At 44.4% G+C, this 261,583-nt stretch overlaps 8 protein-coding genes across 12 annotated transcripts; 2 read left to right on the forward strand and 6 right to left on the reverse strand.

Moving 5' to 3' along the window:
• The first annotated feature begins 1,484 nt into the window (after nucleotides 1-1,484).
• LOC138634670 (elongation factor 1-alpha 1-like) lies at nucleotides 1,485-6,013 on the forward strand. Its single transcript, XM_069721731.1, has 7 exons — nucleotides 1,485-1,635; nucleotides 2,477-2,656; nucleotides 2,785-3,081; nucleotides 4,079-4,229; nucleotides 4,546-4,802; nucleotides 4,886-5,120; nucleotides 5,295-6,013. The coding sequence occupies exons 1-7, from the start codon at nucleotides 1,492-1,494 to the stop codon at nucleotides 5,417-5,419; spliced, it is 1,389 nt and encodes a 462-aa protein (XP_069577832.1). The 5' UTR covers nucleotides 1,485-1,491; the 3' UTR covers nucleotides 5,420-6,013.
• A 3,583-nt stretch (nucleotides 6,014-9,596) lies between these two features.
• On the reverse strand, nucleotides 9,597-117,428 carry kcnq5b (potassium voltage-gated channel, KQT-like subfamily, member 5b). 2 transcript variants are annotated; one of them, XM_069721720.1, is made up of 15 exons: nucleotides 116,621-117,428; nucleotides 39,728-39,818; nucleotides 35,301-35,427; nucleotides 30,521-30,696; nucleotides 28,446-28,571; nucleotides 26,768-26,878; nucleotides 25,819-25,914; nucleotides 24,632-24,726; nucleotides 22,423-22,449; nucleotides 20,347-20,403; nucleotides 18,509-18,732; nucleotides 15,985-16,093; nucleotides 13,903-14,034; nucleotides 12,046-12,172; nucleotides 9,597-10,965 (listed from the first exon to the last, which is right to left on the reverse strand). In XM_069721720.1, exons 1-15 carry the CDS (start codon nucleotides 116,959-116,961, stop codon nucleotides 9,676-9,678), a joined length of 3,129 nt encoding a protein of 1,042 aa, XP_069577821.1. In that variant the 5' UTR covers nucleotides 116,962-117,428; the 3' UTR covers nucleotides 9,597-9,675. The 2 variants fall into 2 exon arrangements, with proteins under 2 accessions (XP_069577821.1, XP_069577822.1); XM_069721721.1 differs by lacking the exon at nucleotides 20,347-20,403.
• A 7,720-nt stretch (nucleotides 117,429-125,148) lies between these two features.
• On the reverse strand, nucleotides 125,149-195,748 carry LOC138634665 (regulating synaptic membrane exocytosis protein 1-like). Its single transcript, XM_069721719.1, is given in 32 exon segments — nucleotides 125,149-125,557; nucleotides 125,643-125,782; nucleotides 126,058-126,159; nucleotides 127,085-127,197; nucleotides 127,605-127,749; nucleotides 130,492-130,572; nucleotides 130,891-131,108; nucleotides 135,399-135,559; nucleotides 135,790-135,893; nucleotides 137,144-137,250; nucleotides 138,447-138,512; nucleotides 140,553-140,642; nucleotides 145,906-145,968; nucleotides 146,365-146,481; nucleotides 147,597-147,750; nucleotides 149,638-149,694; nucleotides 150,047-150,200; nucleotides 151,672-151,843; nucleotides 151,923-152,053; nucleotides 152,134-152,249; nucleotides 153,129-153,175; nucleotides 153,626-153,749; nucleotides 154,541-154,640; nucleotides 154,743-154,853; nucleotides 154,981-155,021; nucleotides 161,867-162,186; nucleotides 162,188-162,766; nucleotides 163,275-163,558; nucleotides 172,389-172,409; nucleotides 172,897-172,908; nucleotides 176,953-177,166; nucleotides 195,029-195,748. Coding segments are annotated over 32 exon segments (4,530 nt in total). The 5' UTR covers nucleotides 195,196-195,748; the 3' UTR covers nucleotides 125,149-125,338.
• A 3,926-nt stretch (nucleotides 195,749-199,674) lies between these two features.
• LOC138634671 (keratin, type I cytoskeletal 13-like) lies at nucleotides 199,675-204,444 on the reverse strand. The gene is made up of 8 exons (XM_069721732.1): nucleotides 203,977-204,444; nucleotides 203,198-203,280; nucleotides 202,743-202,899; nucleotides 202,086-202,250; nucleotides 201,864-201,989; nucleotides 200,823-201,043; nucleotides 200,443-200,498; nucleotides 199,675-200,352 (listed from the first exon to the last, which is right to left on the reverse strand). Exons 1-8 carry the CDS (start codon nucleotides 204,361-204,363, stop codon nucleotides 200,249-200,251), a joined length of 1,299 nt encoding a protein of 432 aa, XP_069577833.1. The 5' UTR covers nucleotides 204,364-204,444; the 3' UTR covers nucleotides 199,675-200,248.
• Nucleotides 204,445-211,524: 7,080 nt separating this feature from the next.
• Nucleotides 211,525-231,632, forward strand: krt222 (keratin 222). The gene is made up of 11 exons (XM_069721702.1): nucleotides 211,525-211,707; nucleotides 213,486-213,659; nucleotides 213,862-214,065; nucleotides 217,030-217,112; nucleotides 218,112-218,265; nucleotides 220,236-220,505; nucleotides 224,558-224,683; nucleotides 225,152-225,372; nucleotides 227,461-227,681; nucleotides 227,787-227,889; nucleotides 230,017-231,632. The coding sequence occupies exons 1-11, from the start codon at nucleotides 211,702-211,704 to the stop codon at nucleotides 230,228-230,230; spliced, it is 1,776 nt and encodes a 591-aa protein (XP_069577803.1). The 5' UTR covers nucleotides 211,525-211,701; the 3' UTR covers nucleotides 230,231-231,632.
• Nucleotides 231,633-231,685: 53 nt separating this feature from the next.
• On the reverse strand, nucleotides 231,686-243,252 carry LOC138634649 (tensin-4-like). 2 transcript variants are annotated; one of them, XM_069721701.1, is made up of 12 exons: nucleotides 243,083-243,252; nucleotides 241,424-241,663; nucleotides 239,174-239,501; nucleotides 238,506-238,927; nucleotides 237,864-237,998; nucleotides 236,143-236,235; nucleotides 235,800-235,877; nucleotides 235,641-235,703; nucleotides 233,461-233,632; nucleotides 233,301-233,369; nucleotides 232,916-232,945; nucleotides 231,686-232,781 (listed from the first exon to the last, which is right to left on the reverse strand). In XM_069721701.1, the coding sequence occupies exons 2-12, from the start codon at nucleotides 241,644-241,646 to the stop codon at nucleotides 232,649-232,651; spliced, it is 1,746 nt and encodes a 581-aa protein (XP_069577802.1). In that variant the 5' UTR covers nucleotides 241,647-241,663; nucleotides 243,083-243,252; the 3' UTR covers nucleotides 231,686-232,648. The 2 variants fall into 2 exon arrangements, with proteins under 2 accessions (XP_069577802.1, XP_069577801.1); XM_069721700.1 differs by lacking the exon at nucleotides 243,083-243,252 and having other exon boundaries at nucleotides 241,424-242,209.
• A 1,058-nt stretch (nucleotides 243,253-244,310) lies between these two features.
• On the reverse strand, nucleotides 244,311-246,929 carry ccr7 (chemokine (C-C motif) receptor 7). Its single transcript, XM_069721705.1, has 2 exons — nucleotides 246,815-246,929; nucleotides 244,311-245,742 (listed from the first exon to the last, which is right to left on the reverse strand). The coding sequence occupies exons 1-2, from the start codon at nucleotides 246,828-246,830 to the stop codon at nucleotides 244,664-244,666; spliced, it is 1,095 nt and encodes a 364-aa protein (XP_069577806.1). The 5' UTR covers nucleotides 246,831-246,929; the 3' UTR covers nucleotides 244,311-244,663.
• A 2,955-nt stretch (nucleotides 246,930-249,884) lies between these two features.
• LOC138634669 (SWI/SNF-related matrix-associated actin-dependent regulator of chromatin subfamily E member 1-like) lies at nucleotides 249,885-256,838 on the reverse strand. Of its 3 annotated transcripts, none has more exons than XM_069721728.1 (11): nucleotides 256,690-256,838; nucleotides 255,860-255,936; nucleotides 255,553-255,596; nucleotides 255,202-255,306; nucleotides 254,315-254,395; nucleotides 253,846-253,977; nucleotides 253,419-253,590; nucleotides 251,383-251,555; nucleotides 251,150-251,251; nucleotides 250,420-250,681; nucleotides 249,885-250,339 (listed from the first exon to the last, which is right to left on the reverse strand). In XM_069721728.1, exons 2-11 carry the CDS (start codon nucleotides 255,864-255,866, stop codon nucleotides 250,134-250,136), a joined length of 1,284 nt encoding a protein of 427 aa, XP_069577829.1. In that variant the 5' UTR covers nucleotides 255,867-255,936; nucleotides 256,690-256,838; the 3' UTR covers nucleotides 249,885-250,133. The 3 variants fall into 3 exon arrangements, with proteins under 3 accessions (XP_069577829.1, XP_069577831.1, XP_069577830.1); XM_069721730.1 differs by lacking the exon at nucleotides 256,690-256,838 and adding an exon at nucleotides 256,567-256,666; XM_069721729.1 differs by lacking the exon at nucleotides 256,690-256,838 and adding an exon at nucleotides 256,186-256,488.
• Nucleotides 256,839-261,583: the final 4,745 nt, after the last annotated feature.

Consider the following 261,583-nt stretch of genomic DNA (forward strand, 5'->3'; position numbering starts at 1 on the left):
TAGCATGTCGTCCAAAATATGAAAAAAAAGTCATACTATAGCATGTCGTCCAAATTATGAATAAAAAGTGGGGTAAACGTGTTCCTCTTTAAGAGTTTGATAACCGATAGTTGGATGGACGTGTGGCTTTGATGTCATTGTAATTGCAAAAAAAAAACAACAACAAAAAAAAAGTGCAGAGGAGGGTGTTTAGAGGGCTGCTAGGCCTGTATGGCGCAGTTTTCAGCGTTGAAGTACCCCCCCCCCCCTCTGTCGCTCATCCTCGGTGGAATAAACAGAGACGCGTGACGGGGGCTGGATGCTGAGACATGCGGGCATTTCTAAACAAAACGCTCGTCAGCTCTGCAGCGTTTCTGTTCGTTGCACATTAAAACGTCCTCCACTGCAGGGTACATTATTTTTTTAATTTTTTTTTTATCTTCATAAAGTCGAGTTAAAACGTTTTATTATTATTATTATTTTTTTTTTTTTTTTAATATCTTCATCAACATCTTCAACAAGAAGTGGATAGAAATTGCTGCGGTTTAATGAAACAAAAAACAACAACAAAAAAAAAAGTAATAAAAAAAATGACGCAGTTCGAGGAAACTTCACTCGACGGTGACGACACAAGACACGCGTGCGCATGCGCGCGGTGGCGGTGACGCGTCAGTTCGGTGGCCGCGAGCCGTAGCCGTTAGCTAATTAGCGGGTTATCGCCCACAAAACAAGCGCAAATTCGCGTTATCTGTCGCTAATAACGGTAAGATATTACTGTGTTCACTTCAGGATGACACGTTAAAAATATTTATTTCTAATTAAAACGTCAATGAAGTTCTTTAACGGCACCAGAAGGAGTCATTAAATGATGCGCCAAATTGGGTTAGCCTCACGATAAAAAAAATTTTTTTTTAAAAAGACCCGCCATTAGATTATTTATTTATTTATTATTTATTATTTATTACCACTAACTTTAATTTTCTGTACTTTTAATAGAAATGTGCTTAATTAACGTGGATAGCCTGTTCGGGGTTTTGTTTGCCGAGCTTTGGAGCAAAAAAAACGGTGCAAATAAAGCTTAATTATCTGAAAAATAAAGTGTAAATTAAGTCTAAATTAGAAATATTAAAAATGTAGAAACAACACAGAGAAGTAAACTAGTTTTTTTTTTTTTTTTTTAGTAATAGTGTCTACAGTTAGAAACTGCAGCCCGGGAATAAATATTGTATTTTAGTATTTAGGCGTTTTCTATCTTCACAGAGATTAATATATTTACACTTTATATACTTTTATTTCTTCATGAGAACTGTTTTATCCACCGGTCGAGTTGTGATCGAGTAGCTTCTGATAAACAAATAACCTCCTGCACCGTTATGAGGTCACGAAAACACACGTCTCTGCAGGTTGTCGGTTCCCTCCCGGGTCTTTTATTTATTTATTTATTTGTTTATTTATTTATGTTTATGCTGCTGATCCTCCTCGTGTGTTTTAAATCCTCCAGGGCGAGTCGCAATGGGGAAGGAGAAGTTCCACATAAACATTGTGGTGATAGGACATGTCGACTCCGGCAAGTCCACCACCACCGGCCACCTCATCTACAAGTGTGGGGGCATCGACAAAAGGACAATCGAGAAGTTCGAGAAGGAAGCCGCGGAGGTGTGACTCGTATTTCTCTCACTTTCATTTAAAATGGGATGTTTTTAAAAAAAAGATTTTCTGCTGTCTGACTTGCTTCTAGTACTTCTAGTTTTAATCCTGGTTTTTGTTTTTTTTCAGCACACACAAAAATATCAAAGATCGGGACGCATTTATGTATTTATAACGAGTAATCATCCAAAAAAATGATGTGAAGGAAAAGTAATTAATTACTTAAAAACGTCAACATCCAAAATGATTGCACTGATACTCACCTATTTGTTTCTATACAACGCAGAATAAGTCCTTCCTATGACTTTGAGCTGAATGTACTGAGATTTATGACTCACTTTACTTCATTATAACTCACCTCTGGCAAAATCCATCACAGTACAATAACTGTTGACTGTGTTTCTTGGTTTGTTTGTATATAATATATATAGATATATAATGTACTGTATATACTGTGCATTTTATATAATATATATAGATATTTACTGCTATATATATATATATATTGCTTTCCTATTATATCTATAGATATATTCTATTATTTTATTCTATTATTTCTATTATTATCTTATTGCTTCTGTATGCTGCTCTATTATTTTATTCTAAATTTCTATTATTATCCCCTTGCTTCTGGGATTAATAAAGTAAGTAAATACCTACCTACCTACCTACCATTATTTTAGCCTCCATTAACTTCCATCCGTCAGAGGGGATTCGGGAGGATTACTCTGGAAGAAAAATATTACACACGGCAGTCATTTCACTGTCAGAGATATAAACATCGAAAGAAAAAGTTCATTTAGTTTTTTGTTTTTCTCTCCCCCCTCCCCCTCCCCCGAACGTCCCTTAGATGGGAAAGGGTTCCTTCAAATACGCCTGGGTTCTGGACAAGCTGAAGGCCGAGCGGGAACGCGGCATCACCATCGATATCTCTCTTTGGAAGTTCGAGACCAGCAGGTACTACGTCACCATCATCGACGCTCCGGGACACAGGGACTTCATCAAGAACATGATCACCGGGACGTCTCAGGTGGAGTCAGACGAGAGTGGAAAACGATTGGGGAGTGGAAACGATTGGGGACAGCGAGAGAAGAGTGCCTTTTATTATTTTATTTTTTTCATACTTCTCTCTCTCTCTCTCTCCCGACTCACCTTCAGGCCGACTGTGCCGTGCTGATCGTGGCCGCGGGCGTGGGCGAGTTCGAGGCGGGCATCTCGAAGAACGGGCAGACTCGCGAACACGCCCTCCTCGCCTACACCCTGGGAGTGAAGCAGCTGATCGTGGGCGTCAACAAGATGGATTCCACCGAGCCCAACTACAGCCACAAGCGCTACGAGGAGATCGTGAAGGAAGTCAGCACTTACATCAAGAAGATCGGCTACAACCCCGACACTGTGGCCTTCGTGCCCATTTCTGGCTGGAACGGAGACAACATGCTGGAGCCCAGCCCCAATGTGCGTCTGCCGTGAGACCCAGAGTCCGGTGAATTTGTACAGATTTGCCTTGTGTGCAGTAGCGATGGGCATTTTCAAGCAGAAGTGCTACTCGAAAGTCGCTCGGAAATATTCGATTCCACCGCGTCCATTATTTATGTTTTGAACGAGTTCCACTCAGAACTTTCTTCGTCGTCTGTGTATGTTTCCCCGTGTTCGCACTGGGACATCTTAACACAGCTTAACCTGAAAGCAGCTCGTTCTTCTTCTCCCGGTGTTATTTAACGGCAGCTTTTATGCGCATTACCGCCACCTTCTGACGGGAGTAACGCAATACAACCAGGCGCCGGTGAAAACAGGAGAAATAAGGAAGAACGATAGTCACATATACTAATTGATTTTGCAGATTGTAACGACATATACAAGATATTGGAAAATTCGTGCCCCATCCCTAGTTTGTAGCATATTTCTATTTTAGTTGCCAACTATCAAAATGTGTTCTTTTTTTTAAATCACATTATTTTACGTTTCCCAAGTTCACGCAAAAAGTGGTTTTATTCCAGTTCTGCTCATCACCAACTCGTAATTATTTCAGCAAAGATGCCTCTTTTTTTTTTGCCTTTTTTTTTTTTGCCTGCTAACAAACGTAAACATTCCTGGAAAATTTTAATTTCAAGAGCTTTGGCTACGAAACGATGACAGAGCAGATGACATAAAAAGGTAATTCTAAAGTTTATTCTGATTTAATTAAATTCTAAAGTTTAGCCGGTTTTTCGGTTCATTACAGGTGATGGAAATTTACATTTTAGTCAGTGAAGTTCAGGGTAAAGTCAGGGAATTGGACATTTGACTTTAAGCGGGAACCCGTTAGAGAGAGTGTCACACATCTGCGATAACACCAGGATTTTATAATAGGGTACTGTCCGTTAACCTTAAATGTGCACATGTATCACCTTAAATGCATCCATGTGTCCCTTTTGCTGCAGAAATAGCAGTTTAAGCTTCTCTCACTCCACAGATGTCCTGGTTCAAGGGCTGGAAGATCACCCGTAAAGACGGTAACGCCTCGGGCACGACGCTGCTGGAGGCTCTGGATGCCATCCAGTCTCCCTCGCGCCCCACCGACAAGCCCCTCCGCCTGCCTCTACAGGACGTGTACAAGATCGGAGGTGAGGGCGGTGGGGGTGGTGGTGGTGAAGGTGGCTGTAAGGATGATGGTCGTGTGATTCAAAGCTGTCAGAGCCGACCTGTGAATTGCACCCGCCCCAGTTGTCACGCTCTGCTCGAGTGTTGGTGGCACCGGATTCTGGGATGAAAGTATTTTTGGAACGAGTTCGCCTTGTGACAAAAAAAGCAGAACCGAATGAGGCCCGGAAAAGAATTCCCGTTGGTTCATTCTGTCCTAAATGCTCCTGCAAGTTTCCTTGTAATTCGTGAATCCCGCTTTCACTCCGTTGTAATGTCCCCAACCTTCCGCCCTTCCAGGCATCGGCACCGTTCCCGTGGGCCGAGTCGAGACGGGAATCCTGAAACCCGGCATGGTGGTGACCTTTGCCCCCGTCAACGTGACCACCGAGGTCAAATCTGTGGAGATGCACCACGAGGCCCTGAACGAGGCGCTGCCCGGCGACAACGTGGGCTTCAATGTCAAGAACGTGTCGGTCAAGGACATCCGCCGCGGCAACGTGGCGGGAGACAGCCGGAACGACCCGCCGCAGGAGGCGGCCAGCTTCACCTCTCAGGTCGGCTCACGGCCGTCTAAAGCTCTGAAACACACGACGGGGGTTTAGCTGGAGGTGCACTGACCTGTCTCTGCCGCCCGCAGGTGATCATCCTGAACCACCCCGGTCAGATCAGCTGCGGCTACGCTCCCGTGCTGGACTGCCACACCGCGCACATCGCGTGCAAGTTCGCGGAGCTCAAAGAGAAGATCGACCGTCGCTCCGGTAAGAAGCTGGAGGACAACCCCAAGTCCCTGAAGTCCGGAGACGCCGCCATCGTGGACATGATCCCCGGCAAGCCCATGTGCGTGGAGAGCTTCTCCGAGTACCCGCCGCTCGGTAAGTCTTTCCGGTCGTCGCACCTGCAACTTCCGTTTGCGGGATCGAACCGAACCGAACCTCCGAAGTTAGTCGAACTTGTTTGTTGTTGGACCGACGCTGTGAACTTGTGAGAAAAAAACCAAAAACCTTCTTTTCCCGTGACACCCCCCTCCCCCCCTCCCTCCCCCGCAGGGCGCTTCGCCGTGCGCGACATGCGTCAGACGGTGGCGGTGGGAGTGATCAAAGCCGTGGAGAAGAAAGCGCCCACCAGCGGTAAGGTCACCAAGTCCGCGCAGAAGGCGCAGAAGGTCAAATGAACGTTGTGCTGGGCTGCTGCCCCGAACGCTCACCGTGGCCGAAGACACACGAGCACCCCGCCCCTCCTGCACACCATAGTCAGCGTCTGGTCTATTATCACAATGCATCGCAAAAGCAGACGAAGGAAAAAAAAAAACTTAACCGCGCGCCGGTAGCGACTTCCCGCGCTAAACGCGCCGTTCTCCGTAGGTTTTTATCGCGACCCGGTTCGTAGCGGAACGACAAATTTGCATTCCAGTTCCCGTTGTAGTCCGACTTTAAAACCGTCTCGATCTAGCCGAACCAAACAAAACGTTAGTAATAAGGTAGAGATGTTCGCCCGCGAGGTTTTCTGTCCGTGTTCGCGCTTTAAAAGAGACGTACGCTAACCGGCCCGGAGGTACACCGGCCGCTCGCATGTTCGCCGTTCGCACCTTCAGAGAGCTTCAGAAAACGTTGTCCGATGACCTGAAGTCTTCACGCCTGGCACTTTGCTTAAGCTCCCTTTTTTGCAGTAGCTCCGACAAATGTTAAGTTACTGTTCAAGTTCCTGCACCTTAATCGATGTTATTTGTGAGCATTCGTTCATTCAGAGTAAAGATGTTTAAACTGTACGTCGTCGTTCCTGGTGTCATTGAATCCCAAACCACAAAGCTCTCCGTAGAATGTCCTTTATTGATGAATGAGGATAAAAGTTCACTTTGCATTTTCATTACATTACAGGCTTCATAAATCTAAACCGAGATTATTACTAGTGTGTAAATATGTGCACATAATTTAAATAAATTAAAAGAAACAAGACAAGAATGTTAACATGTCAAAGGCCCGTTTTTATGCCCAGTAGCAAAAATGATCTCCAAATTAAAAACAAAAACAACAACTGTAAAATGCCTCAAGTCTGAACATATAGACAGTGCAACCGTTTTCTGTTTGGAGGAACCTAATAAGACGTTTCAGGAAACTGAACAGACACGGAGATGAATGTGTACCACAAAAACAAGGCACCTGTAAACTCTACGTACTGCACATTTTGGAGACTCCATGTCAGAGCGCGGGTCTTTTTCTTTTTCTTGTTTTTTTTTTTTTCTTTGATGCAAACAGGTTGAACCATAAATAGTAATTTAATGTTAGCATTCATTCTCAGTTATAGGTTGTTTTTTTTGGGGGGGGGGATATGGCAGCCTCTTCATGCAAAATATACTCGGAAGGAAAGTGAGATCTCTTGAAAGCAAACCGACCCGAGGCCTCGGAACACGTTCTGGTCGTATTCACAAAGTTAAGACCGGATCCTTCCGACTTGTCAGGAGCGGCGAGGAGGGCTTTTTAAGCGGTTTCAGAATCTCTCCAGGGGAGGAGAAAATTGCGGAAGTACGACGAGGCAAGAGAAAGTATTCTGAAATGAAACTCCGCCGATGACATCGTGCCGGGATGACGTCCGCGTTTCGGTCTCATTCGAGACGCTCGCGCCTCCCGAGGCTCAACGCGGCAACGGAAGAAATGGGACTCGAGTCCTCGCGTCGGGGACGCAGATATTTGTATTCCCACCGGATGTCGCTGTCCGCTCTCTGCCCTTCATCACTAAGAGGGAATTTTTTTTTTTTTTTTGGGGGGGGGGTGTGTCAAAAAAAGGATACCAAAGTTCCTCACAAAGATTGGGGTTTCTGTCCTTTTCCTCGCTCAGAGTCGCTCTGAGAAGTTTCATAAATCAAGATTTCAACAGGCTGATATCGGAGCTCTGTGAGAGGATTCTCAGAATCTTTGTGAATACGACCGGTGCTCTTTAATCTGGGTTCTGCAGAATCGATCGAGGTACTGCTATTATTCACCACCGAGGCTCAATGGGTAGGATCGACCTGCATCTCCGTAGTGTTGTAATCATGCAGAACCGCCGAGACCTCACCTGACGCACCCGATTCTGTACCATGCAACAGGAAGAGGAAGTTAGCCGTCTCGGTGTCACCGCTCAGCAGTTTAAGCAAACAGATGTCCTGTTCGTACTGACAAAGCGATACATTCTGCAGCAAGTCCACTTCAAGGAAGCAAAAGTAATCCCACTTGACAAAAGAAAAGAAAAAACAAAACATTGACTATGATTTTAAATAAGATCTTTAAATCTTCCTTTTCGTGTAAAAACAGGGCGGCAAAAAACAAAACAAAAACAAAAACAGGCCAAATGCGATACAAAGTTCGACCTTGGAAACATTTCTCTCAGTGTGTCTGTTTTCTGAACCAAAACAAAGTGCGTTGTTAGGTCACAGCTCCTCATGACAAAATATCAAACAGTTCTTTTAACCAAGAAAATGACATTCAAGATGTGTTTTCAATCCGTTGGCTGTCATCTGATCAGCTGGAAAACCAGTCGACCGCTGCATAATGTGATCTGAGAAGAAGAAGAAGAAGCAGAAGCAGAAGAAGAAGAAGAAGAAGAAGAAGAAGAAGAAGAAGCAGCTGCTCCGTGTTCCTTTCCTCCGGACGAGGGGAGTCCTGCGGCGCACATACGTGTGCTTTCGCAACACGGGTCTGCTGCACCGTCAGCGATAACGAGATGCAACCGTGATCGATGAATTGAAATCGGATGAGCGTTAAATCCACATGAATACGTATGTTTTCTTGTCGGGGTTTCCCTGCTGTACTCCTCAGTAAAGTATGAGGGGGGGGGGGGGGGGGGGGTGAAAAGGTTCGGACGCCCTTCCTGTTGCACGCGAACCGCACCGAGCCGGACGAAGCGATAACCTTCACAAGTATTCCGAGTTACGTCTCTCGGATCAACACGTCAGCGTGACCGCTGGTACGTGAAACCTTTGCGGTTTCAACCGCGGACCTGAATCTGGAGCGTTCCTGAGCCCGGGCAGTAATTTCCACGGCAGAAATATGGCTGTTTTGAAACGCGTCGGAAAAGTCTACGGCGACGAAGCGACGAGTGACGTTCGCCTTTCGAGAGGGGGCGGAGCTTCACCGTCCGAGACCGAAGAAGAAGGCGCGTCAGGTTCAGGAGACGCCGGGTGGGGTTATTCTTCGACGTCGTGTCACCGTGAATTCGTTCCCCAGAGTCGGACCGTCGACACCCGAGTTCTACTGGGACCTTCGAATGCTCACGAACCAGCGGTCACAGCAGGCGATTAACCTCCGTGTACGTTCGCTGTGCTGCGTTCAACAGTTCCTCGCTCAACCTTTTTGATCAGAGCGATGTACATGTAGCTCAAAATTACACGCCCACATTGAGTGTTTCAGAAATGATTGTGTTTGACGCTGTCGGGAGTACGATATGCAAATCTGTTAGCAGACTTCTCAAACTTGCTTTCGAGTCATTTCTGTTATCGTGACGAGTAAAAATGCAACGCGGACTTTTTTTTTTTTTTTTTCCCAACTTATCTGCACTTAAACCGCATGAAGACATACTTGTAACGGAGCATGAACAGAATTGACCCGGTATTCACTGAGACATGTTTCAGGAGTCTGCTAAATGATTTCCTTACATTTTAAAAATGGATGCCTGAGAATGTAGAAAAAAAAAAAAAAAAAAAATTATAAAATTGTATTGCCTGCGAGTTACAACAGGTCCTTCCAAAAAAATGGTACTTGCGGGCAACTCATTGGTTTCATTCATTATTTTTTTTTTTGGGGGGGGGGGTGTGTGTAATAATATCAAATAATTGAAAGAAAAAAAACATCTGTTTAAAAAAAAAAAAAAAAAACGGACAGCATGCTATGGAAATGGAGAATGGCCACGTTTGGCGGCGGTGAGGTAACATTCATGTCAATGTGGAAGCCTGTCATGTGATGGGAGAGGCAGCAAACACACGTCGGGCACGTCTTAAGTGCTCAGCTCCGTGTTTACTACTCAAAATAATTCTAGCGGGTGAGAGCGGTGTCCATCGGGTGAGTTGTTACCAACCTCCGTACCTGCGACCGAAAACATGCAGTTCATGCCGTGTGCCGAGGTCACGTATCAACCAGCCGTCGTTCGGGACCGAGTTTCTGATTTCACCAGCGAAGGTTTTTCTTCTTCTTTTTTTTTTTTTTTTTTTTTGGCCGTCTGCGCGTCTCATCTTCTATCTGTCAATCGTACGTTCAAACGAAGAGGAACTCATGCAACGGTACGCCGTATGTGATCAGCCTGTATGAAAATACTGTGGATTCTTATCAAATGGAAAAACATGAAAATAAAAGGAAAGAGGACCCCGTGTTATATCCCCGCCCTCCCTCCGAAAAACAAAAAGGATAAAAACCATCTCTGTGAGGTGAGGTCCGCGTGCCTTCCCGACACGCGGGCGGCCTATTTTAGCCGTACGTGCGGCGTGTTCAGCAATTCAGTGCTGCCGGTCGGGGGGGGGGACGCGTGGCCGCCGGCCAGGCTGCGGTTCGAGCCCCGGGATCCGGCCCCGGCTCTGGCCCCTGTCCTCAGGAGCTCCGAGGAGTACGTGTGGGCCTCGGCGGTCCCCTGTGACAGGAAGTCAAACCCTTGCGCCTCCATGTCCCTGTCACTGATAAAGAGGTCCTCCTCACCCCATCCGCCTCCGCCTCGCCTGCCTGCACCGCCGCCTCCTCCTCCTCCTCCTGCTCTTCCACCTCCTCCGGAGTCTTTGCTACAGCTGTGGAAGCCGACGGGGGAGTCGCTGCTCGTACTCGGGCTTGGAGATGACAGGCTGTGGTGGGCGTCGTGGACGGTCCCCGGGGCTACCTGCATCAGGTCCTGCACCGACATGGACTTGCCCAGTCCTCGGTCCAACTGGACGGGCCCCGAGCAGCAGCCCGGGGCCGGCGGCACCAGGGGCTCCAGCTCCAGGCTCATGTGTCTCCTCCAGGAACCTTCCTCCTTCGCGTTAATCCTGCCTTTGCCGTTGGTGCCGTCCCGCAGCTGCTGCCCCAATCCGCCCAGCCCCAACGCGAGGCCCAGGTCCTGCCCGACACTGCTGTCCTCCGTCTGCGTCCCGAGTCCTCCGCAAAAGTCCTCCATGTCGGGGGATGCCTCTAGGGAGGTCGCTTGCACCACGCCGCCCGAGCCGCGGCCGGGAGGCGGCGGCGGCGGGAGCCTCGCCAGCAGGGGAAACCCCCCGTCTCCTGCTCCTCTGCCCCCGCAACTGCTGATGCTGTTCGGGGTGAGGATGGGCGGAGAGCTCCCCGCGGCCTCGTCGGTGCCACTCTCGGGCGTGGTGGCCTGAGCCCGGGTGTGATGGTGGTGGTGGTGGTGGTGGTGGTGGCGATGAGGCAGCGGCGACGGGCTGAAAGAGGAGGACGCGAGGCCCGAGGGAGGCGTGGAGGAGGAGGCGTTGAGATTGAGGTTGAGCTCGTTGGGGGCCGCCAGGATGAGATGGAGCCCTCCCTGGGAGAGGTGCGAGTTGGTGGAGGAGCGCGTGATGAAGCCGCCGGGGGGGGCCGCTCCGCCGCTGCTGACCTGGGTGGAGCAGGACAGGTCCTTGCTGAAGACGGAGGAGTGGTAGTCGGAGGTCTGCTCCAGCTCGAACAGCGGCAGAGAGGAGAGCGTGAGCGCCGAAGACGAGCCTTTACGTAGAACCTGGCGGTAAATGTCGAGCAGGGAGTCCAGCTTCGACTCGATCGACTGGACCTGCGAGGGACGAGACGGAGGACGAGAGGGAGGCGTGAAGTCACAGAAACTCTCAGCTACATCCCAATCTGACGGTGCAGTAGCTGAGTTTTGATTTCAGCCTTTCACACTTGAATCTTTGGGGCCTCAGCCTGGGTGTTTTCTACCATTCTACCAGACGGGGGCGCCAAAGATATATATATATATATATAAAAAAATAATCTTTACAATTATCACTTTTAACAAGTAAAGTTAACTAACAGGGTTGTGACCAAAATAAAAGGGATGGTCCTTCGCTTACACTTTAAAACAGTACTATATAGTTTGCTTAATATACGTTTTTTTTTTTTTTGGTGAACTGTGTCTGATGGACGTAACCAAGCGGCAACCGACAGTGTCATCATCCGTAAACTGCTCTTCGTCGCCGTCTTGCCGGTTTGAAGCCAGAAGTTGCCGTATTTGGACGAGCTGGGGAAGAGCGAGCTGTGGACCGCACTCGACTTGACTCTCTGAGTATGATTGGAAACTCGATGACAACACGCCCCGCCCACCTATAGCGGAAACCCGGCTGCACCACAGTCTTGTCAATCAAATGGACACGCACCCCCCCCCCCCAAAAAAAAAAAAATGTACGCCAAATATCGAATTCATAATCTGATTTTTTTTTTTTCAGATGGACCGCCAGAAAACTACTAAGGAGTGACTTTAGTGAATGACACCAAATTGAGTTGTAATGTAAAAAAAAAGAAAATGTATTGACTTTCTGGAGCCAACCTCTAGTGGCACTCGGTGGTATTGCAGTTTTCGGCCTAATTCTAGTCCACTTTTATATACAGTCTATGGGAGTAACAAGTGTCGTCTAAAATCATAATTTCTGATGGTATTGTTATGTCACAAGATTTTAAAGTCAATAATAAAAGTTAACAAAGCATTTTTGCTACATTCTGTTGACCTGTACAATAGTGATCTGGCTCAGTTTATCTCCGCTGTGACGATCGGCAGTAGGAACGGGTCCGTCTCTGTTTATGGAGAGACGGTGCAGACGGGCTTCCTGATTGGCTCAGTGCAACATTTCAGAATAAAAGCCTAAAGACCACAGACCTGCCGCTCCACCTTGCAGACGCGACCCAGCATGCTCATGTCCTCCAATATATCTCCATCAGACAGCAGCTTCTCTCGGATCTTCTTATCCAGAGGGATCTGACCTTTCCCCAGGATTTGGTCCACCCTGGAGCACACACACACACACACACACACACACACACACACACACACACACACACACACACACACACACACACACACACACACACACACACACACACACACACACACAGAAAAAAAACCACAATAAGATATGAATGACAGGAAGATAAAGAGCGGCAAAGTAGAAATCCAGGAGGGCAGCTCAGAAAAGGAAAGAAGGATGTAACAGAATAAGAGTTTCTTTTTAAATACGACAAATTCAGACACACGAGAGGTTCGAGTTCCTCGCTGGATTTAACAAATACTTTGTGCTGAATTGAAAAACTTGACCAACCACCGAAGGATATTTAAATCCTCATTCAAGCAGTTCACAACAAGACGTTGGCTTCTCAGACTTTGAGTAAAGTTTTCATTTTGGTTTACAGCCCAACATTCACATTCAGTTTCTTTTATCTCTTTACAGCAGAATCTGGTTAATAACATCAGTTTGGTTTTAATTCAGCAGTCGTGCAGTTTTAAAGCCACAAAACAAAACGGGGAACTTCGGGAAAATATTTCTAACTGTTCGGTGTCGCGGTTTCATTTTTACAGTCACAGCATCACTGCTCTCACTGCTCCGTTATCGTGACGTGACCTGCGTGCTGATCATCACCATGACAACGGAGCAAACTCCACCTCTTGATGAAGACCGCGAGAGGTGGATGAAAGCAGCTGCGGGAAAAAAAAAAAGGCCGAGTAAGTGGAGTTAATTGATCAAAAATGTCAGTTCCTCCACCGTGTTTCCGAGTCGGATCAGCACCACCCGGAGAAGGCGCAGCGTGAACTGCGTTTTCATCCACCGCCAGCAGGGGGCAGCGTTACAACAGCAGCGTCAGGTGAGACTCTCAGCTGAGCTTCGTGGATTGCTTGGTTTGTGTGTGTTTTAAGTGTTGGCGTTCACGTTGGCATCAGGTTGGACGCTCGCGTGAGGATCGGTCACGTAAACTCAGAGGCCCAAAACCAAAGTGAAAAAACTGTCGAGAGTTCAGTTAGCGTGAGAAACCAGCTCATCGTGCCTCTCCAGCTCTGTCAACTTTAAAAGACGCCAGCTTGAGCTTCATCTCACGGTGAGATGGAGGTCCGGAAAAACGATTGGCAGGACTAAATAAAACTTGTTTTATTCTTCATGATTTCTGAAGGACTATTAAAAAAAAAAAAAACAAGCATGATCAGCACCGCCTCACGTCATTAATACCATCCGTGGATGAAAATAAATCGCTTCAGTAACCCATAGGAGAATCCCCGGGGGTGCAGCCGAAGACCATCACTGAAGAACTGGTTTATCTTTCTGCCTGCAGCTTGTTGTGAACTAAAACACAAATAATTTCATTGACCTTCCTGACAAGACTTGTGTGCATCAAGATGGCCTTTTAAAATGTGAGCGAGTAGCTACGCAGCTCGAGTGAGATGAAGTCTACTCGTCAGCCAATCATCACACTTCCTAACACGCGTTCTCCTTTACTCTGAAGTAAAATCAAAAGTAATGCCGGATTACACAAAATATTTGACGTATGGTTGTCCCGCTGCCAGAAAATATTGCAAATAAATAATAAAAAACAGGCTCAAACATAAATTGGAAAGTTTAATTTAAATGAACAAATGAATCATTTTTATCTATCGGAGAGAAAAAAAACTACTACGGAGTATTAGGACCACGTTTTGACAACAAAGTGGAAATGATGGGGGATAAAAAAGGTCAAACGTCGTTCCTACCTCGTCTGCAGACTCTTGATGCGGCACAGCATGTCCAAGTGGCCGGCGGAGTACTGTTCGATCACGTCCTTCACATCATACGGACGCAGCGTCTCCTTGAACTTCTTCTTGGCCACATGGAACTTCATTATCCTGCACGAAACGAGCAGAGTGGTTCACAAGAGGCGCCACAAGGGGGCGCTCCGGTGCAGGCGGCACAGGCGGCACGCAGCGACTCCAGGGCAGACTAATCAAAACAAATCAGAGCTTACTTTGGCATTTTTCCAGCTTCTGAAGGTGGTTTAAATGTGTCACGTGCACGCCTACAACCTGTTTGTTCACACCAAACAGTCAGGACACCTGAACCTGAACTTCCCCCAGACCGTATGCAAACATCCGCATGATCCTGCGGCTGCTTATTTCGGCTGTCTGCATGGAAAACGAGCGAGTGAGAAACAGCAGCTCTCTTGAGTTTCTGCACCTGCGGCGCCTCAAGGCTAAATTCATAAAAATGTGGCTGAAAGTGAGGAGAGGAAGGAGCCGGCAAGGACACGGCGATAAAACTGGATGTGAAAGAGAGGCTACTGTAGCAGAGCGTCGAAGAGCCCCCCCGTGAGAAGGTTCACGTCTGGGTTTAAGTGCATTTAACTGACGTCACTTCTGTGCTTTAATCGAGTACTTTCAAGGAGGTATTCTGCGGTAGATTCTGAAATTAGTATTTTTAAGGCCTGAGCCCAGGACAGTACAGAAGCCCTGATGTGTTTCAAGGAATTATTCTTCTTCCAAGTGAATTCAAATTTTTCAAGACTTAAAGGTGCTCGAAAATGTACGTATATATACACATATTAGAAAGGTGGAAAATGTACATATTATAAAGGTGTCTGGCGTCGGTGTAGCAAAATGTCTCGCTGGCGCCCCTTAAACTGCAGCCCTCGCGGCGATTTTTCAACTACACTTACACTTTGGTGGACAAGTAGATCTACTAAAAAAGCCTCTTGGCACCATTAACTAAACTCAACAGGAAGTCGGCCATTTTAAATTTAATGTTCATTTCCTCGTGTCTGCAAAATGGCTCGGTAGCGCCCCCTAAACTGCAGCCGCCGTGACTACTTTTACCTCCATGTACCACATTTGGTAGTCATGTGTCACAACTAGATCTACAAAAAAGTGTCTTGGCATCGTGACTTAAACTCAACAGGAAGTCGGCCATTTTGACTTTAATGTCCTTTTTTTTTTAGCGATTTCTTCATGTCATACTTTGACAAGCTCTTCCTCCAGAATTTATCTGACCGACTTGTAATTCGGTCGGTCTGATCTTAAGACCTTTTAGATGAAAACGTATTAAAAGATTTAGTTTCTGTTGAACGGTGTGTCCGTGCCGTGGCGGCTATTTTGCATGTTTTGCCATAAAATTATAAATTGTTGTAACTTTGACCAACATTATCCCATATTCCTCAAACTTTATATGTTTGATAAATGTCCCGGCCTGACAACATCTACGTGCCAAAATGCAGCCATACTCATAGCGCCTCCTACTGGCAACAGGAAATGACATGTTTAATGATTTCATGTGCTTTTGCTGGCCACATAGTGGACACAAGGAGTGATAGAAAAAGTGCAAAGCATCTGTCCACCTTTCTTAAAAAAAATTTCTTGGTTTATCTTTTCTAAAATACAATTTTAACAGCTGAACCTTTTAATTTTCATTGAAACATATTTAAGACTTTCTTCCTGCTTGGTTCAACACACTAATACAGAAGTTATAACTGGAGCTGACAGGTTGTCTCTCTTCTCATGGCCACGAAAACAGTGTGTCCTTGGGACATGATCCCCTTACACAGCTCTGCAGTATTAATGCTCCCACCAACCATATTTCCTGTCTCTCAACTATCCACCCAAACACATGAACCGAAGATGATCTAAAAGTAAAATAAAAAAACAACAAAAAACCCTCGAAATCTTCCGGTCACTTTAATCCCTCTGAGCACGTACAATCAGCAGAGCTGCCGAAACAGCAGGGGGGCTGCAATCAGGGTTTGTTCGCATGTAACCCCGGCAGTGTGAGAGTCCAGTGTTAAGTGGGATAGAAAGAGGAAGTCTCACCTGACGGCTCGGATGACGCACTTGACTGAGGGCAGCAAGTCCTCCACCGAGATCTCGCAGTGACAGCCCTTCTCATCGAAAGTGTCGTCCGCTGCCATGTTAGCGTCTGCTGCTCAGGAGAGAGGAGGCGGAGAGGGGAAGGCGGGGGGCATTAATCTGATTTCTGTTCAGCGATCTCTGTGTCATTTCACAGAAAGGAAACAACAGACCCGTAAGCTGCATTTGGGTTAACGGAGGTGACGTCCTTGATTGTTCAGACTATCTCGTCAAGACTTTCGAGGAATTCTTCTACGGTTTTCACACGTTTGGCTGATAAAAGCGATCAACAGTGTCACAGTGACCTTTGACCCCTAAATCTAATCAGTCCACCCTTGAGCCCAAGTAAACGTTTCAAAGATATTCCTTCACGGTGCTCCTGAGATATCGTGTTCGCCATAGACTGGATGTAAAAGTGAACGCATGTCTGAAAAATGAGGCCAATGTGCCTCGAGCTGCAGTACCAGCGATGGCCACTAGAGGTCGGCTCCAAAAAGGCTCCGACTCCATAGACTCCCATTCAACTGTTGTCATGAAATACAAAGTCAGACATTTTTTTCCACAAGTCATTATGGTGACATTTGCTAAAGTCACTCGTCCTTATTAGTTTTCCGGTGGTCCATCTGAAAATAATTTGATCATTAATTAGATATTAGGACTCTAATTAGGCGTGTCTGTTTGATTGACATGCCTGTGGTGCGGTCAGGTTTCTGCTATCGGTGGGCGGGACGTAGCATCATCGGATTCACCGCTCGCTCCTCCCCAGTTTGTCCAAATATGTTCATTCTGACTCCAAAATAACAAGATGGCTGATAGTTATTTGTGGGTTTAACACTACCTTTTTTTTTATATTACATATATCAGTTTGGTCCACTGTTAATATACGATATTATCAGTGCATCTTTAAGAAACCTCAAGAAAGGCATTCAAAGCAGAAATTTAGGATTACCAAAACAAAACAATGATCTCTAAAAAGCTACGATTCACTGGGGAGGTGCAGTGTTGGGTGATAATTATCACTACATGCCACCTCTTTACAAATAAGTATAGGATCCCATGTTAAACGATAACAATTCATATTTTAAGAAGCCTGAATAATCCTAAAGCAGAAACGCATCTGTATTACCTGGGTTATTCTCAGTAAAGTTTCATTTACTCTTTAAAAGTCTTCACTGTGGTGGACTCTGGGAAATAAACTGAGCTGAGAGTGAAAGACTGATTTGATTAAGAGAAAAACAGCGGTGAGGAACAGGCGTCTGGTGCGCCGGCAGATTTACGGCCGAAGGTGCCGCTCGGTGACACCGCAGCTCTGTTTATGGGCCTCCTGAGTTACGACGCCCAGAGGTACAGTGCAAGTACAGGAGTCGGACTGCAGCTCTCTGTTCTGTTCAACCAAACATTGTAAATGACCTCCGGGTGAGCGTCTGGCATGAAGGAGGAGTGGGTGCGCTTGTCTGCGAGTCGAAAAACAGGGCTGATTAATGATTCGCTCCATTAAAATGTTTCCACTGAAATAACTTATTGTTTTAACTTCTAATGGAGCCGTAATGAAAGGGAAGTGTTTCCTATCCCCGAACACGTCAGTGACAGTGAGCGATCGCACACGAGCGCGGCTAACCGAGACAACTGGTTTTTTTTTTTGTGGTTTTTTTTTTGGTGAGTTCGGCCGCAGCCAGCTGGACGGCTTCGACACCCGGTATGGCTGCTGGAGCTCCCCCCCGCCGTCTATCGATCAATCAGTCCACCCACACAAAAAAAAACCAACTGGCCGTTACCGGGGAGGACCTGCCAGGCCGGCACCGGAGGCAAAAAAGGAAGGGAGCGCAGCAGCCATTAGCATTTCTCCAATCGGCTTCCTAACTTAGTAACCAAACCCAGTTCTGGTGGGTTGGATACTCGGGCCAGTACGACCCACATTTTGGGGGACAAACCCTTTGCCTTCTCGTTGATAATTCGACGAGAAGATGGACAGCTTTAAAGTTGTGATTTTTACACGTAATTTTTTGTACAAGTCCAACCCGCCGTGACGTCACAAATCGGTCGTTTTTGGCCGTCGCCATCTTGTTTTTTTTTTTTTTTTTTTGGGGAGCAGGAAATGACCATATTTGGATGAGCTGGGGAGGAGCGAGGGGAGGATCTGACTGAGAACCAGAAGACACTATGCCCCGCCCACCTGCAGCAGAAACCTGACTGAACCCACGGCGTGTCAATCAAAACAGACACGCCCCCAAACACAGCTCCGTTTGAGGCCAAATATCGAATCCATATCTAATCTAATCAATATCTTCATTTAGTTTATGCGACTATCGTCTTCCTTTATTTCTTCTGTTTGTACCAGCGCCGTGTTGTAATTACATCGCTCCCGTCAGACGATGGCAGTCGTGCAATACCGATATCTGATTAATAATCCATTACTTCGAAGCGATTTTTGAGGGTCGTATTTTTTGCTTGAAACGGCCATCACTGGGACGCAGACTGACGCACTCACCATCAGTGGTGGAGCGGGACTGGCTCTTGAGTCGCAGCGACGGTCTGAAGCGCGTGCGGTCGTTGAAGCTCCAGCTCTTCTGGACCTTGGCCGGACTGGTGCCCTCCGTGCCGGCCTCCGCCACCGGGGAGCGCCGGTCGTTCACCGAAGACGTCTGCCGGTTCTTGATGCTCTGACCTCGGGGGCTCGCCATCCTCACCCGCTCCTTGAAGCTCAGCTTCTGGCTGAAATCGGGACGAAGGGCAGCACAGAGGGAGCGAGGAGAAGAGGAAGAGAGCGATGGTTTGAAATGACAAGACAGGTAAAGGCACGTTAAAGTTTCAATGCAAATCATCCCGAGACTTTTGGCAACATGTCGTTCCTTCACACGATCGTATCATAGGGCAGCCATCATTCAGATCTCCAGTATGAGGGAGAAGGGCTGCAGGGCCAGATGGAGAAAGACCAACATGCATTGCAGCAGGTGCTTTAAGCAAAATGCAAGCTCTGGTCAGGGATGATGCTGCAGCTGCATGAAGATGCTTGTTGTTTGTGCCTAGAAGTGTGAACAGTGTGTTGGTCTATGCGACCAATTAGGTAGCATGTTGTCACACCGTTATATTAAAGGGTTATATAGTATGTTGAATTTTAAAGGTGCCATGTTTTACACTTTATCTGACTTTATTCACGTACAAAAATATTTTTTGTTGTTTTGGCTACCAATAATCATCTCTATACAGTTTTACTAACTCTACTAACAAAAGGCTGAAAAAAAAAAAAAAAAAAGGAAAGGAAATCTGAATTTTGACAACATGGGACCTTTAAAGCTACGGGACGTATTACACGTAATGCTAATAAAAGTGAGTTTATAAAATATCATAAATGGAAATTACCTGTGAAATGTGAAAAAAAAAAAAAAAAGAACAGTGAGGTGTAGGGAAAGTAAAATGGCTGATTCTGACAACATGCAGAGGCAGTGCACAAAGCGTCAGGCATGGCTCATTACAAAGTGGGACTGCGTGTTTGGCTTCTTGAAAAGGACAAACGCTCGTATCTATCGTTCTCCTACTGTCAGCAAATCTCATGAAAAGACCAAGAATGTGTTCGTCCATCTCCTACGACACCTAACCTGTGTTAAGACTGATGTTTTTTTTTTTAAAACAGGTCATCATTAAAGACAGCTGAAGGTTTTAACCAACAAAAGAGCAGCAAATGTCTTTCAGCTGCGGATTAATGCACATTTGGTGCACTCGTGAGTATTTATAGCAGCAGGATGATGTAAGCGGGACTGACTTAAATCTACTATAACGTTTGCGTTCGTGGTAATGAAGGAATGTGTATACACAGAAAACACAGCTAGATGTTATTGTTGTTGTTTTTTTTTAATGGGATTTGTTGACAATAAGAAACAAAAATAGTCATCCTGAGAGTTTAGAATGTGTACGTGGGATAAGGGGAGTGAAGCTGTTTGTATAAGTTCAGATGCGACAAGAGGCGGCGAGTGAAGAAAAAAAAAAAAAAAAAAAAAAGATGATGCTGCTGCTGCACCAGGCAGGAGAGTTTTCTGTCCGGAAAAAAAGGAAAATAAAAAAATAGAAAAGCTGACATTTGTTAATTATTTCACGGGATCTGCCGCTGAGAATAAAAACCTGGCGCGTACTGTAATGATCCGACAGTTAAAGACAAAAAAACAAAAATCACAACAGGCAGAAGTAGCGCATTGCTCAGGCAAATATCAAACAAAGGCAGAGAGGGTATTACGACGAACGTCTCCCTGCAGGATTTGCTGGCTCTGGCCTCCTACAGATACCCATGCACCAAGAATTAGTCAGCATTCCCAAAGAAAAACTGCTGTGTACCTATGTTTCCGAGTGGTACACCTCCTCAGTAGCTTCTGTTTACTACTATGAATCTTACTAAAAAAAAAAACCAAGAGGAGATAGACACACGGTGATGTGTTACATGATGCAGAAACACAGGAGAGAAAAATGTTTTTTTGTTGTTGTTGTTTTGTTTGCTGTTGTTTGGTTTTAACCTTTTAGCCCTTCGTGCTACCGGTCCTCGGTCGTGTAACTGCGATAGCCCTCCGCCGCGCTGCGTGTTTGGAGCCGGTGAAGTATGAAGTAGTACAGCAGAGTTACAGTCCGCGTTTACGGTTTGTCGACCGCTGACATTTAGAAGCGGCAAAGGAGGCAATCGAGCTCGGTGGAGCAAATTGAGCATCCACGGCGGGGTTTGACAAAGGCTGCAATTTGGTGACTCACGCACTTCATGTCGATATCCCTCATTCAACTATGCGGATTCGGACGGGCCGCGGCAACAAGTGTCTGATTCACCGCTGTGGGTTCCGCTCGGGCTATTAGGATGCAGATCTTTTTTTTGTGTGTCTGAGCTGGGGTTTTTTTTTATCGCCGCCTCACACGCGGTATCGGTGATGTACTACTTTGCAAATCCGGCTAATAAATACAGTAAAGCAGCTCCAGCGGCTTTTAATCCCTCCTCCAGCTCTGCAGAGCCTCCCTCGTTCTTAGAGATGCAATGGATTGTGTGCCGACCGCTCCCAGAGGCTTCACTCTGCCTATTTCTTTTCACTGTGTGGTGGATATAGTTCATATCTTCCACCGGCCTCCGGGGCAGGAAGGGGGCGGGGGCGGGGGCGGGGGCGGGGGAGGGGGAGGGGGACGACTGTTCGAATGCCTGCAGGTTGCCGCGGTTGGTACGCGGACAAACATACACTCAAGTGTTTCATAACTGCAAACGCAACATATTACATCACACAGCCCCCGCTGTCCGGCACGCCGTCCTCCCCAAAGTGCAGTCGCTAAAAGACCAGCAGCAGGAGCACCGAGTTCATTAAGATATTTAGGAACATGGACACAGACTCGCACAAAATAACATCTCTAATGAGAGCGTAAAAGACGCCCGAGGCAACTTTAAGAAACGTGCGCGCGTGTGTGTGTTATTTTAGTGCCTCAGCAAGTGTATGTTGTTGTTGTTGTTGTTGTTGTTTTTTTAACTTTTTGGAGAGAAGAAGCGATGAAGGGGAGTTTGTGTAAAAATGGCCCTGTAGCTGCTCTCGTTAGGGCCAACGTAAAGCGCCTCTGCGACGGGGCGGTTCACGGAGGAACGGGGCAGTAACAGTCCACACAAGATGGTCGTCCATCGTTCGAAATGTTATGATCCTGCTGCAGAACGTGGTTATATAACTGGAGATGATACGGTGCCACCTTTAAGCCTTGCCGTCAATCCCCCCCCCCGTGGTCATGCCTGGTATTGCAACTAAAATGGGCTTCACGGCAGTACCAGGAGTGACCACTGGAAAAACAATTTTTTTTTTTTTTTTTGGCAGAGGGGCGGCGCAGGATTAGCACTATTAACTATTAACTATTAACGAGCAAGTGACTGCGATGTTACTCATCGGTTTGTGAAATGACGTTCTGAAGCCTCGAGTTCGGAATTTTGGCCGTCGGCCATCGAGCTTTTTTTGGAGCCAGAAGTGACGATATTTGGACGAGCTGGGGAGGAGGGAGGGGCGGATCTGACTTGATCTGACACTACGCCCCGCCCCTCTATAACAGAAAATGCACCACAAGAGTTGATGATGGAATTGTTTTCAAATATACTGCTAAAAAAAAACTAATAAGAAGGAGTGACTTTAGCGAATGACTTCATAATGACACAAAAAAAATAGACTTAGTTTTTCATGAGAGAAATTGAATGGGAGTCTATGAAACGAGAAGCCTTTTGAAGCCAACCCCTAGCGGCCATCGGTGGTATTACGCTTTTTGGCACTTCTGCATTGCCATTGTCATTTTTCAGATCCTGAAAATCCGTCCACTTTTATATACAGTCTATGTTTGATACCCAGATAATCCTGCTTTAAAGGGTTAAAATACAACGCAACTCAATTAGTGTTGAGTGAAACAGACACAAACCTTGTGGTCGACTCTCCCTGCTCCTTCCTGTAGTTGACGGACAAGAAAAAGAAAAAGCACATATATGAGAAAACATCTTTTTGTAACATTTAAGTATTAACACAGTGCTTAGGAAATACGTTGGGTGCTTTTGCATGTTTTAGCCCATTTATTAAAAGTCTCATAGACCTTGCATTATAGCTAACCATTTGCGTGTGTTAGAAGTTAGAATTTATATTTCCCATTGACTTCCATTTATTTCCATTTTACATCAATCGATACCTAAAAGGATCATTCCTGTTTGATTTTAAACTGCTGTATTTCCCATTAATGTGTTTATTGTGTCTCGGTGTTTCATGCTAACTTGGCACTCTCCACATCTGCTGTAAAGATTCAGGGAAACCAGCACGCGAGAATAAACGTGTCAGCTGACCTAATGTGGGGCGATCGGGTCATCCGGCTGTCGCTAATGCAATTAGCAAAATGCCCGTTACAGGCGGTTAATTTCGGTGTTTACTTTCAATCAGACTGAAAACTAATCATCAGGTACAAATCCAGGAAAGCTGCAGGGAGCATGTGCGTTTTGTGCAACTCTGTATTGCCCTGACTTTCTACAATGGAAGTGGAGAGTGCAACGTTAGCGTGACCCATCGAGACACAATAGACACATTCATTGGAAACACACCAGGCTAAAATAAAGGGGAATTATCCTTTAACTCAGTGGCAATGGAAGATTGACAAAAATGAAAGCAGATTTGACGTTGACAGTGACTGACTTCATGATTTAGGCAAGTTTGGAGAGCCCGCATTACAAAAGTCATAATGTAGATCAATTCATGGAAGTCGATGGGAGAAAATTCTTTTTAAAAACTGGTGGGAAAAAAAAAATACATGATTTATAGTTCAGGAGCTAAAAAAGTGCAAAAACACAACCCTGTTTTTATACATCAGCACGATAGAAAGATTTCTGCATTAAGAGCTTTGCCAGCAGCTGTTTTCTTTTACAAGTGCAGAGGATTCGAGGGTAGCAACACATCGATCAATAACATGCCTCTCTGGAGAAACCTTAACGTAACGCAGGCCGACTAAACGCATGCAGGTCCATGCAGACTGCGGAGGCAAACTAAAGAAGCGAGAGAAAGAGGAGCTGTGGACTTAAATCACTTTAAGCGGTGTGTGTTTTTGCACATTATAAGGTAATCGTGACTGTAATTGTACATTAGATGCATTGCAGATGTTCGTCCCAATATTTCCAGGCTCCACAGATGAGTCAGCGTGATATGTGCGGACGAGCGGGGCGGTAAACAAGAAATGCCGCATATCCGTCCTCAGAGGTGATTTGATGCGTTGAACGGGTGACCCGAAATCTTCGATCTGAACGACATCTATCCAGTTAAATGTTGGCATTAAACCGGTACACTTATGTGCAGAACCTGATTCTCTGTGCTTTTTTTTGTTGTTGTTGTAAATACCGTTATGTCCAATATGATCATAACCGTGATATGATATTCACATCCATGAAAACACACTCTACCAAATGTAACGCATTCAAACTGACTGCTAAACTGTGCTTTTACTGCTTTTATGACATTGTTTGGATAGGAAACCTGTCTATAATGATCCACGCTGTGTTTTTCGATGGCAAAAAAAGCCCAGAATCCATAACAGACTGAAATATATTCACCCACTTGTACCTCGAAGTCACTCAGAGTTCAGTGGCTGCCGGTTTTAAGAAGACTGCAAATTCACAAAAGCTTGATCGGCTCATTGCGGCCACAATTGCAATCATAAATAGATACGCCACGTTAGCTGGTGAAAGTCCTCGGCCCATCGAGCGTTCAAAACTGACTTTAGTCAAACAGAGAGAGCCTGACTCAGTGCGAACACTGCGGAGGGATAAAGCCTTCATTTAGAGAAGAGCGGGGGGTCGCTTAGAAATGAAAGAGTCAGCTTTTTCTTATTTCAAATTAACGGAGCCTGGAAATTATCAGTCCTTTTAGCTCCCTGTGAAGCATTTTCTCATAACATAATTAAAAAAAAAAAAAAAAAAAATCAATAAAATGAAGAGAACAAAGCTGATACATAAAACAATCGGACAGCAGGAAGAGGGAATCATTTGTAAAGAGAAGATATACAATAAATTCAAATGCACATAATTAAAGGGTAGGAAAAGATGACAAGAGTGGCACAGACACCAAATACAGACACCAGCTGCCATAGTTGTACCTACTTTGTAGGGCTGCAGGTATGCAACGCCTTCAAGTGAGGCTTCCAGGTAGCAATGGAAACCGAGTTCTCATCAGCCGCATAACTACGCCAAACACACTGCATGCAGAATACACAAAACCAGGGGGAAGAAAAAAAAAATACAGAGAGGAGACCCACCCAATCCCCCGAAAATAATAAATAAAAAAATTTAAAAAAAAAAAAGATTAACATTGAAAGAAAAAAAAAAAAAAGTAAAGAAAACAACAAAAACAAGGCCAAAGAAGGAGTCGGGAGGAAGAGGAGGAGGAGAGTAGAAGAGAAAACAAAATAAAAGAGTTGATTAGTGAAAACAAAGAAAAACACAGGTGTCATCAGCTACAGTCTGTGGCTGGGCGGAGGTCAGGCATGGATACATGCCTGTGAGAAGGCAGGAGGCTCTCATAGTGCCGCCACGTGGCGTTCAGGTAGGGCCTGGCGCTGTCGGTGGAGTGATAACGCCACGCGGCCTGGTACAACATGGGGACGCACAGGATGAAGAGGAGGAAGAGGAGGGGGAGGAGGGGGAAGCCAAAGTGGAGACAAATGTGGGAGGAAAGTAAGCGAGGAAGGAAAAAAAAAAAAAAAAGGAAGCGTTTGGAGAAATATATGAACGTGAGGTCAGCAGCACTGAGAGTCAGGGTGAAACAAAAAGGGGTGTGAATGTCAGGCAGCAGACAGGACGGGGGGGGGGGGGTGTCAAGAATGGGTCTGCCAAAACTGGTGTTTCAGCACCGGATAAAAAAAACCAAAAAAACTCCCAGATATGAAAGAGCTCGCTGCAAAGTGAAGATGGTGGGGAGGGAGGTTTTTTTTTTTTTTTGGGTGGGTGGGAGGGGGGAGGGGCACAGAGTGAAGCTACATGCTATCTGCTTTTTTAATCGAGTAGTTTTGAGGGCGTCGGAGAGAGTCCACGGAGGAAAAAAAGGGAAACTGGAGAACGATAAAATCATCTTAATCACATTTTTGTACGATGCGGATATCCATATTCAGTTTACTCAGTCGCTGTGTGGTGGATTGTGTGTTTTTTTTGTGTGTTTTTTTAAATAGCAGCAGAAATTGTGTGTGTGTGTGTGTGTGTGTGTGTGTGTGTGTGTGTGTGTGTGTGTGTGTGTGTGTGTGTGTGTGTGTGTGTGTGTGTGTGTGGGAGAGAAACTGGGAGTTCGCTTTTACCTGGATGAGGTAGGCGGCCGGGTTTCTCCTTTTCTCAAAGTGCTTCTGTCTGTGCTGCTCCTGGACCTTCAGGGCAAAGCCTGAGCCCAGAATACCCTGAAATGATATCAACAGGAATAAATACTGAGCCTATTTGTCCATCTAAGTAAGGCAAGTTTATTTGTAGAGCACATTTCAACAACAAGGCAATTCAACGTGCTTCACGTAAAACCATTAAACCATTCTTTCTTTTTTTAGGTGGAATTTATTGATTGAATTACCGTCACTCCACTTATTTGAACATAACATAATACATACATAGACAACATAAGTTGGCCTGTGAAGTTTTCTTGTGCTTTAGACATATTTCAACAAATTTCATTTGTGTACTTGTGGCTTAACAAACACAGTGGAATTGCATTTTGCTGATTTTATGAATAATTGTAATGCTGCATTGTTTATATTTTTGTTTACAGGAGTCTCCGTCTCTGCCTTTAACTGGTGCAGAGATGTGTATCATATAATGATGGTGGATTTATGAGGCATACGAGGATATCAAAAAACAAAAAATAATAATAATGATTTATCAATCAATAGTAATTTTTGCTATTGATCCCCAAGATGTTTTTTTTTTGTGTAGGCCTATATATTGAACAGAACATTTTACAGTGAGCATGTATTTCGTTAATCCCCCGGAGTGGACGTAGTGTTTCTAAATTACCGTCGACGGCACTCTGTGAACCACGTTGTCCTTTTCTGCTCTCATGCAAAAGCAAAAAAAAAAAAATAAAACCTGCTGCATAAAGTCACTTAAAGGTCAAAATTAGAATAAGAATCCTACGAGGTCAGTTAAATCACTGAAACGTTCATAACTAAAATCTGAATTAGAAGAACAATATATTAATCTGACCGTGATCAAAACTAGATGTACAAAAAAATAAATAAATAAATAAATAAATAAATAACTTACCGCAGGCAAGGCGAAGAAGGAGATACCCAGGAGGGCGAATCCGGCGGAGAGCATCCGTCCCGTCCACGTCTTTGGTGTCTTGTCTCCGTAGCCGATAGTTGTCAGGGTGATCTGTGGACACAAAGGACTTCTTATCGCATCCTGAATGACGCTCGTATTGAAGCGGTTTATACTTCCACACACTCCCAGCCTTGTGATGTACGAGTTCAAAAACATCTGTTAAAAAAAAAAAAAAAAAATCTTTTTATTCAAAGTTTAGCTTTTGAGCTTACTCTTTAAAAAAAAAAAAAAAAAAATATTATTATTATTGAGCAGGTATATATACTTAATACATCAACATTTGCAGAAACAGTTATCATGCATCAGCTATCAGTTATAATCAATGTATTTGATCAAGATAAAAGACATTTTTGCAACCTGCATATCGTGCATCAAAAAGTTATGTAAAGCTTAGAAAAGTTTTCAATTATATTTTCCCACAGGTTTTAACTACAAAAACAAAGTTTTATTGAAGGCGGCGACAGAGTTTGTAATTTGTGGTGAATTGGTCCTTTGGGGAAAGTAACATTAGGAGGTTTCATTTGGGTACCTGCAGTACAAACGGGTGAAAAGGCATCTGCTGGTTACACAGCAGCACCAGGAACAAAATCTGTTCGTATAATAAGAACTGTATGCCTCCTCTAGTGTATTTGCATGTTTTTTTTTTCCTTTTTCCTTTTTCCATACTGCCTGATTTTTTTGCCACGTACAGAAACGCGATTTCGAAACGATGCCTTCGAGGGCGCCGCAGTCACATCTGAGCGATTAAACCTGCGCGGAGGCTTCGCGGGCGTTAAGTCTGAACGGCCTTGGATCGAGGTACGCTGATGGAAGCCTGTGGCTGCCTCGGTAAACGAAAAAAACAACAAAACAAAAACAAAACATTTCGAAAGCACTGGATGTGTGCTCTTGCTCCTTCATGTGTGAAGACCTACTTACGTCTCTGAGGAACGATCTGGCGAAGACCGAACGAGAGGCCATTTTGACTGTACTGCACCTCAGACAGGACGGCGACGTCTCGATGAATGAAGGAGCCGACGGGGGACGTTTTAATAAAAGAAGAAGCCGAATTAATTGCAGTAACGATTCATAGCGACGGTGCACAGCACATCAAAATATCCTGAAAAGGAGCATTTAATGACGTGTATTCACCGTTTAATGACGGGGGCCAAATAAACCCGGCTGCGAAGCAGAACAGGCCGAAACCTCAGCGTCCATCTATCTGCCTCTCTGATTTGGCCGACTGATTATCCGTCATTCAGGCTCTGATTGCCGTGCGTGGCGAAAGGCCATTTTGCACCGTTATGAATTTCCCGAGCCGTTGTTGAAAATCGTGTTTAATGGAGCCACGCGGGGCTAATGTTTATGGAGGAGCTGTCAAAAGAAAATACTGGAGGAAAAAAAAAATAACAGCATCCAGAGCGTTTATCTGAAGAAGCAACGGTTGCAGATACGCGAGGTGGAAATGTGACGTAAAGGAGTGTAACTCTGCCCCCCCCCCAAAAAAAAACCAAACTGACACACACACACACACACATAGAAAAATCGATTCATGACATCCAAGTGACAGCTGCAGATTTTGTCTGGCAGCCGGAGCTTTTGACCGAACCCTGGCAGGCGGAAATCCCTCCGAACTCACCGTGCCCCACCACAAGGCGTCAGCGTAGGTGGCGAAGTCCTTGTTGAACTTGTTCTCCACAAGGTAGACGAGGAACGAGGAGAAGATCAGGACCAAAAAGCCGATGTACCAGGCGGTTACCAGCTCCTGCGGGCGGAGGTCAGAACTGACATTCAGAGTGCGTCACAGAAATCGGTTGATGCAAATCCGCTCCGGCACAAGGCTGCAGATTCGCCTGAAAGCGCTTTTCTGCGAATTATTCTACGCTGCAGAACGACCGGGAGGCTCGTAAAAAGTTAGGAACCTTTACAGAAACTGTGCTTTAGAGTAAGTCTGCTAATATCCAAGCGACAACCAAACAAGTGACGTCACCTGCTGGTTTGTGAACGGCCGTTGTGAAGCCTCGATTTCGGATATCGGCCGTCGGGAGCGTGCTGGTTGGGGGCGGTTTGGAGAGGGAGGTGTCCATATTTGGACGAGCTGGGGGGAGGAGCTCGCGGAGGGATCTGACTGATGACGCTACGTCCCGCCCGCAGTCCCCAAAAACACGGCTTTTTGAAGCTTATTTTCTTATTTAATGACGGGATTATTTTCAGATGGACCGCCGGAAAACTAATAAGAAGGAGAGACTTTAGCGAACAACACCGAGATAACTGGTGGAGAAAATTGACTTTGATTTTTTTTATATCATATATATATTTAAAATAAAAAATAATATATATATATATACATATATATATATACCCGACCCGACCTCCTCCCTACACGGAGCTCACACACTTTGTGGTTCGTTGCATGACTTTTTCAAACAACCTTGTCACGCTGAATAAAAAAATAAGGCACCTTGTTCATATGTTTTTGACACCAAAGGGCACATTGTGTGCGTCTCTGTGACACCAGCAGCTGTGAAAAAAACTTGCAGTTTTTGACACCCTAGGAGTGAGTTATTACTGAAAACACACCTTGGAAAACAATACCCATATCCGTCCAGGTGTCTACCGTCAGATGTCAGTGTGTTCGAAAAATACTTTTTGCAGTTTGGGTGAATTTACCCTTTAATCTGACACCGTCTTTAATCTTCGCCGGGCTTCGTATGATTGTCTTGGTTGTATTTTTTTTTCCACCTGGGACAATTTCCTGGCCAGAAACTCCCAGGAATCGTCCCGCCAGAGAGGCATCGAAAGGCCCACAACAACCTCGGTCTTAAGAGTATTTGACCTTTTCAAGAGGAGTGTGAAAGAAACGGTCTAAAAAGTCTAACATATTTACACGAGTCCAACAGCAACATTAACTGTGGCTTTAAAATATTAAAACACTGAGCTCTACGCAGCGCACTGTAAAATATGACACAGAAATGATGTCAAATCAACTCATTATTTCTACTTTATTTCAGGTAAATATTAGAGTTTTGTTTATTTCTAGTTGATCCCACAAAAAAATTTTAAAAAATTAATTTTCGAAATTCTTTCTTTTTTTTTTTTTTGTCAAACTTGAGCTACTTCAACTCAAAATCACGAGTTGAATGAACGAACAGCTGCGAGTTCACTCAACTCATTAAATTAAGTTTACAAGAGACAAAGCTAGCATATTAGCAGACTTCCCAGCATGCACAGTTAGAAGGTTAAAACTCCCTAAAACTCTTGAAACTCTGATTTTTATTTTGGTGTCTAAAGAAAAACAGACTTGATGGAAACCTGTTGTGTGTTTTTTTGTTGTTGTTATTTTTTTTTTTAATAATAATGAAAATGAATACAAACATTTTGAAGGTTCTCGTTGAATCCAGTCCCTCCGCTGTCGGGTTGCATTAGTTCCTACAGGTGGACCTAATACTAAATTAAACTTATTCTTCGTATCTTGCGCTGCGCCGTGATTTTTATTCTTCTCTTGTAACTATATTCTAATTCCTCATATTTATCTAATTTCGTACTGTATTTGACTCTTTTAAATCTCCTTTAAACGCGTCTTCGAGTTTCCTGTCTTAATGCTTTTTATGTTTCAAGGATTTTAAGTTAAGGTTCTACAGCTGCATCTAACAAATGCTGTGTGAGTGTTGGCTGTTAAAAAACAACAACTTGCGGTTGCCCTTCCTCCTTCACCTTGCTGTGAGCGTAGACCACCGAGCCCAGCAGCTTCCAGGTGCCTCCCCTTCGGTCCATTCGCACCATGCGGAGGATCTGCAGGAAGCGCAGGCTCCGCAGCACCGAGGTGGCGAAGATGTTTCCCTGGCTGCCCGCCGACACCACCGCCACCGAGGCTATCAGCACGATGATGTCTGAGGAGACGACACGGAGAGGAAAACACACATAAATAGATGTAATTGTTTGCGGCTTATAACCCTGGAAACAAAATGAATCTCCATGAATGCTTCATAAAGATCATAACACATGCTTGAAATGAAAATAATAATCCACCGCCAGGCTTTTTTTTTTTTTCTTTTCTTTTCATCGTAGGTATTGTGTTTGCTTACCAATTTGACACTTATTCAAATTGCGAAATGCAAAAAGTAACACATGTATCATTCATAGACTGTATATATAAGTGGACGTAGCTCCCGGGTCTGAAAAATGAGCCCGAGAACACAATCGAGAAAATTACATGCAGCTTGGAGAAGCAGAATTGTGTTATCAAACACCACAGTGTCAGATTAAAGGTTTGCTTCACCCAAACTGCAAAAAATGTTGTCGAATACGCTGACATCTCATCGTAGATAGCTGACGGATATGAGTTTTGTTTTCTAAGGAGTGTTTCCAATGATTGCTCATTCCCGGGGCGTCGTGTTATTTCACAGCTGTTGGTGTCAGCGAGACAACATCAATGTGTCTAAAACATACGCACAATTTACATGATGTCTTGTACGATGAGGTCGCGTCCGAGTCTGAAAAATGAGGCCGGTGCGAAAGTGCCTGAAGCTGCGATACCACCGGGTGCCACCAGGGGTCGGCTCCAAAAAGCCTCCAGCTCCACAAACTCCCATTCGACTTCTCATAAAAAAAAATCTCAGTCAATACAATTTTCCAGGAGTTATCTCGGTGTTGTTCGCTAAAGTCGCTCCTTCTTTTTAGTTTTCTGGCGTCCAATCTGAAAATAATCCCGTCATTAATTAGAAAATAAACTTCAAAATGACGTGTTTTTGGGGGCGTGTCTGTTTGATCGACAGGCGCAGTAAGGTTACGGGCTCTCGGTGGGCGGGACGTAGTATCCACTGCTAGCTCCTCCCCCCCCAGCTCGTCCAAATATGGTCATTTCCTGCTCCAAACTAGCAAAGATGGCGCCGGACAGAATCTGAACTCGAGGCTTCGTAACGGCCGTTCACAAACCGACGGGTGACGTCGCTGCTGGCTGCCGCTCGGTATCAACCCACAATGGGAAAATAACCAATACAGCCAAAATAATGCAAACTGTTTGCACAGGACAACAGAAAAAAAAAAAAAGACTGTTCCCCCGATTACTTAAAAGCTCCAACCGAAAAAATGTTTGCAATAAATTGGTTTTTATAAATATGGAAGATAAAAAAGACTCCAACCTGAAGGCATGTATATTTGATAAAATATTGATGTTAGTGTGAAGCGGACCTTTAACCAGACACCTTCGATGTTTTATCTCTTGCGTTCCTCATGCCGCTGTCACCTCGTCCCTCGCTGTGGGAAGTCATCCCAGCAAAGGCTCGATATTACTGGAAATTACATAATCGGCCACGGGCGTCAACAGAACAACAACGTTTCTCCTCCTGCATAGACTGTACACATCGCTGGACTGCCTGTCGATCTCCTGCTTACGCAGTCTGCGGCGGGCGTTCGCACAGAAACCACACGGGGTGAAATGAGGAACGTCGAACCCACAGAGAACACAGACGACTCGAGTAACAAGCTCAAGAAATAACATCTTTTTTTTTTTTTTTAACCTCTTTCCAACCCTTCAGTGAGATTATTTATTCACTCTGTACGAGAGGCTTCCCCTCACTTATAACCGCCCCCTCTCCTTCCTGGCCTTCTGCCGACTCGGTATTTTTTTTTTTTCTGTAAAAATGCTGAACCAGGTGTGGCTGATGGCTCCCACTATAAAACTCGAACCTGCTGACCCTCAGTTTGAAAAAGGTAAAGGGGGAAAGGTCAGCAGCAGCACCATGAAAAATACATTAGTGAGGCACCTGCAGAGCTGCAGCCGGTTCACACTCCCTTTGACGGTGCCCGGAGGCAAAAGTAGGCATGTAGGTGGATTTAATATGAGTGTGTGAGGTCGTGGTGTGTGTGTGTGTGTGTGTGTGTGTGTGTGTGTGTGTGTGTGTGTGTGTGTGTGTGTGTGTTAACAAACCAACCGGCAAAGAGGGAAACAAAAAAATTATATTCGAAAAATGATCAGCGTACAGCGATCGTTCACAGTCCATCCTTGGGCACGTCGAGGACGTTAACAAACACACTTTCCTGAGGACCGACCGGTGTGAGTTACGGCCTCCGCGGAGCAGCAGTCGTTCGTCCAGGCTGTCAGCTGATCTGTTTCTTTCAGGCCTTCAGGGAGCGTCCCCGCTGAAGGATGTGGTCCTAATGGGCTTTAAATGACTGCAGTGGACAAATCACCTGTTTACACCACTTAAGGTGAAATCTGTCAAGTTGAATTTACGAGCTAATTCTCGGCAGCTCATACGTGCAAGCGCACGCAGCTTTTGATAGCACTGATTAAAACGTTATATTGGTGTTCGGATTCAGCTCACAGCGGGTATTTTGAGCACAGAAACTTCCCTTTGGCGACCGTTGTTTTGGCACCGACGCGACTCCGCGCGATCCAGCCAAGCTGCTTATATGCATCTTTGATATCGAGTAATTAGGGATCCCCGCTGCCACATATAAACTAGTTAACAGAGTTCCCATCTGGCATCGTTCGCCAGAATAAAGTATGAAAAAAAAAAAAAAAAAAAAAGACATTAAATAACTCAGAATAAGAAATATTATTTTGTGCACAAACAGGAAGAACAATTCAAACTATCAAAGCCAGATGTTTGTTAATTTTTGATTTTTAGATAAGTATATATACTATTTTTTTTATATAAAAGTATATATTAAAAATAAACAGTAGTCTGAACCTATAAAAATGACATCACTCAAGTAAAAATTCTGCATAATTGTTTTTTACTGCAATGAAATTATGAAAAGAATTTTGAGCTCGGGGAATAAATAAAAGTGAACTGAGATTATACAAGTTTTGTTGTTCTCCTGAGGAAAAGTACCTTCGAAGAGATTTACCCGCTTTTTTACTTGAAAAGACTTGAAAACTTGGATGCATTTTGTTTGCCGGACTCTCGCTGCTTCGGTGTCTTTAAAAGATAAACAATTCCCTGCAAACAATACTAACTGTTAATTAACTCACTAATTGTTTTCGCTTCAGCACCATAATGTTCTGGAGTCAAATTCATTCATCTGAAAGTAAAGTTGTATTATAAAAAGACTGTAAAGTAGAAATATGACCTAATGATAAACTGTAAACACTGCAGCTGGGACTTTATACAAAACTCCCACAATCCCCTTCTCATATGTGAGGTGGCGTTTTACATGCAGACACGTTGTTATTAAATGAAGTTCAGTGAGGACGATGTGCTGCCTCAATATTTCATCTTCTTTCTTTCGTCACTTCCGCTTTCCCACGCTGTCGTCATAATCTTGTCGTCGCCACGTTTTCACAATTACCTTTCTATTAGTTTTCCTGATGCGCAACTCTCTTCCTCCCCGTCACCCCCTCATCCGTCTGGTTTTCCTGGGAATCTCCACTTAAGTTACCGTCGGGCAAATGGACACCCATCGGAGGTTTACTTCCTGTTAAAACAAAGTTTTTCCCTTCCTACTGTTGGAGGTTTTCTTCCTGTTAAAACAAAGTTTTTCCCTTCCTACTGTTGGAGGTTTTCTTCCTGTTAAAAGCGAGTTTTTTTTCCATTTCCGCCGCAGGAGATTTTCTTTCTATTAAAAGGTCGTTTTTTTGGGGTTTTTTTCTTCCTTTCCCACCGTCGGAGATTTTCCTTCTGTTAAAAAGACCGTTTTTTTTTTTTTCTTCCAGCTGTGGCTCATGTGGAAATTGTTGTGTTTCTGTCTTAAGTGCCCTGAGATTTCTTATGTTGTAATTCTTTTTCCACATAAATACCAAAAAAATGTTTTGAAAAGCGGCATCCTCCACTCCACTCCACCACCTCCAGCGTCTGGGGTTCCTGTCCCATCTTGACATCCGTTTGGGACGTCTCCGTAACGAACGGCTTCTCGCTGTCAGAGACGAACCGCCAAAATTCAAACCGTCATTACTTCAATAAATGATCTCCCACTCCTAATGATCTCTCCTTATTGAATTAGGCTCGTCTCCTCGTCACACTGGTCCTCCTTCCCTCTCTCTCTTTTGTCCCTTCCTGCACGCTCGTCCTTTTGTTTTCATCCTCTCTGAACCCGCTGCGACGACGGGAGCTCACGGCACCCTGCGTGACCTCGAGGCCCTCGCCTCCCCTCGCCTCCCCTCCCCCCCCCTCCCCTCCCCCGCCAGCAACCCGCGCTGCACTTTCCGAGGAGCGGCGGAGAGATCCATGTCTAAACAGTGGAAAGAATAAAAGGCACTTAATGCGACCTCATTACGTCAATGCTCGCTGCTCTTGCGAGCTCCGACCGCAGCTGAAAGCGACACCGGCGAACTACGCTCGATATAGCGTGCCGCCGGAGCCGTGCTCGCATCGAGCCGCGTTCACGGAGAGGGCAACCGCGGTCCGCTCGGGCGGGCGAGTGGCAAGGCAACAGAAAGGTGAGGTAATGAAGGAGGTGGAAATGGTTCTGCGGCTGGAAATGGGGCTTCTCCAGGCCGGAGTTATTTGGGTTTAAAAGCCAGCAAAAACAGCGCGGCGCTACAACTCACCTATGACACAAAATGGCTTCCTGGCGAAGCGCAGTCGACCCTGCCATCCTCGGTAGCGACAGCAGCATCCCGCCGACCAGATACGGATGATGTACTCCAACCCGAACACCACGATCATCACAAACTCCTGTCGGAAAGAGACACAAGCGGCAGTTGTTTTGAAGGCGTGACGGTGTTGACGGAGGACACTGGTGTGGTTTCAAAGGTGTTATAAGACGAAGAAGCAACCACGGAAAGTTCTTGAGGTCAAAGTGTTGCACGTCGGGCTGCAAATAACGATTATTTCATTATTATCTTTTTAGTCTTTAAAACGGTACGAAATGTCAACCGAGGTGCTCCTAAAATATCTTATTTTATTCCGGCCAACAGTCGTCAACCAAAAGACGTTCAGTTTATTATCATGGATGACAAAAGGAAACAGAATATATTCACAATTAAAAAGATGGAATCTGCGAATATTTAAAAAAAATTTTTTTTTGGCTCAAAACAACTAGTCTGCAATTAATTTTTCTGTCAATTAAGTAAGCGATAAATCAACGAATTGTTTGTAGCGCTCGATGTAAGTAGGAGGGTGTTTAAACCTGAATGACTTGGGTTGGACGGCCCGGTTCACGGTTCCTCCGAGGAGGGACGAACCGAGATCCAGCCACAGGCCGTTGGAAGAATTTCGTGGAAGAAGGCCGCTTCAACCTTTGGACCAGAGGAACCTTTTCACAGTTGTAAGAACTGTTGGAGGAAGTACCACCTAGGTTTGTGTGTGTCCGCACCGCAGGAACTGAGAACCATCGTAGTTCTTAAGACTCTATTTTAGGGACTGTTTCACCGCTTCTACGGCAACGTTACCAGTCAAAAAGGGCAGTCGGATGACGAGGTAAAGCTGTGAAAATATTTTTAAAAAAAATCTTACTTTGGGCGTTTTTGTTTTAAGTGGCTTTTGCTGTGTCCGCACTGCAGGAACTGAGAACCGTTGTAGTTCTTCAGAGTTGTCATCTCCTACTTCAGGGTTGGTACTTTCCCAACACAAGAGGAACTACAGTGACTGACGAGTTCAGTGATTGACCGGTGGGTCCGAACCGTTTCAACCTACAGCAGGTCGCTCGTCACATTTTTGCTCATCGACGTTTATTGGTGATCGTTTGTCGGTGTGTTATTATCCGTCATTACTGCCATGTTTGTGTTATTAAAATAGACTCCAGGTTGACCGAGTGCGTGCGCGTGATAATCACAGGTCGTGTTGTTAATGCACACACGCTTGTTCATCTTCCATTAGCTGATGTAATTTGTGAAACGGTAGCTGCAGGGTTAGAAAATGCAAGACCTCTCCTTTATGTTCGATGCTTTTAAAAAAACAAAACAACATATGTTGAGTCACGCTAATAGACTTTTAAGGCTCGCTGGTTCGTTCTATCCTCCCTGCCGTTTTTTCTCAAGGCAACTTCCGACTGCATTTGTTGTTCGTTAGTACTTAAATCTGAGTGAAGTTCCCAGTTTGAGGGAACAAATAAGCCACTGATGTAGAAGTCTGCCATTTGTTCTTTTATCTTCAGCTCTCTTTCTCTCTCTCTCGAGGTCTTCACGGGTTTGTCGTGGACTAACTTGATGCCCACACGCAAACTTTTTCTTTTGTCAGCTGTGTTTTCTGTTTCTGAGCTTCTTCAAACAGGAAATTCAGATGGATTGGCACAAATTACACACAATTTGTTTGTACACTTGCCCGTTGTTTTCCTCTTCAGCACACATTGTGGATATTTTACAGGCTCAAAGTCAAGTTTTTAATCTTAATAATATATATATATTTTTTTAACTACAATTAGAACAAAAAAAAAAGAAAAAGCATTCAGTATTTCCATGAGAAAGGTTTTGAAACTGTATTTAGACGTTTGTTTTGGAAAATATATTAATACAAAACAAAATTGATAACTGTTAAAACACATTACATTATAAATTCTGTGACTTTTGTATTAAAAAACACTTGTTTGAGAGTCAATTACTATAACAGACAATATAAGTGGCCAAACATCCCGTCTGGAAAATTATAATTATGCTGCACCCTTTACTGACATAAAAACAAAGTGCTTAAATGCCCCCCCCCCCAAAAAAAAGGTTTCCATTACGATGTCAGTGTTAAAATAATCCTGGAGTGGCTGTGTGACAATCAACTTAAAAAAAATGTAACCCAAATTTTTGTTTTCGTCAAAAAAAGGGAATACAGAGAAAAAAAAAAAAAAAAAAAGAAGAAGAAATTTTTCCTGAAGGATTAAAAGCATCATCCAATCACGTCTGGCAGCAGAAAGGTTGTTTACTTTCAGATGTAGTAAACATGCAACAGTTTCAGAGCAGGTTTAGTTTACATTAAAAAAAAAAAATCTCTTCTTTTGTCGAGTGAGACGAGCAGATCAAGATCTTCATCACTGGATGATGATGATGATGAATGACACCAATGTGTGTAAAGATCTTTGGAAGTAAAAGTCATGCATTCAAAATCTTAATTAAGTAAAATTACATACTGAAAGTGCTGTCAGCAAAATGTAATTTAAGTAACAAAACAGTACTCATATATTTATCATATGTAACTTAAAGGAATATTGCTTCATTGACATGTGAGCAGCTTTATAATGTTGTCATGGTAGATATTTTAACATGTGATACTGTTAATAAAAGTATCTCGTAAAAATTATCTTAAGAATAATTGAAATATATGAATGTAAAAGCAAGATTTTACTGTTGGTTGGTTGAATTTTTCTTTTGAACCGTTTCATACCCAACTGCAACTAATGATTATTTTCACATTGGATTCATCTGCTGATTATTTTCTCCATGAATTCATTGACTGTTCGGTTTGTAAAAATTCTGAAAATAATGAGAAATTCTCATCAGTGCTTTGAATGATTATCAAAACGGTTTCCATAGTAACAAGAGCTGTGAAGTAAATGCAGCGGAGTAAAAATAGTCCAAAGTTTCCCTCTGAAATGTGGTGGAGCAGAAAACGAAAATACTCAAGTAAAGTACAAATAGTAATGATGTTGAAATTGTGCTTTACGACAATACTGGTACGTATTGTTGAGATTTTAAATATCCAACGGCAACATATGTATATGTATATGTAACATATGTATGTATGAGGTGGTAGCGGTCATGATGTTGTTTCAGATAGTTTCGTGGTCAGTTTCGTGGTCAGTTTTGAGGTCAGTTTCAAGGTCAGTTTTGAGGTCAGTTTCGAGGTCAGTTTCGAGGTCAGTTTCGAGGTCAGTTTCGAGGTCAGTTTCAAGGTCAGTTTCGTGGTCAGTTTCGTGGTCAGTTTCGAGGTCAGTTTTGAGGTCAGTTTCAAGGTCAGTTTCGAGGTCAGTTTCAAGGTCAGTTACATGATCAGTTTCGTGGTCAGTTTCGAGGTCAGTTTCGAGGTCAGTTTCGTGGTCAGTTTCGAGGTCAGTTTCGTGATCAGTTTCGAGGTCAGTTTCGAGGTCAGTTTCGTGGTCAGTTTCGTGGTCAGTTTCGAGGTCAGTTTCGAGGTCAGTTTTGAGCTCAGTTTCGTGGTCAGTTTCGAGGTCAGTTTCGAGGTCAGTTTCGAGGTCAGTTTCGTGGTCAGTTTTGAGGTCAGTTTTGAGGTCAGTTTCGAGGTCAGTTTTGAGGTCAATTTCAAGGTCAGTTACATGATCAGTTTCGAGGTCAGTTTCGTGGTCAGTTTCGAGGTCAGTTTCGAGGTCAGTTTCGAGGTCAGTTTCGAGGTCAGTTTCGTGGTCAGTTTCGTGGTCAGTTTCGAGGTCAGTTTCGAGGTCAGTTTCGAGGTCAGTTTTGAGGTCAGTTTCGTGGTCAGTTTCGAGGTCAGTTTCGAGGTCAGTTTCGTGGTCAGTTTCGAGGTCAGTTTCGTGGTCAGTTTCGTGGTCAGTTTCGAGGTCAGTTTCGAGGTCAGTTTCGAGGTCAGTTTCGAGGTCAGTTTCGTGGTCAGTTTTGAGGTCAGTTTCAAGGTCAGTTACATGGTCAATATCGTGGTCAGTTTCGAGGTCAATTTCGTGGTCAGTTTTGAGGTCAGTTTCAAGGTCAGTTACATGATCAGTTACGTGGTCAGTTTCAAGGTCAGTTTCGAGGTCAGTTTCGTGGTCAGTTTCGTGTTCAGTTTCGTGGTCAGTTTCGAGGTCAGCTCCATGGTCAGTCTCATGGTCAGTTTTGAGGTCAGTTTCATGGTCAGTTTTGAGCTCAGTTTCGTGGTCAGTTTCATGGTCAGTTTGAGCTCAGTTTCATGGTCAGTTTCGAGGTCAGCTCCGTGGTCAGTTTCATGGTCAGTTTTGAGGTCAGTTTTGAGGTCAGCTCCGTGGTCAGTTTCATGAGTCATTTTCGAGGTCAGTTTCGAGGTCAGTTTCGTGGTCAGTTTCGTGGTCAGGCTCCAGTGTGACGAGCTTCCGACGAGGATCGTGTTTTCAGTTTCTTACCAGGATGAGTAGACAGGAGGAGGAGAAGTCCTGATGAGCCGGGATGGTGGAGAACACGGAGAGGACCAGGCAGCTGAAGACCAGGATGAACCTGAACAAGAACAACAACACAAAACCTGGAATCAGACGTGGCGACATCAGCGGGTCGACCTCTTGAAATCCACTGCACTGACCACCGAAGCATAATTTCCACCGGTCACATACGTTCACTCCATTTTCCTCTGCGATAAACTCTTGAACCCGTTCTGGTACCGAGAAGAGCAGGACACGAAGAACTTACTGTATTTCCTCTCCGCCGTGAACCACTGAGCCCGACTATTATTCAATTTCCTGAGATATCAAGTTAATCATGCTTGTTTGTGCAACATGATTTGCGAGAAACAAGCAGTGAAGCTGCGGCTGTTGGAAAACAAGCAACATCCAACCATTTCCACACTCCGACTATCGCTGCCTCCGCCAGGAAACCCTCTCCATCTTTTCTTTTTCTTTCTTTCTTTCTTTTTTTTCTTTTTTATTTCCATCACACGAATCTTCCAGAAACACATCGCCGTCTGAAATACGAGCGCCGGCTGTAGAGTTACAGTGGCGCTCGATGCTAAACGGTGAGAGCACATCTGTGTTTTATCATCTCAAATCTCCCCGTTAAGGAGAAAGTCTGGTCGACGTGCTGCGCCTGTCGCGACCTTCTGCGCCTGTCGCGACCTTCTGCGCCTGTCGCGACCTTCTGCGCCTGCCGCGACCTTCTGCGCCTGTCGCGACCTTCTGCATGTTCAGCCGTGTCCCGCCGAAAATGAATGAACGCAGGAAATACTCGAATATTTACTATTTCGTGGACGAAATGTGTTCACTGCATTTGACCACGTGTGTAAAAATAAGACAACCGCCCTGAAAATTCGACCTAATTTCACTTTGTTTCATTTCAACATCTCTATAAAAACAATTATCTGGTGATGTTTCGTGGTCACTCTGTGAATTTCAGTTAAAGATTTTTTTTTTTAGTCCTGAGTGGTTCGGATAGCAGCGCTCTGTTTTGAAGGAGGCAGGAAATACACTTTGAGTAGGTAGATGAGTTGTTTTCTGTGAATCTCTGGAGACTTGGGCTTAAAAGCCGAATCCAGCGCAGAAGTGACGGACTCTAAAAACGTAACTGGTGAGTGTTGAGGTGTCCGGACTGAAGTCTGAAACCGTTTTCGTTTTGGGTTCTCTTTGCAATTTTGGGGAGCGCACTACAGAGCTTTGCACGACATACCCACTTCCTGTCGTCATTAACTACGTCCTCTCGTCTTGCCCTCGTCCTGTCGTCAAGGCTTACTTCCTGTCGTCCGTTTCCCCCGCCTAATTTCTGTTGTCGTTGCCTACGTTCTGTCGTTACCATCGTTACCATCGTCGTCTGCGTCCTGTCGTTGTCCCCTACGACCTGACGTCATTACCCACGTCCCGTCGTCGTCGCCTAGCGCCTCTTGTGGTCATTACCCACGTCCCGTTGTCACCCATTAAGTTCTGTCGTCATCACCTACTTCCTGTCGGCGCTTACGTCGTCGACATTGATTTGGTTTCCAATTTGGTTCGTAGCCGTTTCCGTTTCAATCAAGAAAAATGATTGAGCACAGACATTTTGTTGCTACATTATTATTATTATTATTATTATTATTAATATTATGCCGTTGCTACCTTTGGACCAAACTATATTTAAAAACTTAACTCTTTTTAGTTGTTGTCTTTTTCTTCTATGAGGTGTGTGAAAGCACCCGGAAACATTTAACAGAAAGAAAAAAAAATGAAAACACACCTATTTGCTGAGCAATAAAAGACTAATTACCAGCAGTTTACTACCATGAAACCAATCAGCGCCTTCTTCACAACAATTTCTCAGCAATTAGTGCAATTCGGGACATTTGAATTCTGAAAAAGGTTTTGCACATTACGATCCGTTTTCACTTGCAAAAAGGTCATTACTGGCAATGTGACATCGGCTCTACCCATAATGCACAGCTGCAGCGAAGCGGAGACGAGGGAATCCTTCCCATCAGCATCTCGTTCAGGATTACGTCCCGTCGCCGAGCTGCGTCACTCGTCCCGCAACCCTGCAGTACAGTACCGGGCCGAGCTGCTCTGACTTCCCGTCGCTGACGTCCGCAGAGCCAAAATGGAGGTCAAAATCTTCACACGGCCGCCGGCCACGGTTACGTCATCGCGTCCCGACCCCGTTACGAGCTGCCGGGGAGTTCAAAAGCCGAATAAAAAGCTCAGAGGTATCGGAAGGATTGAGGTTTGGCTTGTTGACATTTCCACAGATCTGGAATAATGTGACTTTGATCGGAGGAAAACATCCAGTGACAAGCATTGTGCTGCTGTCAGCTGAGAAGCGAGCTCCTCGTCACCGGCCCACCTACGCCTCTCGCGCTCACAAGGTTGTCAGACCGAAAATTACACAGTTGACAATCGGCTCCCGTCATGTTTTCATTCTGAGTGTATTTAAACTTAAAAAGTTCATTAGGCGCTCGGTGAAGCTTCCCCGATTAATCCCGCAAACTAATGTTTCCCGCCGGCCTCGGTGCCCGAGTGTCACGACGGCTTTGGAATTAATCTGGAGGATTCCCGCGCCGCGCTTCCAGCAGAGCGATCGCTCTTAACCCCTCCGAACAGCTGGGGGCTGGAAATTAAAACCGTCCAACGTTGGCGCACGAGCGCAACACGGAGGCATCTGTCCTTCTTCCCACTCGTCCTCCACTCGCATAGAAACACGGAGACACCCGGTGTGTCACCGGACATAAATTAATTGATTCGTCTGGAGAACGAGTTGCGAAACCAGTAAGTAATATTCGCACTTACAGCCTATTATCCGTCGCCGGGTCTAAATAATGAGGCCGATGCGGAAGTGCCTGAAGCTGCAATACCACCGAGTGCCACTAGAGGTCGGCTCCAAAAAGCCTCCGGCTCCGTAGACTCCCATTCAACTTCTCTCATCAAATACAAAGTCGATAAAAATTTCTCCACGAGTTCTTATTAGTTTTCTGGCGGCCCATCTGAAAATAATCCCGTCATTCATTCGAAAGTAAGCCGTAGCGTCGGGTTTCCAATCAGATCACTGGATCCTCCCAGCTCGTCCAAATATGGTCACTTCCTGCTCCAAACCGCTCCGAACTAGCAAAGACGGCGACTGACAAAATCCGAACTCGAGGCTTCATAACGGACGTTCACAAACCGACGGGTGACGTCACCGCTGGTTGCCGCTTGGTAAATACTCCAATACTCCACAACATTAAACCACTAACCCTATTCATTTAAATAAGAGGAGCAAACTATTAGTAACACCTCTCAGAATAACCCTCAGCACCACAAATTACAGTCTCCAAAGTAACGACGAAACTAAAGGAGCACCTCTCTCAACCAGACTGAAGAACAAGAGAACATTATAATCCTCATAAAAGGAAGATTTACTGCTGTGTTATACTTTATGCTTATACCTGTCTGGTTTTAATGCAAATACTGGAGGCCCCGATTTAGAATTAAAAGGCAATTCACGACTATCCAAGTTTTTGAAACTACAGAAACCCTTCGTCCACTCTGATAATAAAGGGATGTTACAGAGTGATACATCTTTCAAACTATTTTTGTCCCGTTACAAAAATAGTAATAGTGAGAAAAATAGATCTTCTTTTCACTTCTTAAATAAAGAAGGAAGTCACATTAATGTCAGCTCTGCGTTATCCTTTAGAAACTCTATAAGGACACGAAGTGAAACCTGAAGCCCAGAAAAAGAAAAGTCCGGGTCGGAAAAGTGTCTCGTCAGCTTTTCTTCTTTTTGAGTAAAAACCGACGCCCGTTCGCAAAGTTTAATTTTGACTTGTCAGCGAGTTAATTTGAGCTTTTAAAGCTACACACACACACACAAAAAAAAGAAACGCAGATCACAAAGTAACACTAAACAGCTCCTTGGATCCCCCATTGTAACGTTTCTAAACCCACCTTTGTCTGCAGGGTTTTTACTTCTATTATGAACCACTAACCGCTGCAGGAAGAGAAGAATCGGTGCGGCCAGCACGCCGACATAACGTCAAGAAGTCCCCCCCGATCAGTCCTGTCATGTGTTAATTGGATCACGGTACGCTAATGGACTAATGATGCCGTAATGATCGGGCCTGATTGGGTTTCGTACGTCAGACGATCCCCCCCAAAAAAACACAACGAAAGAAGCTCTCGGCCTCGTGTCGCGTAGACGTGTCGTCTTGCCGCTGTCCGTGGTCCTGAAACCAAATCCTGCTGCTGAAGACCGGCGGGTCGCTCGTTCGTCAGCAGAGCATTTAATTATGAATAAACTGAATGCAGATATTTGATTCTACTTCATTAACTTGCCATTTAAAGGACCAGTGTGTAGGATTTAGGAGGATTTTTTTTTTGTGTGGCAGAATTAGACTTGTATATTCACATTATATACATGATAGAGGAGCCCGGAAGGGACAAACTAAACACTTTTTTTTTGCGTTTATCACATATGCTGTAGATTCTCTACCTGCTTGAATTTGGAAAGGGAAGGTGAGGCGAGAGGTGTTCAGTTGGTCGCAATCTGCAATGTCACCACTAGATGCGAACGTTGAGCATTTGAAGCTAAAATACTGTTTGAAAATCGCTCTAAACAAATCGACTATTAATTGATTTTCACGGCCGTGGTCATCTTTGCTGTTCACACCGTGACAGTTTTAACCTGCAAAGCTCTGGAGCCTGGTAGCATTGTGTTCTTCTTCTCCTTGTGTTGTTCAATGGCAGCTGGCAGACACCTCTCAGGTGGATTATCGCCACCTTCTGACGGGAGTAACGCATTACAACCAGGCGCCGGCAGAAAACAACTGAAACGAGGAAAAACGATAGTCGCATTTACCGATCGATTTTTTTTTTTCTTCTTCTTTTTAATGACTATTCGAAAATTATGACCCATCCCTTCTAGATGCCACTAAATTCTACACACTGCTCCTTTAAAGTAATTTAGAAAAGTAACCCTGATGATGTCATCAGGAGTTGATGATGTCAACACGGTTATTTCATCTCAAATTTGTTTGTCTCGATAGTTGACCCGAGAGACGATGTTACAAACTGATTTCGGGGCGTCCAGTAAAGGATGCTTGCTGCATGGCATTGTGGGAAACAAAGGCTCCATCTTAACCTGCACTGAGGACCAAACGTCAGGATATCTCAGTTAATTAGTTCATTTTATTTGATATATTTGGAACAGGGACCAAGTACAAAATACATCAGTCTCACAAAGAGAAAAGTTGTTTTGTACCAGATTGCCAGGATCTCTTGATTGTAACCATTCTTTAAAAAAAAAAAAATAAAAAAAAATTCAATAAAAGCTATAACTTTTTGGAAATTTACCAGAGTCCCCCTTTAATTATCAGTCTGCTTGTTTCATAAAAAAAAAAAAAAAAATCGGAATTAAAACCCTAATTTATTTAACAGTTCTGCTTCACGAAGGACTTTAAATGATTCACAATCGACCCGTTCCCTGTTGACTCGTCCATAAATTGTTTCAGCAGAGAAAAACGTATTCATTACAGGAGTCAGCAGCATTAAAGCTGCAATAAACCGGCGCAGCGGGTGAAAGAGCCACCCGCGCTCACGACCCGGTGAGAGGGGGGTCAGCGTCCTGCCTTGGCGGAGGCTATCGTTCTCAAATGTCCCCAAAAATTTAAAAAAAAAATAGCTTAAATACAGCCGAGCCAGGGGAACAGAGGAAGTGTGTGTCACGTTACCTCTGCGTTATCCTCAGGAACTTTACGAGGACACAAAGTGAAACTTAAAGCCCAATAAAAGCCCGGTTCGGGTCTTAAAAGCACTCGTAATCTGTCAGCTTTCAGGACGTCTGCGGGTTCTCCGAGCGCTTTTTTTTTTTTTTTTTTTTCCTGCGCGCGTCGGCGCCGCCGTCTCCAAAAAGCCGATTGAAACGTCATAAATAAAAACGTCACCGCGACCTCCCGAACGTAACACAACACCAGCAGGTCACTCCTTTTGATGACGGACTGCGACCCGGAGAGACGTGACCCTCCCCCTCACCCCCTCCCGCGACCTCTGACCTTCCGCCGCGGGGCGACACATTCCTCCACGGAGAACAGTCGGTCGCGATCTGCGTGCCTCGGACCACTCTTCGACGCGTCGGGCCTCTTCCGCCAGCGACGGGCCTCCTCGGCACATTTCGGAGTCTTACAGGGGGGGGGACGAACCGTTAAGAGCTGTTGACGCTCGTGTAAAACGCCGCGCCATTACGCCGTGCGTGCACAAACGCTCCGAATCTGCAGGACGGCATGTACGTGCGTGTTTTTTTTTTTTTATACCAGCTGTTAAAAGTCACGGTGTTGACAAGAGAAGAGGCTGTAAAGCTCGGTGGTGGGGAGGAGGGGGGAGGGGAGGGGGGGGACACGCCGCTACGAGGCCGATGATCTCCACAAAGCACCTGCGCTCTTTGAAAGGCTGAACCGTCGACGTGCTCTGTATCCTGTCAGGCAGAGGGTGGAGGAGGGTGGGGTGGGTGGGGGTTGACATTGTGTCTCTTACCCCACCCCCCACCCTCCACCCACCACCACACACACACACACACACACACCATAACGGCTGATGTTACGCGAGCAGCGCCGAGCGGGAGCAAGAATGAGCCGAGTGTGTGTTTGGGGAAGATTAGACGAAAGTGCAAATCAAAAGCTGCGGAGTCGGCTCGAAGAGGGAAGCGGGGATTTTTTTTTGGGGTGACGTCTCACTCTTGAACTCCCCCCTCCCCTCCCCCCCTCCCCCCCAGCGGCGTTTCGATAACACAAGGCGACGGCTCTCGGTGCTGTGAAAGGATTTACGTCGACGCGACAGAAAGCACAACACGGGGATTTCTCCGACTGTTGTGGCTGCGTTGAGGAACACAAACACCATAACGATAGTGTTTCATATTTTCATTGACGTCCTGGCGCCCGCCGTGTTGTTTACGGTTATGGTTAAAGAGAGGAAGTTTCTCCCCGCCACAATGAAAATTAAATACTTGGGAGGAGGTTTCAAAGTCGACACATGACGGGCATCTCGCCGACTGCCAAGACTTTCAGTTGCATTTTCTTTGTCGCCAGAGAATTTCCTTTTTCCGTCATCTCATTTGAGTTGGGCTTTTGTGCCCAGACTACGGGCTGAACCTATCAACCTCTGCAGAGTAAATACGCAGATATTAGCTCCGTGACATCCACGATAGCTGCCTGGTCAAGTTAACCTCCACCGTCACCAGCAGCGACGTCGCCCGTCGGTTCGTGAACGGCTGTTACGAAGCCTCGGGGCTCAGATTTTCTCCGGCGCCGTCTTTGCTGGTTCGGAGCGGTTTGGAGCAGGAAGTGACCATATTTGGACGAGCCGGGGGAGGAGCGAGCGGTGGACCTGACCGATCTGATTGGAAACCCGGGGATACTACCCCCCCCCCCCCCCCGATAGCTGTAACCTGACTGCACCACTGACCTGTCAATCAAACAGACCTCCCCAAAAACACAGATTTTCTAATTAATGAGGGGATTATTTTCAGATGGACCGCCAGAAAACTAATAAGAAGGAGCGACTTTAGCGAACAACACCGAAAATAACTATTGATTATAGATAGTCAGTGAGAATTTCATGAGAGAAGTTGATTGGGAGTCTATGGCGCCGACCTCTAGTGGCACTCGGTGGTATTGCAGCTTGAGGCATTTCCGCATCGGCCTCATTTCTCAGAGCCTGAAGCTACGTCCACTTTTATACACAGTCTGTCGGAGTAACTGACAAATGTTGCCGAGGAGAGGTAAGTCGGGGCTAACTAGCTGGACCTGCTACCCCGTAATAGCAGAAGGAAATGAATGGACGGACGAATGGACCTCTCTTCCTCCCGCCAGGCTTACATGTCTCTGACCACGGGGTCAACTGAATGCAAAAAAAACCCCCAAAACAAAGCGAACAATTAGCAGCTGTAATTGTGCACCAAAACTTTACAGTGACGCTTTTATGCTGGAGGTCCACTTACTCAGTTCTCACACCTGTTTATCATCAGCTGACGGGAGTTTTTTGGTCCTCGTACAGCACATGACTTGTGTACTTGAACATAACTTCACTCGGAAACATTCAAACACGAAGACGCCGACAACTTGAAGAAAATACTTTCTTTTTTTTTCTTTTTTTTCAATGACACCAACTTGAACATCATGGCTTCGAGGTTTAATAGCAGGGCACTGATGTGGTGCTGTGAAATGTCATGTTAAATGCGAGCGCATTATGCAGCCTGCTTCAGCCGGTAGATGTACCTGTCACAGTCTTTTTTTTTTTGGAGCTCTCACTTCCTCCCCCATCAAACCTTCCAACACTAAGTGCTGCACATTCTGTCGGCCTTATGTAGTTCAATATAAAGTCCCCGCTTCTGTTTAAAGGTTTCATATTATAAATGACAGGAGGCAGCCGGAGCTACAAAGACTAAAAAAAAAAAAACTCGTATCTTTTTGTAAGTATTTTGACAGTTAGTTTTGTATTATAGGATTCAATTTGCAGAGTCACAGTCTGTGACCAAAGATGTGCCAAAACTTTCCTTTTGCTCTCACTGACAGGACGATTTTACCGCGGTGAAGGTCTCACAGCGCAGCCGTTATATAAACATTTAAATAATCCCACATATCATCATCACGTGCTGATGTCGTAGAAGACACACGAGGAGGCTTAAAGTTTACAGGAACACCGTGCGTGCTTCGACGGTTTTTTTCTTTCAGCTAATCACATGCAATCTGTGATTTTTTTTGGGGAAGTCTTCAGAGACAAATTCCAACTGCAAACATTTGCTTTTCACCGTTTATTTAGCCATTTTGCTCCTCCTTTTTTGCCACTTCCTAAATCTGGCCAAAGTTGGTGTCTCTTACTTTCTTCTGTGCAGGGTGCATCATGTTGCAACGCTCCCCCCCCCCCCCTCCCTCCACAGCTGCTAGCTGCACAGCTGGGTTGATATATCACACCTCAAAACCTAAAAAAGAAACACGAGAGGAGGGACGCCTATTTTAAGGCCACGTACATGAATTAATTAGGAAATTATAAGAAATTACGTTCTATTACAATAAGCGAAGGCGCTGGAGATAAAGCCGCCGAGACCACCCACAGGCCCACATCCAAGAGGCCACAACGAGAACGCGGCAACGATTGCCTTTAAAATGCATGTTTGTAGAGAAAGAGAAACACGACTGCACAAAACCACAAGTGTGCAATGTCGTAAAGCTGCCCCGACTCTAGTTTAATGTGTCTGCGCTCTCGTGTCGAGGCACGTCGAGAGGATCCGCAAATCAAAAGGTCCGCCGGCCGAGCGGCACGACGACTCGTAATGGAAAGTAGAGCGGAGGAACTGAACAAGTCACACTTTATAAACAAGCCAGAGACTGTTTATGAAGCTCCGCTGTGTTGTCAAGTGGTCGTCCTTATATTTGTTTTACAGTGAAGTACAGTGTGTTGGCACTCATGAAAGACTTTCCATTTTTATATCAAATCACCATTTGAGTGGTTTAAATTTTTTTTTTTTTTTAAAAAAAAACGAGCTGCAGTTCATTCTCCATATCGTTTCGATTATTTAGATATCGGCGTTGCCAGACGCGCCTTTTTTCAGTTTTATAACGTACATGTACGACTCTTGCAGCCAAGCATAGAAATACTCAGATGTCGTCTAGACGTAAGAAGAACACGTACGTAAACTGAGGCAGGTCGAATGAAGGAGGTCTTGTGACAAACGCTAATCGTTATTACATGTTTTTTTTTTTTTTTGGTGTTTTCTAACCCAAACCACATTGGTTTCCACATGGTTTTCTTTCCTTAAAGTACAGCACAGTGATACTTGCCACGAGGCAAAGATGTGAAACTGATACGCTTCTTCTAGTGGACGGGCGTGTGTATTACACGCTTTGTCGTGATGCCCGGTTTAATCTTGTCCAAAAACCAGCATCATTACGCCGCAAAAGGCCATTATGGAGTGATTTTTTTTTTTTATAACTATAATGCTACTTTTTAAAGTCATGAACAAAGTGTATTCCATTGTCGGTAAACCATTAATACAGGAACACATTTTCACATCTCGGGGTGTAACCGGAGCAGATTTCAGAGTCCCACACCTCCTCCTGCCAAAAAGACTCACAGTGATTATTAGATGTCCAGTCGTGTGTTGGGCTGAAATGAAATGCGTACGGGCGGCATCTCGAAGCAGGAGCGCTGAAGAGTGTTTTGGCAAGACGCGGACAATAATGTGATTATCTTGTGGAATCACTTACGGAGAAAGTAAGGAGAGCAGGAGAGGCCACATGGCCTCAAGGAGATGTCCATAAATAATTCCTTTACTCTGTATCAGTACGTTGCCTTTTGTTCATCAACCAGCTTCAGATGAAAGATGGAGACGGACGTGACAGCTGAAAAAAAGGGTCCTCCGGGACAACACTGACACCACGATTCATTCTCACTACTTTAATTAAGAGTCTTTTTCGCACACAGTTCCCATTATCGCTGTTATGGTAGAGGATATTATCCAAAGCAATCATTGTCTGGGACGGATCTGTGTCATTTGCAAACCTATCGATCCTTTTCCACAGCTGAAAACGTCTACAGTGACTTTCTCTTGCAGTTTCCGACTTTTCGGCGACTCTCTCCATCGATCAACAGTGTTTGTCTAATTCCTGCAGCCGGTGACGGGTCAATACTTGGACCTTCGGGCTGCGACCCACTTCTACCTCCAATCTCCCTCTAAGCAAACAAGTATTAATGGTGCCGGGTGAGGAGATAATGAGGCACCCAGACGCGGACTCGCCGAGGTCAGGGAGTGGCAGAGGCACATGGAGCGCTCATTGTCACACAACCCGCCACGAGGAGGGAAGCAGCGTCCTCGACTAACCCCACAGAGTTTTATTTTGGAAAGCTAATACCTTTAAGTCCCGAATAAATGCATCACCTGTCCAGATGGCGCGCTGGAGAACCGCTGGGAGCACCGCGCCCACGCAGCCAACCTACTCAAAAGGTCAAATTCACGGATAAATAAACCGGCCGTATACGTGCGGAGGATGAGTCGAGCGGAGCGAGAAAAATACATTCGCTCGGGACGGGCAGCGGCACAAAACAACCCTCCCAAGGGTATGCAGAGTTTAGAGAAGTGGTCGGCGTTGAAATGAAGACCCAACTGTGATCCCGTGACTTTTAGAGCCCTGAACTAAATCAAAAAACACTCTCGCTGAAAAAGTGGCTGCACACACATTACTTCCATCTGAGAGTGGAAGACACCAGCGTAGCCGTGTGATATCTGCTCAGGCAAACCCCGGTGACCTCAGAATAGCAAGGGCCCCATTAATCAGCGGCGGTGGAGTGGGCCGGTCGATGGGCTGACGCCGAGCATCCATCTCCATGCGGTCTAAATTTGGGTGATAACGAAGGATGAGGCTGATGGCTGAGAACATTAAAATGGGCCGCCGTGCCGAAAGGATGAATTATTAATCAAATACAGATATACGTGGTGACGACGGCTTTTCAATCAACGGGCAATCTTTATTTTCCATCTCCACCTCCTTTTGTTTTCCTCATTTTCTTTGGATGTCATCAATTTTGTCTATTTCTGAGGAATCACGCCACTTCTAGGCGAAGTCCGTCTTCACGCACGCGGACTTTCTTATGCGCTAACTGTCACTGCAGAGACAAACTTAACTTTGAAATTAATCTTTTACGGCTGCAATAATAAATATTTCTTGTTTTAAGAAAGATAAAACGTGTTATGTGAAATGGGGTGTGCATATCTTTTCAGTTCTATGTAGCATTTTAGCATCTTTCAGCTCATTGTTTCGATTCTGAAGACTTATCACGCCTGTCAATCCTGTTTCCAGCCGCTATAAAATCACACAGTGGCGCACTGAGCAACAAAAGACCCAAATTGACTTCATAAGGTGATAATACGCAACATCAATGTTTGCTTGTTCCACTACCAAAACTGATGCAGGTGTAAAAATGATTTGTGTTTTCCCCCCTCTGTTGTAGATGACTAGTTTGTAAGGTAAAAGAGGCTCCTTTAATCCACAAGAAATTAGAGCCCAACCGATACCGGATTTTGGGGGTCGATACCTATATTAAGTGGTAAAAAGAATTCTCATATGCATGTACTCTTTTCTACATACTTTTTATGCAGTATATATAAACACATTATATTTGCAATAAGCCATCAAACGGTGCTAATCGAACACTTGATACGGGATCATTCTTGGCGACATTGACATTACGAGGGCGGATCAACGATAAAAACGATCAACGGAGCGCAGCACCGTGGCGAGCGCGAATCACGGAGAAGCCGTAACCTTCGAGAGTAAGTGTTACGAATTTCGTCGCTCGATCGTCGTCAGTTCCTGACTTGCACACGTTTTTGCGAGCGTCAGTCCGGCGCGATTTCTCCGTGGACGTGGGCAGAAGGGCGCACATCGACGTTCGCGTCAAACTCTGGAGACGTTTGCAGTCGGCGCCTCCGAATCAAGGAAGGAGCTGCAGAGTCAGTGACATCTCTTCTTAAAACTATACTTTTATCGGCAATAAAACCCTTTCAGTGATCCACTTATGTCTTTTATTCCCTGTTGTAATTTGTTTTATGGTTGTTTTATACGATCATTGTGTTGTTGGATTTTAAGGCTTGTTTAAGTTCAGAGGTTGTTTTGTTTTAATGGATTATTTTATGGGAAGCATTTTGTAACTCATTTTAGACAAAGTGCTATACAAATAAAGTTCATTATTATTATTATAATACCGGCAAAGGAGACCCTTAAGATTTAATAGTTAAGTAAAAAAAACTAAACCCCACAACCTTTCTCTAATCTGAGCTCAACTTTAACTTTACTGTATCATATTTAAGTAAATTACTTAAAAAAAAAAAAAACACGACCACTGAACACAATCTTGGGTTTTTGCAGGAAAAAAAAAAAAGACAATAAGAATGATACAACCACTCTTAAAGAAAAAAAGAAAATCACAGACTAAATATATAAAATGGACGTCACGTGTATGTTTCCTAAAGAACAGTCGAAGCGCCGATCGACATACATGACACAGAAAGTCGTGCATTTAAATTCACATATGTATCTGCACGTCAGCCTTGTTTGTATTATTTAGTTTTGGTTGTGCACGTTCAGTTTATGAGCATCAACAAATATCCATAATGACGGGAAGAAAGAAAAAAACAAACAGCTTGGAGGTCTGAGCCGTTTAACGTGAACACTTTGTGTGAAGATCCGTCCACAAAACACACCAGCGTTTTCCCAGAGGAAGCGGAGGGAGCCTCGAGCAAGGCCACAAATACGTAAGAGGCCGGTGGGGGGGGCGAGGCGGGGGGGGGGGGAGAGTCATCGGAGAGGCTGAAGCGAGATATTTGTGGTGAAACCGGATAATTAACAAGCAACGCAAGAAGACAGGAAAAAAATAAATAAATTGAGGAAAGAGTGTATTTCAGCTGTTACAAACTGTGTGACGAATACCAAACATCCTGTACATTCCTGCCAGTTGTTCAGTGGTCGACTGGGAAGGCTGTGATTGGAAATGTGATGATACCGTGATGGACGACTTCTCGATGACGTAGCAAAATAACCTCCGGGGGCGAGAGGGGGGGGGGTGTGGGGGGGGGGGTAAAGATGCCGCTGTAAACTACCTCCATTTTTTGACACGTCAGCAGAAAAAAAGACAAGAAGATCCAGGAGTGAGTAGAAACAAGAAGCTTTGTTTGAAAAGGTAAAACTGCTTAAGATGGCTTGATGCGTGATGTTCGTACCAAATTTCAAGCTGTTGCTGAGGGACGTTCCTCAGATGGCGCGTCCACGAAAAATGGCAAAGACGTGAGGTCACAATGGCCGTGACCTCCGACCTGTGACCACCAAAATGTAACCACTTTATATTTGTGCCAAATTTGAAGACACTGACGTCTTGGCGTTCCCCAGATATCGTGCTCACGAGCATGGGTCAATGTGAGATGACAGTGACCTTGACCTTTGACCCTTGAAATCGAATCAGTTTATCCTTGGTACCAAGTCAATCGTTTTGCCAAGTTTGGAAAAATAGAACAAAAAGAAATCAAAGTTTCTCTATATGAAGTCTTGAATGATTTATTGAACATTTATTTTTTAGTTGTTTTGCATGCTTATAAACAATCTCGATAACTTTGTAATGAGGGGCCGAAGCAGCAACGATATTTACATTTTTTTTTTTTTTTTTTAGTGTAACTTTGTAACACCTGTCCAGAGACTATAGACGGATAATAGCTTCTTGGCTAATTCGATTAACGCGCCAATATGCTATTTATAAACTTGTTTGTGATTTGCCTTGAATTAATTTATCTCTTGGTTGTTAAAAGACTTTTTCTTCATTTGCTGTCAATTATTTTCACTTGTGAAACTGTGAAACCTGTAAATGTTTTAGTCTTTGGGTGCAGATTAATGCGGGATGTTAACAGCAACTATTTATGTTATAAAACTGCAACACGGCTTTGTTTTTTAATAGAAACCCAAAAAAAACCCCAAAAAACAGAGAGACTTTAAAAGGTCCCAGTGGGGACTTTGAATTATGACAGCAGTAAATGGGCGGAAATACAGTGAAGCAGATAAGAATATATCAGAGAGATCCGACAGCAGATAACAAGCAGCATGTTGACGATGTGTCTGGGAGCTCAAATAAAAAGCGCTGCTGCGATGACAGTTTGATGAAGTTCTTACAACTTCACCTTTCTCCTCACATTTATTTCCTCCGATGACAATTTACACACACACACACACACACACACACACACACACACACACACACACACACACACACACACACACACACACACACACACACACACACACACACACACACACACACTCTTGCATCACACTGGTACTGTTCATTAAAAGTCTGGTTTGGAAAATACAAATCAGCACATTGCGGCTCACGTCATCGCAAATATTTCTTTCTCTCTTTATATTTAGCCGCATTCGGAGATGATAAAACGCAATTATTGAACAAATCCTCACGACGAGGCAGTTTCACTGTTCATCGTTTCATCACGTTGTGCGCGGCGCCCTTTTTATTACCATTTACTGGAGGAGCAGAAAGACGTTGCACGCGAAGCCTTTTCTGAGGCACATTCAGCACAGAGGAACAATATCAGGGAGGTGATTTACATTATGAAGTGACGAGATGAGAGCCAGATGAATTCAGCCCGAGAGAAAACAATTACAAACAAACAAGATGAAGACGAATGAATGAGGCGGACGAAGACAAACAACGAAGGGTGGATCCTCGGCGGCGGCCATTAACCTTTTTCAGACCGCAGGAACTATTTCTAAGGAGTTCCCCCTTTTTAAAGTGTGGGGAACTTAGAACCTTTTAAGTTCCTATAACTCCGTTTTTAGTTCCTACATCTGCCTTGTTACTCTCCTCTGTTACAATAGGAACTGCGGTGACACACAGACAACCGCCGTGTTTAAAAGACAGTGCAAACAGTAAACTAACAGTAAACTAACAGTAAACTGCAGCTACGAACGAAGTCTTTGAAAACAAAAACCAAAAAAAGCAGAAGAAAGTTTCAACCGGAGGCGCAAAATACTGAGAGACGGCCCGAATACGAATGTCCCGGCTTTATTAAGCCGATACAAATCGAAGGAAATACAGAGCTTTTCATCGAAAGCGTGATCGTCTGACTTCAGGCACAACGCCTTCCTGCAAACCTTTCACAATAAAAGCCTTTTTTTATGAGGTGTTCTCTTTCCAATAAAACGCTATAGGGCTTTTAGTTTGAAAAAAATTCAAGGTGTCAAGTGTTTTGTTTTCTATTGACCTGTCATGCAAAACAATGAAAATGAAGTGATTCATAGCGAGGCTTCGGGTGAATCCGTTAATACATCTTTAATGGGATTATGAGCAAAAATGTACTGTTCAATTTCTATTTATTGGCCTTCTTGAACAAAAACACGCTTTGGATCTTTAAACAGGTCAAATACGAACGTGAATTTCAACCCGATTCAAGTCAACTGAAAACTGTATTTCCTCACTCTGAGAAATAAGCGGCGGAGCGTCGTTCGAATTGGAGCCGCGAATGCAAAGAGCAAAAGGCCTTAAAACCTATTTAGTTCTGGGGAGGGAGGGAGGGAGGGAGGGAGGGAGGAGGGTTGAAACTCCGAACACGCCATCCGCTAATCCGGCTGCAACAATCTTCACGGCGGTTTTCAGCACCTCTTTCCAGACTGTGCAGAGGAAGATGAGGATGATTGACGGGCGTCCGACTCCTCTGATCTCCTCATCCCCCCCCCCCCCGCCCCCCACCACCCCGACGGCGCGTACTACTACGGCCAAGAAAACACATGCACCTGATTGCATGCCACCGCTCATGGGAAAACCATTTTCTGCGGAGTCGTGTGGAAAAGCAGTGCACTTCCTGTTTCAGTTGCCGAGTGGTGAACAGCACATTCTCTGGCGGTGCTCCTCAGCGTCTCTGCTAAAGGGATTTGTCATGCCGTTTTTACAGTGCGGGTACGCTGCAGACCGATGCGTGCGACTCGGTAGAGCCGCTCGCTTCTTGTGGAAACAATAATTGAGGTGCCAGATAATCACGCTCCCTGTTTTCTGGAAAAACTGTTGACTTTTCTGTTCAAGGTAATTTGAACTTCAAGCCACCGTGGAGCGACGCAGACGTCGGGAATCAGGGAGCGCACGGCGGGCCTCTTCGAAAAATATTTCAGAGTGACAGAAAAATGCTGCGGTGAGGGCTGTTACAGTGCGAGATTAATTTTTAATAACCGCTTTTCAGATGAGGGGCACTCGCAGGGTCAGGAGGATAAAACGCATAAATACAGGAGCTGGTTGGCTGTTTTTGTTACAGTAACGATAACAACCTCGCAGTAAATTACACGCGAGACAGCCAGAGAAAGCCAAATGGAAAGATGATATAAATCTGAGATGCTAAATCTATTCACTTTAGAATGCACCAGTTGGAAATTATGAGCCGTCCTCTGGTTAAAGGGTGTGGGGAGGATGAGGTCGGAGATGGAGGTATTTTCCATCCATTAGTGGCGTAGCATGAGATACACGCATAATTCACTTTCCACATCTTCACCCAATTAGCTAATCGCATCATAATCGAGCGAGCGCTGGCTGCATGTCTCACGTCACAGAGAGGAGAAGTTATCGCGCGTCGAACGCCAAGCGGAGCCCCCCCCCCCCCCCCCCCCCCCCCCCCGCCGTTCACACGAACACATTCACTCTGCCCGTGACATGAATGAGCACAGCCGACGCAACCAGTAAAAGCTGTTTTCCCAAGCGCACCGTGGCAGATGTTCGAAATGAAATAAAAGCTCGCGATGCAGCAGCAGCAGCGGCGAGGATTTACTGCGCGTCCGTAAAACACCGGCGAGCGTCGATGCGCCGACGAGAAACTTGACGTTTTCAGACGTTTACGTTCACGCAAAGTGAAGCTTTTAAGAAGTGGCGTTAAACACAGGGAAGAGTCCACCGCAGCAGCTGGGAGGGAAAAGGTCACCGGAGCGCTTCGGGGGATCTTCGGACACTCTGCGACGGTTCGCAGTTATTAAAAAAGGCGTCCATCTTCTTCTACAGTTGAATAAATGTCTCCTATTTGTATTCTATCGGGACGGGCGACATGAAAACAACGTAAATGCCGCCAGGTCAGCGTCGGCAGCTGAACGTGCTCTCTGACGTGCGGCTCATCGAATGTCTTTTCTCCAGCTGAGGAATCAACCAATCAGCTGCCACGTTCGGTCGGTTTGAAACGACGCAGCCGTCGCTGGCGATCGAACGTGATGTCGTTGTAACTTGTGAGGCCGATTTACTGACTTCGTGCAGGCGGCAACGTCCGCATTCAATGTTTTCATTGCACTTGTCGACCCCGTCGGTCGGATGTCGAAGACCGGACTCAACGTCCGTCACCACCTTTGCTAGTTCGGAGCGTTTCGAAGCGGGAAGTGACCACGTTTGGACGAACTGATCAGTCGGTGGAGCCGACTGATCTGATTGGAAAACCCGGCGATACTGCGTCCCGCCCACCGATAGCTGTAGCCTGACTGCAACACGGGCCTGTCAATCAAACAGACACGGCCCTAAAAACACAAGCTTTTTGAAGCTTATTTTCTCATTAACGACGGATCATTTTCAGATGGACCGCCAGAAAACTAATAAGAAGGAGAGACTTCAGCTAACAACACCGAAATAAAGAACTTTATGAGAAGTTGAATGGGAGTCTAGAAATGGGAGCCGGAGGCTTTTTGAAGCCAACCTCTAGTCGAACTCGGTGGTATTGCAGCTTAAGACACTCGCGCATCGGCCTCATTTTTCGAAGCCGGAAGCTACGTTCACTTTTATATAGAGTTAATGGTCTGGGTACTCGAGGCTGGGGTATTAAGACTTTGGTGCATTCTTATTCCTTATTCTTTGATGCCTTAATAACCAGACTGATACTTTGGTGAGTTACTATTTAGGTTTTAATGCCAAACCCTGATCTCCTTCGGTAAATACATTATTTATTTAGCCCGATATCGGATATCACGTCATCCTTTGCTTCCTCCAGCAGTTAGAGGCCTTTCCCTCCTCATTGTAAACAGGAGGGGGGAGGGGGGGGGGGTTGACGATGATGAAGATGATGATAAATGCACGAGTGACCTGTAATCTTAAAAGGCACAATGGTGTCGCCATTCAATCCAAACACACACACACACACACACACATAAATTAGAGACACACTTGCACCTTTTCTCTTATTCTCTTTCAATCTGCTTTTCTGTTTGGTTGCAATTAGCTCGGTCTCTTAGTCCCCGTGAAGTGTGGAAAAAAAAAAAATGTTTGGTCTCACACGATGTTTGGTCTCACACAAAAACAAAATGTTTTTCGGAGTACTTCCTGATCAAATTAATCGGGATCTTTAATCTTTAATCAGGATCAAAGCCAGTAAAAAGTACTCGGCGTGGATCGTGTAGGCGGCATTTAGTGAGAGACATTTCAAACAACAGAGGAAAGCGATAATGGCAAAGAAAAATAAACAAATAAAGTGGTGCTGCGACTGAAGCTGCTCGGTAATGCTACATTTAAAAAAGACATTCGGCCCCACAGTGCTTCCTTTTGTCCCGACGACAATGATATCTCCTGACCTTGAATTAAGACTCCACTAAGCCAGTCGGACCGGTCTCAGTTTCGATGCCAAACAGCCATCAAAGCGGGCATTCGACAACAATGCCCACTAATACTCATATTTGCACGAGAACAATACGATTACTAAGCGTTTTTTTTTTTTTTTTTTGTCCACATGTCTGGATGGCTGGTTATGCAAACAGGTGGCACACAAAAGCTGAGGGGCATCAATAACAATAGAGAGAAGAATTAGATTTGCTCACAGTGCTTTGACAGATGAGGAAAAAGGTTGAGTGCACGTTAGAGAGGCTCCGTTGACATTCGTGTGTTTACAGGCAGACAGTCGCCGTCTTCTTCTTGTGTTCCTGCTGCACCTTAAAAAGCCGAATCGCACCGGCGACGGTTTCGACTCCCCCCGACGACCACTTATTATGCTTAATTACTCCCACTGATTGGCCGTTGTCCCCCATCAGGCTGGATGTCTGAAGGCATAATGTGGGTGCAGCTACCAGGAAACATATTTCATGTTGCATGCAAAGATTAATTTGTGATTATATGTCTGTGATTGCAGCTTTATTCAAATACAGCGCGAAGAGATCGGATATTGATTTTGACAACAGCAGGGCGCCAACAGAAGCCTAAAATAACTTCCATCATGTTTACACTCTTCCTTCATGTTCAGTCCCTTTTTTTTTTTTTTTTTTTTAAGATTTTAGCTGTTAACTCGCATCCAAAAACAGTCTCCTCTTTGACCTTTGACCTGCTGCTGCTGCTGCTGCAGGTGTTACAGCAACCTGTGGCTCCCCGGCTCGGGCCGCCGGCAGTTCTGCAATTTTCACACTGCAGCGCGAGCGCAGGAGGGCTTTGCATCTGGAAGCCATTGCCTGGCAAACTCATTATCAAATTACCAGGCTGAAAACACGCTGCCGTCGTACGCCGGGGAGCGAGAAGCTGCCAGCGTCGCTCTTAAACTGTTGCGTCAGAGAGATTTGGGCACGTCAGTCGAGTTTCTGGAGTTATGAAATTATTTTCACACACACAGAAAAAGCAGACGAGGCCACCGTGATGAGCTGAAAATTCAAAAAAAAAAAAAAAAATGTGTGACGTCGTCGAGAAGTCACAGCACTTAATGATTTGAGCAGATTGGCTCGATATTTTGGGAAATATTAATAGCACGTCGGTGCACTGAGCTGCATGCGGCTGCGTGCGGCGTATAGCTTAGCGGCCAATCGATGCTAGATGCTGAATCTTAGCATCAAGAGCGGAAACTGGGAGAAACTGCCAGTCTGTCTCTGTGAAAAGAAAAATTCTAAGTGTATTGTAACCATAAATTTAGTTAATGCAAGGTGTTTTGTTTTTTTAAAACTTTTTTCAGAGCTCGCCGAAATATTTAATCGCAACGAAACCAGACGAATCTTCGGCGAACGTGAAAGCGGGTAATCGAAGCTCATTGTCGCGACAGTACTGTTCGATATCCAAGAACACAGAAACAGTCACACCGACACAGAAATACCGAAAACTTTCCCTCCAAGGCGGCTTTCTTGCTCTACTTTCATGTCAGCGTTCATTTCCTGAGAGCCGACAGCGGAGGAGTTTGTGAGTCTGGCAGAAAAAAAAAAAAAAAAAAAAAAAAGATATTCCTCCTCTCCGCCTGCACTTCATCATCTTCTGCTGAAGTAGCAGGAGAGTGGAGACCCGCTAACCTCTCCTGATCTCTTTCACTCGCAGCTATGTTAGAAAGTGCTGGCTGTCAAATTCAGCCGAAACCCCCCCACCCTCCCCCCCCCCTCCCCTCCCCTCCCCTCCGCCCCCCTCCCCCCGGAAACACAATGGCCGAGCCCTTCTTATACGCCACTGTCAAATCCCACCAGTTTCATTGTTAGGTTAACGATACCGCCACTAATAACTTGACAAACAGCGAGCTGCAGCGTGCAGGCGGCTGCAGATGAAGGCACCGCCGCTCGTGTTAATTCACCTCGTCGCGAGCGATCGCCCCCCCCCCCCCCCCGCCCCCGCAGAGACCGTTGACACGGAGGAAACAATACAGCGTCGTGAGCGTCGGCTCACGACTTCCAGACAGGAAAGTGCGGCCTGTGTGTTTTATGATGTAGCTGCACGCTGCTTCTTTTATGTTGGTCGGATTATCAAGTCCCATAAAGAATCTTCTTTCCCTCATGGAAGCGCTGTTTCCATGGAAACTTTATTTTTATTTTTTTATTTTTTTACTTTAACCCTTGAGACTTGTGTGAAAGTTTCAGAGTTTCAAACAAGGCTCGTGGTACATTAAATTAACCGGGCTGCACGAGGTCTGAAGCACCGCAGCGCACAACTAAAAACACACCTCTTCCGACTTTACCTCGAACAGGAGAACTTTAGTAGCGCTTAAAATGACACTTACTGATAGCACTTTGTAGTTTGGCTTTCTTGAAGAAATTGTATTTTCTTGATTCCTGTTGTTCTGGGTTTTTGTACCCTCATGGTTGAAATGCACTTATTGTAAGTCGCTTTGGATAAAAGCGTCAGCTAAATGAAATGTAATGTAATGTAATGTAACATGGGGGCACGAGCGGCTCGTTTCTAAGCTGTTGCTCCTACGGTGGCCAATATTGTATAAATCCATTGTTTTTATATCATAAAGTCAACAAGAGAATTCTGCTTTTTTTACTGGTTGTTTTGGATTACTCATCTAAAGTGCGATTTCAGTCACAACCAAGCGAACAGTTGGTTTGTGAACGACCGTTATGAAGCTTCGAGTTCGTGTTTTGGCCGGCGCCACCTTGCTAGTTTAGAGCGTTTGTGCCCATATTTGGGCGACCTGGGGGGAGGAGCGAGCAGTGGATCTGACTGATCTGATTGGAAACCCGACATGAATGCGTCCCGCCCACCGATAGCTGTAACCTGACTGCACCAGAGGCCTGTCAATCAAACGCACCCACGCACCCCCCCCCCCCAAACATACAGCTTTTTGAGGCTTAATGTCGAATCAATGACGGGATTATTTTCAGATGGACCGCCAGAAAACTAATATGAAGGAGTGACTTTCGCTAACAACACCAAAAAATTTTTTAGAAAAAAATGTATTGACTTTGTAACTCAAGAGAGAAGTTGAATGGGAGTCAATGAAGCCAGAGCCTTTTTGGAATCCGCCTCTAGTGGTGCTCGGTGGTATTGCACTATATGGCACTTCCTCATTGGACTTAAGCTACTTCCACTTTGATATATAGGCTACGGTCGCAACGCGTTCCAGCAAATGTTTCACAATAAAAGCTTTTTCAAGAAATGTTTTTTCTGCCATATAAAATGCTAGAAGGCTTTTTTTTTCCTTTCTTTCTTTTTTTTTTATATCTCTTTTCCATGGTCGCCTGCATTAGCATGTTAATGTATGCATATAAGCACAAACTACAAAAGGACAGTGCAGCTAATGCTGATGGGAATGTCAAATAAATTAATATTTCAATTTTACTTGTTGAGGTTTCAGTCCGGAGTAAAGTGGTAGATCGACATACTTCTGCTGAGAGCAGGGCTGCTACGGTCAAACACGAATCGCACAATTCAACTCGCAGTACACTTGTATTTATTTGAATAAACTCTAATCGGGTAGAAGTGAAAGGATGAAATAAGAAAACGTGTCCTTTGCTAATGTCTGATCTTGGAAACAGGCTTTAAAACGGATTTTTATTCTGTTAAGTGATTTCATTGAACTGACCGTACTGAACGAGGCTACGTGAGAGTGTCGGTACCGTAGATGCTCCGCTGCATCAGTTATGTAATGACACCTTCATTAAAAAGACACAAACTCGGCACATTAACGCGCCACACAAACGCATGCTGGTGTGTACGTCGGCGCTGCACGCGCACACACACACACACACACACACACACACACACACACACACACACACACACACACACACACACACACACAAAAAAAAAAAAAAAAAAAAAACTCGCAAGAGATCCAGTAAAAGGTTCAGTTCGGATACTGTTGTGCGTGACTGTGGATGTTGTGTCTCTAAGGCAGGCACGTGCAAGCGTGGGGTCTTCACCAGCATGGAAACCACTTTTGTTACACAACCCCATATGCTCTGCGGGCAGCGAGGTCAGGCACACAAGCAGCTGAATGGATGTCTGGGAACTCAGAGCCATTAGACGCCCAAATCTCTAAAAAAAAAAAAAAAAAGCGCCTCCGACCAAACTCGATGTGAGGCTTCGAAATGGACACAAAACAAACAGCGGAGACAAGAGGGTGAAATCGGCCTGCAGTCAGGGGAGCGCACAAAGACATCTGGCCCTGATTACACCGCTCGCTTGACAGCAGGATGTCTCTCCTCTTTTGGTCTTTTGCTTCATCGGTCCTTTCTCTATCTGCCGCTTTCTTTTCTCAGCGTCGCTCCGTCTCCCGTCTTTTCTCTCCTGGCCCCACGCCAGAAGTTTCGATAATCCCTCGGAGCAGCGGTAGTTTTTAGCGCGGTCGGAGAGAGCTCTCCGCTCAAGACTTCGCGACAACATCGCATACGAGAGACTCTGCTGGAGTTTATTTAGTGTCTGATTAGCGCAAATTGTGACGCTTTTTCTTCTCGCTGTGAGCCATAATTCAGTGAAATCCAAACACTCGGGACATGTTGCGTACATGTTTAGATTCAGGGGGTGACCGACACTCCGAGGGAGTCACTTCAACGCTTCAGAACTCGTTTGAGAACCCTCAAGTTTTCCAGATTTCTTCGATATCCTGTTAATAGTTGAGTAAGCAATTTTCGTTTCCCAAAACGTAAACAAATATAAATCGGTACTCATATTGCTGCCCGCAGTATAACTCACTGTATCCATGGCAACATTATACTTTTGGCTTAAATGTGTGTAAACAAATGAGGATGAGAAATTTCCAAAAATATCTCCTTGAAAAAAAAAACACTTCAGCTTTCATAGGTTGCGTCCTCTGAAGTATTCCTCCCCCGAATTAAGATGCAGCTCAGATATCCGAATCAAGTTCACTCCATGATCTGCTTTTTATTTCCTGTTTTCAACGTGTGCATAAGTTCAAAAGTACAATCTTTTTTGCTCCGTCCCCCCCCCCCCCCGTCCCCCGACACCTGTAGGCCTGTCCCGGTCTTGCGGAAGACCAACCTGCCCGTAGGTGACAGATTGTGCCCTTTGAGAGCAAACATACTCAATAATTCAGGAGCAGCTCAAATGCTCCACAACACTCAAAGGTCTGTTTTTCTGCAAAGTGACACAAAAGTTTCTTTTAGCCAACGGAGAGAAAGTGAGAGTTTTTATTTTTAAGAAGGCAGCAGCTTTAAATCGCGAATGAGCATCTGTCATAATGATCGTATGAAGCAGAAGCTGGCCGTGTAGAAAAGGGTGGAAGCACCAGTGTTTGTCTTGCTAAAGCGTCTAGAAATTTAAAATTAAAAAAAAAAAAAAAAAAAGATGGCGTGACAGCCCTTTGGCCCATCAGCCACGAGACAATTCTCGTTACTCCGCTTTGTGTGCCGCACTTTTGTTAAACAGAAACAACGTTCGAGACGGAACAAAAGGCAACGAGGACAAAAATAAAAAGCTGCGCAGTCGAATGTTAACGACGACCGAGAAACCAAACGCTGAACCTTAACACTTGGAAACAAACGGACGGTTAACGGAGACGGAGGCTTGTTCAGACCACATAAAAAAAAAAAAAAAAAAGGTCTGTTCCTCTTCTGTCATTAGCTCCCACTTCACTTCTACGTTTTCCAGGCTTTGCTGCCTTAAAACAACAATCTAAAAATCACAAAAAAATGTGTTTTCTTTAAAAAAAAAAAAAAAAAAACTAAAAAAAAAACAGACCACCCAATCAACACGCCAAATTTCAGCCTCACGGGCTCGGCCGGCCGGCGCGGATCGTTTTGACAGTTAAAATCTAAAACAGCAGGATGTAAAGTGGATGTGGGGGCGCAGGGGTCCCGTCCCTCCGGTGGTGCTCCACATCGCCGCTCCAGACAGCATGAACTCACCAGAACAGCATGGTAAGCTCATGAGACTCAGGCCGTAGTGGCTTTGGAAAACCTATCTGACATTTTCCATTCATAAAATTCCTGGAATTGAGATGAAGGGGCGGAAATAAATCAGGCTGCTGCCTGATGTCTGTGTTTTTTCACATATATATGTATATATATATATATATATATATGTGTGTGTGTGTGTGTGTTTTTTTTCATGTTCCTGTGATTGGCAGCGTGAGGGTTTAGCCATATGTTTCCTCCTGCTGCCATTCTCCACAGCCTCCTTTTGTTTTTCCTATTGACGTTAAATAGACATAAAGACGGGATTTGCTGAGTGTGCCTTCCAAGTGAAGTGGTTAGAAATGAGAGGCTTTTACGACATGGAAAGATCTTCATTACTCTGCATATTACAAAGAGCCATGTATTGATGGAAATTTCCGCATCCCCTGTTTTTTGTTTTTTGTTTAAAAAAAAAAAAAAAAAAAAAAAGTAATTTCAACAATACTTCTTTAATCTTTTCCCCAAAAGTACCCCTGGTTTCATTTTACTTCTTAAACACTCTGATGTACAGTATGTGTACCACATTGCGGCATATTTGGTTTCCATATTTATTGAACAAAATTGGAAAGCTGGATTGAATAAAAGCAATTCAATTCCCGTTTTCTGCTGCAATATTCTTTGAGGTGGTTTGTCATTCGGTAGTTAAGGGACCTCCTGCTAACATGCCACCCCTGCTGCGCCGAGACCTCTGAGCTTTGAAGATAAAAGGATAAACTTTGAAGTAAATGTTACCAAAAAAAAAAAAAAGAACAAAATATTGTCATTTTCATCAAACAAACAGAAGCAATTCCTCTTTTTTTTTTTTTTTTTTTCTGATCCTTTACAAACCAGATCAGACTAATACTGAAAAGCTGATGAGCTTCAGGGTCAGCGAAGACATCACACCGAGGCCAAAGGGGACGACCAATCAAGGAAGACCTCGCGTCCAAAACATGCGACGGGATCGGATCCCGTTGTCGCTGCTTCTCGTGTTCCCCGGAGCGTCGTGACGAGCCGTTCCTTCGAGCGGAGCCGCTGGTTACCACCGGACGGGTCAAATTAATCACCGCGTTCATTCGTTTATTCAGCACTTTACCCTCGTCAGGTCCGACTCTTCTTCCCTTCACTCGTTTATTTTTGGCACATTACTGCTACAGTGCCGGGAGGTGAGCCACGCAGAGTTGCAGCGGGGAAATCACATGCAAATCGTCACGCAAAAAAAAAAAAAAAAAATGCCGCACAGATATTCACTTTTTATATTTGTGGGTGAAATACTCCGCACGCTGCGCTCACGGCTGCAGCAATACGGAGCTCGTTGGAGGCGCACGATGCAGTGAGACGGTAAATCATGCCGTCTGCGATGGAGCACCGACCGGCTAAGTGAGCTGTCCATTTCTGAACAAAAGAAATCAAATCAAGTTTACTGTAGAGCGAGTTTGAACCAAAGGGCTCCACGGGGAGCATTAAAATCCAATAACTGGACTGAGCGCGTTGATTCAGTGCCCTAAATTTCAAAAAGTGACATTTATAGATTCAAGTGCTTTGTAATGTAATCACATTTTTTTCTTGTGGCTGCGAGTAAAATTAAGTTTTATTTCCATTATGCTGTTATTGTGATGATCTTGGAAACAGCTAAGCAGTCACAGCTGCGCGTTTCAAAGAAAAAGGAAGAAAGCATCCCGCGAGTCTCTGCTGGTTTCCAGCGCAAACGAATCCTGAGCTCACTTCGGTTTGTCTTCGCTGCCTTTACCTGTTTCCACGAAGGGGTTTCATTTGTATGTTGTTTCTGTTTCTCCAAATCTGCAAATCGGAATCAAGTTTTTAAGGTGAATTAATACAATAACATTTGTGCTGTTGTTTACCCCCTTTAGATATATATATCTATATGGACAAAATCAGGGTACATTGTCATTCTATTACATGGCAGGGAGGGACATATTCACATCCCGGGTGTGCTTCAGCTTCCTCTCGCCCCTCTTGCCTCTCGTTCGTTCATGCCAACAGGAACAAGTCTCACAACTTTTTGATGTCCCTTCCTGCTGTACACCTAATTTCCGGCAAATGTCAGAAAAATAAAACTCTTTCTTCAAATGATGTAAAAAAATTTTTTTTTTAAATTGCAAAAATGGGGAGCTTTAGGCTTCCCTATAACAACGCTAAGGTTCATCCGAAACATCTTTTTGTCCACTCTGAATCCCTCTGAACTTCATGTCCACTCCATAAGCAGATGAATTACGCGACAGTAATGTCTGCTGGGACCGCGTGTCCTCTTACGGATCTTTTTGTGTGTCCACATATGACGGGAGTGTTGTTAAAGGAGGAGCTGCGTCGTCTGAGAAAAGGGACGGCCTGCCGAGAGGCCCGCCGTCAGCGACGTCCGCGCTCGCTCTCCTCTGTGACTCGTGGACTTGTGGTATGTGACGTCCCCCGTTGCACACCGCCGCTAATTGGGATTAGCATATTACCCACCAAAACAATGCTGTGACAGTGCGAGTCTGCCAGGTCTGGTGGCCTTTATTCACCGCAGACCCGGTAATCCTCCTGTCTCTCGGAGTAAAGCTCATTATGAGCGCCCGCCGGCTCTGGCACCTCCAGCAAATCCTATCATGGCACAGATACGGGGCTGCAGCTGTAGCGTGAGGGCTAGCGGAGGGCGAATCACGGCACCAGTGTTTGGACTGGCCGATTAGCACTCCTCACTGATCCCCGATCCCCGAGGATTAAACCCAAACAGCAGCACGGCCTGACTGTACGGGGCGTAATAGAAACACCCAGGTATGTGTCAAACACACTCTCTCTCACACACACACACACACACACACACACACACACACACACACACACACACACACACACACACACACACACACACACACACACTTTCATACATTAAACACTCAGATTTGTTCGTTAATTGAGAGTTAACAAACAGCTCATCATAAAAAACACACGATAACCTTCATCTCAGTTTAGGGAGTTGAAATTGTTAGATCATTGAATGTTTCATTAACACACACACACACACACACACACACACACACACACACACACACACACACACACACACACACACACACACACACACACACACACACTTCGTACGTTGCACCAACGAGCTACTTTTACGGCTCCACACTGAGCTCTTTTACTACGCGCCTCTCTTATCAAGTCGTGTTTGTCTGCGTGTGTTATGTTCTTCAGATGTGTTTTTTTTTATTTTTTTATTCTGTTTAATGTCCTTTTATTTGTGTTTTTACGGCGTGCTTTTATTGTGAAGTGTCTCCACACCAAATTCGTATTATGGGACAGTAAACTTTGCATAAGGATTCAAGTATTTTATCCAAAGAAGAACTGCTCGGGACTTTAATGGAAAACAGGAGACAATAAACGGTAACGCTGCTTTAAAACAACACCTACTGAACGTCTGGGAGGAACAGCTTTCTCTACATTCTGGACCATCACCATTTAAAAATATGGATGGAAACCCATATTTAACCTTAAACTACACAAGCCAAAACACACCGGCACTGAAGCTATTTCCACTTTTATATATATATATAGTCTATAGTTTGGAAGAGGCAGACTCGGATGTAGATATCGGTGAGCGTGCCTCTGATGTGATGAAATGACGTCAACGTGACTCGAATGTCGAGTCTCCTTTCGATTTTCAGATGTCAAAACGAAAGCAGCACCAACATGAAGTGGAACTCTATTATAATCTGGGAGGGCAGACAATCATACTCAGGCACATGCAGAGCAATCGAACGTAATCTGGAAGCACCCTTTGGGACTGGAGTACGAGGCCCGGCCTGTAATTACACGTATACAGTCTGAACACATCATTGGGAGTTTCAATTTCGAATGGGAAGCGACAGGCTCTCCACGCAATTACTTTGATTTCTTCCAGGATTTCATCGCCCCCTCGCAGTCAGAATTTTTGACTATCAGTACAAGCCCTCACCCTTGTACAAATAGAAGCCTGCATTTTCTCATAATCCCTGCATGAGAGCAATGAAAGTCTCCCGGAGGGGGGTGGGGGGGGGGGGAATCCCATAATAATGACACTGTAATTACATACAAAGAAATGCATTGTCAAACATTTACAATTCCTTTTTATTGTTGCCTTTCGAGAACGCAACCCTGCAGCTACGATACGACATATATATTATAATATACGCAACAGGTTGTGACAACACTGCTTCAGTCTGTGTCTCCGCAATGTGAGTCACACTGGACGGGATATTCATGCGTGGTCTTCTACGCTGCAAAGATGTTCGGGCATCGGAGGCGTTAGCCGTTACTCCCAAAGGAAGAAAGACATGATATTTACTGCTGTGTTTTCATGCCTGATATCTTGAAACCACTAAATAGCGCACAGCTGATTTAGAAGACGTGTCTACATTTGCATTTACGTAAAGCTTCTGACGTAAAAGGCTGACAAAAAAACAACAACCAAGCCTTCCGCTCGGCCAATAATGCCCCTACACACGTAAAACCGAGCGTGTTGCATTAAATATTTTCCCCCTCTGGCTCCGCCGACACTTTCAAGATGGGCGGCTGGTGCGTTAAATCGCTTGAGGCAGAATATGCCGGTATCTCTGCTGAATATGTACACGAGTCGTGCGTTAGCGCGCTCAGACGGTCCGCCTGCTTATCAGCCCAGAGGCGCCGATAACATCCGCCGACTGTCTTTAAGGCTGTTTGTGAGGGGGATGTCAAAGTAAGTGAAACAAGGCCACGACGCTCTGAGAATGGAGGAAACGGGAGCACGGAGAAGGTCCGCTATAAGTAATCATACGGCTACTAATCGAAACTAGGAACGGGGTGAAGGGCATCCTTAAGGGGAGGTCGATGGTGTTGTCGCTCATCACGAAACCTTTGAGGCTAAACTACAACTAGAGAGACGTCGGGGAACGGCATCTGAGACATAAGAACGAGGCGGGGAAGGGAAAGACGTGTATTGTATAGTCGGAAAAAAAATTTGAAGGCCACATGTAGTCATTAGGGCCCAAGCAGCGAATGGTGCGAAAGCCCTATTGTTATTCAAGGGATTGTTTCTCTTTTTATTGGTCGGTGGATATATAGATCATACCTACATCTAAAAAAAAGTCTATTGGCTAAGTTTGGGATTGCTTCCAGACAGGCATTAGCTTTAATTTATTTAACTATTGATTTAAAATCTCCTTGTAGAGACTTGTAACTCAGGCCTAACAAATCCAACCATCCAACTCTTCTAAAGCCATCGCCTTGGACAAAGTTGATGAGCAGCATGTCTTAAACTTTATTTTTGAGAACGGGAGTTACGAATTACAACGAGGCACCTGAAAACAGCGGGAATAAGGAAGAACGATAGTCTCACGTACTAATAGATTTTTTTTTTTATATATATATTTGAATGATTTTTCGGATATCCCAAAAAAATCAGGACTTTGGGCTACTGCTAACACCAAATGCGCAAGAGCACGTAGTTTGTAGTGAGACTCCCGTAGGGCAAACTAACCCGTATGAACAGACTACAAAGGAATTTAAACCATCATAAAGCTATAGATTTTTACTCCAACAGGTTCGGAGAGTAGAGTTACAAAACTCGAAGGGAGTAATTCGACTACATTATTTTCTGCAGTGAAATCGTCTTTGCCTCCTTACGATGCCACGTAGATGCAGGTTGTTGAAGTCAACATATTCGAAGCTCAGTTTAGTCAAACTTTGACCCCACAACTTACAACAGCACCTGTCGGGCCGCAGCTCGCGCGCTGCGAAAGGTTACACTCGAAATGACTTGAGTTTGATCTCCTTGCTGCTCTGATATAAAGCTGCACAACTAATTTAAGCCACGATGGAGGATTTTCGGTGCCATAAGTAGAAACACTGAAGGACCGAGAGGAATGCTGTTGCTAAGATAACTCCACCTTCCTTGACACTCGCAGACATCAATCAGTTCGGGGCCACGTCAGCAATGAGTTATCGATGGACTCCTGCGAGCAGCCAAGTCAGACGCCGCAGCATCTTTACGCGGAGACTCCCGTCTGGGAGCGTCACCCAATCCGGCGTCGGCAGCGCCGAGCTGGCGGCAGCTCGCCCAGTCAGACGACCGTTTGACTCCTGGTATCTTTGAGGCGGTGCAGATCAGCAAATGGTGTGACAAAAATGCCGGTTTTTATCACACTTGACAGCCCAACAGGAAAAGGTTACCCCGTGTGACAAATCCGAGGCAGGCCTTTAAACGGCTGGTGAGTCACGAGCGGGGAGGAAATACGACGCGGCGTCTGTCATCTCTGTTCGTTTTCAACAGTTTCCAAGCGCTGCGTTATCCCGGCCGACGAGTTTTTAGGGAACATAAGGGGGATTTGACACAAGCTGTGCAGCCGGTATCCACTACTACTACTCAAGTTTGTTCAAGAAAGTAGTTGGCAATCGGAGAAATCATTGGAAGGGCTTCATTTATAAAGCTTGACAGAATGACGAGTTCCCTGACGTGACGCTGACTAAACTGCAGGGTTAGTCCGGTAAAATGAGATAACATTTTCTAATTTTAAAACAAATGACTGGACAGTAATGCCCTCATTACTCACTCCCAGTCCATTTTGTGGCACATTAATCTGGCGACTCCCTTCTTTCCAGGCCTGATCCGGCTAAGAGAACAGACTGTAAATAGCACCGCGCAGCAGCATCACACCCGGCTGCCTGTGATGGAAGAGGAAGGGTAGAGGAAGGAGCCAAGGAAATGAGGCCAATTTCCCCGTGGGGCCCCCCGGTTACCAGGGACGACCGAACAGGTCCCACACAGAGGCGGCCATTAGACTGCAGCCTAATGGCGGGGTCCCGCCCACTTCCTGTCAGGTGTCCCCCGAGGGTGCGTCAGTGGACCTCTGAGCTTCTGTCTGGGTGTCTTCCTCTCCATCGGCACTTCTTTCTGCACTTTGATTTGCACGTCTGCCGGTTCCTCTGAAACCTCAAGAGGTTCCTTTTCTTTCTAGATTCCGAGAAGCTAAACAAACAGTGTGCTTCACGACGGACTGCAGCTCCGAGTTGAAGTGACGACCAGAAGCTGGAAAACGCTTGGAAATGAAGTGCTACCGAAGCGCCGACTGTGTAGGAAGAGAGAGGATGCTTTGGCCAGATGACTGTGGGGCCACTGAGGGAGCCTCGCTGCATTTCCAGTGGCAGTCAAAGCCAGCAGGCCTGCGCCGCATGCACGAAGTGTGCAGGGCAGACTGGAAGTTGAAGAATTTCCGTCCCGGCGTGAGTGTGCGAGAGAGAGAGAGAGAGAGAGAGAGAGAGAGAGAGAGAGAGAGAGAGAGAGAGAGAGAGAGAGAGAGAGAGAGCAGCACTCTCTTTTTCCACAAGGGAGAAGTTATGGTGTGATTTGCATGTCATCCAAACCACACCATTTGGCGGGAAATTGATGTGTGTGTGTGTGTGTGTGTGTGTGTGTGTGTGTGTGTGTGTGTGTGTGTGTGTGTGTGTGTGTGTGTGTGTGTGTGTGTGTGTGTGTGTGTGTGTGTGTGGCCATCTAGTTAGTGAGATCTACCCCAATGACTGCACACACATCATTCAATTTCCCATCCCGAAAAAAAATGTGCCATCGCGGCGGATCAAAAAAACCAGCACTTGACATCTTCAGCCGCGGAGTCTAAAATTCATGCACACACCGCGGTCAATCAAACACTAATGATACCTTCGCCTCGGTTTAAAATTACAGTTGGGAAGGGTCATTTTGTGTCAGTCAGCGCTGATGTCTTTATTTCGCATCGGCACGGCTGACTGACGCAGATAATTGGACGCTCGCAAGTGCATCTGTAACCCCGTTGGTTGTATTTCAAACATCACATCTTTCACGGCACACTGCGGTCAACATAAAGGGGTGAAAGGGTGCGCCGGTAATCGGGTCAGAAAACATGGCGTCGTGACAACAAACAAACAAACAAAAAAAAAACGTCGCCTTACGTCCGTCGTCTTGTTCTAGATTCTATCAGCTGCACTTAAAAGGGCCGCGAATGAGAAAGCGTTACGGAGGCCAAAAATACCCCGACGGTTTGGTGCGCTGGGTGCCATCGGCTATAAGAGTATACGGAGCGTGTCCCGCTCAGCTCTCCTTCTCATATTCGCCGGTGCCTCATTATCACACAGTCACGCCTCGCGAGCTACGAAGCAGCCTCTGTCTGCCCGGCCTCGCCGGTCCAGACAGGTGGGAGGGTAAAAGACAGAAAAAGACTCACTTTCCTGTTCCTCTTAAAGGATTTAAGGTTAATGGGAGAAGGTGGTAAATAGGGTGGAGATTAGCTTCCCCCGGGGGAGGTTGAGTAGGTGGCCGGAGACGAGAGGAACGCGAGACGAACTCGAATCGCTGAGTGCAAAGGGGGAAAGGGGGGGCAGCCGAGGAGGTAACGGAGAGGGTAACTGAGACGGAGGCCAAGAGAGAGCGGGGAGATGGGGGGGGGGGTTGCAGGAGTTTGTGGACGACTGTGGCAATGTTTCTCTTTCTCCTCCCCCTCCTTATTTTCCGTCTGAGTTACACGGTCATTTGGCGGCACCGGCCGAGACCACCGGCGTGTTTCCACTTGGCCGTCTGGTCGTCTGCCTCCCCTGTTTATCTGTTTGTCTGTCTGTCTGTCCGTCCGACTACAGGTTCTCACTGTCGTCCGCTCAGTTTCTCTTCCTGTCTGTCTTTCATCTGACTGTTTGTCTGTCTGTTTGGCCGGCTGACAGTTTCTCACTGTGGTCAGTGTAGGAAAGCAGATCCCTCGTTCCCCTTCTCCGCCAGAGTTAGGACGGCGGTGGGTGGAGGGGCGGGAGGAGGGGGGGGGGGGGCGGTGGAGCTGCTGAATGGGAGTCATAGTTTTAAACAAACCTCTCTGGTGCATCAACGACTCCTTGGGGGTTTGACCGCTTTCTGACAAATCCGCTGATGAATTCGGAGTCGTTTTTTTTTGCATCTGTTTAAGTTGCACTTTTGTACGTTTCTCAGACTCTATTGAGATCTAATCTAGCGGTTAAATGTTGATGGTAGAAACAGGACACGATGAAGAATCATCATTGGTAGCCAAGATACTTAAGTACTTACTCCAAATTCGATTCCCTACGCCCCGCTGCGGACCTCGAGATAAGCCGACAATATTTAAATGTACAAACGTTTAACTGGAAGATTCTACTGAAGAGTCGCCACTTCGTCTCGTAACGACACGCAGTCCAATATTCGTAAACATTGAGAAGACAATACCAAAGTTTTATTTCAGTCTTCGTCTACCAGACTTTTACCTCAGAGAAACTTTTTGCTGTTTTCACTAAGTGCTCTGTGGCTTTCAGATTCATTAGCTTCAGAAGAGAGAGCAGCAACATCCGGAGCTGAAAAACGACATGCCGACAACTGCGGTCCTTTTAATGGCCACTAGAGGTGGATTAATCCCCGCAGACCCGCATGTGAAAAATGCCCAACTTTACAGCGGATATAAACGTGTTTACAGCGTGGTACAAAATGATTTTTGTGGTCTCTGTAGCTAATTTCCCCGTTCACGACAACTGTACGAATTATTACTATAGAACTCGGGTTTAAATTGTACGAAGGCGTGAAATTATGCTGAATTAAGGGCGGGGCTGCTTTGAGTGACGAGTGGCTGCCAACAACTGCTAAAGTATAAAGACTAATAAAATGTCAATATTAACGAAATTTTAAAACAACATGGTGTCGTGGCCAATGCCTTAAGGGGAAGGAACAGCCCAGCGAGGGGACAGTTCAGGTTTTTATAGATTGGCCTGTCAACTTTATTAAAAAAGGAGTTTGTTGTATGTTGTAGTTGAATGTCACCCTTGTGTGTGTGTATATATTGTGTATACCTGTATCAGGGCACCATGAGAACACATTGATGGTGGAGATCTCACAGTTACCCGACGTTCAAAGTTTTCCCTCCATGTGCAGCAGCATCACTTCTCCGATTAGACTTCACACAAGTGGATGAAAATCCTGCCAGAACAAAGCACTAAATTGTGGAGCCTGTCGTACATTCTTTCAGTCAAAGGTGTTGGTTATTCAAAGAGCAAACGACACACAAACGTCTGACTTATGGTGGAAAAAAGTGAGTAAAAGTTGCCATCAGCCCCGAGCCAGCTCCGCTGTGTCTCTATTAATAGTTATGTTTTTGATTTTTGGTAGGGAGGGAGACCGACGCCAGGTCAGATGGCACATTTCCACACCTAATGTTCGACAGCCAAAAACGTTTTAAGCATCTGGAAACGCTATCCGAATCACAAATTTAGCTCATTAAGGTTTTCATTACCATCACAAACAAACGGAAAGCTGCGTTTTCTGAATTATTAATCATGCGTTATATGGGTTTTCAACCACAAACAATTAAGAAGAAAGTGTGAAAAGAGTCAGGAGATTTTTTTTTTTTCTTCTTTTTTTTTTATATAAACTGTTGACATCACTGTGATTCAGATTTCCAAACAGCAACACGTTCGGTAGTAGGATTATATTTGGCATCATGTGCTGTTTAATGTGACTTTACAGCCAACAGTCTCACTGAATGGAAAATATAGAGACAAGAAGACTTAAGAGGGTTTTCTTTTTTACTTTTTTAAAGTGGAAAACAACAAGTGCACCCAAAATCAACCGCAGAGGATACAAATTTACGACTGGTGAGGCGTTAACAGGACGGTCAAAAAGGTGACGGAAACAAGGTCAGGATTTAAAAAAAAAAAAAAACATCAATATGAAGATATAACTCGTAGATTTGACACACATTTTCAAACACCAAGGTGATTGTTTTTTACATTTCTGATCAGAACGAGTTTCTCTTCCCTCCCTTCCCTCTCCTCCCTCCCTTCCTTCCATTTGCATTTCACTTCCATCCACTTAATGTACTTTTATTATTAGCACTCTCTCGCTGTTTGAAAGATGACCGTGATGGGAGCAGGCGGTTTCCAGGTGTGATGAGAGCTCACCAGGCTGTACCGTTTACGCTGCTGTTAGCCTCTATAAAACACATTTTCAAAATAAAACACCCTGATCCGCCTCGTGATTGCAGGCTGTGGCTCAGTGGCAGCTCCGCTACCATCGGTGTGTTTGGTTGGGAGGCAAACTGTAAAGCGCTTTGAGACCACTAAGGTGATAAAGGTGAATACAAGTGCTGACGTTTTACCATTTATATGAAATAACTACATCAGCGTCGACTCCAGCGGTCTTTCCAGCAGGACAAGAAATGAGTTCTCCACCTGAGTTGGGAAATATTTAGGAGGATGAAGGTATTTTTTAACAACTAAAACCACGGCAAGCTTTAATACCTACGTCTGTAAGCTGCAGGACAAAGTAGGAAATAAGAAAAATAAACAAAAGGCGGACAAAAAAAAAGAAACCATTTAACAAAAATCAGGAAAAAAACAAAAACAAGGGTAGAAACAGTCCACTGAAACGCTCCCGGTGGGGTAAGGATCCGTGAGGAGGACGTGACGTGACAAACCCGGTGGTGAACGCAGGTTACTGCATGTCACGTCTCTCTTCTCCGCAGGTCCTGAAGGTGACTCAGTTTGTCTTTACAGTCTCATTTAATCTTCTATCAGATATTTCCAAAAATAACCAAGGTGGTGTAAACATCCTCCTGCGTGACCACAAGAGAATCTCCTTTCATCGCAGATAGAATGAACTCCTATCCTCTCTTGTACCGCAGCCGATATACTTTATTACTTTAATCCAGCAGGTACGTTTTAAACATGTACTGCAGTAATATTTGCCTCTCCTGTAATCCCACCATGAACTTCTTTCAAAGGTCGTCTCCATCTGTCTCGCTGACCTCGGACAGACGATGACATTTAAATCCGGCTCCAACTGTAACACTTGTGGTGTTTTGGTTTTTTTGGGGGGGATTCAGTGTTTTTGTGTTACACTGATCTTTCCGTGACCTTCTGGGCTCGCGTGGCGTCGGCCCATCTGGGGGAAGAAAACTACTTGTGAACGGTCGAAAATAAAACGTGGGAATAAGACGGAGGAAAAAAAAATAAAAAATACACAAAGCATTAAATGGAGGATCTGGTCCGTTTTGGACGAGGTTAGGAGTTGGTTAATTTAGAGGTGAGCTACGGTGCATCGAGAGATTAGACAGGAAATGGATCACTAGGCTGTTTTGGTTGGGTGCTTTGAATTAAGGCAGATACGGTGCTGCAATAACAGCGACAGCAGTAGCAGAGAACAGCTTGTTTTAATTGTCTCTGAACTGGAACAGCTGGCTGTGACTACCGGGCCTCACAGCATAACAGAGCGAGGAGGAGGAGAAGCAGGAGGAGGAGGAGGAAGAGGAGGAAGAGGAGGAAGAGAGAGACCGGAGCAGACACAGACAGAGGAGGACTTGGAGTCCACGGCCAGGGGTGGAAACTCGGGCCAAAAAACGTCCCTGCTGCTCTTTAAGGGTTCAAAACAGATTCTACCGAATCGAGGAAGCAGCTGCAAACACTTCACAGCAGAGAAAATAATCTGATGAAACAATATAAACACAATAAAAAAGATGTGAATATCTCGTTGGAAAACAAGGCCGTAAGGGCTGCGATTCGAGGTAGACACCCGGCTACTCTGTTCATTTCAGGAAAACATCCAGCGGAGACGGCTGAACTCATTTCCTCTCGCGCCTGTTTGCCTTCACCGTTTCTTTTGGGTGCTTTCCACCGCACTGCAACAACTCACAGATAAGTGACACACACGCAAAATAAATAAATAAATAATCCCTCATTATGCTGCCGAGGGAATAAGCGCCGTCGTGCCCGTGCAACCGGTGCAGAAGCTGCTCCCACTTCAGCTCCAGCTAATAAACTCCCCCGAGTGGCGGTTGTGAAGTGGCCTCTCAGGTTCAATTGGTTTCAAACCGCTCACCAACACCCCCTCCCCCACCCCCCAAAAGGTCAAACTCGTCGCAGAGTCGTCGCGACAATGGACAGGAGCTTTCCCTTTCTCTCCCGAGCCGCGCTGTCGTCTTCGTTATCAGCCGCGCGCAGGAGCTGCGTGATGCTCCACGGCTCGTTCATACGTGTAACGTGTGCATCAGGACAGCGGACAGCTGTTAGTGAACTTAAGGTCTGTTTTGGAGCATAGAAAAAAAAAAAATAAAAAAAAAAAATAAAAGCATAGAAGAATTCTCCAGATTGCATGTTGTTGCTGTTTCTCATGTCAGAAGGAAATCAACCTCGATCCATCTCGGAAGCATTTACCAAATATTTCACGTAGGGAGGGGTCGTGATTTTCAAATATTTCTAAGAATCAATTAGTGACTATCGTTCTTCCTTACTTCCCCTGTTTTTAGCTGCGCCATTAAACAACAGAAGAAGAAGAAGAACATGTTGCATATAAAAGTGGACGCAACTTGCAGATGTGGAAGTGACTTAAACTGCAATACCACCGAGCGCCACTAGAGGTTGGCTCCAAAAAGCCTGCGGCTCCATAGACTCCCATTCAACTTCTCTCGTGAACCGACTCAAAACCACTCCGAACTAGCAAGATGGCGACATTTTGTGTGCGTGTGGCCGGTGGGCATCAATAGTTTATTAATGGGTTGATTACTTACCGGCAATTTTCGAGTTGTATATTAGCTTGAAATTCCCATTGCTAATTTCAAGGTGGTTTGCCCACCTGTTCAAACAGAGTGAGAGTGAAATAAGTAACTCAGGAGCTGTAGGAGTGCATGTAGGCCTACAAACCCGCCGCTTTATTTACAGAAAGGATCCTCGATTGATTACTAATTGTAATATTGGTTGGAAAAATTGCAGCACGGTAATGTAGTGGGTGACCTGAAGAAGCTGAGAGTAAGGCAGTAAAACGAGCGCACAAAGACAATGAGATATCGCTCTAAATAGCATTAGCTGCTCGGGGCAAATGAACATAACACACGACTGCCAGAGCCACAGAGGAGGCACAACAAATGACACACGGAGGATCAGCCAATGAAATGCGTCGAAGAGACTCCAGCCTCTTTCCTGGATTGGACACCCCGGAGTCCAACCAGAGGCTTCGCTGTCAGTCGTAGGGGTCACGATGGGGGAGAAATAACACCGCAACACCAGAAATCTGCTGGAAGGTTCTATTTCCTGTCGCCACAGAGTGACGTCCAATTCCAACACTTCCCTTTTCAATGCAAGAAAAATGTGTGCGTAGTTACAGACGGTCTTTAGAGCCGAAGCCAATCTAAAAAAAAAAAAGACCTCATGAAAAAGAAAGCAAAACACAAACTCACCGCTTCATTTGCTTCCCGCTGCGTATGAAATGTATCTGCATGTTTACAATGCCTTCAAACCTGAGTGATGAAACTCTGCCAGCTATGAACCAGCAGAAAAACAAATTCCATTCGTGCAACAAAAGCACTTTTCCCAAGTTTTTAACCTGATATATCGCGCCAAGATGCCGTTGAGACCGACAAGGTCTCTCCGCTCATGAATATTCAAATGAGATGTTCAATCTGTTGTTGGGCGAGATTATTACAAAACTATAGAAGCACGCGGGAATCTCCCTAAAGCCCGGTTGAAATCCCGTTTCACACCGCACTGAGTGACTTGCTGAGACACCAGGTTGAAAATGAAAGTGGGATCTCCTCCCCTGGTCCCTTTTTAAATAAAAAAAAAAAAAAAATGAGTCAGCCTGTTGGCATTTTAAGCCGTTGGCAAAATCCAATATGTTTGCTGAGTAAGGCTTCCTGAATTCTGCTCGGCATGACGGAGCTTTACGCAACTGCTGAGGCCTGAACTTTGTGGGGAAAAAAACAACAACTAAGGACGAGGAGTGAAGCGGAGGAGAGGAAAAAAAACAAAGAAACACCTGGCCACAAATGTTTTCAGAAATAAACTCAACTTTTTGGGGATTTTTCAACACGGAAATGCGTTGATATGACTAAAACAAGAATAAATTGTATTGTATTTCTAAAATGCAGCTAATATTTCAATTACAGCTGGACTGGAAATTAGATTTAGCAGTTAACTAGTTGTGACCTCTAGTGAATGATAACATTATGACTTGTGGACTATATTTATTGACTTTGTATTTCACGAGAGAAGTTGAAAGAGAGTCTACGGAGCCAGAGCCTTTTTCGAGCCAGCTCCCCTAGTGGCCCTCGGTGGTACTGCACTTTAAGGCACTTGTCAGACGCGGAAGCTACGTCCACTTTTATATACAGTCTGACTGTTATAAACTGCAAACAAACTGTAAAATCAGATCAAATATATTAGTTTGTTTACTTTAAAATTTATATTTTATTCCAATGTATGCCCTTCTATGTTTCTAACGAGCTGCGAGGCGCGTGATGCGCGTTATCACGTAGCCGACCTGGCGCGTTTTGGACACCGGCCGGGTCAGCAGGTGGAGGAACCGCAAGTCACGTGAACAATGACAATTCTATTTCAGAGCGCGGCGAGAGCGTCGAGGCTGGAAATGTCATTGGCAAATGTGGGTTTCCTCATCTGGAAACTTCACACGTTGAAATCGTGACATTCACACACATAAAAGCTATCCCAATGTCCCCCGCAATTCAACGCACGCACGCACGCACACGCACACACACACACACACACACACTGTGCTGTGAGTGGTAATAACCTGAGCTTGTGACTCACCAGCACCAAGACATGCTGAGAGACCATTAAAAAGGCAACAACAGACGTTCAACTGAGCCCCGGCAGACTTATGATTTATTGCGTGTTATGCGTGGCAGCTCTGTAGGTGTGTGGACGCATCCATCACGTTATTTAGTGTGTTCGCGTTTGCATCGACTTCGGTGCAAATGCCTGTCACTCAGAGGGCCTCTCCTCCCGCCTCACATAGCGCCCGCTTAAGGGTGTCACACACACACACACACACACACACACACACACACACACACACACACAAACACATGCATCCATCTCGCTCGCAGCCCTTCGGTGACTCACTGCACTCTGGGTAAGAAAAAAAAAGTGTCTTTTGCATTCATTACCAGTTGTACAGTACGCCCACACTCTTGACTGAGTTCAAGACAAGACAGAAGATCGGATGAAAGGAGATGCGGCGGTGAAGAAAAGATCAGTGGTCAAGTTACAGCATTGGAGAGGGAAGAAAAACCGATGGCAAGCCTGAAGATTAACAGAGGAGGTGTTTTTTTTTGTTTTTTGTTTGTTTAATGCAAACCCCAAAGTAATGCAGTAAGTGAGCGGTGTTAACGCCCCTCTCTGTTAGCTGCACCGGAGGCAGTTCAGCTGAGGTAAGCTTCCTTTCATGAGAGCTCAACAAAAAGAAGGGAATACACCGAGAGGCATCGCAGCAAAGCAAAGTGCAGAGAAGAAACGCTCGATGGACCGTATGATGCCACAGTTAATATTCAAAACTGTACGGCGATGATGTCATCCACCGGAAACATAACCCTGAAGCGGAGGGTAGGACGCAGACGCTGCGGCTCGAGTGTGATGAGGCGGTTTGTTTTGTTGTGATTGGAACAAACGAGCAGAATGAATATGCAATCAATGCCCACTTTCAGTTCACCGTCTGTTCACGGATGGAGGCACAGTGATTAGCTGCCAGCAGCAGGTGAACCAGCGGGGGGTAACGACGGTAGACGACACGGCAGCCCGTTAAAATAACATGTTAGATGTCTGATCATTAAAACACGTCGCCCAACAGATACCTTCAAGTCATCTCTGAACTGTTGCAGAAAACCTTATTTCTCAAGCGCTCCAAGCACGAGAGGTGCTGGCAGCTTGTTGCTCAACTGTCTCAACGTTGCCAAGTGGTAACGCAAGTGTTTCCTAAGTTATAATTAAAACTAAATTGCAGGTTGCACCGAACAAGTTCTTAAATAGGGCTTTGTTAATATTAGATTCTTACATCTAATGCCTCCCAAATGTAAAAGCCACATCGTTTGATGTCCAGCTCTCTTAATACAAACTCAACATGCGTCCAGTTTGATGTTCTGAGACGATTTAATTGAGCAGCAGGATCTCGATGACAACTTTGATTTTTGGGCCTCTTATTAACTAAAACGCAAGTAGAACAGCAGATGAGACTTGTTCTGGTGGATATTTTGCTGGAACATGAAGTTGCCGTTAACATTTTCGAATGCTTTCTAAATGGACGCTGTCACAGATGATTAGATATTTAGAAAAGCAACGTATGTTCGAATGCTGCAGCCCCAAGAAGTACAGGGAACATCATGGAATTTTAAGAACTCTTTTCCAGACAGAGAAAGTCAGGGAATTTGATCATGTTTTGAGCCAATGTTTAAATTTGAGTTGCCATTTATCAAAATGCAATACTTAAGTAACATTAGTGAGCTAGTTATTGTCAGTGTGTATGTTTGGTAGCATTAGTGGCACTGAGAGAAGTTGAAAATGTAGCTTATTAGGTTGCGAGCTAATTACTGTTATTGTTAGATAAATCCTTTAAATGTTAACTAAAGTTTCAATAAGAGATTTGTTAACTTTAGACCAGCGAATCTCCGCATCTTCCAGACCCAAAATGATCAAAATGTTGGAACCCAACTTTTGTTTCACTGTTAAAATGTAGCTAGCCTGAGCTGGGTTTTCTCCAGTGACTGTAAATCTACAATTTCTGTACCGTACTTCATCCGAGGTCAAAACTTACTTGCGAAGATGCAACTTCCGGGTTGTTTTGATGCCTCGTGCTCTTTGCATTTGCGAAGGACGTCGTGTTGGTCTGCTTGACTGTTTGGCAAAGTTCAGTGATATTTTTGGGGTTTCATTGTGAATCACGTGCAATACTGTCACCACGTGGCCATTTGATGCATTACACCATTTTTATTGATACATTCCAGACTCTTCAAAGTATCTGTCGCTGAGTTTCTTGCAAAACTAGTTTGATGCAATATTTAAATGCAATCATTTGAGACGGTCTCTTTTTGATATGAACCACGACAAAGGTTGAACCCACTGTGCAGTTCCAACCAAATGTTAATAACATGTAAACTCTTCGTGATTCCAGAGGTTTAGCCACAGAAACATGCTAAAAAAAAAAATAAACTAAAAAGTCCAACTCAACTAAAGTTTCAAATCTTACCAGATATTACCAGATGTAGGTTTGTCACTTTTTGTATTTAAATGGAGCTCCAGATTCATGATAAAACTTTTTAACTGCTCAGTCAATTCTTACAAAACCTGACCTAGATTTGCCCTAAAAAGGTTCACTGAGCTGTTCTCAGACATTTGCTAGGCCTCCTCATGGCGGTTGCTAAAACAACACACGCCTCATACAGAAGCACTGCATTCACTATCCCTCGGCCCCATGTCTCATCAAAAAAAAAAAAACTGAAAGGAAAATGAGCTTTTACTTATCTTTAATTCGCCTCTCTCTGAATCATTAGTGAAATATCACAGACAAAGTACAGGCAAAGTGCAGCAGTTTTGAACAGAGGGTCCTTTCTGTGGTACAGCGGATGGTGCATATATTAGAGTTATAATACAGAATACAAAGGTAGACTATGTTAGAAGAGGTCAGGTGAGGTACTGATCTGAGGGGTAGAGTGGACGGCAAAGCTCATAGCTTTGTTTGTTGGACTGTACTTCAGGTGATTTGACATGGTCTGTAGAGCTAGCTTTTAGAGTAAATAACAAGATGTAAAAAATACCTGGACCTTTACGACTCAGAGTCCTAATGGTCAGAAAAATAGACGCAGTCTCCAGATCTGAAAAGTGAAGCCGATGCAGAAGTGTCTTTGAGTGCAAATATCACTGAGGGTTACTAGGGGCTGGCTCAAAAAAAGAAAACCTCTGGCTCCATAGACTCCCATTCAAAAAGCATCAACTTCTCTCATGAAATACAAAGTGAATAAATGTTTTCCACAAGTCTTTATGATGTCATTGGCTAAATTCCCTCCTTCTGATCGGTGTTCTGCTGGTTCTTCTGAAAATAATTCCAGCATTGATTAGACATTAGGCTTCAAACAGAGCTATATTTGTGGGCGTGTCACTTTGATTGACAGGCCGGGGGTGCCTCCTCAGTTTGTGGAAATATGGTCTCTCATGGCTCCAAAAAAACGAAGATGGCGATGGCCGAAACGCCATACTGGAGTCAGTGTCTTGGATCTACAAGCCCTCAGGCTGCACTGCATTAAAAACAAAGATGATTTTGTTGCGGAAATCATTGAATGGACTTCCAAAAACCGTTGTCTGTGAACACAGCTTATTGCTGCAACCACAAAAGCATCTCTTCAGGTGAGGAATGTGAGTGAAATAGCAGAGGGCAGTACTCCGAGCTTATTTAATATTACTATATATTGCTCAATAAGCTGTGCTTTCTAGTTGGCGTACTGGTTGTCACGTGACATGATGCCGCTGCACTATGTCAGCAATGTGTTTTCACCCTCGCCAGCTAATAAAATCCACTCAGGGCACCGTAGACAGTAACAAACCTTCAGCAACTGAAGTCAACAATGGAAAATAATTACTCACGTTAATCCAACTCTAAGCAAACGTCTTCTTATTAACAATAAATTACACTCTTAAAATTCGACCATCACATTAAAGCCGATGGAGGCCACCACATGAATCCTCAGCGGCTTTAAAAGACACTTCTGCTTCTATTATTTAAATCAAAAAACATAATTACCCAAGACAAGATAGAGTCCTGACTAGTTTAGGATTCAACAGATTCTTCAACCGGTCAACACAAAACTGAGCTAAATCCCGTTCACCAGTGGTCACCAGTTCAACTCAAGATTTGAGCAGCAATCCTCGAACGAGACAAGCCGCTTGGCTGTGGACTCACTGCAGCCGTGTTGATAGTGAACACAGAAGCTCAGCAGCCTCGGCTGAAGGTTACCAAGGTTTATTCATGTGGGCTGAATGTTAGAAACAGTCCAAATAGTCTGCGAAACAAAGGCTGGCGCTGCATTAACAACCGAATGAGTGACTCAATCTTTGCTAAATTGATCTAAACTGAGCGCTCTCGAGAGGTGATGTAGGTTATTGAGGTCTTCTGAGTGTGAGTACTACATGCTCTGTTTTTAAAGATTCACAGGGTGCAGGAGGATTAACATTTTCCTGTACGTGACCGTAGATTGCTTCATTCACACGTACACGGCCGTACAATCACATCCTTACTTCATCTCCTCTGTCTTGAGGCCATACACACTTTTGTTTTGCGATACACGCCGTCTCCTCTTTCAGTTTCCTCGGCTGTCGTATCGTCTATTTGTCCTTCTCGGCTCCATCTCTCTTTGCCTCCCTCTGTTTCTCTGCTCTGTCTTTTCCGTTTGCTGAACTATGCTCCAATTAGTTTGGCCCCACAAGGCAGCACTGTACCAGTGAGGACACTTTATAAGGACATCCCCACACACACACACACACACACACACACACACACACACACACACACACACACACACACACACACACACACACACAGTGCTTTATTAACTGTTATATACTTACCACGAGTATTTCTGATTGTCTGCCATAATCATATATGAGACAACTCCTGTTTTGAGAGTATACACATACAACCCTGTTTTCAAAACAAGTTGATAAATTGAGAATTTGTATTGTTTTATTACAAATATGTGCTCATTTTGAATTTGATGTCAGCAACACGTTTCAAAGTTGAGACAGGACCAGAAAAAAGACTGGAAAAGTCGTGTAAAGATTTTTTTTTTTTTTTTAAACAGCTGGTTGAACATCTCACACCTAATTAAGTTAACTGGCAACAGATCAGTAACATTATTGGGTATAGAAAGAGCATCCCAGAGAGGCAGAGTCTCTCAGCAGAGAAGATGGGGGAGAGTCTGCGAAAGACTGCTTGGAAAAATAGTGCAAAAAATTAACTTTAATGTTCCTCAACGTAAAAGTTAATAGTCTACAGTTCATAATATCATTAAACAATTCCGAGAATCTGGAGAAATCTCTGAATACAAGGGACAATGAAGAAAACCAATATTGGATGGCCGTGATCCTCGGGCCCTGCATTAAAAACAGACACAATTCTGTAGTGGAAATCACTGCACGAGCTCAGGAACACTTCTGAAAAACGATCGTCTGTGAACACTGTTTGTCGCTGCATCCACAAATGCAGGTTAAAACTCAAAGAAGAAACCATGTATAAATATGACACTTATAAACAAGGGTGGATACTGAACTTTGATACGTTTATTGGCAGTGAATTGCTTTGTTACCATTTACTATCAAAAGATTCCTTCTCAATTGGTACTAAATTTCAATACCTCGGCTACATCCAAAATAAGCAAATTTCTTTCCCTTCTGAGATCTCCTGGTTGCAGACCTCTGGTCTACAGATAGCCTGTCTGTAAGGCATTTAAGGGACATATGTTGCACCTATTTGCTTCCGTTTCAAGAGTAAGAAAATGTATTATGTGGTCAAAAAACAAAACAAAAACATGTTAGCTTAACCATCAGTTACCTCGTGCGGATTTGGAGACACATTCAGGGGCCTAAGATGTCTGAGCTGCATCTTTCAGTGAATCGTACATCTTCTTCTGTAACGCTTTCATTAATCTTTTGAATTAGTAAACTAGGACGGACAGAGATCAGCAGATCATTCACGTTACCGTGATCGACACTGAAGCAGGAACCCCTCCAGCCTGACGTCTAACAGCTCGGCAGGTGGTGTGGAAATCCCTTTTCTAACACCTCCGATGTTGTGTGACAGACAACGACATCCCCCCCACCCCCCCCCCCCCGCCCCTCGCACAGAATTTCAATAGCTATTCAACAGCGCTCCCCTCTCAGGTCCAATCAAGCCGGGCTGAAAGGCTGCAGAGGCTTAAGCACTTAAGCAAATCCACATGTATGCCGAGTGGGACACGCAATGCATATGTTTTCCTCTGGCTCACATGTTCGTTGACACCTTCCGTTCTGCAGCCCTCTTCTCCCTGAATAATACCAATTACCGAGCGGTGGAAGCAGAGGAGCGAGGTGAGAACACTTGCGGTGAGGAGAGTGAAAAGACAAATCGCAGCATGAGGACGGGATTATTTGCATCGTTGTTTGCATGTCAGTCATCCCTCCATGTACATCTTTGCTGTCAGCCTTCACACGATTTGCTTACGGGCGTCGGAGACGTCGGTCAAAATCTGTTGCCTACCGGCGTACAGCAGCCGTCGCTCTAACAGAGAACGACGACGCCTCCCGAAACACATCGGAGCTGGCGTTTCTCATTTCCATGTGTCTTACAGTGAGGTGAAGGTATCAGCATGTACAACAAATCACATTTAACGTGGAGCCGGAGGCTTTTCTGTGGGCCTCTAGTATAACAAGTGGACACTGGCTGGATGTGCGGTTGCCCGGTGTGACATCATATTGCATTCACAGCAGACGGTGACATCATCACTGCTGAAAGGGCCGAGGCGTCACCGCTTTTCCCAGGTGTGCAGCCTCGACATCAGCGCGCTCCAACCCCGCACATGTAGTTTCTCCTGATAAAACTGTAACAGTGAGGAAAGCAGCAATAATCAGAATTAAGCCCGAAGCACTACGCATTCTCTCCACCTGCACAATCATCCAAATGTGAGATTTTAATTAGACGATATTTAATCTGCATTTTGACTCAAAAGGCACGTGGGAATTATGTAAAATTAGAGACTCATAACCACTAAAGCAGGAATAGTTAAACTAATTATACTAGTGAGGTGCCAACGGTACATTTAGCACAATATATTGTATCTGCATGTCTTCTACATTTTGTAAAACCGTGACATTTAAATTAAAAGGAAACAATAAGGAATAAAAACTGGTACTGGATGACACCTTCAATGACACCACAGAAAAATACAGATTTAATTTAAACAAGCTACTTTTTGAAATCCTCCCACAGTTTCTGGTACAATCCAGAAACATTAGCGGACACGTGCACTGAGCGTGGAACCGAACCAGGAAGAGAAGGAAAACTGGATGAGCAACTGCTGTTGGAACGAACGGACTCTATCTTGGAATATGGTATGTACTTCTCTTAATAATCCAAAAGCTAATTAGCGGCACTCTCTTCCTTGGCTCTTAACTTCTAACCAGATTTTCTTTGAAACGTGTTCACCAGACTTCACGATACCCTGCAAAAACCAACAACAACAACCAAATGGACTGCACATTAACACAGAGGACTGTTCAAACGTCCTCATTGTCTGATTAACAGGGGACACGGATGCTCAACACAGTCTAATCCTGTACTGAACCAGACTGTAAAAACATCTATAAAATGCTCCTGAACACTCATGATGCCAAGATGCGGCCACTGTTTACAGTGTCCCTGTTAGCCTCGGCTAAACTATCGTATTTTAAAACACGTCTTCCCGGTTCTCAGGTGTCCAGCGATGATGCAAACCCTGTATGACCATTTCAAGTCAGGATGTAGAGCCTTTTGTCTACAGTAAAGTGATACACAACACGGCTGTATCAAAAAAAAAAAAAAAAACCTTTCTGTTAAAATGCACTTCCTGTTTTAGAGCGTTGTTTCAGTGATTGTAGCAGTCAGCTGCAGCAGCACACAATGACAGGGAGGGTTGATCACTCAGCGCCTCGTTACGCACAGAGGAAAACGTATTTCTAAAAAAACCAACAAAAAAACACTCCTTATTGTTGTGCTTCCCTGCAGAGGTCACATGCAGTTTGTCGGCATGTAAACCAGCAGGGTTAAGAGTCAGGGGTTACTGTTCATGTGTGTGTGTGTGTGTTCATTTCCGTGTGTTTCAGTGGAAAATACGATATAGTCTCAACAGACAGACCTTAAATATTCACATTTTACTGGCTTCAAATTGGATAAAACTGAGTAGAGCACCGGCTGTACTTTTGCTCAAGTGCCAGTTTTCTTCTGAAAATAATTTTGCGCCCAAATTGCAGCTGCATCTTTGAAGTTGCAACAAAAACTGTCAAATAGAGCTTAAATGTTGTTTTTAGTCCGTCTGAGACGGGAAATTTGACATTTTTTGAGAAATTTGTGAAATTATAGACAAAAATATGTTGCTTTTACTTTTGTTCCGGTTATATTGCTGCCTCTGGTTTGGGTTATTTCCTTTACTTAAAATTTTCAGTAACCCTTAATGAAGCGTCATCTTAAGAAGTCCCAGACGGAGCGCAGCAGAGTGATGTTCATGCGGCAGGAGGAAGCAAAAAGCTTTGCTCACAAAAGCCGTTGCTTTTTTTTTTTTTTTTTTTTTAGTAAGAAAGTATTCCAAGATTACGTCTCTTGATCAAAATCAACACCTGAGTTTGTTTTTGTAACAACTGGTACATGAGTATTTGTGATTTCACCGTGGACCTGAAACAGGAGCAGAGAAACGTCAGGTTTTTGCGTCACGACGTCTTTGGGAAACACAAAAAGGAGCTAATTTCGATAAAAAACGAAGTGTTCCTGTTGACGATTTCCACGGTTTGACCCAAAATCGGGTGTTTTCTCCGCTCGAGTTTCACGTCCATCTCCGTCGTGCACGCGCACATGTCAGCGTATTCTCAGCCGCTGAAAGAAGCGAAAGGCATCGAGTGTGGGCCGACCTGTTGGGAGTGAAAGCTGACACGGCGGTTGCCGCCCTCTGAAGGACTCGCATATGGCGAGCTTCATACGGTAATGATGATGACATGTCAGGTGTTTTGAGGCCCCACGATCCAAGGTTTCCATTAGCGTCCGTGTTAATAATTAAGAGATGACAGTGTTGGGCAAATAGCTTGGCTGTGCAGAGGAAAGAGAGGAGGGCTGGCGGTTTGAAGGGATGGTGAAAAATGATAGCTGATGCGAGAAGAAGATGTTACGTCCGAGCAACACACGGGAGACGGTGGAAAGCTGAAGCGGTAGCAGTGCGCGTGCTTTTGATCATTTGGGGCTATTAAACTACTTCAGCTCCTGGGGGTTCCTAAATATTCTGGGTAATTACTCATCAATTAAATGCACTCGCGTGGAATCATCGTAGAGCCGCTGCTGTGATATGTGGGTTTGAGATTTTTGTGTTTGAGATCCACAATGCACGGAAGATAAGTGAAAATTCAATTGCGCTCACAGAATTCAAGTTAATTCGTTCAATTTAATCGCTGACCTGGGGGGGGCCGAAAAGCAAAAACAACCACGTTTTATTTCAGCCTTCGGGCAAGTTTCACTTTGACCAACAATTCCAACTAAAAGAAAGAATCCTACGGCCTGAAGTGTTTGCGGCAGATTTTTCGATAAAAGGCAGGAGTTCCTAATTTCCCCTCCAATCTAAAGCCGTCAGATTTGTTAACTTTAAGATTGATCCCCTTCGGAAAAGCAAGCAAGCAGCAGTTTCGATTGGTTCAAATTAAACCGGGGGGGGGCGGAACGACTGCAAACGATTCCTTAATGGAGGGTCGCCAGACCATATTCGCGCAGTGAAACTGGGGTTCCCGCCTGGTGGTCAGCTTTCACCGAAAAGACTGTCTGCAGAAGAAAGAGGTTGATATCTCAAAAACTCAGCAGAGCCTGTGCAGCTGCTGCGCTTTGGTCCCCTGGCAAGTCACATGGTACAAGATGACAAGATGTGCGGCGATGAGGGGAGTTAGAGGGCGGGGGTCTATTTTTGAGCACTGCCATTCTGCAGCCCCCCCCACCCACCCACCCACCCACCCGCCACCTCTCCTCTCTTCGCCTCCTCCATCCCTCCCTGTTTTGTTTTTTTTCCCCTGGCATCTATTTCCCTGTGTAATTAGGCTTCTAATTAAGGCTGTGGATGTTGAGAGGATGAATGCCCACTCCGTCTCTCTCTCGCTCTCTCTGCGTGGAGCCTTCAAGCTGCACCACAACGTCGGGAACACAAAAGACCCGACGCCGGCTCCTCTGACAAATTCTGGTTTTGCATATTTTATATTTTGAGCCGCGGTTCGCTGTGACGCGGGCGCAATTTCGTAAAAATACGGATATGAGCCGCGGACATAAATATCGTACACATGTCCGCCGGGACGTTACAAAGAGGCAGCGGCGGTGAAGAAAACAGCACGACGGAAAGAGGATGGAGGTCGGGGCTGTTTATGGATGTTTCGGTTCGTCTTTCAGTCCGAGCGGCCTCCAGCTTAGAAGTCCCAAATAACATTTTGTGGGGGAAAAAAAAAAAAAATAAAAAAAAAAAGTAGCTGATGCGCTGCCGGCTAGCAAGACGACGAGGCTTTTTGAACCTCTGGTGGCCCTCGGTGGTATTGCAGCTCAAGGCACTTTCACATTGGCCTCATTTTTTCAAACCCGGAAGCTACGTCCACTTTTATATGCGGTCTTCGTAAGGAAGCCGTCATGTAAAAGACATCACATTGCTACTTATACTTAAAGAGTCCGCAGTTAAGAGCTGCAAACGACGGCTGACAACGGTCTCGGCCGGGACCCGTCGGCCGTGAGGGCGCCCGATGATTTTTCCATTCACGCATGACGGACAGGTGAAAATGGCACTTCGTCCGTACAAACTACTTCTCAAGTTGCAAGGCGCGCGTTTAAACGTACACAGTATGCAGCTCCGAGAAGCAGGAAAGAGAAAGCCTGCAGCCAGACGAGCCGGCGGGCTCCTGTAATCCCACGTTCTGCCCACCGCTGACGCGTCCTCCAGCAAGACGCTGTATGTCTGCTCAACCCCGGCAGCACTGTTCTGGATCTGACCCGACACGCTCTCGCCTCGGGATGCCAAAAACAGCACCGCTCCGTCACAAAGAGTTTCTGCTGACGTTCCACAACCGGACACGGCTGCGTTCGGTTGATTTCAATCAAACGAGAGGCGAAGAGGCGAAGAGGTTCGTTTTCCACTCTCACACCTTCACATCCGTCAGAGACTAAATTAAATACAACTTTTTTTTGTCTTTCTTTTCTTTTTTTTTTTCTTTCTTCCCCTCGAACTGCCATCCCACACCTCCACATCGTCAAGGCCGGGGTGGATAATCAGGTGCTGTGAGAGAGAGAGGGCGGGTGGAGGGGAGGTGTTGTTGGGTGTGTGGGCTCCCAGGTGGAGGTTGTCAATCCATTATATGGATATTTATACTCCCACGCAGCCTCTTAACCACCGTCCGCTCAATTAGTTCAAAAAGGCCCATCATGCAAAGAGCCACTGAGGCCCGACCGGGTGACGCCGCACGCAGGGAATGCGTAAAGGAGCGTAAAGGGCTGCTGCGTGAGCGCGGACGGACGGATGCCCGGATGGATGTGCATATGGATCGGACGCGTGGGCTTTGAAGTGCGCGTGTCGAGTGTGTTTATGCGTGTTTGTGTGCCTGGTGGGCGTCGGCGCGAGTGGTCACCGGGTAGTTTTGTTTTGTTTATTTCGTTAGCCGGTCCATCCGTGTGCGTGTGTGTGTGTGTGTGTGTGTGTGTGTGTGTGTGTGTATTAATGCAGTACAGGGTGTGAAACAGCTGATGGGATCAGATTTAAAGCGTGACAGTGAATGTGTGGGAGAAGCGACGAAGGCAGAGTGGCCTGCCAACACAGGCAGCTGCCTTTCACATTCAAATCACATATATCGCTCTCTAAACATGATCCTTCAATCCTCAACGGAGAAATAAAAGTTTTTATGTACCATTTTTTTGGGGGGGGGGGGGGGGTAGAGAGGGGGTGGGGGTTTGTTCCAGACGAGGCACAGGCAGTTTTTGTCCAAATAAAAACACAAAAACGGAGGAAAGAAACAGCTTCGGATCAGAGCGGCCGGTGAATAACGGATTTTCTTTCCTTGCCCTGGGTCGAGTCTGTCAGGCTGCACTCACTTCCGTGCACCGCCTAAAAGCTTGACCTTTCGGTTGTGTAACGCGAGTTTGGTTTGCTCCGTGCTAAGGGGAGAAACATCTGACCGATATCCGACAGTACTGGCATGTAGACGGAGAAGATGTTGCGCCCGTAAGACTTTACTCGGGCAAAAAAAACACCAAAAAAAACCACAAAACAGACAGCACGTTGTGACAGCGCATGTGGTTTGAAAAATATGAGAAAACGCTCTGTAAAATGCTTCCTGAGGGGAAAACGAATAAGTGATGAAAGCGGCTGGGAAACGTTTGCTGTTGCCATGGCGACTCACAAATCCCCACAGCGATGCAGGAAAATGAGCTAAATTTTGAAGTTAATTTAAGGATTCCGACTTCCTGAATCAGACATCCGCTGGTAACGGTGTGTGTGTGTGTGTGTGTGTGTGTGTGTGTGTGTGTGTGTGTGTGTGTGTGTGTGTGTGTGTGTGTGTGTGTTTTTTTTGTTTTGTTTTTTTGTCTGATTGCACGTGTTTTTCTCAAGTCGCAGTCGTGTCGAGCTCTCGAGGGGCCGCGGCGTTGGACCGCGGCAGAGAAGCATCAGCGCCGGTTTGGTGTGTGTGTGTGTGTGTGTGTGTGTGTGTGTGTGTGTGTGCGTGCGTGAGCGCGCGTCTGTTGCCGTGTGCCGGTGGCAGCGTAGCTGCTGCCGCCCTGCGTGACTCGCCACGGCCCCCTTCATAATGATCATGTGTCGCAGATGTGAGCCGAGCAGAGTGCAGCGAAACGGGGAGGCACGCGCTGCAGGTGGGCGAGTTACAGCGGCTGGCAACGATCTCAAACTCCCCAACATCTCTTGCATTCGTCGTCCCCCTCGGGTTTCCGCGTTCACGGATTCAAATTTAAACCCGACAGCAAAGAAGTGAAGATTTTGTGTCGTTCCTCGCGCTCCTCTCGTCATCTAGTAATCCTTGGCGAGCATTTTCAGTCAGTCGAGAACGTGCCTTCGCCTAAAGAAAAAGCAATAACACGACTGCTGCGGCTCACATGGGGGGGCTGTTTTTTTTTTTTTTTTTTAACTAGTCCTCTGTCTCCCGGTTTAATTAGAGAGAAGCCAACAACTTCACACCGCGTTTACAATGCTATTAAAGACGAAAGCCTGTTCGGTGTCACCGACGGGTGAAGTTGTAACGAGTCCTCGCTTACAACTTTTCTGTCCGTTCTATTTTCCTTGTTTTAGTTTTTTTTTTTTTTTTTTTTTTTAACCAAAATCTTTTGTTCTTCATAAACAGACAAGCAAAAACAATGTAAAAGTTTATGACGGTAAATTAGTTAAGTGCAGGGGGGGAAAAAAAAAAAACAAGCGAGTCCGCAGGTCTTCAATGCTTGTAACAGTGCGTAAAACGGTGCATTTAACAGTTCTCGGCGGTGGGTTTTTACAGCTCGAGTAGGCCATGACGTCTTCGGGACACTCGGCCGCAGAGGCGCGGTGCTCCGGTCCTTGTAAACGCCTGGAAGAGCGGCGGGTGGGCCGAGTACACGACGAAAAAAACCGAGATAGAGCACGGAGCGTCATTGAGTTACGGGGTTGGGGGGTGGGCGGGAGGGAGGGGGCGGGAGGGGGCACAATATGATGTAATTTTATTCATTTGTGGTCTGATGGATGTTCAGCTGCCTGTGATTAGGAGGGGTAAACAGCAGCTGTTCACTGGAGTGAAAGTTGTTCCGCCGGGGAAGGTCATAACTCTGTCCACGCTGGAGAAAAATAGAGGCTGCAGCTCGGGACAGGAAGCAGCTCATTCACGGGCAGAAAGAGGAGCTTAACCGGCCGCATTCATTTGTGCAGCGATTTACAAGCGGGGGTATTTACAGCTGCGGGGGTATTTTCTTTTATTTATTATGATTTGATTAAAAAAAAAAAAAAACTAAATAAAGTCGTATCGAGCCTCCGTTTGCTGTACTCAGTATGCGTATTTTTTTTTTTTTTCTGACACTACATGTTGAGAGTGCATAAAAAAGGAAACAGATGTTCGGAGGAGAAAGTAGCTGCTAAAAAGTAATGAATAAACGGTTCAAATATTTATCCCTTAAATAGATACTAAAAGCGATGAATTTATTGAAGATGAACTTGTACAGCTAGCTAAAGGTAAAAAAAAAAAAAAAAAAAAACAGCGATAGTGAGCTGAAGGTAATAAACAGAAATAGCTCGAAACATTTTGTCAGTTGAAATGGTTAGCGAAACAGCTGCAGGATACCAGTTAACAAAAAATAAATAAAACAGGCGCAGTCAGCGAAAAGTAATGGCTAAGTGATTGAAATGGAGGCTTTAAAGAACCGACTGAAGAGTTTACAGAGATAAAAGAAACGGATAGCGGCTAAAAACTTATGAATAAATAGTTTGAACAGATGGATTTTTGGGGGAGTTGAGTTTGAACCGGGAAGTCAACATTTTTGAGTTTCCAGCTGAACACTTCAGCTTGAACCGCTGAAGACAGATTTCCCACCAACCCCGAAGTAAGAATCAAAGATGTCCGTCTGTGGAAATTTTGCAACGGTGTTTGAATTTCTAAAATACAGCATAATTATTAGTGAACCGGCACGCTAAAAATAGCCGACTTGGCTTTTCCACACCGAGGTCAACCGAACGCAGCATTAGCTATTGAAATAGTTGGGCTTAGTTAAAAGTGACGAATGAATGGTTGAAATAAAAGCTCCTAGTGACTGAACAGTTCAGGCAGGAAGAAATCGACATGGGTAAAAGTTCAGAGTAATAAATCAAAGAGATAGCAAATAGTAATAGATGCTAATGGATCCATATTGGAAACTAGCAAAGTCTTAGGAATTAAAATATTTAAGGTTGTGAATATAGTCGGCTAAAAGTAATGAGGGCTGTACTGGTTTGATAAAAGCAAGGAATTAATAGCTGATAGTTGAAATAAATGACTAAATAGTGGTTGAAACGTGTGTTTTTGGTAGCGCACAAACGCAGAGCTGACCAAACCGAAACCTCGGAGAGACGGAACGACAACATCAACCGTAACGTCAATATTAAATGAAAGAGCGATCATCCAGTGCGAATCATGTTCCTCACGACAGGCTGGCGTTGACGAAGAGGCACTCGACTTCATCTGCCGGGACTGTGGGGGTGGGGGGGGGCGCTTGACAGGAAAGCCCGTTTGATCGCGCAGCTCTTCCTCGCCGCTTCTGTTGGGGACGTCGAGCTCGATCTGACGTTAAAAAAAAAAAAAAAAGGTCGCGACCCTTCGACATGAATGCTTGTTCACGTTAGCGCGCGAAGGAGAGTTCGCCCCGACGGGACGCCTCGGAGGGAAGTCGGGACGGGTTGGCGGTTTCGAGCAGACGGAGAGCATAAGGCCGAGGGTCAGATGCCTTTCAGGATGAAGCGGCAGATGGTTGACGGGGAAGCTGCTTGGCATGCATTAACGGTCATCCAGGTGCGTGGTGGAGGGGAGGTGGGGTGGGGGGGGGGGGGTTGTGCGCGACGCAGAACAGGAAGATGTTCTTTTAACAACCTTCACTTTGTTGTGTTAAGTTGAAAAACGTGTTTTTCTGGCACAAAAAGGCGAAACCTGTCTAGCTGTCTTCTTTCGGGCCAAACTGGGCCCAGTTACCTCCTACCTTCCTTCACAGAGACAGAGAGAGAGAGACAGAGAGAGACAGAAACAGAGACAAGAACAAGAGTGACGTCTTCAATTTCACCCGCCGTAACACTCAGTGTCTGCATAAACAGTGCAGTCTGTTCAGAAGTCATTATGTTCTTCTATTCATGAGTCGCCGGCCAGCCGTCGAATATATTCATCGTGACAGAGACGTTACTTCACCACGAAGGGCACTTATTCTTTATCATCAATAAATCTGCTGATTATACATAATTCTTTTTTTTTTTTTTTGGTCTATAAAATGCCAGAAAATCGTAGATACAGTCCATCAAAGTCCAAAGTCAGATGGTTTGTCGTCGGAGAAGCCAAAAACATTCAGTTTACGAACAAAGAAGAATACCAAAACAAAAAAAGGAAATTTTTGCCATTTAAAAATATTTTCAGACGGACCGCCAGAAAACTAAAAGAAGGAGCGACTTTTGCTAACAACACCGAGATAACCGGTGGAGAAATTTTATTAACTGAGAATTTTATGAGAGAAGTTGAATGGGAGCCTATGGAGCCGGAGGCTTTTTGGAACCAACCTCTAGTGGCACTCGGTGGTATTGCAGTTTAAGGCGCTTCCACGTTGTCCTCATTTTTCAGACCCCGAAACTACGTCCACTTTTATATACTTATACATTTTTATACTACAACTTTTAGTTTAGTTGTCAAAAAAAAAACACGAGAACAATTTTTTAGGACAATTAATTTCAAGTAAAATAAAATAGACAGCCAATCAAAATGCTCCAAATCTCTATTGAATAATCTTGCAAGCTGAAAAGCATATATTCTTGGAAAGCTTCCTCTGACCTGACAAAAAAATTAATTAGATATGTGACTAAAATCTGAAATAACTAAAGAAAACAGTGGAAGATAGATGGTAGTTTATTCTACGTACTATGATACCCATAAACACAGTACACACCTACAGAAGCAGGTTTTCTTACTACTGAACAGAAAACTCTAAATTCACACCAGAACGAGACGCCGGCTCCGAGCGTGAATGGAATATTTTTTTTTTTTTTTTTTGTGAATGACACATACTGAAGAATTATACTTTAAGGACATGGAGGCAAAAAAAAATAACAAGTTAAGCCAGACCTTTGGCGAGCGCGCTTCTTGCCAAAGTCACAAAGGAACAGAACTGGTCAAAACATCCTAAGAAGTTCTCTGTAATCCCACGTCAAAACAAGAACGGGGGGAAAAAAATAAAAATAAAAATAAAAATCGACTCAATTAGTAACAAAAGAAACAAAAACACAAAAAAAAAAAGGTTTTGAGAAAAAGAACTGGGACAATGTGGGATTTTAATACGTGCCAGATGGAAGGGAGCTTTTTTTTTTTTTTTTTTTTCTATTTTCCACTGTGTGAAGGTTTCATTTGGCTCGATGGGTGTTTTCTTTAAAAGGGCAAACGGCCACTCTGAAACCAGAATAGACGTGTGAAGATGCGATGTTTTGGGTTCAGTAAAGACTTCGGCTGCGACACGTCGCATCTGACGGCGTACCTTCCGCCGGCCCTGCGGGGTTTACAGAAAGGACACGATGGATGTCCGTATCTAAATGAAAAAGAAAAGACTAAAAACCGAACGAGCAAAGTTGGTTTTGCGCAGAGCAGTGACGAAGAATCCCCACAGCTTCGTTACCGAGGACCGCGCTTATCCAGAGTCCCTTTAAATGTCGGGAAAATTTGAACAGTAAGTGGAAAAGGACATTTCTGACTCCGAGAAAAACCTCCGGGCGGCCGGGAGCCTCGTCTTGCAGGTTTAACGTGGACACCCCTGCTACGCTGCAGCGTGGCGAAGGACCGATGCTTTCAACGCTCTGAGACTGCTGCGGCAGCAAAGATCAGATTCAAAGTTGTTGTTTGTTTTGTAATAAAAGTTTGTTGTTTTTTTTCCCTCTGAAGTTTCCAGTTTACAACATCAAACGGTGAAAAAGCCCGTCGTCCAAAAAACGAGGAAAAAAAAAACCTGAATTCGAGGGGATGACGACTTAAAAGCGGTGAAATGATTTGTCCATACAACAATTTAATTAATTAAGCGAACTCTGATAAGTGTTCAAAGGTTCAAAATAAGTCCAAAATGCTGGTTTCCTTGAGATCAAGACGAGCTGAGCTACAGCCCAATAAGTAGTCGAATACACTGAATATGCCTAATTAGATTTAATTAGATTTGAAATCTTGGCGAGGCACAGAAAAAAATGTGCAAAGCGATGTTAGAAATGAGACGTTTTTGTCCCGACACCGATGAAAATAGGTCTTCTGCAGTTTTAAAGCGGATGTTTCACAGAAATGTTCCTTGTATCTCACGCAGGTGAAATTTACTTGAAATAAGTCGAATATTTCTGTCGAAGAAAGCACCAGATGATCCATTTATATACTGAAAACACCAAAAATATAAGATAACAGAAAACTGTTGTTTTGATCTCAATAGATATCTTTACGTAGGAACGTTGTCGTGACAACAAAAAGGCTGTACTCGACCAACGAATTCAAGCTTTCCTCTTTTATTTCACCTTAAAGTTGCAGAAATAAAGTCGGTCCGCGCCGTCCGACAGAATTAGACGTTGGCATCTCCGCTCGCGTTGGTTTGAACCACGGACTGTATTTAAAGATGGAAAACACGTCACCACTTCCTCCCGCGGGACAAAAAGTGAAACCAAATCTGGCAGATACGGACGCTGCCATCTTTGCGTAGGTGATGTCAGCGCGTGGTTTACGAGGCCCCGCCTCCTCCCCCCCCCCCGGCTCCCCACAAACCCTCCACCCGCCCCTTGAACTTCAGCCCGGCCACCTGGTACCACTAAAACTAAAACTGCCGCAGCATTTGCCGCGCTTCACTTCGCAGCTGAGAATTTTTAGAACAGGTTCAACAACATCGGTGTCGCTGACTCGTTATTTACTCACTAATTGACACCTTTTTTTTTTTTTTACGAGGTGGCAATAAAAATGCCTGTTTTTTTGTGTTTTTTTTTTACATCTTCACTTTGCCTGCTGATGAAGACACAGAGAATGATTGTATTTAAAAAGTCTTCCAAGTGTCTCCGATACATTGAGGTTGTTCGTTTTGGCATCACAGTGGTGGAGTTTTCACTGTTACTGATTTTGGAGATGATTTTCCGTATGTAAATTTTGTTAAAAAGCCGAAAGCTTAACGGGCGAAAGGTCTTACAAGAATATAGGACGAGTAATTTGGAGGAAAAATAAAAAGTCTATCAACAATAATGAAATTTTAAGTGGGATTTGTTTACCTGCGGACTGAAGTGTTTCCCTCTTTATGCATTCAAGGAACACAACAAGCGACAATCACAGACTACAATCCGAACTATATCCGGTTGTGAGCGAAGGGACCGTCTACAAAGTCACACACCGAATAATAAATCCTTTTTAAAAATATGTAATAACTTCAGCCTTGTTCACTGTTACCAAAATCACTTCACAAATCATTGGTCTCCTGTTGGTTTAATGCAAGACTTAATTTGGAAATATAAGGTTTTGCACAATTTTGAGGATTTATTTTATTTGGAAATATTCTATACAACTTCATTATTTTTCAGTGTGTTAAAATGACTTCACACCAACAATCTCAGGGTTTTTTTTTCTAATAATTGTACATTTCTCAAAATTATGCAATTGCACATTTTTACACAGTAGAATAACCAACAGGAGGCCATTGAGGTTTACGCTATTGACACTAAAATGTATAAGAAATTAAGTTATTGAAGAATCCCCCTCACCCCCCGCCCCAAGAAAAATATCTTCAAAATTAAGTAAAAGCACTTAATCCTAAACTCAAAAACCAACAGCAGATCATTAATGAGTGAAGTGATGAAAGTTAATGCTGGAAAATAGGACAGAATGATTGACAGCTGGTGGACGTAATCGGTCACCCATCCAACTTAGATTTGACTCTCTATGGGGGGTTGTTGATGCATATTTTTTGTTTGATAAATGTCCAAAGTTTGGAGCGCACAAAAACCTGTTTTTGAAACGTGCGTTACATTTTTTTTTTCTCATTTCCACCAAAACAAAATGTTGTTTCACGTGCGCATGACACGTCCGTCCTACTAGCGCGACAAGTGATTCTGCGTCAGCGAAACGTCAGAGGAACCTTCGTAACGCGCACATTAAGATGCAACACCGGGGAGGAGAAGTGTGAATCCAGAGGCAGCAGCTTCCCTGCAGTAACTTTTTCTTCACTTCATCCATTTAAAGTGAGATTATATGGAATGCCTGATTTAACCGTTGTCATACTGGTGGTTTTGGGGCATTTACAAAGTACACTACTCCTTAATCACGACAGGAAATTGGTGAGAGCCGAGTGTGTGTTTAACAACTGGCTGCGTCTTTAATTTCAATTTTCCGCAAAAAGCGAAAGCGGGTAAAGCCACCGGGAGCACTTGGGAGCTGTGGAGACACAAATATGCGGAGCTCATAGTTTGAGGACGAGATCTAAATATAAGTTATGAATAAAATCTCTCATTAAAGTATATTTAATTCTCCTATAAAACCAATAACGACGGTTGGTTTTCCATCTCCTTGCAAACTGCCAAGAGCAATAATTCTACTTCACGATCCTCGCCCGCCACAGCCGGGCTAAAATATAAATTACTTTGACAAATATTTTTCCAAAAACCTCAGCGGCCATATGTAGAATCGAGCTCCGGTGCAGCAGGAGCATGACTTAATCGCTGTGACAAGCCAGCCTGATGGAGCTTCCAACGGGGGGAGCTTAAACCCAGAGGGCTTCATCAATGAGCTATCAATAATATCTCACCAAAAAAAAGAAAAGAAAAAAAAAGAAAGAAGCATTTTGGGGGCGAACGTGGCTGGAAAAGTGCTTCGGCGAAAACCCTCTCAGCTCGACAAAAGAGCACACTAAGGCGATATATTCTTCTGTCAACATGCCTTTCATCTGTGATATGTGATCGGGCTACTGTACTCCACGCTAATCTGCTCTCTCCGCAGTCAAGCCGGCCTATTAAAAGCCTCGGTGGGTAATACGACCCATGTGGCGCTGTCGTTTCAGTCACTCCTGTTATTCCAACAAGCAGCTGTTGGGTGTTCCTGCTCAGATACCCCCCCCCACCTCCCCACACCACCACCCACCACCACCCACCCCATTGAGCTGGCATGCTGTGAGGGGGGTCAAGCTCATTTTGTAAAGACAAACGCTTCAACAGTTGATTTGTGGAGCGACAGGCAGACACGACTTGGCAGGCGGCAGTGACGGCAGCGGCTCAGAGTGCATTTAACAGACTTACGCCGGGATCCGAAGTGACATTTAACACTGCTGTCTGGGATTCCTCGCGATTTAGGCGCGGGGGATACGAGGTTTTCCTACGAGTCGACGTTTAACCCCCCTCAACCAACCCTCCCAGTTGACGGACATACAGACCGAGATACACTGTACGTAAACACGCTTAAAAACCTCGTGGCCTCGTCCTCCCCTTCGAATGCAAGAGTGGAAATGACAAACACACAATTTATGGCGTTAAATAAAACAGTGAAAGAAGTTTATTTTACTACAGCTCGTGTTCAGGGAGACTCTTTATCGGAGTCATATTTCAGTAGCGTGATTCAACGTACGACATACCCCTGGCGTTTACTGTGCCGTGCAGGCATTTCCCAGCATGCCCTACTTATTTCTGCGAAACTTTTGAGAATAAAGCGACCAAATAAAATCGAAGGGACGCGGAGAAATGATATCATACTTTTGTTCAAACGTGCCGATTTGTAACGTTTCATTCATTATTGGGCACACAGCAAATTTCTGGAGAGGAAAATGCCGGAGTTGAATAAAATAGAGCGAAAGAGTTCGATTTTGTGAGTTTATTTTCTAGGTTAGACTTCAGTTTGTGTTCAGGGAGACTCTTTGGTGGAGTAACATGTCGGTGTGTTGAGAAGCCTCATTCAACACTACTCCCGGTGTTTACAGTACCGTATTAGCATTTCCCAGCATGCCCTAGTTATTTCTTCACAACTTTTGAGAATAAAGCAACCAAATTAAATGTAAGTGACGTGGAGAAATTTGACTTACTTTTGTTAAAAACGTGTCTTAGTGATGCATGAAACAAATGAGCAATGGATTAGAGAGCAAATTCAAGGCAACTTCCGCTACGTCCACTTTTATACACAGTCTACGATTCAGCCCCATTTTGATGCAATTTAGCTGTCGCCGACAAATTTCCAGCAGAGGACCGTTAGCATCAAACATTATGCCTCGATAGGGCAATAATTTCATGGCAGTTTAATTTAATCCGACATAGTGACGACCGTGCAAGACAAATACATTGTGTAGTCCGAGCCCAGCTTTAAGGTTCATCTTCTCTGTCCTTTGTTGCTCGATGGTATTTGGCAAACAGCCTTCGGGTGAATTATCGCCACCTTCTGGTGGCAGCGAAAACAAGGAAAATGTATTTTTCAAAACACAACGATAGTTGCATAAACTATTCGATTATATTGTTTAATCACCCGTCCCTTCTACATATTGTGTGCTGTATGTGCACCTGCTATTTCTTGTTCATCTAAAAAGGACAATGTTCAAATCCATTATCGTGCCACGTCATTAATGTTCCTCTCTTGAGCGTCATTATTTTTGGCGGCCATCTCCTCGGTGGCGCAATGAACAATTTTGTTTTCGTCTGATGCACCTGCAGTCGAGACTGTGATGATTTGGGACGCTCCGTAGCTCTTTTATTTGTCTCCTAATGTGACGGTGACTCGTATAAAAAGCACGTATCACCGGAGCTCGTGTTTATCCGCAGTATCTTGGGACCAATCGTCATGCGCTCATTGTCATGTTGTTTTGTGGACGGGAGTCATTCTGCACTGATGTGCTGATGTGATGTGTGCTCACCACATTTCAAAAATACTGTACTTGCAGTGGTGTTATGAAAGGCAGAATTTCTGCAGCTGTAAGAGCTGACATAACACTCCTGAAGAGGCTGCGCGCGCGCACACACACACACACACACACACACACACACACACACACACACACACACACACACACACACACACACACACACACCTCAAAGGAAAGAAAAAAAAAAAAAAGATTATAAAAGCGAAAGCATATGAAGACCTCTTCACGTCAGCGGCTATGTGTGTGAACCCCCGCGTCTCTCACACACACACACACACACACACACACACACACACACACACACACACACACACACACACACACACACACACACACACACACACACACACACACACACACACACACGCGCACACACACACACAGAGAAAGCAGAGCACTCTATCTAAATGACAGAGGACTTCGCCCGAGGTGACCTCTTGAGCAAACTTACCACTAATGTGTTCTGACAAGTCAGCTACAAGAAAAGTGTAACGTAATGGTTAAAACCGCCGCGGCGTTCGTTCATACCTCAGCACTTTAACCTCAGCCCTCCGGCCCAGCTGACTTTTCCGCCAAACGTCGTCTGATTTTCGCGAGGACAAGTCAAGAGTTGCCACCGGACGGGCCGCGGCTTTGTGGGATCGTGAGCCTTTGAATAGTTCTGGGGACTCTCGCTGGTTGCAGGAGGAGGAAGAGGAGGAAGAGGAGGAGGAGTAACTATGGGAAAAATGGAGGTTGACCAGAAAATATGGCTCCTCTCACGGACTCCGACTCAGAAATGCGTTGACCCCTGACATTCATGATTTGTAGGCATAAAACACAAACGAGAAAAAAAAAAGTCACAACATGAGTGGTTTCTAATTAACTGATAAAAAAAAATTGGCTCCATTATTAGTGATTATGTATAACAAAACATAAAATAACAACTTTTTTCGGCGGCGTCTAGAACCCACAGGTACAATTTTAGCAAGCTTGCAGGCGGGTAACGTAACCCAGGAAAATAATGACAAAGTGAGAATATCAGGCTGTTGGAACATCAACATTTTCCTTGGACGCATTGTTAAACATATGATGAAAAACTACACGTGACTAAAGTTACAATATATTAGCTTAACATCCAACGAAACCAACTTCTATGGCGTCTGCCATTTCCGTAAACGTCATCAAACACGTCAACAACACGTTCATTTTGGGCTGAGAGGAAAATGTCGAGTTCAGAAATCGTGAATACCACAAGAGGGCGCCGTTCGCGTGGACTCTTCTCGTGTACACGGTAAACACAACCTCGCTTGAGCACAGCATACTTATAACATCTGAGGCGTTCAGGGGAAACTGGTAAATTGTAGCCTCCAGGGATATCTTCGATGGGAAGCTTTCTGGGGGACAACCGTTAATTGTAGCAACAGAAAAAAAAACTTGGTTTAAACTCTTCTCCTCGAAACTGCGTGAAAACTAAAAGAGTAAAGTGTAATAAAAAAAATAAACTTTCTTTCTGAAAATGTATACATCAGGACAAAGTCGAGGTACCGGAATGAAAACTCTTTGATACCAGCCCGGGATGTAGGCAATACCTGTACCTGTGTATATATATATATATATATATATGTGTGTGTGTGTGTTCCCTCTGAGTTGTTAGAAGTGGATCTGAGTGAGGCTGCCCTGCACTGAGGTTCCCACACTGAGCTTTTTATATTCCCAAACAGAGGGACTGTGTACCAGCTCACGACTTCATGCCCAGAGCAGCCCATGCTGCGTGGGAAACAGGGGTCGGGGTGACATCTGAATTTTTCACGTTCAGTGCTGGTAATGCTCTCTTTATTTTGTAATAGTGCAATTATAAAATTGTTAGAAAAGCCATTAGTAAAAACAAATTAGTTCACTTGCTAAAACGAAAGCAATGAAATTAGTTTTTTTTTTCAATGTAAATGTCCTCGCAATTGGCTCTATACCGAATTAGCACATGATTAATTCATGTTTTATAAACCTGCTGGTTGCAACTTAGAAAGGACGCCTTGTTCAGGAGTGTTTTTTGTGTCCAAACAGGAAGCCATGAGCTGTAGCAGTGCGATGACGAGGCGCTGTGGTGACGTTACACAAGCAGAGAAAGAGGTGATAGGCGGGCTACCCAGCTGCCCCTGTGGGTAAGACAGGGAGGTCAGAGGGCCTCTGGCCTGTCACCCACTACCATGCAGCTTTACCAGGCTCGTGCCAAGCAGAGCGCCGGGGGGTGGAGGGTGTGTGTGCGTGTGTGTGTGCGTGTGTGTGTGTGTGTGTGTGTGTGTGTGTGTGTGTGTGTGTGTGTGTGTGTGTGTGTGTGGGTGGGGGAGGGTGGGGGTGGAGGGGGGAGGCTGCTGCTTCATCTCCCTGATGTGCCACCAGGACCACACTTCAGCGTGTGTGTGTGTGTGTGTGTGTGTGTGTGTGTGTGTGTGTGTGTGTGTGTGTGTGTGTGTGTGTGTGTGTGTGTGTGTACTTCGACCTGGGCTGGCTGCAAATGTGGAGAGAGGTAAATCCTTTGTCTTTGCACAGGACAGCCCGCTGTCCAACACACACACACACACGCACGCACACACACACGCACGCACGCACACACACACACACACACACACACACACACACACACACACACACGCACGCACGCACACACGCACAAGCATTATGACTGCTGTAGTGCGAAGCCCACCCACGTCACACTACAACGAGGCACGGTGCTGCTATATTTAAAACACTTTCCTGAAGCGTTCCAGTACTCTGGCTCTTTTTGACGTTTGCTGCAATATCTGGTGAAGTTGTGACTTCAATCAAATTTGGAGGTTTTTCTCCCTTTAAAGGGCCTTTAAAAGGCTCATGTGGGAATTGTTGAACTCTTGGGTTCGTCTGTACGATGCTGTAAAGTTCTGTTGTCAGGACGGCGTCAACTGTCGTGAGATAACCTGTCGTGATCTGGCGCTATATAAATACAATTGAATTAAATATGCGCGCGACTGATTTTCATCTTTTGCAAAATATGCTTAATGGAAAATCAAATGGAAAAAGGGTCACATCCAGCCACGGGGTCCGCTCCTTCTTCCTGGAGAGGAAGGAAAGTCCATAAAAAAAAAAAAAAAAAATTTAAAAACCTGTCCTGATCAATACAAGATGAGTCGTAAATTACATGTGCGATCGAGGCAGTGGGGGGGGGCGTTCAGGGTTAGCTGCGTTATTTCCCACAGGCACATAACGGACCCACAGACCCATGAAGACCCAACTAGTGGATCCGTGCCTAAATATAGCATGGTGGAGGGTTGGGGCGGGGGGTGGGGGCACGGCTTGTATCAGCTGTGACTTAACTGCCGGCCATGGCAGCGCAGCGGGGATAGCGTTTCGGCGGTGGGCTTCGCCGTCAGCGCATGACCGCGACGCAGGCAGGCGGGCAGGAAGGAGGAAACGCTTGCTTGTTCAATTTTGTTTGCTTATTGAAACCCACCCAAGTCATCTTTTCTTGTTTGTTTGTTTTTTTGACTGAGCTCAAGAAAGGCAGCATCTGTTGCTATGGCAACACAAAAGCGCTCAAAATTGCCCTTTTCACTTAGGGACTTGTCCGACGCTTTGAGCGGTTGCCTACATGGAAATACATTCGGAAGCTGGCTGTGTCCTGTGTCCTGTGTGCGTGTGTGTGTGTGTGTGTGTGTGTGTGTGTGTGTGTGTGTGAGGGAGAGGCGGTGAGGAGGGAAGGACTGAGCCGATGATAAAAAGGTGAGTCAAGCAGCATCTTGTCACACAGACCTGAATCTGTGAAAATGACTGGCTGGCACAATCAGCCGCAAAGAAGCTTCTCATCAGAGAGGGAGACTCTCGGGACGGCCAGGCGAAGAAGAAGAAAAAGGAAAAATAACACCAATGATCAGCGGCTCAGCTGCAGCCAGGACTTCCTGTCCAGGATCCGACACCGTTCACGGTCTGTCGGAGGGATTCTCTTCTCTAGCTGTCTGTGTAGGTGTCTGGAAGCTCAAGTAAAACTGGTCTCATTTAGAACTCAAACTCCTGATGCGTCCTCGACCTCGGCTGTGGGAGGCATTAAAGCGAAGCGGACTTTCAACAAAAGCCACACACACACACACACACACACAAAAAAAGGAGGCAAACAGGTGCTGTGTTTAGGTAAATGATGTTGCCCCTAGCTAAAAGCACAATACCCAGAATGCATGTGTGTAGGCGTGCCCCTGCACCGCGGCCTCGTCTTTGTGTTTACAGAAAGGCCATCGCTGAGGGGAACTCCCTCTGGGTAAACGCCGATGTGAAACATGACACGTGCGGCAGGCGATTCCCCTTCAGCCGGGACGACTCCTCTGATTGGTGACAAACAGCCACAGTGATTTACATGCACACGCGGGATTGGTTGGATGGATGGATGGATGGATGGATGGATGGATGGATGGATGGATGGATGGATGGATGGATGGATGGATGGATGGATGGATGGATGGATGGATAGCGAGATAGCGAGATAGATAGATAGATAGATAGATAGATAGATAGATAGATAGATAGATAGATAGATAGATAGATAGATAGATAGATAGATAGATAGATAGATAGATACATGGACAGACAGACAGACAGACAGACAGACAGACAGACAGATAGATAGACAGACAGACAGACAGATAGATAGATAGATAGATAGATAGATAGATAGATAGATAGATAGATAGATAGATAGATAGATAGATAGATAGATAGATAGATAGATAGATAGATAGATAGATAGATAGATAGATAGATAGATAGATAGATACTTTATTAATCCCTCAGAGGGAATTTTTTACAGAATAGATTCTGAATTGAATTTTGTGACGTTCCTAATACAAAAATAAAACAGGTAAGTCAGGTTGTGACAACACCAAAGCCACCTGAAATTGACAATTTTGATTGAAGCGAAAAAATAAATAACTAATAAATTGAGTGTTTCAACCTGACTGTGTCACCAGACTGTTGCTCAAAGATTCAGTTCGCTTTGCTGTGATTTGAGTCTAAAAGCCCTGTTGGCCTTAATGTAATGAAGACTGTATATAAAAGTGCTTGTGGCTTCCGGGTCTGAAAAATGAGGCCGATGCGAAAGTGTCTTAAGCTGCAATACCATCGAGAGCCACTAGAGGGCGGCTCCAAAAAGCCATGCGGCTCCATAGACTCCCATTCAACTTCTCATAAAATTCTAAGTCAATAAAAAAAAATGTCACGAGTTATTTCAGTGTTGTTAGCTAAAGTCACTCCTTATTATTAGTTTTCTGGCGGTTCATCTGAAAATGATTCCGTCATTAATTAGAAAATAAATACCGTAGAAGGTTCATCAAAAACAACTGTTGAAAATAGCCGGATTTGATTTTTGTAAAAGCAATTCAAATATTTATTCTACATTATTGACGACTATTACGTGTAAACTAGCCTCCATAGCGAATACACAACCTAAGAAACGAGCCACAACTTTACTGTGCCATTAGGTGCACTCATGTAGTTCATCAAACAACACTGGAAATCTGGCTCCATCTGTATCTTCGGTACCATGAAGACATAAAATGATTAAGATTTTCTTTTAAAAAGGAGTTATTACCATATTTGACTCGAGGTGAAATTTTCAATCCATGAACTGCCACATAGAGGACATAAATACAGAAAACTATGATTTCAAGTCAGTAAATGAACAACCAGCAATGTTGAAGGACCATAAAGCAAAAAAAAAAAAAAAAAAAGTTCAGACTTCTGTAACGCACCAGAAATATTTGTGCAAGACTAAACAGAACATTGTGCAAACACATCGTCGGAGCTGAAGAAATTCATCTCTGCAAGACTGAAAGGTTCGTGATGATCTACGGTATATCTTTTTCTTACGGGGGACATACCCCAGCAAAAGACCAAAACAAACATTGAATTCATCCCGCCGACAGCCGCCGCCTGTGTAGTGAAAGCGTGATGTATCTTCAGCACCACACGGCTCCCATCGTTGTCCAGAAACTATTAAACACACGTGAGCCGCACTGTCGCACCGGCTGACATGTTCTCTCTCCTTCCTGCTCACTCTGAGTCGACCACACGCACACGCACACGCGCACGCGCACGCACACGCACGCACACACACCGCTGCTGCAAATACTCACTTCCACATAAAACGTGCATTAATCTCAAAATAGTCCCTGAAAATGTGCCGTTTCTCTCCGTTTGAGTAAGCTAAAAACTCCAGTGAAGAGCAGTTCCGAGCAGTTAATCAAAAAAATTCTCACCGCTCACACAAACAAGACGGCGGTGGTTGAACCTTATCTTCGCTTGCAGCATACGTCGAGCGGTGCTTCTGCAACATTCTGCACCACAAACGGGTCGCAGGAAAACCTGCTTTAGAGAAATGTAACGTGGTGGGTTCAGATGGCGGAGCGGGTTGTGCAATATTCTTTAATATTGGCGGTTCAACCCTCGGCTTCCTTCTGTCGACACGTCGACGTACAACTGTAGATTGTATACAAAAGTGGACGTTCCGTCCAGGTCTGAAAAATGAATCCGATGCAGGAGTTCCTTAAGCTGCAATACCACCGAGAGCCACTAGAGGTCGGCTCCAAAAGGCCTCCGGCTCCATGGACTCCCCATTCAACTTCTCTCATCAAATACAAAGTCAATAAAACAATTTCACAAGTTATCTCAGGTGTTGTTAGCTAAAGTCGCTCCTTCTTATTAGTTTTCTCGCGGTCCGTCTAAAAATAATCCCGTCATTAGTTAGAAAATAAGCCTCAAAAAGCTCTTTTTGTGGGCGTGTCTGTTTGATTGACAGGCCTGTGGTGCGTCAGGTTCCAGCTATCGGTGGGCGGGACGTAGTATCGTCGGGTTTCCAAATCGAGTCCAAATATGGTCACTTCCTGCTCCAAACCGCTCCGAACTAGCAAGATGGCGCCGGCCAATTTCGGGCTGGTTTCCAAAACGGTTGGGACGCTGTGTATAACGCGAACAAAAACAGTCTTTGTCTTCGTTTTATTTTCAATTAAATACAAGTTGCAAATCACCACATTCTGTTTTTATTTACACTTTACACGGCGTCTTAACTTTGGGAAACGGGGTTGTTAAAAAACATTGAACTAAAGTTCGGCTTCTTTTTTTCTCTCGATTAAAAGAGCGTATCGAACTGTTAATTTTGGTCACCGTTACACCGCTGTTCGCGGCAAAGACCGAATATCACATTCTTAACTCCACAAACTACCATTGAAAGCACACATTCACCGTCCTTCCACACGTGAGTCCGACTTTTCAGATTTCCAGCGTGAACCATCGTGACACGTCTCCTGCGTCGTCCGTCCGGACGAAGCCGTCACGGCTCCGCTTCCGAAGCTCACGGCGCCGATCAAACCGGCCCGTTTCTTCTGAAGCGAACGGGCCGGTCGCTCCTCGCTGTTTATCAGACGCTTCTTTCCAACCGAGTACGGCGCAAAAACGCCGCACCCGGCACGTCGCGAAGGGTTCAGACGTGTGGTCCCGATCTGCTGCGGAGAACGCGAAAAAGGGGCGGCGTCCGTCCGTCCGTCCGTCCGACGACGCTCACGCAGACCGGCTTCCGCGGCGAAGCAGATGACGGCGGGCCGGGGGCGTGCGGACAAAAACAGATCCTTCGGAGCGACGCGATCTTAAAAGGCTCGACTGCAGCCGACGGCTCGAAGCGTAATACGTAACAGCAGTGGGATTTAGAGCAGCGTCTGATTAGCCATTCACATGTCTACTAAACATTTTATTGCAGTCTGCTGGCTTCGACGCGCGGGCATCAAACGCGGCTTTCAGGATGAGCCAGCATCCTATAAATCCGAGTGTTCCTAACAATAAAGCGACTGATAGATATTTAACAAGTGAGAGCAGCGAGTTCACGTCACCTCCCTCCTCAGAAACCCGAGGTGAAGGAGCACTGTATCCCTTTCCCCCACATTTTCCTGCACCCGAACATACTTGCGAGGATAAGAGCCTGTTAATCCAGAGGTGAGATGAATGGCAGCACTGTGCGTGTGTGCGTGTGTGTGTGTGTGTGTGTGTGTGTGTGTGTGTGTGTGTGTGTGTGTGTGGAGGAGGAGGAGGAGGGCCGGCCGGGACCCCGGGCCCGACACACAAAGACCGGCTCAGTGCTGTTGCTGTCATGGAGCGGCACGCGGTTCAAGGTGAAATGTGACCGGGAGCATCGGAGGCAGGGAGGATGCGCCGCGTGGGCTCGTCACACGGAGGATGACCGGCTGCCGCGAGGGCAGGCTCGTAAGCCTATTTGCTCCTCTGACCTGTTCCTAATGTGTCGGGCTCAGACGGGGCATCGGGGCAGATAAGGAAACAGAGCAGGGTTTGCTTTATTTTTTTTTTTTTTAACGATTAATACCTCCTGGAAGCAGCGGATGATGAAATTGAACTCCTGCCAGGTAATCAGAGCGGCGCGGGGAGGCGAAGTTAGCAACAAACTCGCCGAGGACGTGAGAGACGCCGCATTTTTCACCACATAAACGAGACTTCGATCAGCTGATTGAGGAGATGCAGTCGATTAAGAAGCTGGCGAAGCGAAGGTCTAAAAGAGGATGGTGCCTCGTATCTCTATTTCGTGCCGAAACCGGGACTTATTCAGAACATGCACGTGAATAATACGCCGCAATATGATGTTCTCTGAAGCTTTAAACAAAACTCTAACATATTTCTTCTGAAAATCGAGGTAGGACTACGTTATCTACAGCTACATTTATTCTGGTAATAAATTATCACCTTATAAAGTTGTGGCAATCTCAAACAGTTACATGTTTATTTATTTAGCCTTTATTCAAGCAGGTTTGTTCCACGGAGATCAAAAGATCTCCTTTAGGGGGGGGGGGGAGATTAGCAGCAACACAAAGTTTCAAATGCGAAACATAAAAGCACAAAAGAATAAAACGATGTCAGGAACGGCGAGATAAAACCCAAAGTTCCAACAGTGAAACATAAAAGCACAAAGATAAAACGTTCAGGCTGAGAAAGCTCTGGACTCAATAGATGCCCTCCTGGTTTTAAATTCAGCCAGCGTTACCGAAGCTCCGTCCGTCAGGTGAACACGTTGGTGTTTCTGGTGACTGTAAACGTAGAGCAGAGGAGGCGGAGGCCGGGAAATGAGATTCAAAAAAAATGACGCACCATGAATGTTGAGCAGCTAAATGTTCACAGGGAGTCGCTAATGTCGGTGTGGAGTTTGGGGCGGAGCCTAAAATGCGAAAGCAGCGACATTCGATCTTTATAAGCATCACCGCTTTAAAAAAAAAAAAAAAAAAACTGTGTGGAGAATTTAGTGGCATCTAGTGGTGTGCTAAGATAATCGTCCTCTGGCTACAGGTTGTTATTAAACAGAGAAGTGTATAAATGTCTTTACGTATATGGGTAATAGTCGACTAATAGTTCCGATCAATTTGCTAATTGTATTTTTGATTGAAACAAAAATCCCTAATGTAGGAGTCTTGATTTTACCTTTTAGAAACTTTTACTGAACCATTCAGTAAAGAAAATCACAGGTTTTTACTCCAATTATTGTTCTCCTGCTTATAAAAGCAAGAGGAGTGAAGAGGAAAAACATCTTCGCTGTAATGTATGAAAAGTCACAAAAACATTTATTAAAGCTGCTGTCGGGGAATAATGTGTCGTTTTTTTTTCAGAAAGTACAGAAGTGCAGTTTATCAAAATTACTTTAACACGATCACGATAATCACGCCTCTTGAAAAACACAATAAATAACAACACACCATTTAAAGTTTCATGATAAAATATGTAAATCGTTTTCATTTACTGTCGCATAGAACTGCTTTCATACAACCCGGCCTCAGGAACTTTCTGGTGTTGAATATCAGAGACAATGTTTCGTCTAATGCGAGCATCGGGAACGGCATTTTTCAAAGATGAATGAGGCAACCACGAAAAAGGCACCGCTCCGACCAACAAGGCTTTTCTCTGCATATTAGTTACACAATAGGTTTTTAAAAAACACATTGTTTCCTGTTTCACCAAATGACTGGGTGGTGAATCTGTGACGGGGATCCTCAAATAAAATCTCGCCCTGGGCCCTGAAGGGATTTGGGTCGGCCCTGCTGGGTATCAAAATCCCAGTCTGGGTTCATGCCTCTGTGCAACCTCGCTTTTTAAATGACAACGAATCGACTGCTTTTCATTCGGGACATCTGCCGCAATAAAACAAGCGCGCCTCCGTTCTCCATCAACAAACGAGAAGGCGGAGTCTCGCCATGTGAAAAACAAACCCCAGCGAGAGCGAGCAAGAAACATCGGTGAAAAGAAAATGCTCAGTAAAACACTTCAAAGTCGGTGTTTGAAAAGAGAGACTGAAACTGATTGTTTTTATATTTAGATTCATTAAAGGTGCTGTATAAGCTAAAAAAAAAAAAAAAACAAGAGCGTTTTCTTTCTGTTGTTCAATGTTGATGTTTCTGATGAGTCATGATTTTTGAATATTTGAATTGTCATTAAAATATTTTTTTTTTTTTAAACGATTAGCATATGCGACTATTGCGTTCCTTATTTCCGCTGTTTTTTTTTACCAGGGCCTGATTGTAATGTGCTACTCCTGTCACAAGGTGGCGGTAATGCACCTAAAACCCAAACAGTCGATAAGTTCCGAGCAACTTTCGAATTCCATTTTTTGCTCGAAACGCTCATCCCCTCGTTGATGCGCCCGGTCTAATGTCTTCTGCAGCAGTTAAACGAGTGCAGTAAACGTTTATGAGAAACAAATCGCGTGGGAAGATCGTGATCTCAATTCTAAGCACGAAAATCTTGACTCGTTTTATTCAGAATCGCGCAGTCCCACTTTGCACGGCCACTCCTTCCAATTTCATTTCATTTCGGTTTGTTACGTCTTTTGTCGGACCTGCAAAACCTTGAGCAATGAAAAAGGTGACAAGGTACCAAACTAAAAACAGGTAGCGGAGTTAGTTTGCGCGCGTTGCCAGACAGAGCAAGAGTTAAGTAGCAGCGACTCAACACGAGCAAACGCGAATAAAAGTGATTTTGCTCGGTCCGGTTCGGCCTCAGTAACACGTCGGCCGAGGCCGTCCGACTTCAGCCCCGGCTGGCTCACTGAAGCCCGTCCAGCTCAGCCATCATAGTTACGGTAGCGTCAGGACTCCCGTCTCGGCCCGGATATCTCCAACAGCAGGAAGTGTGAATCACAATCTTCTTATTTCACAGATAAAGACGGATGACAAAGGCGCTCAGCTGCAACAATCGTCATATCAGCAGACCAGTGCAACTTTAAGGGCCACTAACCATCGTGGCTACATTCATCACACACACACACACACACACACACACACACACACACACACACACACACACACACACACACACACACACACACACACACACACACACACACACATCTCCACTCCAAGCTCCGAGAATGAAAGAAAATCATTCACCAACTTCCAGCCAGCCAACCGTGCGTTCCAAATGTTCAGGACCGAGTCCGAAGATCCCTTTGGGCACGCGTGAGTCAACACTTTCATAAGATATGGAAATTATACTTCTTTTTTTTTTTTAAATCAACCTTTCCGATCAACAGCCAAAGGAGACCCACTGGTGTATCTCTCTCTGAGTTATGGACCCAATAAACGGAAACCACGGAGGTCACCGCAGAGCTGGACCGCTCAAAGAACCGAGGCCGAACCGAGGACTCAAACTCTTTCGCAGATGGACGAGACTATAAATTGTCGCGAACAGCGTAAGGACACCTGAATTTACATTAATATTCCTTTTTTTTATTTACATTTTGTTTTAATTCAAGTTACTTCAGATTTAGAGAAGGAAATGTTGCCCACGACGCACGGCAGTCGGAAATCTGGGACGTAAAACAAACTCTGAATGACCGGAAATAGCAGATGCTCCAATTCAGTCAAAGCAAATAACTCAATTCAGGCTTTTCAGTTGTACAAATGTAAAACATAGAATCTGAATGGAAGGACGTGTCGGAGCTGAGGCCTTCGAAACGTTTAAAACGGCCAAGATTTTGTGTTGAAAATCAACTGGAATCCCTTGCCTGGGCTCATAAACCCGTCTTTGGTGAACTTTGACAGAGCTGATCTTTGAGGTCACACACCGCCTTGCGAGTCCAGAATAAAACACGCTTCCTCAACTTGCCAGTGTGTTCAGTCGTTGATTTGCACATTGGAGTTAAGAACATTTTAATTGAAGAGAGATACAACTGCAAAACTTGTTTTTTATTCTGATGATACAGAAAATGCCCGAAAAATCAAAACAAACACGGACGCCTGACATCCGACAAAGGTCATCGCTCAATGAGGCGTCTGTAACGTATTGAAATATTTAATTTGGTGTTTTGTTTGCGAATAAATGAACCATGTTTTTCTAACCATATCTGAAGACAGATCAGCATCCGATAGGACGTCCGAACTTTAACAATTACTTCAAGTTTGAGTTTAATTCCAGCTTTTAACTCTAAATTCAACGGATATGGTGTTTTATTGTAACTGCAAAGTATTGAATTCCTTACATAATCCCACGGTTATCGATTATTTCCCATCGCTACCTTCCATCATAAAGGGATGTAACAGCAACACGCATTTCACTTTCTGATTTCTGATGGGACCGTACCTTTATTCTGAAATTTTCTGTAAAAAGCAGGAAGTTTTAACAGTCAAGTTACTGTAATTTCTGAAAGGAACAAAAAAAGAAAAAGTGACTTCGCTAAACATCACATTTAAGAGGTGAGAGCAGAGACCCGGTGCGCTCGGCGTCGGCCTCGTCCAGCAACACCTGAAACTCAATCTGAAATAGCTGCTCTTCAAGGATGCTTTAAAAATAAAAGTGATCAACTTCGCGAGCTGCTCGAGCTCGCACAGCTTCTCTGTTTAACGCCTCCCCTCTGGTGCACAGACAGACACCCACCCACACACCAAAAAAAAAAAAAAAAAAAAAAAAAAAGAAGAAGAAGAAGAAGAAAAAAAAAGATGGTGCTCTACAGTCAGCATGTGTCTCGACTTCCTTCCTCTCAGAAACGGTTCAGATCTCACAACAACAACAAGGAGAGACAGGCATGCACGCGGGAAATCAAACGCAGCTGTGCCGGAGAGGACGGACGGACAGAGATGTTCCCGATCCTTGACCTTCCGCGGCCAAACTGACCTCCGAGCTGTTTTTAACAGCGCAAAATGACACCGAGGGCCCTGAGAAATGCAGAAGTCGATGAAAAGGCACTGCTCTTTGACGTTTACTGCTACAAAGTAAGATTTGAGTGAAATCTTGAGTGTGTTAAAGCCTCCACCGAGTTTTTGCGTGCGAGCTTCTCTTCGTGTGAGAAACCTGCTGATTCTGGGTGGATTGTCACAGCGCAGGGATTTTGTTTTTCTGTTGGGAGCTGTGAAACCGACTCTGGTGAGGAGCTGCTCGTGTGTTATTGAAGAGAAGCCTGCTTTTATCACATCAGCCGTCGTACGCAAAAACAAAAAAAAGAACAAAAAAAAGAAAAAGTGACGAAGTGATGTGTGAACGTTTTAAAAAAATTAAAAATTAAAAAAAAGTACGTTTCTACAGTGAGCATCAACAGGTGTGCAACTTCGCATCAAGCAAATCGCGAGGGGAACTTACACGAACGCGTGGTAGATGAACGCCCAGGCTCGCGGTCTCTCCAGCACGTTGTACAGGTAGTTCTGCAGGCGCCGGTAGCGCACGTTCCTCCGGCCGCTCTGCGCGCTGTATATGAGCGGCTTCCCCAGCAGGCTGAGCCGGGCTCCCTGCTTCCCCCGCAGGCTGTCCGACCCGGCAGCACCTGTGGCGCTGGAGGTGGACAGCAAACCGTCTCCGGCGTTGTTCATCATCCTCCGTCCGGACTCCACATCCTTTAAGCCGTAGCCTTCGTTTCGGTGGCCCGGCGACGTCCTCATCCAGAGCCCGGTGCCGCCTTCGTCTCCGCTGTGGTTCCGGGGCATGGCATCACCAGAGCGGGCGTCAAGTGCGCGGAGGTCTCTTCAAGCATGCGTGTTGGCTACCGGGTTGGGAGTGGGGTCGGGGGGGGGGGAGTCCTGCCCTGGACGAACGATAAAATCGCACGTGCGAGACGCAGTCTAACAGAGTTGGGAGTGAAAGCAACGCGGGGCGCGCGGGTCCGCCGTCACAGTCTGACCGCCCTCTTTCCTCTTGCATCAACCTCTTCCCATTTACTCAACCGCCACCGCGCGTAAAGGTATCCACGGTGTCTGGTCCTGCGCGCGGGGGTGGCGGGGTGGCTGCCCGGTCCGACTAAAATAACAAAACTTACAGAAGCAGTGCGTGTCCGTGAGGAGCGCGGGGACACACGCCCTCTCTGTCCACGGCGCGTTTACCGCCTGTTGCGCGTCCACAGCAGAATGTACATCAACGCCGCCCGTGCCCGGCGGCTCTCTCCTTCTCCCCCGGTTCTTCCCTCCACATCCCAGTCAGAGAGGGACGCCGGCCGCGCGCGCGCTCACGAGCAGCCGAGACGCAAACGAGCCGCCGTCGCTCCTCGTGTAATTTAATTTGCCGAGAAAGTTCCAAAATTAAACCACGTATTTTTTTATTTTTTTTTATTATTTTTTTTTGAGAAAAGCCTATCAGGTGACACGGGTTCTGATGAATTTTCCACTCGGTGAGCTGGAAAAATGAACCGCAGTGGACGGCTCGCTGCACATCTGCAGAAAATATCACGGTGGAACCAAAAAGGACTTCTTTTTTTTTAACTCAAGAGTCCTGCGTGTTGTGTGTCCGATGTCGTTGATCTGACTACATTTGCATAAGAAAAGAACCTGTAAGTGGCATCTCGGTCTGTCCGCTGCTGTCACTGCAAACCACGTGGCACGAGGGACCTTCATTTCTCCGGTGAAACTTTTTTTTTTTTAAATTTCCTGTCACGCGCCTTCTGATGCCGCACTAATATAATATTAAACTGAGCTCTGATTATGATATACGACTGTATGTTCACGGTAAAGTCAGACTGAAGACAGCCCGCTGCTTTCTTTGCGTCACTGCAGCTAAAGGGAAAGAAGCAGGTGATGGCAGTTATACCTGCTGCGTGCACTTCTTCACCTCTGTTCTCCTACGGGTGCTCCATCGTGATCCACATTATCCTCACGTGTATGTTTTGGCTCCATAATTTATTTATTTTTGTTTTATTTCTTTAATCTGTAATGTTTCAAGTCGATCTGATGGTTTTAATTCGGTTTATTTTGCAGCACTTTGGTCAAATTTTTTTTTTTTTTAAATAAAACGGACTGATTTCATGCTCTCTTTTTTTTTTTTTTTTTCCTTATTTAAGAGGATGAGGACTGTTGTGTGCCAGGGAGCACGGAAGTGGGTGTAATCCAGGGAAAGTGGGAGTCTGCAGGAGCTGCTTCTACCTGCAGAGCTTCAACACTTTCCTTTCCTCCTACAAAACTACGCCATCTGCTGGGGCAACAGCAGAACAGCAGTTCCTCCTCATTTCCTTTCACTGCTCGGTGCTTTGTGACTCGGACAGGACGACACACCTGCAGCTGCTGATGATGATTTAGGTGATTTTACTCATCTTGCATTTTTAAATGAGGCCCCTCTCATTTGAAATTCGTGCTGTGGAGACAAACATAGTTTAAACTCGAAGATCTGTAGTTTAAATTACAGTGAAGACATGAAAACATGTCTGGATTGATTAGGAATTGGGTTCAAATATTTTTTTGATTTTAATAAATCATTTTATTTTATTCTAAGAATTGTTTTCAACTTAAATTGCAATAAAAAAAAAACGTAATACAAAAGAAATTCCATTTAAATTGTAAAAAAAAAAGTTAAATTAAATTGCAAAAAAGATTTAATTAAATTGAAGAAATTGCTGTTTTTTTAAATTCAATTTAAAAGAATTGCACACAAAAAATGCATTCAATTAATAAAATAGTTTATGAATATTATAAAGCACGTGAATCTTATCCTGCTTTTTTTTTTTTATCACATTAAGGATATGTCGTGTTGAACATTAAAAAACAACTAGTTATTTGTGTCCCTGCGCTGATGATCCTGACAGCCAGTTGTATTTAAAGTGCAGAGTCAGCATGCAAAGTGGTCACTGTACACCTGGCAGTTCAAATAAAGCTTTAACCACATTTGAGAGAATTGAAGCCACAACGTCACTCGTGTGTGTGAGAACTACACTAACCACACAAGCAAGCAGACTGCGGATGGCTTTACATTTTACAGCTTTTTTTTTTTTTTTTCTTACGTTGTTGTTAAGTTTTGCATTTAACTGCAAAAAAACAAAACCTGAAGGCTTTTATTTTCTACGGTGTTACACTGCACTCTTAATAAACACGCCGAGTGGAAACTGACTTGACCCCTGCGCCTCTTCGAGGAAAGCTCGCTCGTTCGCTTCAAAGCTGCAGAGGCGTCGTGTCGTCTCGTCACGCCGACGAGACGGTTTCCTGTTTCAGCGAGTCAGAGATCTCCATCACATCGGAGTGAAAACACTCAGCGTCGTGTTGAACCCTCCTGGAGAGAAAAATGCTCTTTTAGGTCAGAACTCACATCACATGCCGGTTTTTTTTTTGTGTTTTTTTTTCTCATGGAGTTTCATGTTTATGTAAAGTTTGGGAATATCATATTAATAATATTTAAAAAAAAAAAGTTTACTTTTGTCCTGCTCCACTTCCAGGCACGGTTTCTCCGATGTCCTTTGACCTGATTAGATAAGATTAATCTTTCTCCCCGGGAGCAGCGTGGAGACTTCATCGTGGCCTCTGACGTGTACGATCCGCGCTCCTCTTTTCCACGATGGTCCGCATCCGTGTTTTGTGCGCCGAGGTTGGGGCCTCCCACCTCTCCCCTCCCCTCCCCTCCTCCCTCCCTCCCCCATGCTGCAGCATAGAGAGAACCGGAGGGGGTGATGGGGGGCCTCAGAGGGTGGGTTGGGGGGGGGGGGGGGGGGGCTGGCATGGGCGAGGGTGCTGGGAGGGTCAGTCAAGATTGCCTGCAGATGTTGTTTCGGGGGGCCCCCGTGCTTATTTAACGAGAGGATGTGGGACATAAATCTCTCAAAAGCCTTCTGCTGCACTGCATCGTATGTGAGGTCACGCAAGAGGCCGCGGTGCTTCCACTTCCTCTCGGGTTGGATGCACAGTGGCAGCAGAGGAGTTATGGAGCTCGTTATGTTGCTTTTTATCCGCAAGTACTGTAAAATAAAACTTCTCGCCACAGGTTGACCTCTGCTTCCTGTAGAGTCTCTTCTGCCCCGTCACGTTTTTTTCCTTTGCGGAGATTACACGTAGAGAGAGGAGGATTAAAAATTACACTTAGAGGCAGCACCTCAGACGGGGGGCGCAGACAGGCCAAGCGGCAACCAAACAGTGACGGCACCCGTCGGTTTGGGAACGGCCGCTGTGAAGCCTCGAGTTCAGATTTTAGTTCCGAGCGGTTCGGATCAGGAAGTGACCATATTTGGACGAGCCGGGGGAGGAGCGAGGAGAGGATCTAGCTGATCCGATTGGGATACTACCTCCCGCCCGCCGATATCCGTAACCTGACTGCACCCCAGGAGAGAGTTGAATGGGAGTCTATGGAGCCGCAGGCTTTTTTTGGAGCCAAACCTCCAGTGGCACTCTGTGGTATCGCAGCTGAAGTCACTTTCGCATCGGCCTCATTTTTCAGACCCGGAAGCAACGTCCACGTTTATATTCAGTCTGTGGAACGGGCTCTCCTCTCATGGTGCGTTCACGAGCAAGTTGTCTCGGAGTGGGAAAATACACCTGAACGCCTGTCAAACTGGGAACATCCCACAAGGAGAGAGGGAGATTTTTGACAGCTCAGAGGTATATAGGTTTGTACTTCACTTGACACGGCAGCTTTTGTGAAGAAACAAAGAAATGTACTTTGCGGTGCTCTTGTACGAACAGTCCGTGTTAACAGGAGACTTTTATCTGATCCACCCCACATTCTCCACTTCGAGGACGAGCTTCTACCATCGAGCAGACGATTCAGAGCACCAAAATACAGACTCCATCATTTCAAAAACTCATTTATGCCTTCAGCAATTAGTATGTTGGACAAGGGATGGATTGTTTGTGTGTAATATGTCGCCTTAAGTGTAGTCCTTGATGGTGCAATATGAGGCATACCTCAGCTATTGAATGTATACCATGTAATATGCAGCACTATATATCGACTGGCTGTGCAATATTTTAGTTTTTAGGCTAGTATACAGTTGTAGTTTTTTTTTTCGAGTTATGAAATATAGTCTCATTGGTGCAATAAGTGTTGAAATGTATTGTCTATTTTCAGGTGTAGCCTCTTATCCTGTGATACACTGACTTAAATTGTGTTAAGTACTTTTTTTTTTAAGTTATTTAAATATCTCCCTCAATGGCACACAAATGTATGGTTTTTTTTTTTATTACATTATATTACATTTCATTTAGCTGACGCTTTTATCCAAAGCGACTTACAATAAGTGCATTTCAACCATGAGGGTACAAAAACCCAGAACAACAGGAATCAAGTTTTATAAATACTGTTATGCGATATCTAAAATCCAGGGTTATATCGAACGCAGCAAACACTAGCACAAGAAAAATAAAGTACATCGTATATGGCACTTGCTCTGAAAATTATGGCCAGCCCTCCGGCTCTTTAATTAAAGAGAAACCATTCATTTCTTAACAAGAGTCAAACTTCGGTGCGGCACAACCGGAAATGACGTCGGCAACATTTTGAATTTACCACCACGCTTAGTCTGATCGTTCAAACTAAAAACAAAAACAAAAAACCAACGAGTTTTCGTGCCCTCTGTTTCACGGACATGATTAATATACTGACAGAACATAAGCTTTGAGTGGACGAGTGCAACTTACATTATTTGTTTGGTACTGTGTCTTCTACAACAGCAGCAGCTTCCTCTGCCGCGAGCTCGGTTGGTGGCCCCGCCCCTTCTGCTACGGAGCCAAGATGGCGACCAATTTGAGCAACAAGTGTCCAGTTTCCTTTCTTTTTTTTTTTTTTTTTTTTTAAGCAACATCATTCAAACGGAACAAGTTTTGCAATATATATATACATGCAAAATAATGTTTGAACTGTTTGCTAAAGGTAATAAAACAGAATTTGTTATCTAAAAATGTACTTGATATTCATGATATTATGATTTATCATGGTTTTTTTTTATGTGTATCATTTTTTACAGGAGACTAAACAGTACATTTTTACAAAGTAAATATCATCTCAACTAACAGCAATGTCTGAAGTTGTTGAGACAAAGGTTTATAAGCAGAAATTGGGATGTAGGTGTTTCCATCTTCTGCATATCTGGTGTCTTTAAAATGGGTTATCGTCCAGCAAAATACAGACTTTCATTCAAATGCGTCTCAATTTAACATGATTCTGCTCTGCTCTTCGTACAAGTGAGTGAGGAAATTTATGGGACCAAGAAAAATATTAGCTTTCCCACAAACATGGCAGAAGACGCTAGATTGAAATAAGTTTGAACTTTTGACACGAAGTCAAAGGCTGAGAAAATAATAAAAATCATAATAAAAAAAATAGACAACCATGAGAAAGACTTGAAGGAGATATTACTTTTTTTTTTTTCCACACATTCTTTTTTTTATTTGTAAATAATAAAAATGAACTTTTTCTTTTTTTATATATATATATAAAACATACACATCATTTGAGCCACATCTGTTATACAAACAAGAAATGTTGCAGTGAATGCTTTACTCTTTTCTAATTTTCTTGTTGTTTCAGTGGAACACAGAAGTTGTAAACAATCAGCGATTTTTTTTTTTTTTCCTGTTAATACTGACAAAGAAAAAAAAAATAAGAAAAAGGGAAAAGGAAAAAAAAAACCCAGTTTCACCGGACGATGAAAAGAAAAACTCCTCTGAGGTGGGACTGAACATGGCCCGGTGGGTTTGAAGCACACTGAAGTGTCCCGACTTTCTTCTTCTTTTTTTTTTTTTTTTAAGGAGCAGTGGTACGAAGTGCGTTTGTGGTCCGTCACCGCCGTGGTCCCGAATGACGAACGGCACCGAATCGCTCCTCATTACATGACTTGGCCCCCTTTTTTTCTGCAATCATCACTCCGCCCAATGAAAACCCAGCGAATGGCTGTTTCGAGTATTTACAGTGTACGACTTCTCTGTGCATTTGTTCGTCTCTTCGTATGACCTAACAGCTCACGTGTTAGCATATCTGAAATCATTATGTTGAAACATAATTCATATTTCTATAGATCTGATTTGTACATTATTTATTCATACATCACCTCGGTCCCCCTTTGGAGGTATACTATGATGTGGAGTAACAGTAAGAGGTGGGAGGATGGCGGGGGGGGCGGGGGGGGTGCTGCGAGGTCTGCTCATTACAGTACATCTTCCGGAGGGTCGAGGGGAAAAAGACATCAACGTAATCTCTGGGATTCGGTACGAGAGACATTCAGCACCGGACTGAGGGACGTGGACTTAGACTGCAGTTGATTCGAATGTCTTTTGCGTAATGGGAATGGCTTCGGTTTCTTGGTTTTATCTCTTTAATATTCAAGTACGAGCAAACTGTACAACTGCATGCAACATACAAGCGGCCCTACAGTATGTGGAACTAACACACGTTATCTAGTTCAGTATCTTTTTTATTTTTTATTTTTTTCTGTATCTGTTTCGTTTTACAAAAAAAAATGTGCATGCAGCTTGGAACGGGTTCCAAAAAGTCATGCTGGCCCCGCCCCTCTTTCCCTCAGTGGGAGGAGCCTGCGGGGCCAAACGGAGGATGGAGCGTTGGTTGGTGTTGGGTGTGTCCCGACAGATCAGTCTGATTGGTTTTACTTTCACATTCACAGAGATGCAGAAAGTGGGGGTGGGGGGGCGGTGGGGGTGGGGAGGAACCATGAGCGAACTCTTCCTCTCGTCCGTCTCCGGATGTCGAGACAAAGAAATGAAAGGAACCAGTGACATGATTGTTGCTTTTTTTTTTTTTTTTTTTTTTTTTTTTCAAAACTACGTGTTGTTTTTGTTTTTTTTTCTCTCAAAAAGTTAAACTTTTTGTTGTAAAAAAATCAAGCTCTTGTGCTTGTGTTTAAAGTTAAAAAAAAAAAAAAAAATATCGAACTCAGGGTCGGATAAAAACCTTAAACGTGCTGGGGGTGAGGGGACGTACTCCCCTAAAAACATGTGGAAAAATTAGACGGCCCCATCTCGCGCGGACAAACATTTACTTTTTTTTTTTCTCTTTTTCTTTACATTGACGTTGTACCCTTGTGAGATTTTCAAAGTGACATAAATTTTATTTATTGGTCAACCTCCTGGGAGGCCTAATATACATCTATACAAAGACGACTGGCCTGCACGTCGGCCAGCGGTGGAATGAGGAAAACAACGCTAATCTCACTGTCGAGTGTAAAAATCTAAGGTGTGTCATCATCACCAGTCCCCCCCCCACCCCTCTTTCCCTCCTCCCCACTGCATAACACTTGCAGACATTTAATAATTTTCACATCCTTTTTTTTTTTTTTTTTATATCTCTCGTGTTTTGTTTTTTTTTCTCTCCATGCACACACCAGACGGACAACATCACCATGAGCATTTTACGCACTGTAAAAACATTTTTTTTTTGTGCCAGGTAGTAAAACAAAGAGAAGGAAAGAAATTAAACGACAAAAAGCAAAAAAAAACCACGCTAAAACGGTGCGGCTTCGGAGCGAGCCACGGTAAACATATTGAAAAGAGGAATCTTCCGACAGAGAGAGGGACCAGTGATGCCGGCTCCAAGGTCGAGGCACCAGAAGAAGGCCCTGTGCTTCCAGACTGAATACCCACATGGGAGCGCCCTGCCTGGGGAGGAGGAGGAGGAGGAGGAGGGGGGTGGACAGGAGCGCTGGCAGTCTGTTGGGGGGGGGGGCGCTGCAGAAGAGGACTGCGCCCCCTGCAGGCGTGGAGGGTGATTACCTCTGTCTCGAGTCCATACATTCCGATGCTTACGTACATTTCTTTGCTATTTGTTGATTCAGTTAAAAACCACCCTGCTTCGTTTTGGATTCTCCGACGGTCGTCGTACCGGAGAGCCGCCGCCGCCGCCGCCGCCGCCGCCGCCGCCCGTCGACAGCGCTGCTTCTTCTTCTTCGTCATACACAGAGAAAAAAAAAAAATATGCGATTTCTCTTCGAATGGATATGAAAATGTGACGCTCCCTACGACAGACAACAGTAACCGCGGCAGGAGTGATTGTCAGATCTCAACAAAGCTTTCTCGTCGTGTCTGCTTCTGATTGTTCGTTGTTCTACGTTTTCCGACGTTTTTATTTTTTTTTTTAATTTCTTTTCTCCGTGTAGAGCGGGTTGGTCCACTAGGATCGGACCCCGGGAGGTCCGGACGAGCTGTCGAGGGACGACTGAGAAGCTCGCCGCGTCAGGGAGGCGAGTGTCGGGTCCACCAAGGAGGACGGCGGGAACAACTTGTACCAACCGATGACTGTGCTTGATAAGTCCAGCTCCTCCATTAGGATTTGTGCAACTCCCATGAAGCTTTTGTGGTCCATGCGGCCGTAGTCTCCCCATACAATCACCTGGAGGGAAACCATTACACGTTACACAGCTCCATTTAAAAACCCATTTAACTTTGTGATGAAGTCACATCTATCTCCGGCTCACCTGTAAGACTTTCCCCTGCGGGCTCTCCTCGAATAGCAGTGCTTGCTGGTACAGTGGGTCAAGTGTTTTCCGTGCAATCTTGGTTTTCTTTTTGGCTACGTACGCTCCATTATTCAGCAGATAGACTTTGACATATGGAGCTGAAGGCGGAGGCAAAACAATAAAGACAAAATAAAAGCCATTAGCGGGCAACGGAGCACCTCGGCAATATAATCTAGATCAGATCTGTGGTTCTGTCTTCATGAGGAGCGGAAGGAGTGTGTGTGTGTGTGTGTGTGTGTGTGTGTGTGTGTGTGTGTGTGTGTGTGTGTGTGTGTGTGTGTGTGTGTGTGTGTGTGTGCGTGTGATGGGTTACGGCTGATGTAGAGTGTGTGTCGGTTGCTCTTTGGTGTCTCGAGGCGGGTCGGGTTCTTACCGGGGAGAGATTTGGATCCGGGCTTTTGTACGAGTCCTCGAGCTCTGATGACCTCCACCTCCAGCTGACCCTTCTTATCCATCATACCGATCTGGATGTCGCCTAGGTAACAGGGAAAAAAGACGATTGGTTGGACGCGACAGGAAGAGATCGATGGTGCTGAGACGACGGGTGAAACGGGCTTGAAAGGTGCTGTGAGCTCTCAGGTCCGACAGCCATCTTGGATCAGTGTTTGTTCGGTAACGCAGGTTTTAAGACGGCAGAAGAAAACACAGAAGAGCTAATGGAAGTTAGCGATAATGATAATTGTGCTTCTGTGATTCCATGAAAGAAATGTGTAGGTAAGAAAGTCTTTACTTCAAACAGAAACTAATAATCAATAATCAATTGTCATCATCAAAAAAAAAATAATAAACGAAAATACCTTACAATAAAGGATATAATCAAACTAAAAAGGTTAAAAAAAACAAATCCAAAATATAACAAAACAAATTTTTTTTAAAAAGGAAAATTAAATTATAGACATTAAAATACAAAATAAATATTAAATAAATAAAATTACATCAATTTATTGATTTAATAAAAAGAAACATTCAAATAAACAAAAAGTAAAAAAAAATATTTTTTTTAAATAATAAAAATAAAATATTAAAATAGTACATTTGTCCACCGAATTTCATGCATGTAGGTAAATGTAGCCAGCGGGGCATCTGTTTAGGGGGCGCTAGCGAGCCATTTGGCCACGGCCACCCACGACTCCACTAAAGTACGAAATTTTTCGCCAGGAGAGATGCGTGTACCAAATTTCACAAGTTTTTGAATATGATAAAGCCTCCAAAAATGCACTTGTTTATGGAGAATAATAATAACACGGAATAATAATTCCTTGAAGAACAATAGGGCTTTCGCACCATCGGTGCTCGGGCCCTAAATATAAATAAACAAATTATCCGAAAAATTACGAAGGCAGAAGACCTGAATCTGAGATCTGAAGTTTATAGAGTAAAGATGAATAAAGGTTTTGTACCTATGGCCGGAGTAGCTAGCGTCTGTCTGCCCACTAACTGAGCTGGTCCCAGTCCATCCAGGAAGTCACTGAACTGACTGCTGGCACCCAGATTCACTCCAGAGAAGATCAAACTATCACAGAAAAACACAAAAACATGCATTCATTAGTACAAAAAAAATGACGAATATCACCGTCGTGTCAATATAAAACCACTACAGCATAGTCTGAGCCTTCGTTTGCTTCCACTTTTTATTTACAGCATCAAAACCTTTCAATAAACTCTCGAGAATTGCCGAGGCGACAGAAAACGCTGGGCCTTAATTTGATTCGGTCAAAGTTTTGTTTCACCGCCGCCTCACTGAGTCCAAGTCGAGCTCATTATATTCGACTGTGTTTACTGTGACACATACAGGCAGGAGCGGATGTCTCTACCCGGATATAATCAGCCAGAACATGCCCGGATGCAGACTTTACTGTCACTCGGGGTTCTTCTTTCTGAGACTGCAGATGATGAACAGAAACAGGAGGCTGCACTCACTTCCCCTCCGAGTTGTAGCTGTTCATGCTGCCGTTGTTGGACTCTCTGCTCGGCTGGCGGCTCATGTTCCTGGTCAGCTCCACTGCCATGCCGGTCTCTGTGCTCCTCTGGATGGGCGCTCCCTTCTCCTTCTTACTCTTCCCTTCTGGACGAAAGAGGTACAGAATCACGACAAAGCGTGAAATAGACACGCTGCTCCACTCCAGCAAAAAAAAAAAAAAAAAAAAAAAAAAATATGGGAGATAGATACGCTTCGGCTGTCTGGGCGTGACAGTTACATGTTTTTTCCTGTAGGGGATGAAAATGAAACCTGCTGCATGCTTTGAGCCACGTGACTTACAAAAAATGAAATGGAAATGAAACTTTCTGCAAATGCATGTGGTCGGGCTTCGGAGAAAGAACACGGAGCATCGACCATGAAGTCAAAACCTTAAACGCCACGCTCGCCTGAGCCTTGAAATGTAATTTTATTCTGGAAATATAATTTCAACTTTATTCTCGACATTTCAGCTTTTTGTTTTCGAACTTTCTCAAGTGCAAAATTATTATTATTATTTTAATTCCTTTTTGTTGTTGTTTTGTTTAATGAGGCACCACTACTCCGTCGTACCAGGACAGAGCAATATCTGAAGAACTTTTTTTTGTAATCAATTACAATTGTGTTGCAATCACAGTAGCAACAGGCGACCTCTTCAGAAAACGTTCTAATATCTAGTCTGGTTTCGGCACACAGACTTTCCGGGTGGAAACGGTTAAATAAATCAGAAATATTGAAAAATTTAGATCCTTTCTTTCTGCAAAGAACTGTCTTTGATGCTTTCGTTTCATCCCGGTTAGAAGACTGTAACTTCCTGTCTCATTCCGCGCAACCCGTCCAAACTTTATCTGGTCCAGAACGCTGCGGAAAAACTAAATCCAACAAAAGAGCCCACGTAACATCAGTTTTAGCATCTTTGGTCCCCTGAATTGATTTTTCTCATTTTTGTTGATTACATCTGAGGCACGCTGAAGTTCGGACCCTGAAAATATCTCCGACGTGTTGATTTCTAGCGAGTCTGTAAGTAGCCTGAATCTGGACCGACCTGTCAGACTCCGATTTAATCTTTCAAATCTCTGTCAAAGATGCAACAGTTACCCTCGCTTGTAAATATTCTTGCATGATGTCAACTTTTATTTGAACATTAGAGGCTCGTTTCTTTGTTTTTAATTCTTGTAACTTGAAATCTGCCATATAAATCAAGTTATTACACTACATAGTACTCCCCCTGATGATTTAAATTGTTATTGTTTTTTACAGAGAGCATGAAAAAAAACACACAAAAAAACAACAGAAGCAGCAGGATTAAGATTTTCTCGTTGAGGTTCGGAAACAAGAGGAAACACGACTAAAATAAAGCGGTGGACGTTCACTCAGTCCGCCTGAATACCAAACGCATCCGTCCATCCGCTGGTGGTTAGAGGGAGTTAAATATCACAAGATACAGCCCACAGATGCGGCTCATGACTCTGTGAAGCGCGGCCAGAGTCGCACCCATGTTCTGCCGAGTCCGGTAATCAGTCGTAAACAGGAAATTGTTGGGTAGAAAAAAAGAAAGAAAAAAACAGCGGCCCGAGCTGGAGCGTCCATCTTCTGACTCATAAATGTGGTGAATGTGGCAGCATTTCTGAGCTTCCCATCATTCCTGCAGTTATATTTATATTTATAACCTGCCGTGAAAAGTGAACTTAATATCTTCTCATAAAAATTCAAGTCTCTCTTACCTGCGCTCGCTGTCATCTATCACGACTGGGGAGGGTTTTTGAAATTAAGGTTGATCTCTGTCCTATCTCTGCTTCCTCCCTCTCCTCTCCTCCTCCCCCCTCCCCCATCACACCCCCCAGGCCTAATGTCCTCTAATAGCTTTTTATGTCCACTACAAAGAGGGGCAGTAGAGCGTTTGGCTTTCATCCCACACGACCCCCCGTGGTAAGAGCGGACCCAGACCTCTTGTTGTTTGAGCTTCCAGCGGCTCTCAGCTGCTCTGAAACTTTCCCAGACAACATAATTTCGGTTGTTTGTTGTTGTTTTTTTTCTTTCGTACCGAGCACCGGAGCAGCAGAGGTTTTTTTGTTTCGTAACCGAACAAAAAGGACACTCTCGGTTTGCGGTGCTCGGGTACGGCTGCGTCCTCGGGACAAAGGAACAAAGTTCATGCCCGTGTGCAACGCAGTCTCGGGTCAGACATGTTTTTGCATTAGCTTAGCTGTTGTTTAAGGGTTTAGGATGAGTTGAAACAATAGATTCTGTAAATAAAGGAAGGACGGAGCTTCCAGGTTTGAAAAATGAGGCCAATTCAGACGTGCAATACCACCGAGTGCCACTAGAGGTCGGCTCCGAAAAGCCTCCGGCTCCATAGACTCCCATTCAACTTCTCTCAGGAAATACAAAGTCAGTCGATTTTTTTTTTCCACAAGTAATTTTGGTATTTCGGTGTAAAGTCGTTCCTTCTTATTCGTTTTCTGGCGGTCCGTCTGAAAATAATCCCGTCATTAATCAAATATTAGGCCTCAAAAAGCGGTATGTTTCGGGGCATCTCTGTTTGATTGACAGGCCTGTGGTGCAGTCAGGTTTCCGTTATAGGTGGGCGGGACGTAGTGTCCTGAATCAGATCAGTCAGATCCACCGCTCGCTCCTCCCCCAGCTCATCCAAATATGGTCACTTCCTGCTCCAAACCGCTCCGAGCTAGCAAGATGGCGACGACCGAAAAGTCAAACTCAAGGCTTCATAACTGAAGTTCACAAACCAATAGGTGACACCACATGCTTGGTTTGAGCCTGCACTGGCTGGATCAAAGACACATGATAACACGTGTTGAAACATGCAGGTCAAGAGACGACCAACCGTACCGACATCCATTGGTTTGTTAACAGCAGTTTTGAAGCCTCTTGCTGGTGTTTTGGTCGCCACCATCTTGGTTTTCGGACAAACTGGAGAGGAGTGAGGGGAAGAAACATAGAAACAAATATGTGTTTGAGGCCTAATGTCTAATGAATACTGGGATTATTTTCAGAAGGATGACCAGAACACTGAGGGAATTTAAAATAATGACTTGTGGAAATTACATCAAGGCGTTCCTGAGATATTGTGTTTGCTAGAAATGGACATAGTGACAGAAAAACCTGAAAACAGAAGGCCTGTTTCCCGCATGTCATCCGTGTTGTTGTAAAAAAAAAAAAAAAAAAAAAATGTACACACGTATTTCCCACAGTCACCGCTGAAACGTAAGGGTTGCTATGGCGACTCACCGGGCCCGCTGATCTGCGACGTGCTGCGGCTGCGACGGTTGCCGACGATGGCCACGACCCGCGCGCTCAGGCTGGAGCGCCTCTTCTTGCTGCCGCCGCCCACCGTGCCCAGCGCCGTGTCCGATTGGCTGCCGTCGGTGCGCTCCTGCGTGTAGATCTCGCCGCTCACGCTGGAGCTCTTCAGCATATTGCGGCCCATCGACGACCGCATCGCCCGACTGAGAGAGAGAGAGAGAGAGAGAGAGAGAGAGAGGACAGCGGTGAGGGACCCGGTGTGATGTCATCGTACCGTACCTTTACTGTGGTCGGACACACACAAAACAGGATCGACGGAAAGTCTAACTGAGTTTGGTTGATGTTTAATAAAACTCCAGGTGTTTGAACATGTGGGCTCCCAGAGAAGAGAAGTGGTGATGACGAGACTAGAGATATAGCCTTCAATTAATCAATTAATATTAAAATGAAATGTTCTGAAAGTCCAAAGCGGATCAGTTCACGTATTAAAGTTCCTTCTTCTGAAACGGGAAACGAAGCGCGAGCAGAAGCTGCCCAGCGACCGACGCTGCCTCCTGGTGGTTCGGAGGAGCCGCCGCATGTCCGTCCCCTCAGAGGGGGCCAGAGTGCTGCAGGAGAGTCCGGCTACGCTGACCCGGTCACCCGTACTCTCCGCACCCCCCGGGCCCCGGACAGCTACGCTCCAGCGGCCCAGGGGGCTCGAGGGTCGACTGGGGAGCGGGAGGCTGGTTTGAGGCCTCTCCGCCGCCCCCTGCAGGGGAGTCGGGGAAGGGCGAGCAGAGGATGGAGGCGATGGAGGGGGAGGGTCCAGGTCTACAGGATGGAGGGGGTCCAGGCGGCCCCAGCACAGGAGGCATGCAAGGAGGGATCTGAGACATGCAGGAGGGGAGGAGAGGGGAGGGGGGGGTCACACAAACACAAACACAAACACAAATACACACAAACACAAATAAAACCAGACTTATATTTGTTGTTTTTGGCTGAAAATGTTGTGATTTTCTTTGTTTTTGGGGCTGGACTGCCCCCAAATCTTTTCAATATTTCAATATTTTGTCATTTAAAACCTGCAGTGGTGGAAGAACTAATCTGGCTCTTTACTGAAGTAAAAGTACTAATACCATACTGTGGAAATACTCAAGGTTTTGCTAATTTTAACTACATTATGTCTGCAGTAATGCATCATATTCTTTAAGATCATCATGTGATTGTATTGTTTTTGTTCTTTAAAACATTAACAACCAAAGACTTTTTTTTTCCAGCGAATTCAGAGGTTTTAAAATTGATTATTTATCTAAGAAAAGAGAGAACTTAGAGAACTTTCTCAGCACATGAAGAACATCTAATCCTTCAGTTTGTCAGAAAAAAGTCTGATTTAAAATCAAAATTTGGGGATACATGGTTTTTACTGGACAGTAAAGTACAATATTTGCCTGAGATTACGTACTAACACCTCAAATTATTACTTAAGTAGTTGGGTAAATGTACTTTGTTTACTTTCCACCACTGAATGTATTTCAGGAAAATGCATCTTTTTGTCTTTTTTGCGTGCTTTTATTCTGAAAGGTCAACTATTTGCGATACTAACTTTCCATCCGACAACAAGTGACACGAGTACGTTCAATAAAAGGCAGGATATCTGAGTGAAGCAGCAAATACGAGCAGAGTTGAATTATTTTAAAATTTTAAAGGAGCAGTGTGGAAAAATATGACAGAGGGGGGAGGGGGGGAGGTTGAAGAACAAAGGCGATAAAAGGAGATTGTATGAGGCGAGTTCGGCCCGTCCGTGTAACCTCACAGCACCTCGAGGTTCTGCTGGTCTGTATGCGGCCCGGCATTTCCACGAGCTCTCATCAAACCGGCCTGAAGCAGACGCGAGAGAGTCCTCTGAATACTGATATTAATATCTCTGAGTGAAAGCTGACCCGAGGACTGCAGTCCTTCCACATCACCGGATTACTAATTCACAGCTGCTTCTCAAAACTGACCGCTTCTTCTGAACGGAGTTCACTGAGTCCACCGACTGCTGTTCGTCTGATGAGCGGATCTGAATCTGAAACCAGCAGCTGCACAGAAAACGCTGTTTATCTTGATGACGCCGCTGCATCCATCCGATGAGACCTTTGTTATTATTGTTGTAAATGTGTATATAAATATTTCACTTCATACAAACAACCGGCGGCATGAACTTTATGCTACATCTTCATTGATTGACTGAATTCTGTCATTGATATGACAGAATACGAGTTGATTATATTTATATAAAGATTAATTAATATAAATTATATTAACTCTATGTTCATTTATATCAATATTAATTAAATTATATGAACTAATATAAATTCGTTTGCTTAATTTTAAAGAGCCCTCATCTCCTTTTTACGCTACTGAACACTTTGGACGGACGGTTCTCCAAACACAGCGCCTACATTACCCACGATGCACCTCAACAATCAACAGTCAATCAAATACGGACAATTTATCAAAGCCGTTTGTGACTCACAAGGCGATTTACGATTAGGCACCAAAAAAGGACGCAGTTATGGTTTGAAAAGGATCAGAGTTTGGGTTAAATGTGACATCGTCACCATCTGGTTAGGGTTAGGTTAAAAAAAAAAAAAACACAACGTGGTTAAGGTTTGAAAATAATCCTGGTTTGGGTTGCTTGAAAGAAATTCACGTAAATTTTTGCTTTTGGCTCTGAGCGTGTACAAACTAAATAAAGAAAATAAATTGTATGTTTCTGACACGCACACGCACACACACACACACACACACACACCTCTGACCTCTGACTGCACACAGTGTGTGGAGGGCCTCTGGGCTGCGCTTTTAAAACCCTCTGTTTGGATTGATTGAAGAACCGGGCCCCTCTTCCCTCCTTCCTCCTCCCTCCTTCCTCCTTCCTCCTCCCTCCTCCATTCTTCCTCCCAGACCTTTGATACATTAGCCGGTTAATAAGCTGCACTGCATCACCAGCTGGTCCACGGAGGGGCTGCAGCGATGGGGTCATTTGTCCCTGTCAGCGCGCTGCTACTGGTCAGCCGGGAAGGAGTGTGTGTGTGTGTGTGTGTGTGTGTGTGTGTGTGTGTGTGTGTGTGTGTGTGTGTGTGTGTGTGTGTGTGTGTGGACGCACGAGAAGTGAGATGTGATTTTTTTTTTTTTAATTTTTTTTATCACCTGCTTTTCAATTCTTTATTTTTGGTCGGCTGAGATCGATCCGATTGGTTCATGTTGTTGTTAGAGAAGAATCTAGGATAGAATACTATGATCCTTTCTATAGTTTACGTTCATCTTGTAGTACATGTAGTGTACTATAATAAGTATTACTTTTCTTTTTACTCATACAAAGTGTTAATTTATTTTATCTGAACCCTTTTTTTTTTTTTTTTTTAACGTACTTATTTCAGTTTACAACGGCGCTCTTTGATTAAAAACTGGGTAAAGATCGGTTTGTTCCTGGATCCTCCATTTCCCACAATGCAACACGGCTGCCTTCAAATGGGATTACGTTTACGAAAAGAGTCCGTATGAACGCCGTCGGACCTCTGAGTTTTCTGAACGCTCACGAGTTGTGACGCGTTCGCCGACGTTTACCGAAAGTGGCAGGAGCCTTCGAAATATGAATATTTTTCCGGGATGATAAGTAAATATTTTAAGTGTTTCTTCGTAGTTTAATAAGATATCGGAGGAAAATGTTGATGTACTGCGGCTTCCGGATGACGTCCACATTGTCGTTGCCTAGCAACTGTCCTCACGACTTAACCACTTGAACGACTTCCTGTGTTCACCGCTCACCACTTCCACTCCACCCTGCCTCCTGACTGCCTCACACCTTTCTGACTCCACAACTGCATCATAAATCGTCAGAAAAGCTCAGACAGGGACGTTGTTCTTCTCGAGCTCCTCCAGAGCCACAGATAAACATCAGAAAACGGCATCAGCAGGAAGAATAACCACCGGGCACCGCGAGCTGCGCGGGGGGAGGAGGACGGATCCGTCCCGACGTCATCACCGGTGACGTCACCGCTCCAGGTGTGTGCGTTTACCTGGACTCCCGCGTGTCTCCCGCTACCGTGTGTCTCCTGCGCTTCAACTCGGCGGAGAAGCGCCTCTTCCCCGTCGACTTCCTCCTCTCCTCCTCTTCTTCCACCCCCCACGAGATCCTCCTGTCCCTCTTCTCCTCCTCTAACGACTTGGATCTGTTTGTTTCCATCCAGCGCGTGTTTGTGTTCACGTGTGTGTGTGTGTGTGTGTGTGTGTGTGTGTGTGTGTGTGTGTGTGTGTGTGTGTGTGTGTGTGTGGACAGAAGAGCATGCAGAAAGACAGAAACATGCAGCGAGTGGCATGCAGGAAAAAGACACACAACGATTAGCATGCAGATAATAACAATTAAAAAAATAAAAAGGTATAATTTAACTGAAAGAAATGAATGTCAAATGCCCCCTTTTACATTGAACCTGCACACACAGCGAGAGCAGCCAATGAGGACTGACCTGAGTCGTCCCCCGGGCCGCTCTGATTGGATGGACATGTAGCTGGTGCTACTGAGGCGGGAGGCACTGCTGGCGCGGGAGAGGGCCGACACGTCGCTCATGTCGCTGTCGGACGATCTGGCCGACACGTTGTCGCTGCTACGCCGCTGATCTGCGTACATCTGCGGACGGAGAGGAAGAGGAGGAGGAGGAGGAGGAGGAAGAGATGACAATTAATTGACATATGAATATGAAAAGAAAACTTTTTTCTCTCTCTAAAAGTTTAAAATACTGTATTCAATTAAAGTTATAAACAAAACAGAATTTGCACATAAGGTTTGCCAAACATTAAACAGCTAGTTATGGTTTTGCAGGAAGAAACGATAAGAGAGTATAAAGCAAAGACGCCGACCTCCCGTTTGGTCTTGAGGTCCGTCTCGGGGTCGTGGGAGGCTGAAGGCCGGTAGGAATGTACTTTAATCGGCAGCTGTCGGGCTCGCTCCTCCGCTGCCAGAGCTGACACACACACACACACACACACACACACACACACACACACACACACACACACACACACACACACACACACACACACACACACACACACACACACAAAATAAAAGAGTGTGAGACAAAGAAAGAATTTTAAAAATAAGCTCTTTCAACAGGCTGTTCAGTCCTGAGGATGCAGGATCTGCTTCCCGCCACCAGGGGGAGCCTGATGTGCTACATTAGGTGTCTGTGATATTGTTTACTGAGGGCTCAGAGAGAGATGTTCACAGTCGGCATGGAAACAAACAGTATTTATATCTGCGTCGAAAAAGTTCATTAAAAATTCCTGTCATCTGTACATTAAGACACCTCTGATTCTATTTCACTAAATAAGGAAGCTGTGATCAAAAAGGGTCATATGAAATCATACATTTGTAGTGGTGGATTCCCTTTTTGCTTATTGCCTTTTCTTTGCAGAAACAGAGAAGGACAGATACAATGGAATTGCAAGAGAAGAGAAAAAAAAGTCACATCTTTTTTTCTTCAGTCAGTAACAGATCCAACAACTGCGAGGCCAAAACTGAACAACCTTTGGTTTTTAATGGCTCAGAGACATGATGGAGAATTTTGGAATACAAAAAGTCTCTTTGCTCCATCAGCAGGTCAGAGTGAGAGCTGAAAAAAACTCCCATTTGTCCTGAATCAAAACATCTCGTCAACCGAAGCTCTGCTGAAAGTATTTTCAGCATAAAGTTTCTTATTACTTCATTAACTAAAACAAAAAAACGTATTTCCAATCAGCGAGGCTGTGCTGCCTCTCCTCTCACCATCAAAACAAACAGCTGCTAGCTGTCCGGAGAAAAAAAAAACAGAACAACCCGGACGTGACCATGTTTGTGGGAGTTCAAAAGTCTGTGATGTGCAGCACGTTTTTTTTTTTATTTTTTTATCACGGGAAGCGATTATTTATCTCTTTATCAGGTTTTAGATTTAAAATCTATTTATTTCAAATTCCTACAATTTTACTGCAAAAAACGAATTACATCCCAATTTTTGAAAAAAAAAAAAAAAAAATCCGCAGCAAAATCAAACATTTTTCATCACAACAAAAACCACAAAACAAATGCAACCCATTTTAGTTTCAGCTAAAAGTGACATTGTGGCATTACAAAGTGTTACCACGCACACGCACACGCACACGCACACACACACACACACACACACACACACACACACACACACACACACACACACACACTCTCCACAGGGCCTACCTTGCTCTATGCTGCTGCTCTTGGCGGGGAGCTGCGGCAGCTGGCGGCCCCGGCGGCCCGACGACGACGACCCCGTCGGAGGAGACGGGCTGCCGTGAGGATGAGCTCTGAGAGACAAAACACACAGGAGGGAGAGTGAGACACGACGACGCAACGCCGCGGGTCGATTCGTTTCCCGGGAAACCCCCGACACTGAACCACAGAAGCAAACAGAGTGAAGGCGGGAAGGAAAAGGTCAAAGGTCAAGTTAGGAGAAGGAGTCATTAGCGACGAGGAAGTAGTGCCGAGTGTGTTTACATCCTGGAGTTTCTACACCAGGTCACACACACACACACACACACACACACACACACACACACACACACACGCACACGCACGCAGCTGAACAGCACCGTGAAGGTTATTATGGGATACAACACATCCTACATACAGCGCTATCACTGTCACAGAGAGGAGGCACACAGGAGGAGAGAAGAGGGGCGGAGCTCTGGCAGTAGCATGCACCTGTCCAGGCGAGGTGAGTTAGGACAGGACCCTGACAGGACGGTCTGTCCGAAGGGCCTCAGGGGGCCCCCCCTCCCTCGACTGCCCCTCAGGATAGAGGTGGGCTGGATACGGCTGCCAGCGGCAAATAAAACAGAAAGGAAAACATAAAAAAAAAAACCAACAAAAAAAAAAACATGTAAAAGAAAGAAAATAAAAGAACAAAATCGTCGCTCTGTGTGGACTCTCTTCAGCCTGTGTAGGTGTGTGATGAAAAGACACTGAATAGTTATTTTTATAGCTGAGATGAGACATCGATGCGGAGACAGACTGACTAGAGGAAATTTATAAAAAAGAAAACTGGCAAAATAATTTCTACAAAATAAAAAAAATAAAAATACTCTAATGGTAGATTAAAGAGTTGTGTTTTAATTATTGGGACATTTTATTTTAAAATTCAGAATGCTAATTTTCTCTCAAATATATTTTATTTTAAAGAAACGTAATTTCACATAACATAAACTTGTATTTTTTTGGTCCTGGGGACTCCATCCAGATTCATTTTTTGACCCTTTATAAAAGGGAAAGTTTTTGGGCTTTTCTGGTTTAAAATTAAATCAGAAAACTCTGGACTGTTAACTGTAGTGAGTTTATAACTAATTTGTTCTTTGCATGGTGTCACATACTGAACAAGAAAATGACTTAACCGGAAGAAAATAATTCATTATTCCAGAAGGTGAGGTATGAAGTGAGACGGTAATGAGAGGAAGAGAAGTGAATGAATGTATGAATGAATGAATGAATGAATGAATGGTCTTACCCGTCCCCCTCCAGGCTCTTTCCGCCGCCCCTGTGACAGTTCGGACTTGATGAATTGCTACTCTGCCTGTTTGAGGTGAACAGCCGCCACAGAGAGAGAGGAAGAGGAAGAGAAACAAAACACGATGTGGGAAATGGAGACTCACAGAACGACAGCTTGGAAATAATGTAAAAAGGCTCAAACTGACACTTTTGGTTTGAGTGGTTTAAAAAAAATTTTTTTTTAAAAAGCAATATAGCTGTAAAGTTTTTTGTGTGTGTTTTATTTCTCTCTCTCCAGCAGTAACGACTTTACAGGAAAGAAAGCCGGAGAAGTCAGCAGAGAAAGCAGGTGCGGCGCAATAAAAGAAGGATTGCACAGCTTTAGAGCACAAATATTTACAGGAAAGGGGGAAGAAACGGAGCCGATCACGGGATCTGGGATGTGATGTCTCCAGGAGGAGGTCGAGGCAGCGAGGTAGATGCAGGTATAAACACAGGTGGGGAGTCGGTGGAGGGGGCGGGGGGGGGGGGGTGAACGGCAGGCCTGGGTATACCTGTCTTCCTCAGGGGCCACATGTTCTACTAAAATCCGGGGACTTGGGGGAGTCTTGCGGGGCAAAGAGTTGGAGCACCTAAAGGGGTGTGTGGGGGGGGGGGAGTTTGGGCGGGAGGAAGAGGAGGAGGAGGAGGAGGGGCGTCCCGGGGCGGGAACACCAGGAGAGGTCGTTAGTGAGTTGAAGGTTTTAAAACTGTGAATTTTCAGAGACTCGAAGTATAAAACATTTAACGTGAAACTTCTGAGAACAGGTAGAAAAAAAGAAAAGAAAACTAACATAGTGGTGAAAATACTGAAGTTTCCCTTCGTTAATCTGTTCGCTTCCTTGCTACATGGAAATGGTTAGATTAGCTTAGTTTAACATAAAAGAGGGGTTAACTCTTCGACTTAGTCTGCCTGTTAGTACTTACCCAGGCTTTTAAAATGAACAACTTTGATATTTCAACTGCTAAATTCAAAATCAAAAAACAAGAGTACACTGTTCCAGTTTCCAGCTAAAATGCTAACTAGCAATAACTATTTAGTTAGTTTATTAATTAAAATCATTCTTTTGCTGCGTTTAAATGTCGTATTGACCGCATACACGAGAAGGGGCCGTATGAACGGCGCCCTCTTGTGGTATTCACGACGTCAGCAATCTAAAATCTTCGACAAGCCTCGAGTTCACAAGTTGTGACGTGTTTGCTGACGTTTATAGAAATGTCAAGAGGTCATGGAGGTTCATGTTCGGTTGAATGTTAGGCAGACATATTGTAGTTTTAGTCGTGTAGAGTTTGTCTTCATAACTAAGATAATAGTTTACGCCTGAGGAAAATGTTGATCTTCCCAAATTCTGGGAATTTGTATTTCCTGTTAGTTTGCTAAATTGTTAGCCTCCGTGGCAACTAGAAGTTGTCCCTGTTGCCGTTGCCTAGCAACGGTGTTTACCATTTGAAGGCCAAGCATACGGTGCACACGACTTCCCATGTTGTAACCACAAGCTCACGAGTTCCATTTGAACGCAGCATGTTTGTCCCGCCCTGGTTAGTTTCACCTGTCCCTCGTTGTCCTTCCCTCTCTGGTGGATTCATGCACCAGTTTGACCCGCTCTTTCTTATTTTTGGCCCGCCATGGCTACTTCTTCTAAAACTGAGCATAAAGATGCTTTATGTCACTGTTACTTACTATTAAGAAGATTAAAGAGCAGTATTTTAATTATTCTAAAATTGCATCTAAAATTTTAAATGTAAATTTTGTGCAAAATATGTTGCATTTTAATGAAATGTAATTTTACTTAATATAAGCATGTATTTTTCTTTACCCGCAACCCTACATCCAGATGACTATTTGACTCTGGTGTAGTGTTAAACTTTTGAAAATCAAAGACAGATGCTTTCCCATGAATGTGTTTGATGGCAAATTCAGTCATGTATGAAAAGGGACACGTGACACGATCTGGTGTGATGACATGCAGCATCCTTAAAATTTCCAAATGCTGGATGATCCAATCATGCAGTCAAGGAAAAAAAAACCAAAAAAAAAACCGGATCACTGTTTCTGATTTCATGTTTAAAACCTCTCCTTTGATACCTGTCTCTGTCGGGGGAGTGAAAGTTGGCGTCGGGCCTCAGACAGGTGGTGCTGGCGCTCCTCACTCTGTCCAACGACGGCTGCAGGTCGCTGCGCCGCCACAACGCGGCAGCAGAGAGGAAGAGGGAGCGAGAAGAGGAAGACGAGGATGGAGGAGAGGCGATGAAGAGAGACAACAAACAAACAAAAAAAGGGTGACGAGTGGGAGGAAGACAAAAAAAAAAAAAACAACAACAACAAAAAAACAGAGAAGGAAGTCAGAGACAGGGACGATAACGAGAGGAGGAGAGAGAAAAACAGGAGGAGGCCGTCAGACGCAGCGGTAACATGTAATGGCTCTGATGCTCCATTTATCATAGCCAGTCATTCCTCACGGCCATATACACTTGTGAGACCACTCAGATGGGAGGCTGGTGAGTTGCCATGGGAACCAGGTCTGAGTGAGAGAAGGGGAGGGGTTGGGGACAGTGTGTGTGTGTGTGTGTGTGTGTGTGTGTGTGTGTGTGTGTGTGTGTGTGTGTGTGTGTGTGTGTGTGTGTGTGTGTGTGTGTGTGTGTGTGTGTGTGTCTCTGCGTTCACAGCTGCATGTTTGTCCGGTGGCACGTCACGCTGCTTTGTGACGGCTTCAAACAGATGGTGGGCTCGGCATCATCGCATGACATCGCACATCATGTTTCCAGGCCGACCGCCTCGGCTTAGGAGTTTAGTGTGTGTTTTAATGCTCCGACTTTGCCAGCACATGCTCAGGCCAAGCTAAAAAAAAAAAGAAAAAAAAGTGTGTGTGTGTGTGTGTGTGTGTGTGTGTGTGTGTGTGTGTGTGTGTGTGTGTGTGTGTGTGTGTGTGTGTGTGTGTGTGTGTGTGTGTGTGTGTGTGTGTGTGTGTGTGTGCGCGTGCGTGCGTGTGTGACAGAGGGAAGAGGGAAGAGGCGGGGCGGGTGGAGGGGTTGGGGGTAAGGTGGAGACGTGTGAAGCCTGTTCTTACCTAACCGTGACCTCATCAGTGAACCTGAGCACGCGGTGTGTGAGGATGCTACGAGGCAAGCCGCTGCCCGCCTCCTGCCGGTGGGGCGGCTTGCTCTTTAGGCATGCGGGCAAGGTGGAGCTGCGTGGCAGAAGCCCCGCCCACGGCAAGCAGGCGTGCGAAAAAAAAAGAAAGGCAAAGGACAAAACCAAAAGATGACACATGCAAGTTGACAAAAAGAAAAGTGTGTGTGTGTGGGAGGGGGAGGGGGAGGGGGGCACACAAAGTGAGGCAGGACAGATAAAGAACCAGTCCATCCAGGAGTGTTTTTGTGATCGTTGCGACAAACAAATGGTGATTTTATCCGTTTCTGATTTTAAGTGAGGTTTTTTTGGTAAAAATTGCAGGAATCAGGAAAAATTAAAAGTGGCCAAGTGTGTGTGTGTGTGTTTTTTTTTTTTAAAGAAAAACCTGATAAACAATGATATGCAATCAATTCCTGTGATAATAGTCATGCTGCATATCACAGAAATGTCCTAGTTTTAATCTTTTATTATTATATTTTATTCAACTTAAGTTAACTCGAGTTATTGAACTTATAAAAAGTGCATAAAAGTAAAAAAAACAACAGCTCAGAAGCATTACAGAACAGATGGTCTGTGACTGTAATAGAAACAACGACTCCATCTGCTGTCAAAAAAAGAGCTTTAGATGCTGTTTAATGTTAATTCAACACAGACCTAGTGTATGCACAAACACAGAGTTTCAAGTCCTACTTGAAGTGTGTATAAAAACTGATTTAACATGCAGTAATATGGAATCACTTCCTTTGATAATAAGATTTAATGTTCAGCACAGCTTCTGTTGACGCCTTTTTTTGCAGAAAAACCTGATTGCAAATAAGGATTTACTTGTGTTAATAAAGCGAGTTTTGTTTGAAAAGACTCACTTTATGCTTTTATTACTGTCAGCACAGCTTCTGTTGACGACATTATTTGGGGGAAAATTCGTGGGAATTTTTAAGATCGCTTGAATCGCAATATCCTGGAGGGACTGAAGAACGTTCACACTGCAGCATAAAATGTGATTTATGCTCCAGCGCAGTTAAAATGAGGCCTCTTCCTTTAGATTAAAGATGATCTGAACCGCTTCCTGTCTGCGAGGAGGTCATGATGTAAGAGCACGTAGATGGTTCCGCTTGTGGTCTGAGCCCCCCCCCCCCCCCTCCCGCACACACACACAAACTCACACACACACACACATATATATATATATATATATATATATGGATGGAGAGATTACATGTAATGCTGATTATACAACACATTCTACGGATGTGGAGCCGTCGAGGCGGCGAGGACCCCGAGCGACGGGAGGAGATCTATAAAATGTATAGGAGGGCCATTAAAAGGATTAAAGCAGAGACATGGCGGAGATGGATTCAGGGATGAGGCAATACGGTAAATATGAATGATGCTCATGTGTTTTTAAATGAGGTAGAAAAACAAAAAGTGTGTCACATTTTGTTAATATGCTCTGATGTGGTCCTGAGCAACGTATGACGTCAGGATCAACATCTGATAAATCTGTTAAAGGACAATAGCTGGATATTAAAGCCCATAAACTGCGAATTGCAAAGTCTTTACATGAAGTCTGCATAACCTCCTTTAAGTTTTAGAATATTTTCCATGTAGTGAGGGGTGCTTTGCATTTCCATAAAGTTCAGGACACTCAGTCTAAACAGAGCTGTTGAAATCAGTGCGGTGGAAGCTCGGATATCTTAAGCCTTAGTCATATTAATCTCCTAAAAAAAAAAAATCCATTTCTGCTGTTAAATATAAATATTTTCCAAACTTCGTGACCCTGCTTCGTAACTCCAACTTTTTGTCATTAAAAACTCATTTGTAGTCTCCGAGATGAGATCGCATCGTTCAGGGGGGATTTTCTCAAAGCTCCTCCACTGACATTATATTCACTACTAGCTATATAGCGCCCCCTTTTGATTTTGCATCTCAGTCTCACATTAAAATGTGTAAATAGCTACGTAGGCCCACAGCACAAAACATATTTTGCGGCCTCTTGCCTTTCGTCCTTTTGACTACGCAGTGCTGGAAATGTAACTGAGTGCTTTTACTCAAGTACAAATCTGATAAATTTGTACTTCACCTGAATACTTCTACTCCACTCAACATCTCAGAGTCAAATTATCTACTTTTTAACTCAACTACATTTGTGAATTTAGGTTTGGTTATAACAGACTGTATATAAAAGTGGACGTAGCTTCCGGGTCTGAAACATGAGGCCGATGCGGAAGTGCCTTTAGCTGCAATACCACCAAGTGCCACTAGAGGTCGGCTCCAAAAAGCCTCCGGCTGCAAAGACTCCCATTCAACTTCTCATGAAATACAAAGCCAATAAAAAAAAATTCCGCTCAAGTTATTTCAGTGTCGTTAGTCACTCCTTCTTATTAGTTTTCTGGAGGTCCATCTGAAAATAATCCATCATTAATTAGAAAATAAGCTTCAAAAAGGCATTTTTGGTGCTGTGTCTGTTTGATTGACAGGCGTGTGGTGCAGTTAGGTTTCTGCTATCGGTGGGCGGGACTTAGTGTTCTCAGGTTTCCAGTCAGATCGTCCTCCCCAGCTCGTCCAAATACGGTCACTTCTGGCCCCAAAATAGCAAGACGGCGACGGCTAAAATATATTCGGGACTTTAAAACGGCAGTTTACAAACCAACGGGTGACGTCACCGTTAGTTGCCGCTTGGTTAATACGTTTAGGAAACACTCCCTTGAGTCGTATTTGAGGGTGGGAACGAACCATCTGCTTGGTCGTATGGAATGAAGGATTGTTGGATATCAAGCAACAACTGACAGAGTTACTTCCTCAGCGTTTCCTGTCGAGTGTTTGGCCTGTGAGTTTATCTGACAAGATAGTTTATGATTGGCACTTGTGTCTGACAATCCAGACGGTAACGCTCGCTTGAATGCACCATCGATTCTCTGTTCAACACTGCTTCCTGCAAGATGGAAAATCAGTCTAAAATCCTACGATAAGTTTGGGAAAAAAAAGTGTCAGAACCAAGCGGCAACCAGCAGTGACGCCACCCGTCGGTTTGTGAACGACCGTTATGAAGCCTCGAGTTCGTAATTTGTCCGTCGATTTCTTGCTAGTTCGGAGCAGTTTGGAGCAGGAAATGACCATATTTGGACGAGCTGGGGGAGGAGCAGGTGAGGGGGGGGATATGACTCGATCTGCTTGGAGCCCCGGCGATACTACGTCCCGCCCACCGATAGCTGTAACCTGACTGCACCACAGGCCTGTCAATCAAACAGACACGCCTCCCCCCCCCCCCCCCCAAAAAAAAAACAAAAAAAAAAACTATTTTTGAAGAAGGAGCGACTTCAGCTAGCAAAACTAAGATAACTCGTGGTGAAATTTTATTGACTAAAAATTTTGTGAGAAGTTGAATGAGAGTTTATGGAGCCGGAGGCTTTTTGGAGCCGACCTCTAGTGGCACTCGGTGATATTGCAGCTTAAGTCACTTACGCATCGGCCTCATTTTTCAGACCCCGAAACTACGTCCACTTTTGTATAAAGTCTGTGGTCAGAAATGATATTTAGCGTGTGTGATTTGCAGTTGATAGGTTACAACACGTGAGATTACCACTATGGACCTTCAAAGGATTGCGTAAGACAGAAGGGGAAAAGCACCACACTTTTGGACGGGCACAGAGGAAGATCAGCAAGGCCGCCTGTCACGCTTACCTGTAAATGTCTTTATGGATACCATTTACTAACAGGGGCATTTTGGGGGGCAGTGTGTTGCTGTATCTACCTACGCCCCTGGTTGGTTGCATGGGTGGAGATCATGCACGTAAAAGAAACAGACAAGAAAGAAAACAAATAAAGATGTGACTACCGTGAGAGAACACATCCAATGCAAAAAATAAATAAATAAATTCATCAAAAGAAGCTTTGCGGTCTTTGAGGTCAGGCAGGTCTCTAATCCCGTCGCACAGCGATCAGCGTGTCGTGTGTGTGTGTGTGTGTGTGTGTGTGTGTGTGTGTGTGTGTGTGTGTGTGTGTGTGTGTGTGTGTGTGTGTGTGTGTGTGTGTGTGTGTGTGTGTGTTTATGGGACAGTCGTGGTGATAGGCATGAGTTCATGAGTGTGCTACGGCTACTCGACACTTTGAAATCCGTGTTCATGCAGAAAAGCAGACGTAACAGACATGATCGGAAGAGAATCGACACATTCCTGCTGAAAAGATCAACGTCCGGGTGTGTTAAGATGGAGCCGTTAAAGTTGAGTGAGGATGGAAATGATGACGGGTATCAAAACAAAGCTGAATGATGGTCGTCTCCTCCTTGTTTTTTTGTTTTTTTTGTTACCTGTTTGTGTGCAGGCACTCGGCACTCCCGCCCCGGATAGACCTGTGCATCTCCAGGACTTCACTGTCATTGCCATGACGATGGGTAAACAAATGGAAAAAAACCAAGCCGAGAAAACACAACAGAAGAGGATGGAAACTCAGACAGGCAAAGTGAGTTTATGAATGACAGAAAACCAGGAAATCATAACTCTTGAGATTTCAGTTAAGCCTGCGTTCACAACAGCAGAGAACGATACAAGAAACTCAGCATGTTAGTTAGTCGTATTAGTAAGAAATCAGTTCGGTAAGATCACATTACAAAAGAACAAATTAACCTTCGTAAAATATACGTAAATATGACTTTATTCTTGTTTGATAGGACCAGATTTGCTGTTAAAATCCCTGCTGATCCCACACAGTCATAAGCCCCGCCCCCTCGCCCCCTAAAACATCCCCAGAGTCCCCGACAGCAGGTTACCTGTCCTCAGAGTACTCGTAGTCCGAGTCGCCGGAGCGCTGGTGCTCCAGGTGGGACTCGTGGTAGCGGGACGGGGAGTGGGAGTGGTGCCGGTTCTGGTGGATCTCATCCAAGCTCCTGAAAGAATCCAATAAATATCAAATTATTGTACCGTACTGTACAGATACACACACAAAAATAAAGAACAAGGTACAAAAGGGAATGAAAATTTTAAAAAAAAATTAAAAAAAGTATGCATGTTGTGGTTTTGATTTGAATCAGGTTTCTCTTTCTATTTTGATGTGATTTTACACGAGAATGGATTCAGAAAAACGAGGAGCGCTGCAGAGATTTAAGACCGTCAACAAGTCTTTTATTGTGAAACGCACGCAGGAAGTGCTGAGTGCTTGTGCTGGCTTTAAATCGATTCCAAACAAAACTGATTTAAGAAAACCGATTAAAACTGACAGGTGAATAAAGAGGAGAAGTTCGGTGTGTGTAACTTGACTCAGTTTCAATTTCAGCCTATCAAACAACCTGATTTATTTTTCAGCTCATAAATATCCCTCATGATTTGTCGGCAGATATTCGGGAGCCTCCTCCACCTGCCAGTCGGCTCAGAAAGCCGTTATCGAATACGTTGTGAGGCCGTTGGGGAGCACCGGTGATGTGCGCACTTGCATCGTCATGGTAACAGCGATAAACACGTGCTTAATGTGAAACAGTCAAAGTCTAGGTTCAGCTGAGGAAACGATCGGGTTTGGGTTTCTGAGACAGAAATCGTGGACTCAAACACCACCCCCGACCTCTGAACTTCCACAGACTCCACCCCCAACAGGCTGTTCCACTCTATGGAACAAATATGGCTTCTATCGGGGGAAACTACAAGTCCCGGGAGGCGGAGCTTCTACCACCGGGATGCGCACAGGTGTGTCGCACACTGCAAACAGTGAGAATAGGATTGGTTGCTGTTTTCCCTGCAGCAAAACTAAACTAAAAGTGATGTACTGCATCGAGTGTGTGCAGAAATCCGCTCTGCAAAGTTTGTAAAGTAAAAAAAAATAAAGAAGGGCCGAAAATCTAAAAGTAGTATGAAAACAAAATGATCAAGTAAAACACAAGAATTTGTATTTAAGCGCAGCGCTCGAGTCAAACGTATATTTGTGAGCGTTCCATCGAACCACAGCTGATGCCGTTACATCAGCACACTCCACTGACGGTTCGCCGCCGCCGCCGTCGGGTTTGACGCTGACCTTTGCATGGGCACATGTGCGGGCCGGGACCGAGCCCGGCAGGTGTCCTCTCTGTGAGGCGACACCGAGCGGGACCGGTGCTGGACGGGCCGCTGCTGCTCCGGCACCGCCAACGTGCTGCTGCGCTCTCTCTCCCGGGAGTTACGCTCCGCATCTGCGCACACACACACACACACACACACACACACACACACACACACACACACACACACACACACACACACACACACACACACACACACACACACGTGCAAATGCAAAAAAAACACACAAAAAACAAGCACATACACACATTCATACAAACAAAGATTCATATGGATACAACACACACACACACACACACACACACACACACACACACACACACACACACACACACACACACACACACACACACACACACACACACACACACACACACACACATCCAGGCATTAGTTGTGAGTCCTTCGGTAACAGTAATGCACACCAGTTGTGAATGTTGTGCTGCTCACTACTATTACAGATGCCATTCTGTGACAGACTGTAAAACATCACGGCAGCAGGATGTTTTACAGGTAAATGAGCAGCTGGCAAACAGGTGAACCGCTCCGCTTGGCTGTTTCTGCAGCGTCTCTGTCGGACCTGGGATCCGCGTGAACCCCGCGTGGAGAGCCAGAGAAGATACCCGGGCGAGACATTTAGAGCTACAAAGAATATAATCTATATATGAGCCACGCGATACAGAAAAAATATGGAAATACAAGAAATGACATGAGTTGCAGATTTAATGTGAGATGTGGAACAGAGTTGCAAAGTGAAAAGAATCACTTTGGGCAAAATAAGTTTCTCTGGTAATAGTCTGATTCATTTATTTTCTTTTTAATTTATGTCATAAATTTATTTCTTATTGATTCTTATACATTTTCTGTTTTCTTTCCAAAAATTTTGGGTGACTGTAGTGGATGAAACACTAGATAAAGCTCTAGTGGTAAAAAAAAAAAGAAGAAAAAAAAAAAAAGATGTAAGCTAAAGCCTGTTTATATAACAAATACGACTCCCAAGATGCATTGTGCCAAGAAACACAAGCTCAGGTTAAAACAATCTGCAGCTGCAATGATCACACTTTTCTATTTCGGGTCAATTGTAGACGAATTCAGCAACTTTTGTTCTGCAACTGCAACAAAAGTTCTTCACCATAGCGACTGTGGCTAAGACTCATGGGTATCGTAGTAACAGAAACTCATCAAATAATGAAAAATAATGGTGATAGTAACATTTCTATTGTATTTGAGGTGCACAGTCTGCGCAGGCGGTTTGAATCAGAATTAAAAAAAAATAATTTTTTTTAAAAAAGAAGCAGAGTTCTGTTTAAATCAATTCCCTGATTTTGTACCTCTTTTTTTTTTTTTTTTTTTGTCACAAACCGAAACCCCAACTGGCATTTGAAAAGAGTGCAAATTTGCATGAATATGCAAAAGAGGTCGACGCTCGGCTGACGGGAAGCCGAAAGCCGCCGCAGAAACAGGCGAACAGCGGAGCAGTCGCAGTGATTCCTCGGTCCAAAATAGCCACATCTCCTACTGTTTTCTACGTTCAAGTGTCCTCTACCGTGGAGGAACCAACTGCCGGGGCGGGGAACCAGAAGCATGCAGGAGGATGGCAGGAGGGGAACTACAGTGTGTCTCTACAGTCTAACATGCACTCGGTGCGTCAGTGTTTTCTACGGCCCAGCAGAGGAGGGGAAACTGATCACTGCAGCCTCGTTCAGGCACAACACGCTGCTGAAATTGAAAACCTGCAGCAGCCCGGTTGTGATATGATGAATTGCTTAAAAAAAAAAAAAAAAAAAAAAAAAGCTTTTTTTTTTTTAGGTTTTTTTTTTGCTGATGCAGCACAAATTAATTATTTTTAATTTAGGTGGAATTTGCTCTAAAACACAAGCCAAAAGGAGGCTGTGAAGTTTGAGAGAAAGGATGCGGGAAGACGCACTTCCCCTCCCCCCTCCTCCCTCCAGTGCTGGGCGTCTACCACAACGGAAACGCTCATGCCCCCCACCCACCTTTATCCACTACTACCAAACCATCATCAAACTCTGTATCAATGATGCGATGAGACCCTGCGCGCACACACACACACACACACACACACACACACACACACACACACACACACACACACACACACACACACACACACACACACACACACACACACACACACATAAATAAAAACACACACAGGACAGGGTAAAGTTGAGAGGTTGAGTTTGTCACACTCCCACGTGGAGACGCTCAAAAAGAGAAAGCTCAGGAGAGGAGAGGTTAGCAGCGACCACAAGCTAGCTGGTTAAATGACACACTTAGCAGTGTGTGTGTGTGTGTGTGTGTGTGTGTGTGTGTGTGTGTGTGTGTGTGTGTGTGTGTGTGTGTGTGTGTGTGTGTGTGTGTGTGTGTGAAAGGCAGACGTACTCTGTAGCTTCTTGCTGGGGCTGTCTCCGTGGACGTGTCTGCGCGGGAGGTACGGAGACGGCTGGGGCAGAGGTATCGAGGACGCGTCGTGCGTCTGGAGTTTGTACCAGTGAGGGATGTCGTCCAGCAAAGCCGTCTCCAGCTCGATCAGGATCTGAGGGAAGGGAAGCGGAGGGAAAGGGGGGAGAGCCGAGAGGGCATGAGAAAATAAAATAAAAGAAAAAATATGTTTGTTCGAAGCGTGGAGCCGCTTCAATCCCACCGGGCTTTTAACGCAGAGATTCTCAACCATGTTTTAGAAAGAGGAAACCCAAATTCAATGCAGCAGAATGATGATCTTTTTTCTTTTTTTTTTGTATTTCTTTTTCCATCATCATCTCATTTAATCATCTCATAGCCCCTTCACATTGACCCCGCGAGCCCATAAAAGCATACTGGGACCCGCTGCTTTAATTGGAAAAACATAGCTCAATCCCACGTGGCTTTATTTTAAATCATTCAAAATCCCAAAGTTTTGATTCATGTGAAATGCATTTTTGAGCCGGCTGAAGAGAAAAAGTAGAAAATAATGTCATCTGGCGTCTGAAGTGTAATGGTGCATGCATTTAAAACTGCTATCTTGGATTTTAATAGAATATTTATACTATACAGCTTCAGTACAGCACTGCGAACAGCACATTATGATACAGAGCTTATGTTTGCTTCAGAAAGTATTCAGACCCCTTTACTTTTTGTTCACTTTATTATGTTGGAGATTTGATTTTAAATGGATAAAATTGACATTTTCTCCCTCAATGTACATTCAAAACCCCCAAAATAACAAGTATTCAGACTCTGTGGCTTTGATTTTGGTCGGGTTTTCACCTTGTGGGTTATTGATTGTAGATTGATGGAACAAAATAAAAGGACAGTTTTGTTAAATTTCAAATAAAATTTCAGACGCAATAACGTATGCAAAAAAGTTAAAGAGTTAAATCCTATGAAACTAGAAACCAAAAACTTATTTTGTCTATAAATTAGGCAACCAGATTTTACGCCACAGCATGTAGTACATCTATCAGTCCACCAGAGGGCGTTGTGTCAGTGTTACGTTTTGCCTCGCCTGTCAATCAAACAGACGCCGCCAAAAGTTACACTTTTTATGGCCTAATATTTAATTAATGATTGGACCACCAGAAAACAAATAAGAAGGAATGACTTTAGCTTTCAAAACAAAATGAACTTGGGGAAAAGACAAAAATGACTTTGTATTTCATGAGAAGTTGAATGGGAGTCTGTGGAGCCAAAGGCTTTTTGGAGCCGACCTCTTGTGGCACTCGGTGGTATTGCAGTTAATGGCATTGGCTTCATTTTTCAGACCTGGAAGCTACATCCACTTTTATATAGTCTATGGTATGACTCCCAACTCCAGCCTCATGCGACAACAAAAGGGGAGGAGGCACCACCTGGTGGTGACACAGCATTGCAGGAAACCTCCTCCCAACCCTTTGCACTTCGTCACATGACCTCCTTTCCAACCCTGGTCATACATGCGTGTATTTTCGAGGTACGATGTCCTCTAGCGGACCGACGGGTGTATTACACGCGTGGCCGAGGTGCCGGGAGGAATTTAACACGTCACCTACCTCGCCCAGGAATTCGCTCTCCTCCTCCTGGACTCTGGGCTGATCCCACACCGTGATCTCCAGCATGCGTTCTCTGAAGTCCCGCCGGTGAACGTGGGAATATAAGAAGGTCTGGTTCCACTTGGGCTCCGCGCTCTTCTTCACCGTTTTTGTCCGTCGTTTGCTCTTGTCACTGCAATCGGAGATGTGAGGAAGCGCAGTTTAGTTTCTGACTTGAAGAGACAGTAGCCCTCCAAAATAAAAGAGCTAACCTCCTGTCTGGCAGGAAGTACATCTTGACGTAGGGGTTTCGGGGTCGTCCGTCCGGTCTGGTCGGCAGGTCTATGGCTTGAAGGACGTTGACGATCAACTGGTGGCCCACTTTGTCGTACCACAGCTTCACCTGAAACGACACGTGAAGGCAGTCAGCCGTTCATCCACTCACAGGGACCTCACTCGTTTTTTCTTCCACCAGATACTCACGGAGAGCTGTCCAGGCAGGACCATGGGAAGGTCTCGGAGGGTGCCGGGGCTGGTGGGGGACATCACCGATATGGAGGGACGGTCCATCTTCTGGGACTCGAAGGAACTGGAGCCTGCTGAGGGATGGAGAGAACAACGGTTCTTTATTACAGGAAAACAAAAAGCACAATCAACACCTCAATTTAATATTAAACCACAATCTAAGTCGGTCCCTCCAGGAGTTCGCTGAGTTTTTTTGTAATTGTTTTGATAAAAAAAATTCTGACTTCGTGGCGGATTTGTTCTCAGAAATTGCGATGTAATGTGTGGAGCTTTAAGTGAGTTTTTTGGCGTAAAATTGCAGAAATTAGAAAAAATTCCAAGACAAGAAAAAAAAAATCTTTTTTTTAAGCACTGCCTAAAAAAAGGAATAAATATGTAATCACTTCCTGTGATAATAATCATGCTGCACATCCCAAAAATATTTTAGTTCTAATCTTTATTTTATTTATTTATTGAACTTAGAAAACCATAAAAGTTACACACAAAAAAAATCATAAAAGTGACATAGCTTTACAGAACACAGTCTTTGACTGTAATAAAGAAAGCAACGACTGCATCAGCTGTCAAAATAAGAGCTTTAGGTGCTGCTTCATTAATGTTGCTTCAACTTCTACTGTATGAAAAAACCCAAAGTGCACTCTCTTACAACTTGATGTGTGTATAAATATTTTTTAGCATACTGTAATATGTAATTACTTCCATTGATAATAAGCATTTATTTTGAAAATTTTATTGTGAAGGACACTTCCGTTTTTTCCGCACCCCTGAGCCTCTGCTCGAGACCTCACGGGAATTTGAAAAAAAAAAAAAAAAGCAAGCTCCCGCAAATATTGGCGAGTTTGCTTAAATTTGCGTCCATTATTGCGATCGCAAGATGTGTATTTCTCTACGTTGTCAACTCAAAATAAGGCGACCATACAGCCAATAAAGAGCCCCCCCATATAAACACTTACTAGATTCTAGAGGAGGGTGGGAGGACTCTGGGATTCTCGGGATGTCTCTGTAGAAAGCGAAAGAGATTCGGTGAATGCGATCATTTAATAATACCGTATTATATTTGGTGGACATTCATCTTTAAAATAAAAAATGAATGAGTTATAAACAGTCGCACGGTAGAAGATGAACAAGCAATCAAGTACACATTTACGCATCAAGATGGCGGGTAGTTGAGGAGAAGAGATGGGCTGGAAAAAAAATGATATTTTTTTCTCTCGGATCTGAAGGATTTCGGGGGAAGACACACGGGGAACGGGCTCGACTCTACTTACTGATACGCTCTATACACTTTTCTCAAGAAGTTTTTGGACATAATTCGGTGGATAGAGCTTTTAGATGAAGGAAGGAGACATATCGAAAAGTGTCTGTCAGATATAAAAAAAAAAAATCAAAAAAAAATCAAAACCATCACTACAGAATGATAATTATCACGCATCGATATCTGTAATCTTACCCGATGGGTCTGGAAACGACGATCTCCACTTGAGGCTCAGCTTTGGACTCCAGGATGATGTTGTACACTTCTTTTTTGGTCGCTCCCGGCAACGACTTCCCGTTCCACTGCAACACCTCGTCACCTGGAGACGAGACGGGGGATGACGTACGGGACGATGAGGCAGTCGCTTTACATCGACCTGGTAAAAAGCCAGGTGCTCACGGAGGATTGTACTTCTTGAAATCGAACTGAAATCTCGACGCGTTGGATTGTACGAAAATAAGACGTTTTTTTTTTTTTTGTGTGTGAAAGTGAATTGCTTCCAAGCTTAAAAGCCCGAGTGGGCTGTCATACCTTTTTAAAAAAGCTCCCGCAGCCGATCTACTTTTTGGACTTCTGCATTCATCTATAAATGTTCAAACTAAATTATTGAATTATTTAAATTATTATTTAATTTTTTTTCGCCGATTAAATCGCAGGCACGACATCATCAGTCTGTCGGGCCGTCAACAACTGCTGCAAAAACTGAAATCTCAAATGTTTCTTTTGGGCGTTTCGTATTTTGATGTGCAGGACAAACGGGAATAACCTGATTTGTATTTCATCTTTTATCCTTACGAGAGCGTTATCGACCGGGCGAACACGAGAAGCACCGCCTCTCTCATTTTATTTATTTATTTTTATTAATTGTATTGTTTATTTTGGTACATAGTGTTTATTCATTTACCCATGTTGTCTTTAGCCTTTTCCTCATGTGTTTGTCGTACTGTTTTGCATCTGTGCTGTTTGTGTCACTGTGTGGACTGTGCTGACAGGTCATCATTGTAAATGAGAATTGGTTCTCAATTGATTTTACCTGGTTAAATAAAGGTCATATATAGCGCCCGCAAAAAAAAACAAAAAAACGACAACAACGTTTCGACGGATCCGTACCTGCGCGTAGGTGTCCCACAACGTCTGCCAGGCTGCCTTTTTTGACTTTGGTGATGAAGGCCCCGAGTCTCCCGGTCTCCGTCATCTTCCCCCCGACCACCTGCGCACACACGGACGCGACAGGAAGAAGACGTTCACTATTTCCGGTTCGGTCAGATTCCCGAGCGCGGGCGTCGCTCGACGCGGACGAGTCATCGCTCACCTTGAGCCCCAGGAGGGAGCCGGCCTCGCGGGGCATGGCCGACCTCTTGCTCAGCGTGATGCGTCCGATGAGGTGGTCGCCTTCTTTGGACGACTGCCACGTGACCGGATCCTAACCGGATGAAAAATCAGACAGGAAGGGGGCGTTTACAACGAGGTGTGGATATCCCCCCCCCTCCCCCGCCCCCCCGCCCGTTTCCGTTTGAATCCCTATTTGGGCGTGCTGTGCCGAGACTTACGTGCCACACGGCGGGATCGAGAGGATGACAGTCCCAGTCACCTGTATAGGGGAGGAAGACGAGGACAAGGACAAAAAGACAAAAAAAAAAAAAAAGTTCCGTTTATATCGTACGATTCTGAAGAATAAGAGACTCTGGTGTCATTTTAAGTTTCCTTCGAATGGATTTATCTTCCCAATTCTTATGATACGCACGGCGACCCCAAAAAGTACAACTCTTTTGTGTTTTTGCAAACGTATTAAAAATGAAAAGCTGAAATCCTTCATTTACAAAAGTACACCGGGAACAAATGCCGCCTTCGAACGGGATTGTTTTTTTGGGTTTTTTTTTTCTTGTCCCTCTAGTGTTTATTCACGACCTCGGATCTTAAGAACGGTCGGAGAGTTGCGATGCGTTTGCCGACTGTACAGAAATCTCAGAGGTCCATTGTTCTGAATTGACCCCTTTCGTAAACAGGACATAGGATAGCCTGGCACACGACTGACGTTTCCACCTTGACAGTCAGTGATAGATATCTCTCCTCATCCCTTTAACGACTCGGGGCTCGTTTGGCGTGTCAGTCAGCGAGAAGCTTAGCGCTCACCGTTGGGCATTCACACAAACTCCGACACTAAAACAGTGACTCAACCGCCCAGAGGAGGAGTGTTGTTTTATGAACTGCTGAGATAAAAAAAAAAAAAAAAAAAAAAGCAGCTACTTCCAACACTGTGGATTTATGGCGGAGGCTTGTTTCTCTTTCGATAATTCAATGTAAACGATGTCATTTTCCTTTTTTTTTTTTTTTTTTTACATAATTCAAATCCAAAGGCATTGTTCAATATCCTGTCTCATTACAATAAATAAACAGTGAATGACAAAAAGACAAAAATGTACAACCTAAAGCAATGAATGTGTGAGTTGCACTCCTCTTCTCGGAAGCTCATCATTAATGGGATCGCTTTGGGACTTTTCCGTTCGGACCGAACCCAAACAAAGCAGGTGTGAAAAGTGCCTCAGACCACGGTTCGGACTGAAAGAACCAAAGAACAGAAGCTCGGTCCAACCGAAAATGAAGGCGGTCGGTCTGGTTTGTTTGCACTTTCGCGCCGCTCAAGGCCGGCTATCGTCACCCGTTAAACCACGGGAGAGGAAAAAGAAGCGGAAGGAGCACGACAGCGCCATGAAAAACTGTTCCTGTTGTGCGTGAACTGTGCGCGGCACCACGACCATGAAAGGAAGCTCGAACCTCAGTGAGTGACGCTCCCGAGTTTTGCCGCTTGATCAACACCCGCACGCGAGTATACGCAGGTTTCTGCGAGCACCGATAAGCGTGATAAGAAGACGAGAATTTAATTGTAATTTGGTCCGACGAAGAACTCAAAACTTCAAAACTCAACTTGTAAAACCGCCTAAAAATGCCGAAAGTTCAAGTTTATCTTCGGGAAATAAAAACTGGAAAACGAAAATATATGCGCACGTTGTAATGCCGCAAGCGTTAATACTGCATGGGCAACAAAATATATCATTTTTCTACACTCAAACTGAAAAGACTACCGGCCGAACCGATGTCAGACGCGCCTGTCTACAAACCGATCAGTGACGACGACGATTACGACAGGACGTAGGTAAAATCGTGCAAAGTTTTTTTTTTGAAGCGCGCTCTCAAAGTTTCAATGTAAAAACCAAAACGGCCTAAGGAACAAAATGTTTATAACAAAAACACCAACCTCGGTGCAAACTGCGCTACCCGCACAGCTTTTAGGCACAAAGGCGTAAAAGTTGTACAAATAAGGCAACAAGCCAGAGAAAAAGCCGTTAAAACTGCCATTCAGCTAAAAACCTCATTCATAATCGAAATAATTCACTGCGCTCCAAAGCCGTCGCCAGAGCCTGGCCGGGGCCACGGGCCCTGGCGACTGTCAGTGTATCCCAGCTCTCATTAACACTGACAGATGGTCGGCTCGAGTACAGAAGCTAACTGGCCCCCGAATCAGACCGGAGCCGCCGGGTAGATTCGCGGCCACCATTTCGCCGCAGGACTAAAACCAACAGCCAGTTGACATCAGGCGTGGATTTAAAAGCCTTTTTTTTTTTTTGAGGAGCTTCAGGTTTTTAAGGTGAGTGAGCAAAGGAGAAGGATTTCGGTCGACGTTTTTTTTTTTTTTTTTTTTTTTTTTGGCAGGAATACTTTATGTGGAAAACTGTGAAAGCGGTGCCTCTGCGGTTTGTCAGAAACATTTGTCGGGATGTTTTCGGAGAGGGGGCCGAATGGAAAATGACAGGTTTGCCCACGACATCACCGGTGATGGAGACGGTGTAAATCGGGGGGGGGGGGGGGGGGGGGGGGGGGGAGTCTGAGTAGACACGAGTCCAAGTGCTGCTAATCTGAAATCTGAAAGTACACCGAGAAATGCTTCAGAGGATAAACGCTGACTCCGTGGTTTTAAAGTGCTGAGTCGGCCTTTTGGGGGGGTTTTGGACGATGAACACGCCGGGCAGATTACAAAATCTGGACTGCTCCTCTAACTGATGCTACATCAAAGCATCAGCTCTTTGCAGGTATTAAGGTAGTGTTGTTCTTTACAGACTGCACGTGTGTGTGTGTGTGTGTGTGTGTGTGTGTGTGTGTGTGTGTGTGTGTGTGTGTGTGTGTGTGTGTGTGCGTGTGTGTGCGTGTGCGTGTGTGTGTGTCATACAGCCTCTTCAATTTCAGCCACAAAAATCGAACAGGCTCAACAAAATCCCTCCCATTTAAATCTCTAGAAACACGTCATCTTGAACGCTATCGGATTTACGCACGTCTCCGCCGCATGGAACTAATAAGAAGGAGCGACTTTAACTAACGACCCCGAGATAACTCGTGGAAAACATTTATTGACTGCGTTATCTTATGAGACTAGTTAAATGGGAGTCTATGGAGTCTGAGGCTTTTTGGAGCCAGAATAAACGTGTGTCTTTGAAGTTGACAGGCAGATATGTGACTTAAAAACACTTAATATTCAAACCCAAGCCCGGGATTTAATGAATTAGGATTTTACCCGATCAGACTAAAGAATTCACTGTCAATATCTCTGTCAAAGCGGCCTGTCAGACACCGAGCTGACCGGCTGAGACCGGAGCACCCAGCGGCCGAGGGACACTTCTGGTTTGGGATTTTCTCACCCAGGGGTGCTGTGGGCACTCTGCCGCGCACACCGACATATTCTCTTGTCACTGTAGGTTTTCCAGTCCATCACACGAGCTGTGACCTCAGAAGCACTTGTGTGAAAAAGGATTAACAGAAAGTAAGTACTCGTTTTTGAGTCTCGGGGTTGAAAATAACGGACTTAGGGAGTCGTCTTGTTTCAATTTGTGAATCATTTCTAGACCATTAGCGATTAAAAACAAACACAGCCTGCATACAAACCAACAGGCTTCACGTTAAACAAGAAGAAGTGGAGAAAATTCACAATTTTAGGGTTTTAAACTTCAGTAAAATTTTTGTTTTCGGCAATTTAACTTAAATCTTTAACTTTTGGCTTGCTTAACTTCATGCTCCGGGAACGTAAAAGTAGTCGTTAGTGTAGAAATATCGCTCGCGCACACATCGGCGGCTGTGGTGGGACCCAGTTTCATCCCAACAGCATCCTTCCTCTTCCATTTACTCAGCACCATTATCACCTTTCCGCCGCGGGAACAAGTCTGAATCACTTCCTGCCTCCCTTTAACGTCAAACACTGAATCAATGAAAGCCTCGATCCAGGAGGAGATAGACATCTGCTGGGACGCAGTTTTACCAGACGGAACGGGAATAAAGTGTATTTATATAAACACTGTTTACAATAATCCTGCTAAGGGGATTCGTGGAACATATAATGAAACGTTTTTCTGCATAAAAATGACATAACAGCATCCTCTTATATGTCGTGTGCAATCCGAGTAACGTGCGTGCACAGCTTCTAATCCGTCTATTTCACAACCATTTATTAATCTAATACAGTTTTACATGTTTACATAAAACTATAATCATCTTTACGTTGGGGGATGTCGTATTTTTATGTTACTACGAACTACAGAAATTAAAAACTAAATCATCTCCCTGATTTATAGCTTAAAACTAATAAAGCTCCTGTTGAAACACCTGCAAGTAATCAGTACAATCCGATAAAAATGAGGTCATTAAAATGATGCTGAACCTTACAACTTGTTATGACCGTACACAGCACGTTGTACTGTTTCCAGATTTTAAACCCAATCGGATTTGAAACACAGGCCAAAGAGAAACTATACAAAAGCTACGAAACAAACCAATACAGGAACAGGAAGCTGACGGTATCAAACCCTTTGAATGGGTCCAACAAGACTCCTAACAACATAGGAAGTTATTTGAATCAGCGTCGGTATCTAAAATATTAGATGAAACCACTATTCTGTCCTCCTCGTTTGAAGCAAGACAGCGAGCGAACACGAGGAGTAACTTTTCTTGAATTTAATGGAGATTTCTTTTATCTCTTTTTGACTCTCTGTTAAACTACATCAAAGAACAAAATGCAAACACCAATAATTATCGAACAATACTTGTCAACACGCTTACTTTGCTATGTAGCTAAGAGGCAAAAAATTATGAGTCACAGGACAGGGCGCCGAGTGCTAGCTTGCGGCTATGCTAATTATCAATTAAGCCACTTTTAAATATAACTTGCTATAAAAAAAATAAAAAATAAAAATTCAAATACAGCGACTATATTATGCCTGTGATATCAAAATAATCAATAAAACTAAATACTCACGGACAAATAGCGTCCAAGAAAAAATTTAGTAGTGCTGCTGATATATATGACCAAGAGGGGGCGCTGCTGTACCCAAAAGCTAAAAGAGCGTTTTCGTCTTGAATTTGAATTTGTCAGGTGGCCAGAAACACAACGACAAATGTTGTTTTGTGCGGTGCAAAAATTGTTTACTGACAAATTTGCTGCATCAACTTAAAAGAAGACCAAATGTAAAGTTTCCACATTTAATGCAAATTTTTAACACGTTTTTGCAGAAATGCTGCAAAAAAAAATAAGAGCGTGGTGTTAATCTTGCTGAAAACCTGAGGATGCTATGCCCCGCCCACCTATGCTGGAAACCTGAATGCACCGCAGTCCTGTCAATCAAACTCGACACGCCCTGAACCATAGCTCTGTTGGAGGCCAAGTATCTAATAAATGCTGGAATTATTTCCAGAAGGACCAGAACTCTGATCAGAAGGAGGGAAATTAGCTAATGACACCATGATGACTTGTGGAAAAAAAAAAATGTATTGAGCCAGCCCCTGGTGGTACTCAGTGGTACTGCACTTTAAGGCACTTCAGCTTTGGCTTTTCAACCCAGAAACTACATCTATTATTTTTTGTATGTATTCATTTGAGGTGGGGTTATACTGGAACAAAACTGATATCTTTTTAATGGTAAGGCTCTTACGCATTTGAAATATACATTAGCTTGTTTTTCATACCGCCAAAACCTACAGCAAAACCTCTCGGGTCACGTCCCACTAATGTAAACCAGCTGACATCAACACCAACGTAATAACTTTCTATCAAAAGAAACTTCTTCTTAAAACAGAAAAAGAAGATTGACCATTTTACTTAACTCTGATGCATCTTATTTCTGGACACATATGATACGGCAAAAAAAAAAAAAAAACGCTCCACGCCACAGACGAGCGTAAAAGGAGACCATCCTGTTTTGAGGCCCGGCTCGCGAAAGAGTGTTTAAAACAGCTAATAATCCCAGTTCACACCATCTACCCATTACCAGTCCCCGAGTTATAGTAATCTGGATTAAAACATCTGGAACAGCCCCCTTCTGTGACCGGTGAGAGAGATAAAATGATACGGCACAGCTCGCTCTACCTACTGACTCCCATCAGCTCAAAACAACTCTCGCACGGTTTGTTTCGGTGGCGCCAGGTGTAGCGGGAAAAATGCGTACATGTCGCAAAACCGCGCTCGATTTTTTTTTTTTTTTTTTAGTGTTGTTTTTTTTAGCTGGAGGTCCTCGGTTCGCCGCTGCAGCTGGCTGTTGGCGAAGCGTTACGTAGCCAGCGAGCCACTGACCTAATTCCACAAATCTGTTGGCCTAAATCACAGGAACTCTCCAAATAAATGAGAGCTGTCCTGAGAGCGGCGGGGTTTAGCCACACAGCCGCCGAGGTGTAGATGACACACAGGGGTAGTAATGGACCGCAGTGTGCCGGGTGTGGGTGCTTCATCCTATCACTTATCGTTTAGTTTTACAGTCCCAAATTAGAAAGTGAGGGTATTAGAATAATCTTAGGGGCCAAAATACCTCTTTGCTTTTTACATATTTAGCGTAATTCGAGGCTATTTTGGACACGGGGTGGGGGGGGGGGTTGGAAAATATGGGCGTGGGAAGAGTATAAACATGCTTTATTATTGGCGTTCTCATTTTACTTCATCAAAATCTCGGCGACCACCTGTCTTCTTGAACATTTCTTTCTGTGAAATTTCGTCCGTCCGTTCGGTCGGGATCCCTCCGCCGCTCGGAGCATTAGCTGCAGGTCGCGTTACAATTAGCCGTCGAACCTTTGACTGCTGTGATTGTAATCTCGGCCACAGCACACGACAGTACAGTACAGTCGGTCGTACCGGCGAAGGGTTCTCGACAACAAACACAGAGAGATCAAATTCAGGTGATTCATGATTCGGCGAGACAGAATGAGGATCGCAAACTCGGGATGGACTTATGAGTCGCAGCGCATTGGGTTATGATGGGAACGGTCTTGAACAACTGGAGCAGTGTCGGAGGGGAGGGAGGGGGGGAGGGGGAGGGGAAAGGGATGACGGCAAACAATGCAAGGTAAAAAAGTTCAACTAGATTTAGCTCGGTAAGCTAGCGGAGTGAGCACATCTGTCTGACTGACCTTTCTCGCTGACGCTTTCCATGTCCACGTCCTCGCAGCTGGTGTACTCGGGCGTGGAGCCGCCCTCCTCCTCTGAGCTGCTGATGGACATCTGCCTCTTGTTGACTCCGCGCTTGCTCTTGTATGACCGCGGAGGGGGCGGCCGCAAAGACTCCGACTGGTCCGAGCTCTGAGAGTCCTTCCTCAGCAGGTTATCCCCACCTTTGTCCCTTGGTGTCCGTGTCGTACCGGGCTCCGGGCGGCCGTTGCTCGGGCCCCAGTCCGGAGGCACGGGTCCCCCAGGTTGGGGCCCCGATCTTACTCCACCTCCGGCGGGCGGCGCCCCCTCCGCCCCCCACGGTCCTATCCACAGAGTAGGCTCGGTGGTTCTCGAGGAGGACCTTGTGGTCTCCCTCCCCACCTCCGCCCCTCCTGGCCAGACGGTTTTCAGGCACCTCCCCCGCGCCGCCGCCTGCCCCTCCGTCACCGGGCCCAAGTCCGACCTCGTTGATCGCGAGATCACTGTGTCGTCGTTCGTGCCGCACCTTGGACACCTTGGCGTGCATGCGCATCTCCTGCTCCTCCTTCTGCGGTTTCACCGGGTATCTCGCCAGGTTGGGGTCACTACGGTAACGGTTCTGGAACTCCTCCTCGCGTCGCTGCCGCTCCCTCTGCTCCTCGTCCTCCGGCCGTCTCCGGTGTGTTTCTGAACGACCCAGGTTCTTGTCTCCCTCCTCGTAGTCCTGGGAGTGGATCTTCTCCAGCCGCCGTCCGTCTCCTAACCGCCTCTCTCCTCGGTCTCCGAGACCCACGCGCTCATCCAGGGATGACTGAGACTGCAACCTGCCGGCGGGTCTCCGGCCACTGCCGCGTCCCATGCCTCCCTTACCGTTTTGTTCATGGAGGGAAACTGGCCTTTTCCTGGATAAGAAGAGGATTAATTTTAAGCCATATCGTCCAAGGACATGAGCATCATTTGCTTAATAACAGCTGATAAAAGTTGGGATTTTGCTAAAAAAAAAAAATGTTTTGGACAGAGAGATCCTGTGCTTCTTTTCTATATCCTTTTATTTGCCAAATCTTCTTAGTTCAATATGAACAGATTAAAAATTCAACAAACCAAGATGAGACCGTGATGAAGTCTTACCTAACTCGCCCAACAAATGAAAACAAAGAGATTGAGTCAAAGACCTCTCAAGACTAAAATCTGTGACCTAGCTTCTCCCCTGGTTAAGCTAAAGCAGACACATCTATTTATTTTTTTACCCCGGGGGATTAAAACAACGACAGGAGCTTCAGCAGATATAACACATAAACTGGGTCCCCGGCCTTCTCCTGTAGCATTTGAAGCTTTCTCAGCGTTGAAAAAATATACTTCCCCTTCTCCAAGTTCTTCATTTCACTACCACGTTAACGCCGTGTGCCTTACTTTTCTCTCGGCGGTTCACTCTGGGAGCGAGAGCCCGGCATGGCGTCGCCCCCCTTGGCGGCGGTGACACCGGCGGGTGGCCCTGCGTTGGTGTTGGTGCTGGAGGGCGGGGCTTGGGACCTGGAGCGGAGCAGCTTCCTGTCCCGTTGGGCCTCACCTCCCGTGTCCAGGTCGTTCAAGGAGGCGCCCAGGTTCCCAGGTCGCACCCCCGACCCCGAAAACCATTCTCCTGATTTGGTAAGAATCTCCTGCTGCTTACGGCACAGGTTGCATACCCACATTACCTGGAAAGGGGGTCGAAAGGACACGAGCGTTTAGCAGCATTAAATGAGGGGAATACCAGGCATGAAAAAAAAAAAAAGGTTAGGCATGCCTGTGACACAAAATCTGCACAAACACAAATAAACTTTATTCACCTCCCACCAAAACAAATGCAGTACTGTTAACTTCATGTTTGTTCTACACATTAAAAAAAACTCTAAAAAAAAACAAAAAAAACAACAACAAATGGGGGGCAGATCAACTTTACGAAAAGCAAAAAAAAAAAATATACAACATCCTGTCGGTCCTACACTTGTTTTTCCCTCCTTCCTTTTGCAACAGCTAATCAAATATTAAAGAGCACTCGGGTACGACAGACCATGCTGTTTCAACACATCCATTGTCTGTGAACACAGCGCGACGTAAGGTTCTGTAGGCTACTGCGATTGGAAAAAAAAATTAATAAATGAGGTCATGTTTCACCTGTCATGTGTATGACTCTTAGTGCATTGTATGGATAAACTGTTTAATTTTCTAGATGAGAAAAGAAAAAAAAAAAAAAAAAAAGGTCATTTGCAGGGCTCCAGTAAAACTGGAGATGGAGACAAGTAAGTCTATAAACACTGTGCTGAATATTATTTTCTTCATCTTTGCACAAGCTGGGAGTGATTTCTCCAATTCAGGCACTAAAACATATATATATATATATATATATATATATATATATATACAAATATATAACCTACAGTGAACGCTCACAAAGTAAGACTGATGATTACAGACAGGTGCAGAAATAAAAAGATCAAATTTGATTCCTCATCCTCTAAATCAAACCCTTTGTCAAGCATCCGATACTCACATGTAGCCATGGCTACCGAATACCACCTCACTTCGAGTGCACAAAAACAAGGATTTATCTCCCTCCGTATTTTATAATCCCGCCGGTTTTATTTTGCAGAGAATACGTCCACAGCAAAGAGGAAACACGGCACGTCTTCGTAATTCCAGCGCACAACCTTCGGCACAAGCTGCAAACAAACAAAAAAACAAACAAAAAACACTTCTGGGACCCTTTGGAAACCTCCCCGCCAAAAAAATTGTACTCCTTGACGGCCGGCGGGATGCAGCGTTAGCAGTCAGTTAGCTTTGGGCGCGCCAAAGCACATTCATCATGGCCTGATTGAATCCTAGTTGGCGCATGTCCAGACTAATCTAAAGTAAATCAGCTGCCCGCACGGCCCACAGCTGTCGGGCAGCCGCCCAGGCACACACTGCAGCCTCTTTCTCTCCGGGTCTTTCTCCACCTCGGTACCTCGGCTGGAGGGGCCGCAGATTAGCAGCGGACGTAATCCTTTCAGCTCTTCGCCATTATTCAACTCATCACCGGCTGACAATACCGCCTCACAATCCATAACTTCTAACTTATAGTGCCCTCCAACCTCCTCCTCCATCATCATCATCATCATCATCACCCCCCCCCCCCACCCACCCACCCCCACCCTCAGGCACAGCAGGTTGGAGATTAAGCCCAGATGTCCCAGCCCCCCTTTTTCTCTCTTCTCTCCTAGTGCATGATGGGATATAATTCTATACACACTGGAATTTTGCTTGAAAAAAGGTGTCAATTCTTCACATCTGGATATTTAAGCTAAAGTGATTTTTTTTTTTTTTAACTCGTCAAATAAATTTGGGATTTGGGTGCTTTTCTTGAAACTCGCTCAATATTATACGCATTCACAGTTTGTGACGTTCGTGAATTTTATTTGATTTCAGATGCCACTTTGAGGTGTCAGTTTTACAGGTGCCGACCAAAATGTGTCCTTTAAATTCAGCATCAAATACTGTCAAGATTTCTGGTCTGGATTTAAACATTCTTGTTGAGCTACATGTGTTTTCTCTCCATTCAACATCTGCAACCTTTGCCAGGTGCCGCAAAAACAGATGGGACATGATCTTATCCAGACAAGCACGCAAGGTCGGAGATACGCTTCCTTTAATGGTGGAAAATTCTGGAAAAACAGGACGGCGTCGATTGCGTGTTTTGAGAATCAGCAAAGTAGTGAGCCCATCGATTGCTTATTGTTTACATCAGGCAAATCGGGACGTTATAATGTTGTTTCTCTGGTGCGCCCTCTACTGGAGTCCTCCAGTACCCCAGTATGTGATCGATAACGTTCATGACACAAACATTTGTCAAAGCGAATGACACCCTGCTTTACCATCTGAGACACACAAAGGACTATTATCTTTACGGTATTCCCAGTCGATGAGTCAGCAAAATGTTAACGCAAACTTCTTTCAAGCAACGTATATAACTTGAATCGCGTAGATTTCTAAACATACGTAACGTTTCTTGTGTGAAAAACATGATCTTTTCCTAACCACTCAACCAAGTAAAGCACCTTACTTTTTCATGCCTTGGCAAGGCAAAACGTGACACTGACGCGGTGCCCTCTAGTGGACTGATGGGTGTATTGCTTGATATCAGGTTGAAGGCTGGACGTTTCAACCATGCAAAAACAAAAACTGAAATACAAGAGTTTATTAGATCCTCTGAGTGGACGGCTTTTTTTTTTATTTTTATTTTTTAAAGATCTCAGCTGCCATAAAACCATGTCTTACTGGACAAATTTTCAATAATACATTATTTACAGTAGGGAACAATGGATCATCTTGCTTTTTCTAAATCAGCTCCCTACCATTTCACAAAAAAAAATTAAAAAAAATAAACTATGATATATATATACGTAAAGGATCATATCGTTTAAAGAGTTTTAGGATCATTTATAACTTATGGGACGGGCAAAATCATCGCTTGAATTTTTATTTTTGTGTGTTGTCCACAAGCTTAATCCCTCAAATGACATCATCGTATGGAAGAACGCACATCGACTGTTTCTCGGCGTGTTCTCAAAACCAAAGAGAGATGCATTTAAAACTGCTCTCATTATCTAATAGCAGGGCTTCGTGTTTTTACAGAGCCTTCACTGCAGGAGGGGGAGGGACAGAAAGCAATAAAGAACTTAAAGAAAACACACACACACACACACATAAAGGATATAATTCATATAATCCTTCGCTGGAGTGATTGCACTCTATTCCTGGATAGCCTGAAAGATATTGTTGGGGGAATTAAGAGTGTGTGTCAGTGTGTGTGTGTGTGTGTGTGTGTGTGTGTTGGTGTGTGTCTGTTAGTGTGTGTGTGTGTCCGTCACAGTGTTTATGTTGTACATAAAATGCTGAAGCCCCGCCCTACGGCGTGTAACACGTGTTCACGGTGGAGCTCGCTACTCGGGCCGGCCGGAACGTGATGAGAGAGCCTCCAATCGGCTCCCTCCGTCCAGAGGCAGCCCACTCCGGTGTCACCTCGAGTTCATCTCGCTGCACGCTGCACAGTGTGTGTGTGTGTGTGTGTGTGTGTGTGTGTGTGTGTGTGTGTGTGTGTGTGTGTGTGTGTGTGTGTGTGTGTGTGTGTGTGTGTGTGTGTGTGTGTGTGTGTGTGTGTGTGTGTGTGTGTGTGTGTGTGTGTGTGTGTGTGTGTTATGGTATGTATATGTAGGACGATTCTGAAACCTTCTTGCCTGGAAGAGTGCGGCGTGGGCGACTGCCTGTAGGCGAGATGTGTGTGTGTGTGTGTGTGTGTGTGTGTGTGTGTGTGTGTGTGTGTGTGTGTGTGTGTGTGTGTGTGTGTGTGTGTGTGTGTGTGTGTGTGTGTGTGTGTGTGTGTGTGTGTGTGTGTGTGTGCGGAGAATGAGCGGTGCCATTTCGGTCACGTAATAATGTCAACCTCCTTCTGCCTAAAAATGTGCTTCTCCATGGTAACCGCATCACAGAGAGGAGCCAGTGAGAGGAATGGGTACCAAGCAGTGTGTGTGTGTGTGTGTGTGTGTGTGTGTGTGTGTGTGTGTGTGTGTGTGTGTGTGTGTGTGTGTGTGTGTGTGTGTGTGAGTCCAAAAATACAATGACAGCAGAGAAATTGTTAAATATCTTCACAGACTTGAGTCACTGCAGCCTTTAACATCATTTGAACCTGAATGTTTAATCTCTTTTTAATTGTCTTCCTTTTCCCTCTCATCTCCTTTCCTGTCCTTTTTCTTTCCTTTGCTGACTTCCTCTTCATTCCTTTCCAATCCTTTACTCTAATTTCCTCGCCACTCATTTTCTTCTTTTTTATTTCCCTTCCTTTTTCCCAAGGTTTGACTTCCTTTTCTGTTTTTGTCTTTCCTTTCCTTATTTCCTTACTTTGATGTTTCTTTTTCTTGTTTCCTTTCCTTTCCTTTCCTTTCCTTTCCTTTCCTTTCCTTTCCTTTCCTTTCCTTTCCTTTCCTTTCCTTTCCTTTCCTTTCCTTTCCTTTCCTTTCCTACCCTTTCCTTTCCTTTTTGTTCCTTTCCTTTCCTCTCCTCATCTCCTTCCCATTTATTTCCCTTCCTCTCTCTTCGCTCACCTTCCCTGACTTTGCTCTCCTCGCCCTCTCGCTCGGCTGACACACCTGGCTGACTTGACAAATGAAGACACCACACACCTGTCACTCATATGTCTCCACACCCCCCTCCGTACCCCTCCCACCCCCCTTCATCTCCAACCCTCAGGGCCGCCGCGTCCATCTGCTGACAGAACGGCGAAGGCGTACGTCTCCGCCGCAGCTCGGCGTTCATCAGCAGCTGGCGGCGAGAGCAAAAACTCATTTAAGCCCGGAGTGTGTGAACATCAGCTTTTCCTTAAATGGGCAGAATAGATGGGAGCTTTGGGGGTGGTGGAGCAGTGTGTGTGTGTGTGTGTGTGTGTGAGGGTGAGGGTGGGGGGGGGGGGGGCAGATGGCATTCAGTGTGTGTAGCGACCCCGCCCTCCACACACACACATAAACACACACCTCGACAGGATGACATACGAGGCAGCGCCGGGTGTAAACTGCCATCGTTCACGGGGAATGGCAAATCCTGAATGGCGGGAGAAGAAAGACGGCCGCCAAAGACATAATGCTCCATTTCCCCTAATAAGGTCGTAGATCAACTCGGCAAGCAGGTCCTGAACGGCGCTCGGCGGCGGCGAGGAGGAGCGCTGAAAAGAACAGCTGAGGGCCGTACGTGGCTGTAAATCCACGCTGTTTTCTGATCTCGGTATCACGGAGGACACTCCGCTCAATGAAACAGCACACAATCATGATGAAGGATCAAAAATCAAAGCGACATGCGATGGGGACAGTAAATTCTCAACCGGTTCCATCTGCGATCTCAGGAACCTTCTTCTTCTTTTTTTTTCAACTCGGAGCAGGAAGAGCGTCTGTGGATTTTGACAGATTTTTGTCTGTATTTTATGTCTTTACGGAAGAGCTGACAGCAGAGACAGATGACAGGAAATGAGAGGAGACCGAATGGATAGAAGACACAGAGAGAGAGCGAGAGAGAGAAGGAGCGTGAAGTGTTGTGGAAGCTGCAGATCCAGCCGTGTATGAGAGGAGAGGGGCGGCGGGTTAGTCATCGAGTACCGAGGAACATGATTGAGATTATGCGGTGCATCCTTCCTTTCCGATAAAAAGTGCAGCGTCAGCTTGACGCACCGAGCGAGCGAGATTTTGTGTGGCCTGTATCAGCGTGAATCTGTGTGTCCGTGTGTGTGTGTGTGTCCGTGTGTGTGTGTGTGTGTGTGTGTGTGTGTGTGTGTGTGTGTGTGTGTGTGTGTGCGTGCGTGTGTGTGTGTGTGTGTGTGTGTGTGTGTGCGTGCGTGCGTGCACGCGTGTGTGTGCGTGTTTGTGTGTGTGTGTGTGTGTGTGTGTGTGTGCGTGCGTGTTTGTGTGTGTGTGTGTGTGTGTGTGTGCGTGCGTGCGTGCGTGCGTGTGTGTGTGTGTGTGTGTGTGTGTGTGTGTGTGTGTGTGTGTGTGTGTGTGTCGATTGTAGACTGCAGGCCATAAACTATTTAAACCACACAGGATGCTAAAGACTTATAAATAAGCACAAAAAACAGCCACAACCAGAAAAGACCAAAAAAAAGACCATTTACAGCATGTGTGTGTGTGTGTGTGTGTGTGTGTGTGTGTGTGTGTGTGTGTGTGTGTGTGTGTGTGTGTGTGTGTGTGTGTGTGTGTGTGTGTGTGTGTGTCCACTGGGAGGCAGTGCTCCTCTACAAAGCAGACAGATTGTTCAGCGGTTTGTTCCGTTTCTGGAAGCCATCTGGAGCTGACATTAAACACACATAAACAAACACTCAGACATTAACAAGCTGGAGCACCGGCGGACGCAGGGCTGCCCGACAGGGAGGACGACGAAACACAAGATGGTTTTTACCCCATCGAGGTAGAAAGACGCATTGCTTCAACGCGGCTTGGTTACCGTGGCGACGCCTCCCACGCTTTATACCGGCGGCGGCGGCGCATTCACGGTCAAAATGATCGGTCATTTTTGAAACAATGGCTCTTTGATTTCGTGCGATAAGTGTCCCGTGTACATTTTTGTCAGCTGCCGCATGCCGGCTAATGTTAGACTTTTTTTTTTAAATTCCGCACATTCAACGCCTAAAAGAAAAAAATCCCCCTAATTCTTTAATACGTCTGAGAATGTATAACTCTGTACAGTATCCATATCTCCACCCACCTCTCCACACAAAATGATCCTGAGATCAACACCGAGCTGCGACCGACAGTTACGTCACCCGTCGGTTTGTTGAAATGCCGTTTTGAAGCACGAGTTTTGCGGTTTTTCCGTCGCCATCTTGTTATTGTGGCGCCAGAACTGACGAGCTCAGGAGGAGCGGTGGATTTGAATCGATCTGTTCGCCCACCTATAGCAGGATCCTGACCGCACCAAAGGCCTGTCGATCAAACAAACACGCCCCGGCCCAAAACATACTGTTTTTGGAGGCCTAATCTTTAACTAGTGACGGGATTATTGTCAGAAGGACCGCCAGAAAACTAACAAGAAGGAGTGACTTTAGCAGCTGACACGAACCTTTAACGGACCTCAACGTGAACGGGGTTTTCAGACTATATTCACAGCGAAGACTCAAGCTGCGAGGAATAGGTGGGCGGAGTCAGACTAATAATAACACCACAAGCTAATATAGATAGTTAATGATAAACTAACTCCATTAACTCTGACAGCGACCACGATAGTTCGAAACTATGGGGAAACACAACGCAGTGGACATGCTAATAGTGACTTTTCGTTTTGGTCATGAGACTTCTCTCTTCACTCAGAGAACCAAGGTCACAACGTAACCGCATGCTTTTGGAAGTCACACTTGGCTTTAAGTTAGTTCCTATAATTACAGTTAACATTAGAGCAAATAAAATGCAGTGTTTATTTCATTCCTTGGGAATTTGCTCTTGAGTTTTCATAGCTGCTGTAGGAAGTGTTGCTCAAACTACAGCGACGTGCGACATCCCTTCAACGCGTGAAAAATCCCAAGCTTGATAGACCTGCCGTGCTATTAAAAGCACTACGTGAGGTGCAGAGGTAGAAAAAAAAAAAAAAATTTAAGCAACGAATGAGTCATCTCCACTCTTGAGAAATTGCTGTGTTATACCAAATCTACAAACAGCGCAGCCTGAATGAACAATGAGTCGTCTTTTCTGCCCTCTAACCTCACTAGGTGCTTCTTAACCTCAATGTATACACACAGTAAAACAATGAATCCTCCGTCTGACTATTGAAGGATTGAGCCACAAAATTCACATCCGTTCTCTTCACCATTTCGGAGTTCGACAAGGCGCAGCGGTGCGACGCCATTTTGCAGTGACCAAGCATCGAGGGGGAAACGATAAGTGGACAAGGTGGAACATATATATATATATATATATACCTGGGCCCCTCCCGTCTCCCCATGGCAAGGCTGGTCTGGTCTCAAACACACAGGCAGGGAAAGCATGCACAGGCATGAGTGTGCATTCATGATGCATTCAGATAAAACGTCTGCTTTTCTTAAATGCATGCCAGCTGAGACGCCAATCTCCCAGAACCCCGTTTTTATTTTTTTGGGTTTTATCAGAATACCCATTACCCTCCCCTCCCAGCACAGCCATGCCCACAGCCATAGGAAGAGGGGTCGGGATGGGTCAGGAGGGTTCAGACGCCCCCCTGCGGACGGCCTTGTGTTATGGCTCATGCTCGATCTGCCCGCCGGTTGGTTTTCAGGGTCTGCATTCATTCTCAGAAGTATTTATCCTGAACATGGTCTGTGAGACAAACACCGATGGTGGGTCCGAATTCCTGTGAATGAGCACAGACCCGAGTCTCAACCCGGTATCGCGGCGAAGCGTGAAATAGACACGCCGGAACCTTGCAGCAAAACGTGGAATTGCCACACTTTGGTCTGTCTAAAGCGTGACAGTTTCACGTTTTGAAAAGGTGTGAAACTTACACGCACGTAAATGTCACGCGATACGGGATCATGTGACGCAAGGTCACACAACAGAGGCAACGAAGGACATTTTTTGAAGTCAGGAGGGTTGGCTTGGTGGCATTAGTCAGACACTGCCATACGGGACGAATCCAGGTGGTGACAACGTTTTTATAGTTATTTTTGGTTTCCTAACCTCACCCATGTGCTTATTTAGTAACCCCAAGCATGTGTTTTAGCTATAAGTAGAATTTTCCTGTAAATCAACTGTCTCTACACATGCAGTAGGTTTCATTTTCGTCCACTACAAGAAAACGTGGAACTGTCACGCCCAGACAGGCCAAAGCGAGACCATTTCACGTTTTGCTGAAGTCGACCGGCGTGTCTATTTCACGTTTTGCTGTAGTTGACCGGCGTGTCTATTTCACGTTTTTGCCGTGATACCGGGTTGCGAGTGTGGAGGGAAGGGACAACAGTATAGTGACCCATGCAGCAGAAATCCATCACCCAGCAAGTCTTACCCTGTCCTTCACTATGAGACACTTTGGAAGGAGGGGTGGGGGGGGGAGGAGACAGACAATGGACACAGAGTTAGTCAGGTGGAGAGAATACTTGCTGAGGACACAACAGTTCCCGAGGTCTCCGCCCCCACAAACACCAAACCTGTACGACCTACCAGGGACTCCCTCTGTTCTGATAAGTCAGTAATCCATAAGTGGATTTGTGCAAACACTGGCTGCGTTTCAATCCAATAAATAGCTCGCTCTCTCGCATCTCATATCGCTGCTTTTTTTTGTCTTTCAGCTGGGGAGAAAAACTAAACTTAGAAATTGTTTTAAAATCACCTTTACAAAGGACAGAAATCAACATTCGAGAGTTCTCAGCCCTCAGATCTGAACGCAGCCGGCGTTTTTTTCCTCTTTTTTTTTTTTTTTACCTTCGGGTGGCACAAACATCACAGTATCACAGAGAGAACACACACACACACACACACACACACACACACAAAAACCAAAAAAAGATGCTAACCACTTTGTCCTCCTTTGTGGCATGCAGTCCAGGTAGCAGTGAGAATCAAGAAAAGTGGAGGAGGGAGAGGAGAGAAAGAAAACGGGATAGGATGCGAAAGGTAGAAGAAACAGAAGATGCAGAGAAGGCGGGTTAGCGGGTGGGGAAAAAGAGGAACGACAAAAAAAAAAAAAAAAAGAAGAAGAAAAAGGGAGGAAATAAGAGGAATGTGGTGCAAAACATTTGTTAATTACATTCTGCAGAATTTGTTACACACACTTCATATTATCGGGCGGTGGAGACAACAGGATGCAAATGTCATGGGACCGCGGACATGTTGGGCTGCGGCGGCATGCATGACCCAGCTCGGCGTGATCGGGACGTGTAACACCTCCGCACAAAGAGGCATTCAGCACGATCAAAGCAACGTGGAGCGCATTCTTTCACGACCTTTGACCTTTTTCGAACCTCCTAAAAATGCGCCCGGTCGTTTTAATTTTCTTATGCTGCCATGAAAGCACCACAGATATCAATAATAGAGCTACATTTAAAAACATGGAATTATCTATTATATTTGATGTTAAAAAAAAAAAAGAAGAAGAAATAAAACCGATGGGATAAATTTAAATAAATAAATGATTGCTAGTCTCCTTGTTAGTAATACAGTATGTTAATTATTGTGGGAAGCTTTGTGGCAATTTGCGTAATCAGTGTTGGAGTTTGGATCATCCTGTTGCTGCGATGCCTTCTGCGGGGCACAGGGCAGCACTACACACCTCCGTCAATAGGAGGTAATGAATTATTACTGTAAGCAGCTTAGAAGCCACTTAGAGGGGTTGTGATGCAGGATCATTTCTGGCCAATACTCTAGTTTTATAGTTTCAGGGAGCCCTTATGACGTGCAACGTGTCATGTGAGAATTTTTTTTTTTTTTAAATCCTTCAATTTAGAAAGTAAGAAAGAAGGAAACTAAAATATTTAAAAGCTATAACAATGTGCAGTTGTGTGTAGCATGCTGCTCAATGTCATAGGAAGTGATTGTACATGAATCTTTCTACATTAGAAAGTTGTACAAAAAAAAATCTACTTTTTTTTTCCCATGACTTAAAATTTTTTGCCTACAATTTGTCCCAAAAATCAGAATTATATAAAATATTATAAATTTGAATCACAATTTTTTTTTTTTAATATAAAAGCAGCGACAAAATCAAGTATTTTTTTATCAAAACAATCACAAAAAAAAAGAAGTCATAAAATCGTACATGGCCGGATTTTTTTTGGGGTACTGTTTCTAAAATTACCTTTGGCACTTTTTTCTGGTACCATTTTAAGATCACATCATGCACTTTTTGTGGTACTGTTTTAGAATAAAGTGCATCATGTACTGGTTTAAAATGACCAACGGTACTTTTTGTGATAATGTTTTGAAATGCTATTGAGTACTTTTTGTTGTTCAGATTTAAGATGACGTTTTATCTCTTTTGTGGTGGCGTTTTAAAATAACATAAGACAGTTTTTGTGGTGCTGTTTTCTAATTAAGTTCAGTAAAAAAAATTAGTACAATTTTAAAATGACCTGTGGTACTTTTTGTGATAAAGGTCTGGAAATACATGAGGTACTTTTTGCATTTAGATTTAAAGTGATGTTTAGTTCTTGTCGTGGTGCTAAGTTACCTTCGGTATTTTCTGCCATCATGTTTTTAATTACATTTAGTACTTACTGTGGTAAAGTTGTAAAAGGATTTTAAGTACTTGTAATTTTAAAGCAACATCACAAAAAAAGCTCCTTATGTAAATTTAAGTTTAGTACATTCTGTGATAATGTTTTAAAATTACATTTGGTACTTTTTGGGATGCTCTGGTACTATTGTAAAAATGACATCTGGCACTTTTTCATTGTACTCTGGTGCTGTTTTTCCAAATTAGACACAGTACATTTCAACCTGACACCTGACAGTTTTACCGGTACTGTGATACAGTTATCAAATATAATATTACATCTGAAAAACTCCCAGTAATTAAACTTTTTTTCTGCACTCTCAAAGCCCAAATCCCAAAAAAACGACCTGCATTTTGTGCTGATTTCGATGAACTGATCATTTTAAGAAAAAAAACACACAAAAAAACAAGGCATTCATATGTACAAGTTTAAAAAAAAAAGCCTGTGTATTTCTAGTGTTCGGATACCGCTGAAGAAACAAACTGTTAGGAGTATATTTATATTCCAAATGTGCCGTAGATGTTATTTTTGAAGACAAACTGCGAACCGCAGGAAAACAAACAGCGTGCTGCTGATGCGGGTAAACGAGCACACTGTAAGGCAGGAGACTCTTTATGTAACGGAACAAAGCTCACACTTTCCTAACGCTGTTATTCTGCTCGAACGGCCAAACGAGCCGGGACAGAGGCAGGCACCGCCGAGACCAGACGAGCGTCACTTCCGACACGTCCCACCCACACATTACACATGCACACGCACACACACAAACACACAAACACAACCGTACACACACACACACACACACACACACACAGGGGAAAGGAAAGAAATGGAGCATGAATTACATGTTGTGTTGCCGTTTCTCTCGTAAGGATTTATGAATTAAACTCAATTCTCAACAGGAATTTTTGATAAAGTTTGGGATGAGTTCTAAGAATCATCTTCTTGTTTATTTATGTAATATTCAATATTTAATTAGTTCTCCGTGCGGGAAGCGGACAACAGTTGAATTACGTGCTGTAAGTGAACCGTGTATTGAATAGATTTTGTGTTTTAATGTCTTTTAATCTCAGTGCAAACGTGCTGATTGATGATCCATTGTGTCAAATTGGCACAAATTTGACATTCAAGTCTCAGATAAAAAAATTGTTTTAAAAACTGCTGTAAGAAGGTAAATCTACTGGACATATGTGATTAAACCAGAAAACAATAATATATGCACTAAACTTCCTTTTGTTTTATTTTCGGTAAATTATTTAGTCCTAAAAAAGTTCACTTTTTTAATGGAGCTAAGTTTAATCTCATGGCATTCAATTCCACATTAGAACATTCATTATTTAAAAAGGCAATAATGACTGATGTTATTTTGAGCTCCTCTTCCCCTTTGCTTTATTTATTTTATTTATAGATGGCGTTGGTCTCATCCCTTCGTTTCCACGTAGCAGCCTGCCTCCTGTTAAAGTAATATTAATGGCTCCACCAGCAGGGATACTATCTTTATCCGCCGTGCTGACTGGCCGTTGAGTTCTGCATACGTGTGGTGCCAGTGTGAGTCCAGGCCCAGCTGGGATGGGCGGATACTGAACAGATTGGGGACCAGCAGGCCACGGGGTGGAGGGGCCCATCGTCAGGTAAAACAACCAGAAGGAGGGCCCTTCTCTTGGGTTGGAGGGGAGCCCAGAGAAGGGTTGGGATGGAAGGGGTTTGGGTTTTAAAATAGCACAAACCTGTCTATGGTTGGACACCGAACTGATCCAGCCTGGATCACATTAATGGTCGTAATAAAACTACATGGTGTGGGATTTATATTTAAAACAGTGCAGCAACTTGAATTTGCTGGTTAGCGTTAGCACTGGGCTGTGTTTCTAGCGCATTATTGGTTTAATTTAAGAACCGTTTAAAAATGCTCTGTTAAAAATCTCCAATTATGTCTAAAACTTTGGTTTATGACTAGAATACTTTAGCTAAACTAAGATGTTTAACACTGAAGTCATAACCAACTCTTCTTTATATATATATCAGGAGGTGACAGTAATAATATTCGAAGATAAATCGAATAGTTCAGGGCGAATTTGGAAGTTGTTTTTTTTTTTTTTTTTAAACCACAAACACCGCAGCCTGAAAAAAAACGAGCGTCACGACTGGTGCCAAAGCCGTCCGTCCAAATACACTTTGACCTCACCAAAGTGTGACCGGGAAGCGACGGAAAAACAAACAAACAAACAAAAAAGCAACGAACAAACACAGAAGCAGAAAGTGTACATCGTCGACAGCTGGAATGAGGTGAGTGTGAGGAAGGAAAGAGGAGGAAGGGGGGGGAGGTAGGGCGCGGGGGAGGTCAGAGGTCACGTTTCTCACATTGTTGGAGCGCAGAGAGACCCGGCCTCCACAGCGAGCGCAGAATTTGGTCTGGCAGTAGGAGCAGAGGTGGCCGCAGCCGTCGGCGAACTTGGTCTTGCGGCAGATCCCGCAGGTGGGCGCGTCGTCCTTCTGCTGGGTCTGCTGGCGCCGCGTCTCGGCGCCGATGCGACGCACCTCCTGTTTGTAGCTCTCGAACTGCTGGTGCAGCGTTCTGAATCGGAGAGACGAGAGGATCACACAATAAGCGGCGCGCAGTGAAACTTTTTGTTTGCCGTCTTGAGCATCCGCCAAAAAAAACACAAAAAAAAAACAGAATAACTGAATCGTTTTCAAAATCAATAAATCGCACAGAAAACAAAGAGCTACGTAACGCATGCACATGTTTGAGAAACATTTCGGTTAGAGCGGAATAACTGTCAATTAAAGCCCCACTTGAAAGGTCTTTCTTTTTTTCTTTAAAAAAAAAAAAAAAAAAAAAATCATACACGCAATTAAACGAAGCTCGAGCGGAGTTTCGTGCTCCGCGGCTCGCAGCCTTTTTTCACCCTCCCCGCTTCCCGGGACGCCTGCGATGGAAATAACCCCCGAGTGTGAATTGCAAATCAAACCATGTGAAAAAACACCCACAGTGTTGTCTCAACAGAACTGTCAGAGGAGGACGGCATTAGCGTGGCACGGCTCGGGCGTGCGGGGGACCCAGACGGGGCCCTTTAATTACCTCGCTGAGCGAGCGAGGTAGACAGGAAGGAGATGGCTTCATTCACTGATTTGCAGCCAATTAGCCCGTTTGTGCGAGCAGACGAGCTTCAGGCATGTGTTTTGAGTTTTTGGGGAGAAAAAAAAAGGGAAATTTATACTTTTGCTAAAGTTAAAATATCATTTTAAATCTATGAAGCCTATGAAACCAAAAAGAGTTAAAAAAAAAAAAAAAAAAAAAGTAGAAAAGCTGCCCATCTGGCATCAAACTCATGCACGGTGAATGGACATAGACGACACACATGACCCAAAGTAACTTTCAAATTTATCGTTTTAGTCCAAACAACCAGTTCAAACGAACCTCAGAGAACTTCAGCTGATTACCTGGGTCTATTGGAAGCAGACATGTCTTCCCGTATGCAGTGTTCAGCTGCTGGGTAGGAAACAGGCTGAAAACATAACACCTGCTCTGCCGTCAGCAGCTTTTCCTGGTACAAATAACCTATCAGGTAACAGTCCTCCACCACCATGACCCATCCCAAGTCCACGAACGATGCTCATCACTGAAACGTTACAAAAAAAACAAAAAAAAAAGTCTGTCGTTACTGAAAACCAAGCCGTCCAAATGAAGCGTTATTTAATTCCCAAAAAGTATGTATAAAATAAATGAATCCTAAGCTGCTGAACAGAGAAGGAGTCTCGTCACTGGAGTCTTCCTCGCCGTCTGCGGCCGGTCGTGCCGCGGCAGCAGACTGCCACCGTGCACAGTTGGAGCCGGGAGGCGACTGGGACGCTTCTCAGCCAATCAGCTGCCACGAAGGAATGACAGGAACTTGGACCGTGAAGTTGAATGAAGAAAAGAAAAAAAAAAAAAGTAACCGAGAGAAATATTTTCGCAGTGATGTCGAGGTCACAGAATGAAAAAAAAAAATCAAGTACGAAGGGGAAATCTCAGCATCAAAGCCTCCGAGTTCAAGTCAGATGGGTTGTAACATCAGGATTGGGAATAACCAGAGTCGATATTATCAGCGCACTAAAATCACAATCATAGAATGGAAGTAAAAAAGACTGACGCAAAATTACTCCAAGTGAAATGAGCTTGGAAACAACCAAACCAGTTTTTTCGATAAGTTCCGAAACGCCGAGTTTCATCGCTCGATCAAAAATCGGCACCTGCTTTTTTTTTTTTTTTCTGTAATTTCTTTATGCACCTAAAACTTGAGCAGAGAGCGCACATCAAAGTAAACTGTGCTGTAAAGTTCGGGGTCTACCGGGAATTGACTCGATTCTGAGAGTCAGACTGGTGGTCATTTAAGGAACTACAGTTTTTAGCCCCGGATTTTTCCGCTTGGCCACGATTCGCTAGTATTGCCATTTTGCAATATGTTAATATGTCAATAACGTACATTGCCATTTATGACCTTTTATCAACTGCAAATTATGTCCTAAAAGGTCATTTTTGTCCGTTTTATCTAATAAAATAAAGTCTTCAGTCCGTTCATCTCACTTTAATCATTTTTAATGCAACAAAATGTGAATGTCAAGCAGACTGACCAACACTGTTGTAAAAAAATTATCTATTTATACAGCAGAATATCAGTACTTGGAGTCCATGTGTTGATAAATTACTGCCACAAAAAATATTGCAACGCTGTCCTGTATTGATGTTTTTCCCTCTACAACCATTATCATAATACGCATCAACGCTGTACCATGACAGCATCGTTTGTCTGGGGTTGGCTGAGGAAGGCAGCTTTGAACAGATATAACAGATACTGTGATTCAGCATCTGTAACTGTAACTGCAGCCGGCCACAGACATCAGATGTTTCCAGTGTAAATTGTCTGCTCGTTCAAATACGCTCACAAATTTAAATCTGCACGTGCCGGTTTTCACTTAGAAAAATGCTTCCAGGCTGGCTTTGATTTAAACCCCCTCCCCCCAAAAAAATAAATAAAGATAAATGGACGTTGGACAAAACCTAAAGCATATTTCAAACGGAAAAACAACACGACACCGCCGCGGCAGCGACGTCACAAACGTGACCTCTGACCCCGAGGAGCCATCTACCCTGCCAGTGGGAGTCCAGGGGTCTGAGCCGAGCCCAGGCGCCATGGGAACAGCTGTCAGAAACAGAGGGCGCGCTGCCGGTTGCCGCGGCAACGCGGCGGCGTCAAGCGCCGGGTGTCAGCGCACCAGCTGTTCCCGTTCTCAGAGCCTCGTCCTCGTCCGTCTCCTTCAACCGCTTCCGCACATTCAGCAGACGCGCACCGTTAAAGCTGCGTTGAAGCTGGAAGCTACGTCGATGAGAGCCGAGAGACTCAACCCGAAACAGTTCAATTGCGGCTCGTGAAGCCGAAACGAAGGGCTGAAAGATGCTAAAACCATAGAGTGGGAGGGGAACAGCAGAAGCAGGTAACAAGTCTCTGTGAATTCATCACCTTCAACATTACAGAAAATCATTTGATGCAATGATTACATAACATCAATTTAATTTAACCTTTATTTGACCAAGTAATAAAAAAAAAAAAAAAGAGTTGAGATCAAATCTCTGGATATCCCCTGCAGAGTAATAAAGCAAATTCGGGCAATCTCCACAATTTGTGGGAGTTTTTGATAAAAAAATTCTGCAATTTTTTTTTTTTTTGCAAAAACAGAATCTGTGCTGAAAGTATTGCAGCGTAAGTAGCTTTTCAAAACAAAACTCCCTTCATTAATAAAAAATAACTCCATCATTCACAATCACCAAAAGGCTCCGCCCCCTCTCCTCTCACCATCCAAACAAACTGGAATAAAACAAGACGTTTACGTGAGGATGCAGAAAAGGATGACTGGTATGATTTTCCCGCTGGAGGGGGGGGGGGGGGACTTGTCCTCTCAGGTGAGGACAAGGCTCTTTGTGTTCACTCTGCTGTGAGTTCATCCATTACATGCCTGAGCCACGCTGCCTCCCCCGGGGGAGGGAGGAGGGAGGAGGGGGTGAGGGGGTCGGCCACCTCGCCTAGGAACACAGGTGGTGAAGGAGAGCTCAAATACTTCAGTCGCATGTCTTCCACATGACTTGTGTATGCAAACACTAGTGCAAAAAAAACAAAACAGGTTTGTCATACACACACACACACACACACACACACACACACACACACACACACACACACACACACACACACACACACACTAGTAAATGCATCACATCAGCACCGAGTTGAATTTACAAATCTCTTGTTGCTACGGTAACTGATCTCAGGTCTCACACAGGAAGTGATATACTTGATACAGTTTGGCCGTCACCATCTTGTTGTTGTTGTTGTTTTTTTGGAGCCAGTGGTGACCATATTTGGACAGGCTAGGGAGGAGCAGGAGGTGGGTCTGACTGACACTACGCCCCGCCCACCTATAACCAGAAACCTGACTGCACCCGAGGCTTGTCAATCAAACAGACACGCCGCGATGCGTGACGAAAGAAGACGACTTCGGCCGTCAAAAGGTTCTGCGTGGAACTGAGTTGCAGTTAAACTCGAGCGGTGTGAACCAGCTGAACCGCCGCCGTCTCCTCTCTCCGGGTCACCAGCACCGGCCCGACAGGGACAGACAGCATCTGCTGGTTAGCCCGACTTTTGGCCTTGTCAAAACAAGTGTGTGTGTGTGTGTGTGTGTGTGTGTGTGTGTGTGTGTGTGTGTGTGTGTGTGTGTGTGTGTGTGTGTGTGTGTGTGTGTGTGTGTTCGCGCGCGCAAATCAAGACACACAAACACACAAACATAAACACTGACACAGACAAGAGAGCCCACATAAACACATGTATGGCCCGCTGCCTTCGGCCTCACATACAGTATGGAGGTCAGGACTCCCTCCTCCCCCTCCTCCTCACCTCTCCGTCTCCCTCGTTCTTCACCAGTCGCTGGTGTCGAGTTGTTAATTAACGCCGCTATGAATACATTGCCCGAGGAAGAGGAGGGGAAGCTGTGTGTGTGTGTGTGTGTGTGTGTGTGTGTGTGTGTGTGTGTGTGTGTGTGTGTGTGTGTGTGTGTGTGTGTGTGTGTGTGTGTGTGTGTGTGTGTGTGTGTGTGTGTGTGTGTGTGTGCGCGTGTGTGTGTGTGTGTGTGTGTGTGTGTGTGTGTGTGTGTGTGTGTGTGTGTGTGTGTGTGTGTGTGTGTGTGTGTGTGTGTGTGTGTGTGTGTGTGTGTGTGTGTGTGTGTGTGTGTGTGTGTGTGTGTGTGTGTGTGTGTGTGTGTGTGTGTGTGCGTGCGTCAGGCAGTACTATTTCGGTCTCATCAGCTGATTGCCGGCGACACCGAGCAGAAGACTCTTTCTCAGTTGGACGAGGCTCAAGATTGGACCGTTCGCTAAGCCCCGCCTCTTTTATCCATACAAACTCACCTTTATTTTTCCAAATGCAGGCCTCACATTTATCACAGAGGGCACCACCTTAAAGTTCGGACGAAGGTTCGTGTTTTTTTTTTTTTAATCGCGGTTCACTTTGCATTTGGATTCACGTTGTGATTTTGACTTTGACGGATAGCCAGCTGATCGTCTTTTTTTTAGACGGCGTGACGTCGGCGTGCTGTCCAATCAGCTGGTAGACTTTTTGGAGGCAAAAATTGTTGTACTTCTTTTCCGGTTATATTTCCTTTTTCTACTGTTTAATAAGCACCAATTAACAAATCCCTTTGTCACAAATCCCTGTAATTGGTCCAAAAGTCCAAAAGAGTTTGAACCGAGACCGGCTGTTTTAGTCGGACCAAATCCGGACTTTGGTCCAAGACGCCTTTCACACCTTGTGTTTTAATTTGGAACAAACTGAATGTAAAGTCCGGAGGTCCAGACAAAAAGGTGTGAAAGGACCCTAAATTTTCAACCACTGACCAGCCGAAATAACGATGGTTAGCTAAAGCTAAGAGCCAGTAGACAACGTGCACAAGCTGGCAGTTTTTCCAAGGGTTTGGAGACTTTAGTTTAAAAGAAGAAAAGCAAAGCACTCCGGATCAATAACGAACGAGGCGCAGCGGAGGACGGTTGGAGAAAAAAATATCTCGCGCGCTATCTCGACACACGCTGGAGAGGAGGACTCGGGGATGGAGGTGGAGTGATCAGAGAGCAGACGCAGACAGGGAGAAGAGGTGGGGGAGAAAAAAAGAAAAGAAAGAAAAAGAAATAGGAAGACAGGAAGAAGTGGTGTAACAACGAATACCCAGAAATCATCCCATCTTAGAAAGAGATGGATCGACAAACTGACGTCTACAGAGAGGAGGAGGAGGAGGAGGAGGAGGAGGAGGAAGGAGAACAATTGAAAAAGCAAAAAGGACCAACAAAAAAAAAAAGAGCCAAGACGGAAACAAGCGTGGGCCAGAGACCAGCGGAGGAGAGAAGCATCCGGAGCCGCTCTATAAATACCACTCGAGGAGAGCAGTGGATGATGGAGAGAGGATGGAGACAGGATAATGGAAAGAGGAAGAGGAGGGGAAGAAAAAGAATAGATAGATCCTCTCAGGAAAACTCAAGTTTATAAAAGCAGGAACATTATTAGTTTACTGAAAAGTGCAGAAAAGGAGAAGGGAAAAAAAAAAAAAAGTCAAAGAACTGAGAGAGAAGAGCAACAGATGGGAGCCGAAAGCAAAAGCAAACACCTTCTTTGTTTTCTTATTTGCCCGCCGCGATGTTCTCCGTGACGACTTTTACATATTTGGCTCCCTCCACTGTCAAAAGGCTATAAAAACAAAACCAAAAAAAAAAGGGTACCCACGTCATAATGCGAGCAGAAAACGAAACACCCAGATGGCTGATGTGTGTCTATCTATCTATAGGGCAGCAATTTCTCAAACAATCTGGTCAACCCTCCGCGGCTCGATGGGGTTTGATTCCCAGCTGTCGCTCTTTCCAGGATCCGGTGTCTCCTCGGACCGACGGAGTCACATAAACCCGCCGGTTTATCGCGCGGCTCGAAAGGCGGCAAGAAACAAAATCTGGCTTCTGTTATTTTTTTTTTTATTTTTTTTTTTTTAGAAGAGTCTCGACTTCGGGGTGCAAAAGCTACACTTCATCTTTTCCCCCCGTCGATCCCAAACAAATTTAGATCAAAACCAGTAACCACAAAACTACAAAATATAGATGAAACGACCTCTTTTTCACCTTTTTTATGCTTATGGGTAATTCAATTTGCTAAGTCAGCACTAGCGCTGAGCGTTTGTTCTGTGCCGACCCGTCCAATCGCAGTGAAGGAAGGGGCGGGAACAAATGCCGCAAAGACGCAGATAGTATAGGATGGACGTGGCTTCCGGGTCTGAAAAGTTAAGGCAAATGCAGAAGTGCCATAAAGTGCAATACCACTGAGGGCCACTAGAGGTCGGCTCCCAAAAAAGGCTGCAACTCCATAGACTCCCATTCAACTTCTCTCCATGAAATACGAAGTCAATAAAGTTTTTCCACAAGTCTTCATGGAGCCAGTAGCTACATTTCCCTCCATTTGGTCCATCTGAAAATAATAACATCCACAATCAGAAATGAGGCCTCACAAAGCCGTATTTTTGGGGGGCGAGTCTGTTTGATTGACAGGTCTCTGGTGCAGGAAGGCTTCCGCTATAGGTGGGCTTTTTTTTGAAAGCAGCCTCTAGTGGCCCTCAGTGGAATTACATTTTATAGGCTTAGTTTTTCAGACCTGGAGACCTCCAAGTTTTCGCATATTGAGATTAGACCGAACATAACAAGCACGCATTTTAGTACCGGGTGTAAATACAGTACAAAGATCCAGGGAGTGAAAATGGAGCAAGATGCTGGCAAACAAAATGGCATTTTTGAAGCCCAAATCTAAAAATTTTTTTTTTTTTTTAAATTCTAAAGTCTTGTTTGTCATTTCTACACATTTCCACCAAAATCAGTATGAAATATTCTCGTGTTCTTTACGAAGAGCGGCATCTCGAGTACCATTACCCCGAAGGGTCTGTGGGCAGCACCATCACCGCACAGACTTCACCTTCATAACCTTCGCCCGCCTCCGGGCCGGTACTCGACCGGACTTGCGGGTCGGCCCCTCCCGGAGCCGGCGCCCCGATGTCGATAACTCTTTTATTGATGTTGTGAGTGTTTCACCCATATTTACGGAGCGGAGTGCTTTTTTGGCACGGGCTCCTCGGGTTCATCCCGTCGAACTCTCCCTCCGCTTCCTTTTTTATTTCGTTTCCCTCTCGACACCTCACTATCTCTACGTCTACGGGGGTTCCGTCGGGTCGGTCAAAGTCGTGTAATTGATAAAGAAATTAAAGAAAATCTATCGTTCGTACAGATAAGATTCACTTTGCATTGTCCTGCCGTCTGTTTTCTTTCTCTCTTAAACTCACACACATCACACACACACACACACACACACACACACACACACACACACACACACACACACACACACACACACACACACACACACACACACATCACGAGTTGGTGGAGTAGTTGCGGAGTAATTACAGTCGACTTCTAATCCCCTCACCATCCCGGCAGAAGCTCCTCTGTCCTCGCCCCCTCCCCTCCTCTCTCCCTCCCTCCCTCCTTCCCTCCCTCCCTTTCCCTCCTCTTCATCATTTTCTTCTGTTCCTCCTGGATTTCCTGTCTCCACCTCCCCAGCCTCCGCACACTGTGAGCTACAAATTAAAGTACATTTCCTTTTTTTGATTCGATCACATTTCGTTTGAATTCTTTTTTTTTTTTTTTACTTCAAACTCGCTGATCTCCGGTTAAACCGCGCGGCTCGCTGTGATGATGGTGTTTAGTTCGGGGTGGATCGGCACACGGGTGAGGTGCAGCAGATTTCGGTGTTAAAGGAATAATCCGTATTCACCATATTCTTTGTTTTTCTTTGAAATAAATGTCACATGAACGTCACTGATAATTGAAACATCTCCTTAAAATCAAGTCACTTATTGCAATTACACGTCTCCGAAGCTTGCTTTTAAAAGTCCAAACCTGTACTTGTAATTGTTTTATATGACTGTATTTTACTCAAACTACCGAACTTATATTAATATGCTTCTTATATCAATTCATCTTTCAGGTTAATCTTCCTTCATCTGACAGCTGAATGGTTTAACTAGAAGCTCAACTGTGGTTACAATCTCATCTCTGTCAGCTTGTCTTACTGCTGTGATCACTACCGTTGTTTTTATTTGTTCTTTGCTCTGTAAACAACTCGATGTCGTTGTGAATGAGGGCCAATGATTTCTCGAGGTATAAATGAAGGTTGAATGAATGAAGCACCGACGCTGCTCTGGAGGCTCGTTGTAGATTTTGGTCGCTATAAATGTTCCTCTTCGCCAAACTTTTCGTTTCATGTTGACTTTTCGCTTCAATTTTTACTCACCCGCAACCAAAAACCTTTCTACGGTCAACATGCCGACGTGCTACGAGCGACACTAATCATTCAGATAATATGCCACGACCAAAAAAAAAAATGCAGCAGTTAAATCAGTTCGTGTGTTTGTAAGGTGAGCTGAAGCGTGTTTGTAGCTGCAGCGACGCCGCCGTTGTCTCGCAGGTTATTTAAGCGAGCGCGCGGAGACACATTGTGCTTTTTGCGAGGATCCCGCACAGCGATATAATCCCATCGCTTCCTCTGAAACCGCAAACACAGACAGAGATGGAGAAGGAGAGGGAGAGGGATGTGTAGAGGGAGCCTGGTCAGCTCCGAGCAGAATGCATTCTCATTAAAGTTTAATGCCGGGGAGGTCTGGGAGCACTAAAGAGGCTACTCGCTCCAGGTCTCTCCCTCTCGGAGTCGCGAGCACAGCAGCTCCTTAGGCCCGAAACCTGCCGCTCCGTCACACTCCGTCCTCTGCTGCTGCAGCTGATGATGATCGACTAGGTCTCGCAGTCGGAGCGGCTGAATCAATACCAACACACGGACGTTTCCCATAAAAAGCTCTGATAAAGAGTCTCAAATAAGTAACGGTGTTTATTGTAGAAAAAGAGGTTCAGGGCGGATCAAAATGTTCACGTGCTGCTGTCCACACTCCTGCAGAAAGGATTCCCTACAGATGTTCAAACCTGGCTGCAGAGATGTGCAGCACTGAGGAAGAAGAAGAAGAAGAAGAAGAAGAAGTCTTGTGTGATGATGAGGTTGCTGCTTTGGGCCTATTTCCACCTGATTTTACATTCCTGTGTTTTAATGTTTAACAACTTCCCCTGTAAACAGAAGAATACCTTTGTGGGATTCATTTATGAGCATAAATTACTTCATTTATTTGTCCCTATGATACTTTGGGCCAACGAGTAAACAGTCTTCTTTTAAAAACATAATTTGCTCTTGAGCGGTTTGTTTTACAGTAAAACTACAAAAATCTTAATATTAAAACACTTAAATTTTGTGTATTGAATTTTAGGTTGCCGTGTAAAAGTATCAAGGTTTATAGGAACGCATGGTGCATTCAGTTGTAATAAAATTTGAAGAGAAAGGATTGCTGCTATTAATTACAAAACGACAGTAACCTCCTATAAACTTCTAACTCGGCATGTTTGTAGGTTTTAGGTTGCTAATAACTTTGAGTGCGACATTTTTGTGACATGGACCTTTGTTTTGGTTAACAAACAACTTGCTTTACAAAATAAGTTGTAGATTCTGGTGTCCACCAACAGGGGGCGCCGCAGACGTGAGTTAAAACGGCGTACAACATTTAGGATTGTGTGTAAAACGCAAACACTGGATATGAAAATGGAGGTAAGTGCCTTAAAGTGCAATACCACTGAGGGCCACCAGGGGCCGGCTCCAAAAAAAAACTCCTGCTCCGATACACTCGTATTCAAAAAGCATCAACTTCTCTCATTCTTTCATGGTGTCCTCGGATTCTCAGCAACCAGCAGTGACGTCACCCGTTGGTTTGTGAACGGCAGTTACGAAGCCTCCAGTTCAGATTCTGTCCGTCACCATCTTGCCAGTATGGAGCGGTTTGGAGCAGGAATTGACCATATTTGGACGAGCTGGGGGAGGAGAAGCGAGCGGCGGATCTGACTCGATCTGTTTGGAAATCCAACAACACTATGCCCCGCCCACCGATAGCTGTATCCTGACTACACCACAGGTCTGTCAATCAAACAGACACGCCCCCAAAAACATATTTTTGAGGCGTAATATCTCATTTTTGACGGATTATTCTCAGCGGGACCATCAGAAAACGAATAAGATGGAGTGAATTTAGCAAATGACGACATAAAAACATTTATTGACTGTATTTCATGAGAGCAGTTGAATGGGAGTCTATGGAGCCGGAGGACTATTTGGAGCCGACCTCTAGTGGCACTCGGTGGTATTGCAGTTGCACTCGCCATTTTTCAGTCCCAGAGGCACTTTTATATCCAGTCTGTAGTTCTTAGTCAGATCCACCGCTCGCTCCTCCCCAGCTCATCCAAATATGGTCACTTCTGGCTTCAAATATCCAAGACGTCAACGGCCAAAACCGTTAAAAACAGCTTCCAGATCAGAAGCAGACAAAAAGTGTGTGAGCAGTTGCATCCACATAGAGGCTATAACTATGATTTTGTTTTTACTGTCCTGTAGCATTAAAATAACCTCAACATCACGCTGCTTATCTGTTGGGGTTTCGACAAAACGATGTTCACCGAGATATCTGGCTTTCAAACTCACTTCCTGGTTTGTTGAGTACACGTGAATGAACACATACTCACACGGGTGCACATGCATGCACAGGTCATGGAGATGAACTCCAAAGTGTTTGTTGTTTTATATTGCTGTGAAAAAAATGATGACGGATACGAACTCAGAAGCGCGCACACACACCTAAGCACCAATCATGTACACGCGACACACACACACACACACACACACACACACACACACACACACACACACACACACACACACACACACACACACACACACACACACACACACACACACACACGGGCTTGTATTCCTCCAGGTGTTGCAGACACACCCGACTGCCTTCGAGTTCTTTTAATTAAGAGCAAAGTGTGATGATCCAATCCAGCAAACCACACACACACACACACACACACACACACACACACACACACACACACACACACACACACACACACACACACTCTCTCTCTCTTTCTCTGCCGCCGTCTGCAGAACCGAGCTGCAAAGCAACAGGACAAACTGCACAGCGACAGCGGCGGTGTGTCTGTATGTACGAGCGTACTGTTCCTTCCGCAGCACCATCTGGGTCTGTGGTGCAGTTTTCTCAGACGTACAGAGCAGTACTGAGCAATACTGAGCAATACTGAACAGTACAGAGCAGTACTGAGCAGTACTGAGCAGTACAGAGCAGTACTGAGCAATACTGAGCAATACTGAGCAGTACTGAGCAATACTGAGCAGTACTGAGCAATACAGAGCAGTACAGAGCAGTACTGAGCAGTACTGAGCAGTACTGAGCAATACTGAGCAGTACTGAGTAGTACTGAGTAGTACAGAACCCGTGTGCGTGCGTCCACCTGTGTAAAGTAGGAGCGAACATCTCCCCGTTGTGCACTAAAAACACTGCCGCTGCAGTCTGTCTGCAGACAAAGCGGCAACAACACACGCCGCAATTAGTGAAAAATCAACAGCGGTGCAGGTTAACAAGAGAGGAAAAAAAGAAAGAAAAAAGGTTGAGAGCATCAAGAGCAGCCAGTGAACTGAATACTTAAATATTTCAGGAAGCGCTTCCAAGTGTGTGCTATTTTCAGACCCGATCCATAATTCAACATTAGCATTTTTCTCTCAGAAACCTTGAAACTCTAAAAGTCTGCTCTGAAAATGTTTTATTTTTTTCTCGTTATTTCAGCTGAAAGACACAAAGTTAGACGTGCTGGGGAAGATTTATTTTTTTTTTTTTTTTTTTTTACGTAATGCTGACGGCTGCTTTTTTTTTTTTTTTTTTTTTTTTTCAGCTATTAACATGAATGAGTGAATTAAACGATCTGAGTGGACGGATAGAGGCCGGTAAGAACATGTGGGCAACATCTGGAAGTTGAATCTGTCTTGCGTTAAATCTGCAGAACTTCTGAAAGTTTCTGTTCTATTATACGACGACATGAGACAGTTCTCGCTGTCAAGTTTCAGCGGCTTCTTTTGAATTGGTTGAACAGTTTCAAGCGTAAAACTTCCAAAGAGGAGAAAAGAGAGTTGACATAGAGAACGTAACGGATAAATGCGTTTACTGGTTGGTTAAGGTGACCTCCAACAGGATGCTGTTCATGTTCAAAAGAATAAATCTGAAACGGGACTTTTAAACTCTTTCTGTCGCTGATATCTGATTTTAAAATGATCGTTCTTGTGACGTCACAGAAAATCCGACATCTTGTTTTTATAACAAACATTTTAAAAAAGAGCCAGATTCACAAAAGTAGACTTCGAGTCAGATGACGGTTTGTACAAGTTGGTTTTCATTGGAAATATGTAGTTAAATACATTGCAATGTTTAGTTTAAAAAAATATATATATTATTAGTTTTTTTTGTTTGTTTGATGTATTTCACATTATTTACATGTGTCACTTTACAGGTTGTTGATGCGGTTGTTGTTTTTTTTTATGACTCCCCGACTGTTTACCCCGACCTGAGTAAATTTGTCGCTGGTCAGAGATCTCTAATTTATACACGACGTGAAATTTGTAAAAGGGCTATTTGTGTCTGAAAAAGCGCAAGCAGCCGTGTATTTGCACACCCGACTACGATCCACAGAAACATCCGCATTTATTATCCTTTTCTCTGTTCGTTTGTTTCTTAAAGCAGCTCCCGTCTGTTCAGATACGAGTTCGACGGCGACTGGATCCAAACAATAAAGCCGTAAGGCTAAAAATAACTCCTGCGTGTTCGCGGGTGGGAAAATCGCAGTCTCACGTTACGCGTCCGACCCACACGGCGATATGTAAATATTGATCGGTGCAGCTCTGAGGAAAACTGTCAAAATTCCTCCGGAAACCACGGCTGCCCACGGCTGGAGGTCGGGCTGTCCCCCCCCCCCCCCCCCCCTCCCGAAGTCCACAGCTTCTGACCTTGACACCCAACTTACACTTGACCCGCCCTGGACGGCCGTATCAGGCCGCAGACAGGGAGGAGGGCTTCGCTGCCCTCTGCATGCACCCTGCAGCGTGCAGCCTGCAGCCTCGGGGAGCCCTGGTGAAGAGAGATTAGCCCTGTGTGTGTGTGTGTGTGTGTGTGTGTGTGTGTGTGTGTGTGTGTGTGTGTGTGTGTGTGTGTGTGTGTGTGTGTGTGTGTGTGTGTGTGTGGGACCCCTTGCAAGAAGCTCTTCCCATTCTTCCAGTTCCCCCCCCCTCCCCTCCCCTCCCCTTCCTCTACCCCCTTTTCCACCTCTCTAATCCTTAAAAAGCTCTAAATCCTCCCACCTCTCCCTCCTCCCGCGCCCCAAAGTCCCGATAACTTCTCGGGTCCATCTGGCGTCGAGGAGCAACAAGCTGCTCGTCGTCGCTTCGCCGAGCGATCACAGAAGGGTTAAGAGAGATCTCACAAATGTTACGAGAAAAAAAAAAACAAGACTTCCAACGAGCGCACGGCTCCGAACGCTTCTCCGTCGACGCGAGCCTCCATCCTCCCACTCTACGACCCCTCTGCATCCCCTCCTCCCCCCCCCCCCGTCTCAAACGTCAACAACCTCTCTGCTGAGCGCATCAATATTTTACACATTAGTTCTATATTTTTTGGAAAACCTCAACAACAACAACAAAAAAAGAAAGCTCCCGGAGATGTGGAGCGGGGAGCTCGGAGAGGGCGAGACTTCCTGCTGAGGATTTTTTTTTTTTTTTTTTTTTTTTTTAGCATCTCAGATGTCGGTCACTGCTGCTTTCAGCCACCACAGCGCGACGGACGGCTCCGCTCCGCCAACAATCCTCTGGAGCAGGAAGTCGGTGGGGGTTTTCAGCGAGCCAGCGGAGGGACCGGAGTGTCTCGGAGAAGGACGGAGAGTCCGTTCAGGTTGCCCAGGTGTCGACTTCTCACCCCGGCAGGCGTCCGATCTTCGGTTTCTGTCGTGCCGAAGGTTAGTAAACAGATAACAGATAAAAGTCCAGCGTATCAGCACGACCTCATCACCGACGGCTGCTGCGCTCCCGGCCTGACCGGGCGGTGCGGACCAGACGGACCCGGTCCCGATGCGCTTTAAGGAACCGGATGTTCTCTCTCTCTCTCTCTCTCTCTCTCTCTCGCATGTGAACCGTCACTGGAACCGAAGCGAATCTGTGACACTTCTGCCGTCGGGAGACAAATTCATCCCGTACCTTTCAGAGAGAGAGTATTTTTGTACGCTGAACATAAAGTTTAGACGCTCATTTTATCGGCTACGGTTTATATAGAAATTCATTAATGGCGGAAGTGTTGACATTTTTGAATTGAAAACATTTTTCGTTTAATGATATGTACTTTTTGAAATTCTTTTTTTCATTTCTGTCCTTGTTGTATTCACACTTTCACACCTCTCCAGCGTTCTTTTAATTACTTTTATTTCTCTTGTCTTTTCTATCTCCTGTTTTATCCGAGCTCCTATTTCACTCTCACTTGTTCTAATTATTATTTATTGAACTGAAGCATCGGTGTTTTAATGTTAAACCTCTGATATCCAAAAGACTTAAAAACATCCTCTGTCACAGGTAAGATTGGTGTGTTTAAGTTATATATTAAGTTACATATCAATACTGAACAGATTCAAGAACACACATTGAAATTAAAGGTACTATTACTATCATTTGAAAACAGTCAATCTGATTGCTTTCAACGTTTGTTTGGACTTTAAGCAAAGTAGACGATCATTTTGTGTTCTTAATTCGATCGCAGCTCAGACTTCCTGAATTAGCAAAGATAAACCGTAGATTACGTGTTGGGTCTGTTTATACAACCCCGCTATCACGGCGTAGCGTGGAATAAACAGAGACAGAGAAAACGTGAGATAGCCACGCTTTGCACAGTACAGGCGTGAAAGTTACACATTTTCCTGCAGTGGACGGAAATGAAACCTGCTGCGTGATTTACAGGAAAATTTAACTTTTAGCTCAAACATGTGGTTACTAAACAAGCAAAAACAAAAAAAAACAACTAGAAACAACTAGATACTGGATTCGAATGTTGTCGTTTTCGCACGGCAATTTGTCCCAAAACCTCTGTAGCAGGACCTCGGTCACGTGACATTTCACGCTTACAAAACGTGTAACTATCACGCCTAGACAGGCCAAAGCGTGGCTATCTCAACGTTCTGCCGTAGTGGACCTGCGTGTCTATTTCACGCTTTGCCGCGATACCCGGGTTGGTTTAACGATCTCCCGTATTGGCGCGGCAACATGTGTAAGGACTTTTCTGAACTAAAAGATGTCAAAGTGCTCCAAACTTTTCAAACGATGCGTGTTTTCCTTCCTTTCGATTGTTCCCTCTGACTCATTCACTGACCTACATAAGTCAACTCCGGACAAAAGACTCTTGTCTTCTCTGCGTCAAACCAACCGGTGACGGCCGACTCGATAAGCAAGTAAATGTGCTTCTGGAGTACATTTTCTCCGCAGAAGCATCGGCTGGAGGACTAAACCGTGAAAACTGAGCCCAACGCCGGCGCCAAAGGGAGGTTAAATCTTGCTGATATTACCAAACAGAATACGTCACTCCCCCGTCTTCCAGCTTTCGCTATTTATTCATCGTTTCTTGAAAGAATCAGCCTCTTGCATAACACGCTCTCGCACAGCAGCTTCACCGGCAAAACGTGGCCGATTCCCCTAAAATCTCATTTGTGCTTCTTTTTTTTTTTTTGTCCACGGAGCTCCGGTCCCATTAATGATTAGCCAGATGATGAAGCCATTATTGACTGAACCTGCACCTGAGCCTCATGGAACAATAAATAGATCACTTCCTCTCAGGGGGCCCCCCTCCCCCACGAGGCCCTCACCCAGCTTCCCCTTCAGGCTGCAGTCAGGAAATGAAAACAGCCATTAAGAATCGGAGCGGAGGATGCGGAGGAGCTGTGGGATGATCTGCAGCCTGCAACATGCTTTATTACGAAGCCGGAGGGGCGGGGGGGGGGGGGGGGTGGAGGGCGCACACACCTCACATGGGTGTGAGGGTGGGTTTGGTTGGAGCAGATTAGCACACAGGCCCGGCTCAGCGGGAGGCTCTGCCGGTTCTGGAACCCCCCCCCCACCCCCACCCCCACCCCCACCCCCACCTCCCCTGAGGCCCTCAGAGACCAGCACTAACCAGGGGGAGCACACCACTGTCAGGTCCCTCTAAACATCTCCCACTACCTCCTGCCATTTTCCCACAATGCCCTTTTAGTGGTGAACACTTCCTGCTCAGCCTCAGCACCCTCGTGCTGCGTTGCACAACTCGAGATTCTTTGGTATTTTTTTTTATTTTTTTTTTTTTTTAGGGGAAGAATTTTCGGTTTGATCTCCCGATACGGAGAGTTTACAAACGTGCTGTGATTTATTCTCTTTATATCTTTTTCCTCATCGGTGTACCGTGTCTCGTGGCCTGCTACGAGACTGCCAACCACACCCCATCTTCTCCCCTCCGCTCCGCTCGGGGGGGGGGGTGGGGGGGCGCACGCACACACACACACACACACACACGGTCACCGGCGCCCTCGGCACCACCGGGGCTTATAAAACGGTCCGGTCTGTAATGTCACTGTTGCTCCCATTATTGTCAAAGCGACGTGTCTTTCTCGCGCACACATGCACGCGTACATCCACGCCGATAAAGCGCGCTGCCCCCTGCACGCGTGCGTAAAAAAAAAAAGAAAAAGGGGGAGCTCGGTGTAAACGGAGGGACCGGGTGCAGTCCCCATTGATGAAAAACGAGTGGGTGAAGGATGGATGATGCTATGATTCATCCCAAGTACCCCCCCGGCCCCCCCCCCCTTTTCCTCCCTCCCTCCCTCCCTCCAACCAGGCGCTGTCACACCCCATCCTCTCTCGCAGCCCTATCTCTACACCTGTAACGCGTTTGACCCTGTTTTCAGGTCATCTCCATTCACGGGGACTGGATTTTTTTAAATTTCATTTCATTTTTAAAAAAAAAAAATTCTGGATCGATTCCAGGTCTTATTCTGAAGGGGACCAGCTGTGCGTGTTTCTGAGGATGCGGACTTCTGTTTTGGGGGAAAACGCATCCTCCAGCTCTACTCTGCCTTTAAGGTTTGGGAACACACCGAGACCCTTTTTTTTTTTTTTTTTTTTTTTAAGACCAAAATCATGTGCAGATTGATGCAGAGCGGAGGACATGATGGTGCCCGGCTGTGATGGGTGTGTGTGTGTGACGGTACACCCAGCTCGGTGTAGCTATAAGAGACATCATCTCTGCTACGCGTTAGAACTTCCACGGAAAAAAGAAAGAAGAAGAAGAAGAAGAAAAGAAAAAAAGATATCGCCCTTACTTTAGCATGGCTTGTTCTTTCTCCTCTTCCTCCTTCTGCCGAGCCATCACTGCCATGATGATCTTCCTCTCCTCCTCCGTGAGGTGGCTGAGGTCCGGCAGATCCGGCATGGATGGCGGCACGGTGGGTGGGCGAGGGCCGCCCTGGGGCCCCACCGAGGCGGACATCTTTTCGACCACCACCCCACCACCACCACCACCACCACCGCCGCCGCCGCCGCCTCCTCCTCCTCCTCCTCCTCCTTCTATTCCTCCTCGGCGTGTCGTTTCGGCTGACAGGTTCCCCGGAGCGTTCCCGAGCCACGCCTCACGACATGGTCCGCGGGCGGCGCGGCGGCGGCAGCGGCGGCCGCAGCTCCGGCGAATAGTGCGAGCCGCTCATGGTCGCGTGCGCCCTTCGGTTGTGCTTTTTTTTGTTGTTGTTGGTTGTTGTTCGTCCTCTCTCTGGGTGTTTCTCCAGCCGCGCTCTCGTCGTCGTCGTCGTCGCCGCCGCCGCTCCCCCCCCGCCCCCCGCCGGTCCTCCTTTTCCCCTCCACCTGCCCGGAGTCACGGGGAGCCCACCATCTCCGTTTTCCTCACGCCGGGAGTTGAGGTCGAGCTGTGGGGGGGCCCCGTGGTTCTCTCTCGGCTGGTCCGCGGTTCCTCCACCGTCGTCGGACTGGAGCTGGATGTTGGGGCGGCAAAGGCGGAGTCCGTGCTTGCCTCTCTCTCTCTCTCTCTCTCTCTCTCTCTCTCTCTCTCCCCCTCTCTCCCTCCCTCCCTCCCTCTCTCTCTCTCTTTCTCCGTCAATGGGTATACAGCCCTCCTTCCTCTCTCGCTTTTTTTGCAGAGGCGCGCGCTTACTCATGTGAGAATGGGGTCCTCGCCATCATCACATGCAAGCGCTGCTTTTAGTGTGGCCGCATACACACGCACACACACACACACACACACACACACACACACACACACACACACACACACACACACACACACACACAAAGTTAAGAAGTGCTACGAGGATCGAACACTCATCACTTCCTCTCGCGATACTTGATGTGTCTTTTATGTATTTTGCAAACTCAAAACGAGTCACACGTTAAAGTCAAGTTCTTGATGCTGAGGTCCGTTTCAGCACCATGGACAGCAGCCACTCTGAACAACACACATTTGATTTGATTCAACCATCTTTTTTTATTTATTTTTTTTCCCCCATCAGTTTAAACACCTCATGGTTATTTCAATTTTATAGGCAGCAAACTAGAAAAAAATAATTGTTATTTAAAAATATCTTATTTTATTTGACAAATTATTTCTCAGTAGTTTGAACACTTATCAGAAAAATAAATATCTTATTCAATAATATCTTATGTGATTTTACAAATTCTTTCTCAGCAGTACACGTACCACAAAAATAAATAACTTTTCAAATAATATTTTATCTTGTTTAATATATGCACATATATATATATATATATTATCATTATACTGCTTTGATTCTGGTAGGATCCACTTTCCGTCACTTGATTGGAGGCTGTTTTATGTGAAAAAGTACTTTATGTAAATATGTTTTATCAGATTTGCCCTATTTGTTTTATGTATCCTATGATCAAATACGTTTTTTTTCCTGGCTGCAAGACTATTTTATCACAGTTATGTGCCACCTAGTAAAATTAATATCTTATGTTAGGCTTATCTTTTTTATTCCCACATTAGAAATTAGACATGATCCAGGCATGCATAAAATCTTATTTCCCTATTGGTTGACTCTAGAAAACTAATTTCCTTTTTCCAGTTGCGTTTATTTTATTTCTATTAGATAATAAATCATTTATATTTCTTGTTGCCTCGTCGGTTGAGCCAATCAAACTGTAAAGAAGAAACTTTATTGAGGTGTTTGTCTGCTGATCTCAGAGGAGGAAAGCTCCCTGCTCGATCAAACAGCTTCTGTCCGATAATGGGCCTACCCTCGGTCAGCGCTACTACAGCCTCGTTGTGCATTCCCATCCAGACTCCCAGGCTATACCGATCCCGGAGCTGGCACCGGTTTCTCCCCGATGACGTAATGCCGGGTGAGTGGCAGGGTCCATCCAGCAGATGGCATTAACCCCGGCTGCTGCTGGTGCTGGTGCTGCCGTTGCTGCCGCTGCTGCCACCCAGCCTCCGTCGAGTGACGTCACCGCGGAGGTGACTGTACCGCGGTGACGTCAACTTCCCGTGGTGCAGGATTTTGTCATCATTTAGGTCGTGACTAGGGACCACCAGCTCCTGAGTGACACAGTCGTGCTGCTGCTGCGGACCTCGGACTATAAATACACCCCGAGTCGGATCTGCAAGGAGGACGCAGAGACCTGCTGCAGCGGGATTTCAGCGAGCCTTTCAGCTCTGAAACTCATGCATGCACACACAGAAGCCTGAGAAGGTGGAATTAAAAGTTTAAATGCAGCTCAGGAGGCCCAACACCACGAACTTCTTTTTACACATCCATGTGTCTCGTCACAAGAGAGAGGATGAAAACTGGCTCTAGACTTGGTGTCAGAAAGGAAGAAAACACTCATCTCATATATGAATGATGAAACACATTGAGAAAAATATGCAGTAGTAGTTATTTAGCAAATACAGCATGTAAAAAAAAAAATCTGTATACAACTTTTGACCTTATTCACCCCCACTGAGTGAAAAATCATTTATATATAATCATATATATATATATATATATGCATGACAAAATATTGTCTTATGGTCCAAAAGCAGGAAAAAAGAAACACATATTACAAATGTGATAGCTGAAAGATCTCTAATTTTGTCGACCGACATTCATTTTAAATTACATTTCATTTGTTTGAATTAATTTAAAAACAGACACTGAGCCGAGAGTTAATTTTTTTTTAAAGGCAGCACGGAGGGAAACCCCGAAGACAAAACACCTCGAGGTGCAAACAGGAGTTTAAATAGCAGTTAACATTCAAAACATTTGCTTCTTTTAATACTTTGAACACTGGTGCTAATTTATTAACTAAACTTTATATCAATAGTATTAAATAATTGATAGAAAATTATTTTCGTCAGTTAATGAAGCTGCTAAAGAAACAAGCAGACACGGGTATATTTGTCTATAAAAGACTTGAATAAAGTGACTTGGATTTGTGAATATAAACCTTTTTTTTTATTTATTTTTTTTATTTTTATGAATGAGGCACAGATTCATTGAATGTCCCAGTTAACCAACATGCACAAAAGCAGGATCTCCTCCGAGAGGAATGATGCAGCCTTCATTAACACACCTGTGCTTTCACGAATAACGACAGGTCCAAATGTCTGCGCTAACAAGGTCTACACTGACATCTAGTGGACAGACAGACGCACTGCACGAGGAGAGCAGTCACCTCCTCAACACCTGAGTCACGACTTTATGTTTGTGGGAGAAGTGTGGGAGAGTCATCACTCAGTATTGTAGAAAACGACAATGAGTATAACTTCCCAAATTGTTGACACTTTTTAAGGCAGTTTTGTCGGAACAGCTCATCTAAACTTTTCCCATGATAGGTTTAATTTATGCCAGCGGGGATTTCACCACAGGCTCAACTTTTTCTGTTTTTGAATTTTGGTTGGAATGATTTAAGCTCAACACAAAAAAGGTGATCACAGAAATCTCATCTCAGAAATAATTGCGAGTTCTATATCACGTCCACAAAACGTTAGAAATGTGAGATGTATGAGCCTGCACCTGTAACAACAGGAAGTGACAGAGCGCGCTTACCCTGACGCAGGGATCCCGGATGAACAGGTGAGCTTAACGATTAAGTCTGGTTTGGTTTCACAGAAAAACAGTGACGCACAGCTGATAAATCATATAAACTGAATGAAAAAGTTCCATGTTCAAATATTTAATTAACAAACAAAACCGTGTTTAGTTGCGTTTTGTATCAAGTTCAAACTATACACGTATTTAATTCAACTAAAACAAAAAGTAAAAACATGAAACTTTGTACTGTTAAAATATGTTTTTATATGAATATTTATCCCTCCCCAGCGTTAAACTTTAGTGTTAAAAAATCTTGTATAATATGTAACTTGTTAGACATGTTAAATTATAATAAGATACTGTTGTTTTTTTAAGAATGCAATACACTTCTGTACAGGATTTATGTGAATCAATTTAAGGCCCTTAGCCACTGCCAAAACAAAAATTGCACTAATAATAAAAATATGGAATTACTGTATTCCAATTCTTGCTGAATAAGCAAAAGGCACCTAAAAAAATTTTTGATATGAATCTGAACTTTCTTTTTAACCCCAATTCTGTCTGTTGCCGCAACAAGTCTTGCATGAAAAGGGGGAAATAAACAACGAATTGAATGGAAAAAAGTAAAAGGTTCCCTCTTCCTTCCAACAGTCAGACTACATGTGCTTATTTTAGAAGAAAAAAAAACTAAAACATCCTTGTCCTTCCTGATCTCTGTTAGTATTTTTTGCAAACCCCAGAGATAGCTTTCAAAGCCAGAATGTTTCAGGTTGAGCAATGTCTTATTTTTTTAAATGACAAATTTCAGCTTGTTATTTGTAAGGAATTCATATTTTTTTTACAAACAAAACACAAACTGAAAGTGGACACCATAACATAGACAGCAGCTTTTTTTCTTTTTTTTTTTATGGTTTTAATATTTCTGTGTAGACGAAGGCATATTTTGATTCTCTTTCAAAAATTACAAGCTTTCACAGACAAGCAGACATTTCTTTATTGTATTTTCTCTATGCTAAGATGTAAAAACTCTTCCCTTAAAAACTCTCCATAAACACACCTTAAACATTGTTAAAATGAGAAAAACATTATTACCATAAAAACGCAGCTCTCTGTGACCTTCCACAAGACCTCCCCACAGGATATAAAGAAAACACTTGTTTTTATTTTATTACTTCATTCAAATTAAAATTTCAATTTGCACAACCAGTTTCACAGTGCCGCCTAATGGCTGAATGTGGTACTGCAGGAGGCAGACTGGAGGACTTTGTGTGGCTCTTTTCACTTAGTTTAAGACTTTAAAAATAATAAGTAAGGTATGATTTAGTACAAACATTTTTACTGACCATGAATCCGAATAAATATTTTCTAACTATAAATCAGGACCATGCAAATATTTGGCGGAGAAAAAACTACAAACTTTCTTAGTTGGTTAGTTTTAGACTTTAGGAAACAGGGAGGCCTGCTGTTGTTTCGTTATTTAAACCCACATCTGTCTGTCTACTGGATGATATCAGAGTCCACGTCTTCTGTGCGGGACACGACTTTTCCATCGATGATCTCCTCGATCACGACCCTCCTCCTCTGAGTTATCACTGGTTTCCCTGTACAGGAAGTCAGAACAACACTTAAATCTGTAGAATATTTTTACTTTAATTAATAATATGTTTTGAATAAATATGATATAAACTTACTTATTTCTTCTTTCACCTCCACAACTTTTTTCACCTCTTTGATCTGGACGCATTTCCTAAGAAGACAGAAAAGTTAGAAAGACGTGAGGCAAATGTCAAAAGAGTCGTTCGGCGCTTTTTTTGAAACACCTTCATGTGCTTGTGATAAATGCAAAAATAATGGCTACCAAAAAAAAAAAAAAGTCTTCTAAAGGTCACAAATCAACACGTTGTCACTTGTTTGTTCATCACGTGGTAATCGGGGAGCTTTACACGCGTTGCCGGGTGTATTGGACCGAGATGGGTGAGCTGTTTGTGGCTCCAGTCTTCATGCTAAGCTAAGCTAACAGGCTTCAAAATCTCTATTGCTTTCAGTATTCAAACACGAGGAGCTCCCTTACGTGACGCTCTCTCCGTCCAGCAGCCGCCGGTACTCTGCGATCTCCATCTCCAGCCTGGTCTTGATGTCGAGCAGCCTCTTGTATTCGACCGACTGCCTCTCAATGTCCGTCTTCATCATGCCCAGCTCGTTCTCCAGGCTGTCCACCGTGGTCTGGAGCTGGCGCAGCTGCAGGCCGTAGCGGGACTCGGTCTCCAAAAGCTGTCCCTCCAGGTTCGATTTCTGCAGGTGGAGAGGAAACATGAGGTCGTGCGAGCGTTTACGTTTTCTTTCTCCGTGAAGCTGCCCGATGCATACAAATAAGTGCGGAAGCAGATGCAGAAGGTGACTGACGGGTTTATTGACGCCTATTTATAGAGCGTGCAGTGAAACATCTTGTAAAATGTGTTACTGCAGTGTTTGTGTTGACGCCGGGCAGTGCGACAGGTCAGACTGATAAATGTAGAAATGAATGCATGAAGATGTGCTGCAGCTTCTTTAAGGATGTGTGTCTGCAGCAAGCGGCAACCAGCAGTGACTTCAGCCGTTGGTTTGTGAACGGCCGTTACGAAGCCTCCAGTTCGGATTTTTGTTAGTTCGGAGCGGTTTGGAGCAGGAAAGTGACCATATTTGGACCAGGTGGGGGGGGGGGGGGGGGGGGGGGGGGGGGGCGAGCGGTGGATCTGACGGATCTGTTTTGAAACCTGACGATACTAAGACCCACTAAGAGCTGTAACCTGACTGCACCACAGGCCTGTCAATCAAACAGACACGCCCCCGAAAGCACGTTTTATTGAGGCTTATTTTTTAACTGCCGACGGGATTATTTTCACATGGATCTCCAGAAAACAAATATAAGGAGCGACTTTAGCTAACAACACCGAGATAACTGAGAATTCTTTGAGAGAAGTTGAATGGGAGTCTATGGAGGCTTTTGGAGCCGACCTCTAGTGGCACTCGGTGGCACTGCAGCTTCAGGCACTTCCGCTTTGGCCTCATTTTTCAGATTCGGAAGCTACAAACACTTTTATATACAGTCAATGGTCCGTAGATGTGTCCTTACCAGGCTGAGCTGGGACTGCAGCTCGATCTGCAGGGCCTGCACGGTCCTCTTCAGTTCGCTGATCTCACTTCTGGAGGACTGCAGGGTCTCTGTGCTGCTCACCACCTGCTTGTTCAGGTCGTCAAACTGGAGGGCATCAAAATGGGCAAAAAACGGTCACTAAGGTATTCATAGCTTGCTATTAAGAAGACATCTTTCTTTAAATGCAGGCCTCCTTCTCACCTTGACTTTGTACCAGGCGTCCATCTCGCGGCGGTTCTTATCGGCGATGCCCTCGTACTGGGCTCGGATCTCGTCCATGACGCTGCTCAGGTCCGTCTTAGGCCCGGCGTCCACCTCCACGTTCACGGACCTGGAGTTGACTTGGCCCCTCATGGCGGCGAGCTCCTGCAGGCGGGGAGGGGGGACAGTCAGAGGTCAGGTAAGGTCAAAGGTAAACCCCTCCTACCCCCGCCGAGAAAAGCAGAAAGAAAGGAGTGGGATCTGGACCGCAGCAACACACGAAGAAGAAACACTGCACGCCGAGGGATTTAATTAGAGATTCGATAACTGACATTAGTGAGGTCTCTGAACTGGCTCACTTTTATGAACATATTTTTCAAATGAACCTTCATGAAATGGCATTGTTGAATTTATGAGGCAGCAAAAACAGACTGACGACGTCTCGTTATCAGACGATCTCGACGCTTGTCGCAGCGCCGGCTCCGAAGTGCACGTCAAACTCGAAGGCTCCTCAGACGATCCGAACAAGTTTCGGATTAGCTGCTGTTTGTACAAGCAGACGATGTCACATCTCTTCAGAAAATAGTTGACAAACTGTCTCGCGACGGACTCTTCTGATACTGTTCTTCCTCTATGGCGTCGGTGTGACAAGCTCACCTCTGCGTGGTTCTTCTTCAGGTACATTAGCTCCTCCTTCAGGCCCTCCAGCTGCATCTCCAGGTCGGACCGGGCCATCGTCAGATCGTCCAGAACCTTGCGCAGCCCGGCGATGTCCGCCTCCACCGACATGCGCATTGCCAGCTCGTTCTCAAACCTGTCCGGCAAAACAAAAAAGGACGGAGGTTTTTGTTGCTGTACCAACAAAGTTCAAACCTGCAACAACAACAAACAAAACCAAAAAAAACACACACAAGGCGGAACTCCACAGAATCCAGTTCCCCCAGTTCTACCATTGTGTTAACCGTTAAAGCCCCGTGACAGCGTCCACACTACATAGCCTCAAACGATATCTCTCGGAGCCCCAGGCGACTGCTTTTATGAAATATGTCGAAGCTAATTTCAGCTGACGGGGATTAAAAAAAAAAAAAACCCTGAAGAAACCTTTAACTCACTTGACTCTGAAGTCCTCTGCAGCCAGCCTGGCGTTATCAATCTGCAGCATCAGCCTGGCGTTGTCCAGTGCGGCAACGCTGATCTAAGAAAGACAAAAAAAAAACACACATAATCAGCATCGTCAGTGTTTTTCTTATATTAAAACCGCCACAGGTTGTTTTAGCGATTCGTTATCTTTAATGTGGGCCGGCAGGGTTCTGCTGATCGGCAGAAGAGATTTCTTTGCGCCCGACTTGGAAGTGTTTTCTGAATGGCATCACACCTCACGGTAAATCATTAAGCGTTGAACAGCAACTCTTGGCAGGGTTCGCAGGTTTCTTACAGACACAATATGTCTCCTTTGTAATGTTTTGCAATGATGTGTCACTCCTGATCCACACCCTGAGGGGACGTGGTTGAGTAACCGGTGTCTGCAGTCAGTCAGTCAGTATGTTACTTAATGCAGGTGTATTGTGCTGGGAAATAGGGTAGATAAAAAGGATTTCCTGCAGTTTATTTTAAAGTCGGGCTGCTTAAGAAAGAAGCTTTAACATGAAAGACAAGGAAATCATAACTTTCTCTTTTTTTTTTTTTTTAGTTAAACAAGGAATAACGAGTCATAAAGAACATATTTATAATGATGGCTAGAGTTAAAAAAAAATTAAAAAAAATTAAAAAAAAAAAAGTTTGAAGGCTAGAAGACAGTGTTATGGCATTATTTCACAGAAAGAAAAAAAAATGGCCATTTTGGTTCATATTCATAGAACAGGTGATTACGGAGGAGGTGATTAAGGCTCACCTTTCTGCGCAGGTCTTCGATGATGGCCATGTACTTGCTGTAGTCCCTCACAGTCGGGGTCTTATTACCGTACCACTCCCGGATCTTCAGCTCCAGGTCCGCGTTGGAGGACTCCAGCATGCGCACCTTCTGCAGGTACGTGGCCAGGCGGTCGTTGAGGTTCTGCATATTGCCCTTCTCGTTGCCCAACTCGAAGGTGCCGCCGCCGCCGCCGCCGCCGCCTGCGAGCGCCGAAGCCAGGTCGAAGCCGGTGCCGAGCCCGTTGGAGGCGTAGGACACCCGGACGTTGTTGCCACCTGCCCCGCCGTACATGCTCGTGCCGCGGCGTGAGCTGACGGGTGCGGAGTACATGGACATGGAGGATAGTCCAGAGCGCACGGAGGTCATGGTGACTTCTGGTGTTCGGTCTCAGCTTTCACTATTAAAAAAAAAAGAATAAAGCCCAGGAGCTGATGTGGAAGAGATGGTGCTGAGCCAGCCGCGAGGATGGATTTTTAAAGCCTGGGAGGAGGGAGCGGCCTGGAAGGGGAGGTGGGGAGGTGGGGAGATGTCCGCCATCACAGGTGTGACCGCGGAGGGCGTGGTGGGGCCGGGATTCAGGTTTACCTTCAGTGTCATGTAACTGCTGTCAGGTCACATTTCCGTTGAAAGGGAGGAATATGTGTGTGGCATACTTCAGTCAGGTTACCATTTTTAATTGAGCATGTCTGATCTTAATCTCAGGTGATTCATTATTTCTTTTAATAACTGGTGATGTTTGGCTTTCAATTTTAAGGATGCCTGTGAAAACTTGCCCATTTTACCAAAATAACAAAAAAAAAGTTTGATGTGCTAGAAAGCTAACATTTGCTAAACAGCAAAGTATTTAACAAACATCATTTTTTACCAAATGTCAGAGGATCACCCAAGAGGACCATGAATGTCTGTACAAAATCTGACGGCAACATAACGAATATTGATTGAGATATTTCGGTATCGAGCGGTGGACGAACGCAACACAATACGCAGATTTCCAGTGACTCCCAAAAACGACAAATATGAGCAATTTAAGCGCCGACACGTCCGCACACCTAAATAACAACGTACCAGATCCTTATCGTCACGGGGACAATAATAAACACGTGGTTGACGTAAAATATGATTGCAGTTTTGTTTGGTTAAGGCAACAAAACTTCTTGCTTATGTTTCAGAAGTAACTACGCTTGTGACGTGATTGATGCTGCGCATGTGACGTTACTTATGAAATGCTCAGTACGTCACGTTAAGTACGTCACGCTACGCATGTGACGCTTTATACGCGACACTACGTATGTGACGGTAAGGTTAGGTTAGGTTAGGTTAGGTAGTTACTTTATTAATCCACAAGGGGAAAAATTTTTCGCTACAGCAGCATACAGGAAGCAATAGATAATAATAGAATAATAGAAAGCAATAAAATAGCAGTAAAATAGCAGTAAAAATATAAAATGCACAGTATATACAGTATATACAGTACAGTATATATCTATATATATTATATACAACCAACCAATAACAAGTATGTGAGAGTAATTACGTGAAGCTATATACGTGACGCTACGCCCGTGATGCTCGTACGTGATGTGACGTTACAATATGCATGTTAAATAAGTCAACGTTGACTTTTGGTTTGACGCGGGACGTAAACGCCGTCCTGAAAGTTCGGTGTTTGATCCCGACCTACCTCCTCCTCGGACAGGCTTCATCACTTCTGACCGCCTCCATTTCTCCCGTCATAGTTACTACGACCACTAGAGGTCGACAAAAACACATACATGCAGGTTCTTTAAACACCCTTCAGTCGTGAACAGGTGTTTTCGGTAGGAGGACGAGCTGTCCCCCTGCAAAGCCCAAAAAAAGTTAAGTATGCTACAGCTGCTGTGTAATCAGTTCACACAATCACACATGCTGTTAATACCTCCCCACCCCACGCAACACACACAAACACACAAATACACACACATTTCAACATCAACCCTGTGCCACCATGGTGCTTGAACACTTCCATGGAGCCCGTTTGTTTTTTAGAAAATTAGTTTTAATTAAAATTACCGCGTCTTTGTAGGTGTTGGCCCAATAATCAGAAACAAGACAGTTCATTTCTCAGAAACCTCCAGTGTGTCGCTGCCTCGGGCTGCTGCTGTTGCGCAAGCTGGTCGAGGGTGGAGTTTAGTTTGACGTCAAAAGCGGGATCACAGGTTTGTGTGAATTTTCATGAACTCCACAGGAGGTGATGAGAGGTTTGCTGGATTATTTATTTTATTTTTTGTATTTTCGCAAAAAACAAACTAAGATTCGAAACGTGGATAGTTAAAGTGCTTCCTCCACAGTCTTCCACGGCGTTATCTCTTTTACAGAAGCAGGTCTCCTGCAGATAAAGATCATTAGATCCTCTGTCTGCCAGTCCATCAGCATTTTTTAATAGCAGATGACTTTTATGTGCAGCAGGTGTATCGAAAAGCACGTTTCTCTTACCCTCCAGTGGTGGACACACCACACTGGGCGGATGTATTAGGATTCAGGACGACTGACCACAACACGGCGTCCACGAATATCACATGACCCTAAAAGTCTTTGGGAATCTTCCTCTCTGTTTTGCTACCAAGCTTGTCATACCTGAAAATGTTTCACAGTGCAAGTAAATATTGATCTTGGCCTGCAAAAAAACAAAATTACAAAGACCGTATTGTTGTATTTTAAACAGCAGCTTCTGGCCAGCCTCGTTTTAGATTCTCACAGTTGCTCTGAAAACCCAAACAATTCCCACAAAACGTGTTTTTTCTCAACTGCAGACATTCATCCAACGACATGAACGCTACGCTAAAATTATGTATAATTACCAGTGTAAAATGGTTCAATTAGAGATGACATACTGTAATTAATGGACCTGTCATTTAATTGTGGTCTTAATTTATGTCTTTTTTTTTTCTTTCCCTTTGTGCAGAGTAACTGTTCACTCTTTAGTAATCAGTAATGAGCCACATTTCTTAGAAGAAGTGCTGGCATCGAAATGCCCCTTAAAGAAAATAGAAAAAAACATATATATATTCAGGTAAGTGTCTTTTATATACTGACATGCAATACATACCAACTCAAACCGGAGTTAAACTGAGAAAAGAGACTAAACTTTATGTTAAATGTTTAACATAAAGCTGCTTCAATCAATATTTTTATATTAACAGGGGATCAAATTACTTTGTGTGGTGTGAAAGGGGGTTCACCTGCAGAGAATTGTCACCCAAATCTGCAGTTTCCCCATTTTAGCAACTTTCAGCTCATTGTTTTGGTTTTACAGCCCACTACGCTGCTCTTTTTACTGTCTATCTGGTCTTTCAGTTAGAAAACCGGATTCATTTACCTTAAATCGCAGCGTATTTTGCATCTGATAAAGACAGTTTTTCACCTTAGTTTTGGCCTAAAGGTTGAAAGAAACACGACTGTAAATGATGCAAATGTTTCTCCGTGCCGGCTACAAATAGGAAACAGTTCGCTAATATATCAGCATTGTGCTTGTAGTGAAAGTCCCCCAAAGAGGCCAAATAGTTAGTTATTGTAGGTTTTCGACTGACAGGTGTTTAAACTAGAGATTGACACAGGATTATTTTTAATTGAGGTTCAGTTAAATTTAAATTAATTGCAATTCACAGGAGTTCAAACAAGGGATTTGGGGTCTTGTTATGAAATGAAATCCGGCCAGTGAAGCTCTTTAACTAGGGAATTTTTCAGAAATTCACATCTCAGTTTAAGCCGCAAAAGCTGTCTTGAAAATAGTTTTTTTTCTAAATAGTGGACAGAATCAGTTCTGAGCTAATTGCGGCCCACAGCTTTTTTTTACCATGGGGTTTTAGGCCAATATAATTTTGTTGTTTATCTTTCGATGACATTAAGATCATTCCCTTCAGCTCTGACGGCTTTGTGGTTTGTCCATCTAATGAAATTCTTCTCTCTAGTGGCTCCACTCAGAATAAGCTGACCAGTGCTTATTGATTGTTTGATCCCCTACCTTGCTGTAAGTAAAAACAAAAGTGAAAAGTGGCCAATTTTGAACTCGCCATAAGTTTAATCAACACCTGAGTCTCTATTGGCTAAAATGTCCCAGTTGTGCTGTAGCACCAGGCCTAGCCTCAGAGATTTACAAAAGCTTCGGGACACCCCGTCCACCGGTGCCAACACCGACCTCACTGACAGCTTGTAAGAAGCGCTCGATTCCGACTTGTTCGGGCCATTTGAAATATTTGCCCAACCTTGTTCTGAATGACAGCAAAGTGTGCCACTCCTAGTGTAATTGTTTTTGTGAGAAGCAAGAACGTAGCTGCCCCGAGGTACTTTTCAAAATGTCAAACAGATTATGACGATGATAACAGTTTTTCAGGCTTGATTTCTTTTTAAATATAATACAAATATTTGATAATTTTGACATTAATTTAACTGTTCCCCTCTTGTTGACTTTACTGCTTAAATGATCTTTGCAGGTCGTTGTTCTCCTGGAAGCTTAGTTTTTCTGTTAATTCTTCATGCTGTGGTCCCACGTTATTATGTGAGAACCAGATGAGGATGTACACATTAATGACATATAGTTATCTAATGATTTTGATCACACCATCAGCCGGACCGGCAGCGCCACCACCCTGCCCGTCTGGTTCACGTGAGACAGAGGCATCGAGCCTTTATCGCACATTACCTTCACTGTAGAGTAGGAAAGGGCCTTCAATGGTATTTTGTTTTTCTCCTTTTGTAGGTTCATAACTTGAGAAATGTATGGAATGTATGGAATGTGTCTGGTAGATTGCCTCATGACTATCTGTCCCCGCTGGTATGACAGGTATTGAACTCATAAGGTGTGGAGGGTTTGGTTGGCAGCAGTTAGGTCGACATTGTGCTCATTCATGCACTGATGCTGTCTGAGTTAAAGTTCATTGTAAGAGCGTGTAAAGAATTTCTAAAGGCTGCTCTCTGTCATTAATGTCAATGAGGTCCACCAGGAAAAACACCTGGTTTTCAATCTGTATTCCAGTTTATACAAAAGATGCCTGAGTCAAACCCTTTCACACCAAACTGAGGAAAACCCTCTCTGTTACTTTGTGCAAGGAGACATGTTGAAGCAGTTAAAGAGCCTTACAAAGACTTCGGTCTAAAATGTCATTGTACTTTAAGATTTCCCTGAACTGGAATTAAGTGCTCAAGTTCAAACCTGAATAAATGGCAGACTAAATAAACATGTTTGGCCATCTAATGCAGCTGTCAACTGACCTTTCGTATAGTAAAGGAATACGTGAACATCTGAAATGTTGTTGACTGAAGTAGAAAGGCTTCTGGTTAAAGTTGTCAAAATAGATTATTTTGGCTGCTTGGGGCAGTAACAAGCTATAAAAAAAAGAATAGATTATCACCTTTAAAGTTGATGCAGCAAATATGTCGCATTTAGACACCTAGAGTTGTGTTTTGGAGTCATGTGATGAATGAAAGTCCAATATTCACTTGCCTTTTAGCTCATTTTTCCTCAAAAACAAAACCAAAAAGCTCCTTTATGTTCACCTGCTGTTAAAGTGTTGCAGACTTAGCGGCTCGTCTGGCAAGAAATCTCCGAGACTTTTGAGGCAAATTGTAACTCATCTCTCGTAGAGAGACGCCAATATTTTCCAGTGGTACCGTGTGACTCTCCTTTCACGGAAGTAGCAGCCTGTTTGGTCAACCAATCAGCAATCGAACAGAAGAATGAATGAGATGGAATAACCAATCGCTGATCCCCATTGTTTGTAGGGGGGAGGTACCGCAAACGCAAGAACAAGTTTACTACGTTAGTGTCGTTCCACAGGCATGCAGTTTATTAAATTAAAACTTTTACAACCTAGATTATTTTCCCATCATGCTCAGTCTAACGGACTGATGACAATAACAGTTTTGAGCGAGAGCGCTTCATGTGGCAGCTGTGATTGAAGCAATTGTGTCCAGTCAATGAACGGCCACTAAAAAAGCTGCTTGTTTTTACCACCGACAGTCTCAGATATAATTGTCTGACAACATAATGCGATCCTGAACTTCAGCTTGAATGATAATAATAGCCAATAACAAATTTAATAATGGTTTGTTGAGTTAAATTTAGCTTGGCCTAATGTTTTTAACTTTAGATTTTGTTTTAATCTTAATGTGTAAATAGTCAAAAGTAACCGCCTTGAAAATCTAGCGATATCTAGATTACATTTCTACTTTTAATTGAATGTCGTTGGAAATACTGAACTAGTTGCTAACTGTGGCAGGATGCATACATACATACAACTTGTACTGGGAAGTCCAAATTTCCGTGTTCACAATGGGAAATTTTAACTCAAAAGTTGGATTTCCGACTCGAAGGGTCAGAAGAACTTTACCAATCCCAACCTCAAAATCCAAGATGGCCGCTCCACTCTTCAACAGAAGCGAAAACCTGTAGTAGTACTGTTTATTAGCACTTATTTCTCAATAAATCCTAAATGCAGTACTGTCAAACTTCTATCTGAGGACGTGTTAGCGCAGGGTCTGTCTGTACGGGCAAAACTATCAACTTGGATGCTAACAAATGGCTAACGTAGCTTTTCTGACTTGTACTGGAAAGCGTTCAACTCGGGTGTGCATCATTCCCAGCTCTGTCTGAGGTAAATGGAAATGGTTTCATGAGATTTCACACAAAAAAAAAAGACTGGAAAACCAAAACAATGAGCTAAAAGATGCTAAAACTTTCAGTAGAGGTGTGGAGAGCTCCTGATTTTCGTGTCATTTTGTTACCACGAGTGACCCCACCCACATTACTCAGGCCATTTGATCCGTTGTTGAACATAAAACTATTTGTCAGGGCAACTTTAAATGGTACGGTGATTATAATGATTACTTTCAGCAGACACGAAGAAAAAAAATGATGCCTGATGGGTAGAGATACATCCCAAGGGTCAGTGCTTTAAAGAGGACCGTTAATGCAAACACTGTTATTGCCGTGCCTTTTTTCGCAGCAAGTAAAAGCATGAGACAAGCTTTCGGTGAACATAACGCCTACAGCGGAGGCTGTTAAAGAGTTTATGTGAAGATAATCCTGTCTGTGGTTTTGGATTTAGGCCACAATGGTATCAGGTTCAGTCTCCAGAGAATCGGATAATTATATCATGTATGGACAAAAACCTGCTGGCACGGAAGGTTTTTGTTTGAATATTATTCGAGAGTGGATCAAAGCTATTGTGTGTTTTTATTACAGGTGTTTCTTCAAAAAAAAAATGCGTCTGTCTAACACATAAGGCTCTTTGTACGTCAAACGAGGGGATCACATGAGTGCGGATCAAAGAGCTCCTCGGCGCCCACCCTTCAGTGGAACGGAGGCTGAAGAATGTGAAGTCACGAAGGTCAGGTACTGGAGACTGTTCCCTGTCGAACTCCTAATCTGAGACGGACTTGTTGTGTTTTTCACCCTCAGTGTCCGCCTCTCGAGCCCCCGCCTCCCCTCCTAAAATTCGACCGATGATTCAACACCGTTAATTCCCTGGAACACTCCGGATCTGCATGAACCTGCAAACAAGCTCGGTGGCATTCCCTGTTCGCATCTGAAATCATCTGTCCCAGACTCCCTTCAACGCCCTCAAACTATGTTTTTTCAAGATTTTAAATGACTGCTAAACGCCATTGTCAGCATCGCTGCCTTCTTGCCAAGAGGAGGCCACCTTACCAAGAGGGCGTGGGAGCGCGATGACAGTAAGTGTCTCTGCAGTCCTGTTTGCCACTGTTTGCATAGTGAGTATGCTTTGCGTGCGTGTGTTTAATTACTAATACATACACACTTTTTGTCCTCACCTGTCTCTGTCTTTTCGGACCGTACTGATGGGGGATGACCACAATCCCGACGATCTGTCTGCAAAACCACATGAGAAAGTCAGCCGGCTGCTGCTCTTCTGTCAATTCTCTGCGAAAGAGAAAGAAAGTCTAGACAGAGACAATATTTGTACAAAGGTTGTAACAGAAAGAAGTTGTCCGTATTCACAATCACCACATCCTGTCTGCAAAGGACTCTTGTTTACCCAGCGGCGAAGTCTTCTGATAAGGCAAATCCTCAGATAGCAGTATTTGTCAATTTACAAATGTGGGGACAAAGTAAGCGCATGGAAACACATTGGAAAAGAAAACGGTGAAATCCTGCATCAAAATAGATTTAGTTTCAATTGTTATTATATTATTATCTTTTACGCACAAAGGATCAGGTTTCATCTTGAATCATAATTTTAGTAGAAGAATAATGTACTTTTTGTGCCAAGTAGCTGGATTTTGGTAGTCGAAGGTCAAAGGTCATTGTGACCCGACGTTCTTCCCATCTGTCTGTTCGAGTCTCGTAAACATGATCAGAGACGCCTCGAGGTAAATTTCTTGAAGTTTTTGCACAAACGTTCACTCTGGACTCGAGGATGAACTGATTGCATCTTAGTGATCGAAGGTCAAAGGTCACTGTGACCTTACGTCCGTCCCATCCGCCCGACGTATTGTTTTGAACGTGATTTAAGAGAGCCGAAAGTTTGCGGCAGTAAATCCACCCTATTTTTTTGTTTGTTTACCTTTTCATTGACAAGTGACAGTCAGTATTTTAAATGTAGTCGTTGCACGGTGTTATTCTCTTCAGTTTGGGAGCCATTCCAGGTTACCATCTTGTGTTGTGAATTTTTTTTTTGTAAGAGATGCCGTCCCACCCATTTGTTTTCATTTGGATCACTTTGTGCCTTTTAAGCATTACAGTGGCGTCTCTGACGCACCCTGAGCTTAACCCAAAAAAACATCTCATCCTACATCTTAAATATTTGTTTTCTCATATTGATGTCTTGTGAAGATACCGAACTGTCTGTCTGTTTCTGCTTAAAGACGGGACTGTAGTTGTTATCGCTGATATGTAGTCGCAACAACAAAAAAATATTCCAATTGCATCATAATATGTGGTAATGAAAACCTTTTGCCCAGACTGTCCCAACACAGACACTCAGCTATTCCCCAGAAACAGCCAACACTCTTATTGAGCAAGAGGTAACTCAGCACACAGTGAGTGTTACTTGACTTCAGAGCAGAGTGTATAAAGTATAAAGGGACACAGATTTCCCATTGATTATAGTACATGTAACCTCTAATTAAAGCACCACACACACACACACACACACACACACACACACACACACACACACACACACACACACACACACACACCGGTCCTGTCACAGTGTCTCCCTGAACATTCCCTCCGCAGCTTGTGTCGCTGCCTGTTTGAAAGCGGCTCAGTAATCCTGGATCAGAGAGTACAAAGGGCCCCAGAGTGCTGGTGATGTAAGCACTGTGTCCAGTACTTTACCCCCGCTGCTCTCCACCCCCCCTCCCTACATGCTGCCTGTGGCGGGGGTGCTGAGGTGGGACAGGGAGGAACATCCCCGTCGTGGCTGACCCCTGAAGACTAACGGTGACACCGGCAGGCTGACTGCAGCGTCTCTGCTCTGTCGCAGGGATCTGATGAAGCCGGGACACAGCGGGGACGGAGGAAGGTGTTGGACCAGCTCGCTGTAGAGGAATGTGGCTGGGCTGTGGGCAGCGGTGGATGGGCTCGGTGTGACCAGGCGAACAGACCGACTTACTACATTTACTGTGCCTTATATTCGTGGAAGGCCACGTTGCTTAAGGTGAGTATATGGCTGGGTAAACATTTGCCTTGTAAACGCCTTTGGTTTGCATGTGATCTCAGATGGGTGGCAGACTGTTTGCTGTGAAAGTTGTAACCTCATATTGCTCTGTCAGCTGCATACCGTCGGAATATTTGTGGCCCGTCGGAGGCACTTCCATGCGTGTGTGCGACAGTAAACATTTGGGTGTGCGCCCTCGCAGGTCTCCAGGGACATGCTGCAGGACTGCAGTCCCACGATGTGGGGTACGAACGCCCGTTTGAAGGGCTTCTTGGAGCAGGTGAATGGGCTGCAGGAGGCCAACCGGCGGCTGGAGGCTCAGGTGGCCGAATGGGGCGTCAGGGGCATGTCGCGCTCGCAGGACTGGTCCCGGCAGGAGCAGACCGCCAACGAGCTCCGCGCCCAGGTCAGACTTTTACCCATCAGGTGATCAGTGGAAATCTATTCTGACTTTTTCAAAGTGAAGTAAATTGCACTGATGTGATGATGATGATGTTCGAGAAACGCTGCTGTGTCATTTCCACTCGGGCTTTGTGACTAGACTGTGCTCCATTATCTCAGCTGAGAGCTGTCTCGGATTCCAGAGAACAGGAGCAGGTGTGTATAATGAAAGACTGCAGTAAAAAACACAGCCTGTTGTCTGGTTTAGTGTTGATGACAGCTGCGTGCAACATGTTAATCATCTCAAATACACATTCAATCAAAGGCCAAGGTAGGGGGCTGAATGGCAGTGGGCTGAACCTAACTTTTAAGACTATTAGATGGTGGTTTATTGATTATAAACTCATCATGGAGCTGTGGATACAACGACTAAAAATGAACACAGGTTTGAGGCTGTAGAAGTTGTCGATAACTGATGATTTTCACGTTTTTAATTTGAGCTAGATAGAAGCGGTGACCTCTTCTTGATATATGCAAACTTTATTTTGGAACCAGCTGGATCTAAAACCTCAGTTATCACCAAGCTAAAAGAAATACATTATTATTAAGAAATACATATAATACATTATAGAAAGTCATGAGTAACGTATTGAAGAGGATTACAAGCAGACGTGTGTCATTACGCCTGGACCGGAGCCAGGCTGTCACACACACAAAGAATGCGGAAATTTTTCAGACTTTTTGAGTCACTCAACCATTAACTGGTTCAGTGATCTTACATGACCCCACCCAATGGTTTTTAAGCTGCTCCCTGGATTTACTGTCACTTTCTGTGTGAAACGCATGAGTAGGTGTCGCTGACAGACGTTGTAATTGCTTTTCTTGCCTCTCGTCAAATACCGCGTCACTCCGAGGGTTGCCAAATGTTTCCATGGCGATGACGACGACGGGCTTGAGAGCAAACTCTGCCTGTCTCACTGTCTGCTGATCCAGGGAGTGCTTTGGTGTTAACATATAGGATTAAGTCGCTATTCATCTCCTTAAAAAGTGCTCAATATTATCTTTTATTATTTAAACCGAAGGCTTATTGATGCGTAATCAGCCTCAGACATAATTAGGTGATCTTGACAGTTTCAATAGTCACTCATCCCACGAGGGATCAGAAACAGGCATGTGTGTTGTGGAGATTTAGTGTGACATCCACATAATGAGTGTATGGTAATGTTTATGGTATAAAAATCCATGTTGGCTTTCCTTTAACATGGGTGTGTCTCATTCTGAAAGTGAGAAAACAAAGGTAAATAAGGATTTGTTAGCATTTTGTTGTGTGTGATAAAAGAGAAGGAAACACTTTTTTGTTCTTGTATTTCTAATAAGAATATGTTGGATTTTGTAATCACACAGCTTTGTTATCCTAAACAGTGAGAATGAAAAGACGGTGGAGAGCACTATGAATTTGTTGTAATTATTTCACAAATCTCTGTATAATGCGATGGCACCAACCATGTAAAGTACGCAAACGGTACGTATAAAACTTTGGCACTGATTGACTTTTTCGAGTCCAGAGTTGAGGAGCGATAAACACTACAACAGAGGGGAAGTTGCGTCTTTCAATTTCAGTTTATAATCACATCTGAGAGGACAAAAATGACACGCGGAGTTCCACAAAGCTCCTTTGTGGGGCCTCTTCTATTCAACATCTACTTGCTCTCACTAGCTCCGATTTTGGTAAAAAAACAAAATATCATACAACTACAACGCACAAATTTATTTTCCATAATCTAAGATAGTGGCAGCAAGTACATCTATATTACCAGTGGAGTATAATCCCATAAAAACTCTGATTAAGTGCATTGAACAAATCAATTACTGGATTTTCCAGAATTTTCGGTAAGACAAAACTGTAGGTAAACAGTCCATAAACTTTAGCGTGGATTGGCTTTTTGAGTGCAAAGATGAGAAGACATAAAGACTACAACAGAGGTATAAATGTATCTTTTAATTTCAGTTTACCTAAAAGTTTGTGATTATCCGAGTGGTCAAAAATGATACTCGGAGTTCCCCAAGGTTCCTTTCTGGGGCCTCTTCTGTTCAACAGCTACTTGTTCCCACTGGCTTACATTATGGAAAACAACAAAATATGTTACCGTAATTATGCAGGTGATACACAAATATACAACAAAGATCAAACTGTATGGAAACACAATGTACAAACTTTAGCTATGATTGGCTGGGAGGGTGGGAAGGGGTTAACACATCGAGAGGTACAGTTGAATTTCAGTTTACCGAACAATTTAAAAGAATCAGTGCTACAAATCACAATGATTATTACTAAAATTAGCGTTTAACCTGATTATTTTAATATTTTATAAAAGACTGCACAGTCACAGTGGTGAACATCAGGAGTAGACATAGTGATCATAATTCATTCATCTTAGTCTCAGAATGAAAATATTATGTTGTGTTCATCTATTTTTTTGCAAATATCATTTACCAAAAATACTAAAATAATGATATTAGGCTCCGCTCATTGAACTGCATGATTGTGGTACAAATGCTTTGGTTTAAAACTTTTGACTCATCATTGCTTTTTGTCTTGTTTTGTTCATGGATGAATTCACTGTTGCAACAATCCCTGATCTCCCCAACGTGTACAAACAAAGAAATCTGGTTTGGCGAACATATTTCCTGAAGGTTATCCTTACAAAGAAAGAAAATAATGGTTCCACCCCAAAACCGCAAATGTTGCCTCGGTTTGTTTTGTGGTTTGCCTCATTTGTCGGGAAGACTTTCCCAGGAAATTCTGTAAAGCATCAGTTTTCTCTTATGACTAACAACAAAGATAAAGTATTGCAAGACTCCTGTTATTAGATTAAGATAACAGAATGTTTCAGATCTGACTTCAAACTGAATCAACGTGCAGTGATTTGGTGCATGTTGTGTCTGCACATCTAATCGTGTGTTATTGTCCGTTTTTTGACTCCGTCAGGTCGGTAAACTGCTGATGGAGAACGCCCAACTGGCTCTACAGTCTGACAGCATGAAGTCCAGAGCGGCTGCCATCCAGGCCAGGTCAGCTGGATCTGTCTGTCGTTTTTCCTGAAAGCTCTAATGCTCGTCTCCCTCAGTCAATAACGGTCTGCCGCTTATTGATCAGTAATATTAGGTATTAGATCAAATCTCATAAACCTATACATCCTCTTTGATCCTCTTCATGTCCAAAGTGATACAGTTATAAGCACATTTTTGTCTTTCGATTGGTAATATGTGGGATTATAATCCCCAATCAATGTTTGAAGTGTAGCTGTGGAGTAAATGAGGAAAGACTTCCTGTTTTGCTTTCTTTCCCAGCCCCCTCCCCTCTCCCCCCATTCCCTCCATCTCTCCCCCCCCTCCCCCTCCCCCCCTTCCAGTTATCTAACTCGGGCCGCTTCCCGCTCCTCTGTGAGCCAACCTGCATACAAATCCAGGCCGGGCTTTGTGCCACGTCAGCACTTTCACTTATGTATTGATGCAGAGTGACACCGAGCCACCCCCGCCCTCTTCTCCACCCACCTCCCTCAGCATGCAAACACACAACCACGGCTATACACACACATACACATCTCCCTCTGCTGTCAGCCATTAACCCCTGAAGGACAGAGGCGACACACCGCAGCCATAAACACGTCCACCTGTTTCTTTTTATAGAAACAGGTGGTGATGTGTCTCCTGACCGGCTCCGTGTGTCTGTGAGACTCTGCACTTCGTTTATGACACACTTAATATGATGTCAAGGTCTTTTTTTGGTCCTTTTAGTCGTGATTTCTGCAACTCACTGCCTCACAGTCACGCACCCGATCTTTCAGCTGAATGTTCAACCGAGAGTTAACTACTTACTAGCTCTTCTTGGATTCCCTTTTTACAATGAGGAAGTGGGTTGTTTGAAAAAGACTGTGGATATGTTAGTACTTGATTTATATCGGTTCAGCTCTATTTAAATTCATGTATTTCCTCTTAGTACCAGCCCTTTGTTTGTTTGAGACACGGGATTGATCATAAATACTAAGTGGGCATCTGTTGACGTCATAGGTGCGAGACGGAGGAGGGGAACACCAGGTGTCTGGAGCAACAAGTGGCCCTGCTCAGGGAGTTGAAGAGAAAGGCGGATCAGAGCAGTGTGACGCTGCAGGCTGACTGTTGCCGCTCCATGACGGAGCTGCAGGAGATGCACCAGGAGTTCGAGGTCACCGTGTGCCTTTCCCCGTTTTGCCTTCGTCTCGTCTAATTCATGCCTCTGCCTGTTTTATTGTGCCTCTCCTTGTCTGTCTGGTTCTCTGTCTTCCTCATTGGCAGTACTAAGTCTAACATTATCTGTTCTATAAAACCGTCACCTGGGGTTGGTTTTGTCACCTCTGGCGTGGCATAAAAGTTAACACCCCCTCAAGTAGTTTTAGAAACATTAAACGAGAGCATATAGGGCACCCGGTAGCCGAATATATCCTGGTATCGTCAGACCCAAATTCACTGCATGAATAAATGGGTCCGGCTACACTCCACTGAGGATCGTTTCCAGTCGCCTCCTAATAAGCAAAGACCTTGAGTTAATTTTTCAAAACAGTTAGCGCAGCCATCAAATACTAGATGTTGGGCGCCAAAACTCACCCAGCTGTAAACACCAGAGACCTTCCCCCTAATGTGAGCAGAGTGCAACGCCGTGTTGGTCGACGACCATTGAGGACTTTGTAAAACACATTCAGGGAGCAAACACTTTACTTCAACATCACTCAGCCCACTCACTCAGAATAATATATTATTCTTATGTTCAACCCTCTGACTTTTCATCGGCGCAGTGTACAGGATTTAGTGGCGAAGCTGTAGATTGCAACTAATTGAAAATCCCTTCCCTCACCCTCCGGTTGCAGGCGTGTAAGCAGAATCTACAGTGGCCTCAAAAAACACGCAAGCCCCTCTTCAGAGTCAGTGTTCGGTTTGTCCCTTCTGGGCTCCTGTAGAAACATGGCGGCTTGGTGGAAGAGGACCCACTCCCCGTGTAGATATGAAGGGCTCATGCTAAGCTAACGGAACAGCCAGTTAATTTTTGGGGGCTTATACATGAATGAAAACATACTACTCCGACACACAAGAACAAATACCTCCAAAACGAACAATTTATATCCGTTTCATCGGTTTGCTGCTAAATATCAGGTGTTAGCATGCTGACACATACGCACGGTGTTCACAGTGAAGCTTCCCGCAGCTGCCGCTTCGGGTGTAGATTCTTACCTGTACACTTCTTTGTTAAAACGATGCTCCTCTCCGTCGTCCCTCTCGGACCCTTCGTAACCTCTGACCTCCTTTTATTGGGTTTAAAATGAGAAGGCAAAACTGTGTAATTATGGGAGTGGTTACTGTCATTGTGATCATGACAGGTAAATTATGTGTGACCTTTTCCAACCCTGACATAATAGCCCTATAATCATTGGGTATATATGTGTGTGTGTGTGTGTGTGTGTGTGTGTGTGTGTGTGTGTGTGTGTGTGTGTGTGTGTGTGTGTGTGTGTGTGTGTGTGTGTGTGTGTGTGTGTGTGTGTGTGTGTGTGTGTGAGAAAGTAATATTTCACAGCATCTTCTGACTCCTCCGCTGACTTCGCTCTGACCTCGTCCTCCTCCCTCTTTTCCTTTATATCATTCCTGCTGACTAATACTCCCCCGACACACACTGACACGCACTTCCAGGGTCACGTACGCGCGCACACACACACACACACACACACACACACACACACACACACACACACACACACACACACACACACACACACACACACACATATATGCCCACATGTTTAGCTCGACAACTGTTTCTTTCTTCTTCTTTTTTTTCTTACCTCTGCATTGCGTGGTCTCACTGCGCCCACCACACACACACACACACACACACACACACACACACACACACACACACACACACACACACACACACACACACACACACACACACACACACACACACACACACTCTCTCTTTTCTCTTGTCCTGTTTTTTCTCCTTTGCATTTATCCTCAGACTATTTCTGGCCCACTTTCATGTCTCTCTTGTTTTTCTCTCGCTATCCTTCACTCTCTTTGCACCCTCTCTCCGTCCTCACCCCCCCCCCTCCCCACCTCTCCCTCCCTCTCCCGATCTTGCTCCATCTGGTTGGCTGTCTGCAGGCAGCCCGGGCTCTGCAGCTGCAACGGGCCGACTCCTGCGATGCTCTGTTAGCGACGGCCGCGGAAGCAGCAGCAGCAGCAGGAGGAAGAAGAGGGGAGGAGGAGGATGGCACAGGGATGGAGCCCACCCAGCTCCTCGACCGAATCAGAGCGCAGTGCGACCAGAGCAGAGCTCCGGGCCCCGGCGAGAGACACCTCGGCCCGGGCGCCGTCTCAAGTCCAGCCTCCGGAGCCGCAGCATCCAGGACACACAGAGGAGTTCTCAATGAGGTACCACTCCATGCATCTTCACGTATCTTTTTTTTTTTTTTTCCCCTGCTCCGTGTACGTCGTCCTGGCTCCGCGCCAGCCAGACACACCCTCAAGGCCGACTCCCAGGCTGTCCCACAGGCAGACGGATGCATGTGCTCCGCCGGAGTGAAATGATTAAGCGCTGCGTTTTGTTGGCTTTGGTTGAAAGGTTGGAAGCTTTCTTCTAACTCTGCCTCTCTCCTTCCCGTGTGCGTATGTATGTGTTTCACATGCCTTCTTGAAGGTTTGTGTGTTCTCACCGTCTTCCTCCGAATACTGTTACAGCCGTGTGTTCACAGTCAGCAGCTGCTCCGTGTGAATGATCTTCATTAAACATTAACGAGCCGGATCACAACCTAAGCATCCCCATCCTTTATCTGGTATTGTTTTATTTTGAAAGTCCTGCTTTTTTTTTTTTTTAGCCTATGCATCCTCTTTTTTTCGTCATTACGTTGTTACTAAAGCGCAGTCCGGCTGCCTTTTTATTACTCCAGTGTTCCTCTGCCACTGCACGATGACTTTGGTCTGACGGAGACAATAAAGTGCCTTCATCAAACCACGGTGCTAAATCAGATTTATGAAACGCTGTTGTTTCCGATTCAGTCAGTCTGTCCCACTAACAGTTACACAATGCTGCAGTCAAAGTCCCTGCATGATGTCCACAACAATCAAAACGTAATGAAGGCACTGATAACATGCAGTCAGCTGGATATTTATATTGCATATTACACAGTGAAAACCCTGTGCAGACTGGGAGCAGTTTCATTGTTTACCTCCTGAGTTGCAAAGTTGGACCGCAAACTACACGGTAGAGTCGAGAAACCCTGATGCATGCAGCAAAATTATATAACAGCATCATCATGTCCAGTCCCATTAAATCTCTCTGAAGGCTTCAAGGTGCCACGTGGAGTCTTCAAGACTGTGTCCTGAACTGTTTTTCGACGCATTTAAATCCGATAAACGTTGGCAAAGCTGAATTGTTTGAAATAAATGTTTTGAACCCTGCATTGTTTACATCCAGAATTTCCTCTTCGCTGCCTTTCTTTAGCACTTTTCTGCGTTTCTCAAGGTTTTACCATCACTGACGGTCGATCGGTTAAACAGATTGTAAGAAACACGGTCAGAAACACCACCATTTGCTGTTAGCCTCGAAGTATTCTTTGAAATATTTTACGATGGAAACTATAAATCAGCAGCACGTAGAAACAGCAGGGCTGGGTGCCGATAACTTTACAGCATTGACCAAATTACCTTGAAACTATCTATTTTTTTTTTTTTTAAATGCCTCGTCATCCTACCGAGGCTTCATCCACACTAAAATATTTTCATTAACTTTTGCTCTCTTTACAAAAACATAAATCTCATCAGGGTCAGTGAGTTCGTACAGCATTTACCATAAAGTAGCTTGGCGGCCCACATAAAATAACGCAGTTTCAACTTATGTAAGTAAATCTCACATATTTCACTTAAATTAAAAAAAAAAGTCTCATATCTGTCTGGATTTCACTGTTTTAACTTTAAGCTTCTTTGTGTGTGCGGCCGGCGTTTAGGGGATAAAAAAAATTTTTTTTAAAATACCTGGCTTACACTCTCCCCCTCTAAACTGCATGAAAATGAAAGATTGGTACCACAACGTGTTGTAAAATTTTAACTTTCTTGAAATGCAACAGGTACCGCATAAATGTATCAAAATCAGACCGGCGATATGAGAAATACCCTGAGATCAGACTGAAAGTAGCATTGCTACGTGAGTATTTCCATTTTATGCAAATATGATAAAGATTTTGCATTCAAATATATGTAAATACCACCGAGTAAAATGCGGTGGATCGTTAGAAGCTAAATCACCTCACAGTATATGAAGTACTTAAACTATCTACAACATTAAGATGCTACATATATAAATTCATCAGTAATATAATAATATAATATTGAGCTATTCTGTATGAGTACTAGCCTCACTAATACCTCACTAATTCTCATTATTGTGAATCTGTGATGTTCTGACTTGTAGCGGAATATTCCTACATTTACTGCAATAAAGGATCCAAATCCTTCATGTGCTCGAGATGACAGATGCATTAATAATGTCTGACAAGGCATCTTGTTGGCTAGTGTCATCAGTAACGACCCGCCGACGACGGGTAATCTCGGCCTAAATGTGCTTATCAAGTAATTCCCCTCTCAGTTGAAGAGCATTTAACAGGTTAAAAACGGACGAAAAGAGTCGACGGAGTAAGACGTTAAACAAAACCCTGAAATCAGTTGCATAACTTGAGTCTTCTTTTGTTTTTACTGTGAAAATATTGTCATAACTGTGCTGAGACGGGTTTCACCGCTTCATTGCGTGCGTTTGAAAGGGGAGGACGGGGGAAAGTGTGAAACGCCTAACAGCTGTACGGTGTGTCAACACGGCTTTGTGCACACACACTGGCCCGAGTGTCTGCTCCACTGTCTTTACTGAAAACTGAAACGCACTGCGACCAACAGCGCCACCTGTGGCTGCTTCTCCTCTTCACTGTCGATGGGAAAATACACTTACCTATAAGGTGTGTGCCAGCGAGGTGGTTTGACAGGCTTCTGTTTTGTTTACACAGTGCAGAAATTAAGCTCAACTTGTCCACTTAAGCACAGCACAAATTTAGTGGTGAAATACAAACTTGTTTCCCCAAAAAAAGTTGGGACGCTGTTTAAAATGTGAAAAACAAAACAGAATGCAATGATTTATTATTTATTATACATACCCCATATATATATATATATATATATACAATTCTGTTAAAAAGCTGTCGGCGTGGAGTGCTGCTTGGGTGTGTAAATTGTTGTCCCTCTGGTGCTCTTCAGTTTGGGGATCAAAGATTTTGAATGGAGAACTTGATTTGTCTCCGTTTTTGTAACTGTGCCTTTATGTATTGGCTTTTTAGTTGTTGCTGTTTTTTTTCTCTCTCTTTGGAAAACTGGGTCAGTTTAAATGTTACTTGCCACTTAATGTTTAAATGTATGTTAAACTATCAAGAGATTTTAAGATTTTGATTAATATCTGCATTTGGTTTCTCATCCGGACATTATGTTTCCTATCATGTGTCTTTACCTGCTCCCATGTACTGGCTGACAGTTCATTGGTCCATACTGGTCATGTGACCACTGACCAACACATATAGGGAACAGCCCAAAGGCAGCTTATGTGTACCCTGATGAAAGCTTTAGAGGCTGAAATGCGTTGGGATGACTTTTTATTATGATTGAATAGCTGATGAATGACTGATTAAATGCTTTTTAATTAATCCCCCTGTTGAGTGCCTCAGATTTCTTCAAGTTTATAACATATCAAATGCTGAAACTAAGAAACTTAATCTTTGCTTTTTAGATATTTGTTCATTTTAAATTTGATGTGAGCAACACATTTCAAAAAAGTTGGGACAAGGGTGTGTTTACCAATGTGTTGCATTACCTCTTCTTTTAACAACACTCTAAACATTTAGGAACTGAGGAGACCAGTTGCCCGAGTTTTGAAAGTGAAATGTTGTCCCATTCTTGCCTAATGCAGGATTTCAGCTTTTCGAAAGTTTGCGATCGTATTTTTTGTTTCATTCTGCGCCAAATGTTTTTAATGGGTGACAGGTCTGGACTGCAGACGGGCCAGTTTAGCACCTGAACGGTTTACTGTTTACTGTCCACTTTTCTTTGCATGGTAGAGTTTTCACCCGCATTTGTGAATGCAGCAATGATCAGCGTTCACTGAAAATTATTTTTGGAAGTGTTCCTGAGCCCATGCAGTAATTTCCACTACAGAATCATAGCTGTTTTTAATGCAGTGCTGCTTGAGGGCCTGAAGATCACGGCCATCCAATATTGGTTTTGAACATTGTCCTTTATTTACATTTTACACGGCGTGAAAACATGATCATGAAAGTTTGGAGGTTTGCGGTTCTTCTGTTTATGGGTGCACTGAAGTTAAAGTGTTTGTGAGAGGGTGGCGGTGGTGGTGTTTATTTCTCTCTCAACATTTGGTCCTCCCTCTCCTCACGCAGGAGGAGGCGGCGTGGGCGCAGGTGAGCCTCGGCGGCGCTGCCCTGAGGGAGGCGCGAGCCGAACTGGCTGAAGCCAGGAAACAGTGGCACTCACTGCAGGTGGAGATTGAGACCCTGCACGCCTTGGTAGGAAAACACACCACGGCCGAGCATCACACTGACAACTCTTCTGCCAGCACAAGAAGCAGATTGTATGTGTTGAGTTGATTATCGATGATAATAGGTAAAAACACAATTTATGAAAATAATTTAACCCAAAAACTACAAATTGAATAAACTTTACATTTCTGTAAACCAGCTTAGCTTTAAAAGCTAGCATTACCAAGCTAGCCAGACCAGGCTAATGGGACCATGCTAACAAGACAAAGACAAAAAGAGCAAGCTATCCAGACAAAGCTGACACGACTAAGCTAACCAATGCAATTGGCAGTGTTGGTGGTGGGGAGCCAGTGACGGCAATCTTCCCAGGTTAAAAAAAAAAACCACAAAAAAAACTTTCACAGTATTAGTTTTGACACGTTTCTTTGAATTCAGCGAGGAATCATTCAAATACATAAAGATAATCCTAACAGCGCCTTGCCTCCCGGTGTCCAGGAGAAAGGCCTGGAGACCTCCCTGCAGCACACCCAGCGGATGTACTCCAGCCAGCTGCAGGACCTCTCCCAGGTGATCGCCGGGCTGGAGAGCGAGCTGGAGCAGGTGAGGGACGGTCTGGCCACCCAACGCGAGCGCCACAGCCAGCTGCTCAACACCAAGATGAGGCTGGAGCGAGAAATCGCCACCTATCGACGCCTCCTGGAGCGCGAAGAGGGCAGGTGAGGGCGAGGTGCCGAGAGAGGGGGCGAAACCCAAGAGGAACCAGGAAGGAATTTATTATTATTATTTTTTTTTTTCTTTCCTGGATTGCAACTGTTACCTTTGAGTTGAAGTGTTTTACTGGAACAGAAATTTTACTACACTCCACTTACAAAGAAAACAAAATGATTTCTTCATTGCCTCTTTAAACTCGAGTTGTCAAAACTGATCCATTTACGTGCTGGCGTTTTCATTCTGATCAAAGCCAACCATTCTGTGACGGTTTATGTCGACTCCACCTGCATAGAAATTGAAAATCCACAATAATTACAGGTTTAGACGCACTCAGGCTCCATACTGCTGTACGCCCATGAAACCCATTGAAACGGCCATGGTAAATTCACCATAAACATTCCTACAGGAAGAACAAACGTTTAATTAAGTAAAGATGACAAACTTTCTACCTCTGATTCATAGACTTAAAATCCAGCTGTGTCTTTAATCAGACAAGATGATGGAATCCAGACAGTCTTTGTCTGGTTTCTCTCTGCCAGCATCAGGGTGTTTTATTGGGGAATATTCAGTTCTTTTGGCAAAGGCCTGTAACTTTCTTTTCCGGTGTTTTTGGATGATGGATAACCACTGAGCTTCCTTTGCAATTTCACACATTACTGCAACAACAATATGATATTTTATAGCTCCAAGACAGGACTTTGACTTTCAAGGCTTTTGCGAAGGTTTCACACAGATTGGAGTGCTGTCTTTGCTTTTCCTCATTTTTCCAGATCTGCTAATGTCGTTGATGCAAGGAGAGACAGCACGTTGCATCTGAAATTGCTATTGTTTGTTCGTATTTGAGAAGGGTGGGTGGCTCGTACAGTAAAAATGAGCCTTTCTTACTGACGCATCAGCACATAAAACCTAGCTGTTTGTCCCTCTATTGAGGCAAGTGTATCTATGTTCCCAGGGTCCTACGTTCACTGAATTCTATGTTTCCTGGGTCCTATATGTTCCCAGGGATTTATATTCCCAAAGTCCTATATTCCCAGGATCCTATTTTCCCAGAGTTGTTTGTTCCTGAGATCCTACGTTCCCAGGGACCTATATTTCCCAGGTCCTATGTTCCGAGGGACCTAAGTTCCCAAAGACCTATGTTCCCAGTATCCTATGTTTCCAAGGTCCTATGTTCCAAAGGACATACGTTCCCAGTGTCATATGTCCCCGGAGTCCTTTATACCCAAGGACCTACTTTCCCAAGGGCCGTATGTTCCTAAGGACCTACACTTCCATGGTCCTATGTTCCCAGGGACCTACATTCCCAAGGTCCTATGTTTCCAACATCCTATGTTCCCAGTTTCCTATGTTACCAACGTACTAGTTTCCCAAGGTCCTATATTTTTAAGGTCCTATGTACTGAGGGTCCTATATTCCCAAGGTCCTATGTGTCCAACGTCCTATCTTCCCAGTTTCCTTTGTTCCCAAAGTCCTATGTTCCTAAGGACCTATACTTCCATGGTCCTATGTTCCCAGGGACCTACATTCCCAAGGTCCTATGTTTCCAACGTCCTATGTTCCCAGTTTCCTATGTTACCAACGTACTAGTTTCCCAAGGTCCTATATTTTTAAGGTCCTATGTACTGAGGGTCCTATATTCCCAAGGTCCTATGTGTCCAACGTCCTATCTTCCCAGTTTCCTTTGTTCCCAAAGTCCTATGTTCCCAAGGACCTGTGTTTCCAGCTTCCTGTATTGTGCAGTTCAACCCTGAGGCCTAACATTAACCCACCATAGCCCTTTTTTTATTTTTTAGATTAAGTGAACACAGAGCTGGAGAACATCTTTCTCAGGTTCCCCATTTCCATATAAATCTCGGGAACATATGAATGACTCTGCTTCAAGTCTACATGCTAAGCTAACGCTAACCTTTTAGCTGTAGCTTCACATTTGGTGTACAGACATTAGAGTGGTATCAGTTTTCAGATCTGAATCAAACCTGAAAAAAAAAGGCATATTTTCATCATGTAGCTTTGACAGCGAGGCACATGAATGCATAGAGTCCACCTTCCCTCTCGGCTGCCATTGTTTTGTATAATTTCACATGTGCCTGCAGGTACATGGGTCGTAACGGGCAGCCAATGAGTCTGCGGCCATGGAGATCCTCCGCGGCGGAGCCAAAGGAGAACGGGCTGGACAACAACCTCAGCGACCCCGCTGTCACTCCGGACGAACCCAAGTCGGAGCCCCTGCCTGAAATACCGTCACTCCTCCCGGCAGAAAACGGGCTGAAGAAGAGCATCCTGTACAGACAGCAAAGCCTGGTGATCCTCACAGGTAAGACGCACACACACACACACACACACACACACACACACACACAACCTCATTACAGTCATATCCTGTTATCATAAATGGTTTATCATGAATGTCTTCTTGCAGAGCCAGAGCAAGATGAAGACCTGCCAATCTCCACGGTGAAGACTCAGGAGATCCTTCAGGGCAACGTGGTGCAGGAGAGCGCCGAGGGTCACGGCACCATCGAGTAAGTATTGATTTCCCTCCGCTGACCTGCACCTCTCTGCTTCACTCTGAAATGGTCGGCATTTTCTAGCAGCAAGCACTAACTGCAGATGAAGGCCTCTTCTGTGACTTCAAAACAACAGTTTCCTGCTTGCTTAATCTCCCGTACCCCTCCAGTTTTACGACTCCCAGGTTGCGACTGGCCGATTTTTTACTTTTTTTTATTGACTCATTAGTTTACAATGATACAATTATCCGTCCTCCTCCCCCGCCCTGGCGACGTCTGGTCCGGCAGACGAGACGTAGAAGCCATAAATTACCCGTACATGTCGAGCGAGTCACGAGAAGTAGAGCATTTTTTTTAGTTGGCCTTGCAAGTTCCCATGCAGTAATTCCTCAGCAGCTCTGCATGGGAATTTTTCCATCCTTTTAACGGCTCGCGTTTGATGTGGAGATACCCGCCTGGTGTGCAGGCTGCAGGGCGTGGCACCTGTTATTGTTGGACGGGACATGGGCGGAATTCTTTGTTCATGCTTCAGTTATTACCAGCACACACACATCGATAAAGTCTGACACATTCATGCACAATCGAAGCAAGATGAGCCGTCAGACCAGAACATGCACTCATGGTCCTCAGAGTGTGTTCTGTGATGCTCCCAGTCAACAGTAAGCGTGGGAGGGTTGTTGCGGTGTGTTTTTTTTTTTCCCAAAAGGCCTCCTGCACAGTTTTTGTCCCTATTAGCTCCGATATAAAGGAGCAGAATACTTGCCTTTGTGTTTTGGCTTTAATCGGCAGACGCGGGAAGTCCTTCAGTCACTTGATCGATGCCGAAAGTGACTCCGGTCGCCGGGCCCCGAAAACGATTTCGCCAAAATGTTCCTCGAATCATTTCCTGGACGATTCTCCCGCTGACAGAACGCATTATCCTGCTGGAAATACTCCAGTTAGAAACTTCCTTACGCTCTCCAGTCGAAGCATCTGTCTGCAGTTATTGATCGCGCCGGTGTTAGCCAGCTGAACGTTCCCCAAATTATTACAGCTCCTTCACACGGGGCCCGTACCCGCGAGTCCGACAGCACGGCGGGACGTCTCCCGCGGCAACGCCGACTCATTACTCATTAAAGCTGCACTTTCTACATTAAAAATGTGTGACGTGAACGGCGTAGTTTCCTCTTGACTTTACGCAGCCATTTTTAGCCGAGCTGTTAAGGCTTTATAGCTCGAAAACTACTCACCGCTCACGAGTCAATGACACATTTACACGACCAGTTTCAAAGGGTTTATGAGGCTCTACTGCCAGACATGAAACATTCATGAGTGTGTAGTCGCCAGAGACTAAAAACGATCGTGTTGTGTCGTGACCTTCAAATGAGCCCGTCGCATTATAGTAGGAGCAGATCCACTTCCACGGAGCCTCCGTGTTTTCTGCAGGAGCTCAGAAAGGGACAAATCAAAATCACACACTGACATGACGAACGCTGTCAGTTTGAGGAAGGTGTGCGTCTCAGTTCAGTTGGTTGAAATCTGCAGCTTCGCCACTAGATGGCAATAATTCCTGCACTTTGCTCCTTTTAAGGGCCCAAAGCAATCAGAGTCACAATCAGAATCAGCTTTAATGGCCGGGTACGTTTACGCATGCAAATAATATGAGTACAGTTTTAACTCAATATACATACAGACATGAATAGACATATAAAAAGCTAAAAGGAAACAACATCTCTTACATTAATTATATATTAGACCAATTCCTACACAGCATATGTTGGATTTTTGTTTTTCATCGGTCTGTTAGATTTCCTTCATTCTGAGTGTGAGTTCATCACAAGTTATTTGCATGTTTTTGTAATATGTTGATCTCTTATTTAAGGCCACAACGTGAGGTAAATCAAGCTCTTACATTTTAGCATCCGATTGTTCTCTCTTGCCGACCCCTGGAGTCACAGTGAAGTCATCTTACCGACCTGCCTCCACAAACGATGAACGCGTGACATAACACACAACAGACAAACATTTTCAGACGCGCGTAAGATGAGAAAAGACTAGAATCAAGACCCCATAAGATTTTCCATATTACCCCTCCTCCCATTATCTGTATATTTCCTGCATGAAGTGACGTATTTTCCTCCTCTCACCTCCCCGTCTCGCCAGGACGGAGAAGATCGACCAGGTGATAAAGCAGTGGGAGGGCTCCTTCTTCAGGGGGAACCCGAAGCTGCGCAAGAAGTCGGTGTCGCTGCGCTTCGACCTGCACATGGCCGCCGCCGACGAGGGCTGCGCCCAAACCAGGCAGGACAGCCTCCCTGACGTGGAGGTGCGTCTCATCATGAAGAGATCCCGCAGCATCCCGACCATCACGCCTTGACTCCTGACAGCAGCGGAAAAATCACACCACAGGAGGCGTCGCCATCCATCTCCGTCGCGCTTCGTACGGATTTCAAAACTCATTGAGCTTTTCATCAGCCGATGACCGAAGGTGAGATTTTTCTCATCGGATCTGGACTCATTACCCATCAGGCTTTTGTGGTGGTGGCCTTTTTTTTAATTTTTTTTTTTATACCGTATCTTTTTATCACATCGCAGATAATGATTTTAATATATTAAAACATATTTCCGCATCGTCAATCTAGATGAAGAAAAAGTGTCTTTAGAGATTGTTATAATTAATGACTCAGCATAACTACAGCATTTAATCCTGAGTAAACACACCTGACGCAGGAGGCGCGGTGCACACACGAATGAAAGATGCTCTGAACTATCGAAGGGTGGATTTTTTTGTGTGTGTGTGTGTGTGTTTATAGATTTTTCTGTACGGGACTGTATGGAAATTATCTGAACATTTTCTTCTCAGTTAGCAGCTTCACATCTTTAATTCATTTTGCATCAAAACAGGAAGTAAAATGTCCCCCCCCCCCCAAAAAAAAAAAAAAAAAAAAAAAGACGGCTCTGAAATGGGGGACTAATTTCCCTTCTTATGTTTGATTTGGTGGCAACGTGAGCATCGTTATCGTTATTCGTTAATCCATTAAAATATTATTAATACGTTTAAATTGAAACAATCTTAGATTATTTGCGCATGTCTGGTTATTAATGCAAAAACGTATTTGACCAATTTAACGTTGTCATATTTCATTATGTATTATTCATCCCAGTCATTTCCATACAGTCCCACAATGCTTTGCACAGCGTACACATGCAGCACTTAGAAGAACATCAGCACTGAGGTTTCCCAGAGTTTGTGCACTTTGAGGGCCTTTTTTTGGGTGTTTTTTTGCAGTTAACTGAAAAAAAAAAAAGTCTTGTGACTGAAACTGATGAAGTATTTTACAATGCTCACTGTGATCCAAACAGCAGTGAGGCTTTTAAACACTCACCAGACACTTTAGATTCCCCGTCTCCACCACAGGAGGGCAGTATTTGTAAATAGTTCAACACTGCAGTGTCTCTCCTGCGCTCCTCTCGGGTGATGTAACTTAACACGCGCTTTATGTTACACTTCACACTGAGAGTTTATATGCTAGGTTTTGAGTTGGCACCAAAGATATAAAAAAAAAATAATAATAAATAAATAAATAAAAAGAGATGGCCCACTGAACGTTGCATTTTGGGTCCCTCCGAATATTTCAATATATTATCTATGCAGTTCTGTGCTTTATTTTTGCTTTGCTTCATGAAGCACACAGAGTTCTGTAACTTCACAATGAAGCGTTATGCGTTTATCTAAAAAATTATCATTTAAAATAAAAAAATAAACACGTGCAGACTGATGTGTTTTCTTTGAAATGTTTTCATTCATTAAAAAAGAAAAATGAACCTCCATGTTTTTTCTTTGTGTTTACAGGTCAGGTTTATTTTTCTTATCATAACAATATTACAAATCCATGCATATAAAGAAAAGGTTTTACAGTGCAGTATAATAAATACATTCAAAGTTACGGCTGTGAAATGAACGGACGTATCAGTAGTTCATTGGGTTTTCTTCCAGTCTATAGTGCAGATGTTCCCCTCAGTTTAATCGTAGAAATCATAGGAATCATTCTGCATAAGCAACAACAATTTACATTGAAATTATACTTTGGGCAGTCTTCTACCAAGCAGTTATATTTGTATCGAACATTTTGTACACAGGGACTAATCATTGTGCTTCACATAGATATGATACAATAAATATGATTCAAAATCAGTGCATGGTCACAAAGATATTAATAAAATAGAGAGTTATGAAGGGACATGAATTTAAAAGAAAATACAGAGTGCATGCAATGGAATAGAAACATAGTTAAAGTATAGTTTGCAACACTATAAATCATAAACTGCCAGTAGATATTAGCTGTAAGCTCGAGACATAAAGTGCAAAAAGAAATGTTTTTAATCTTGATTTTTAAAAATGCGAAGTTTGGATCACATCTAAGATCTCCTGGCAGTTCCAGTTCTTGACTAAATTAACATCACATTAATGTTAAGTTGAGCATTTTTTACAAGCTGGTTACATAAAGTTTTACATAACTATAGTGCATCATTTAATTATAATCCTATTTTGCCTTTTGCGTTCTCGCTTGACAGATGTTCAGTCATGTGTATGTTCATATTTATAACACAATTACATCTGTTTTTTATCATCCGAGTCTTTGTCCTCCCATCTAAGTCAGATTTTTCCAGCACACATGAACTAGTCTGGTTTATCGACAGCAGTTTTGACACATTATTGGACGGGTCCTGCGCGCGTCGGGCCCTCGGAGCCCCTTTCGAAGCTGCATCATGTCGTCTCGGGGTTCCTGCGCGTCTACGGCTTGGCGATGGCCGCCTGAATGACCTCGATGACCGCGCCGCAGGGCTGCAGGGGGTCGTACTCTGCAAAGACATGGCACACGTTCTCCATGCCGGCCTCCACGCCCTTCGCCACGAAGCCAAACATCCTGTCAGTGGGAGGAGGGGTGTGGGGTGTGGGGGGGGGTAGAGGGGGGAGGGCGACAACAGATTAGATCTAAAGTAACGCAACAAAACAGGAACGTTTACATTGGAAGTATAAATTAGAGGAAGTGGAGGTTACCTTGCTGCAAAACTGGAACCTTTCATCCAACTGTGAGAGACAGAAAGACATTTAAGATTAGAAAAATACCAACTATAGACTGTAAAAAAAGCACAGCTGGAATTCATATCACTGCATTCACTTCAGGCCTCTCTTACTGAGTAATGCTCACTCGCTTTCAACACTCACAGGCTCACCTAAATGTGATCAGTTACACCTGCATTTTGTTATGTGGTGAGGTTTAAAGTATTTGCACCCAAAGCTCGGAAAACCTGAGGTGATTAATGTGCTCTACACTCACATGAAAGAGTGTTTTAACCTCAGTGCACTCAGTTTTTTTTGTTTTTGTTTTTTTGCGACAGTAATGTGTATCGTTCTCAAGCTGAATCCACATTGTAACACTCACAGTCGCTCGTCGGGATCCTCTCCGCTGTAGCTGAGCAGGTGAGCGGGGTAATGGCGTCGGAAGAAGGTCCTGCGAAGACAAAAGCGCTCTTAATGTTTTGCACGCAAACCACACCTCACCACCAAAAAAACATCAAATCTCAGAATGTGTCTTCTCTTACTTCCTGTTGATATCCGTCAGCGTGACACCCTTTAGAGACGCTTTCAGGTTGACGATGGTGGGTGCAATGGAAGCTGAGGCCCTCCCAAGCGTCGAGGACACGGCCCTCTGCATCGCACAGGGGCCCGTCAGCATCTCGCAGGGGACGGTGTTCAGATACATGAAATTACAAGCTACGGAGAAGACAAAACATTGTGTTAGTTTGGTAATAAATAGAAGCTGAATGCACATAAATGTGACGTTGTCGATGTCAATTTTATTGAATTAAATGAAGCCCCCTACAGATTCTTCCTGGGTCTTTCATATATTAATGCACACTTAAGTTTCACATCTGCAGCTGGGTTTTTATTGGCATGAGTGAAGTGCCCAGGTCTTTTTCCTTCAGAACAGAACTATGATATGATCTAAAACATATTTCCCTCAATTCGCAGCAGGTTTGTTGTCATTTTTTATTTTATTGTTTTAAAAAAGGTGAGGAGAGTCAGAAACATGTGTGTGAGTGTGATGGAGTGTCTGTCTCCTCTTTTTTTGTAATACATGTAAAGACATAAAGAAGAAATATAACACTATAAAGTGAATAAAAAAGGGTTTTTTATGTGTGTCTGTGTGTTTTTTTTTTTACTTTCCCTCCTTTTCTGCTCTTCCAACACATTCCTTCACAATATCAATCCTGTGGCTTTACAAACCATCGTAGCACCACATGTTGAGTAACATCCATATTACATCACCAGCAATGTTTTTGTCTTTTTGTCTGCCTTTATCAAATAAATAAATGAATACATTTAAAAGATGTATAGTGATTAGACCAACTATTTCTCTTCATTTAAGGTAATGTTTGGTGTTAAGTTGTGTATATTTAGGATAGTTTTAGCAACTTGAAAAAAAATCGTATATTTTTGTTTGTTCATTTGTCCATCTGAAGGTTGTTTGCTCAACTCCCTAAAGGGACAGAGGAGCACTTTCTCCAAAAGACTCCTCCAGCTCCGCTGTCACAAGGACAGATACAGGAGATCATTCCTGCCGACCGCAATAAGACTGTACAATAACTCACCTCTGGCAAAATCCATCACATAACAATAACACTGTTGTCTGTGTTTCTTGGTTGTTTGTATATAATATATATATATATATACTGTACTGTATATACTGTATATACTGTGCATTTTATATTTAATATATAACATTTTTTTTTACTGCTATTTTATTGCTTTTTATTATTCTATTATTATTTTATTGCTTCCTGCATGCTGCTGTAGCGAAAAAAAAATTCCCCCTTGGGGATTAAGAAAGTAACTACCTAACCTAACCTAACCTAACCTAACCTAACCTAACCTAACCTAACCTAACCTAACCTAACCTAACCTAACCTAAAGGTCAGAAAGTAAGAAAGTACTTTTATTTTGAAAAACTCCAAAATGGCCCCCTCTGTTTCCTAAATAAAGATGGCGGCCCGCCGGCTGTCGGGATTATAAAACAGCGACGCGACGTCTTTTTTTTTTTTTTTAATATTTCGCAGTGGACGAAAACATTTTTAATCCAGACGGTCAGAAGAGTCTTTAAGGATTGTGGAAATACCCTCGAAACAACGGTACGTGTTTGTAAACGTTCTCCGTGTTTTATGTGTGTGTGCAAACGTTTTCTGCTCAGTTTAGCCTCCTGGAGTTTGTCGGTGAAGCTAAACGAGAGCGAAACCTACAGTTATTTGTCATTAAATTAGCTTTTTAAGATACGTAGCCTCAGTGTAAACACCGGTATTTAGAATAAATTGTATTTATTTCTCCTTGACAACTTTCTCGGAGGAGTCCCAAAATACTTAAAGCTAGTTTTATTTAGCTTCTGGGATTCAGTTAGCATTTTTTTTTTCTCTTCCCACGTGACCAAAAAACAACATGTCCGACTTCAGAACAATAAGATATAAGAACATATAATTTAATATAGAATATAATTAAACTACTCTGAAGAATTTGTTTGGATAAGTTTAAATGTCTTGTTAATTGTTTATTTGTGTCCTTTCACACAGTGTTATCAGCAGTTGTTGATAATCTTCTTTTTACGGTTGCAGTGTTCATTTATTTGCTCTTTACTGAAGAATTAAATGTCATGTAAAACTTTGCATTACACTTTAGATGCGGACAAACTTTGATGCGATTTATATTTTATTTTTTTGGTGCTTTGACTCACCTGTTTTGCGCTTGTCCGCTGTTGGTGCTTTTTCGTTTGCCCTCTCGTCTGCTGCACTCAGATCTGTGTGGGCAAAAAATAAGAGATGAAGTTGTTCATTTTTCTGTCTTTCCTTCTCAAACACCAAGTGGCGGTGAGGCGGTGAGAGGTTTTAGTCACCTTGCGAGCGGAGCAGTAATTTGCAGGGTAAAGCGTAAGTGGTAATGGTGTGCTGGTAGACCAGAGCAGACAGACTACCTGCAAAGACATTGAACAAAATCACAGCTGTTGGTTGAGCACTCATTCTGGAATAAATACATTTAAAACAAACAAACAAAAAAACACATCTCTGTGGGTGTGAGAATACAGGATTCATCCGCGGGTGTCCACCCACATCTGCAGAGGAACAGACATGACGGGCTTTGCTCATGTCGTCATCGGGGCCGGCGGGATGTCCGCTCAGACTGATTAGGCGAGGAAATTGTTCATTGGAAATTGTCGGAAAATGTATTATTTGACTCACCAAAGTAGGGTTCCTGAGAGGAGCCTTTGATGCGCACGCCCTTAGCTGATGACTCGATGAGGAAGTGTCTGATGACATCTGAGTTGCTGTCTCCTGTTTTGATACGAGGACAAATGTCAGGGAAGATCCTCTGCAGGATATAGTAGTGATATGTAAAAAGAGTTGTGACAAAGAGGCCCTGGAAGTTGCTGCATTGCAGGGTTCCCAGCCTCACATGACAAAGGAGATAGTCCCAGAGGGCCCAGAGCACGACAGAGAACATCCAGGGATTGGAAATTGAGACGGTGGGAGAGGGTTACGAGTACCTGGATGTTCACCTCAACAGTGAAATAGACTAATAACACAGATGATCTGTACTTAAAAGGGCCGATGCTGTCTCCGTCGGTTGAGGAGGCTGCGATTTGTTTTGGAGTGTGCAGTCCCACGTTTACAATATTTTATGACAAGCCGTCTTCCATCTTGGACAACAGTTGTCATCCCTCGTACGAGGCTGTGGGCTCGTCAGTGATGAACTCACCCTCGGTGTAAAAGGGAGTATTACTGCAGGCCCTTCATCCCTTCTGCAGTCAGACTTCACAACAATAATTTATTTAATGCTTGTTGTCTCTTTCATCATCAACTACCACTTAACATCACAGCTGCTCTATATGTAAAGTATGTGTGTATATATATATATATATATATATATCGTCACTGTCATATTTATTTATCATTTTCTTTTTTTTTGTTATTATTGTCTCATTCATCGTTATAGAATTTTCAGTGAAATTCCAATATTTTTAATTAAGTTTTTTTAAGAGTATGTATTAACGCTTCTTTTGTTTTGTATATTTTAATGACTTATTCACTCCTTTTTTTACTGCTGCAATTTCCCCTGTTGGGTGTCAGTAAAGTCTCATTTCTTAATTTACCATTAAAAATGGTAGTAGACAATGTATTGCAAAAACCTAATCCTGAAACTCACACAAAACAGATTGTGTTGCCCATTTTCATTACCAGTTTCATGAAGTCACGGAACTCATAAGAAAATATTTAACGTGTAAGCTTTCACACACACTCAGCACGGTTGCGTATTTTTATGTGTAGTAATCTTATTTAAATTTGAATGCAAAGCTTTTGGCTTTTCTGGCTGTTTGGGTATATTTGTAGTTTGCAAATTGTTCGTGGAAGGCAGGAAAAGACAATATTTTGACTTCCCTGGACCAACGATAACTGCGTTTCTTCTCCTTGTTGATGGATAACTGAGTAGACACAACATACCGTGAGCCTGCGTGGTGAAAGGGTCTCAGCACAGTGCTCACATGTCTTTCATATCCTGCATTCCTTGACGGCTTGATCAACTAAACATCAGAATTGTTTCGTGAGTGTGGTCCATTTTCTTGCCTCTTTGATTTGCTTACAGCGCCATAAACAGCTGGTTTTCTTTTGTGTTTACACAAGGTGCACTGTGGGTGGAAAAAAATAACAGCACTGTCTGCTGCCGGGCCAAAGATAGCTGGATATCGTCAGACGTGTTCTTTCACATTGGCAGAGTTGGATACGCTTTTCCCCTCTCTGCCTCTCGTGGCTCTTGTACAGACAAATGATGGCACCGTTGTTTGTCTGTTATTGTGGCTTTTAAAGGCCTCCTATTTCCTGCAACTTACCAAAAACCAGACTTTTATTTTTTTATAGTGGCATGTGACTCAAAAGCACACATGCGGTTACGAGTGGAAGTTTACCTGGGTAGGCAGCAGCGGTAGTAAAGTCGGTGAAGGGTTGGTCCACCTTCATGGCCAAACCGAAACTGCCTCTGTAAGAGGTGCTGTCTCTCACCATGAACGTCCCAGCTTCCCTGTCCTTTAACAGAGCTTCAGCTAGAAGGAAAACATCGCAGAAAAAAACTTGAGATGGCTGACAATTCATGTTTATCTGGTGCTACGTACACAGTTTAATACTGCATATGTATTAGAACAAGAGGAGCCAATTTGTGGTGTTTGGCAACTAAATCTGTGATGTTATTGCCAACCGATGCTGACTAAAATGTGGTCAGTTGACTGTAAAAGTTAAACGCTTCAAGATAAACAGTTGGTGGCGCTAATTATACACTCGTGTGCCTTTAAACCACAGTAGCAGAAGAGGGCGTCACGATGGTGATGACATTAAAAGAGTGCCAGTCAAACCTCAAACGGTGGAAAACAATGTGGAAATATTGATGGAAACATGAGGTTTCTGTTCATTTAATTGCAGCTGTTTTTATACGTATCAATGAAAACAATTTTTTTTAATGATTATGCAAAAATGACGATCGGTTGAAATAACTGTGGCCAGGCGGAGATCCTGAATGATGGAATAACTTGTGAGCTCGAATAAAGCCGTCTCACCTTCTGCTCTGCTGATGTGCGGGCGGAACCAAAACTTTGAGGTGTCCATGACAAATTTCATCGACGGCTTGCTGCCGTTAAAAAACGCTTGGACACCCGAGCTGGACTTCGAGTTGGACACGGGGTAGTTCTGGATCAAGTCCATATCCAACCCGGGGAGCTGACCGTACAGATCCGGCTGTAGTGCACCGTTGACTAGCAGGATGGGAATATCGGACGGTGACCCGGGGAGCGAGGAGGGACTGCTCCATGCTCCTCTGCCGTTTGACTCCAGTAGGAATCCTCGCTTCGTCAGCGGGGGCTTGTCCGGGCTGTGCCCGCTATCAAACAGCCTCATCCTGGACCCGTCACTGAAGGAGCCAGGCATGGATGTAGGGATGGACTCTGGGGAGTCGGCATCTTCACCGGCCAAAGACAGGTTGCTGTTGCACAGTAAAAAAAAAGCAAATGTTGTAAAATGTACAGACCATTTCTGTATATTTCTTTAGTCTGAATCGGTTAACGTTGACTGAACAGAAAAGGAAAAGCATTTCTCGCATCCTTTAAATTGTAGTTTTAGAATTGTAGTGTCTAAAATGCAGTTTTGCAGCACGTCTGCAAATGGCCGCACGGGGTCGGATGCACATTTTCCTCCTCGTTTAAAGGCGGGGCGTCGCTTTAATCGTTACCTGCCAAGGATGTAGCTGGTGTCCGAGCAGTCGGAGGTGGAGAGGAGCGAGATGGTGCTGTTCCTGTTGGGGTTGGACAGGCGGAGGGAACCTTGGGAGTAGCCTCCGTCGTGCTTCGGCGAGGGGTTTCGCCGGTGCACGCTCCCGCAGGGCAGCGGAGGCCGGTTGGATGTCGGGGAGCTGGAGAACACCAGCGAGCCGTTAGGGCTGCAGCAGAGGCGGCTTTGCGCCGGGATGGGTATACTGGGGGACACGGACAGCACCGCCGTGGGCGACGACCTGGGAGGACATCTTGTGGGGACCAGCACGCAGTCGGAGGCTTCGTCGTCTGAGCACAAAGGGACAGAGAGCAAAAATTTTAAATATCATGAACCGTGTGGCACCGATGAACTCGGCGAAAAACAACCCCTGCATGTTCCGAGATGTCTGCGACTTTGTGGTTTGTTTTTGTTTTTTATGCCGGCGAAATGGGTTTGGCCTCCGTATGTGAACACGCAGGTGCTACAATGCACCTCGAAGAAGACATTCATAGCTCTCCTGCAGGTACCTGCCTGCGCAGAACGGGAGATCCCCCCCCAAACTGAAACGATTCGACTGGTGCTTTTGTTTCTTTTGCTAGGATACCAGAGAGGCGTCTCGGCTTGTTCGTGGCTGTATTGATTGGCACCGAGACAGTTTATGCCTTCAGGAAAACACCGAAGCCTTCAGTCAGTGTGTGATTCCAGACGGGAGGCTTCTGCAACCGAAGTTACATCAGGATGACGAACGCTCGTACGGATCGACGAGAACCGGACCGAATGCAGGGACGTTGCCCGCGAGTGGATTTACAACAGGACACGCTGTTGTGGAAATGAAAAGCTCTTCAACACGGCGCACGATTCCACTTTTTCTTTTTTTTCTTTATTTTACCCGAAAGTTGTCTGATTTCTCATCACTGCTGCTTGATTTCCTTCAAATCTTTTCATCTCGACAAGTCACGACCCCTCAGTTTCATAAACACCAAGACCAACATCTTGCAAGAGAAGCTGAGCAACAGGAAATCCTACACCCTGTGTACACACTTTGTGATGAGTGTGAAGACACGGCCCGCCGGTACCACCCCGATGACTTGCTGAGCTCTTCTGTCTGCAGTCAAACACATGCAGGGTGTGGCAGCAGCAGGTCTGGGCAGTCATCGCCGAGCAGCCGATTACCACATGATTCGAAGTATTAACGGTATCTAAAGAAAAAAGGGTGGATAGATTTCCAAAGCCCCAGGCTACCTTTAATGTTTGTTTAGCATGGCGAGTGTGACTTTGTTTTTTACTGTGTCACACCCTTGGAGTTTGAAGGCTGACTTTTGTTAAATTTGTGCTTTTAAAGGTCCCAAATTTGACATATCTTTTACATTTTTTTTGTGTGGATTTAAGTCCTAAAAAAAAAAAAAAAAAAAAAAAAAGCTGCTTTTTTTAGCTCTACCAAGAACAGTCTTGTGGTTGGACCAAAGATTCACGACAGGACAAAACTGTTTTGGTTTAAGTTGCGGGAAAAGACTCCTCTAAACGACTAGAAAAAGACGGGGGACAACTTCTGTCTCGAGTTTACGGCATAAATATGCACAGACCGCTTGGTATGATGTCGTTCAGCTCTCTGCTGTTTTAAAATGTCGTCTTTTTTTTTTTTTTATCACGACTAAAAAAATGCAACTGTTGCAAGTAACTCACTATCACAGTCCCCATTCATGTTTTAAGACGCTAATATTTCTGTCCGGCAACGAAAAAAAAGCCTGAAAAGCCGGCAGTTAAAAAAGAAAAAACAGATTTTACACTGTCTCGTCTGGTCGCTCTGGTGAAACCGGCGTGAGTGTTGCAGACTGGAAAATGCTGAATAGTTGAAAATGTGAAAATTTGGTCTGAATTGGGCTCAACGGCCTCTCTTCTGATCGGCTGAAGGTTTTTCTGGTCTTGTGTTTTGCTAGCTCTGCGACGAAACGACCGCTCCGCGTAAAAGGTCAGACATTGAGCGCGGGTTTGTGACATCACAATCTCGCAAAAGTCCAAATGCCACAGTTGCGTGGACTGAATGTTTTGAGATTCTCACAGTGTTTATGTAGCATCTAAACCTGCTTTATAACCCCCCCACCTCCACCCTCCAAAAAAAAAAGACATCTGAATTTATACAATATTGCGGTATAATAAAGAGATGCGTGTTTTTGGATAGTGTGGAATTAAAACAAGGCTTCCATAGAGCGGCTTTACAGTCGTACCGTACCTGAGGGGGTGCTGGCACACGACGGACTTTTGTTGAGCGGGATGGGCTCAAATGTCGGGTCCAGTTCCAGGATGAGCTGGTTGAGATTTTCCAGGGAAATGTCGAGTTCGAGGTCGTCATGGTGACTGTTGGTCTCCGACGCCGAGCCCGTGCGGATGGTCTGACCCACTCTCAGAACGTGAGTGGGGATCGTGTGGGACATGCCTTCGGCTGCAGGCATCATGTTAAGCTCGCGGTCTTCTGGGACGAGCAGAGACGGGCGGACAAAGGACAGAGACAGACAGAGAGAGAGAGAGATCGGTTTCATTCACTCTGCGTTGAAATAACAGCCTCGCTTTTGTCCCGTCTGCAATCAAAAACCCATCGCAGGCTCTTCTTCACAGGTTCTTAGTGCGTTTTAGCCGATGGCGTTCTCCGTACTGAAACGCCCACCTTGAGTTTGTCTTTTTTGTCTTTTGGTAAATGCTTTTAGTTTGAATTTGCAGCTGCCAAATTTTGATGAGCATGAATGGAAGCTTTTTTTGTCCTTGCCATCCCACAGCGTTGTTTTCAAGCCACCAACAGCGATGACGTCACAGTTGTTTTGTAACGGGCCGTTGTCAAGCTTCGAGTTTAGAATTTGTCCGTCGCGTTTCGCTATTTTTTTTTTTGGAGCCAGATGTGACCATATTTGGACGCGCTGGGCTCAATCTAATCGGGAATCCGAGGACAATATATAGCGGAAACCTGGCTGCGCCACTGGCCTGTCGATCAAACAAACCCCCGAAACGTGGCTTTTTATTTATTTTTTTAAGCCTAACATCTGATTAACGATCGGATTATTTTTCAGATGAAAACTAATAAGAAGGAGTGACCTTTAGCAAACAACACCGAAATGTATTGACTTTGTATTTCACGAGAGAAGTTGACGTCCACTTTTATACACGGCCTGTTGTCGTTTTACATGCGGTGAGTTCACCGCTGTGAACTCGGTGCCAGAATACTGACGCTCACCGCTGTGATTCAGAAAGCAAACGGTATTTTACTTTTCCTCCAGTGTATAAATCAGTATATTCCGACCTCAGGCTTCCAACATGTTTCTCAATCCGCGTTTCAAACCTCTCTGATTGATGACTCTGGCTGAGTAAACGCTGCATGTCAGCCGCTCGTGAAGGCCGTGCGATAACGTAACGTGGGCGAGGATCAGCTCACGCTGAGCCTCCTCCGCCGTGTCCCAGACAGGGCGTGGTGCTCGGTGAGTCACCCAGGTGACGGCCCGTTACCGTGACTACGACAGTGTTTTCCTACAACAGACACAACTTTAGGAGTGAGAGCAGCATTTTGGGGAGTAAACGAAAGAAAACAGGAAAAATTCTGATTAATGATCATATTTTTCTACTTGCGAGAGGTTTTCACAAAAGTACGATTGGCGCGCGAGCTGACGTGCAACTTTCAGGTCATGCAGTGATTTTTTTTTTTTTTTTATATTTCAGAAAATAATGATTATCGGTATTTGCTTTTGTTCCTGCAACGAATTTTACAGCTGATAGTAAACATGAAGGAACATGCAATCTCATAAAAAAATACATCCTTGTTGCTGATACTTTGACTGATCGTGCACATTTTACTGCAACCGGTGTGCTGTTTGTAATACATGTATATAAAGAGAAGTCATCTTACCTTTTATTCTCTTGTGTTTTGGGATTCTGTCGCCGTAATGCTGACTCACTCACACCGTTCACTGATTTACTTTTCGTGTGCTACATGCTTTTATTAATCAAATCCCAACCCTTTTCCCAGGGAGCCAATCAGCAGCAAGGATCACTAACCCCTGCAGCTCCGACTGATGATGTCACATTAGTGTGTGTGACTCCAGGGCTATTTTTGTTTTTTTTGTCTTTGTGGTTTGACTTTACACAACTAAACTGTACTTGGCTGCGCACATTTACAGATAACAGTTTCTACATCAGTACGATGAATTATTAAAAAAATTTCTTATAAAGTGACTTCCCCACTATAGCCGAGGAGTGGGGAAATATGTTTTAAAATGAGCACAGTCAGCTGTACAACAATTACACACCCATTAGTCTGACTGTCCCCTTGACACATCATCACTTTTAATTCTGCAACTGAAGCTGTAAACTTCAATTGAAGTGGCTCGCCCATGTTATTGTGAACAATCCCTTTTTTTTTTTTTTTTTTTCTGTTGCGCAATCTCATCAATTACAAGTGGCTTCTGAAAAAGTTGGCTGGAGGGAGCTGAAGGCAGTGAACAGGAATGCAGTCAGAGTTTTGGCAAGTTTCTGTCCGGTTAGCAGTGCGGCACGGAGACGGCTCTCCTGAGGTGTCCTGATTGGTCGGGGTGAAATAGTTCCTCTAGATTTTTAGGCTTCGTTCACACGGTTTAATCGCATTCGTTTTTTCAGGTCAGATGTTTGGGACAGACTGACATAGACGCGTCCGTAGAGATACGACTGGAATCCCATTTCAAACCACCTCCAGATGTTGTTTGGATCCGATTTGCAAAAATCATATTTCATGTGGTTTTTTTTTTTTCTGTCCAGACTTTAAAACATCGCTCTATAATAAAATTTGGATATGACAAGAAATGGATTTTGGCTGGCAATCTGAACGAGGCTCAAGAGTACATTTCGACTCCAGTTTCACGTGGAAAATTAATTTATCACCGGGATTATGTCCAAAAACTTCATAACAAATGTGAAGACCAATTTCCCCAAACTTGATTTAGTATTTCATAATTCTGAATTGTTTATCTTGGTTAACCGAGATGGTTGCTTGGTTACTTACCCAGTATACAAAAAGCTAGTTCCCAAAACGAATTACTTTTTTTTTTTTTCAATCAACATTAATTCTTGTTTTTATGCTGATATAATCAGTACATCTGAAGTGTGTTTCAGTCAATTTAATCTTTTTTTTTTTTTTATATCGTACAATATTGCAAATAACACAATGCAGAAAAGAACAAATAAACATTTCTGAAGAGTTCAATGTTTGTATATGTTTGATTAACAGACAGTAGAACACCAAGAAGTCGTCGAAATACTGTACATATGCAAAAAAAAAATAAAAAATACCCAAAGTTTCCGTTTAATGAGTAAAAACAAAGACAAAAATGGCAAAACCACCCAACTTTCCGTGTATGTGATGATCTCGGCTATGTACATATGAAATGTGTCCTTTATCTGAGACGTACATCCGGCGTGTGGTCCGGGAGGACGGATCGTCCACGCCGAACCGGCTCTACGGGGAGAACGTGGTGGTGGTCTCGGTGTCGGTGGCCGCCGAGCTCCTCCTCCTGCCACAGGTGTACTTGAAGAACCTCTGCTGACTCAGGCAGCCCAAGTCCTTCAGCAGCTTCATGAGGTCGTGGCGAAACTTCACGCCGATGAAGCCGTAGACGAAGGGGTTCAGGCAGCACCTCAGGAAGGCCACGCACTGGGTGATGTCGGTGGCGTACAGGAGATTGTTCTCGTAGCTGCAGTCCTCGGTTCCTCCTTTCGCGGTGACAATCGTGGTCCAAAACAGGACCACGTTGTACGGCATCTGGCAGACCAGGAAGACGGCGACCACGGCGAGGATGACCTTGATGGCCTTGTTCCGCTCGAAGCCGCGAGCCTGGCAGAGGGTGTGGACGATGCTGCTGTAACAGAAGGTCATGATGAGGAGGGGGACGATGAACGCCAAGACAATCTGGCTCACATGGATGCTGACCCGGAGCGGGTCCGAAGAGCTGGAAAAGGGCGTGCAGGTGTTGTTGTTTAAGTTGGTGTACACCATTTCCGGTATGGAAAAGACCAGCGCCATCACCCAGATGACGGCGGACGACACCTTGCTGACGAACACCGCTTCGGAGCGGTGGCGGTGAGCGGAGATGGCTTTGGAGATGGCGAAGTAGCGGTCCACGCTGATGAAGGAGAGCAGGAACATGCTGCTGTAGAAGCTGACTTTGTAAACCGTGTGGATGGCCTTGCACAGCATCAGGCCCAGCATCCACTTCGCCATGGAGTTGGCCGCCCAGAAGGGGAGCGACAGGGCGAGGAGCAGGTCGGCGAAGGACAAGTTGAGCAGGTAAACGTCCGTCATGGTCCTGAGCCGCTTGAAGTGGAAGACGGTGAGGATGACCAGCAGGTTTCCCGCCAGCCCCAGCAGGCAGATGACGGTGTAGAAGGTCGACATGAACCAGAGGCGGAACTGGCGGTTGGGTTCTTTCAAGCACAGTTCGGGAAAGCCGTCGTAATCGAAGCTGGAGAAGTTATAGGCGTAATCCGAGTAGTTCATGATGGTCACATTTTCTGCATCTTTCTCCAAGACAATCATGACTGTAATCAGAAGCGGATAAAAGCGAGCACTTTAAATATGGGTTTGCATGATTAGCAAATCATTGCATTCTCCTTTTATTGACATTTTTAACGGGGTTGTACAAAGTTGTAGATCTGAGAACCGACTCTCCAGGATTGTGTCAATGGCAAGCAAAGTAGTTGGTAAAGCCCCGAAACCACCTGACCTAAGCAGTATCCTGCCATCCTCTCTTTGAGCTCTAGGAGGCGCTACTGGGTCTCGTTGGCAACTAAAAATTTTAATTTTAGAAGTCCTTCATCTGAACTGTAATCAGGTGGCTGTTTTACTATGTGCTCATTTAAAAAAAATTATTATTATAATTATTATTATTATTATTATTTTTTATATGATTGGTGAGACTTCCTGTCTGGCTGGTGGAAAATGTGCTCATTGAAAAAGGGACTCAGTTCCTTATTCTTTATCAAAACAATCTCAACTGTAGTAATGAGTCATAAAGCATGCAGTCACCGACTGCCTCCTTACAAATATAATTTATTACATGTTGGCATAGGCTGCACTATCAGGCAGAGAACTTTTATCGATCGTGTTTGTTCGATCTCACTTACAATTGTTTAACAGAAATGTGTTTAAAATACCACCATTGCTATTATTCTGGTTTTCAGCGGCGATTGTGGTCGGTTGAGTTACTTCAAATACATCGTTGGCTGATAAATGTCTTGAGACACGTTGGTTTAAAAATACACGCGGAGCACCTCACAGGACACGTCTGCGTGGCCACGGCGTGCGCCGTCCCCGGTGTCTGACTTTCAGTCTTTAAAAGACGAGACACTTTTGACAAACACTGTAATGAAATAATCTCACTTCCACGTGAATTTTAAACATGCAGTAGTAGGAGTATTGGACCGTGTTATCACTCTCTAGTAGACACACTGTTTTTTTTTTTTTTTAAAACAACAACAACAAAAATTACATTAAAATTTTTGTTAAACACAATAATTTTTTTAATGTTCTTTTAAATTGTGCTTTCATTCACCACATCACAAACATCCTCCTTTTAAAGGCATCTTTGTTAAAACCTGATAAGTTACTTACCGTTGACAGCTGTCATGTTGCCTCCGAGGAGTTCACTGCAGGTAAAGCCACCGAGCTCAGATGAGATGAATGCCAGCGTTTGATGGTGATTTCCCTTTGTTGAAATGAAGGGGGGTAAAAAAAACAACTCACCGAAACCCTTTTTGTTCCTTGGCCCTCGAACATCACGTGATGAACTCGGAGCGCCACAAACTCAAACTTAAATAAAAGAAATACGGATAAAAAATTTTTTTTTAAAATACTTCTTTCAATTACTTCTGCGTAGAATACACCACGCAGTTAAAGTATGTACATTAGATCAGTTCAGACTCCGGTGGCGTCCGACGTTACATGTTTGTGTTTGAACTCAAGAAAGATACAGACTGACCACTAAGTTGAAAAAATACATAAACACATAACCGCTTCCTGTTGTTAGTTTCAAATTCCTTTATTATCCGTCTCTGTTTTGAAGGATTATGGCATTCCCTCTATGCACAAGCAAATATACAGCAGGTTTTTGTTTTTTGTCTTTTTTTTTTAAAGATGTTATTTATGAAAGTTTTGGCGGTTTTGATCAGTTTTCAGTTGTTGTTAAACACCATGAATCATGTTTCCATGAAAGTGGACAAACTGAGAAGTAGCATCGAGCATGCAAATGAGCTATTTCAGGGAAAACTCGTCTTCGATAGTGTCGCTACGATCGATCGAAGCGTCACAGACTTTAAAATATATATACGGCTTTTAGTGGAAGGTTTTGTTCTTACTGCGAGTTGTTCACTTGCTGTGTGGTTGTTGTTTTTTGTGCTGCTACACTACTCAGTCGTTGTTGGCCTGGACGGCAGACGAGGACCTCTGCAGAGCTAACCAAAACCCTCCTTCCCCTTCCCCCTCCCCTTATCTCCCCTGTCTTCATAGAGATCTGCAGTCTCCTGCACACCTGTATCTCTGTGGTTGCGGTTTTGGTACTTTCACTTGAAGGAAGCGCCAACCGCACAGGCACCAAAAAAAAAAAAAAAATGATCGGTCTTAGTGCAAAGGCACTTCTTTCACTTTACAACTAAAGCACTATCAAAAATGTGATCATTACACCTCCATCTGAGGCAATCCAAAAAAAAAAAAAAGAAGCAGACAGACGGAGTTAAAAAAAAACCCTCATCTGGTCTGGTGACGTTCCTCCTGAAACCTGAAGCTGATGTTTGCTGCACGCTCGGGAGGAGCGCTGCTAGTTCTGCACTCAAAACAGGAAATCAGAACAATTCCCTCTCATCTTACCCACTTCCCCTTACCTGTACTGTGCAAAAGGACAAACATGCTGTGTGCGAGCACCCTGTACGCCGCAAACGCGGAGGTTTGATGTGCGACGAACGGTTCTTGCAGCGACCTGTCACTTCGTGCACGTTTGTGTGCCTCAAAGGCAAAAAGTAATACTTCATCACCCGATCGCGTCTGTTTGAGCTGACGGCGAATTACTTTTGCATCATTGCCTCGAATTGTTTGCATTGATCTGGATGAAACGGAAGAGAAATGTGGGATTTTGTTTTCTGCCACGTGGTGTTTGACTGGTTCACTTTTCTGCTGCTGCTGCTGGTGGGAGGAGGAGGTGTGTGTGTGTGTGTGTGGGGGGGTTATTGGTAAAGTGGAGAATTGTCACCACCAAAAGGATTTTTATTCTGATTTCTGGTGCCTGTCGTTAGTCCGTAATTTTGTTGTTTTTCAATAATAGGCTTCTTATGTTTTAGGTTGTTGTTTATGTCATGTCTTCCCCGAGAAATGTTTGTTTACAAAGTCTAAAAGGCAAACGGCAATGTCATTTTTGTTTATTTATTTCAATTCTTCAATGAAGACTCTTTTGTGAGGCGCATTTTTTAACTATATGCTACGAAGAAAAAAAGACAATTACTCTTTCTATGTCAACGGAAAAATCACGATCGTGACAGACCTCCATGCTTATAGAGTAAATATATATTTCACTCATAGGCTTTGTATATCAAATTTTGGTTTGCAGAGGTTCAATGTTCAAATGAAGACTTCTTCCTAAGGTTTATTATTAAACCATGGTTGAGCTTTTCATGTAATAGTGGCATAAAATGAAGAGGAAAAAGACCCATTATTGTTTTCATGACAATAATTGTCAACTGAAAAGTCCTGATCGTGACAGCCCTCCGTGTTCGTAGTTATTATACATTTCTATAATCTTCTACTGAAGGATAATCACCGACAATCAAAGTGAAAACTTTTTCTTCTTTTTTTTTTATGGTAGAAAAGTTTATTGGTATAAATATGCAAAAAAAGAAATTCATTTTAAGACTGCATGTATATGACTGTTCGTCAAGCTGTTTTTTTTTACGACAACATGAAAATCCATGTTTAAGCAAAACCTCGTTACACTGTGTACACACTTACGGTACATTTAAAATGTTTTCTGCTGAAAACGGCAATATTGATCATAACACAGAAATGTTCTAAGCGTACTGCTTTTGATTTGATTGACAGCTAGCAAACTTGAGAACACTGGTAGTCGAGCATTGTACAGCATTTGATGATCACGTGATATACTTCCCTGGGTGGACTGGGCCGGCCCAGGGCAACCAATGCACAAGTATGATAAAAGAAAAAAAAGAAAAGAAAAAAAAAAATGCTGATAATAAATAACAAAAATAACTACTACTAAAAACTACAAACTCCTGAGACAATACTGTCACTGTAATACTGATACAGAGAGTAAACAAATATTCTCCCGCCGAGGAGATGGTCACTGAGCTTCACTCTTCACAAGTATGCCAACTTATTTTAAAGAATTGCAACATGCAAAAATAACAATAAAAGCAACAATGACACTACAATACAAAGGACAGAGTTAAATATAACACTGAGCAATGTTTGTTTTTTGCGTGTGACGGGTATTTTTTTTTATTTTTTTTCATGTAGTTGCCTGGCGATCTGGCATCGGCCAAACATAGTGCGAGAGATATGCATCAATATGTGCTGAACGGGGCCTGTATGGGTTCTTCCAAATGGCAAAATGCGGCCCGTGGAGAGAATATAGTGCTTTCACATGATTTGTTGTGGCACACATTAGCAGCCATCGACATTTAGACAGGATCATTGCTTTGTCGGCTTTAAGTGCTTTTTTTTTTTTTTTTTTTGTGTCTGGGTTCAAAAACTCTGCTGAAAGGTCGTCTCGGCCTCCAGCTTTGTTAAACATTGAGCCCATCCGAACACTCTTTGACAATCTGAGATGATTCTGTGCAATATATCTGAAATCGGAGGATGATGTCGGAAAGGCCTGAAAATATGACAGCCGCGCGGGCGCAGCTCACAGACGGTCCCGGCGTCGGGCTCAGTGCGGCGCTCTGGCCCGGCCGGGCCCCTCCGACGGCTCGCTGGTCGCGGCGTCCTCCGTCTGAGCCGAGGTGGTCTCCGAGCCCGTGTTGCTGTCGCTGGTTCCCTCCTCCATGGCTCCCTCTGGGACGCTCTCCTTGTCCTCGGACGCCCCCTCCTCGCTGCCCGGCTGAGCCTCGGGCTCCTCCGAGGCCTTCGGCTTCCCTGAATCGGAACGAACGAGAAAATCACAAAACGGCGCGGGGAGGCCGACGAGCACACGAATGCACGCCGGTGTGTCTCACCTGGTGCTTCGGCGGCGGCGGGCTCGGCGTCCTCGCCCTCCTTGTTGCTGCTCTCCCCGGCACCGGCTGGCTGGGGCTTGCTGCCGTGCGTTGCACAAATGTGTTTGTCTTCCTCCGCCAACACGCAGGTGGGGGCCTCCCGCGAGCCTCGGTCTCCGACATCCTTGTCTCGCTCTGCCATCCGTTTGCGGGCTGCCTCTTCTGCTGCAGCGATCTCTGAAGAAATCTTCTCCATGTCCACCTCCACCTTCATGCAGCACAACTAGAAACAAAAAACTGACACTTACAAACTTCAGGTTCAAAACAAATTCTGAAATTACCAAAAAAAAAATTAATAATCCAACTGAATGAGCAGCTTTTCATTTTTTATTTTTTTTTACTCCAACATATTCAGTCTTGAAAATATCTGTCAAGTCAGTGAACGGAGGCTCTGCGGAGGCTAAATGGCGCCGCCTGTTGTAAACACTGGACATTGCGTTGAACTGCACAGAGCCGCTTCTCACAACAACAGTTATGACGGCTACAAATCGTAAACGATGACAGCTATATGATTGCCAGAACATGTGGACGGAGTTAGCCGCAGCTGGTGGCTGCGAGGCAGACGGGAGGCTGGCGCGCAAACAGGGCTGCACACTTCATGCAAAAATGAAGCTCGCATGCAAGTGAGCAATGACCGAACTCGACGTGAAAAAAAAATCAAATAAAAAAAAAAAGAAAAAAGACGCCGTACCCGTTTGAGCTCGTTTGTGAACGACTCTGTGGCTTCGATGAATTTTCTTTTCTTGTCCTGGTGGCGGTCTTCAATCTGAAGCAACTCTGCCTCCAATTTTCTCTGCGATACGAGACACACAGGCACCACAGTTATTACCAAAAAAGGCAGTAAAAAAAACAACGACAAAGCTGTCAAAGTCAGAAAGCGGTCCGTGATGTGGCATTTTGAAAAAGATGGCGACGTGAGCCTACCTGATGTACCATCAGAGACTGGACCTGGCGTTTGAGGACCTGCATGCGAGCGGTGGTCACGACGGAGCGCACGTCCGGTACGACGCTCTCGCTGAGGATCTCGCTGATCAGGCGGTGGTTGCGTTGGAAACGAGCTGCAGCTGAGTGCTTTATTGAAAAGCCGTCGTCGTAATCTGAAGACCAACAAAATGTCACATCCCAGTTGAGAAACATAGTTGTATAATAGAGTTTCACGGTCTGAGGCTCCAGCGACCTAAAGCCAAACATAATCACGCAAATCCTTCTGTAAGAAGAACCTGTAAACAGGAGGAGCGTAATGCTCAATATTTATACAGAGTTAAGTATACGGCATTATGTAAAAGCACAACTTTAAGCAGAGCGGGGACGTTATTGTTAGGTAAATGGGACAGGCGGTTAATTACAACCCCTCGTGTGCGCGGACAGATGTTTGAAGACGAAGTCTGCAATTTTCATTCATCAGCAAATTCCTCTTTGTCTTAAATGTTTACGTCCTTTTTTTTTTTTTTTTCATTCAAATACAGGATGATGACGCAGGAAGGTAAAAAGCCCAAACACTGAGCCTTAAAGACAACAAACGGCCCCGGTTACGGTTTCCGCACGCTCCGGTGATGAAAAATTCAGTCCAGATGGAGTCAGATTAAGACTTTTTATTTCTTCTCTTATTGGCGTTTAATTGCATTCAGGATAAAAAAAAAAATCCAAAAAAAAAAAAAAATGCAGAAACTTCGGTGCTGTCAGAAGAAGCTTTGCTGGTGTTTGCAGTTTTAGATCTGCCCGAAATTTGCGAGACTGACATCTGTATACAGCTGTGCTCGAGTCGTTTCATTAGAAATCAAAACCAAACCGACAGCGCTAGAAAAATAGCTTGACCGCGTGGAAACCAACAAGAAACGTCACCGGTAGGTCTTGTTGGCTAAATTTGAAAGTAAATTATTTGGGTTGCACAGCATTTAATTTGAACAAATTAACAACAGGCCAAATGTTGGTAGCGCTCCTTTGTGGCTTTGCTCTCTGGGTATCACCTGTGTGTGTGTGTGTGTGTGTGTGTGTGTGTGTGTGTGTGTGTGTGTGTGTGCGTGGAAACTTTTCAGAGCAGAAATGAATCTCCCTCTGCCATGTTGAAACTTTCAGATGTGTTCACACAGGTGCTCTGACACCACAACAGGAAACAGTTGAGGAGAGGATTACATTCAGAAGGTTTGACAAATCTGTCTCGCCGGGTGTGTTTTATCATGCGTAACGCTGTTTCGGGTTATTATGCATTTACACATGTAAAGGAAAACCACAGCAACTCCTTAAAGCGGAAGATTATCCCGATTACATTTGTTTTTCGATGCGACCTCGTGTCTGAGAGGAGAATTTCTTTGTTAATATAGCTCAATCTCCGAGCACGCAGCCACCCGGAGAGTTAAATCTTGTTTAATTATTGCCGTACGTGCCGTCTGTTGAGAACAGAACCCGCTGGGATAGCAGCTTTGACATTTTTATGGTTTGGGCTGTTTCTAAATAGCAACTGTTTTATCTGCAGTTTTCCTGTACATCATTATCTTTCCACTGTAACCCAGCCAGACCCCAGACAAGCATCATTTCCTCGAGGTGGGTGTAACTCAGACGTCTTCTTCTGGTTTGTGTGTCAGTGTGTGTGTGTGTGTGTGTGTGTGTGTGCGTCAGTCGTTTAAAACAACAGAGAAAAGAATGTAAATTTTGCAATTATGCCTAAAAACCGATGCCAAGAATATCTACGAAATCCAAACACTGGCGCAAAACAAAAGGCAAGAATTTTTGTCCCACTTTTGCAACCTCAAAAAGCAGAAAGCTTTTTTTTTTTTTTTTTCCCCAAAAGGTAGCATTACCGGCAGTGTGGATGGCTGTAGCAGTGGAGGAGGGAAAAAGATAACACGTCCTCTGGGTGTGCGGACCGGCAGCTCTGTGTGGTCGCGCGAACAATAATTACAGCTGTCGTCGCTGTGCTCCAAACTTTGGGAGACAAAGCGTTTGAGCCGAAGCGGCCTCACCGTCTGGGTCCTCCGCCGGCTGGATGCTCATGTACGGCTCGCCCTTGTCCAGCCGGGACTGCCTCTGGCGGCTCTCTTCCTCCAGGGCCGCCTCGGCCCGGCTCTTTGCGTTGACGTAGGCCAGGTAGGCCGGCGAGTTGTGGTAGGCCTTCATGCTCTCGTTGTACTCAATCTGCGGCGGAGAAGATGACGGGAATGACGAGGGAAAACGGAGAAGGCAAGCAGGCACAACATGTTGGACCCTTGTTTCTATCAATGAGGGGGGGGGGGGTGCAACAAAACAGGTGAAGGAGGGGTTTACTCGGGAAAGGAATGATGACTGGAGGGTCCCACAAACTGTTTCGGGGGACATGAGCTACTGGTCGCCCCATCAGAAGAAAAAACAACAACAACCAACCATGAAACACCCCCTTGTAAAACAACCAACCTTCTCTGCTTCGTAGTCATTCAAATAATCCTGTTTCTCCTCATCAGTGAGGTCCCTCCACATGCCACCGATTATCTTCCCAATTTCCCATAGCTTCAGATCAGGATTGGAGGCTTTTACTTGATCCCAAACCTGGTGATGAGAACCAGACATGGGTGTTGGGGTTGGGTTGGGTTGGAGGGGCTTTGCGAAGGTTATCTCTTTGCAGAGAGGTCACAAACCAGAGGAGGCCGTGTGCTTTAAACTCCATCTCCAAGTGGACAAAATCCCACTACCAGCGACGTTGACACTCTGAGCTAAATACCTGGCTTATTGTGACTTCACACCTACCTCCGTAAACAGCCACTAGCTTTGGAAAAACAAAATGTACATCTTACTTGCTACTGAGTTTACAGAATATGTTCAAATCAAAGCATCGCCGTCTTCCAGCAGAGCACACGATGGCAGCAATTTCTCGCAGCGTACCTACCTTTCGACTGTATCTCATGTACGGCATCAGGGGCTTATCGGGCGGCTTGGGTGGCTTTGGGATATTTATTCCAGAGGAATTCTGGGAAAGAAAGAAAGAAGTCACAGCTGCTCCTGGGTGACCAGGAAACCATTTAAACACTTATTACTGAGCCAGGCTGAGGCTTGAGAAACCAACCGCAGGTCAAATCAAACTTGGACTCAAATACAAGATGCATCAAAGTGTAGTTTCTTATCACTTCAGTTAATTTAATGAATGAGGCCCCTAAACAAGTCAGGAACAGCACAGGGGTACAAAAGAATAACACTGACTGTGAAAAAAAAAAAAAAAAAAACAAAAAAAAAAAAAAAAAAATCTCACTTAAGCGGAGATTTGCCCACTGCGACACATAATGCCATTATCAGAGTCAGCCAACCACAGCTTGCACACAGCGACTAAATTACTGCTCGGCAGCCAGAGCCGTGCCGGGAGGCGAGTCCGTAGCGCCATGGCAACGGTGATGGCATGGGTTACTCAACATGGCTGTCAGAAATGCAGACTTTTGAGCAGGCAGGTGGTATTTGAATAGACACAGATGGGACTCTCGGGCCGGTCTGAGGGAGTTTGGGAATGATGTGCATTTTTAGATTCGGTCGCGGTAAATGGGATGAGCTCGGCTTTTCTCACACCGACTATTCTGCAGCACGTGCTTTTTTTTTTTTTTTTTTTTTTTTTCTTTCTTCTCTTTTCTTTTCTTTTTTGAACAGTGGGAAAGCAGAACCGCTCCGAACAAAGCAAAAAGGTCCGTCTCGTGAAACGCTCGCTCGCACGGGCTTCCGCAGATGTGTTTGATTTCTGCCTTTTATATTTCCAGTCACCTCGTTGTCCTCCCGTGTTAGTACGCCTACCGTTACCCGACTGTTGCTGCTTTGGCTCCCACCCAGTCGGTAGTTGTTGTAGGCCAGATGGCTGTACGGGTTGTACCCCACAAACCCGGCAGTGTTGGGCATTTGCTGATGGAAACAAATGAGGCAGAAAACACAAATGAGAAAAGACGTGAAATAAGGAGGAGGAGGAGGGCGGTAATAGCCCAAGAGCAAAACAAATAAATAATTAAAAATAAAGAAACGAATGAAAGAAGCTGAGAAAATGCAATATAGAGAAAGTTGCACAAAAAAAAAAATAAATAAATATATATATATATATATTCGAAGAAGCATTAACGTCAACATCAGATCATCTGTGGTGGGATTACTTACAGTTGTAGGGGCAGGCGGAGGAGGGGGGGCGTAGGATGGTCTCTCTGTTGTGAATGGAAAATGAAACATCAGCTGCAGATCATTTAATAATAATAATTCATCTCAAACACCCCAAAATACAGGAAAAACAAATCACGAAACACCCCGGGAACTATCTGTGAATGACAAATTAGACACGTTTGGGGTTAAATAAGCAGGTCTGTTGTGTTTAAATATGCATTTTTTTCTTTTATGAGTCATCACCTACAAAGAGCTTTAGCATCACAATTAGCCGGCTTTAAAAAAAAACTAAAAAAAAACACCTTACTTGACATTTTTTCTGCAGGGAGGAGGAGGAGGAAGGAGGAGGTGGGAGGAGGTGTCACTCTGATCCCGTCATCGGAGCTGCAACACACACATGTTCAGAGCTGCACAGCATTTCATACACAGATGTGTCGGACGCGCAGGTTCAAACGCAAAAAAAAAAAAAAAAAAAGCACACAAAGAATAAAAAGAGGAAAAAGAAAAAAGATGGTGATCGTTCAGACAACAAGGCAGGCTAACGCTGGTTAGCATCGCCGCTAGCTCCCGGTTCTATATATATATATATATATATATATATGAGCAAAAAAAAAAAGATCAGGGTTGCGTTACCTGCTTCTTAATCTGTAACAAAGCGGATGAGACAACGAGGTGATTTAACAGACGAGTCTTCCGCGTTTTTAACCAAAAAAAAAACGGACGAGTTTAGCTACCGAAGCTAACGTTAGCCACTAGCCGGGTAGCAACAACAAACAAACAAACAAACAAATAAAAAAAATAACAAGTCAACGAGCGCGAGCCGGCTTTGAAATTGCGCTTAATTACAACGTTATCGCGGCAAAATACCCCCATCGGCGTTTGTTTTGGTTTTTGGGGAGAGAGAGAGAGAGAGAGGAGGGTTTAAATAACATGCACCAAAAAAAATAAAATAAATAACGGTTAGCTCGCCTGTTAGCCGAAGCTAGCTGAAGGGGGAAAAAAAGAAAATGACACCTGGAGATTTTATGAGCACGCGGCGACAACGTCGAGAGAAACGGAGGTTTAAATCACACGTTATTTATGATGTTACGATGAAGTGATGGCCGAGAAGAAAAAAAAAAAAGAAAAAAAACTCACCCTTCAGATTTGTTTTGAGTCTGAGTCCCCCCACCACGGAGGGTAACGTCTTTTGATACGGTGGGGGTGAGGAGGAGGGGGGGGAGGAGGAGGAGGGAGGAGGAGGAGAGGCTAAACACAGCTAGTTCTGGAGTCCCCCCCCCCCCCCCCCACAATAAACCAATGAAACGGGGTCCACTCATATGATTCCTGCAGAATCTTCCAGAACTGCACCCCCCCCTCTCTCCTCCTCCTCCTCCTCCTCCTCCTCCACCACCCTCCTCCTCCTTATTACAGCTGTGTCTCTGGGCTGCTGCTCAGCTGCTCATCGCCCCTTTCGTCTGCTGCTGCAAGCTGTCACTCATTTCTTCAAGACAGCAAGACATATGACTCGTGAAACGAGCTTTATTTTTTTTTATTTATTTATTTATTTTTAAATCTGCAAGGTGTGCATGTGCAGAAAAAAAAAAAAAAGTTGGCCTACATTGGTCACCCTGAGAAAAAAAAAATACATCAGCATCACGTCGAAAAGCTTGTGCTAAATGTTCTGCAACTCTGGACCCATTCATTTCTACAACAAAGGGGTAAAACGCTCAGATTGTATTATTAAAAGAAGGTGGAATTATTTATTATGTCACCGTTACCCGTAAATTGCATTATGGACGCTTCACGGGCGATAAAACTGTTGAGAAAACGAGGGTTTGCCCCCTTTTCACTGCTGGCCGTGTTGTTAGAACTGAAATACTTTGCATTCTTGTTCACATTGTCCGAGAGCCGCTCAGGTCAGTAGTTGTAATAGTGTGTTCCCCAAAGATAACAACCCAAAGCCGGCGGGATTTAGCCTACATCTCTGTCCATTCAACCCGAATACTCCTTGTTTTGGATTTGTTAATTGGTTGTGTTCATTGTGACCCCGTTTCTGTCTTGTTTACACTGCACACTTGAGAGCTTAGTCTCTTTCTGCTTGACCTGCACGCTGCGCAATATGCATTCAGACACTGTTGTGATCTCGCCTCCAGGTGTGGCGCTTCACCTCCTTTTCATTCGCCACGAGATGGCAAAACGGAAAGCCGCTACCGGACGGGACCGGGGGGAGCGGATTCCGCGCGAGGCGGGGCGGGGCGGGGGCGGGGTAGGGCGGGGAGGGGGGGGAGACCTTGTCGGACACCTGCAGGCGGAGTACGTCTGGAGGTAAGAGGGGTGGGAGGTCACATGCCTCCCGTAAACTACTGTGGACACTCGCGCATGGGGGCCTCCCAGGCACAGCTGTGGCGGTTGTGGATGCCCGGGGGGCAGAACAGGGCCCGTGACATTTTGAATTAATCAGAGGAAAACCCGGTAAAGCTGCTCTCCGAGCTCAGATCCAGACCCCGCTTCTTAAGCCTTGTCGAGCTCTCCAAAATAGACTCAGGCAGTGGAACTAAGCAGACTTGAAAGTTTGCTCTGGTGGTGAATGGTGGGGATATTTTTAGAAGCTTCAGCAGTCAGATTATTATGATGTATCTTTCCAGAGGTATTCCTCGTACAATCTGCCGTGAGTATTAGCATTAACCTGTCAGCTTTTTACGCCAGGCTCGAGGAGGGAGGGGGGGCATACAGTGTTGGATTTCGGTGTGAAAAAAGGCTTCAACATTCATGTGTGAATCTGTGAAATCGTCCCGCTTCACTTGGCTGCTTTCATAAATTCACAAAAGTCCACTGAAAATGTTTTGATTTCTGCATTTGATCCGGAGAAAAACACTTTGACCTTTTTTTTTTCTTTTTTTTTCAACCTTTGATAGAAAAGAAAAAAAAAAAAAACAAGCACCGCTGACACATGTTGATCCTTGTAACTCGAGATGTTTGTGAAGTGCATCCTGGTGCACCTGCAACCTTTCATTCAAAGGCTCGTTTCCTGTTTCATTTTGGCAGCAGTGTCTATCACTGCTTTCTGCTGATTTGGAGCTCAAAGGTGGATTCTGCTGCACGTCACTTATCTAACAAATCGCATGTAAGCATTCAGTAAAGTCAAACATGACCGCTCCTTTTTTTGTTTTGTTTTTACATCGCTACAGCTACAACGAGAAGAGCCTGACCGATGCGGACATTTAAAAAAAAATATATATAATAGATAAATTAATAAACATTTAAATCATAAGCACGTTATATGAGTAAGCATTTGAGATAACGTCACAAATTTAGATAGCCGTGATATTTCGAGACCAAAATATTTTGCAGAAAATTAGACCTAAGCAAGTAAATATAACTTTTAACCAAAAAAGTTTGTAAAGTTGTTTAAAAAGAAAAAAGGATATATTATATGCTAGATTAGATAAAATAAAAGTCAAATACTCCAAAAAAATCGGCCTCTAAAACTGACAATTAAAAGAGGGAGTGAGTACACGTCAAATTTTGTGACAAATTATTGGGGAACTAGTTGCAGGGAGTCAAATCTGAGGTGGTGGGGAGCTTCGACTGTGTTGTCGAGGGCAAGAAACGTGTGTTTTCGACGTGCGTTTCATGTTGGGGAACCTCGTTGCCATGGCGCCACACTTCAGGTGGTTTTACGGCGAACGTTTTCCCCTCAGACGCCTCAGAAGGTCCCAGTAGAACTCGGCGTTGACGGTCTGACTCTGGGGGACGAATTCACGGTGACACAACAACACAGCGCCGACGTCAAAGAAAAACCCACCTGGTGTCTGCCGACCTGACGCGCCTTCTGAGATCTCGCACGGTGAAGCTCCGCCCCCTCTTGAAACGTTGAACGTTGAAAAAAAATTAGGTGAAGCAGTGTGATGATGTGGACAAGCTTTTATTATGCATATCAAATTGATTTAAAAATAGATCTAAAATAATCTGTCAGAAGTGACTCGGTCTTTTATGGTACATTTTTGTAGGTTGTGTTATACAAGCGTAACTTAGCAGGAACGCTTCAATTAAACATTTTTTGTTTTTTAAAAACACCTTTGAAAAAAATATATCTTTAACACTCCAATACCGCATTAATATTCAATAATACACGCCGGTACCGAAATCTGTTCATTCAGTACTCCTGCTGCTAATAATAACACCAGCTGCACTGTAGTTTCTAAAGTGTTTTAATCAATGTATTACAATGTGTACATTTTCATCAGGTAAACATTTGCAATGTAAATGATCATTTCATTGATTGAAACTATATTTCAGCTCTCCGATCACTTCAGTGTTTGAGTATAGCGGTCCTGTTCGGGACGAGATAACACGAGACCTCAGCTGTTTCCGAGCCCAGTCCATTGGTATGCATGCAAACGTTACTTCATATCTTCTACACATCGACAGATAATATCAAACGCCAAACAGGGAAACGGTCTACTCTCGAGAAACGCAATTACAGTTCAGTACAGCAAAGTTAGAGATCAAGCAACTTACTACGAGCTTAAATACACCGTTTATGTAGTTAGAAGGGCTTCACAGAAATCAAAAGCCTGAACCGTTTGCCTCTCTCTCTCTCTCTCTCTCTCTCTCTCTCTCTCTCGAAGATTACAATTGTTTTAACAGAGAAACGTGTTTTGGATGTGTTCAAGTCGCACTTCACGAGTTGATGAATTATATAGATAGGGTCCTGCTGGAATGGTCTTTGTGCGCATGCAGTTCACTGAACGAGTATCGACGTCTTTGTTTGCTGTGCTCGTCGTCTTTGGAAGGATTCTTGCAGTATTTGGTTTTTGATCCTTTTTTTTTTATTATTTTTTTTTTAGCTGTATCATTGATTCTCCGCCTGTAACCTCCTCCGTCTACCTGTCTGTGTTTCGGTGAACTATCTTTGGATACGTTTCTGGGGTTTTTTTTTGGTTTATTTTTTTGCTGCACGTCGGGTGACATAACTCTGTTTTCCAGCGAAGGTTATCAGTGATTAGATTAAATTCCTTGCAGTGTGTAGTTGTATTGGTCACTGGGGACAAAACGTGCGGAAACCTGACTGACTTTATCTACGACAGAATAACTACGCCAACACAGAGACAAGAAAAAAAGAAAATACTTTTGATCATTTGACCACGAGGTGTTGAATCTATGGGAAATTGATTGTCTTTTTTTTTTTTTTTCTTCCAGTTTCATAAGTGAGTTGTGTAGCAAAGTAGAAAAAACAAAAAACGGCAAACTTTCCTCCAACCCGGCTTTATACCGAAGAATATAATACGCCCGATTGGTTTGTCTACTAGAGGGTAAAGTTTAGCTCTGCCCCGTGAAAAGATACCTTTGGTTTAAACACCAAAAACCACGTAGTAAACACTAGTCTGTCAAGTGAAAGTGGAGGAGCGAGCGGTGAATCTTGACTCGATCTCATTGGAAATCTGAGGACACTATGCCCCGCCCACTGTTAGCAGAAACCTGACTGCACCGCAGGCCTGTCAATCAAACAGACACGCCCCCGAATTTGCTGACTTTTAGAGGCCTAAAATCTTGTTGGTGATGGAATTCTTGTCAGATTGACTGCAGAGATAACTAATAAGAAGGAATTGACTTCTTATTTTATTGAGATAAGTTGAATGGGAGTCTATGGAGTTGGAGCCAGCCCCTAATGGCCTTTGGTGGTATTACACTTTATGGCACTTCCGTATTAGGGGAAGGTGGAAGGCTACATACACTTTTATGTACAGTCGTATCGGCAAAACATGACACGGACACTGCGTCCCTCTCGTGGATTGACGGGTGTATTACATGCTTCGGATGTTTCCTCAGGATGTACTGAAAATACATGAGAAAAAGGGATAAAAAATGGTCAGGTTTTTTTTATCAGCTATTTCCAGATTACTCAGAGAGCAACTACTTTTCACACTTAAAAGTTTTTTTTTTTTTTTTTTTTACTGCTTTACACTTCCAAATACAAGCATTTATGCAAATTCATTTTAAATGCTTCTCTCATTTGTTTAAAGTGTGCAAAAATGAATAACTACTA

Source organism: Brachyistius frenatus, unplaced genomic scaffold (assembly GCF_029030835.1).
Source record: "Brachyistius frenatus isolate BFR_SWC_R1_liver_20210118 unplaced genomic scaffold, ASM2903083v1 Contig_271, whole genome shotgun sequence".
Classification (NCBI taxonomy): Eukaryota; Metazoa; Chordata; class Actinopteri; family Embiotocidae; genus Brachyistius; species Brachyistius frenatus.

Coding starts and splice junctions, on each gene's coding strand:
- LOC138634670 (XM_069721731.1), top strand. CDS start 1,492: ATGGGGAAGGAGAAGTTCCACATAAACATTGTGGTGATAGGACATGTC. Junction 2,657..2,784: donor TGATCACCGGGACGTCTCAG/GTGGAGTCAGAC, acceptor ACTCACCTTCAG/GCCGACTGTGCCGTGCTGAT. Junction 4,803..4,885: donor CGGCCAGCTTCACCTCTCAG/GTCGGCTCACGG, acceptor TGCCGCCCGCAG/GTGATCATCCTGAACCACCC.
- kcnq5b (XM_069721720.1), bottom strand. CDS start 116,961: ATGCCCCGGAACCACAGCGGAGACGAAGGCGGCACCGGGCTCTGGATG. Junction 28,572..30,520: donor TGGTCTACGCTCACAGCAAG/GTGAAGGAGGAA, acceptor CTCCGCCCGCAG/GAGCTGGTAACCGCCTGGTA. Junction 24,727..25,818: donor CGGCCGCCTACCTCATCCAG/GTAAAAGCGAAC, acceptor TTCTGCATGCAG/TGTGTTTGGCGTAGTTATGC.
- LOC138634671 (XM_069721732.1), bottom strand. CDS start 204,363: ATGACCTCCGTGCGCTCTGGACTATCCTCCATGTCCATGTACTCCGCA. Junction 202,900..203,197: donor GCAGAGGACTTCAGAGTCAA/GTGAGTTAAAGG, acceptor TTTGCCGGACAG/GTTTGAGAACGAGCTGGCAA. Junction 202,251..202,742: donor TGAAGAAGAACCACGCAGAG/GTGAGCTTGTCA, acceptor CCCCGCCTGCAG/GAGCTCGCCGCCATGAGGGG.
- krt222 (XM_069721702.1), top strand. Junction 218,266..220,235: donor AGATGCACCAGGAGTTCGAG/GTCACCGTGTGC, acceptor GGCTGTCTGCAG/GCAGCCCGGGCTCTGCAGCT. Junction 227,890..230,016: donor GAGGGTCACGGCACCATCGA/GTAAGTATTGAT, acceptor CCGTCTCGCCAG/GACGGAGAAGATCGACCAGG.
- LOC138634649 (XM_069721700.1), bottom strand. CDS start 241,730: ATGAAACCGATCTCTCTCTCTCTCTGTCTGTCTCTGTCCTTTGTCCGC. Junction 235,704..235,799: donor ATTACTGCTCCGCTCGCAAG/GTGACTAAAACC, acceptor TTGCCCACACAG/ATCTGAGTGCAGCAGACGAG. Junction 232,946..233,300: donor GAGGATCCCGACGAGCGACT/GTGAGTGTTACA, acceptor TGTCTCTCACAG/TTGGATGAAAGGTTCCAGTT.
- LOC138634669 (XM_069721728.1), bottom strand. Junction 253,978..254,314: donor ACATGAGATACAGTCGAAAG/GTAGGTACGCTG, acceptor TCTCATCACCAG/GTTTGGGATCAAGTAAAAGC. Junction 250,682..251,149: donor TCACAAACGAGCTCAAACGG/GTACGGCGTCTT, acceptor TTTTGTTTCTAG/TTGTGCTGCATGAAGGTGGA.